This window comes from Schistocerca nitens, chromosome 10 (genome assembly GCF_023898315.1).
Source record: "Schistocerca nitens isolate TAMUIC-IGC-003100 chromosome 10, iqSchNite1.1, whole genome shotgun sequence".
NCBI lineage: Eukaryota > Metazoa > Arthropoda > Insecta > Orthoptera > Acrididae > Schistocerca > Schistocerca nitens.
This window is the reverse complement of record NC_064623.1, coordinates 47,553,036-47,824,651: the sequence shown is the minus strand read 5'-3', so window position 1 is coordinate 47,824,651 and position 271,616 is coordinate 47,553,036. Positions and strand designations below refer to the sequence as shown.

Here is a 271,616-nt window from a genome sequence, read left to right as displayed (position 1 = left end):
CTAAGACCAAAAAAGATAAAAAAAATTAATTACCACGAAGGAGTTACCCAAACGGGCGAAAATCGATAGGTGTGATGAACATGTACAGAAAATGGTTAAAATGGCTCTGAGCACTATGGGACTTAACTGCTGAGGTCATCAGTCCCCTAGAACATATACTGACAGACAAATTATAACAATATCAGAAAAACTGGGTGATTTATTAGCATCACATATTGAGCAAATTAATAATGCGTTGGTCCCCCTCTAGCCCTTATACAAGTAGTTACTCGGCTTGGCATTCGTTGATAGTTCTGGGATGTTCTCCTGACGGGTATCGTGCCAGATTCTATCCAGTTGGCACGTTAGGTCGTCAAAATCTCAAATTGGTTAGACGGCTTTGCCCATAATGCTCCAAACGTTCTCAAATGGGGAGAGCTTGCGTAAGCACCAGAGGTGGACTAACGCTTTGTTGTCTTGCTCAATTTGTGATGCTTTTTCCCTTGAATAATTTTTCTGAAATGATAATCGTTTGTTTGCCTGTACATTGTAACACCTCCGTTCTTATCCCGACCTGATCTGATCTGATCGATTAGCAGCCCAATATTTATTATCAACATGACCGTGAACCTAATGGGGCTGGTAATCGGAATTGTCTGCTACGGAAGTTGTTACTTTCCAGTTCGTCCTGTTCAATACTATAATACTGAATGTATGGTAATAAGGAACACAGTTTTACTAATTACGAACTTTTATTCTTCTCAGAACACAAAAAGAGACAGCCACTGCCTTTGTCATACATATCTAATTACGGCTAATCTCAGCGCAGGCTTTCTTCATTTGCCATTAACGTCACACGCTAATCCATCACTGCATCCAACACTGCAATCCAAGGTCAGGCCGGCGCGGTAGACGCGAAACTAAATATCGGCACTAGCAACGCCACTGATCACTTTTTTAAAGGTACTTCATCACTTTCCCGGTACTCATTTATTATTTAGGGGTCTAACCACGGCGATGGTGACACCCCTATTGGTTAAAAACCCCGTATTCCAATAATGGCCTCCACACACACACACACACACACACACACACACACACACACACACACACACACCCCATTCCCGTCAACCACTCTGGCGCATCTCGACACTCGCTCTCGCAATACGTCACAATCGATTGTTCGCCCTATCGACCTGTGTCGAATGCAAAGTTATAGTAAGGGCCTACTGACCCCTTACAACATGTACGTCACATCTATTGATTTTCGTCTCATTCGGACAATTTCTTCGTGGTACGTCGTGTTTTTGTCTTTAATGATTCTATAAAATCTTTTTAAGATATGTTGCCGCATTTGGTTTGCAAATATTTCATCGAGTAAACTTGGCGTCCACCTTGGTACCGTTCCAAGATTTAGAAACCCTACCAGAAAATCCGAAGCAGTTATTCCGACCAACGTTGTGTATGGCCAAACATTCTGAAGCGCATATTTCACTCAAGCAGCCCGCTGCGTCAACATTTTGTCGTGCACGGCCGGTTCCGTTCTGAATGCGTTGACGCAGTGAAGGCCGAGCTACAGGAATTGTGGGTAATTGCACCAATCTGTTAATCAGTAGGCGACGCCTATGGTTGTTATAAGGAAAACAAACGGCTTCATCAGAATTTGCGGTGATTTTATGTACACGATTAAAAGTGACATTGACATTTACCCTATCTGTCGGCCTGAGGACCTTTCAGTAAAGTTAGAGGGGATACAGTATCTTTCAAAGCTCGATATGAAGCTGGGACACTTGGATACCTCTAGGCACAGATACACAGAAAATGTGGCACTAAGTATGCCTTTACAAAGGTATCAGTACAAGAAAGTGCCATTCGGGGTCGCGTCTGCACCAGGAATTTTCCACATATACGCAGAGGAACTAACTCAAGGTATTCCGAAGTGCGGAAAATATTTTAATGACATTTGGGTGACGGGTGCTACTAGGAAACAGCACATGCATAACTTACAAACATGATTTCAACGTGATCTGGAGAATGGCCAGACACTGTATACGCACAGACATTGTAACCAACAATGATATTTTCAGTTCTCTCTCGAACTCTTCTCGTACTTTTATATCTCATATCCCATCTTCATCTATTTCCTCTCCTCTTTATATAATATTACCAAATTCGTTTCTTTGGTATATCTTTTTTATTTACGCATTCCACCTTTCAGCTTTCCTTTCTTTACTCAGTACTGGCTTGCCACCCAAACTGTGTGTATTCCTTCAACTCCTCTATTTTCTAAAGGGCTTTCTAATTTTCCTCTATGTAACATCTGTCTTTCCGATAGCCATTCATGCTTCTATAGGTATGCATTTCTCCCCTAGCACTTTCTGCTTTACCATTTTGCACTTTGTATCCATCTCACTTTTAAATTCCTTAATTCCTTTTTGATGCTTTATTTGTTGTATTTTTATATTTTCTCCTTCCGTTCGTTGCATTCAGTTCTCCCCGTGTTATTAAAGGGTTTCTGCTAGGTCCTGTTTTCTTTCTTTTTTACCTGTTTTATCCTGTGGTGCCTTGATTGTTTCATCTCCCAAAGGTATCTATTCCTCATTCTATTATTTTCCCCTGTTCCCTACAATCTTTGCCTGATGCTCCTTCTGAAACTGTCAATAACCTCTCGTTCTTTCATCCCACCCATGTCCCACATACAAAATTATCTTTCAGAATTCTTAAACCAAGTGTTTAATTATTACAAACTACGCTCTGCGCGGTTCCATCTCTTCGTTTTCGTACACTTGAATTCCAGTCCCCCTCAGAATTAAATTTTCGGCACCGCTATTTTGATAATTTCTTTCATCTCCTCGTAAAACTTTCTCATTTGCGGGCTTAGTAGGCATAGAAATGTCCCAATGCTGTGAGGGTTTTTGGTGTGGTGTCTGTTTTGGCTACGATAATGGGTCCAGTGTGCTGTTCATAGTCGGTTATCTGCAGTCCTGCGATCTTTTTTCACTGTTAGCCATAGTCTTCCATTAAATCCTATCTTTCATTTTTTATTTGTAACCGTACAGGCGCCTGACTGGATGTCCTGTTCCTTCCACCACACTCCACTAATTGTCTCTCCATCTAATTTAACCCATCTATTTCCCTTTTTAAATTCTCTAACTTCCCTGCCTAATAAAGGAGCGAACGCATAGAATGTCACTTCTGTTTCTGCTGACCATGACAGCCTCCAGAGTAGTCTTGGCCCAGAAATCCGAATGAGAAACCAATTAATTTACGGAATATTTTGCTCAGAAGGTGCTTCCATCATTAAGTTATGCAGCAGTGCTGCATGTCATCTGTAATTATAACGGCTGTTTCCATTGGTTTCAGCCATTCGCAGTACCAGCGTAGCAAGGCAATGTTGGCCTATGTTATACCAGGTCAATCAGTCATCCAGACTGCTGCCCCTGCATCTGCTGAGAAAACGACTCTACTCTTGTGTCAGTTTAGTCTCTCCACAGATACCCGTCCATTGTGGTTGTAGCTACAGCAGCGATAGGTGAATGGTTGATGCACGCAAGCCACCCCACCTGGGTAACGTCTCTGGGGCAAATGAGTGGGGCAGGGGTGTAAATAGAAAGGGGTGCGGTATTTCAGTGAAGTATAATTCACGTACTAAAGAGATTGCTTCCAGAAACCCTCGTTCGATCAGTTACCGTGAAATATTCGATTTTATGATATGTTAACCAAATGGTGTTGTCCGCACCAGGTAGCTGAGTGGTCAGCTCGACAGAATGTCAGTCCTAAGGGCCTGGGTTCTATTCCCGGTTGCGTCGGAGATTTTCTCCGCTCAGGAACTGGGTGTTGTCCTAATCATTATCATCATCATTTCATCTCCATCGACACGCAAGTCGCCGAAGTGGCGTCAAATCGAAAGACTTCCACCCAGCGAACGGTCTACCAGACAGGAGGCCCTAATCACACGACATTTACATTTTGCCAAATGGTGTTAACGGAAGAGGTTGAAAAGTTTCAAACGAGATCTGCAAGGGTAGCCTCTGATACGCAGAGCCACTGCCAGATCGTAACACAGATATTCAACAAATTGTTGCGGGAGCCCACGTTCCAAAAGAAATTGAAAAATAAAATACAGGGTGACACAAAAGTTCGTTAACCTTTGAAAATGCATTGATTCACGGAATCACGGTAGAGAGGTAAAAATTGAGACACATGCCTGAAATGACGTAGGGGTTTTATTGAAACCAGAAACAGGTGCAAAAACTGGCCAGCAAATGTCGCTGGACAGTAAAAGGTCAGCGACACCGCTTGAGAATCGTGTATAAAATGAACAGCAGTGAGAGAGAGAGAGAGAGAGAGAGAGAGAGAGAGAGAGAGAGAGAGAGAGAGAGATAGAGATAGAGATAGAGAGAGAGAGAGAGAGACGCGCAGCAATCGCAGCTTCTTTACATTACAAGAAAAGACAATGTCCTTGAAACTTTACTATTAGAAATGAGAACCCGTACTCAACCTTTACCATCCTATCGCCTACAGGTAAAAGTTCTGTGATGAGAGTCGCTGTGAAGAAAATGTCATGGAAACCTCACTGCTTGACGAGAAAGTCACGATGTGATACGGATTTACCAAATCAATCGTGATCGGACACTTTTTCTCCTACGAAATGCGGGGGTGCTGTTTTTTAAAATGTTAGTGTGACTGATGCGAGATACGCCGCTGTGTTACAGCCATAGCCTGGCTGATGAACGTCTGTTCGAAGGTACGACTATTACGCAGGATGGCTCTCCCCCCCCCCCCCCCCCCCCCCCATACTGCTAAACGTGTGGAGGAACTCTTGCGCAGATCGTTTGGGCAGCATCACGTGCTGAACCGCCACGTCATCCATGCTTGGACCCCTAGGTCTCTAGATGACAATCCTGTCCATCTCTCCCACACTCTGTTAATCCTAATTTCATACCAGCCTAGTCCATACAGCTCTTGTCATGTACATGAACACAACCACCTGACAGTATTTAAAAGGATTTTGGCATTGTTTTTCGTTTGAAAATGATTATTGGATTAAGTTTAGTACCGTCAGCACAACATGAAAAGGCACAACAATGTAGAGCATTGTTCCATGTCCACTTGTTTCTATAGTTACAGTTTCAGCATCCTTCATGGCAACAGTTCTGTTACTTGCCACACCAAATGTCAGAGGAGCTTCGTATATATTCAGTATTTACCTTAGTTCAGACGGGTTTTCTTTCGATGTTGAATAATAAAGCGATGTAAAGTTAATATTTTCAGTGTAAGACGTGTATATTTCTGTTGTCTATTGTCAAATCGCAATTTATGAAAGATGTTTATACTTTATTTATAGGATTAAGTAGCAGTAATTAATATTTGTCATTTTGGAAATAATTGTGATAGCAGAGAATGTCTGCACCAGAAAGCATTGTTGGCAGGAGAGACCGCACGTTGATACAATTTTAAAAAGGGCGGGAGAGACCGCGTATGGATAAATTTTAAGAAAAGAGCAGGAAAGTCAGCGCATTGATACATTTTCTAATGGCAGCAGGTATTGTCTGCACCAGAGAGCATTGTTGGCGGGGAGACCGCACTTTAGCGTTCTTAGGAAGTCAGTAGTACGCGAGTCGGTAGCAGGTCTGAAGCGAGAGGTTGAGAGGAGCGGTGTGCCTGCCAGCCACCAGCTATGATTTAGAAGAGATTATAAACGGATGTACAGAGACATCAGCTAACTACACTCCTGGAAACTGAAATAAGAACACCGTGAATTCATTGTCCCAGGAAGGGGAAATTTTATTGACACATTCCTGGGGTCAGATACATCACATGATCACACTGACAGAACCACAGGCACATAGACACAGGCAACAGAGCATGCACAATGTCGGCACTAGTACAGTGTATATCCACCTTTCGCAGCAATGCAGGCTGCTATTCTCCCATGGAGACGATCGTAGAGATGCTGGATGTATTCCTGTGGAACGGCTTGCCATGCCATTTCCACCTGGCGCCTCAGTTCGACCAGCGTTCGTGCCGGACGTGCTGACCGCGTGAGACGACGCTTCATCCAGTCCCAAACATGCTCAATGGGGGACAGATCCGGAGATCTTGCTGGCCAGGGTAGTTGACTTACACCTTCTAGAGCACGTTGGGTGGCACGGGATACATGCGGACGTGCATTGTCCTGTTGGAACAGCAAGTTCCCTTGCCGGTCTAGGAATGGTAGAACGATGGGTTCGATGACGGTTTGGATGTACCGTGCACTATTCAGTGTCCCCTCGACGATCACCAGTGGTGTACGGCCAGTGTAGGAGATCGCTCCCCACACCATGATGCCGGGTGTTGGCCCTGTGTGCCTCGGTCGTATGCAGTCCTGATTGTGGCGCTCACCTGCACGGCGCCAAACACGCATACGACCATCATTGGCACCAAGGCAGAAGCGACTCTCATCGCTGAAGACGACACGTCTCCATTCGTCCCTCCATTCACGCCTGTCGCGACACCACTGGAGGCGGGCTGCACGATGTTGGGGCGTGAGCGGAAGACGGCCTAACGGTGTGCGGGACCGTAGCCCAGCTTCATGGAGACGGTTGCGAATGGTCCTCGCCGATGCCCCAGGAGCAACAGTGTCCCTAATTTGCTGGGAAGTGGCGGTGCGGTCCCCTACGGCACTGCGTAGGATCCTACGGTCTTGGCGTGCATCCGTGCGTCGCTGCGGTCCGGTCCCAGGTCGACGGGCACGTGCACCTTCCGCCGACCACTGGCGACAACATCGATGTACTGTGGAGACCTCACGCCCCACGTGTTGAGCAATTCGGCGGTACGTCCACCCGGCCTCCCGCATGCCCACTATACGCCCTTGCTCAAAGTCCGTCAACTGCACATACGGTTCACGTCCACGCTGTCGCGGCCTGGTACCAGTGTTAAAGACTGCGATGGAGCTCCGTATGCCACGGCAAACTGGCTGACACTGACGGCGGCGGTGCACAAATGCTGCGCAGCTAGCGCCATTCGACAGCCAACACCGCGGTTCCTGGTGTGTCCGCTGTGCCGTGCGTGTGATCATTGCTTGTACAGCCCTCTCGCAGTGTCCGGAGCAAGTATGGTGGGTCTGACACACTGGTGTCAATGTGTTCTTTTTTCCATTTCCAGGAGTGTATTATCATAAGAGGAACTAACATTATTGAATTATTTTTTTTATTTTATTTATTTATTTATTTTTTTTTAGAAACTCAAGACTACTGAAGGTATGTTTGCGCAATGCTAGTTGTAAGATTATTGTAAAAAGTAAGTCCCATTTGAACGTTTGTAAAATCACTTCATTCAGAATATAATTAATTTTTGCCAGCAATATTGTATTACTGGTTATAATCCATCCCAAAAACCATCAACGTAAAACTTTGCGAAATTTTATTGTTGTCAAGAAAAAGTTTCAAAATGGTTGAAATGGCTCTGAGCACTATGGGACGTAACATCTGAGGTCATCAGTCCCCTAGAACTTAGAACTAATTAAACCTAACTAACCTAAGGACATCACACACATCCATGCCAGAGACAGGATTCGAACCTGCGACCGTAGCAGTCGCGCGGTTCCGGACTGAAGCGCCTAGAACCGCTCGGCCACCGCGGCCGGCAAGAAAAAGTTTAACTATGAATTATGTAACTTCAGTCAAATTAATTAAAGAATAACGTCAGCTTTGCTATTAAAGAATAACGTGAGCTTTGGTAATAAATACATCCACTTATTATGACAGCCCACCAGCAGTTAATACAGTACAGTAAAACAGAGTAAGTATATTCATGTCGCAGTTCGATGTAGCAGTCAGATGGCGATCCAATAACAGTAAAAAAGGTAAGGAACAGTTTTGGGTTATTGCAGGTAACGACTGAGGGCCACGACGACAACACATTCTATGTTTCGTCGAAATAATCAGAAAATCAATTTTAATAAGCAGCATTTAAATTTGTATACGAAGATTGAGAAAGGGAATTAATTTCAAAGGGAAGATTTCATTTGTTATTATTAAGAAAGAGATAGAAATGCTAGGGGAAGGTTTCATAGATTATTGTAGAAGGGAAGGTTGCATAACAAAAGAGATACAGAGGAGACGGGAAGGTTTCATCTGTTCATGCTCCTGCGGCTTTTTCTGAGATAGTTTGGATTTGGGTCACATGCTAAGTCCATGTCGCTTGACAAACCTGTAACACCAACCAACTCAACTATTAAAGTATGATAAGTTTCACCGTAGTGCTACCTTACGACCTTGTATTTGAGTCATTTTTGTATTAGTTCCGACTCAATTTTGACGGTGTCCTAGAATCCATTTCAGTATGTCATCTTCTAGTGTTGGTCATTTTGCATTCAGTCATCTATTTGCACATTTAGTCTTCCTCCTTTTTTTCAGTTCTTCTTTACTATCCCGCCAATGACGAATGATTTTTTCTGTTGGATGGCCGGAATGCCACGCAACACCATTGAGGACTGTGTTCAGTGCATTGGCATACTGAGGGGTTTGCAGTGTTAGCGATTCCTTTGTCTCGATCATCGGCTATCAGGTGGCGCTCAGCACGCCTGGTCTGTGCACCCTCTGTTTCGACTCTGCAGGCAGGCAGTCGCATAGTGCATAGTGCTCAGAGCCATTTGAACCATTTTATTGTAAGTAATTTAAACGTCGTCTTTTAAGTGAAACTATTTGTTACAATCTATGTATTTTCACCTTTCCCATCAACTGAAGTACAATTCCAGAAAAAAGTCTTCAAGGACTTCGACAAGTGAGGTGACAAGTGGTTCAGCATTTTAGGAGTGTGCGATAAATTCAGATAAAATGAAGCACATGTCACAGTACAGGGTGCCCAGTCGTTACAAAACACAGTGTACCCCACTTTGGCGGTAACACAGGCCTGTATTCTCGCATGCAAACGATCAATCAAGTACCGAATGGCATCCTGCGATCGATATATTGTCCCAAGCATCTTCGGTCTTTTATTGCAATTCGGCAATGATTTTTGCAGGCACTGGAGAACGAGTAAGTTCCTGCTTCATCATGTTTCATACGTTTTCAGTTGGCGAGATAATTTGTAACCTTGCTGGCCAAGGAAGTAGTTGTACACCACGAAGCGCACGTTACGTCGCAGCATCCGTATGTGGACGTGCATAGTCCTGCTGAGAAAGTACATCAGCTACCTGTCGAAGAAGTGGTAGTAGCAAATGGGTAACAGCCTGTGGAATGTAGCGTGCTGTGGGTACTGTAATCTATAGGAACACCAAATGTGAGTTTGTAAGGGTAGGGGCTTTGTTTTTGCTTGCTTATTCTTGAACTGAGAACAACTGAGTGAGGTGATGGTTCAAATGGCTTTGAGCACTATGGGACTCAACTGCTGTGGTCATTAGTCCCCTAGAACTTAGAACTACTTAAACCTAACTAACCTAAGGACATCACACACATCCATGCCCGAGGCAGGATTCGAACCTGCGACCGTAGCAGTCGCACGGTTCCGGACTGCGCGCCTAGAACCGCGAGACCACCGCGGCCGGCGAGTGAGGTGAAATGACAAGTTTAATGTCGCAATATTTCTCGCCACATTACAGCTTTTCACACAGTTTTCAACTCGCCAACATAAAAACAGCGCAATGGATAACGCATCTTGCCAACATCAAAAATTGAAATAAGTTTAGACACAACAATGTTAAATATTAATTCTGTGAAAGAACATTAATCTTAAGCAAAATATTATGAAAGTTTAATTGGAAGTTTTTACATTCATCCTAAGCATACTATATTAAAGTTTAATTGGACGCTTCTTTACAAAAATTGCTCCTACACGTATGTTATGATGTTGGTCAGTTCTACGAAAATCGTCCGATTCCGGTTCAAAGTTCGGTACTATTTAGGATGACAATCAAGTCTACGGTGGATGGTTAGTCAAGTGACAAATCTGAGCGCAAGATTACCCAAGGCCGCTCGAGTTTACAGTGGACGCAAGCTGGTGAACCAAAACGTTTACGCCTGTGCACGCGGTATTTACCTTAAGCTGCGACGTGCTGCTGTCTGCAAGGCCGCCCTCTCCCACTGAAATTCCTACAAAACTAATCTGGCCTTTACTGAACTTTCCAGCAGAAACTTTCCCTATGTTTCTCTTTATGCGACAAAACATGTACTCAGCCCTAGTCTTATTACGTGGCGGTATACACGCGCATGGTTGGAGCAGCGTGCATACTATAGTGCCCTCTCAGTTCTCGCAAGAACAGTTAACTAGTTTGGCTGGTTCGTTTCTCCACAGTTGGAGCTAAATGTTGGTACATCTGATTTTAGCTGGAGTGCAGCTGCTGTGAACGCAGTGTCCACACCATTTTCTCCTGTTCGGCGTACAGAGCATTAAGAGTTCCGTTCTGCACTTGACGCCAGTTCAGAGAAGAGTCCCACTACCAAAATTTCCCTCTTGTCCTCTCATGGCAGAACTGCCTCCCTCCACTTGGGTTCCTTTTTTATGTCACGGCTTTTTTCGACCAATAGGAGCGTTTCTCTTATTTTGTAGAAACACCCTCTACCAATAGCAACGTCCCTTCTATCAAACTGCGTCGAAACTTCAGTAGTTTTCCCCTTCCTTGCGAGTTTCCGCCAGTCAGACATTTTGTGCCTGTTCTAGACGCTTAAAGTACATTGACATTTCCGTGTGTTGCATTCGCTGGGCAAAAATGCATCACTTGCTTTTGATTGTCTCCCGTTGGAATTTCGAAACGCAGTTTTCTTAAGCTGCTTCTCTGCCCTTGTACCGATGCCCTCCCTACAGCTCGCCCTCCAGCTAGAATCACCTGGCCCGGGGTCACTGTCCTCTTTCCTACCACCCCTTTAAGTGGTTGCCGCCGTAACTCCCACAGCGGGGCTTCACTACGCCATTGTGGAGCTGGCTTTTCAAAACTGAAAGCGACTCAACTTGCGTTCTCTGTTCTAGCTTCCGCTCAAAGACATGCATTGTATAGGAATAGTGTGTTAATTACCGTCGATTGACTGTCATCCCTTTTTGCATTACATATTGATAGGCAAATGTTCTCATAAGTGTCGATTTACGATAGTTGTCATCTTAACCTTCTCATTCCAATTTGTAAAGATCTCATGCAAGGTGCGGATCTGACCATTTATTCTGCCACCTTACAATGTAACTGATGCCCCCTCCCTTCCCCAGGCCATGAAGTCTGGGATGGGACGCGTGTCATGAGCGCTTGCAGCCAAGAATTGGCAGTTCACCAAGTCTACGCTGTGGAAGTGTGTGCGCCCATCACTCCCATACAGAGAGAACCTACTCTCATCACTGAAGACTGCAGAGCGCCATCCCAGTCCCCAGTCAACTCTTTCACGACACCACAGTACCCACACTTGGCGATGTCGTGGTGTTGGCGGTAGCCTGGCCCAGAGGCACACGTGAGATTAATGCTGCTGCTTGTAGACGGTTCCCAACAGTCCCTGGATGACGATGTGTTGAACTCTGCTGCTCGCACTGTGCGTCGATCTTTGTGTGTGACTGCACTATGCGGAATTTGGTATATAGGTGTGATAATGTTCCAAACATTGTCGAAAGTAGTGACATACCACCGATATATTGGGCCCAACACGTACAGCAATCTTCGATACGTCCATCCAGATTCCTGCAGGTCCGCAATGCAACCCCATTCAAGTAGCTGAAGCTGTACAAAGTAACTACGTACTCGTCGGTGGGGCGTGGCTGTATGCTAGAATGAATGTTGCAAACACTGTTCACCTCTAAACAAAAAAACTGCCGTCTCTAGATGGGCTGGTCACAAGGGATGGCGAAAACCTGGGACAGAGAGTGTATAGAAAATAGACACACACGGACAGATACCTGCACAAACTATCAAATCACCACCCGAGCAAGAAAAGCGGCATGATAAATACGCTCGTAACGCGAGCAGGACGAATATGTGAGCCACAGCACCTCACACGGGAAATGCAACACCTGGAAAGTGTTCTGAGGAGCAATGGGCACTCCACAAATTGTATTAGAAGTGTAACAGAGCCAAACAGTCGGCGAAGTAAGGAACCAGAAAAAGAAATGTCGGCTACGGTCTTTCTGCCATACATTCCCAGAGTAACGGACAGAATCGGCCGTATGTTGCGCAAACATGGCGTAAAGACGATTTTCAAACCGACAAGAAAGATCAAAGAGTGTCTAAGATCAGCAAAGGAGAAAAGGGCTCCACTTGCAATGTCGGGAATATATCGTCAACCATGTACATGCGGAAAAGTTTGTCGCAATGACTGGACGATCAGTCAACACCAGCACCAAAGAACATGAGCGACATTGCAGGCTGGTGCAGGTGCAGAAATCGGCCGTGGCAGAGCACGGAGTGAGTGAGACCGATCACGTAATAAAATTCGCCGACACGGAAGTTTTGGCTGTAGAGAAGCACTATTACACGCGCTTGTTCAGAGAAGCTGAAGAAATACAAAAACACTGGAACAGCTTCAACAAGAAAGAGGAAAGCCTTAAGGTAAACGGGTCCTGGCTTCCCGTACTACAGCGAACGACCGTCCCAGGTAGCATGAGGAGAACCGCACCGGAAATGACAGCGGAGAAGCCCTCGGACGTTGGGCGCGCCGGGTCCATATAGTCTGCGGCCGCGAGCTCGGCTCCAGTTCACCACCGGTAATGGAGGGTGAAGCTTCGACAATGCCAGCCACTCGCGCTGGCGAAACGTCAGTAAAGTCATTAGATGAACGTCGGCCAAGAACCTGAGACAGAAGCCAATAGGCAGTTTAACAGGTGGCCACGAAAGCCTTCACAATTTTGAGTTACAAATCGGTTACTTCGAGGACAGCACCGAGCTATACGCCCTGTAGCGTGCATTCCACTGACCCCAACCCACCACTTCGATGGTGCAAGCGAAAGCTCAATGGAGAGCAGAATGGAGATCTGCTGTATTTTCTGATGAAAGCCGGTTCTGCCTCAGTACCAGTAATGGCCGTGTGTTGGTTAGGAGGCGGCCAAGGGAGAGCCTGCAACCAACCTATCTGCGTGCTAAACACACTGAACCTACACCTGGAGTTATGGTCTGGGGTGCGATTTCTTTCATATCAGGAGCACTCTCTCGGCCATCCCACGCACCCTGAATCCAAAATTGTACGTCAATCTGGTAATGGAAATGCCGTGTGGCTACGGCCTCCCGTCCAGTAGACCGTTCGCCTGGTGCAAGTCTTTCGAGCTGACGCTATTTTGGCGACTTGCGTGTCGATGGGGACGAAATGATAAGGACAACACAACACCCAATCCCTGAGCGGAGAAAATCTCCGACCCGGCCGGGAATCGAACCCGGGCCGTTAGGTATGACATTACATCGCGTTGACCACTCAGCTATCAGGGGCGGACCGTCAATCTGGTGATTTGACCTGTTATCGTGTCATTCACGAACATCATTCCAGGGGTTGTTTTCCAACAGGATAACGCTTTCCCACATACCGCTGTTGTAGCCCAAAATCCTCTACAGAGCGTCGACATATTGCCTTGGCCTACTCGGTCACCAAATCTGTCTCCATTCGAACACGTATGGGACGTCATCGGAGGACAACTCATGCGTCATCCATAACCAGCACTAACCGTCCTTGTATTGACCGGCCAAGTGCAACAGGCATGAACTCCATCCCACCGGCTCCTGTACAATACAATGCATGCATGTTTCCATTCAACAATCTAGCTGCAAAACAGATAATTTGTGTACCAGCATTTCACATTTGTAATGGCTTATCCCGCTCTTAACCTCTGGTCTTGCAATGTTAAACACTTAAATATGCTACCTAGACAAATATATTCCTAAAATTTCATTAATCTGTATAATTATTTTTTGGTGCTTCGATTTTTCTCCTGTCAGTGTACAATCGCAGCACTTATTAAGTCAGATGCAAGATGTCTTCCTTTCGGAACTGAATAGTAATAAACAAACGTTACTCAACGTTTTCGTTCGTAATTTATAAATCCAAGATGGCGTCAGTGATAAAATCAACCTGCAGCCCGGCTAACAAACGACGACAAGTAATATGCTCGGAGTAGTGAAGCAACTCAAATCACTTAAAAAAAGCAAGTCTTCTGGTCCAGACTGTATATCAATTAGCTTCCTTTCCCAGTATGCCGATCATTTGCTCCATACTTAACGATCATATCCAATCGTTCGCACCAACCCCTTTCTGTAGTGGATTTTTAAGCCTTCCTTCTGCTTTTAGTTTCTCCAATTTTATGACTTTCGTTCCCATTGCTGCTGGTTTCCATTTTTGGTTTTTTACTGTTTCCTAAGTCACGGACCGGGCGCTAATGACCATAGCAGTTTTGCGCCCTAAAACCAAAACAAAACAAAAAAAAAAAAAAAACAATCGTTCGCTCGACGAAAGATCCGTACCCAAAGCCTGGAAAGTTACACAGGTCACACCAATATTCAAGAAAGGTTGTAGGAGTAATCCACTAAATTACAGCCCCATATCGTTAACGTCGCTATGCAGCAGGATTTTAGAACATATATTGCGTTCGAACATTATGAATTACCTCCAAGGAAACGGTCTATTGACACACAGTCAACATGGGTCTAGAAAATATCGTTCCTATGAAACACAACTAGCTCTTTATACACATGAAGTGTTGAGTGCTATGGACAAGGGATTTCAGATCGATTCCGTATTTCTGGATTTTCGGAAGGCTTTTGGCACTGTACCACATAAGCGGCTCGTAGTGAAATTGCGTGCTTATGGAATATCGTCTCAGTTATGTGACTGGATTTGCGATTTCCTGTCAGAGAGGTCACAGTTCGTAGTAATTGACGGAAAGTCATCGAGTAAAACAGAAGTGATTTCTGACGTTCCCCAAGGTAGTGTTATAGGCGCTTTGCTGTTCCTTATCTATATAAACGATTTGGGAGACAATCTGAGCAGCCGTCTTCGGTTGTTTGCAGATGACGCTGTCGTTTATCGACTAATAAAGTTATCAGGAGATCAAAACAAACTGCAAAACGATTTACAAAAATTATCTGAATGGTGCGAAAAGTGTTAGTTGACCCTAAATAACGAAAAGTGTGAGGTCATCCACATGAGTGCTAAAAGGAACTCGTTAAACTTCGGTTACACGATAAATCAGTCTAATCTAAAAGCTGTAAATTCAACTAAATACCTAGGTATTACAATTACGAACATCTTAATTTGGAAGAAACACATGGAAAATGTTGTGGGGAAGGCTAACCAAAGACTGCGTTTTATTGGCAGGACACTTGGAAAATGTAACAGACCTACTAAGGAGACTGCCTACACTACGCTTGCCCGTCCTCTTTTAGAAAACTGCTGCGCGGTGTGCGATCCTTACCATATAGGACTGACGGAGTACATAGAAAAAGTTCAAAGAAAGGCAGCACGTTTTGTATTATCGCGAAATATGGGAGAGTGTTACAGAAATGATACAGGATATGGGCTGGACATCATTAAAAGAAAGGCATTTTTCGTTGCGACGGAATCTTCTCACGAAATTCCAGTCACCAACTTTCTCCTCTGAATGCGAAAAGATTTTGTTGACACCGACCTACATAGGAAGGAATGATCACCAAGATAAAATAAGGGAAATCAGAGCTCGTACGGAAAGATATAGGTGTTCATCCTTTCCGCGCGCTATTGGGATAATAGAGAATGGCGAAGCTGGTTCGATGAACCCTCTGCCAGGCACTTAAATGTGATTTGCACAGTATCCATGTAGATGTGGGTGTAGATAAATACGCTCACGTGAGCTGTGGATTCGAAAATTTGCTGATGAAGCTCCAGATTTGTAAAATAATAAACGAACCGTTGGTGTATCTCAAGAGGGACTGAAATAGCTGCTGCTCCTTGTCACGGAACTTATAAAACGCGAAGGGTTTGGTGGGGTCCAGTGGAGACGTTAATTGCTTGGTGGCGTGCGCTTAATGACAGAAGACGACGCGGGGGTGGGCGGCGTGCACGTGGCGCCCACGTGCCCGATCGATGGGAGTCGCTGTCTGTCCACGTGTTCCGGACAACGCTTTTCATTCCGACAGGGGTGTCTGGGAACGCCATACCCCGGCCCGCAGGTCTGTGAGGACTCTGGCACCCGAATTGTTCGGCAGATGACGAAAGCGACACCTGCACTACACGTAATGTTATTTCAGACTTTTCAGGTGGTGCTGTTAACGTTCGTTGTGCTATACTGACCCAATCCACTTACTTGGCAATAGTGTTCTTATCTTATTCTGCTTTGGCAAGATTTAGCATTACTCTGAAATGCACTACTTGCCATTAAAATTTATACACCACGAAGATGACGTGCTACAGACGCGAAATTTAACCGACAGGAAGAAGATGCTGTTATATACAAATGATTACCTTTCAGAGCATTCACACAAGGCTGGCGCCGTTGGCGACACCTACAACGTGCTGACATGAGGGAAGTTTCCAACCGATTTCTCATACACAAACAGCAGTTGACCGGCGTTGTCTGGTGAAACCTTGTTGTGATGCCCCGTGTAAGGAGGAGAAATGCGTACCATCACGTTACCGACTCTGATGAAGGTCGGATTGTAGCCTATCGCGATTACGTGTTATCGTATCGCGTCATTGCTGCTCGCGTTGGTCGAGATCCACTGACTGTTAGCAGAATACGGAATCGGTGGTCTGAGGAGGGTAATACGGAACGCCGTGCTGGATCCCAACGGCCTCGTATGACTAGCAGTCGTGATGAGAGGCATCTTACCCCATGGCTGTAATGGATCGTGCAGCCACATCTCGATCCGTGAGTCAACAGATGGGGACGTTTGCAAGACAACAACCATCTGCACGAACTGTTCGACGACGTTTGCAGCAGCATGCACTAGCAGCTCGGAGACCGTGGCTGCGGTTACCCTTGACGCTGCATCACAGACAGGAGCGCCTGCGATGGTGTACTCAACGACGAACCTGGGTTCATGAATGGCAAAACGTCATTTTTTCGGATGAATCCAGGTTCTGTTTACAGCATCATGATGGTCGCATCCGTGTTTGGCGACATCGCGGTGAATGCACATTGGAAGCGTGTATTCGTCATCGCCATACTGGCGTATCACCCGGCGTGATGGTATGGGGTGCCATTGGTTACATGTCTCGGTCACCTCAAGTTCGCATTGACTGCACTTTGAACAGTGGACGTTACATTTCAGATGTGTTACGACCCGTGGCTCTACCCTTCAATCGATCCCTGCTTAACCGTACATTTCAGCAGGTTAATGCACGACCGCATGTTGCAGGTCCTGTACGGGCCTTTCTGGATACAGAAAATGTTGGACTGCTCCCCTGGCCAGCACATTCTCCATATCTCTCAGCAACTGAAAACGTCTGGTCAATGGTGGCCCAGCAACTGGCTCGTTACAATCCGCCAGTCACTACTCTTGATGAACTGTCGTATCGTGTTGAAGCTGCATGGGCAGCTGTACCTGTACACGCCATCCAAGCTCTGTTTGACTCAATGCCCAGGCGTATCACGGCCGTTATTACGCCCAGATGTGGTTGTTCTGGGTACTGATTTCTCAGGATCTATGCACCCAAACTGCGTGAAAATGTAATCACATGTCAGTTCTAGTATAATATATCTGTCCAATGAATACCCGTTTATCATCTGCATTTCTTCTTGGTGTAGCAATTTTAATGGCCAGTAGTGTAAATATATCGTCTGAAGCCGCTACATCTGTTCGTGACAAGAACAATGTTATTTTCCACATTAATCATTTGAAGTCGATGTACCGAAAGGATGGCTGTGGTGCTGGAGATATCGAGGCTGCCTCACCCAGTTGTTGAGACACAAAGAATTAAAGACACTGTATTATATCAATGGGGCAAGTTGAAAATTGGAATAGGGCCGGGATTCGAACCGGGTGTCCTGCTTACAAGGCAGGTGCGTTGATCACTACGCCATCCGGTCAAAGCGGTCACCACAGCCGCGAGGACTACTTCAGCGAGCCCCCTATCAAACATAAATTCTTAACGTATACCATACTCTACTAATGTCGTGTCCCTGCTCATTAGCCTCGTTAATAGTGGTATCTCGCCGATTCCCACAAGAGTTCGAGTTTGGTCAGCATCTACACTAAAGAGCTTAATGGCCGTCATCACCACAATCATGTACACTAAGTGATCAAAAGTATCCGGACACCTGGCTGAAAATGACTTAAAAGTTCGTGGCGCCCTCCATCGGTAATGCTGGAAGTCAGTATGGTGTTGGCCCACCCCTTAGTCTTGATCACAGCTTCCACTCTTGCAGGTATACAAGCGTAGCGTAGGCAGACTCTAAAGTAGACCTGTTATTCCGCCAATAAATCGCTGTCTATGGTTTGCCTTCCACACAACATTATTAATGTGATCGTTCCAATTTAAACTATCTGTAATTGTAATCGCTATGTGTTTAGTTGAATTTACTGCCGTTAGATTGGATTTATCGTGTAATCGAAATTCATTTCAGTACTCACGTGGATGGTATCCTACTTTTCATTACTTTGTCAAATGCCACTTTTCGCACCATACAGATACCTTCTCGAAATCGTTGTGCAATTTGTTTTGATTATCTCTTGACTTTATACGACGGTAACTGGCAGCATTATCTGCAAACAATCTAAGAGGGCTCCTAAGTTTGCGTCCTAAATGATTTATGTAAATTAGGAACAGCTACGGTTTATAAGACATCTTGGAGAACTCCAGATACTGATTCAAAACAAAAGAATGATGAGAATTTGATGTCTCTTGTGAGGAACGGAGTCAAAAACCTTCTGAAAATCTAAAAACATGGAATCAGTTTGACGTCGCCTGTCGTCTGCACTCATTACGTCGTGAGAAGAACGAACTAGCAGTGTTTCACAAGAGTGATATTTTCTGAATACGTGTTGGCTATTTGTCAACAATTTCTTTTCCCGAGGTGATTCACAATTTTCGGGCGCAAATACGTTCCAAAATCCTACTCGAAATCGCCGTTAGCGATATGAATCTGTAATTCAGCTGATTACTCGTATTTCCTTTTTTGGGTATCGGTGTGACTTGCACAACTTTCCAGTCCTTAGGTGCTGATCTTTCGACGAGCAAGCGGTTGTATATCATTCCTAAGAACGGAGCTATAGTATCAGCATACTGTGAAAGGAACCTGAGTGGTATACAATCTGGACCGGAGGCCTTGCCTTTATTAAGTGATTGTTGCTTCCCTACACTGAGGATTATCTATTCCTAAGTTACTCAAGTTGGCAGTTGTTCTTGATTCGAATTGTGGAGTATTTACTTCGTCGCCTTTTGTGAAGGAATATCAGCAAACTGCGGTTAGCAACTTTGCTTTAATGGCACTGTCATCCATAACACCACTACTGTTATCGCGCAGTGAAGGTCTGATTGCGTCTTTCCGCTGATGTAATTTACATACGACCAGAATCTCTACATCTAAATGGATACTCCACAAATCACACTTAAGTGTCTCGCAGAGGGTTCATCGAATCACTTTCGCAATAATTCTCCGTTATTCCATGCTCGAACAGCACGCGGAAAAAACGAACTCCTATATCTTCCCGTGCGAGCTCAGATTTCTTTTATTGTATTATAATGATCGTTTCTCCCTATGTCGTTTGGCGTCAACAAAATATTTCCGAATTCGGAGGAGAAAGTTTGTTTTGAAATTTCTTGGACATCCCGCCGCAACGAGAAACGCCTGTGTTTTAATGATGACGACCCCAAACCCTATATCATGTCCGTGACACACTCTCCCCTATTTCTCGATAGTACATAACATGCTGCTCTTCTCGGAACTTCCTCAATACACTCCGTTGACGCTATCTGGTAAAGATTCCAGAACGCGCAGCTGCTCTCTAAAAGACGGCGGACAATCGTACCATAGGCAGTCTTTTTAGTATATCTGTTGCATCTTCTATGTGTTCTGCAAATAAAACGCAGTCCTTGGTTCGTCTTTACCACAACATTTTCTATGTGTTGTTTCCAATTTAAGTTGTTCTTATATGTAATTCGTAGGCATTTAGTTCAATTTACGACGTTTAGATTTGACTGATTCATCGTGTAACATAAATTTAGCGGGCTCCTCATAGCATTCATATAGATGACCTCACATTATTTAGGGTCATTTGCAAATTTTCGCACCATGCAGATACCTTTTATAAATCGTGTTGTAATTGGTTTTGGTCTTCTGATTACTTTACAAGAAAATAAACGACAGCACCATCTCCAACAACACTAGCTTGGGGAACGCCAGAAGTCACTTCTGTTTTACTCGATGACTTTCCATCAGTTACTACGAACTGTGACATCTATGGCATGGAATTACGAATCCATAGCATAACTGAGGCGATGTTCCATAGCCACGCAATTTGATTACAAGACGCTTGTGAGGCACGGTGACAAAAGCCTTCTGAAAATCTAGAAATACGGAGTCAGTGTGAAACCCTTCGTCAGTAGCACTGAACACTTTGTGTGAGTAAAGAGATACTTGCGTTAAACAAGAACGATGTTTTCTAAATCCATGTTGGCTGTGTGTCAATAGATCGTTCACTCCTAGGTAACTCATAATGTTCGAACGCAACACATGTTTCAAAACCCTGCTGCATATCGACGTTAACGATATGGGCATGTAATTTAGTGAATTATTCGTGTTGGCTTTCTTGAATACTGGCGTGACCTGAGCAACTTTCGAATCTTTGGGTGCGGATTTCCGAAGAGCGAGCGGTTGTATATGTTTGTTAAGTATGGAGCTACTGCATCAACATACTCTGAAAAGAACGTAACTGGTATACAGTCTGGACCAGAAGACTTTATTCTGTTAAGTGGTTTAAGTTCCTTCGCTACTCCGAGGACATCTACGTCGAAGTTACTCATATTGGCAGCTGTTCTTGATTCGAATTCATGAATATTTACTTCGTCGTTTTTGGATATGTCATATCTCTTGAACTGCTTGTCGTACCACGATACAATTCTTTAGGTGCAGTTGTGCGGCGTATGTGGATACCATCTGAAAATTTATTGCAATTAGAGTTAGTAGCACAGAAGTAATAAATTTAAACGTCATGCGTGATGCGGCAATTTTTTCACGCATCTCACTGTTTATGACGTCATTGCTCCTGAACTATCATAGGTAGGTGGTTCTTTTCCCACAGCGATTGTTGCCCTTCAATAAGACAGACGTGTACCGAGTCTGGTTGAAATCGGGTTAGTGGCCTAGGAGGAGACGTGGAACGCATACACAGTTACGTATATTTTTATAATATGTACGGATATTATGCAAATGCTCCATTTTTCGTTAGAAAGCGATCGAGACTTTCTGTCCACCGTCTATATGCAAGTTTTCGTTGACTTTGGGAACTTACATTTGGAGACGAACCATCCCGCTGGACAGAACAAAGCCAAGTATATGTATACTAGGCAGTCGCGTGCACTGAAGCACGAAAACAGAGTGGCGTGTTTAGCTCCCGGCTCCACCCCCGCAAGTTCACCAAACTCGGGACGACACACACACACACACACACACACACACACACACACACACACACACACACACACACCTTCCCGGCTGTCTAGGGACGAGAATAATCACGCGGAGCCTACCGCAGGGTCAGCAAACAAAAGTTCCGAAAAGTTGAGCCGTAATTGCGAGACCGTTTGTCAATTCGGTCAGCGCGGTAGAAACGGGCGCGAGAGCCAGTGGATGAACGAGGAAGTAAAACAGGGACACGAGGACGAGCAGAAGGAGATAAAGATTAGTAAATTACTGGTCGTAAATATCGCGGTGACCGCATTTCCGTGGCCTCACAAGTCACTTCCGGCCTGTTCCGCTTGATGCAGATTCGGTTCGTGCCTTAAGCGTCGGCACAACCGTCGCACAGGTGCTGTGTCGTAATGACTCCGGTATCTCTGTATGTGATGAATGGGGGCGCGTGTTGCGAAGTTATCTCAACTGCCATCATTCTGTCGTAACAGGGCGCCAAGCGCACACGATAGTTGTTACTGTTCCGTTCATCTGCGGAATAGGTTCACTGGTACGTGAGTTGTTCGAAGACTTCTCAAATAACATAACCCATTACGTTGTCCTCCATGGTGAGTGTTCATCAGAGACAAGGGTATCATCAATAATCCCCCAGGGAGGTGTGATACGACCGATATTGACTTCTATATCTGTAAATAATCTGAGCTGCTGCATGATTACAAGAAGACCTCTGATAACACCGAGCTGCCAATAATCGACTACGTATTCCCTGCGGAACGAAAAAGACTAAAATCAAAACATAACGTATTCGTTGATCCATTATGACTCGTGGGACGACGGCTGGCATGAACTTCTTGATGCAAAAATTTACCAACAGCCGCATTTATTGTAAAAATTTATTTCATTTTATGAGCTTCTATGTGCTACCAGTTTCGGCATTACATTGATGCCATCTTCAGGCCCCACTCGTCATAGTCGTAAAATCGCTATACACGGAAGGAGCCATATGAGGTGCATTCAAGTTCTAAGTTTTTTCTCCGGACTGGAAAGACATAGAAACATGCGCATTGTTTTAAAATGAGGCAGCGTTCATTGTCAATACGTCCCAGAGATGGCAGCACCGTACGGCAGATGGTATTTTACCGCCAGCGGCGAGAATGAGAACTGTTTTAAATACTTAAAATGGCGACGTTTTCCTTACTTGAACAGCGTGCAATCATTCGTTTTCTGAATTTGCGTGGTGCGAAACCAATTGAAATTCATCGACAGTTGAAGGAGAAACGTGGTGATGGAGTTATAGATGTGTCGAAAGTGCGTTCGTGGATGCAACAGTTTAATGAAGGCAGAACATCATGTGACAACGAACCGAAACAACCTCGGGCTCGCACAAGCCGGTCTGACGACACGATAGAGAAAGTGGAGAGAATTGTTTTGGGGGATCGCCGAATGACTGTTGAACAGATCGCCTCCAGAGTTGGCATTTCTGTGGGTTCTGTGCACACAATCCTGCATGACGACCTGAAAATGCGAAAAGTGTCATCCTGGTGGGTGCCTCGAATGCTGACGGACGACCACACGGCTACCCGTGTGGCATGTTGCCAAGCAATGTTGACACACAACGACAGCACGAATGGGACTTTCTTTTCGTCGGTTGTGACAATCGATGAGACGTGGATGCCATTTTTCAATCCAGAAACAAAGCGCCAGTCAGCTCAATGGAAGCACACAGATTCACCGCCACAAAAAAAATTTCGGGTAACCGCCAGTGGTGAAAAAATGATCGTGTCTATGTTCTGGGACAGCGAGGGCGTAAACCTTACCCATTGCGTTCCAAAGGGCACTACGGTAACAGGTGCATCCTACGAAAATGTTTTGAACAACAAATTCCTTCCCGCACTGCAACAAAAACGTCCGGGAAGGGCTGCGCGTGTGCTGTTTCACCAAGACAACGCACCCGCACGTCGAGCTAACGTTACGCAACAGTTTCTTCGTGATAACAACTTTGAAGTGATTCCTCATGCTCCCTACTCACCTGACCTGGCTCCTAGTGACTTTTGGCTTTTTCCAACAATGAAAGACACTCTCCATGGCCGCACATTCACCACCCGTGCTGCTATTGCCTCAGCGATTTTCCAGTGGTCAAAACAGACTCCTAAAGAAGCCTTCGCCGCTGCCATGGAATCATGGCGTCAGCGTAGTGAAAAATATGTACGTCTGCAGGGCGATTACGTCGAGAAGTAACGCCAGTTTCATCGATTTCGGGTGAGTAGTTAATTAGAAAAAAAAAAATCGAAGGCCTTAGAACTTGAATGCACCTCGTATAACTGGATCCGTGAATCAATCGTCTTGCAACAGCTCTTGGTAGCCAGGCGACACAGTCTATTGCAGGACGTTTGATTCACGGATCCAGTTATATGGCTCCTTCTGTGTATAGCGATTTTACGACTATGACGAGTGAGGCCTGAAGATGGCATCAATGTAATACCGAAACTGGTAGCACATAGAAGTTCATAAAATAAAATAAATTTCTACAATACATAAGGCTGTTGGTAAATTTTTGCATCAAGAAGCAAAACATAACGCTCTCGTCACAGCCAGGACTCTCAAGGAAACTGAATGCAATACCATCGATGAATGGAAACGGTGCTCCCAACGAAACTGCTCCTCACAATGCCTAAAGCTACCTTGCATCGAGAAGAAACCCCTTGGATTCGACCAGCCTCGGGTATTTTGGACTACCTTTAACCGCACATGAACGGGCCGTGGACGCCGTGCAGATACACTCTAAAAGTGGGGCAAATCATCACCACCATCACGTTACTGTGGCGCGGAGCGAGAGACAATTGCTGGTGTTGTATCGAGATGTCCCGCACGTGCCTACAATGATCTTTTCGAAGATTTCCTGACAACGACGAGTGATGTTATAAAATACACGAAAGATCTTGATATCCATGTATAGCTGTAGTCAGTTGCGTTATTTTATGCTGGAGGGCTGTGCTTAAATTTTGATTGTATAGTATCTTTCTATATGTATTGCCATACAATGAAGCCATCCCAACCTCATATATATACGAGGGGCGTTGAGAAAGTAAGCTCCGATCGGTCGCGAAATGGAAACGACTATGAAAATCCGATAAAGCTTTGCACAGATGTGTTGGGTAGTGTCTCTAGTATAACCCCAGTTAGCATCACGTCGCCCTTCTCATTTCTGCGCTCGCAGTGAGTGCGTAAAGATGTCTAGAAAATAGTGTCTGCCGCCAAGTACGAGGGCCTGGTGAGAAATTTCGCCTGAAGCTATGCAGCTAACATTACATAACTGTCGTGCTGTTTCTTCTTCAAGACAATTCTCAGCCGCATTCTGCAGGGGCAATGAAGATGCTCCTGCATCGTTTTCAAATGGAAATGTGAGATTACCCACAATACAGTCCGCAATTGTCTCCCCCTGAGTTTCATCTCTGGTCACATGAACCGCTGTCTTTGAAGACAACATTTTGACACAGACAACGAGGTGTAGGCCAGCGTGGAGAATTGGCGGAAAGCACTGGCGGCTGCCTTCTATGATGAGGCTATTGAAAAGTTGGTACAACGCTATGACAAAAGTATAAGTCAGAACGGCGACTACGTAGAGAAGTAGCTGAAAGGTGTAGCTAATTGTTACAAGTAACACATTTCTGATGTTCACTGTGGTTTCAATTTGGCAATCAATCGGAGCTTACTTTCTGAACAGGCCTCGTATAACATACAGGGTGAGTCAGCTAACGTTACCGCTGGACATATTTCGTAAACCACATCAAATACTGACGAACCGATTCCACAGACCGAACGTGAGGAGAGGGGCTAGTGTAATTGGTTAATACAAACCATACAAAAATGCACGGAAGTATGTTTTTAACAGAAACCTACGTTTTTTGAAATAGAACCCCGTTAGTTTTGTTAGCACATTTGAACATATAAACAAATGCGTAATCAGTGCCGTTTGTTGCATTGTAAAATGTTAATTACATCCGGAGATATTGTAACCTGAAGTTGACGCTTGAGTACCACTCCTCCTCTGTTCGATCGTGTGTATCGGAGACCACCGAATTACGTACGGATCCAAAGGGAACGGTGATGGACCTTAGGTACAGAAGAGACTGGAACAGCACATTACGTCCACATGCTAACACCTCTTTATTGGTCTTTTTCACTGACGCACATGTACATTACCATGAGGGGTGAGGTACACGTACACACGTGGTTTCCGTTTTCAATTACGGAGTGGAATAGAGTGTGTCCCGACATGTCAGGCCAATAGGTGTTCAATGTCGTGGCCATCACTTGCTGCACACAATTGCAATTTCTGGCGTAATGAATGTCGTACACGCCGCAGTACATCTGGTGTAATGTCGTCGCAGGCTGCCACAATACGTTGTTTCATATCCTCTGGGGTTGTAGGCACATCACGGTACACATTCCCCTTTAACGTGCCCCACAGAAAGAAGTCCAGAGGTGTAAGATCAGGAGAACGGGCTGGCCAATTTATGCGTCCTCCACGTCCTATGAAACGCCCGTCGAACATCCTGTCAAGGGTCAGCCTAGTGTTAATTGCGGAATGTGCAGGTGCACCATCATGCTGATACCACATACGTCGACGCGTTTCCAGTGGGACATTTTCGAGCAACGTTGGCAGATCATTCCGTAGAAACGCGATGTATGTTGCAGTGCTCTCCGATACACACGATCGGACAGCGGAGGAGTGGTACTCAAGCGTCAACTATAGGTTACAATATCTCCGGATGTAATTAACATTTTAATATGCAACAAACGGCACTGATTACGTATTTTTTTATATGTTCAGATGTGCTAACAAAACTAACGGGGTTCCATTAAAAAAAAACGTAGGTTTGTGTTAAAAAACATACTTCCGTGCATTTTTGTATGGTTTGTATTAAACAATTACACTAGCCCCTCTCCTCACGTTCGGTCTGCGGAATCTGTTAGTCAGTATTTGATGTGGTTTACGAAATATATCCAGCGGTAACGTTGACTCACCCTATATATATATATATATATATATATATATATATATATATATATATATATATATATATATATATATATATATGTGTGTGTGTGGAATAGTAACGTTGTGTCCGCTTCACTTCTCTTGCTGACTCACATTGTAGTAGATGGGATGAACCGTTGTTCACAATGGTTCTGTATTCGAGGTGGTGTTTACTTACGGAAAGGCAAATGGCAACGAGCGGCGGGCAGTGAGGTTGTATCAGGAGACCTACCCCCGCCGACAACCACAGCATTCAATGTTGGCAACGGTGTTTCACCGTTGGTCTGTGACAGGGTTGCTTCAGGAACCAGGAAATCATGAAGGACGTACCCGAAATGTTCCGAGAACAGACTTGGAGGAAAATGGGAGTAACACTGTGGAAGCCGACCGCCGTGTCAGTACCAGGCAGTTGGCCCGCCAGTACAGGGTAAGCCAGACGACTGTGTGGAACATTCTCCAAGACAATTGTTACCTATCACTTACAGCCTGGTCAGGTCTTACTAGAGACAGAATTTGCATTTCGTGAGCACTTTTGTCGCTGGTTTCTTCACCAGGGAACCACGATTCCGGGATTTGTCATCCATCCTGCTCATAGATGAGGCCACCTCTATGTGGTATCTTCAACTTCCATAACAGTCATCTGTGAGACAGTAAGTAGAACCCGCATGGTATGGCGACAGCGAATCCTCATCATGTTCTCCAGATATGAAACCTATCGAACATGCCTGGGACAGATGGGAATGAGCTGTCTGTGGACGACGTGATCCACCAACCACTCTGAGGGATATACGCCGAATCGCCGTTGAGGAGTGGGACAATCTGAAGACCTTGATGAACTTGGGGACAGTATGCCACGACAAATACAGGCATGCATCAATGCAAGAGGACGTGCTACTGGGTATTAGAGGTACCGGTGTATACAGCAATCTGGACCACCACCTCTGAATGTCTCACTGTATGATGCCACAACATACGATGTGTGGTTTTCATGAGCAATAAAAAGGGCGGAAATGATGTCAATGTTGATCTTTATTCCAATTTCTATGCAGGTTCTCGGAAGCAAGATGGTGCAAAACTTTTGATGTGTGTAGTTATGCCAGGCTAAGGGCTATTGCACTTAGCGCTAACATTTTTAAGCACTGTCAGAAGATTTAATCCTATGATGTGCAGAGGATGTAATATTATTCAAAGAATAGTTATATCTAACCGAGTTTTTAATTCAGTGAATAATGGTTTAATTTTACATAGTGAATTGAAAAGATTAGTATTCGCATTCTGTTTTCAGTTATTTAGTGGAGTATGCAGCTTTTGTTCTTTCTTGTTGGTGTGACCATGAGACAAATGTTTATCCTTGACGTGTCATTTCGCATGCTGCAAGTAAAATGTCAGACATGAAAAAACGGCCGTTTTTAGTTACTGTTACTTAAAAATACATGGGAAGTGCAGCAACGTGCACGGAAACTTAACATACTTATCTCGCAATTTGTCAAGTTCAGGGCAGTTGTGTCAGTGTGGTTGCAGGCTACTGGCAGGTGTGCATTGGTCGTTCAACAAGAGCGGCAAACTCTGAGTCGGGAAACTTTTCATGTCTAAAGTAAGATGGATGTAATTCTAGTATCATTGATTATTACAATGTCTGTGTTTATATGGTATCTGTATCTTTTATTACAGCGTCCTTCAGATATGCATGGATGTCTGAAGCGACACACACTGTTTTCACGGTTACGGCTGTTGTGCAATGAAAGTTCGGGAATACATTTGTTTAGGTACGCTACGTAGGTGATTAACATTGCAAGATGACAGGTTAATGCAAGCGCGGAAGAAGCCCATGCAAATGTGAAATGTTGGTACATTAATAATCGGTGTAACCGCCAGAATGTTGAATGCAAGCGTGCAAAGGTTCATGCATTGTGTTCTGCAGCTGCCGGACGGCAGTTGGGATGCATTTCCATGCCAGATGCGCTTGCTTGGTATATACAGGGACAGTTAATACTGGTTGCTGAGTTGTCGTCCAATGAGGCCCCATATGTGCTCGATTTCAAATTCTGAAGGTGGCAGGGGTAAAATACAGGGAGCGAAAGGCTATTTACAATTTGTACAGAAACCAGATGGCAGGTATAAGAGTCGACGGGCATGAAAGGGAAGCAGTGGTCGGGAAGGGAGTGAGACAGGGTTGTAGCCTCTCGTCGATGTTATTCAATCTGTATATTGAGCAAGCAGTAAAGGAAACAAAAGAAAAATTGGGAGTAGGTATTAAAATACATGGAGAAGAAATAGAAACTTTGAGGTTCGCCGATGACATTGTAATTCTGTCACAGACAGCAACGGACCTGGAAGAGCAGCTGAACGAAATGGACAGTGTCTTGAAAGGAGGATATAAGATGAACAGCAACAAAAGCAAAACGAGGATAATCGAATGTAGTCGAATTAAGTCGGGTGATGTTGAGGGAATTAGATTAGGAAATGAGACACTTAAAGTAGTAAAGGAGTTTTGCTATTTAGGGAGTAAAATAACTGATGATGGTCGAAGTAAAGAGGATGTAAAATGTAGACTGGCAACGGCAAGGAAAGCATTTCTGAAGAAGAGAAATTTGTTAACATCGAATATAGATTTACATGTCAGGAAGTCGTTTCTGAAAGTATTTGTATGGAGTGTACCCATGTATGGAAGTGAAACATGGACGATAAATAGTTTAGGCAAGAAGAGAATAGAAGCTTTCGAAATGTGTCTGCTACAGAAGAATGCTGAAGATTAGGTGGGTGGATCACATAACTAACGAGGAGGTATTGAGTAGAATTGGGGAGGAGTTTGTGGCACAACTTGACAAGAAGGGACCGTTTGGTAGGACATGTTCTGAGGCATCAGGCGATCACAAATTTAGCATTGGAGGGCAGCGTGGAAGGTAAAAATCGTAGAGGGAGACCAAGAGGTGAATACACTAAGCAGATTCAGAAGGATGTAGGCTGCAGTAGGTACTGGGAGATGAAGCAGCTTACACAGGATGGAGTAGCATGGAGAGCTGCATCAAACCAGTCTCTGGACTGAAGACCACATCATCATGTGCTGGACTGGAGACAGAGCTGCAGATCGAGCAAGCCAAGGCGCTGTGTCGACGATCTGTGGAGTATGTTGTGTTACAACAGCCGTGTGTGGACGAGCGTTATCCTGTTGGAAAACACCCCTTCAAATGCTGTTGATGACTGGTAACAGGACAGGTCGAATCACCAGACTGAGGTACAGTTTTGCAGTCAGGGTGCGTGGGATACCCACGGGAGTGATTCTGTTATACGAAACTGACCCCAGACCGTAACTCCGGGTACAGGTCCAGTGCGTCTAGCACACAAACAGGTTGGTTGCAGGCCCTCAACTGGCCTCTTGTTGACCAACGGCCATGACTGACACCGAGGCAGAACCGGCTTCTGTCAGAAAACACACAGTACCTCCACTCTGCTCTCCAATCAGCTCTGGCTTGGCACTACGCAGGCAGCAAATAGTGGTTCTTCGAGTCTGGGGAATGTCCTCGAAGTAACACTTCATTCTCACTACGGTGCCAACTGCTACTAATATTGCTGCTGTAGATGCATTACGATGCGCCGGAGCCATGGTCTTCCCTCTGGATAGCGCCATTTGACTGTCCAGAGCCCAGTCTTCTTACGTCCGTACACTCTCGTGATCAGCGCTGCCAACAGTAATGTACAGTGGCTACGTTGCCGCCAAGTCTTCGCAGTAGGAACAGCCAGCTTCTCGTAGCCCCTTACACGGCGTCGTTCAAACTCCCTGAGGTGATGATAATGGCGTCTTTCTCGCCTTACAGGTATTCATGACTAGCATCAAATCAACACGTCCAATCTCGGAGATAATTAACGCTCACGACCGCTGTAGCGTGTATTTAAGGCAAAACTGATTTGCGTCTTCATAGTGGCACTACTGGCGTGAAATCTCAACATGCATCATCTTTCAGATGTAGAAACACGCCTACCAACTTTCGTTTAGGTCGCACAACTCATCCTTGCTGTTGCGATATTTTTTTTTCCGTTAGTTTAAGTATGTGATAACACCTCACATTCGACGAGAACATGCGAATGTTATATACAGGGTGTTATGTTATCCGGGAACCTAGAACGACGGAGAGGCTCCGTCCCCGCCGCAGCCGCAGTGGTCCACAACCCCACGACGACTACCGCAGTTCACTTCACCACTCCGCCGCCCCACACCGAACCCAGGGTTATTGTGCGGTCTGGCCCCCGGTGGGCCCCCCAGGAAACGTCTCACACCAGCCGAGTGTAACCCCTATGTTTGCGCTGTAGAGTAATGGTGGTGTACGCGTACGTGGAGAACTTGTTTGCACAGCAATCGCCGACATTGTGCAGCTGAGGCGGAATAAGGGGAACCAGTCCGCATCCGCCGAGGCAGAGGGAAAAACCACCTAAAAACCTACCACAGAGTGGCCGGCTCACCGGACCTCGACGAAAGTCCGCCGGGCGGCTTCGTGCCGGGGACCGGCGCTCCTTCCCGCCCGGAAAGCCGTGAGTTAGACAGCACGGCCAACCGGGAGGGCTATATACAGGGTGAGTGAGGAGGAAAGGTACGTGACATGCTTTGAGGGGTGATAGCGGTTCTGAACAAAAGAACTTCAGATGCACGTATACCCTATTCCGAAAGGTTTCCGAGATAAAACACATTTAATAACAATTTTGTACTGTTTTCTTGAATGAATCGAAAACCGCACCCTCCAGCGAAAACGTGTCGCAGTACAAAATTAAACTACATTAAATTCCTACAAAAAAGGTCCTATTAATTTTTTTTCTCTAGAACTAATGGTTTGTGCGAAGAGAGCGCGAGAATGTTGGAAAACTCGCTCGACGCGCATGCGCTGTAGCTTACGTAGTTTTTGTAGCCCAATTTGAGGTGGTTTGATAGACTACCAGCGTCCCGTATCAAACAGTTCGTCTCAACTTGCTACCTCAATATGCTACCTCAAATTGGCCTACAAAAACTACGTCAGCTACAGCACGTGCGCGTCGGGCGAGTTTTTCAACATTCTCGCACTCTCTTCGCACAAACCGTTACTTTCAGAGAAAAAAATAAATAGCACGTTTTTTGTAAGAAATTTAATATAGTTTAAGTTTGTACTGCGACACGTTTTCGCTGGAGGGTGCGGTTTTCGATTCATTCAAGAGAAACGTACAAAATTGTTATTAAATGTGTTCTATCTCGGAAACCATTCGGTATAGGACATACATCCATATGAAGCTTTTTGTTCAGAATCACTGTAACCCCTGAAAGCACATACCTTTCCTCCTGGCTCACCTTGTATAATATAACGGAATTTGCAACAACTGCTCGAAAGTAACGTGCTCCTAAAACAGCGTGAACATCTCGGATTTATTTTATGAGCGTAACATGTCATAGGAGCAACGACGTACACGACAAAATCTGCTACAAAAAAATTATCCCTAAATGACTTGAAAATGGCCTAAGGCCGATATTGTACAATCGTACATGAAATAAAGAGAATGGCAGCTGAAGGCTTCAAGAAACCTTTCAAAAAATTTCAATATAAGTTTTACAGAAATCCTTAAGCCGATTTTTCTCAAGTACATAATTTTTGAGTTGTGTCACTGTTCTTGCTGGTGTCGTATTTAGGATTGCTGAATTGTTAGCTAGCTACGCCTGTATCGGCCGTTGACCCCCAGGGGGCCAACATCTGCCACAGCAGAGCCTCGCTCACGCCTGACACCGTGTTGCCACAGACCTGGCGCTGAGGCAGCCGTCAGTATGCGTGGGGCAGTGACGCGCTGAATGCAGTCAGGTGCGAATTCTGCGGCCCTCGTCGTGATTCCTGTACTGCTAACTTATATTCATCACCCAAAGCACTCTTATTTTAGGCCACTTATTGCCGTGGTTCGCACGAGAAATTTGACTGGTGAACTTAAAAGCGCTCGAGATCTGAGGACGATAATTAATTTTTAAATACATTCAAGCCTCATTTCATATTTAAGACAGGACACCCCCACAACATTCTCTCTAATAGATTAATTATGACCCTCGTTAGCCAATTTTATCACTGAATCCTCTTCATTCCTGACACGATTAATCTATCTGGTACTCGGTGTTCTCCTGTAACGCCGCATGTCTAACGTCTTTGGTCATTCCATTTCAGTCTTTCGTACTGTCCGTCTCTCGCAGCCATACAGACCTGTGCTGCGAACTTGGCGTTTCACGACATCTTTTTCTGGTCTCGAAGTTTATAAATGGCTCTGAGCACTATGGGACTTAACATCTATGGTCATCAGTCCCCTAGAACTTAGAACTACTTAAACCCAACTAACCTAAGGACATCACACAACACCCAGTCATCACGAGGCAGAGAAAATCCCTGACCCCGCCGGGAATCAAACCCGGGAACCCGGGCGCGGACTCTAAGTTTATATCTTTGTGTGTTTTCACTAACTTTATTCTCCATTAGTGCATGGCAAGAGGTTAACTAGCAGTACGTTTTCTTCATTTTTCATTTCATTCCACGTTTTTCCAGTTTGCCCCCGACAAAAGTAACAGTGATAGTTGTTAGGCAATGTACTTGATACCAACTTGAATATCCTTAATGCCAGTGTAAGGTGTGTTTACTTTTATTGTTTCCTTTCGTTATCTATAGCCAAATTCCAAAATAACAAACAAGTTTTCTATAGACACGAAGCCCTCTATGCAAAGTCGGAGAGGCTCTCGGAAACCATGAGCAAGAGGAGGATTGATTTCTATGGACACACTCTCAGAATGAATCCCGACAGACTAACTAAACAAATCTTTGACTTCTTTTACAAAAAAAAAGACTAAATCCAATTGGTTTAAGGAAGTGGAAAGGGATTTGAGAGAACTCGAGTTTACGAAGACGTGTTAAAGAACGATACAGCCAAGATCGTCACCAAAGACAAAACTAAGAGGTTCCTCGTTAAGATCAACACCACGAAACCGATTCAGATATCGGAGAAGGAAAAAAAGAAGAGATGAGACAGAATGAAGAACTACCGGGAGAAAAACAGAGCACAAGCTTCTAAGAAGTGATAGATCTGACGTACCCCAAAGATGGGTGATTCGAAGTGAAAAAAATGGAAGCCGAGGATTACCAGACATTCAAAATGGTTTAGACAGTTTAAACACTGGCATAATGACGTTCTAGATGAAATAAAAAAATAATGAACACCTGTCAGAGCTGAAACCTTGCTGCAGAAAGTTAACGCAAATATTCAAGAAAGGAGCTATTCAATTTCGACCACATCTGAGTTTCGACAACTGTTCGTTAGTGGACCTTAAACCAGCGGAAGTATTGCACCGTAAATCATGTGGAAGATCTCTATGGGAATAGAATCCGGAGGTTGGTGAACATAAGCAGTTTAATACTGGTAGAAATATAATGAGGAAAAACAGATTAAGGTACACAATCCGATCAAGAGTAATTGACACCCTTGTCTAATGAGGAATTGAGCACTAGATGACAATAGAGGAAGAATGACCAGTATAAAATGAGGCAGGGGATATTGAGTTGCCATGTAGATGCAGTAACAGTAGGAAGGGTCTCTCAGCAGAGCTAGCGACTTCGAACGTGCACTTGTCATTGGATGTGAACTAACTAATAAATCTTTCAGGGATATTTCAAGCCTTCCACAGCTGCCCAAGTCGACTGTTGATGATGCGACTGTGAAGTGGAAACAGGAAGGAACCGCCAGACCCAAACCAAGACCCGTCAGGTCTGTTGTACTGACGGACAACACGCACCGTCGACCATTGTCGGGGTGTTGGTAAAAAAAACAGTAGAAGGAAGTATTAGTGAGTTCCAAAGTGCTACCAACATTACAGCTAGTACAATGACTGTGCGTAGGGAACTAAAAAGAATGGCCTAGTGGTCAAGCAGCTACTCATAAGCCACACATTTCTCTAGTCCAGTGTTTTTCAACCCCACCCGGCAGACAAGGGTAGATGCGCAGGCCCCAGATCGAAACCGCCCGGCGGATTAACGACGAGGGCCGGTATGCCGACCAGCCTGGATGTGGTTTTCAGGTGGTTTTCCACATCCCATTAGGTGAATACCGGGCTGGTCCCAATGTTCCACCTCAGTTACGACTCACATATATTTGAAAACGTTCGCAGTATTTCATGGCTTATACTCGACGCAGACAGCTGGGGTACTCTACTTACGTCCCCGGGGGTTCGGGGTGGTGGCAGGAACGGCATCTGGCCACCCTCTGCAACTCATACGGCCAAATCCGTAATAACACCCCGCGTTGGAGCAGGACAAAGGCCCAAAGAAAGAAAGTGTTTTCCAACCCTTCTTAGACCACCACCAACGAGTGCAATCAGATATTCGCTAGTAAATCCCCCACCCCCCCCCCCCCCTCCACACTGTCTTCAACATAAGCGCTAACTATATTTTAGAATGATAAATAATTTTCTGTGAATACTTTTCTTTTTAAAATGATGAAAGATAAATTTTATTTTGTTTTTGTAGGCGTTCTATTAAGCCTCGCTCTAATGAGACATTTGGTACTGCTTATTTCTAACCACCTTTTTTTATCTAATTATGAAGCAGTTCTTTCTGCAACGTACGACTCCACCTCAAGAAAGACGTTGAAATAATACATTTCATGCAAAACATGCTTCCTCTGCACCATTCCTCTCCCTAATGACATTTGCTTCATCCTACCATGCACCCCTTCCAAAATTAACCAATCTAAAATGTCTACAGTATTCTTACTGTTGGTAACTCACTTGACTGCTGGGCTTCTAAGCTCTGAAATGGCAAAAATTGGAAGACACCCAATCCTTTGTGTCTGATTACCGCCACTAATAATACGAGGGATATTCGGAAAGTAAGTTCCGATCGGTCAAGAAATGGAAACCACTGCGAAAATCTAATAAAGCTTTGCGCGTATGTGTAACACAGTGTCTCTAGTATCCCTGTCGGTTGCATCACTTCGCTCTTTTCAGTTCTGGGCGCATGGTGAGCACATAAATATGCGTACAAAATATTGTCTCCCGCCAAGTACGAGGTCCTGGTGAGAGATTTCGCCTGATGTTATGCAGCCCACATTACAGAACTGTCATACGGTTCCTACTTCGTGACAATTCTCGGTCGCAATGTGCAGGGGCAATGAAAATGCCCCTTCAGCGTTTTCGATGGTACGTCTTTCATCACCCGCAGTACGGCCCGTAATTGGCTCCCTCTGTGTTTCATCTCTGCTCACATTAACTACTGGCTAAGAAGACAACATTTTCGCACAGACAACGAGCTATAGATGAGCGTAGAGAACTGGCGCGAAGCACAGGGTGCTGCCTTCTATGACCGATGGTATTGGAAAGTTGGTATAACGGTGCGACAGATGTCCTAGCTGGAGCGGCGACTATGCAGACAAGTAGCTGGAAGGTGGAGCCAACTGCCGCAAATAAAACATTTCTGATTTTCAGTGTAGTTTCCATTTCGCGACTGATCGGAACTTTTCTGGACAAGCCTTGTAATAATAAAAATGTGTAGGCTCTACAACAGCGTAATAGCCACTTCAAAGTTCTTGTTGTTGTGTTGTACTGCCCATTAGTTGGTTTATTGCTGCGAAGTGGTTAATGAACCAGTTTCTGACCCGTTGCAAGAAACGCCTACTACTCGCACAAAGCATTTTCATGATACATACACGGTGGTCCATTGATCGTGACCGGGCCAAATATCTCACGAAATAAGCGTCAAAGGAAAAAACTGCAAGGAACGAAACTCGTCTAGCTTGAAGGGGGAAAACCAGATGGCGCTATGGTTGGCCCGCTAGATGGCGCTGCCATAGGTCAAACGGATATAAACTGCGTTTTTTTTTTAAATACGAACCCCCATTTTTTATTACATATTCGTGTAGTACGTAAAGAAATGTGAATGTTTTAGTTGGACCACGTTTTTCGCTTTGTGATAGATGGAGCTGCAATAGTCACAAACATATGGCTCACAATTTTAGACGAACAGTTGGTAACAGGTAGGTTTTTTGAATTAAAATACAGAATGTGGGTACGTTTGAACATTTTATTTCGGTTGTTCCAATGTGATACATGGAACTTTGTGAATTTATCATTTCTGAGAACGCATGCTGGTACAGCGTGATTACACATTAATGCAATAAATGCTCAAAATGATGTCCGTCAACCTCAATGCATTTTGCAGTACGTGTAACGACATTCCTCTCAACAGCGAGTAGTTCGCCTTCCGTAATGTTCGCACATGCATTGACAATGCGCTGAGGCATGTTGTCAGGCGTTGTCGGTGGATCACGATAGCAAATATCCTTCAACTTTCCCCACAGAAAGATATCCGGGGACGTCAGATCCGGTGAACGTGCGGGCCATCGTATGGTGCTTCGACGACCAATCCACCTGTCACGTAATATGCTATTCAATAGCGCTTCAACCGCACGCGAGCTATTTGCCGGACATCCATCATGCTGGAAGTACATCGCCATTTTGTCATGCAGTGAAACATCTTGTAGTAACATCGGTAGAACATTACGTAGGAAATAAGCATACATTGCACCATTTAGATTTCCATCGATAAAATGGGGGCCAATTATCCTTCCTCCCATAATGCCGCACCATACATTAACCCGGCAAGGTCGCTGATGTTCCACTTGTCGCAGCCATCGTGGATTTTCCGTTGCCCAGTAGTACATATTATGCCGGTTTATGTTACCGCTGTTGGTGAATGACGCTTCATCGCTAAATAGAACGCGTGCAAAAAAATCTGTCATCGTCCTGTAATTTCTCTTGTGGCCAGTGGCAGAACTGTACACGACGTTCAAAGTTGCCGCCATGAAATTTCTGGTGCATAGAAATATGGTACGGGTGCAATCGGTGTTGATGTAGCATTCTCAACAGCGACGTTTTTGAGATTCCCGATTCTCGCGCAGTTCGTCTGCTACTGATGTACGGATTAGCCGCGACAGCAGCTAAAACACCTACTTGCGCATCATCATTTATTGCAGGTCGTGGTTGACGTTTCACGTGTGGCTGAACACTTTTGTTTCATTAAATAACGTAACTATCCGGCGAATGGTCCGGGCACTTGGGTGATGTCGTCCAGGATACCGAGCAGCATACATAGCACACGCCCGTTGGGCATGTTTATCACAATAACCATACATAAACACGATATCGACCTTTCCCGCAATTGGTATAGGATCCATTTTAACATGGGTAATGTATCACGAAGTAAATACCGTCCGCACTGACGGAATGTTACGTGATACGACGTACTCATACGTTTGCGACTATTACAGCGCCATCTATCACAAAGCGAAAAAAGTGGTCCAACTAAAACATTCGTATTTATTTACGTACTACACGAATATGTAATAAAAAATGGGGCTTCGTATTTAAAAATACGCAGTTGATATCCGTTTGACCTATGGCAGCGCCATCTGGCGGGCTAACCATGGCGCCATCTGGTTTCCCCCTTCAAGCTAGACAAGTTTCGTTCTTTGTAATTTTTTCGTTTGATGCTTATTTCGTGAGATATTTGGCCCGGTCACGATCAATGGACCACTATATATATATATATATATATATATATATATATATATATATATATATATATATATATATATATATATAAGCGACGCTTGAGGTGATGCAAAGAGAGACGCCAGTGAAGAGTGGATGACAGGAAAGACATGATATGGATTGAAGGGCTAAACTATAGTTCGCGACTATTCGGCGGACGTGTTAGGGTTTGGTGAATGCCTGAAGAGCGTTAGCTAGTCTCGTGTAGAGTGCCAACGGTGAAGTAGGGGGGAGATGGGGTTACAGTATGGACATGCTCTTCAAGGTTAGGGTCTCGTCTCCTACTGCACTTCAGAAAATGCTACATGCAGAATTATATGACCGCATTTTACAGAGCAGTGCGCTGTGTACGATGATTGTATCAGCATGACTATGCACTCTGTCACAAAGCAGCGTCTGTGAGACCATGTATGGTAAACAATAACACCCCTGAAATGGGCGAGACTGCCCAGGGACCCAATCTGAACCCAACGGAACACCTCTGGGATGAGTTAGAATATAGATTTCACTCAGAGCCCTTCACAACCTTCTCTGGTTTAGGTACTTGAAGAAGAATAGACTGCCATTTCCCCACAGACATTCACACACTTCACTGAAAGTGTCACCAGCAAACGTCAAGCTCGAAGGACAGACACAAACCATACTGATGTCCACTAATAGGTGTCAGAAAAGTTTTTATCAGATAGTCTGCTGACACAGTATAAAAATGATCACCACTTAAGGGGGGACGTTGATGAAATTGACCAAAAATGTCAACTTTAGATTTATTTTTTATCTGGTAGTACGACTCATGGACAATAAGTTCCCTAAGTTTCAATGTTGAAATCGCTTCCGAAGTGCCTGAAAATTAAAAGTATGACGCGGCCTCCCTGCCACGCCCACGTTTTGAAGCAGCACTTCAATACCAGCTCAGTGAACAACGATTCTGTGTGTTACTGTCAACCAAATGTGTGCGGTATACTTCTAGAAGGCCGTGATACGTACTCTTTGGTTTTATAGATCATCTTTGGCCGATCCTGCGCTACTCAGAAAGTGTGTTCATGACAAAACCAAAAGCCGGCCGCGGTGGTCTCGCGGTTCTAGGCGCGCAGTCCGGAACCGTACGACTGCTACGGTCGCAGGTTCGAATCCTGCCTCGGGCATGGATGTGTGTGATGTTCTTAGGTTAGTTAGGTTTAATTAGTTCTAAGTTCTAGGCGACTGATGACCTCAGAAGTTGAGTCGCATAGTGCTCAGAGCCATTTGAGATTTGGGGCCAAGTGCTTGCAATTTTGCAAGAATTTAAAATTTTACTTGTCAAATTATAATTAAAAAGTTATGAAAATTCTCCTATTTGACCTATTCCAAAAACCTCATGAGAGAAGCTTACAACATATAAAGAGATGAAACAGAGAAGATTTTGTATAAATCTCTTGAAAACTTTCTGAGGAAAAGTAACATACATTATTTTTTGAAAATAAACTTTCAAATTTCATTCAAACAAAATTCGAATGTATATAATCGAAGGATTTTATACGTGAATGTGTTACTTTCATGTAAAGCGTGGTACAAAATTTCATTGCCATATCTCCAACACTGTGGATTTAGTACATATTTGAAATGGTTTGTGTTTTTCATCGACGTCCCCCCTTAAGGGGGGTTGGACGTCAAACGGGCCGACTTGGAGCAGGAGAGGCATCACAGGACATTTTAATTTCCAGTGTCTATACTTTTACAAATAAATTCATAAAACATTGTCAGCATCACCAGAAAGGATTCAGGATTCACACTCTTTGCAGTGCAAGTTCGAAAACATAACAAAATAATTTTTTTTTTACATATGAAAGTTCATCATTTGTTCACTTATTAATGGCTGCATTTGTTGCTATAGGTACACTTCTTTTCATAAGTTAGAGAGATTCTTCGATGAATTTTGCACATCGTACATATCATAGTTACAGGTGTATGAAACCCTAGAATTTATTTAATTTATGAAAAAACAAAAGACTTGTTATATTTTAAACTTCATGTTTAGGAAAAACAAACATTACCTCAATTTTTACCACAGTTTTTAATAGATTGAGAAAATTCTAAAGTTTCATACACCTTTAAGTATGGTTTGTATGCTGTGCACAATTCATCGAAGAATCTCTCTCACTTTTGAAGAAAAGTGTACCTATAGCAACAAATACTGCCATTAGTAAGTGGAAAAAGTGATGAAATTTCACATGAAAAAAAATTATTTCGTTATGTTTTCGAACTTCCACTGCTATGAGTTTGAATTCTGAATCCTTCCTGGTCATGCTGACAAAGTTTTATGATTTTTTTGTAAAAGTTTATACAGTGGAAATTAAAATGGCCTGTGGTGCCTCTCGTGCTCCAAGTCGGCCCGTTTGACGTCCTACCCCCCTTAACAAAAGCGTAACATATATTTGAGGTAAGTATATGCTCGGTAAAACGGCGAAAGAAGGTTTTTAGCTGGATTCCAAGAGATCAGAAGGGATCGTCGATTTGTAGGAGGGGAAAAATTGATTTACGAAATATGCTTGTGCGAAATGTGAGGGTGAGGACGAGAAAGCTTTAAGTCTAAAGGACGCCATGGCCAGGGGAGAATGCACAAACAATTTTTTTCTCTCCGTTCCAGTTTGTTAGTGGTCGTGAAGATGTCCTCACTGCTTGAAACGTCCACGGCCTGTGGAGGGCAACGACACGCCCACAGCGTGCGTGACTGATTGGCCGAACGGCTGCGCCGAGTCGACCCTGGGGAATTCCCCGGCTGACGTAATGGATGTTTATGGGTGGGCCGCAGCCGCAGCGGTAACAAATGAACCTATTACAAAAGCCGAATGAGGGATTCCGGCCCAGCGCATCCGGGTCAAGGTCACGCTGCTTCTAAGCTTGGCGGTACGTCTTGCTCCATCCCGAAATGAACTGAAGCACATGGGGGGACGCATATCCGGTCAGCCAGACTTTAGCCCTGCCAGAAAAATTGCACATCTGGACTATGGGTCAGTTGTGTACCTGTGCAATGTACGCAATAAACAAAATCTCACTATGTAAGCACTCTAAAAGCCACTTGTGGAGGGTACATCGTATCAACATTATCAGTTTTTGTCCTACTCCATTCGAATATTGAGCTGAGAACATACGTGCGTGTACATGCCTTTCTGCACACACTTTACTCTCTCTTGCCCTCTTCGCTTGACCCATATGCGGGGGAGACAGAGCGTGGGCAAAAATATAGAAACACCAAAAACACAGTGCGTGACAATTCCTAATGCATAACAGCTTCAGTGGTGTTAGAATGAGTAAATATCAGTCCCGTACGGTTTTCAAGGGTATCTTACGTCATTCTTTCTGCAAAATAGTGGCAAGGTCTGGCAACGATGATGGTGGAAATGGATAGGCGAAGTATTGATATCTGGTGAAATTGTTGGATGTGATGTCTGCCAGTTGTGTAAAACACCGTTCTTTCTCAGTACCCAAACATGTTTTGGCACCACTGTGCCATCATCAGTGGGTTTTCGTTTTCATTGATTCTGTAATGTGAACATTTTTTTAAATGATTACAAAATTATGTGGATGTTCAAACAATAGATCGTTTCTTTTTGAAAATCCCTTTACATTTGGTGTGCATAAATTTTCAGGATCACTTGGGTGTTAATTACTACACGCAGCTTGTCATCTACAACCAAACGATGCTGCTGAGAAAGTTTTTTGCTGAGAGTTCAAAAATGGTTCAAATGGCTCTAAGCACTGTGGGACTTAACATCTGAGGTCATCAGTCCCCTAGAACTTAGAACTACTTAAACCTAACTAACGTAAGGACGTCACTCACATCCATGCCCGAGGCAGGATTCGAACCTGCGACCGTAGCAGCAGCGCGATTCCGGACTGAAACACCTAGAACCGCTCGGTCCCAACGGCCGACTGCTGGGAGTTACCCTATCTTCTAGAGTGTAATTTAGTTGGTCGCGATATTACATTCTAGAAGAAAGGTTAACTCCCAGCAAAACACTTTCACATAAACATCGTTTCGTTTCAGATGACAAGCTACCTGTAATAATACACAAGTGATCCGGAAAATTCATGCACACCAAATGTAAAGGTATTTTCAAAAAGAAACGATCTACTGTTTGAACTAAACATCCAAATAATTTTATAATAATTTAACAAAAATGTTCACATTACAGAATCAATGAAAACGAAAACGCACTGATGATTGCACAGTGGTGCCGGAACATGTTTGGGTACTGAGAAAAAACGATGTTCTGCATAACTGGCAGACCTCACATCCAATAATTTTAGCTGCAAACACGTTGTGACATTACAGCCTTTATCACTGCGATTTTTAACATGTAAAAGTTTTTTTTTTCTGTATTCGCGTCAGTATGTGCGAACTTTTAACATATACCAATGAATGTTGTAACCATATATCTTTGCCGCGCTCCTGAAAAGCGCAGAATATCACGATAGCTATAAACTGTTATACGCTGCTATCGATCAGTAAAAAAACGATGCACCTATGTTTCAAAATAACAATTGCCAATTTTTACTTCTGCAGAGAGCCGCGCCGCTCTCTAGCTGTTCTTTTGTGAATGTGTTGCGAGTCGGACGCAAAAGTATTGTGTTCCATACTGATATAATCATTTTATTGTAAATTTAAGAGTTTAAGTGATTAAAAATATATGTAGCCACAAACAAGCGAGAATGTGTATCATGAAAATTCGCTCCACCGCCACAATGGGTGGCCATGTTAATGTAAGTTTCCGTTTCATAATATAATACTTGAAGCCTTGAAGTTTATTTAATTTCAAAGAAAATCTCTCAACCTTATTTTCATTAATTATACTTGTGATAATCTTTTCTGTTTAAAAGATTTATGCAGCTTATGATCCAGCGTGTGTTCTGTCGGAACAGGAGGCTGTCGTGACGACATCGTTGTAGTATTTATTCCAAGTTCTTTCAGTTCCGTTTATATGTTCGTACAAATCCAATTAGTTGGTTCCTTAGGTTTCTTTCATGTAACTTCTGTCTGTTTTCTCCGCGCGATCTTCCTCCGGGAAAAAAAAAATTCTGTTCATTTTTTAGTAATTTTCGATATCGCGAATGAGAAAAGACAGCCGCCTCCTGCTCCGAACGGAACACCAAGACTTTTCTAACGTCGGAGAGTACCGCACGAATTTTCCGCTAAAAGGTAATAGAATTTCTTAAAGCTGGATCAATTACACATGTTGCTGCTGTTCTCCGACAAATCTGGTGTGATTAATAGTAATTTATTCTGTCACGACTTTGGTGGCCAGGGAAGATGCGAAAATTCATCCTCGTGCTCACACCGTGCACAATGTGAGTTGTGTGAACTGAGGTCTCTCGTCTTGAAACACACCATCAGCACTGGGGGAAGAAACAGCGTACCATGGGTTCGACCTGATCAGCCAAAATCTTCACATAATCCTTGGCAGTAATCTGACCTTGCGGAATACCCATGGGACCTATGGAATACCACGGTATGGCTGTTCAGATCACCGAACTCCTGTCACATTCCACTCTTTTGACGCAAACTCGGACAGAAGTTTGGGACAGCGTGAAGGAAGACTAATCCATCCGACTGACGTACTTCCATTGCTCCATAGCCCAGGTCTAATGGCTTCACCTCTACGTTTTCTTTGCATCACTGATGGACGGTCTCGGGAATTTCAGCTCGCCCTGCAGTTTCCTGCTTGTAGAGCGCCCTTCGTGTTGTTTTGGTGTTGACGGGGGTCACAAGTGCGAAAGTCAGTTCTGCAGTGACTTTCGCAACTGTCATCCACTTATTTTTCGCCACAATCCTCTTCAGTGATCAACCGTCACAACTATTCGATACACCCTTTCGTCCGCATTGTGTCCTAGCGGATGATGGTTTTCCGCCTTCCCTGCATGCGGCATAAACCTTTCATGCGGTTCTTATTGAAACACCAATAACTTCCACTGCCTCGGTTACGGAAACACAAACCATTCGACCATCAACAATCAATTACTTCCCTTTGTTCGAATTCACTTAGCTCCGTATTCTCTAAATTTACCCAACATGGATCCGCGAGAACTACATCGTATTTCTTCCACAGATACCCATTTCTTTTCGCCTTCGTATGGGCTATAAGGGCCTGTTACGATACTAACAGTAAGCCTCTGACTTCGTAACGCCTACGCGATACGGGCTACAAACAGTAGAACAGAACGCTAGAATTGGTCGCACTAGCGCCTTGTATGTGGTTCTTTTACAAATTGTAACAACAACAACGTTATACTATTGTACATATAATAATTTTTTCTTCTGATTTTTGATAAATTAGTGTAAGCGATGTTCTGATGTCATGTCTTTTTTCTTTTCATGTCATTATGTTAAAGAAACTGCAAACAATTTTCTATGTGAATATTAATGTTATTGCAAGCTATAACAAAATTGAAATGTAAGGAATGTTGAAACTGTTGTAAGATGTTAAAGTTGTAATTGTGCGCCTGGTCCATACGTAGGCAATGTATTAGGATATGTGGAATGCAAAACCTTTGGTGAATACCCTGTCTGTAGGGGAGCGGTAAAAGGTGGGTGGCAGGCGAGCGCGGGAAAATGCACACGGGCACTGCACGGCATAACGGGCTCAGCAGTAGTAGTCGGAGTTGGGCATCGGTCTGAGAAACACGCTCTGGATCGAGGAGGCTCCCCTGGAAGGCGTAGTTTCATTGAGCCTCGGATGTGCCGTTTCCGACGCCTATACAGCATGGCAATATTCCATAGGCACTAAATGGAAAAGTATTGCGACGCTAAGAAGAAGCAAAATGCCGATACATCAAGAGCCATTGCTGTGATTATATGTGTGCTCTGTGCCTCGCCATCTCGCCGCCCGCCAACCGCCGCATCGATACGAACAGGTTGAAACTTTTAGTACTGTATTCGTGTGGACCAGTGTTACGTTTGTTCCTTACTGTTCAATAACAACTTAACTTTTACCAGAACAGACCTATCATTTAATTATCCTAATCACTAACCTAGACAGGGTCCTTTCCACATGTTGTGCAATCCGAGTGTCCCGAGATGAAGATTTAAAGTTTATGTTAATAATAATTACCTGCAGACCTATCTATGTTAGAACGATGTTTAAAGAACTTTGTTGTTAATGAATATATGGGTAAATATTATAGGTCTGACAAAGTTGGAAGATAATGTTAAAATTGGTTTAGTAATGAAGGCTAACTAATTTGAGACAAAAATAATGGTAGTTAAATGAGCAAGAAATAAGACAAAAAGAGTAGTAACACATATATATGAAATCTTGAGTGCTTAACGATTTCGATAATCAAAAATTTCAGTACAGTGATCATAACAGTTTCAGGGTCTCCCCCCCCCCCCCCCCACCTTTTCTTTTCTATTCATTTAAATTCTGAAGTGTACTGAACTGATTTGACCAGCAAAATTAAAGTCAACATAAAACCAAAATTTATTAGTGTTTTACCTTTTTCAAAATTGACATTGTATGTGTGTTTCGAAAGTGCTATTTCTAGGGTAACCTATGCCCGATTTTAATCAGATCAATAGACAGTGCAAAGTTTGTAATAAACATTATAGTGCATAGTTGTGTATTTATGGCTTGTTCATATTAATACAGAAAGTGAAATTATTAGTTCAGTAGATTTTCTGGTTCTAAAAGTTACCATATTATGCAGTGTTATTACGTGTTGTTTTGCATACACATACTTCAACTTGTACAGGGAAGGAACTCAGTTAATGCCTAATTGGGCTGGCGACCGTATTATTAACAATTTGGTAGCATCTACTGTGTTGTTTCTTGTTCGTCCTAACGTGTAGTTGCACTTCAGACTTGCTTGACATATCATTGTTGTTACTGAGTGGGTGAAAGTCTGATTTTGCCTCCATTCAGGTACACGCGGTCAACATATATACCAAAATCCTTTCTTATAAAGGGAAGCCAGTCAACTTACCATAGTGCAGGCTTTAAAGAGTATCGTGCGCCCGAGCGTAGGGTTACAAAATGTCTTGCATTTTTTGCAGAACCATTCCAACAAAACCAAATCTTCTGTTAGGCTTCCCGTATAGTGATCTTACGTGGTCGTTCCGTTTCATATCGCTAAATACTTACACATTGCGGGGTCTTCAATAAGTCCACCAATCATCTCGTAATTATGTACTGTAAGGTTCCTTCTCCTTCTTACAACCATTATCATACCTACACACATAAAAAAAAGTTTTGCATCAGCTCGGTCCCGAGAGTTCTGGAACCTGTACAGGAATTTGGATTAGAGATCAATATAAACATAATTTCCGCCCTTTTTATTGCTCATGAAAAACACGCATTGCATGTTCACTACCATACAGCGAGACCTTCAGAGGTGGCAGTCCAAATTGCTGTACACACCGGTATATCTAATACCCAGTAGCACGTCCTCTTGCGTTGATGCATTCCTGTATTCGTCGTGGCATACTATCCGCAAGTTCATAAACGACCTGATGGTCCAGATTGTCCCACTCCTCAACGGTGATTCGGCGTAGATCCCTCAGAGTGATTCGTGTATCACGTCGTCCATAAACAGCCCTTTTCAATGTACTCCAGGCATGTTCGATAGGGTTCATGTCTGAAGAACACGTTGGCCACTCTAGTCGAGCGATGTTATTCTCAAGGAAGTCATTCACAGCATGTATACGATGGGGTAGCGAATTTTCGTCCATGAACACGAATGTCTCGCCAATATAATGACGATATGTTTGCACTATAGGTTGGAGAATGGCATTCACGTATCGTATAGCCGTTACGGCGCCTTCCATGACCACCAACGGCGTACGTCGGCCCCACATAATGCCACCCCAAAACGGCACGGAACCTCCACCTTGCTACACTCGCTGGACAGTGTGTCTACGACGTTCAGCGTGACCGGATTGCCTCCAAACACGTCTCCGACGGTTGTCTGGTTGAAGGCATATGCGACAATCATCGGTGAAGAGAACGTGATGCCAATCTTAAGCTGTCCATTGGGCATGATGTTGGGCCCATTTGTACCGTGCTGCATGGTGTCGTGGTTGCAAAGATGGACCTCACCATGGACGTAGGAAGTGAAGTTGCGCATCATGCAGCCTATTGCGCACAGTTGGAGTCGTGACACGACGTCCTATGGCTGCACGAAAAGCATTATTCAACATGGTGGCGTTACTGTCAGGGTTCGTCCTAGCCATAATCCATGGGTAGCGTTCATCCACTGCAGCAGTAGCTCTTGGGCTGCCTGAGCGAGTTATGTCATCGACAATTCCTATCTCTCTGTATCTTCTTCATGTCCGAAGAACATCGCTTTGGTTCACTCCGAGACGCCTGGACACTTCCCTCGTTGAGAGCCCTTCCTGGCACAAAGTAACAATGCGGACGCTATCGAACCGCGGTATTGACCGTCTAGACATGGTTGAACTACAGATAACACGATCCGTGTACCTCCTTCCTGATGGAATAGCTGGACTGATCGGCTGTCGAACCACCCTCCGTCTAAAAGGCGCTGCTCACGCACGGTTGTTTACATCTTTGGGCGGGTTTAGTGACATTTCTGAACAGTCAAAGGGGCTGTGTCTGTGATACAGTATCCACAGTTAACGTCTGTGTTCAGTAGTTCTGGGAACTGGGGTGATGCAAAACTTTTTTTGATGTGTGTATTTTGGATTCATCAACCTTTGACTGCCTCGATGCAGCCTACCGCGATTTCCTCTGCTTTGCTAACCTTTCCATCTCACAAGGGAACCTCCCCATCGCACCTCCTTCAGATTTAGTTATAAGTTGGCACAGTGGATAGGCCTTGAAAAACTGAACACAGATCAATTGAGAAAACAGGAAGAAGTTGTGTGGAACTGTGAAAAAACAAGCAAAATATACAAACTGAGTAGTTCATGGCAACATAGGCAAGATCAAGGACACTGGGAATGCAGGAGGGCCGTGGTCTCGTGGTAACGTGACCAGCTGCGGAACGAAAGGTCCTTGGTTCAAATCTTCCATCGAGTGAAAACTTTAATTTTTTATTTTCAGTTTATGTGACAAACTCTTATGTTTTCATCACTTTTTTGGGAGTGATTATCACATCCACAAGAAAACCTAAATCGGGCAAGGTAGAAGAATCTTTTTACCCATTCGCCAAGTGTACAAGTTAGGTGGGTCGACAACATATTCCTGTCATGTGACGCACATGCCGTCACCAGTGTCGTATAGAATATATCAGATGTGTTTTCCTGTGGAGGAATCGGTTGACCTATGACCGTGCGATCAAATGTTTTCGGTTCCGATTGGAGAGGCACGTCCTTTCGCCTATTAATCGCACGGTTTTGCGATGCGGTCGCAAAACACAGGCACTAAACTTATTACAGTGAACAGAGACGTCAATGAACGAACGGACAGATAATAACTATGCAAAAATAAAGAAAGTAAAATTTTCACTCGAGGGAAGACTTGATCCAAGGACCTCTCCTTCTGCAGCTGCTCACGCTACCACGGGACCACGGCGCTCCTGAGCTCACGTTCTCCTTCATGTTGCATATGTGTCCCATGGACTACTCAGTTTGTATATTTTGCTTATTTTTTCACAGGTCCACACAACTTCTTCCTGTTTCCTCAATTGATCTGTGTTCAGTTTATCAAGGCCTATCCACTGTGCCAAGTTATAACTAAATCTGAGGGGGGTGCGATGGGGAGGTTCCCTTGTCAGAGCAGCTAGCTAGCTAGTTGTGCAAAATTATCCATGGAATGTGTAACTAACTAGCTAGCTAGTTACACATTCCATGGATCATTTTGTGCGACTGATCGTAATGATGTGGAAGGAGTCGTTTTAAATTCATATTGCAAATTAATTTGTAAATAAGCTTGCATTCCGAACATTTATATTTATTTATTTTTTTTACAAAACGGAAGAAGATATACAGATTTCAGTTAGCGCGGTCTACCCATCACTTTTTACACATAACAGTAGTAGAAATTCTCCTACGGGATGGGAGTTGTCAATGAGGAACTTAATCAATTTGTTATCGAATCTTACTGTCGACAGACATTTTATATCACTGAGTAAGTAACAATAATTCTTGTTGCAGCATTGTGCACCCCTTTTTGTTCTAAAGACAACCTTAATGTGGAGTAATGAATGGTAGTTTCTCTTCTGGTATTACAATTATCTACCGCATTGTTCCTTTTGAATTGCTGTGTATTATTTCTAACAAACTACATGGCGGTGTATATATACTGTGAAGCAGTAGTCAAAATGCTCAACCCCTTAAACAGATGTCTACAAGATGATCACCACATATAATTTTTACAGCATGTTTTTGCGCAATGAAGGCTTATTTTCTTAAGGATGAGTTACCCCAGAACATTATTGCATATGACATTACTGAATGAAAATATGCAAACTACGTCAATTACTTATTGTCTCATCCCATGATTTGCAAGGATTCCGAGTGCAAATGTCGCTGAACTACATTGTTTTAGGACTTCCAAAGTACCGGGTGATCAAAAAGTCAGTATAAATTTGAAAACTTAATAAACCGCCGAATAACGTAGATAGAGAAGTAAAAATTGACACACATGCTTGGAATGTCATGGGGTTTTATTAGTACAAAAAAAAACAAAGTTCACAAAATGTCCGACAGATGGCGCTGGACAACAAAACGTCAGTGACTGCGCATGACAATCGTGTATAAAAGGAGCTGTAATGAGAGAGAGAATCAGATGCGCCAGCAGCCGCAGCATGTTGACGTTACCTGAAAAGGCGCTTTTAGTGAAGCTGTATTATCAGAATGGGGAATGTGCTAGTTCAGCATTACGATCCTATCGCCATAGGAAGGAGATTCGAACGGGTAAAGGTCCGTTGACAAATGCAGCTGTGGCGAGAAGGATTTCCAAGTTCGAAGCCACGGGTTGTTTAGACGATAGACCCCGTAGTGGCCGACCGAGCAGAAGGCGTTATGCTGCTGAGACAGTTCAGGAAGAAATGGAGACTGTAGCGGGTTCGTGTATGCACGGGAAAGTCAGCGCTCGTGCAGTCGCACGTCGCACCGGCATTCCATACACTACTGTTTGGTTGGCACTGAGGCGTACCCTCCGACGCTACCAGTACAAAATCCATCGGCATCATGAACTGTTACCTGGCGATTTAGTGAAGCGGAGTGTATTTGCGGTCTGGGCGTTTCAAAAGATGGCGGAAGATGACGATTGGTTGAGTAACGTGTTGCGGACCGACGAAGCTCATTTCACGCTTCGAGGATCTGTCAACGCCGACAACTGCAGAATTTGAGCTACCGGAAGTCCTAGAACTGCCGTGGAAACTCCACTGCACGACGAGAAAGTCACGGTATGGGTTGGATTTACCACATCTACCGTTATCGGGCCTTTTTTCTTCGAGGAAATGCGTAATTCTGGTTTTGTAACTGCTACCGTGACGGGTGAGAGGTACGCCGATATGTTACAGAATCGCATCATCCCCATCCTGGCTGAAAAACACCTGCTGGAACGTACGATGTTTATGCAGGATGGCACTCCACCCCATATTGCTAGACGCGTGAAAGATCTCTTGCGCGCGTCGTTTGGTGATGATCGTGTGCTCAGCCGCCACTTCCGTCATGCTTGGCCTCCCAGGTCCCCAGACCTCAGTCCGTGCGATTATTGGCTTTGGGGTTACCAGAAGTCGCAAGTGTATCGTGATCGACCGACATCTCTAGGTATGCTGAAAGACAACATCCGACGCCAATGCCTCACCGTAACCCCGGACATGCTTTACAGTGCTGTTCACATTATTCCTCGATTACAGCTATTGTTGAGGAATGATGGTGGACATATTGAGCATTTCCTGTAAAGAACATCTTCTTTGCTTTCTCTTTCTTTGTTATGCTAATTATTGCTATTCTGATCAGATCAAGCGCCATCTGTCGGACATTTTTTGAACTTTTGTATTTTTTTGGTTCTAATAAAACCCCATGTTATTCCAAGCATGTTTGTCAATTTGCACCTCTCTATCTACATTATTTCGTGATTTATTCAGTTTTCAAATTTATACTGACTTTTTGATCACCCTGTATCTTTTCTCCAGTTTAAATTCTTATTATTCCATTTACCAGTCCGGCATCGCACGGTGGTTTATTGCAAAGTATAGCACAAAAGAAACCTACCGCAGTGCGTCACAAGAAAACGAGTGTGAGCTTTGGAACTGCGTCGTTACCAGTAAAGGACCCAATTTTTCTTTGCTAAATACTGTCTGTAAACAAAACAAAAGGGACAAAAGGAAAATACACAAAATAAGAATAGTTGTTACTTGGTCTCAGCGAGGACGAATAGTTCGCAGCTTCTAGGTTTACAACAGATCGCATTTACAAAAGGTATTCGAACACCCTTTGCTCGAATGCAAGTACTGCATCAATCAATCATCCCTTCACGCCAAAATCCAACCTGCTGCACGTTCGGGGAGGTGCGTCGTCTGGTAACGTCACATGTTCAACACTTCTTACCCAATTTTGGGTTATTTCCCGACACTGAGGCTCCATGTCTGTTACATTAAATTATTTGTCTCAGCATCATCTATGTCGTTTCGGGGTTACTTAAACGTTAAATCACCCTTTATACATAAATCAGTAGGGGTGAAAGTTTATATCCCTGTCTTACACCCTTTTTAATCCGTGCACTTAGCTCTTGGTCTTCAATTCTTATGTTTCCCTCTCGCTTCTTTAACGATTCTATATATTACCGGTCTTCACATACAGCTTACTTTTTACGTTTACCCACAATTAAACGGAACTACCATTCACTTAACAAAGCGGAAACTCCGACCAAACCATTTTAGAGTTCTTTACCATCGTCGAACAGCGATAACCTTGCTGTGCGCAGCAGCGTCATCAGTAAACACTCTTGTAGTGTAGCAGGATCATTTGTCGTCATTGAGAACGTTAGACATCGTATTATGTTTTTATTAGGGAAATCAGTTGCTATTTTCGTTCCTGTGAAACATTCGCTGTCCAGAATTGTGTACTTGGTTCCGTTACGAAGATATTCATCGAAATGATCTCACACTAAATGCGCCGCCTCTTTTATTGTATAATGTGGCGGGTCGTATTTCCGCCTTATAAGAGAGACCTTTGTAGCGGGGCTTTGAATTTCACCGCGCTACACTCGTTCCCTCAGATAAAAAATATCCCGTCGCAGCGGTATGAGCGCTCGTCGGCAGAGAAAATACCAAAATTGTAACTTTTTTTGTTTTCTATCCGTTTCAATTGTCTCTTGCTAGCCGAAGCTTAAGGCAGGCGTGATCTGATGCTGACGTAAAAACTTAATGGCTAATCTTGATCTGATTGTAATGTGTATACATTGTGGAAGTTGTTAAGAAATTCGGTGGATGGAAGTAGCAAAGTGAATTAAATTGCATACAGTATCAACATGATTTTAATTGGTATAAATTAGTGATTCCTGGACGATTGCAAGATTTCGGAGCAGACTTTTCACGCAGAAAAGAAGGAGATTTTTGAAGACCTGGACGCCGCACGAAAGAAGACAAGTTAACCTGGTAAAGGATGAACTCTTATCTACATCATTTCCCCCTGTCAGTTACATTTTGTTATTCTCTGTTCTTTTTCAATACTTTTTGTAGTGGAAATCGGTTTAACTTTTGCTCAAAAACGCCACAAGGACCACCCCAACAATAGCTTTTCTGTAATACGAAGTCCGATTTGCTTTTCATTCTTTCCCTTTTTTCACGGTCATTTACGATTTTAAAACACCCTTTTTATTCACGATTTCTTCCCACATTTTCAACCTTTTTTTCTCTTTCTTCATATTTTTCTTTTTTTTATTTAACCACTACACCTTTTTTTAGCCTCGATAGCTGAGCGGTCAGCACGACGGATTGCTAACTGAAGGGGCCTGGGTTCGATTCCCGGCCGGGCCGGAGATTTCTCCACTCGCGAACTGTGTGTTGTGTAGTCGTTATAATTGACATTCCACTACAGATATAGCTGCATGGGCACGTTCCGAAAATCAGTAAATTAAAAAAAAAATGGTATCCCTGGAGACCAGGGCAGGGCCGACCAAGCGTGACGTCAGAAAGAGAGGACCGTTACTTGGATGTAAGGGCACTACAGTACATCTTTAGTACTGCACGGCAGCTGGCATCTGACACAGCAGCAGTCACTGGACGTGTTGTATTTAGGCAAACGGTCTACAGAAGGCTCGCCAGAGAGGCCTTCACTGTCTGAGACCTGCTGTATGTGCACCTCTGACGCGTCTTCACAGAAGTGAACGTCTAGAGCGGAGAGTCGTCAGCATACCATCTGGACGGTCGAACATTGAGCCAATGTTCCTCACACAGGTTTGGAGAGCGATTCTCGACGGATTCGCATCTGGATGGAACGCGGAATACGATTTCCGGACCCAAACATTGCGGAAAGAGATCGATACCGAGGAGGGTCGCTAATGGTGTGGGCAGGGATGATGACCACCACTCGAACCCCTCCTCCGGAAATTGTACATGCGAATTGGCAGGGTTTAACTGATGTAAGGCATCGTGACGAGATGTTCGGACCTCATGTGCGTTAGTTGCGAGGTGCTGTGGACTCAGACTTCGTATTGATTGACGATAATGCTCAGCCCCACAGAGCACACGTAGGTGTTGTTTTCTTGGAAACGGAAGATATTGGACACTTTGCGTGGCTTGTTCGCTATCCCGATTTGAGTGGCATACAGAACGTCTGGGGTGCACTAGGGAAATAAGTTGCATCACGTCAGCATCCACCAAGCACTCTCCAAGACTTGCGAGCAGCTCTGCAGGGAAAATGGGCGTTATTTCCTCAACATGACATTAATGACATCATTCACGGCATGCCCTGTCGCTGTCAGGCATGTACTACTGCGAGAGGTGGTCACACGCCATACTGACAAGGGAACCTCCTCATCGCACCCCCCTCAGATTTAGTTATAAGTTGGCACAGGGATAGGCCTTGAAAAACTGAACACAGATCAATCGAGAAAACAGGAAGAAGTTGTGTAGAACTACGAAAAAAATAAGCAAAATATACAAACTGAGTAGGCCATGCGCAAGGTAGGCAACAACAATGAGTGTGTTAGCTTATGAGCGCCGTGGTCCCGTGGTTAGCGTGAGCAGCTGTGAAACGACAGGTCCTTGGTTCAAATCTTCTCTCGGATGAAAATTTTAATTTTTTATTTTCAGATAATTATCAAAGTTCAGGCACTCACACATAATCAACTTCGCTCTCCAAAATTCCAGGACATGTTCAGATTTGCTTGGACATATACAGAAATTGTCTGTCTACGCACGGAAACATTTGAAAACGTAAAAAACATATGTTTTGACAGAGCACAGGGAAAACTGTGCGACTCTGAAACTGTTGCATTCATTTGATGCAGTTTATGTGACAAACTCTTATGTTTTCATCACTTTTTTGGAGTGATTATCACATCCACAAGAAAACCTAAATCGGGCAAGGTAGAATAATTTTTTTACCCATTCACCAAGTGTGCAAGTTAGGTGGGTCGACAACATATTCCTGTCATGTGACGCACATGCCGTCACCAGTGTCGTAAAGAATATATCAGACGTGTTTTCCTGTGGAGGAATCGGTTGACCTATGACCTTGCGATCAAATGTTTTCGGTTCCTATTGGAGAGGCACGTCCTTTCGTCTACTAATCGCACGGTTTTGCGGTGCGGTCACAAAACACAGACACTACACTTATTACAGTGAACAGAGACGTCAATGAATGAACGGATAGATCGTAACTTTGCGAAAATAAAGAAAGTAAAATTTTCACTCGAGGGAGGACTCGAACCAAGGATCTTTCATTCCGCAGTTGCTCACTCTAACCACGAGACCACGGCACTCATCAGCTAATATTGTCCTTTATGTTGCCTATCTTGGACACGGACTACTCAGTTTGTATATTTTGCTTATTTTTTTCATAGTTCCACACAACTTCTTCCTGTTTTCTCGATTGATCTGTGTTCAGTTTTTCAAGGCCTATCCCTGTGCCAACTTATAACTAAATCTGAGGGGGGTGCGATGGGGAGGTTCCCTTGTGAGCACGGTAACAGTTGTCGGATAGTCTGTGCAAATCCGTTAAGTTGAAAAAGACGAAGAAAATATTTGTTTACCATTATGCACATTGAAATTATTTACGTTCTGTATTCTTTAAACTGTTTCTACTTTATTATTCCCTGTTCATACTTTTTTGTGGCAAAATAAACGCAACCTTCCTCAATTTAAGGTTGTTGCTTTCATTTTGGACAATAGTGTATTAAGCGAAATTTATGTCCGAATTTCTATTAGAAACTGGTGTTCTGGTGTGCACATTGCGGCGAGTTTTAATGAGCTAAATAGCTGCATAAGAAACATTTATTCACGCTGATGGAGCGCACTTCTGAACTGCATTTCATGTGAAACTCATAAAAAACTAACACTGTTTCCTTAAAAACAAGCTGTAATAACATACATCGTTATTTTTAACGTTCACCGTTATTTAGCGAGGATCGAGTGGGCACACAACTGGCCACACACCTGGCCACACACAGATTCAAACGCACAGAAAAGCTCAAAGAAAAAAAATCGCCATTTTTCAGTAACTGTTGAATCGTCAAAGCCGACTTGTGACTCGTAGGGAAAAGAAACGCTAACTGGCCGCACGTTGCATGAACTAAATCATGACCAATTAAAGAACAAGAAAGGTTCCATCTGAATGTAAAGACGAGAGGCATTCAGTAAGTAATGCAAGACATTTTTTTTTAAATTATTCCTCGCTCTTTTGGCTACAAAACACTTGTTTTCAATGTAATCTCTGTTCAGAGCGAACGTCGCGTTACTGGGAGAGCTACATGCATGGTACCAGTCTACAGGTCGACGTCTTGCTGCGTCTGTACACCCCCCCCCCCCCATCCCCCCTCAAACATCATCTAGGTACTGCTTCCCGCAAAGTGCATACTTCATTGAACCAAACGAAAGTGCAAGATTCGGGCGGTAGGGTGGATGAGGAAAAAGTTCTACAGTGACTAGATCTAACCTAGCAGTCGCTATACACAGAGCAGTAAGAACATTCTGAAAGTTAATATCGGCCCCAAGCGACTGATTCATAGACTGGCAGGAGACAGCAGAGTAACTTGGATTCAGCTGTACTGGGTACAGGACTTAAGGTGCCGTGCTTCAAGCTACCAGAACATTAAGTACAATTATTATAAAAATGTCTGCCCCTTAGCTGAGTGGTCAGCAAGTCTGGCTGCCATGCTGCAGGCCCAGGTTCGATTGCTGGCTGAGTTGGAGACTTTCCCTGCTCGGGGACTCTATATTGTGTTGTACCCATAATCATTTCATTGTCGACACCCTAGTCGCCTAGTGTGGCATCAACTGAAGAGACCTGCAACTCGGTGGCCGAACTTACCCCAGGCGGGGACTCCGCGTCATCAGTGTCATACGATCATTTCATTTCATTCTTTTCATTGTAAATATTCTGTGTTAATACAGGGGGCGTTTGAAAACTCAGAGCGATGGCACCACCGGCGCATATCGATGGCACGTATCTTTGAAAAGAACGCACACCAAGTTTCAGCCATATTGATCTATTTCTTTGTGTTTGGCATTCGTGTGAATCAAGGAAGTCGAGTGATTGTCAAAAAATGGACGAAAAAGAATTTCGTGTGGTGATTAAACATTACTTAATGAAAAACAAAACGCCTCAGGAGAGTAAAGAGAAGCTTTATAAACATTTCGGTGGCTCTGCACCTTCGATTAGAACAGTTTATAAGTGGTTTCGAAATTTTCGGAGTGGCCATATGGGCACAAGTGATGCTGAACATTCTGGACGCCCTGATGAGGTTACGACTCCAGAAATTATTGATAAAATCCATGGTATGGTGATGGATGACAGAAGGGTTAAGGTGCGTGAGACTGCTAGTTCTGTGGGCATCTCGAATGAACGGATACATAATTCTTTGCATAAACATTTGGACATGAGAAACCTATCCGCAAGATGGGTTCCGCGACTGCTCAAGCTTGACCAAAAACTGAATCGTGTGGAGTGTTGCAAGGATGGTTTGCAGCTGTTCAGGAAGAATCCGCAGGACGTTAAGCGTCGTTTCGTCACTGTGGATGAAACATGGATACATTACTATATTCCTGAGACCAAACAACAATCTAAACATTGGGTTACCAAGGAAGTATCTAGACCAAAAAAGGCGAAGACCATTCCTTCGGCCGGAAAGGTTATGGCGACTGTCTTGTGGGATTCGCAAGGGATAATCCTATCTGGAAAAGGGTAAAACTATTAAACGTGCATATTATTAATCGTTATTGGACCGTTTGAAAACCGAGCTGCAAGAAAAACGCCGGCGATTAGACCGCAAAAAAGTACTTTTCCATTACGACAATGCACCAGCACACACCTCAGCAGTTGTGGTCGCAAAATTAATGGAAATAGGATTCCAACTCGTTTCACGTCCCCCCCTGTTCTCCAGACATGGCTCCCTCGAACTAATATTTGTTCCCCAATTTGAAGAAATAGCTGGCGGGACAAAGATTTTAGTCAAACGAGAAGGTGATTGCAGCAACTAATAGCTATCTTGCAGACTTGGGCAATTCCTATTATTCGGAAGGGATCAACAAATTAGAACAACGTTGGACGAAGTGTACAAGTCGAAAAGGAGTCTATGTCGAAAAATAAAAAAAGGTTTACCCCAAACACGTAAGTAGTTTTAATTTTTGCACAGACTTTTCAAACGCCCCTCGTAAGTGATGTATTACTTGTGCTGCCACATTTCTCTTCTAGTGCTGCCCTGCCACAGCAGTGTATATTCAGATGCTGATAAGATGCATAAACTGACACCTTACAGAGAACTGCAGTGGGAATTTCCTTTGTCAGTGTCGATGTTTGAGCTGAATTGATACTAACGTAATCAAACATTCCAACATCTAGAGGTTCCGAGAAAGGTCGTATCGGATGGCCAAACCCTCTGGTTCTCGGCTACTTGAAATAAGATCACACTTCGGTCAGAAGGCAGTTTGGATACTTTTCTCTAAATATTTATTACGTATTGTTGTCTTTGAGTCCCTGCACAATCTCCTCGCTATGCATCTATTCGAATGGGAAGTACATCTAATCCAGTCATGAAGCGCTACTTACCTGCAGTTATATAACCCGGTTGACTAACAATTCCTGGATGCTGTCTCGCGGTTTTTACCATCTGTTAATACTTCCCGAAATCGTGAACTTCACTGACACGCCGGCTGGAGTGGCCCAGTGGTTCTAGGCGCTACAGTCTGGAACCGCGCTACCGCTCCGGTCGCAGGTTCGAATCCTGCCTCGGGCATGGATGTGTGTGATGTACTTAGGTTAGTTAGGTTTAATTAGTGCTAAGTTCTAGGGGACTGATGACCTCAGAAGTTAAGTCCCATAGTGCTCAGAGCCATTTGAACCATTTTACTGACACCACCGCCTAGTGGAACTCGACTATTTCACGCATACAGAATAATTTGTCTTTGATGCAATTTTGAGAAATGAAGTTGTGATTGGAGACCGTAGATATTATGTGATACAAACAATTAGTGCCGTGTAACAGCAAACAGTCACCAATTCGTGCTGGTTTTACTTTATTGTAAAAGAGCTGTTAATGGGTTCGTATTGATACAGTTTGATTAGCAGGTTTGCATGCTTTCACGAAAAAAATGTTAATTGGGTTTACAGGTGAGTTGCCTAGCATAAGCAAGGGCTCGCTGTTAAACTGTAATAATGATGGCTGTACTATTTTCGTTAGAACGCAGCTTACGGGAAAAGTCTGTCTGAAAAATACGTTTTAAAATTTTCTCCAGTTAATCAGACTCGTGTTGTTCGTTACACACACACACACACACACACACACACACACACACACACACAGAGAGAGAGAGAGAGAGAGAGAGAGAGAGAGAGAGAGAGAGAGAGAGAGACGCGCTCGGTGCATGACCGTTCTTCGCATTATTTTATGCCATGGGCTACAAAAAACTACAAATACGCATCATGTAGTTGACTCTCTTAGTCACGTGTAAACAGATACTGTGCTGTTACAAACTACATGAGAGTTAAGGTACGTTTACACTGGGATACATGTATCGCGACATGTATGAGCGACATGTCAATTTGACATGTCGCGATACATCACCTCATACAAAAATTCACGGAACTTGTATGCGGACCCTCGAGCTCATACATGTCGCGTATACATTTTGTATATCGCTTTTTGGCCATATACGCGACATGTATGAGCGACATTTGAACTCGCGCATGCGCAGTACTATCATTTCCTGTCGCCTTGTCGACTGCCGCTTATTTCGACGATTAGCGCATGCGTCGTACCAGGCTCTTTGGCGGCTGTTTGAGTTTTGAAGGTGCCGACTGTCGTTTCGACGTTAATGTATCTGCATAGAATATCAAAAAGTGCCATATGCAACATTATTCTTCGTGTTTGCGAGGCCATTGTGCAAGTTTTATCCCAAGAAGTGAAGGTAAAAGTTATATATATATATATATATATATATATATATATATATATATATATATAAATCAGAGTATGTAATACATTATACAATTTTTTCATGCATCTGGCACGTATATCAATGTTTTGCTATTATTCCGGCGGCCTCGCGTGATAATGTTGACAACGGATGCCGACAATCGTGTGTGAGACGTTGGCATTAGCAATCGCGCGACAATGCAAATGTTTTGTCATGAAATCTTCGTTTTACGAGGAATCCCCAGTGGCTAAAAAACGGAGTGTTACTGCCAACTGATCCTCTGGTGGAATCGCTTCCCGAAAGTTTGTGTTGGTTTTGGACACAAGAGGAGCCACAAGTGATAACAAACCGCGGAAATCCTCCATACTCATCCTAACATAATTTCTAAAATATGCGCCATCCTCTAGCGTTAATTCGCGAGAAACTCTCTGTGCCACCATCTACGCTTCCTCCGCCTTTTCTTCCTATCATCTTCCAAAAGAGCAAGTGTATCAGCACACAAAAATGTGAAATCTTCCAAATCGTCGTTGGAAGCTATCGCACAGTGATACATATCAACCAGTGTAAACGCACGCTCATACATGTATGAGGTTGATACTTGTCAACTCATACAAGTCGCGATACATGTCGCAAAGTCGCATATACATGTATCTCATACATGTGCCGATACAAATCGCAGTGTAAACGCACCTTAACAATGCTGTGTCACAGTGATACATTACAAAGACATGGCATTTCGACAAAAGGAGGTGTGTAATAATCCTATGTTCCATTTAAGAAAGTAAACCAGAAGCTATTTCTACCTGGTTGCTGCTGGGCACCATCAGCACTTTGTATCCAGTGGTCATTTTGTTCCTGTTACCGCCGCCTGGTTACTTCTTTATTCTCATCTTACATCGCACTGCGGTCCGTTTCCAACGCTGCTCAAAGTCCCAGGACTACGACCAGTCCGCCTCTAGCGATTCTGAAAACAATGACCTGACACTAACGCAATTTGTTCACGACGTGATATCCCCTTCGCATCCATGCACCTTCCTGCTAGTAGAAGTGTCTTACAGTATTGTCCTTTTTTTTTCATCTCAATTCGGTTTAACAAACTATACCCCCCCTTGAACCATGGACCTTGCCGTTGGTGGGGAGGCTTGCGTGCCTCAGCGATACAGATAGCCGTACCGTAGGTGCAACCACAACGGAGGGGTATCTGTTGAGAGGCCAGACAAACATGTGGTTCCTGAAGAGGGGCAGCAGCCTTTTCAGTAGTTGCAGGGGCAACAGTCTGGATGATTGACTGATCTGGCCTTGTAACATTAACCAAAACGGCCTTGCTGTGCTGGTACTGCGAACGGCTGAAAGCAAGGGGAAACTACAGACGTAATTTTTCCCGAGGACATGCAGCTCTACTGTATGATTAAATGATGATGGCGTCCTCTTGGGTAAAATATTCCGGAGGTAAAATAGTCCCCCATTCGGATCTCCGGGCGGGGACTACTCAAGAGGACGTCGTTATCAGGAGAAAGAAAACTGGCATTCTACGGATCGGAGCGTGGAATGTCAGATCCCTTAATCGGGCAGGTAGGTTAGAAAATTTAAAAATGGAAATGGATAGGTTAAAATTAGATATAGTGGGAATTAGTGAAGTTCGGTGGCAGGAGGAACGAGACTTTTGGTCAGGTGATTACAGGGTTATAAATACAAAATCAAATAGGGGTAAAGCAGGAGTAGGTTTAATAATGAATAGGAAAATAGGAATACGGGTAAGCTACTACAAACAGCATAGTGAACGCATTATTGTGGCCAAGATAGATACGAAACCCACTCCTACTACAGTAGTACAAGTTTATATGCCAACTAGCTCTGCAGATGACGAAGAAATTGATGAAATGTATGACGAGATAAAATAAATTATTCAGATAGTGAAGGGAGACGAAAATTTAATAGTCATGGGTGACTGGAATTCGGTTGTAGGAAAAGGGAGAGAAGGAAACATAGTAGGTGAATATGGAATGGGGGGAATAAATGAAAGAGGAAGCCGCCTTGTAGAATTTTGCACAGACCATAACTTAATCATAGCTAACACTTGGTTCAAGAATCATAAAAGAAGGTTGTATACCTGGAAGAATCCTGGAGATACTAAAAGGTATCAGATAGATTATATAATGGTAAGACAGAGATTTAGGAACCAGGTTTTAAATTGTAAGACATTTCCAGGGACAGATGTGGATTCTGACCACAATCTATTGGTTATGAACTGCAGATTGAAACTGAAGAAACTGCAAAGAGGTGGGAATTTAAGGAGATGGGACCTGGATAAACTGAAAGAACCAGAGGTTGTAGAGTGTTTCAGGGAGAGCATAAGGGAACAATTGACAGGAATGGGGGAAAGAAATACAGTAGAAGAAGAATGGGTAGCTCTGAGGAATGAAGTAGTGAAGGCAGCAGAGGATCAAGTAGGTAAAAAGACGAGGGCTAATAGAAAACCTTGGGTAATAGAAGAAATATTGAATTTAATTGATGAAAGGAGAAAATATAAAAATGCAGTAAATGAAGCAGGCAAAAAGGAATACAAACGTCTCAAAAATGAGATCGACAGGAAGTGCAAAATGGCTAAGCAGGGATGGCTAGAGGACAGGCCCCGGGAGTAGACAACATTCCATTCGAACTACTGACGGCCTTGGGAGAGCCAGTCATGACAAAACTCTACCATCTGGTGAGCAGGATTTATGAGACAGGCGAAATACCCTCAGACTTCAAGAAGAATATAATAATTCCAATCCCAAAGAAAGCAGGTGTTGACAGATGTGAAAATTACCGAACTATCAGTTTAATAAGTCACAGCTGCAAAATACTAACGCGTATTCTTTACAGACGAATGGAAAAACTGGTAGAAGCGAACCTCGGGGAAGATCAGTTTGGATTCCGTAGAAATGTTGGAACACGTGAGGCAATACTAACCTTACGACTTATCTTAGAAGAAAGATTAAGAAAAGGCAAACCTACGTTTCTAGCATTTGTAGACTTAGAGAAAGCTTTTGACAACGTTAACTGGAATACTCTCTTTCAAATTCTGAAGGTGGCAGGGGTAAAATACAGGGAGCGAAAGGCTATTTACAATTTGTACAGAAACCAGATGGCAGTTATAAGAGTCGAGGGGCATGAAAGGGAAGCAGTGGTTGGGAAAGGAGTGAGACAGGGTTGTAGCCTCTCCCCGATGTTATTCAATCTGTATATTGAGCAAGCAGTAAAGGAAACAAAAGAAAAGTTCGGAGTAGGTATTAAAATTCATGGAGAAGAAGTAAAAACTTTGAGGTTCGCCGATGACATTGTAATTCTGTCAGAGACAGCAAAGGACTTGGAAGAGCAGTTGAACGGAATGGACAGTGTCTAGAAAGGAGGATATAAGAAGAACATCAACAAAAGCAAAACGAGGATAATGGAATGTAGTCAAATTAAATCGGGTGATGCTGAGGGGATTAGATTAGGAAATGAGACACTTAAAGTAGTAAAGGAGTTTTGCTATTTAGGGAACAAAATAACTGATGATGGTCGAAGTAGAGAGGATATAAAATGTAGACTGGCAATGGCAAGGAAATCGTTTCTGAAGAAGAGAAATTTATCATCGAGTATAGATTTAAGTGTCAGGAAGTCGTTTCTGAAAGTATTTGTATGGAGTGTAGCCATGTATGGAAGTGAAACATGGACGATAACCAGTTTGGACAAGAAGAGAATAGAAGCTTTCGATATGTGGTGCTACAGAAGAATGCTGAAGATAAGGTGGGTAGATCACGTAACTAATGAGGAGGTATTGAATAGAATTGGGGAGAAGCGAAGTTGGTGGCACAACTTGACTAGAAGAAGGGATCAGTTGGTAGGACATGTTTTGAGGCATCAAGGGATCACAAATTTAGCATTGGAGGGCATCGTGGAGGGTAAAAATCGTAGAAGGAGACCAAGAGATCAATACACTAAGCAGATTCAGAAGGATGTAGGTTGCAGTAGGTACTGGGAGATGAAGAAGCTTGCACAGGATAGAGTAGCATGGAGAGCTGCATCAAACCAGTCTCAGGACTGAAGACCACAACAACAACAACCACCACCTTAAAACTGGTTCAGATATTACAATATCTATATGAAATTATCATGATAGAAAAAAATCACCACAATAATTTAAGATTACCTTATAGTGTACACTTCTTTTCCAGTTAATTACATATTCAAGCGTTATATCACCCATTTCAACTACCATTCTCACAAGTAGGATAGTGCAAGGAGTGCTTTCCGTCCACAGCAGTTCCTTCCTGGTACTACACTCAAGATCCAAAGAAAGTGATACACCTGCCTAATACCATGTCCATAAATACTGTCCATTAATTCGTAAGAGTACGTGGGGGTGAATATCTCTTATGAACAGCACGTTGCAAGGCATCCAAGATATGCTCAATAATTTTCATGTGTGCGTAGTCTGGTGGCCAGAGGACGTGTTTAAACCCACAAGACAGTTCCTGGAGCCACACTGCAGCAACGTGTGCGTGTCGCTGGAATTGCCCAAGTCCGTCGGAATGCACAATGGACATGAATGGGCATGAGTGGATGCAGGTGATCAGACAGGATGCTTACGTACGTTTCACCGGCCAGAGTCGCATCTAGATGTATCAGGCGTCCCATATCACTCCAACTGCACGCGCCCCACACCATTACAGAGCCTCCACCAGCTTGAACAGTCCCCTGCATACATGCAGGCTCCATGGATTCATGAGATTGTCTCCATACCTGTACACGTCCATCTGCTCGATACAATTTGAAATCAGACTCGTCCCACCAGACAACATGTTTCCAGACACCAACAGTCCAATGTCGGTGTTGACGGGCCCAGGCGACGCGTAATTCTTCCTGCCGTGCAGTCATCAACTGTACACGAGTGGGCCTTCGGCTCCGAAAGCCCATATCGATGATGTTTCGTTGAATGGTTCGCACGCTGACACTTAATGGCTCAGAGTTGAAATCAGCTGCAATTTGCGGAACGGTTGCACTTTTGCCACGTTCATGATTCTCTTCAGTCCTCGTTGTTCCCGTTCTTGGAGGATCTTTTTCCGGCCGCATCAATGTCGGAGATTTGATGTTTTACCAGACTCCTGATATTCACGGTACACTCCTGAAATGGGCTTACGGGAAAAATCCCCACAACATCCCTACATCGGAGATGCCGAGTCCCATCGCTCGTGAGTCGACTATAACACCGCGTTCAAACTCACTCATATTTTGATAACTTGCCATTGCAGCAGCGATAATCGACCTAACAACTGCGCCAGACACTTGTTGTCGTCTATAGGCGTTTCCGACCACAGCGCCGTATTCTGCCTGTTTACATATCTCTATATTTGAAATCGCATGCCTATACTAGTTTCTTGAGCCGCGCGGAGTGGCCGCGCGGTTTGAGGCGCCATGTCCCGGATTGCGCGGTTCCACCCACCGGAGTGTCGAGTCCTCCCTCGGGCATGGGTGTGTGTGGTGTTCTTAGAGTAAGTTAAAGTAGTGTGTAAATCAAGCGCTCACCTCAGCAGTTTGGCCCCTTAGGAATTCATACATTTGAACCAGTTTCTTTGGCGCTTCAGTGTACGAGGGCAGTTCAATAAGTAATGCAACACATTTTTTTTCTCGGCCAATTTTGGTTGAAAAAAACGGAAATTTCTTGTGGAATATTTTCAAACATTCCCGCTTCGTCTCGTATAGTTTCATTGACTTCCGACAGGTGGCAGCGCTGAACCGAGCTGTTAAAATGGCGTCTGTAACGGATGTGCGTTGCAAACAACGGGCAGTGATCGAGTTTCTTTTGGCGGAAAACCAGGGCATCTCAGATATTCATAGGCGCTTGCAAAATGTCTACGGTGATCTGGCAGTGGACAAAAGCACGGTGAGTCGTTGGGCAAAGCGTGTGTCATCATCGCCGCAAGGTCAAGCAAGACTGTCTGATCTCCCGCGTGCGGGCCGGCCGTGCACAGCTGTGACTCCTGCAATGGCGGAGCGTGCGAACACACTCGTTCGAGATGATCGACGGATCACCATCAAACAACTCAGTGCTCAACTTGACATCTCTGTTGGTAGTGCTGTCACAATTGTTCACCAGTTGGGATATTCAAAGGTTTGTTCCCGCTGGGTCCCTGGTTCTCTAACCGAACACCATAAAGAGCAAAGGAGAATCATCTGTGCGGAATTGCTTGCTCGTCATGTGGCTGAGGGTGACAATTTCTTGTCAAAGATTGTTACAGGCGATGAAACATGGATTCATCACTTCGAACCTGAAACAAAACGGCAATCAATGGAGTGGCGCCACACCCACTCCCCTACCAAGAAAAAGTTTAAAGCCATACCCTCAGCCGGTAAAGTCATGGTTACAGTCTTCTGGGACGCTGAAGGGGTTATTCTATTCGATGTCCTTCCCCATGGTCAAACGATCAACTCTGAAGTGTATTGTGCTACTCTTCAGAAATTGAAGAAACGACTTCAGCGTGTTCGTAGGCACAAAAATCAGAACGAACTTCTCCTTCTTCATGACAACGCAAGACCTCACACAAGTCTTCGCACCCGAGAGGAGCTCACAAAACTTCAGTGGACTGTTCTTCCTCATGCACCCTACAGCCCCGATCTCGCACCGTCGGATTTCCATATGTTTGGCCCAATGAAGGACGCAATCCGTGGGAGGCACTACGCGGATGATGAAGAAGTTATTGATGCAGTACGACGTTGGCTCCGACATCGACCAGTGGAATGGTACCGTGCAGGCATACAGGCCCTCATTTCAAGGTGGCGTAAGGCCGTAGCATTGAATGGAGATTACGTTGAAAAATAGTGTTGTGTAGCTAAAAGATTGGGGAATAACCTGGTGTATTTCAATGCTGAATAAAACAACCCCTGTTTCAGAAAAAAAATGTGTTGCATTAGTTATTGAACTGCCCTCGTATTTGATACGTGTACGAAGTTCGTCTCTGAAATTTCTTCAGGCGTTCTAGGAACGCTTCAGTCAGTTGAAGCTTACAAAACGACCAACAAATATCCAACATATGGGTTGTTATAAAAGGATTCATCGTATTTCGCAAGACAGTGCCTTCTGCATGAATGAAGATAGAAACCTTGAGTGAATTCAATGGAAACTAAAAGTTTGCGCTGGCGCCAGTTGTAAGTGGTCGGCACATACGGTGTCCGGCAGGTGCCTCAACTGCTACAGCTACTGGCTCGCCAGTTCATTACCCAGAGTGCGTCGACGCCGCAGTAAGCGCAGTAGCGAAAGGCGTTTCCCGTCTCCGTTCCGAAAAAGAGTTAAAACTGCCTGACATGTTTTTCATTGTGAATATATCACTGCACATCGTTACAGCTGAAGGTTAAAACCATCCTCTTACTGGACGTGGGAACGACCGTGGACGAGGACATGGTGACGTCACAGCTCGTTCCATTACACTGCAGAGACAGAAATGAAGAACCTGGCGTACCAAGATTCTTGCCTCGCGGAGAGGAATGTCGCCAATGAGATGCGACATCGTTTTTACGCCACAAGCAGACCACTGGAGCCTCCATTTGTATGGCGCTAGACATCTTATCTGATGGGTTTTCTTTCTCGCAAAGCACACGGTGTGGACATAAGCTGTTTCAACGCATTGGCAAACTGAGATTCTCTCGAAAACGCGTCATTTTAGATAAGATTTGTTGCAATAAAACATAGGAAACTGCATATCGGTAGGCCAATGGCTTGGTGTTCGATGTTTTTAGTGCTATAACTTGTCTGCTGTGAAAGTATTCCGTTCCATTGTTACGGCACAATGATGATCTAGCAAAATCGTGTAGTGGCATTTGTCACAATTAAATATTAAATAATGATATTTATAGATACAGCCGTTACACAGCGTCTACCACACACTTCTCGTCCTGCAGCCATCTTGAAGCCATACTGTTCCTGATACTGTCGTGAATTTAAAAGTGAAAGGCAGTAGGTTGGCACTTAAGCTACTTCCAAATTTTTTCCCGCTTTTTGTTTCCTAAAAGATTCTGGGACATATTTGTTTTTAATTGCTAACAGTACACTGTGTGGTACGATACATGCTAACTTAATCCTCATACAGGGAGTACAGTGGGGTCTTCCACAAAACATTTGCAGTTACGTACAACGAGCACAGAAATTGAAGTACAATCATTTTTATTAATCAGCTTTTAAAGAAACCTTTTGCATGTCGCACACGCAAATAGTTTCGCACCATTCCAACTAATAGTTTCCAAAATCGTTTTGTATGTCACCTCTCCCAGTGTCCCCATCGATTAATACGAACTATTATTCTTGCCATGTTAAGGTCCATTACATTTCGATAGGGCCTTACATCACCAGACGGAATGGATGGTGTCTTGAAGGGAGGATATAAGATGAACATCAACAAAAGCAAAACGAGGATAATGGAATGTAGTCGAATTAAGTCGGGTGATGTTGAGGGTATTAGATTAGGAAATGAGACACTTAAAGTAGTAAAGGAGTTTTGCTATTTGGGGAGCAAAATAACCGATGATGGTCGAAGTAGAGAGGATATAAAATGTAGACTGGCAATGGCAAGAAAAGCGTTTCTGAAGAAGAGAAATTTGTTAACATCGAGTATAGATTTAAGTGTCAGGAAGTCTTTTCTGAAAGTATTTGTCTGGAGTGTAGCCATGTATGGAAGTGAAACATGGACGATAAATAGTTTGGACAAGAAGAGAATAGAAGCTTTCGAAATGTGGTGCTACAGAAGAATGCTGAAGATTAGATGGGTAGATCACATAACTAATGAGGAGGTACTGAATAGGATTGGGGAGAAAAGGAGTTTGTGGCACAACTTGACAAGAAGAAGGGATCGGTTGGTAGGACGTGTTCTGAGGCATCAAGGGATCACCAATTTAGTATTGGAGGGCAGCGTGGAGGGTAAAAATCGTAGGGGGAGACCAAGAGATGCATACACTAAGCAGATTCAGAAGGATGTAGGTTGCAGTAGGTACTGGGAGATGAAGAAGCTTGCACAGGATAGAGTAGCATGGAGAGCTGCATCAAACCAGTCTCAGGACTGAAGACCACAACAACAACAACATTACATCACCAGCAGGGCTAGCAATGTGCTTTCCAAATAATTTCAGCGGGGCCATCGGTGAATGATAAACGGAAAACATGTTTGGGATCTAGTAGATGCAGTCGCGCGAAACAGTTCGCCTCCATGAGGTGCAAAAGGCTTCTTTAAAAGTTGACCAATGAAAAGATTGTACGTCCATTTCTGTGTTCGTAGTAAGCATCTGCAAATGTTTCGCAGAAGACTCACTGTGATCACCGTATGACGATTAAGACGCCAGATACAGTACCGCACAGTTTGCTTTTAGAAAATAAAAACAAATAACCCTCGACTCAGAATCGAACTCTCGACGTCCTGCATGCTAACCAAAAACAGTATCCACTGCACCAACTGCACAGCACTGCTGTATCTGCTCGCGGACGTAGTTACCGTACACGTGATTACAATTTTGCCAGACCGCCAATCTTTAACGCTGTGTACTGCCCGAAATATGTGCAGGACGAAATTTGGTGAGAGACATTTTTGCATTGCCAGTACGTGAGGAATCGCACTAAGTCGGAGCGCGCGAATTTTTGTTCACCGTGTGTGTGTGTGTGTGTGTGTGTGTGTGTGTGTGTGTGTGTGTGTGTGTGTGTGTATGTATGTATTCTGCGTTTGTGGACGGCCTTACGTTTGTATCTTGCCAGTCAATACCTTTTTTAACGATGGTGAGCAGCTTCGAAATAATTTCCTTGAAACCAAAAGTACGTCACTAAAGAGTCATGGTAGCAGAGTGAACATAGCGTGCATGCCAAACTGGCGTTCGACACTATATTTTAAGTGTATTTAAATTTAAACTGAAAATGAGATGGGGATTCAATTCCGTTAACCAATACCTTCTACTGCTATGTATCTCGGATCGTTGTACAACTCTACAGCAGTTAGCTGTTCAAGCCATCGACGAGTCCAGAATGTTCGCGATTTTCTCCGCTGTTATTCGATAATCGCTAACAGAGTTAACAGAATCATTTTACGCGCTCCCGTTTTGCTAAAGAAAGTGTCGTTTGCGTGCCAATGCAGCCGATAACTGCCAATGGAGAGCGCTGTGATCGCAGATCACGGTTAAGGAACCACGTCATTTTCCGCGAGAGTAGGGAGGTCGTTCCAGACCTTGCAGCAACCACGACGGACGCCTTGTCTGGCGTGCTCCGCGATGACAAACACATCCCGATTGAGGATGGCTTTCGTTCCGCAGTCATGCCTGTACAGCCGATTTCATCGCCGTTTTCACACTTTACAGTAGTTGTGAATCGTTGTCGACTTCATCAAACGACCCCCAACAGCTTTTATTCGCCACTCTTTTTGTTTGAAATTCAAGAATTCAGCAATAAATTTTGCTGTCGCACATTTAATACCGAAAACAGACGAAAACATTTCATAGTGTGAGTCACGTGATATCGAAGACTTCTCTGAGCGTGATTCAGGAACTGTCCATAATCATTTCATTAACACTTTTACCACGATGTCATCAGTTGATGACGTACTAGGACGACTAAGACGTTAGTCATGATCATCGTCTTTACTACCTTCTTAGAAACGGTTAAACCACTCGTAAATCCTTGATTTACTAATGTTAGACTCACCAAAGCAATATTTAACACTTCCAAAACTTAGCTACACTTTATTCCGTTCTTATAGGAAGGTTTAATACAAATTGTGTAACCGCTTTTTGTACAAAATTAATAACCGCTCACAGCTGACAACAGACTTAATATCCGATATTGCTGTCGCTGTACAGAAGCTTTTCAGACAACAATAAAATTGCTCGAATCAAATTAATAAAATTCCCGAGAGTATTTTCATTCCGTCGCTGCAGCTGCAAGAATGAGTTTGTTTTGTTTTTTCTTTTTTTTTTTCCACCAGATGCGTTTCGCTTTATTGAGGTAAAGCATGATCAGTGGTCTTTAATTAAAAAGATTTACTATCTGATTTCTTTTTAAGATTGAAAACAGTTTCTTAACAATATGTTGGTTCTTTTACACTACAAAACACAATACTCACTTAGAAGTGTAAAAATCAACAGTAAATAGTGTAAAATAGAAGAAATGCAAAGTTTTGCAGAGCAACGTAAAAATAGGCTACAAGTAGCAGTGTCTCATGAAGAAAGAAACCAAAGACGTGCTAGATGACGGCATTTTCTGACGTACGCGAGAAACCAAGCAGAAATCACCGTAAGTAAAAACCGGCATATTGTTAAACTCTTTTTCAATCTTAAAAAGAAATCAGATTGTAAATATCTTTAATTGCAGACCACTGATGATGCTTTACGTCGAGAAAGCGTAACGCGTCTGGTGGGAAAAAAAAGAGAGCAAGCATTTTGTTGTAGTTGTAACGACGGAACGAAGATATCCTCTGGAATTGCAAAGCAACTACGAACAATGTGGCCACACAAATGACGAATTAATACAGTATGAGAAGTCACAAAGTACTTGTTACTCTTCGAACACGCCTTGTACCTTTATACTATGATTGGCTTCTTTTAATGACAGATTGATGATCTAGGAGCTTCCTTTATTCGACTGAGTTGTAGCCACAAGCGGAAATTGATTTCTTCAAAGTGTTTAGAATTTATGATTGAGTACACACATCGATAACGAGATATAAATGTCTCAATATTTTCTTCATAGCCGCCATATTCCGCCAAGCAGCAGATAGCCTCACAAATCCGGACATCGCAGACAAATTTCTCATCGCCGCCTTCCAGTGATGTGCGCTGAAAGTACTGCAACAGCTCGTCGAGACAAGCTGTCGCGATGCTGGCAGCAGGACCGTTGCAGGAGAAGGATTAGGATCAGGATCAGGAAAGCTCGTTGAAGTCGGACATGTGGATGACGCCACCAGGATTCACGCTCAGGGAGGTCTGGACCTGTTGACAGAACACCGAAGACAACCTGTGCGTCAGGAAGAAGCAGAAATACAGGGTGATTCAAAAAGAATACCACAACTTTAGGAATTTAAAACTCTGCAACGACAAAAGGCAGAGCTAAGCACTATCTGTCGGCGAATTAAGGGAGCTATAAAGTTTCATTTAGTTGTACATTTGTTCGCTTGAGGCGCTGTTGACTAGGCGTCAGCGTCAGTTGATGCTAAGATGGCGACCGCTCAACAGAAAGCTTTTTGTGTTATTGAGTACGGCAGAAGTGAATCGACGACAGTTGTTCAGAGTGCATTTCGAACGAAGTATGGTGTTAAACCTCCTGATAGGTGGTGTATTAAACGTTGGTATAAACCTGAACGTCAACTACCCGAGGCGATGGATCGGCCGCCAGGCAGCCCGTGACAGAGCACTTCATCACTGGCCTCCAAGAAGCCCTGATCTTACCCCCTGCGATTTTTTCTTATGGGGGTATGTTAAGGATATGGTGTTTCGGCCACCTCTCCCAGCCACCATTGATGATTTGAAAAGAGAAATAACAGCAGCTATCCAAACTGTTATGCCAGATATGCTACAGAGAGTGTGGAACGAATTGGAGTATCGGGTTGATATTGCTCGAGTGTCTGGAGGGGGCCATATTGAACATCTCGGAACTTGTTTTTTAGTGAAAAAAACCCTTTTTAAATACTCTTTGTAATGATGTATAACAGAAGGTTATATTATGTTTCTTTCATTAAATACACATTTTTAAAGTTGTGGTATTCTTTTTGAATCACCCTGTACAGTGTACATTAAGTCCGGGAACATTTTCAATTATTTATTGCACAAGAACCAAACATTGTACAGATATTACACATCTGTCATTTTGAAGAGAAACCCTGAAAGTTTTTTTCATGTACACCGCCTCAGCGTAGTTTGGTAATTTGCCGATAGTCAGCGCTATTCGCAAACATGGCGAGTTCAGGTGCGGAGCGAGCTTACTGTGTGTCGGAGTTCGACAAAAACAAGTGTGCTACAGCTGTCCAACGGATGTTTAGAACCAAGTACGGTAAGAAGCCACCAACAAGGACGTGTATTTATCACTGGCATAACAAATTCGTTCCGACGGGTTGCTTGCGCCCGGCGAAGAGAAGCGGGCGTCCCAGTGTGAGTGAAGTGAATGTGGAGCGCGTACGAGAGACATTCATGAGGAGTCCAAAGAAATCGGTGCGTCGAGCATCCCGTGAACTCGAAATGGCTCCAATGACAGTGTGGAAAGTCCTGCGCCAGAAGCTGTCTACGAAACCATTCAAATTGGAGCTAGTGCAGAAGCTCAATGACTACGACAAAGCCAAGCGTTTTGAGTTTTGTTTGCAGTTGCGACAACTGAATGAGGATGTGGATGACATTGTTGATCGCTTAATTTTTAGCGACGAAGCCACTTTTCACACTAATGGGAAAGTGAACGGGCATGATTGTCGAATCTGGGGCACAAAGCATCCACACGAATGCACTGAATTTGAGCGTGACTTCCCAAAGGTATATGTTTTTCGTGCCTTGTCAGGTCGAAAACTTTACGGGCCATTCTTCTTCGCCAAGAGCACTGTCACTGGATAGTCCTACTTGGACATGTTGCAGCAATGGCTGATGCCTCAAATGCAATCGTATTCTCTGTTCGTCTTTCAGCAGGATGGGGCTCCACCCCATTTTCATCGTGAAGTTCTTGGGTACCTGAACACAGAGCTGCCGAATCGATGGATCGGCTGTGCTACAGAAGGGGACAGCTGTTTTATGAAACGGCCTCCCCAATCACCAGATCTCACTCCGTGTGACTTCTTTCTGTAGGGGCACATTGAAGATCTGATGTACGTACCGCCTCTACCACGTGATGTAGCAGAGCTCTGGGAGAGAATACGGGAAGCGACTGCCACAGTCGATGATGCCATGCTGGGACGGGTATGGCAAGAATTCGATTACCGTATTGACGTCTGCCGGGTCGCTCATGGTTCCATATCGAATGTTTCTAAAAAAAAAACTTTCAGAGTTTCTCTTAAAAATGCAATATGTATGACATCTGTACAATGTTCAGTTCTTGTGCAATAAATAACTGGAATTGTTCCCGGACTTTGTGTACACCCTGTATACAGTTACGAGGCCTAGTCTCAGAAATGAACTCCCGAGACACGCAGGAAACTCAGTTTGCTATGCAGACACGATTGTCTGACACGAACAGTTTTCAGCCAGTGAATAATGTGTGTGACATGAGAGGCATTCAAATGAAACCGAACACTTTCCACAACGGCACCGTTGAGTGCTTACATTCAAAAGTAATCCCCGCACACAGTAAGACATTTATCCCACTGGGATATAACACGACCAATCGCTGACGGATTCATACTGCACTCACTCTTGCTTTTCCTCGTCCGACTGAAATCGTCGTGCACGCGTGTTTTTCTTCAGGTCGCAAAAGGTGTGGAAATCACACAGTGACAGATCTGAGTTGTGTGAAGGATGTTGCAGTGTGCCCCGGCCAAATCGCTTAAGTGTGTAAGGTGGCTATAATTTCACACCTTACAAGTACTCATGCACATACTTGGCCATGAACTACAACCACAATTAGGTATCATTTGATAGGTTGTACATCGTATATACACTCCTGGAAATTGAAATAAGAACACCGTGAATTCATTGTCCCAGGAAGGGGAAACTTTATTGACACATTCCTGGGGTCAGATACATCACATGATCACACTGACAGAACCACAGGCACATAGACACAGGCAACAGAGCATGCACAATGTCGGCACTAGTACAGTGTATATCCACCTTTCGCAGCAATGCAGGCTGCTATTCTCCCATGGAGACGATCGTAGAGATGCTGGATGTAGTCCTGTGGAACGGCTTGCCATGCCATTTCCACCTGGCGCCTCAGTTGGACCAGCGTACGTGCTGGACGTGCAGACCGCGTGAGACGACGCTTCATCCAGTCCCAAACATGCTCAATGGGGGACAGATCCGGAGATCTTGCTGGCCAGGGTAGTTGACTTACACCTTCTAGAGCACGTTGGGTGGCACGGGATACATGCGGACGTGCATTGTCCTGTTGGAACAGCAAGTTCCCTTGCCGGTCTAGGAATGGTAGAACGATGGGTTCGATGACGGTTTGGATGTACCGTGCACTATTCAGTGTCCCCTCGACGATCACCAGTGGTGTACGGCCAGTGTAGGAGATCGCTCCCCACACCATGATGCCGGGTGATGGCCCTGTGTGCCTCGGTCGTATGCAGTCCTGATTGTGGCGCTCACCTGCACGGCGCCAAACACGCATACGACCATCATTGGCACCAAGGCAGAAGCGACTCTCATCGCTGAAGACGACACGTCTCCATTCGTCCCTCCATTCACGCCTGTCGCGACACCACTGGAGGCGGGCTGCACGATGTTGGGGCGTGAGCGGAAGACGGCCTAACGGTGTGCGGGACCGTAGCCCAGCTTCATGGAGACGGTTGCGAATGGTCCTCGCCGATACCCCAGGAGCAACAGTGTCCCTAATTTGCTGGGAAGTGGCGGTGCGGTCCCCTACGGCACTGCGTAGGATCCTACGGTCTTGGCGTGCATCCGTGCGTCGCTGCGGTCCGGTCCCAGGTCGACGGGCACGTGCACCTTCCGCCGACCACTGGCGACAACATCGATGTACTGTGGAGACCTCACGCCCCACGTGTTGAGCAATTCGGCGGTACGTCCACCCGGCCTCCCGCATGCCCACTATACGCCCTCGCTCAAAGTCCGTCAGCTGCACATACGGTTCACGTCCACGCTGTCGCGGAATGCTATCAGTGTTAAAGACTGCGATGGAGCTCCGTATGCCACGGCAAACTGGCTGACACTGACGGCGGCGGCGCACAAATGCTGCGCAGCTAGCGCCATTCGACGGCCAACACCGCGGTTCCTGGTGTGTCCGCTGTGCCGTGCGTGTGATCATTGCTTGTACAGCCCTCTCGCAGTGTCCGGAGCAAGTATGGTGGGTCTGACACACCGGTGTCAATGTGTTCTTTTTTCCATTTCCAGGAGTGTATGAATATTTAAAGGAGACTGACATTGTCACTTACGCCTTGTAAATAATTGTTAACGCTTATTGCATGAAAGGTGACGGATTGTCGTTATTACCAGAACGGCGTAATGAATGATTGCCTATACTAGTAGAGGTTGCAACGTCAGTGGAGATGAAACGGCAGGCAGAACTCGAGCTCTGGGTGGAAGGCCCTCACCGCTGTGTTGGTCCTGCTTAAACACAGGAAGAAGCCAGACGGACGTCGTGGCACCTGAGCTCTGGAGCACAACAGGGTGACGGCAGGCCGTATTGTGGTAGGGCCGGAAGGATAACCGGGAACTCTGCAAACCTTGGACGCAGGTGAGAGGAATGAAGAAGGGGCAGCTCGGAAACCACTCAAGCTGGGTTATTTCGAAGGATTTTTACTCAGAAGCGTACCATTGTACCAGCGTAGGTTTTTCCTCGCAAACTTTCCGCGCTGGACGGCAAAAGACTAAAATATGGTTGGTCGGCGTTCGGAAGAATCTGTAGAGAGGGAGAATATTCCGTGGTTTCGGGAATATGATTCGTTTTTGGAATTACGATGGTGGGGAGCCGAGCGTTGCTGGGAAGCAGGCGGTGAAGAGAGGTGGACTTCCGTTGTGAACGCCCGCGTGTGACGGTCGCTCGATATCAACTTTGTTGGTGCAGACGGACTTGCTGTCTTTGCTCTGAGGAGAGTTTATAGTTGCGAACCTATACGATTCTGGACTTCACCTCCGGGTTGGAAGTCGGCGCTGAGTACGCAGCGTTCAGTAATTGAGGGAACTACTACTGCCTATACTTACGTTGAGACGTTATCTGAACTCCGTCCTTGTGGCTGCGAGTTAACGTTTCTCGTCTGCAGAACACAGGAAGGAGAAGACCGTATTAGAGCGTATTAGTCAGAGGATCGTCTTCTGCCGTCCTAGTGTTTGAAAGAGTTTATTTGTGGCTGGAGTTCTTCCATCGACGCAGATGTGTTTGAGAACCAGCAGCCTGACGCACCAGACGCAGTACATACGGTGATATCGCAAATTGCTTCGGCTTATTAGGGCTATAAAAGCTAAACAGCTGTGATCACTTTAGTTTATTTCCACTGCGGTTCCACACCACCGTAGATCATGTTCGAAAGTAGTGTCTTCTAGAGTTTGGTACGTAGACGATGTCAGTCATTTTACGTTAGTGATATTAGACCGCGCAGTCATAATAAGGGGCAGAGGTGGGCAATTGATAAATAATTCTAGTTAGGAAATATAGACAATTGTACTTCAAGGGTTGAATTTAATCTATAATAAATATATATTGAACAACTTTTATCATTTTGTAGTTTTAGTTGCCTTCATCATTCATTTATGTTTATATAGTAATTTATAGAATTAAGAGATCCTAAGATCTTCTTCAGGGGGTAGTCAGACAGGGCCAAATCATCATTTTAGCGTTTATTATTCTCTGTGGTGCACTTTCATATTTGCACCTGCCTGGAAGAGCATCTTGGAAGTGTTGCCTTCGTCCGATTGGCAGTGTGGGGGCGGGCGTTATCGTGCAACAGGGTGATTCCGTGCGACAGCCCGAGGGCAAACGGCAAAGCCGACGGCTGGAATATCATACATATCCTCAGCCAAAGAAATACAAACCTCTTCGTACGAATTCGGGTTACGTCGTGATGCCCTCTTCCTTCGACTGCAGGGACCCTGTGCTCGTCGAGTTCGTCAGGCTTGGAACCACAGTCAACGCACAGCGCTATGAAGACACTTCAGAGAAACTGCGACGTGTCATAAAGTCGAAACGACCAGGACTGCTGTTGGACGAAAGCATCCCGTTGAAAGATAACGTCCATCCCCAGACGGTGAATCGCAAAACGGCTACCTTCGGCGATTTGGTAGGGAAACACTGCAGTATCTTCAGTATGCCCCTGATCTTTCACCGTGTGATTTCACATCTCTGACGACCTGCCGAAAGACACGCGTGGATGTCTGTTTCAGCCGGACGGGGCAGAGTACGTTGACTGCGGTTGTGGATCCGTCAGCAGCCTGTCGCGTTCTACGAAACAGAAATTCATCGTATCGTCTCCCAGTGCGATAAATGACTTAGGGTGTGTGGTGATTACCTTTGAATGCAACGACTCCATGTGGCGTTGTGGCAGAGGTTCGGTTTTCATTTCAGTGCCCCTCATAGTAGTAGACCTAACTGCTCCTACGGTATAGTTCAAAACTACGAATACATCTATATCCTTACTCCACCATTCACGCTTAACTGTTTGGCAATGATACACCCTTGACTGTTTGACAATGATACATAGAACCACTTCGAGTATTTCTCTACAGTTCCACTCTCGAAGAGCACGAAGGAAAAATAGAGATCTGAATCTTTCCGTGGAAACTTCCATTTCTGTTACTTTATTGTGACAATCATTTCTCCCTATGCACACAGCAGCCAACAAAATATTTTTGCGTTCGGAGGAGAAACTTGGTGACTGATATTTCGTGAAAATATTTCGTCGAAACAAAACACGCTGTTGTTCTAATGACTGCCAGCCCAACTCGAGTATCACTTCCATGACTCTCTCTCTCTCTCTCTCTCTCTCTCTCTCTCTCTCTCTCTCTCTCCCTCCCTCCCTCCCTCCCTTATTTCGTGGTAATACAAAAATAACTGCCTTTCCTTAGGCTTTCAGTATAATGCGACAATCCTGTCTGCTAAATACCCCATAAGGCGCAGCAATACCCCAGAATTCGACACACAAGCATAATCTAGGCAGTCTTTTTAGCAGCCCCGTTGCATCTCCTAACTCAACGTTTCTCGCTGTTATCATTTCTACTACTCCTCATTACCTTCGTCTTTCTTCGATTTACTCTCAATCCATGCTGTATACTCATTATAATGTTCATTCCGTTTTGTTTATGAAACTAAATGCCGCGATTACTTGGCAAACTGAGTGCGCAAATCTGTGAAACTGTCAGTGCCTGCCCATATGCCAACAGTTTGTACCAGATAAAAATTATATTATTCGACAAAAATAATTAAATAATACTGAAAATTTGTCTTGTTTTTTACCTATGTTGTGGAGAAATGTGAAATATAAAACAAAGTCCTATACAGTGCGACTCCCATGTCATTTAAGTGTGGCGCATTCGCAGTTTTCCCTTCTTCCCCTTTGTTACACTCAGTGTGATGAGATGGGGGGTGGGGGCGGGGGATGTACAGCCAGGCTGATCGCTTTGGCACTCATGGCAGGGCACAGCTTTAGAGTCGAATTCTTGGCCACACCTGTCTCAGAAGAACAATGAAATTAGCCAGATTGAGATGGGCAGGGCATGTGGTATGGGCGAGTGATACGGAAGTAGCCGAAACCATATTAGTTAGAAATTGATAGCGTCATAGAGTGCAGCGTCTACTGGGACAGTTCCGCACTGTGGCCTGATAAACAAAGTAAGAGCCTACGGAATATCACACCAGCTGTGTGGCTGGATTGAAGAGTTTTTAGCAAACAGAACACAGCATTTTGTTCTCAATGGAGAGACGTTTACAGACGTTAACGTAACCTCTGGCGTGCCACAGGGGAGTGTTATGGGACCATTACTTTTCACAATATATGTAAATGACCTAGTAGATAGTGTCGGAAGTTCCATGCGGCTTTTCGCGGACGATGCTGTAGTATACAGAGAAGTTGCAGCATTAGAAAAATGCAGCGAAACGCAAGAAGATCTGCAGCGGATAGGTACTTGGTGCAGGGAGTGGCAACTGACGCTTCACATAGACAAATGTAATGTATTGCGAATACATAGAAAGAAGGATCCTTTATCGTATGATTATATGATAGCGGAACAAACACTGGTAGCAGTTACTTCCGTAAAATATCTGGGAGTATGCGTGCGGAACGATTTGAAATGGAATGATCATATAAAATTAATTGTTGGTAAGGCGGGTGCCAGGTTGAGATTCATTGGGAGAGTCCTTAGAAAATGTAGTCCATCAACAAAGGAGGTGGCTTACAAAACACTCGTTCGACCTGTACTTGAGTATTGCTCACCAGTGTGGGATCCGTACCAGGTCGGGTTGACGGAGGAGGTAGAGAAGATCCAAAGAAGAGCGGCGCGTTTCGTCACAGGGTTATTTGGTAACCGTGATAGCGTTACGGAGATGTTTAGCAAACTCAAGTGGCAGACTCTGCAAGAGAGGCGCTCTGCATCGCGGTGTAGCTTGCTCGCCAGGTTTCGAGAGGGTGCGTTTCTGGATGAGGTATCGAATATATTGCTTCCCCCTACTTATACCTCCCGGGGAGATAACGAATGTAAAATTAGAGAGATTCGAGCGCGCAAGGAGGCTTTCCGGCAGTCGTTCTTCCCGCGAACCATACGCGACTGGAACAGGAAAGGGAGGTAATGACAGTGGCACATAAGGTGCCCTCCGCCACACACCGTTGGGTGGCTTGCGGAGTATAAATGTAGATGTAGACATTCATTCAGTGCATGCTCAGCCAAGGTGGAATCTTTCTGTTTGTTTCCAACTCCCTTCACCCTTAATCAGTCTAGTAGTTACAACCCTGTCTGATGGACCTACACATAATCTGCAGCACGGGATATCCTATAAATTCCACTCCATTCTGAAGGTGGGGTCTTATCCTTTCTGTGGAACAGAAGATGGTTAACTGCATTCCTAGAGTAAAAAGCTGTCTCTTGAGAGGAACAGAGTCAAAACCCTTCTGAAAATCTACAAATACGGAATCAGTTTGACATCCCCTGTCGACAGCACTCATTGCGTCGTGAGAACAACTAGCAGTGTTTCACAAGAGTGATATTTTCTGAATACGTGTTGGCTATTTGTCAACAATTTCTTTTCCCGAGGTGATTCACAATTTTCGAGCGCAAATATGTTCCAAAATCCTACTGGACATCGACATTAGCAATATTCGTCTGTAATTCAGCGGATTACTCGTATTTCCTTTCTTGGGTATTGGTGTGACTTGGGCAACTTTCCAGTCTTTAGGTGCTGATCTTTCGACGAGCGAGCGGTTGCATATGATTCCTAAGAATGGAGCTATGGTATCAGCATACTGTGAAAGGAACCTGACTAGTATACAATCTGGACCGGAGGTGATTGTTGTTTCGCTGCACCGAGAATACCTTTTTCTAAGTCACTCATGTTGGCAGTTGTTCTTGATTCGAATTGTGGAGTATTTACTTCGTCTTCTTTGGTGAAGAAACATAAGAAAACTACGGTTAGCAACTGTGCTTTAATGGCACTGTCATCCATAACACCACTACTGTTATCGCACAGTGAAGGTCTGATTGCGTCTTTCCGCTGGTGTAATTTACACACGACCAGAATCTCTACATCTACATCGATACTCTAACAAATCATACTTACGTATCTCGCAGAGGGTTCATCGAATCACTTTCAAAATAATTCTGTGTTATTCCATGCTCGAAAAGCGCGCGGAAAAAACGAACACCTATGTCTTCCCGTGCGAGCTCAGATTTCCTTTATTGTATTGTAATGATCGTTTCTCCCTATGTAGTTTGATGTCAACAAAATATTTCCGCATTCGGAGGAGAAAGTTGGTTTTGAAATTTCTTGGGCATCCCGCCGCGACGAGAAACGCCTTTGTTTTAATGATGTCGACCCAAAACCCTATATCATGTCCGTGACCCTCTCTCCCCTGTTTCTCGATAGTACAAAACGTGCTGCTCTTCTCCGAACTTCCTCGATGCACTCCGTTGATGCTATCTGGTAAGGACGAGGTATCGAATATATTGCTTCCCCCTACTTATAGCTCCCGAGGAGATCACGAATGTAAAATTAGAGAGATTCGAGCGCGCAAGGAGGCTTTCCGGCAGTCGTTCTTCCCGCGAACCATACGCGACTGGAACAGGAAAGGGAGGTAATGACAGTGGCACGTAAAGTGCCCTCGGCTACACACCGTTGTGTGGCTTGCGGAGTATAGATGTAGAACCAGTTGTGGAGGACCTACAGAAAATGGGCTGTTGGCGATGAACAGATGCAGTGGTGGAGAGTTACTGAAGAGGTGAAGAGTCACAGTGAAATAGGGAGCCGCTGTTGTTGTGAGGTGCCTGGCGGCAGATTAGCGGCACTCACCGGCCCCGCCTCCTGCTGGTCCTCTTGAGGCTGTGGCGCCGCTTCCGCCGCCCGGTCTATCGCCTCCTGCGCGGCCTGCGACCTCTCCGGCACCGGTACACTGGAGGCGGACCGCTTCTGCCACGAGCTGGGCTCCACGGGTGGCGGGCGGACCGGGGGGTTCACCACCGACAGCTCCTCAGCTGCAACCACAGGGTGGGGCCGCAGTCGGCACCTGAGGCTGCACAGCGCTACAGAGTAATTCCACAGGAACTGTAAACATCGATAAAATGTTCCCGCAGGGTATGCACACTGGCAAGAAAAAAATTACCGGATTTTCTGGTAAACAATATACTGAAACTTCCTGGCAGATTAAAACTGTGTGCCGGACCGAGACTCGAACTCGGGACCTTTGCCTTTCGCGGGCAAGTGCACTACCGACTAGAGTTGTGGCGATTCGTGAATGAGTCGTTCATTTGAACGACTCTAAATAAAGAATCGTAAGAATCGAATCGTGATATGGACGAATCGTCGTTCAAAAGAATCGTAAGAACGACTGCGTGTTTCCGAGTCGTGACGATTCCAAGTTCGGACGATTCATCAATTCTTAGTACGCTATGCTTCGAAGGCAACTTCCGAATCATGCCGAGTCGTGCCGAATGATTACGACCGCCAGATGGCAGTCAAGTGGAGGATGCGTGTGAACAATAGAGTTGGGCAACACGATTCTTTTTCACGATTCGATTTCTACGATTCAATATCACATTGCGAATTGATTCCTACGATTCGTTCACGATTCTTACAGAATGCAAAAAGTTCTATATCTTACTCACAGATGGCAGGACATGTCTAAAACTGTCAATGGGGCTAGAATCGAACTGTGTCATGATGAGATATGCCAGATATAGTTTATTTATGAGTAAACATGCATATGACGTCACAAGTGCTATTCTCGATTTATACGTGTAATGCCTTAATTGTTGAAAGGTCACGTTTGATTTGATTGCATGTATTGTTTTGTTTCAGTATGCCAGGAAAGAGGAGTAGATTTCCGCGAAAGGTGGTGCAAAATTACGCGGTATGCCAGTTTGATTGTGTGGCTTGAACGTATCTAACTACAGACGTCTCTTTTATAGTAACAAAGTCTAGCAGTGAGGCAGATGTGGTTTGGCTCATATCATCCTATGTTTTTCTGTGCTAAGATGTCTTTCCAAGTCCACATCACCCTTGTAATTCACAACGCAACTGACAGCCCTCCCACACAGCAAATTTAGCTTAACTTTCATTTCTTCTAAATACAAAGCATAGGTATTTTGCTTTTTGATTTTTCTGAGAACTTGCCGCTGTCACTACTATTTACGTGAGAAGGCGACACCGCCAAGTGTCAGCTTGGTTTTCGCGAGTAACATCACGGCCCACGAACTTCGTTATTCGTTCCGAGCTTCCCTTTGCTCACACGCATCCTCCACTTGACTGCCATCTGGCGGTCGTAATCATTTGGCACGACTCGGCATCATTCGGAAGTTGCCTTCGAAGCATAGCGTACTAAGAATCGATGAATCGTCCGAACTTGGAATCGTCACGACTCGGAAACACGCAATCGTTCTTACGATTCTTTTGAACGACGATTCGTCCGTATCACGATTCGATTCCTACGATTCTTTATTTAGAGTCGTTCAAATGAACGACTCATTCACGAATCGCCACAACTCTAGTGAACAAAGGAAGCTCGGAACGAATACACGAAGTTTGTGGGCCATAATATTACTCGCGAAAACCAAGCTGACATTTGGCGGTGGCAGACGGGAACGAGCGTAAAAGCATTTCCCATTTACTATCCCTATATAGTGCACATCGCGGATTCGTATCGTCCTACGTTTTTCTGAGCTCTTTCCAATTCCACAGCACCTTCTATTTCACAATAAAGCAACCGTCAGCCCTCACACACTGCAAATTTAGCTTAACTTTTGTTTCGTCGAAATACAAAGCATAGGTATTTTGCTTTTAATTTGTCTAAGAACTTGCTTCTGCCACTACTGTTTATGTGAGAAGACAACATACTTCTAAAGTGTAGGATACAATCGCATACAGCGACATTACTTCACTGCTAATTTGCTAATTCTGTTAGTTCCACCAAGGCTGTCGCACTAGACCAATATTACAGAGCCTATATAGAGAGAATAACGGCTCTCTAACCATTACCTTTCTTGGCGGATCGCCGTGTAATACCGTCTTTAAACAAAAGCTTTTTAATTAATAATTTAAAGTTCGAGTTTTCGAATATTATCGTGTTCAGATTCATATTCAATTTTAGTGAAGTAACGTCGCTGTACACGATTTTAATCCTACACTTTAGAAGAATGTCGTCTTCTCACATAAAGAGTAGTGACAGCGGCGAGTTCTCAGACAAATTAAAAGCAAAATATCTATGCTTTGTATTTAGAAGAAATGAAAGTTAAGCTAAATTTGCTGTGTGGGAGGGCTGTCAGCTGCTTTATGAATTACAAGGGTGATGTAGACTTGGAAAGACATCTTAGCATAGAAAAACATAGGATGATATGAGCCAAACCACATCTGCCTCACTGCTAGACTTTGTTACTATAAAAGAGACGTCTGTAGTTAGATACGTTCAAGCCACACAACCAAACTGGCATACCGCGTAATTTTGCACCACCTTTCGCGGAAATCTACTCCTCTTTCCTGGCATACTGAAATAAAAGAAGAGATGCAATTAAATCAAACGGCCGGCCGAAGTGGCCGTGCGGGTAAAGGCGCTGCAGTCTGGAACCGCAAGACCGCTACGGTCGCAGGTTCGAATCCTGCCTCGGGCATGGATGTTTGTGATGTCCTTAGGTTCGTTAGGTTTAACTAGTTCTAAGTTCTAGGGGACTAATGACCTCAGCAGTTGAGTCCCATAGTGCTCACAGCCATTTTTTTTTTTAAATCAAACGTGGCATTTCAACAATTAGGGCATTACACGTATAAATCGAGAATCCCACTTGTAACGTCATGCATGTTTACTCATAAATAAACTATATCTGGCATATCTCATCATGACACAGTTCGATTCTAACCCCATTGACAGTTTTAGACATATCCTGCCATCTGTGAGTAAGATGTAGAACGTTTTGCATTCGGTAAGAATCGTGGCATCGCAGACTAGAATGAATCATGAATCGAATCGGGAAAAAGAATCGTGTGGTCCAACTCTACTACCGACTGAGCTACCCAAGCACGACTCACGCCACGAACTCACAGCTTTACATCTTCCAGTACCTCGTCTCCTACCTTCCAAACTTTACAGAAGCTCTCCTGGGAACCTTGCAGAACTAGCACTCCTGAAAGAAAGGATATAGCGGAGACATGGCTTAGCCACAGCCTGGGGGATGTTTCCAGAATGAGATTTTCACTCTGCAGTGGAGTGTGCGCTGATATGAAACTTCCTGACAGATTAAAACTGTGTGCCGGACCGAGACTCGAACTCGGGACCTTTGCCTTTCGCGGGCAAGTGCTGTACTAGGCAAAGGTGCAGAGTTCGAATCTCGGTCCGGCACACAGTTTTAATCTGCCAGGAAGTTTCATATCAACGCACACTCCGCTGCAGAGTGAAAATCTCATTCTGGAAAGAATATATTGATTCCCAGGTGAAAATACACTCTGCCCATGGCGAAAATACACTTTTCCAATGGCAAGTGACAGCATACTTTCCCTCACAGCTTTACATCATATCAGTCCTTTGAATGTGTGTGTGTGATATCTTATCGAACTTAACTGCTAAGCTCATCAGTCCCTAAGCTTACACACTACTTAACCTAAATTATCCTAAGGACAAACACACACACCCATGCCCGAGGGAGGACTCGAACCTCCGCCGGGACCAGCCGCACAGTCCATGACTGCAGCGCCTTAGACCGCTCGGCTAATCCCGCGCGGCTCCTTTGAATGGTAAAGGTTTTCTACACCGGCGTAGAAATTACCGGCACTTTACGCAATGGAACAGCGAAAAAACAACGTGTTTTAGAAAGATCTTTGACGTGCAGCAACATGTGCACTGCATATTTACATGTAACGAAAGTACCGGGTGGCTATAATTAAACTTTCCCTACTTAACGTGTTAAAACATGAAAAGTAATTACAGTACGAGTACCAAGCTTGGTAGCATTAATGTCCAGAGTATGCGGTGCATGATTTCCATGCGTGACAGCGCCACCATCAAGTTCCGACTGTGGCCACCAGGTGCTGTGATCAGTCATCGTGATTCAGTCCCACACACCTGACCAGTCACAGTGCACTTGGTGACGTGTGAACATGAGCTTCAACAAAACAAGGGCATTATTGGTGAAGCTCTATTATCAAAGCAACAGTAATGCTGGAGCTTCACTTCTAGAATATCGCAGGGTGAAAGGATTACGGAAGGGTCCTCTCTCCCCGACTGCTGGGCACGGGCAAAAGAGGCATATGTGGCCGAGAAAAGTCTACTAGTATGAAATGTGGCCGTAATTTGGGGAAGAAATTTCTGAGAATACACGTTTGCAGTACAGCATTGTGGGAAAACCTGAACAGAACAGAATCGAAACATTTGAGATACGGTGCTACAAGCGTATGTTGAAAATTAGGTGGAATGATAAGGTAAGGAATGAAGAGTTTCAATGCAGAATTGGCGAAGAAGGGAATATAGGGGAAGCGCGGGCAAGAAGATAAATATCGTGTGACTAGGACGTCACGTCAGGTACATCTGCATCTACATTTATATTCCGCAAGCCACCCAACGGTGTGTGGCGGAGGCCACTTTAGGTGCGTCATTACCTCCTTTTCCTGTTCCAGTCGCGTATGGTTCGCGGGAAGAACGACTGCCGGAAAGCCTCCGTGCGCGCTCTAATCTCTCTAATTTTACATTCGTGATCTCCTCGGGAGGTATAAGTAGGGGGAAGCAATATATTCGATACCTCATCCAGAAACGAACCCTCTCGAAACCTGGCGAGCAAGCTACACCGCGATGCAGAGCGCCTCTCTTGCAGAGTCTGCCACTTGAGTTTATTAAACACCTCCGTAACGCTATCACGGTTACCAAATAACCCTGTGACGAAACGCGCCACTCTTCTTTGGATCTTCTCTATCTCTTCCGTCAACCCGATCCGGTACGGATCCCACACTGATGAGCAATACTCAAGTATAGGTCGAACGAGTGTTTTGTAAGCCACCTCCTTTGTTGATGGACTACATTTTCTAAGCACTCTCCCAATGGATCTCAACCTGGTACCCGCCTTACGGGTAGACCGTTCGCCGGGTGCAAGTCTTTAGATTTGACGCCACTTCGGCGACTTGCGCGTCGATGGGGATGAAATGATGATGATTGAGACAACACAACACCCATTCCCTGAGCGGAGAAAATCCTCCGACCCACCCGGGAATCGAACCCGGGCATTTAAGATTGACATTCTGTTCCGCTGACCACTCAGCTACCTTTTTTTTTCTGATCTCATTTTGTTCGTTTTCGTTCATTGTATTTGCTCGGGGCGGACGTCGCGAGACACCCGTTTCAGTTCATCGTTGATCCACTAACTCAGTTTTTGTATTACAGAGGGCAGCTAACCCTCTGACCGAACACGCTCAGCTATGAGCTACCGTGCCGGCAAAATAATGGCACTGGGGAAATTTGAACAAATGCACGAATATCTACATCTACATCCATACTCCGCAAGCCACCTGACGGTGTGTGGAGGAGGGTACCTTGAGTATCTCTATCGGTTCTCCCTTCTATTCCAGTCTCGTATTGTTCGTGGAAAGAAGGATTGTCGGTATGCTTCTGTGTCGGCTCTAATCTCTCTCATTTTATCCTCATGGTCTCTTCGCGAGATATACGTAGGAGGGAGCAATATACTGCTTGACTCCTCAGTGAAGGTATGTTCTCGAAACTTTAACAAAAGCCCGTACCGTGCTACTGAGCGTCTCTCCCGTAGAGTCTTCCTCTGGAGTTTATCTATCATCTCCGTAACGCTTTCGCGATTACTAAATGATCCTGTAACGAAGCGCGCTGCTCTCCGTTGGATCTTCTCTTTCTCTTCTATCAACCCTATCTGGTACGGATCCCACACCGCTGAGCAGTATTCAAGCAGTGGGCGAACGAGTGTACTGTAACCTACTTCCTTTGTTTTCGGATTGCATTTCCTTAGGATTCTTCGAATGAATCTCAGTCTGGCATCTGCTTTACCGACGATCAACTTTATATAATCATTCCATTTTAAATCACTCCTAATGCCTACTCCCAGATAATTTATGGAATTAACTGCTTCCAGTTGCTGACCTGCTATTTTGTAGCTAAATGATAAGGGATCTATCTTTCTATGTATTCGCAGCACATTACACTTGTCTACATTGAGATTCAATTGCCATCCCCTGCACCATGCGTCAATTCGCTGCAGATCCTCCTGCATTTCAGTACAATTTTCCATTGTTACAACCTCTCGATACACAACAGCATCATCTGCAAAAAGCCTCAGTGAACTTCCGATGTCATGCACCAGGTCATTTATTTATATTGTGAATAGCAACGGTCCTACGACACTCCCCTGCGGCACACCTGAAATCACTCGTACTCCGGAAGACTTCTCTCCATTGAGAATGAAATGCTGCGTTCTGTTATCTAGGAACTCCTCAATCCAATCACATAATATGTCTGATAGTCCATGTGCTCTTACTTTGTTCATTAAACGACTGTGGGGAACTGTATCGAACGCCCTGCGGAAGTCAAGAAACACGGCATCTACCTGTGAACCCGTGTCTATGGCCCTCTGCGTCTGGTGGACGAATAGCGCGAGCTGGGTTTCACACGACCGTCTTTTTCGAAACCCATGCTGATTCCTACAGAGTAGATTTCTAGTCTCCAGAAAAGTCATTATACTCGAACATAATACGTGTTCCAAAATTCTACAACTGATCGACGTTAGAGATATAGGTCCATAGTTCTGCACATCTGTTCGACGTCCCTTCTTGAAAACGGGGATGACCTGTGCCCTTTTCCAATCCTTTGGAACGCTACGCTCTTCTACAGACCTACGGTACACCGCTGCAAGAAGGGGGGCAAGTTCCTTCGCGTACTCTGTGTAAAATAGAACTGGTATCCCAACAGGTCCAACGGCCTTCGCTCTTTTGAGCGATTTTAATTGTTTCTCTATCCCTCTGTCGTCTATTTCGATATCTACCATTTTGTCATCTGTGCGACAATCTAGAAAAGGAACTACAGTGCAGTTTTCCTCTGTGAAACAGCTTTGGAAAAAGACATTTAGTATTTCGGCCTTTAGTCTGTCATCCTCTGTTTCTGTACCATTTTGGTCACAGAGTGTCTGGACATTTTGTTTTGATCCACCTACCGCCTTTGCTTTACATTCCATTACGCTACCGACTGCGTCACACGTTCAATGCTACCGGGGGCGGACGCGGGCAAGTAGAAGAGACGGGAAGGTATGACATACGTTGTGACATCAGTCAATAACTTCAATGGCACTAGAGGGAGCTGTAGAGGGTAAAAAATGCGGAGGAAGACCGAGATTCCGTAACATCCAGCAAATAACTGACATCGTACGTGGCAAGTACTACCCTGACATGAACAGGCTGGACATGGAGCTACCTGCGTTGCAGCAACACGCCGCCAGCACTCAGTGTTCGCAAGCGTATGACTGAAGTTCTGATAAACACTGAAATCCCTGCATGATAGGAGCCAAAACAACGTGGCTCATTTCACTGGTTATATGGGGGTTGGCAGCACAATTCTGTTTTCTCGCCTGTATCAGTGCACTTCGGGACTGTAGTGTGGGGATTTCAATTTGTAGCAGGACTGTAGCCATGGAACTCCAAACAAACAAAAATGTAACTGCTCTCTAAGAAGAAAAGAAAATAAGATGTAGCGCGAAGGAGCTGGCCGTTGTGGCCGAGCGGTTCTAGGCGCTTCAGTCTGGAACCGCGCAACCGCTACGGTCGCAGGTTCGAATCCTGCCTCGGGCATGGATGTGTGTGATGCTCTTAGGTTAGTTAGGTTTAAGTAGTTCTAAGTTCTAGGGGATTGATGACCACAGAAGTTGAGTCCCATAGTGCTCAGAGCCATTTGAACATTTTAAGACGGAAGGCCGAAACTCTAAACCTAGCTTTCAAAAACTCGTTTACGGTAGAGGACTGCAGCACCAATCCCACTTTCAATTATCGAGCAAACGCAAGGATGGCTGACGTAGTATTTAGTTTATCTGGGATTGTAAAACAGTTAAGATTCTTAGATGTCAGGAAGGCATCTGGCTCGGACGGTATCCCCGTAAGATAATGTGTTGACTATGCTACAAATACCCTCAGACTTCAAGAAGAATATAATAATTCCATTCCCAAATAAAGCAGGTGTTGACAGATGTGACAGATGTGAAAATTACCGAACTATCAGTTTAATAAGCCACGGCTGCAAAATACTAACACGAATTCTTTACAGACGAATGGGAAAACTGGTAGAAGCCGACCTCGGGTAAGATCAGTTTGGATTCCACAGAAATGTTGGAACACGTGAGACAATACTGACCCCACGACTTATCTTAGAAGAAATATTAAGGAAAGGCAAACCTACGTTTCTAGCATTTGTAGACTTAGAGGAAGCTTTTGGCAATGTTAAATGGGATACTCTCTTTCAAATTGTGAAGGTAGCAGGGGAGCGAAAGGCTATTTACAATTTGTACAGAAACTTTGAGGTTCACCGATGATATTGTAATTGTGTCAGAGACAGCAAAGGACTTGAAAGAGCAGTTGAACGGAATGGACAGTGTCTTGAAAGGAGGATATAAGATGAACATCAACAAAAGCAAAACGAGGGTAATGGAATGTAGTCGAATTAAACCGGGTGATGCTGAGGGAATTAGATTAGGAAATGAGATACTTCAAGTAGTAAAGGAGTTTTGCTATTTGCGGGGCAAAATAACTGATGATGGTCGAAGTAGAGAGGATATAAAATGTAGACTGGCAATGGCAAGGAAATCGTTTCTGAAGAAGAGAAATTTGTTATCATCGAGTATAGATTTAAGTGTCAGGAAGTCGTTTCTGAAAGTATTTGTATGGAGTGTAGCCATGTATGGAAGTGAAGCGTGGACGATAAATAGTTTAGACAAGAAGAGAATAGAAGCTTTTGAAATGTGGTGCTACAGAAGAATGCTGAAGATTAGACGGGTAGATCACATAACTAATGTGGAGGTATTCAACAGAATTGGGGAGAAGAGGAGTTTGTGGCACAATTTGACTAGAAGGAGGGATCGGTTGGTAGGACATGTTCTGAGGCATCAAGGTTGGTTGGTTGGTTGTTTGGGGAAGGAGACCAGACAGCGAGGTCATCGGTCTCATCGGATTAGGGAAGGAAGTCGGCCGTGCCCTTTGAAAGGAACCATCCCGGCATTTGCCTGGAGCGATGTAGGGAAATCACGGAAAACCTAAATCAGGATGGCCGGACGCGGGATTGAACCGTCGTCCTCCCGAATGCGAGTCCAGTGTCTAACCACTGCGCCACCTCGCTCGGTAGGCATCAAGGAATCACCAATTTAGTATTGGAGCGCAGCGTGGAGGGTAAAAATCGTAGAGGGAGACCAAGAGGTGAATACACTAAGCAGATTCAGAAGGATGTAGGTTGCAGTAGGTACTGGAAGATGAAGAAGCTTGCAGAGGATAGAGCAGCATGGAGAGATGCACCAAACCAGTCTCTGGACTGAAGACCACAACAACAACATATATAACTTTAGTTTAGCAAGGTGATCACTACAATTCTGTCTACTCCTGGTACACACACATCACACTATAAAGAAATGCAGGCTAGGTAGCACAAGCTGAGGAGTATTGATGAACAGAAGTGCGAACCAACATTCAAATCCTGCTAGATATTTAGCTTGTGACTATGTCCCATTTTGAACAACACCAGAGCTTCTGCACGTGATACGTTCGACTATCTATCTCTCTGTTGTAAGCATGAAAGTGCCACAATTCTAACATGGAGCTCAGTTCTCTCATGTGGTCCCTACCAGTGACCCACCGCCCCAAATGGGTGACTTCTGTGGCAGGCAGGCTGCCCTGACACTAGTTTCACATTCTTAAGGAGTATGGTTCAAAAATGATGGTCTGCCCATCCTAACGTGGAATTTGACCGATTACCCTAATTTCAGACGTGACTGCTGAGATTGTGCTATTGAAAGAATGCAGTTGGTTCCTTCGTCCATGCTCGTCCTATCCAAGCGAGTCATCTTTCTTTGACCGAGCGACGTGGCGCAATGGTTAGTACTCGAATTCGTGAGGACGACGGTTCAATCCCGCGTCCGCCCATCCTGATTTAGGTTTTCCGTGATTTCCCTAAATCGCTCCAGGCAAATAACAGGGTGGTTCCTTTGAAAGGGCACGGCTGATTTCCTTCTCCGTTCTTCCCTAATCTGATGAGACCAAAGACCTCGCAGTTTGGTCTCTTCCCCCAAACAAGCCAACTCCTCTGTCTTTGACCTTATCTACAACGGAGTTACTCTCATTTCGTTCTATTGAGATGTGTCCGTGATAGGTTCGAGTTACTGCGATAGCTGCCTTAGAATCATGTGCCCCAGTCTTCCCTCATCCTACTAAGCTCTCTTTCTACAAATGTGGCATAAAATATTGCAAGTGATTCAACAATATCTCTAAATTCCCTCTAGCCTCTCTCTAGCCTCCAGGACCGGTCTCAGGGTGTCAGCCACGGAACTCTAGGGCTTCGGTGGGTCTCTGCTAAGTCCGGGCAGCAAGATTTTATTATTGATGACTACAGATCGGATTATGTGCATCACAAAAACCTTAAAATATGCTTGCAAATATGCATGAAAAATGCTTAAAAATTGATAAAAGTGTCGAAATATGCAAGATCAAATAATAAAAAACATGGTAGTTACTGCGTGCATTATATCTCAAATTCGAACGTGTGTATATCAGTCACGAGGAAGAGCGCCAGCCACGCTAAAAATCGGTACGTTTAGATCGCTGATATCATTTTCTGAACACTTTCTGGCAGAAGTTAGGAACGGGGCCTTCCTGGAATTATTTTCTAAAAATTTGCAAAATAGGGGTGCATACCGTTTTTCAAGAATTGTTCTTTCTTTGCTATTGCTGCGATACGAGTGAGTCGCAGCGAAACAATCGATATGTATCGAACCAACTTCGAGATATATCGCACGCAGAGGGGCACGCTTTAAAGATGGACATACAATCTTGAATTATTTTGAACAGTATTAACTTTTAATTAATACTATTGGACCAAATCATGATTTACAATTTATTTTACATTTTTCTACTATTGTAAACAAAAACGACCAAATACTGTTCCAAATGTTCGGTAGTAAGATTGCGTCTTCGATCAACCAAAACATTTTTATAAGCAGAAAAGGACCGCTCTACATCAACTGGGGTAACTGGGCAGTATTTGAATTTGGGTGCTATGTTGGCACTTACTGTTTCTGGTAAAAGTTCACCCGTCGCATAAATAAAACTATCAATTTGGCACAAGGGTTCGAAGCCTGGATTATTGTTTAAAATGTTTTCAAACTTTTCTTTAATGAGGAGCTCACTAGGTTAGTTTTATTCGTCAACCGAATAGATTAATTCAACGCCAAACCTTGAGTTTCAAGCATTTAATACTTGCAGATATATCGGAAAAATTATTTGCTAATCACAGCAATGCCTTTTTTAATACCAGAATCATTAAAATATTCCTTGCACTGGCAAAATGGAAAAGCCTCTGCACTATCGAAGTCGTCTAATATACCTCTAATGGCCTCGAAAAGTTCATTGTAAAACAACACAGCTTCGAGCCGCGTACGCAACGAGTTACCACTGGTTTGGGAGGTAAAGGCAGATTCGGCAGTTTTTCTTCGTAGGTCTTGATGTGACCAGGAGCCTTTAGAAATACTTTCTTCGTGGATGAAATTAGTTTATTTACATTCACAAACGTGGAACGTTCTTCTTCAGCAAGACGATGTACTCCATGAATCAAATTAGGATAAATTCCTCGGAGAGTTTTCCCTGGTTTCCATAAAGGGAGAAGCATCCGAAATAAACACACAGCCTTTCATCTGCAGAAGATTCTGGAAATATTTTTGTAATTCCTCATTCACAAATCTTGCAATCGTAGATTGATTTACTTTCTCTAGTTCTTTGCAGGCCTGTAAATAGGAAGGAGGCGGCTCTTCTTTTAAAGCACCAACAATTAAATTTGCAAAGTAACGGCTATTGAAATCCAGATAATGCTGTCCTTGAGTTCATTGCGTACTTCTTTCGGGGGCGCGTGCTCGCGCTTGTGTGTACGTGTGTGTGTGTGTGTGTGTGTGTGTGTGTGTGTGTGTGTGTGGTGCTTCGGGTGTTAGTTTAATTTACATTAAGTAGTGTGTAAGCCTAGGGACTGAAGACCTCAGCAGTTTGGTCACATAGGAAGTTACCACCACCACCACCACCACCACCACCACCACCAGAACATTTACGTAGACTGTCACTACGTAATTTTTATGCAATGTTGATTCATCTGTTTTATTTTGATTTAAGCAATATTTACGCAGGAAGCTTTTGAGGATAGGGTTTGTAAGGTTGTGACGAGGAATATTGCTTCCAGTGAATGTTTCACATACATCCATGTCAAACCGACTTTTCTGGTTACCTTGGGACAAATCCCCGCTACTCCGACTTGCTGTTGTCAGACGTTGTCGTGGTTCAAACGGCTCTGAGCACTATGGGACTTCACATCCGAGGTCATCAGTCCCCTAGAACTTAGAACTACTTAAACCTAACTAACCTAAAGACATCACAACATCCATGCCCGAGGCAGGATTCGAACCTTAGGTTAGTTCTAAGCCCTAGGCGACTGATGACCTCAGAAGTCAAGTCGCATAGTGCTCAGAGCCATTTGAACCATTTGTTGTTTTAGCTACAGGACATAGCTGATGTTATCTAGCTACTCTTGTATTATTGGCATTGAGCTGGAGCTGTACCTAAACAGGTCGCAGTTGGCACAGTTAATAGACCTCTGAGCACTCCAAACAGTAGGTTCTCTGTTGTTGACGCACCAGGGCGGCCTCACAGTACTGACCTTGCTTCCTGGTGATGCGCCTCGGCAGTTCCCAGGTGCCCCGGTAGCAGCCCCAGGGCCCTCGTGGACCTCTGGGGACCCCCGGCAGCAGGTGCCCCCTGTCGTTGGCTATGGGTCGCGGCTGATGGTGATCTCTGCCGAAGGCGGCTCGCTTTGAAGGCCACCGCTCGGGGACCTCCCAATTGCGGAGGCGGCGCGGGTTGTACGCACCGTCGAACTGCAACAATGGAGAAACAATAGTGTGTTGATAATAACATGTCTTGTAATGGAACAAAACACGCAACTGAAGAGACAACAAGTACTAATTTCGAACTTCCTGGCAGATTAAAACTGTGTGCCGGACCGAGACTCTAACTCGGGACCTTTGCCTTTCACGGGCATGTGCTCTACCAACTGAGCTACCCAAGCACGACTGAGTCCCCGTCCTCACAGCTTTACTTCTGCGAGTATCTCGCCTCCTACCTTCCAAACTTTACAGAAGCTCTCCTGCGAACCTTGCAGTTTGGAAGGTAGGAGACGAGGTACTGACAGAAGTAAAGCTGTGGGGACGGAGCCTGAGTCGTGCTTGGGTAGCTCAGTTGGTAGAGCACTTGCTCGCGAAAGGCAAAGGTCCCGAGTTCGAGTCTCGGTCGGGCACACAGTTTTAATTTGCCAGCGCACACTCTGCTGCAGATTGAAAATCTCATTCAGTATTAATTTCATTTGCAGTTGCTAGTTTCAAGAATAGTGTGAATGTTGGTTCAGAAGTTGAAAGTATCATTGAGGCATGTGCATGGATAGGCAGAGACGCTCTTTGTACGTCGCCTGGTGGACCACTCCACAGCTGGAGTTCGCCCATGAGCTGGTACCAACAAAACTGGTCGCCTGTGGGATGGGAGCCGACGGTTGAGCAGACTTTTTGCTCCTACAGAACACCCATTTCCTCCAGAAAATGAGTCCAAGAATCAGAACCCTCTACTGAGTTTGGTTTGTCTCAGTTTGGATAGGGACATACCTAATACTCATCTGGGTTTGGAGCGCTGTAGTGAGGGGGGCAACAGCCAAAAGTTTTATGGATGAATGTGGGCTTGGCAGCGGAAACAAGAGAGGAGAAGGTTAATTGAGTTCTCCAGTAAATTTCAGCACATACGAGCGAATACACTGTTAAAAAATCACAGCAGAAGGTGGTATACTTGCAAAAGGCCCAGACATGTGAGTTGTTTCCAGCTGCATTGCGTCATGGTCAGACAAAAATTCCAAAATTAAGTCTTGTATTGTAAGTTGTACCCAGGATACAGATTCGGATCACAATTTAGTAGTGGTGAAGTGTGGACTGACGTTTAAGAGAATCGTCTGCCTCGGAAGAAGACTGCAAACGGCTTACGGCATATCTGCGAGTTGTTCGACTACTGTATGTAAAATTGAACGACGCTACGAAGAGAAATTGACCCCAAACAGCAATATACTTGCAGGCCGTGCTGTGGTTAGTGTAGCTGTCATAATTGTTCGCCACACCCAAGCCTACAGACACCCGATAAGATTTTTTTGTGTTTTTACTTTTGTACATCGTGAACCGTTAATTTAAACTGTGTTTTAATAATCATTCTTGAACTTTGAAGAAACTGGTTCACCCTGTTATTTCATCCTACTCATACACCTGTATAGGGTTCCTTCCTGGTGTTCGATTAATCCGAGTACCCTGTTTTACAGACCTATGAAGTGCCAAGTTAATTTAAAGTGGTACCATTTAAATTCTTTATGTAAATAATAAAAAAGATTTCCTAGCTATTACAAAGTGTTACAGTAAAAGTTTGCTTACGTAAAATTCAATCTCAGTGTAGCCAAGTTACTACAAACTGTTAAATGACTATGCAGAGTTAGTTCAAAGAATAATAGCTTTCGAAAGTAAATTCCAGTAAAAAATAGGTTTTGTTGCAGTGAAATGTGCGTATAAAAAGTGTGCACTTTTGTATCTAAGTATTTAAGTTCGTTGAATACTGACAGTGCTTTTCTAAAGGTGCTTCCTGGCCAAATTTTTTTTAGCTTCCTTGAAGTTACCTACTGGACTTTTTCCCTTTTAAAAACGTAAGGTGTAAGGTTGTAGTCCAACATTGTTTACGAGGAGTATTCTTTATATGACGAAGCAAGTTAAACAGTAGCAAGAAGGTAGGCAAAATTCAAACTTCTGCTTTTCCAATACTTCACTGTTTCATTGCCTGGATAGGCTGGAGACCATTAGTACATGTTTTACACCACTGAATAAACTTGGAATGAATTGTCCTAGATTCAATGTAATATTATTCATTCTGCGTTTCTATTTAACCGCTAGGTAAAATCTTAGGAAAATAATTGAATACTCTGATTTACTTATACAATAGACACAACACACGGTCAAATCCTGTAAAAAGGGTAACTTTATTGATTACCTTTTCCTATTAACAGGACTATCCTCCCATAGCGTACTTTATTAGGAAACTAAACTAAATTTTAGTAAGAGGGTTATACTTGGCTTTTCCCGTAACAGTATTATTTGTTCTGTTGGGGTATAGTACGAGGTGTGGCTAGAAAAAAACCGGACTAGTACTGGTGAAACAATAAAACGAATGCAATAAGGCTGAAAGTCGCGTGGCCTGTCACGTGACTCTCGCTCCGCCTACTGCTCGAGTTTCATCTGCCTCCTGCACTCAGGCTGCCCGTGGCGTCTGTTTTAAGTAGTTGACATTTTGTCTGTGCGTCGGAAAATGTTGAGTGTACAGAAAGAACAGAGTGTTAACATCAAATTTTGTTTCAAACTAGGAAAATCTGCAAGTGAAACGTTTGTAATGTTACAACAAGTGTACGGCGATGATTGTTTATCGCGAACACAAGTGTTTGAGTGGTTTAAACGATTTAAAGATGGCCGCGAAGACACCAGTGATGACACTCGCACTGGCAGACCATTGTCAGCAAAAACTGATGCAAACATTGAAAAAATCGGTAAACTTGTTCGACAAGATCGCCGTTTAACAATCAGAGCAGTGTCTGAGTTAACAGGAGTTGACAAGGAAAGTGTTAGGCAGATTCTTCATGAAAGTTTCAACATGAACAAAGTGTGTTCAAAAATGGTTCCAAAGTGTCTCACAATTGAACACAAGGAACGCCGAAGAATGATTTGTTCTGACATCCTGGAAAACATTGAAAGTGATCCCACCTTCTTACAAAATGTTATTACTTGCGATGAATCGTGGTTTTTTACTTACGATCCCGAAACTAAACGCCAATCGATGCATTGGAAAACTCCTGGTTCTCCACGACAAAAAAAAGCACGAATGTCAAAATCGAAATTCAAGGCAATGATGATTGTTTTTTTTGACATCAAAGGGATTGTGCACATTGATTGGGTACCAGAGGGACAAACAGTGAATCAGCATTACTACATTAGCGTCCTGGCTACCCTACGTGAGCGAGTACGGAGAAAACGGAACGATTTGTGGAGAAAAAAGTCACGGATCCTTCACCAAGACAATGCCCCAGCTCACAGTGCGTTGTCAGTGAAGACGTTTTTGGCAAAACACAACATTCCCATCTTAGATCATCCACCCTACTCACCTGATTTGGCCCCCTGTGACTTTTTTCTTTTCCCTAAAGTCAAGTTAGCTTTGAAAGGAACTAGATTTGAGACTGTTGAAGCAGTAAAAGAAAAAGCGACGGAAGTAATGTATGGACTTACCGAAAATGATCTGCAGCATTGCTATGAACAGTGGAAAATTCGTATGGAGCGGTGTAGAGACCGAGGAGGAGAGTAGATTGAAGGAGATAACATGAAATTGTAAATAATTGTAAATAAATGTTTTTTCCACTATCAGTCCGGTTTTTTTCTAGCCGCACCTCGTATACATGACAAAATAGAGACACGTTTCTCTTTTATTTAGGTAAAAACATACTAACTTAAAATAGCAGTGGTAGGCCTATACCACGCTCATCTATTGGTCCTCGTACTGCCTTGTAGGCAGCAGTCGGGCAATCAAAACAGGGCGAGTCAGTGATTGGTTTACGTACATTAGGACGGAAGTAGCGCTTCAGTGAAGTTAACTGAGGAAATGTACACTGCCAGGCAAAGAAATGGAGCGCTCTCAAGAACATGGCCATTTTATTGATGATTGATACGACCGCTAGTTCATCATTGTGGATATACAGAGTGATTTTTTCCAGCGTGCACAAGCTCTACGGTTAATAGATGAGAGGATACAGAACAAAAAACATCTAATGACCTTATGTTCAGAGATGCATAGTTTCCATGCTGGAGACCATTTATTCGATAATACATTGTTACAGAGAGTGCGGTCTAATACGCGTTTACAACGCAGTTACAGTATGTATAGATTCCTCCTAGATGGTGGTACCATTCCTCATACGTCATACCCTAGCGCCGTCTGCTCCAATAGTAATTGGTAGTGTTGTGTCGGATTCACTTCTCTTGCTGAACCACCTTGTAGTAGATGGGATGAAGCGTTGTACACAATGGTTCTGTATTCGAATCGAGAGTTTGCCGGCACGGTATTCACTTACGAGATGGCAAACGGCAAATGGCAACGGGCGGCGGGCAGCAAGGTTGTATCAGGATACCTATTCTCGCCGACAACAACCACACCATTCAATGTTTGCAACAGAGTTTCGCCGTTTGTCTGAGACAGGGTCGTTTCAGTAAACAGCATATCATGAAGGACGTGCCCGAAATGTTCCGACATTAGACTTGGAGGAAAATGTGTTTAACGCTGTGGGAAAAAAAAATGGTTCAAATAGCTCTGAGCACTATGGGACTTAACTTCTGAGGTCATCAGTCCCGTAGCACTTTACTTAAACCCAACTAACCTAAGGACATCATCACACACATCCATGCCCGAAGCAGGATTCGAACCTGCGACCGTAGCGGTCGCGCGGTTCCAGACTGTAGCGCCCAGAACCGCCCGGCCACAACGGCCGGCAACGCTGTGGAAGGCGACTGCCGTGTCAGTACCAGGCAGTTGGCACGCCGGTGCAGGGTAAGCCAGACGACCGTGGGGAACTTTCTCCATGACATTTGTTATCTATCACTTACAGCGTGAGCAGTTTTGTCACTGGTTTCTTCACCAGGGAACAACGATTCCGGGATTTGTCATCCATCCTGTTCATAGATGAAGCCACCTCTACGTGGCAACTTCAACTTTCGTAACAGTCATCTGTGTGGTAGTATGCAGAACCCCCATGGTATGGCGACAGCGAATCCTCAGCATCGGTACAGCCGGAATTTGTGGGCCGGGATAATTGGCGGTCGTATTGTGGGAAGAGTCTTCGTTCCACGCCGCCTAACAAGCTGGAAGTATCGGCGTTTCTTGCGGGTGACTTTGCCTCCCCTGCTGGGAGAAGTGTCGCTGATTCTAAGGGTTATGTGGCTGCTGCATGATGGTGCTCCAGCCCACTTCGCCGTTAACGTCCGGACGCATCTCAGTCGTGTCTTCCCTGGTCGGTGGATCGGACGAAGATGTCCAGTTGCATGGCCTGCTCGTTCACCGGATCTCAATCCGTGCGATTTCTGGTTATGGGGCCATCTCAAAAGTATCGTGTAAGCAGAGCCCTTTCCAGATGTTGGATGCGCTGGAGCAGCGCATTCATGTTGCCTTTGACACTTTTCGGCTGCAGCCTGGCCGATGTGAACGTGTGAGACAGAACATGCTACGGCGCGTACACACGTGCGTTGAGGTACATGGACACCAGTTTCCTGTGGATTCATGGTACAGCGCGTATTGCACCTAAGCCTCTGTATCAATGTATGACCGAATAAATAGTCTCTAGCATGCAAAGTTCATTAGACCTTTCTTGTTCCGTATCCTCTCAGCGATCAATCCCTAGAGTTTGTACACGGTGCAAAAAATGACCCTGGATAAAACACACATGTCACAGTAGAAGGCGCACAAACACCCGCATCAGTTCACAGCCTAACTCCCGCTGGTTGCACCGCAAGCATGTATTATCCTTCGCGAACGCTCGTAAAGGTGTCGGACAGTATTTTGAAACAACTTACACTTCTTAGCAAAAGTATCCGGACACCCCCAAAAACATACGTTTTTCAAATTAGATGCATTGTGCTACCACGTACTGCCAGGTACTCTCCATATCAGCGACCTCAGTAGTCATTAGACATCGTGAGAGAGCAGAAGGGGCCGGTCCACGGAACTCATGGACTTCCGGAAGAAAAGGAAAAAAAAAGCCTCTAAGCACTATGGGACTTAACATTTGAGGTCATCAGTCCCATAGACTTAGAACTACTTAAACCTAACTAACCTAAGGACATCACACACATCCATGCCCGAGGAAGGATTCGAACCTGCGACCATAGCAGCAGCGCGGTTCCGGACTGAAGTGCCTAGAACCGCTCGGCAACAGAGGTCGGCGGCTTCGAACATAGGAGATTGGGTGTCACTTGTGTTATACGTCTGTACGCGAGGTTTCCACACTCCTAAACATCCCTAGGTCCACTGTTCTCGATGTGATAGTGAATTGGAAACGTGAAAGGACACGTACAGCACAAAAGCGTACAGGCCGACCTGGTCTATTAACTGACAGAGACGCCAACAGTAGAAGAGGTTCGTAATGTGTAATAGGCAGACATCGAAACAGACCATCACACAGGAGTTCCTAACTGCATCAGTGTCCACTGCAAGTACTATGGCAGTTAGGCGGGAGATGAGAAATTTTGGATTTTATGGTCGAGCGGCTGCTCATTAACCACACGTCACGCAGGTAAGTGCCAAAGGACGCCTCGCTTGCTGTAACGAGCGTAAGCATTGAACCTTGGAACAGTGGGAAAAACGTTGTGTGGAGTGACGAATCACGGTACACGATGTGCTGATCCGATTGCAGGGCGTGGGTATGGAGAACGCATGGTGAACGTCATCTGCCAGCGTGTATAGTGCCAACAGTAATATTCGGAGGCAGTGGTTTTATGCGGTGGTCGTGTTTCCAGACGGTTCCCAGTGGTCTCTGATGACACAGCAGGTGCCACTTGTGCCCAGGTTTTGTCCCCGGATGATGTTCCAAGCCTGAGCTGCTTCCACAATGCCTCCATCTTAATATGCATCTATACAACATGGAAGTCCAGAAGCTGATCCACAGTTGTGGGAATCTACGTCTACATACATACTCCTCAAGCCACCTGACCGTGTGTGGCGGAGGGTACTTTCAGTGCCTCTATCGGTTCTCCCTTCTATTCCAGTCTCGTATTGTTCGTGGAAAGAAAGATTGTCGGTATGCCTCCGTGTGGGCTCTAATCTCTCTGATTTTGTCCTCATGGTCTCTTCGCGAGATATACGTAGGAGGGAGCAATAAACTGCTTGAATCCTCGGTGAAGGTATGTTCTCGAAACTTCAACAAAAGCCCGTACCGAGCTACTGGGGTCTTGCAGAGTCTTCCAGAAGAGTTTATCCATCATCTCCGTAACGCTTTCGCCATTACCAAATGATCCCCTAACGAAGCGCGCCGCTCTCCGTTGGATCTTCGCTATCTCTTCTATCAACCCTATCTGGCACGGATCCCACACTGGTGAGCAGTATTCAAGCAGTGGACGAACAAGTGTACTGTAACCTACTTCCTTTGTTTTCGGATTACATTTCCTTAGCATTCTTCCAATGAATCCTATTTATGGAATTAACTGCTTCCAGTTGCTGACCTGCTATATTGTAGCTAAATGATAAGGGATCTTTCTTCCTATGTATTCTCAGCACATTACACTTGTCTACATTGAGATTCAATTGCCATTCCCTGCACCATGCGTCTATTCGTTGCAGATCCTCCTGCATTTCAGTACAATTTTCCATTGGTACAACCTCTCGATATACTACAGCATTATCCGCAAAAAGCCTCAGTGAACTTCCGATGTTATCCACAAGGTCATTTATGTATATTGTGAATAGCAACGGTGCTAAGACACTCAGCTGCGGCACACCCGAAATCACTCTTACTTCGGAAGACTTCTCTCCATTGAGAATGAAATGCTGCGTTCTTTTATCTAGGAACTCTTCAATCCAGTCACACAATTGGTCTGATAGTCCATATGCTCTTACTTTGTTCATTAAACGACTGTGGGGAACTGTATCGAACGCCCTGTGGAAGTCAAGAAACACGGCATCTACCTGGAAACCCGTGTCTATGGCCCTCTGAGTCTCGTGGACGAATAGCGCGAGCTGGGTTTCACACGATCGTCTTTTTCGAAACCCATGCTGATTGCTACAGAGTAGATTTCTAGTCTCCAGAAAAGTCATTGCAATCGAACATAATACGTGTTCCAAAACTCTACAACTGATCGACGTTAGAGATATAGGTCTATAGTTCTGCACATCTGTTCGACGTCCCTTCTTGGAAACGGGGATGACCTGTGCCCTTTTTAAATCCTCTGGAACGCTACGCTCTTCTAGAGACCTACGGCACACCGCTGCAAGAAGAGGGGCAAGTTCCTTCGCACACGCCACTGCTGGAAGCAGCAGCGACACACCACCGGTACGTTGTGCCCGTCACATGTAGCTGTCCTGCAATTCACATATTCTGCTTCCCGCAGGCCCACAGTGCTATCCCATTGAAATGGCTGGAGACATTCAGCAGTAGTACGTACTTGTCTGCGAGGCACGACTGTACCCTAGAATGAACGTTGCAATGACTCTTCATTCCCAACTCGGCACACTTACTGCTTCCACAGTCAAAACGGGTGGTTCACAGACGGCCCTTACGATCACCATCTGCTCCCTGATGCCTGTGACAAATGAATCACTAACTCTACAACCCCTCAGGGTGCTCATACTACATCCAGGTACCACTGAACACAGTCCTTGAGGGCGATGCCTTTTTTTTTCCCTGGCTGTGTATCTTACGCTGACTGTGACACCTTTAATAGAAACAGTGGCCAGTTGAATCGGTAGTGTGTACCGCAGCTTAGGAGCCTAGGTTCACTAGTTTCTGCCGGTGTTGCTTAAAGTTCAAAAATGGTTCAAATGGCTCTGAGCACTATGGGACTCAACTTCTGAGGTCATTAGTCCCCTAGAACTTTTTTTTTTTTTAAAAAAAATTCTTTATTATCAAACCATTATAATTATACAAATTTAACCCACTACCTTAATACATTAGTGGGTCTTAACAGTGATACATTTGTTTTAGAAATTTTTTGCAGCATTAATATAGTTATTAGTGAGTGAGCTACAGTTAAACATTAGTAACAATGGGCTTCTAATATCTACTTATATTATTTATGCCTAATTCCTATTACTAATCTAATTTATATATGTATACTGCAGCGTCACATGTGTGCCAGTGAAGATATAAACCTACTTTTACTTGCCCTGCTCTTCGAGCTAACCCCGAAGAGCATGCCCCTGGCACTGGGCGGGCCTCGATGTTAATTCGCTGCAGTCCCTAACTAAAGTAATTTCCTATAACTAAGTCCTACAAACTAACCTATCCTACGTCATGTCCGGTGTATGTGTCGCAATCGGTAGTTGTTCCCCATTCCCCCTAGTCCTGCACGTGGCGGTTCCCAACTTAGAGGTAGTCGGCCAGTCCTCGCACAGGCGGTATGGGAATAGGGCTCTTGACTCAATTGGTGGTTATTGTCGCTCATTTTTACTGTATTTCTCCTAAATAGTCGATTAGTACTTTTCGAGATACCTCGTTTGCCAGAGTGTTCAGTGTCTGAAAAGTTTCTTCTCGTCTAAGTAGTTGGTATGTATCGTGGTTGGGTAGTCTGTCTCGTAGTCCATTGGCGATATCATTGAAGAGGGGACACTCGTAAACTACGTGCTCAGGCGTGCCCTCCGGATCGCCACAGTCGCACGCTGGTGTTGCCCTTTTCCCAAATCGACATAAATATGTCGGGTAGGGTCCATGGCCAGTGAGAAAGTGGATCAACCCTCGCGTAGGCTCAAAGTATTTTAGTCCAAGGCGTTCCCTCACATCGGGTAGGAACTGGAAAGTTCTTCGTCCAGTCTCTTCTGCCTCCCAGGTCTCCTGCCAGAGCTCCTCCCCTCTTATCCTTATCTCTCTTTTGTCCCTCAATCTAATACCCATGATATCCGCTATCTTCTCATAATTTTCTTTCTTGGCCCAGTACCAAGCCGCCTGTTCTCTTATCTTTATGTCCAGAGGGCAGAGCCCCATTATGAGTAATAGGGCTCCCCCCGGAGATGTTCTATAGGCACCTACGGATCTTAATACCATGCTTCTCTGAACCCTTCTCACCGCCATGGCGGGCACAACCCTCGTGAGCCTGTGCGCCCAGACTCCCGAGCCATAGCCCACAACTGAGGTTAAGATACTATTGTGGTAAAGTCTGATTAGGTGGGGAGGAAGGTGAAATCTTTTGTGGCCTATGGAGATTAGGTTATTTAGAGTCTGAAGGGCTCTCTGGGTGACTGTTTCAATGTGCTTCCCAAAGCTCCACCTCTCATCAATGATAACTCCCAGGTAACGTGTCTCTCGTCGTCGGAGAACTGGTGATCCGTCTATTCTAACAGTCGGGTTCCTAATGAGATTTCCTTTTAGTAGTAAGTAGGTGGATTTACTGGGTGATATCGTCATTTTTGTCGCTTGGCACCACTGCTGGAGATTGTCTAATGCTGTTACTATTTTTGGTTCAATGTCTTCGCGGCTACGGCCGCCAACCAGCAGGAGGAGGTCATCTGCGTAGGCTATCACCTCTAGCACCTCTTCACTCTGTTGTAAACTATCTAACAAAGGCTCCATATGGATGTCCCAGAAAAGGGGTCCTAAGACGGAGCCTTGAGGACATCCTTTAGTGATTGTCTTGCCAACTCTTTCGCTAGAGGATGATAACCAAACCTCCCGATCCTCACAATAGCTCCTCAGGCAACCATATAGCGGCCCTGGACACTCTTTCTCCCGCAAGCAGGAGAAGAGCGAAGGCCACCACAGGTTGTCGAAGGCGCCACTGATGTCAACCATGATGCCAACCACGTATTTGTGCGGGGTCGAGCTGCAGACCTCGGCCGCCAGGGCGATTGCATCAGATGCTGACCGCCCCGGCCTGAACCCGAACTGCCTGTCGCTCACCCCGCACAACACTCGGTGTGCCGCCAATCTGTCAGCCAGCAGTTTCTCCAATATTTTACCAAATATGTCCAACAAGCAAATCGGCCTGTAAGATTTTACTTCTGCTGGGTCTTTGTCCATCCCTTTCTTTATAATAATTACATTTGCCGTTTTCCATGTCTTCGGAAATTTCCTCTGTCGGAGACATTCGTTATAAAGATGTGTTAGTGGCGCAGTTAGCTGAGGCGCCAGAAACTGCACTACCTCCGCCACAATGCCGTCCGGCCCAGGTGCTTTTCCTTTTTTCAGTGATCTAATGTGGGTTGCCACCTCCTCCTCTGAAAAAGGGTAGACAGCCGTCTCATTACCGTATTCCTCTTGATCTTCATTTCTGAGTCGTTTCTGTTCCTCTGTTTCCCCTTCCGCATTGTCGTCAGGCAACAGGGACCGGAGAAGGACCCTCGCAGTTTCCTGCCAGGACTCCGTCATCCCGTCCCCGTACCTGACTGTTGATAACTCCAGAGGAGAGCGGATTTTTTCCCTTAGCAGCTTGTATGGAAGCCCCCATGGGTCCGTGACTAGCTGGTTAAGCACAAAATTCTCCCAACTTCTCATTCTGACTTCACGTAGTTCCTTTTGGAACTTCTGCTTTTCTTCCCTGTATAACATTTGCCACCTTTGACGTTCCTGCCAGACGACACTGCGCTGGTAGTGCCTCCTTAGCCTTCTGACAGACTGACGCAGTTCACCTAGTTCAGCAGTCCATGGTGACGGAGAGGCCGCCATGGCCCTCCTCCTTGTAGGTACGGCTGCCTTCACCGCTCTTGTCACTGCATTCACCAGTTCCTCTGTTCTCTGGTCTACGTCTAAAGTCATGTCACCTTCCGGTAATGGAGGAATGTCACACTCCCTTGCTAGGCGCTCCCAGTCAGCTCTTCTATAATTTAATTGCACCTCCCACCCCGTGGCCCAGCGGCACTCTCTTTCTCCCAAGGTAAAAGATATCAAGTTGTGGTCGCTTGTGGTGGCATTCTCTATAACTCTCCAATTTTGAATAATGTTAGCCATATTTGGTGTTACAAGGGTCACATCAATATTTGTGCCCTGTCCCCCTCCTGCAGCGTAGGTAGGAGGATTGCCAGGCCTGTTTGCCACCACAAGTTGTGATGCCATAATGAGTTCCTCAATTTTTTCACCGTTGGCATCCCTTGTGCCACTGTACCACAGGGGGGATTTTGCGTTAATGTCAGCTGTTACTACAACTTTTCTTCCCTGCAACGCCGTGGTGACTCTAGCCAGATGGTCTATGTAGAGTTCTACGTTATCCCCATACTGGAAATACATGTTAATAATAATTATTGTTCCCGTGGGGGTTTGAAGCTCCACGACGTTGCAGTGGCTAGTTGTGAACTGTGATAGTATGGTGACTCTGAGGAGTTTATTAGTGATTATGATCGCCGCCTTCGGATCATCTCCTCTGCTGACTATTTGCCAGCCCGCGGCAACGAAAGCTATTTTTCCAGCCAGGGAGTATGGCTCCTGTAGACAGAGTACATCTAGTCTCCTCTCTTCCACCTCCCTTCGGAGCTCCTGCATGACAAGTCTGCTGTTATGACTGTTAAGCTGTCCAATAGTTATTTTCGTCATTAAGGGTAGTACGTATGTATTCGGTCATGTGGCCAAGTCTTATTCCAGTCGAAAGCAATTCGTCCGTGAGCTACTACTGATTGTTCGTAAATTTCGTTTAGGTTAAATTTCTCACCTCGTCTGTCAAAAACTTTCTGAAGCAGATCACGCAAGGCTCCGAAGTCGGCGGGGAGATTCACTGATTTTAGCTGGATTCTGTCAACAGCCTCCATAACCGAGAAGGTTACCTTTCTGCCTTCTTTGTGTCCTACTCGGACCACATGTCTTAAGGCAGTGGTCAGGGTTGCCGGCTGCTCCAATCTAGATAGTTGCATAGTGTACTCCAAATTTGGGTATACTCTAACCGGATCGACCGGTGGGACTCTGACAATTGGTGAGCTTTGTACAGTTGGGCTCGTGCATGAGCTTGTCACTGTATTTTCTTGAATCGGTAGTTGATTTATATAGCTGATGTCTTTTGGCGTTACCACAGTCACAGGATGCCCTTGCCGTTGTTGATGTATTTCCGGCTTTGTTCCCCGGCTTCCAGAGGAGAGAGTTTCGGCCGTGAGGGGGAGGTTAGTTTGTATGCCAATGTCCATTGTTGGAAAATCCGTCTGAGTTGCTTTATCTTGTGTTTCAGTTCTAGTGGCGCCGGAGAGCGACCTCAGAAACTCATTGAATCTGTTTGCCCTCACGGCATCCCTCCCCTAGAACTTAGAACTAGTTAAACCTAACTAACGTAAGGACAGCACACATATCCATACCCGAATCAGGATTCGAACCTGCGACCGCAGCGGACTCGCGGTTCTAGACTGCAGCGCCTAGAACCGCACGGCCACTTCGGCCGGCATTTGCTTAAAGTACTCTTCGCGGTGTGTGGTGCATTGTCCAGCATGGCACGTATACACTATGTGATTAAAAGTATCTGGACACCTGGCTGAAAATGACTTAAAAGTTCGTGGCGCCCTCCATCGGTAATGCTGAAATTCAATATGGTGTTGGCCCACCCTTTGGCCTGATGACAGCTTCCACTCTCGCAGGCATACGTTCAGTCAGGTGCTGGAAGGTTCCTTGGGGAATGGCAGCCCATTCTTCACGGAGTGCTCCACTGAGGAAAGGTATCGATGTCGGCCGGTGAGGCCTGGCACGAAGTCGTCGTTGCAAAACATGCCAATGGGGTTATATTGGATTCCGGTGACAACTCTGTGCAGTCCAGTCCATTACAGGGATGTTGTTGTTTAACCACTCCTCCACAGGCCGTGCGTTACGAACAGGTGCTCGATCGTGTTGAAAGATGCAATTGCCATCCCCCAATTGCTCTTCAACAGTGGGAAGCAGGAAAGTGCTTAAAACATCAAAAAAGAAATGGTTCAAATGGCTCTGAGCACTATGGGACTTAACATCTGAGGTCATTAGTCCCATAGAAGTTAGAAATACTAAAACCTAACTAACCTAAGGACATTACACGTATCCATGCTCGAGGCAGGATTCGAACCTGCAACCGTAGCGGTCGCACGGTTCCAGTCAGAAGCCCCTAGAACCGCTCCGCCACCCCGGGCCGACTTAAAACATCAGTGTAGGCCTCTGCTGTGGTAGTGCCACGCAAAACAACAAGGGGTGCAAGCTCCCTTCATGGAGAACACGACCACACCATAACACCACCGCCTTCGAATTTTACTGTTGGCACTACACACGCCGGCAGGTGACGTTCACCGGGCACTCGCCATACCTAGGCCCTGCCATCGGATTGTTACATTGTGTACCGTGATTCGTCACTCCATACAACGTTTTTCCACTGTTCTACCGTCCAATGTTTACGCTCCTTACACCCAGCGAGGCGTCGTTTGGCATTTACCGGCGTGATGTGTGGCTTATGAGCAGCCGCTCCACCATTAAATCCAAGTTTTGTCACCTCCCGCCTAACTGTCATAGTACTTGCAGTGGATGCTGATGCAGTTTGGAATTCGTGTGTGATGGTCTGGATAGATGCCTGCCTATTACACATTACGATCGTCTTCACTGTCGGCGGTCTCTGTCAGGCAACAGACGTGGTCGGCCTGTACGCTTGTGTGCTGTACGTGCCCCTTCACGTTTCCACTTCTCCATCACATCAGAAAGAGTGGACCTGTGGATGTCTAGGAGTGTGGAAATCTCGCGTACAGGTGCGACACAAGTGACATCCAATCACCTGACCACGTTCGAAGTCCGTGAGTTGCGCGGAGCGCCCCATTCAGCTCTCCCACGATGTATAATGACCACTGAGGTCGCTGATATGGAGTACCTGGCAGTAGGTGGTAGCAGAACGAATATTATAAGAAAAACGTATGTTTTGGGAGGTGCCCGGATACTTTTGATCACATACTGTAAGACAGCAAAGATTGGTGTCAGAAGTGTTTGTGCGGTACAAAGCAGGTTTTGATCCACTGGTTTCCACAAGTCGCACAACCTACACTCGTAATCACAGTACAATAAGGCATAATTTACCGTCACATTGAAGTAATATTACACTATCACAATGCCCTTAACTTTCTTACAGGTTTTCCAAAACGCCACTTAGTACAGACCACATCGGGTAGCATCGAACAGCGGAGTGTGTCTGACGAAAGCTGTTTCTGAACTCTGCCGCTAGTGAAAACACCTGTCGCGCCACTGCTGTGTGATACAAGGTATGTAGCACTGTATTACACCGGGTGAAGAAACATTCGCACACGCGGACTTCGCAGTGCGATTCCTCACATTCTAGCAATATAAAAATGTCTGTCACAAAATTTCGATCTGCGCATATGCCGGGCACTAAATGGAGGTTAAAGATTGGCAATCTGGCAACACTGTAATCACTTGTAGGATAACTACCTATGTCAGCAAACAGAGCAGTGCTGTGCAGTACATGCAGTGGATAGAGTTTTGCGATAGCATGTAAGAGGTCGAGGGTTCGATTCTGGGTTGAGGCATATTTGCTTTAACTCGCTGAATGTAGTCTGCTTGGTACGATACCTGGCGTCTTAATCGTCAGACAGCGATCACAGTGGGTCTACTAAAAATTTTTTTGCGGATACGTACTACGAACACAGAAATGGAAGTACAATCGCTTTCATTGGTAAGATTTTAAAGAAGCCCTCTGCACGTCTAGACGCGAATTGTTTCGCGCCGCTGCATCAACTATACGCCAAACTTGTTTTCTGTGTACCCTTCCCCCCATAGCCAAATAGACATTATCTGCAAAGCACATTGCTAGCCCTACTGGTGACGCAAGGCCCTAACGAAATGTAATGAACCTCAACATGGCAAGAATAATAGCTGGTATTAACAAATGGGACCATTACGGGGTCATACACACAACTAGTTTAGAATCTAGTAGATGCAGTGGCGCGAAACAATTCTCGTCCACGACCTGCAAAAGGCTGCTTTAAAAGCTGATCAATGAAAACGACTGTATTCTATTTCTGTGGTCGTAGTATGTAACTGAAAATCTTTTACAGAAGACCCACTGTAATTGCCGTATGAGGATTAAGACGTCAGATACAGTACCACGCAGACTAAATTTACCACATAAAAACAAATAAGCCTCGACTCTGAATCGAATCCTCGACCTCCTGCATGCTAACTCTAAACTCCGTCAACTGCACAAACCGTGCAGCACTGTTGCTATATGCTGACAGAGCTGACAGACACAACACATTTACGATTCCACGGAACTGTTGCTTTTCTTTTATTTTCTTTTTTAAATCTCATTTTGTTCGTTATTGGTCGTTGTATTTGTTCGCGGCGGATGTTCCATGACACTCATTTAGTTTGAGAGGTGGCATGAACCCCCTCTCATATTTCTATCTTACGATTTTCCTAATTGCATGCAGTGAAAAGTTGCTATTCCTTCACACACGGACTTCCCACGCAGCGTCTCTCGTCACCCGGGTGGTCCGGTGACAGGTGGGCTCTGCTGATCTTGAAAGGGTAAGCCGACGGGTGTGAGGGAGTCGAGTGAATGCTTTCCAGATGCCGACATCTTACAATAGCGTCTGAGACACGCTCGCAGGGGCCTGAAGTAGCGGCTGGGCTAGAGGTTCCGTTACTTCACAGAAACACTTTCTGCTGGGCTACCAGCGAGGCGTGGGAATGACTTGTGTACCCAGGCAGTTGTGGCGGGCAAATTCCCGCGCTTTCTGCAAAATCGTAACTGTGATTGGCTTGCTCAGGGCATAGCTCCGTGACGTAGCAAAATCAGCGCAGAAATTGGCGCCAAGAAAACTCCATTGGTGGAATGGTAGTGCTCCGGCAATAGAGTGGAATTTTTCGCCGGTTTTCGAGTTGCTGATTGGAACGGTTAACCACGGCCACTGTAGTGGGGGCAGGAATGTTCTGTGTTCGGTTTTGTACAGGTGCTCTTGTGTGGTAGTCGGCTCTCGGCTTTCGGTCGGGGTAGGTTACAAGACTGAGCTCTTGCTGCTCTGGACAGCCTGCCTTCCGTTGGCTGTCTAATATACTTTTATTTGATTGTAACTGTTTAACGAAGCTGCTGAAGTTTCGACTTCAACGTAACTTTCCGAGTACAGTTGGCAATTGAGCGTTCTGCGTACAAGAGGCCTATGTTGTCTGTCTTGCGCAGTTTTGGCTAAAGTTGACTGTATCGGAGTTACTGTGTGACTTCGCTTGTTAAAATCAATCACTGTACCGTCAGTGATTGTGTGGCGAGCCTTCTTTGTCTCCCTCAGAGGAGAGTCTTTAGTCTGGAACAACCAGACCAGGATAATTTGTTTCGGTCTATACTCGCGACATTATCATCACCACGACGGGACGTCGAAGCATCCAGCCATCGCCTCCAGTACGCCAGATCGTGTCTGTGCAGTTAAGAAGACAGCTTGGTAATTTACGTCTGCAGCACCAGCAAAGCAGGCAATTTTGCTAGGTGATAGAGCTCAGCAGGGCGCGCCTGTTTGTCTTTTCTAACTTTGTTCTGTCTTGGGTGTTCATTGTCTGAGTTATCACTAATTAATGTTGGGTTGGCTGGGTATTTCTCTTAAGATGTGAGTTGCAAGGAATTGGCTCCACATACCACTTGGTCATAAATGTCACAATCTAGTTTAGGGACAACTTCACCTTCACAGCATTTATTTGAGTATCCAATTTGTGCCAATTTGATGTATTGTAAATGTTTCATGTGTTTTTGTTTATTTGTTTAGTCTTAATAAACCATATTGTTATTTTGGACAGAACTTTCATTCTGTTAATCGGCAGAACAATCCTATTATTTCTCACTACGTTAATGAAACCTTCCTTTATTTAACTTATTTATCAAATTAAATTATTGCAGGTGCCAAACTCTTTTGCTACTCCACTTGCAGGGTTTGTTACAGTCAGTTCACGTATCTTTTTAATCCGTGTGCAACAGCAAAAGTCGGAGTTAGAATAGGGTGGGGGGGCTTAGAGCATCATTTACATATGTAGATTCTAGAAGAATTTAGTGTTAAATACACTGCTAGCCCTGGCACCTCGCAAGTTTTTTTCACACTGAAGCGCCAAAGAAACTGGTACAGGCAGAGACATGTAGGCTGCTAAAATGTCAGGTTATCAATATCAAGTGAGTTTGAACGTGGTGTTATAGACGGCGCACGAGCGGTGAGACAGCATCTCCGACGTAGGGATGTCGTAGGGATTTTCCCGTACGACCATTTCACGAGTGTACCGTGAATATCAGGAATCCGGTAAAACATCAAATCTCCGACATCTCTCCGCCGGGAAAAAATCCTCTAAGAGCGGGAACAACGAAGACTGAAGAGAATCGTTGAGCGTGACAGAAGAGCAACCCTTTCGCAAAATGCTGCATATTTGAATGCTCAGTCATCAACAAGTGCCAGCGTGCTAAGCATTCAGCGAAACATCATCGATATGGGCTGCCGGAGTCGAAGGCCCACACAAAGTTTTACGCCTTGCCTGGGCCCATCAACACCGACATTGGACTGTTGATGACTGGAAACATGTTGCCTGGCCGGACGAGTCTCGTTTCAAATTGTATCGAGCGGATGGACGTGTACGGGTATGGAGACAACCTCATGGATCCATGGACCCTGTATGTCAGCAGGGGACTGTTCCAGGTGGTGGAGGCTCAGTAATGGTGTGGAACGCGTGTGCAGTTGGAGTGATATGGGACCCCTGGTACGTCTAGGTACGACTCTGACAGGTGACACCTACGTAAGCATCCTGTCTGAGCGCCTGCATATAGTGATGTCCATTGTGCATTCCGAATGACTTGGGCAATTCCAGCAGGACAATAGTGACACACCCCAAGTCCAGAATTGCTGTAGAATGTCTCCAGGAACACTCTTCTGAGTTTAAACACTTACACGCCCCACCAAACTGCCCAGTCATGAACATTATTAAGCATATCTGGAATGCCTTGCAACATGCTGTTCACAAGAGATCTCCACCCCCTCGTACTATTACGGATTTATGGACAGCCGTGCAGGATTCATGGTTTCACTTCCCTCCAGCGCTACTTCAGACATTAGTCGAGTCCATGCCACGTCCAGTTGCGGCACTTCTGCGTGCTCGCGGGGCCCTACACGACATTAGGCAGGTGTACCAGTTACTTTGGCTCTTCAGTGTTTTACAGAGGGCAGCTAACTCTCTGGCCGAACACGCTGAGCTACCGTGGCGGCTATTCAGCTATCAGAGCTGGCTACCCTTCCAACCCAAATTCCAAACTCATCGCATACTGCTTCTGTAGCGCCCTCCTGTCCGTTACCCTCACTGTGCGCAGGACTTACGTCGCAGCTTCAAATACATTTATATCAAAATATCTTGACATATTCGCGCTTTTTACTTCTTATTACTACCCATGTTATGTAACATAATATATAGTGTCACGTAAACTAACGTGATGTAATCTCGTATAACACGACACGTACCCTCATGTCATTTGTCATGTAATGCCATGTGACACAACGTGTCAAAAAAATTTACATCTACATCTACATGGATACTCTGCAAATCACATTTAAGTGCCTGGCAGAGGGTTCATCGAACCACCTTCACAATTCTCTATTATTCCAATCTCGTATAGCGCGCGGGAAGAACGAACACCTGTATCTTTCTGTACGAGCTCTGATTTCCCTTAATTTATCGAGGTGATCTTTCCTCCCTATTTAGGATGCTTGCATCCGTACTCGAGGATACTTCCTATTATAGATGAAATGTTTTTGCAGTTGCGAATATGGACAACCATCAGCTGTATAACTGAATGACGACAGTGAAAATCTGCGCCGCACCGTGACACGAACCCGGATTTCCCGCTTATCGCGAACGGTCGCTTTACCATTTGGCTATCCGAGCCCCACTGACGGCGAGGCCCGAGTTTCCGTACGTCGTCGGTGATGTGTCCATACCTCTTTTCGTACATCCATTATGTGTATTCCAATGCAGGAACATTACATCGTAATTCGGAATAATAGAGGCGCTGCAATATTGTACATACTTCCTACTATTGACGCACCCCCACCCTCGGATACTTCCTATTGTGGATGCGTCCCACTCTCCAGAACCACATAAATTTGTGCCTATTTGTTCAATCATCCTTCGCCACACACGTAACAAGGGCTGGGTCTTGGGGGGAGTGCTCCCCTCAGGGAAAAAATCAAATCCGCCTCACCCAGAAATGAAAGAATTGTTTCAGCGTCCCCCCAGAAACTAATCCCCCCCCAGAAAAACTTTTTTAACTATTACATGTATACTCTTCAGCCATATGATATTACATATTGTCTACAATGGTTGGCGAATCTTCTGGAGTTTGGGTACAGGATCAGGGGCTTTACCCTATAAACTGCAAGATACAGGTGTGCCAACACCTTGCAGTTAAGAGAGCTCAATGCGCTGCAAAAGGAGGGTTAACTGCTACGATAGCGCGAATATGTCAAGGTGTTATGATTTACACGTCTCTGAAGATTCCAGGTAACTCGAAAAGCTAGTTCCCTTACTTCACATACCTAACCCTGGCCATGACGTATTTTCCTTTTTAGTGCTATGATTGAAGTATTTTTCGTTCTGGTTCCCATCTTAGACTCTAGAATAATTTTGTCATTGGATCGCCATAGCTTAGCAACGGGTGTCGATTTTTTACTCGGGCGACGACTGACCCACTACAGGTTTTTTAATTATTTTCCTTCAGACGATGTTGATTGTGCCGTGGCAACGGATCAAGTTTTCGCAAAAGAAAAGGACGACGATTAATTGCATGAATTTCTCTACGTCTTACAAAATCTAGACTCTCACGCCCAAGATCGAGACACAGAACGGAGGTGCGTAAAAAGGTCCCAGAAAAACTTTTTTTGCACTTAAAATTCGAATGAAGCTAGATTTTTCCCATACGAGCTTCTTGTTTTATTGTAAGAATGCTTTCTTTATTCGATTCACGTTAAACAGTTTCCGCGCATCCAATTCACGTAATGACGAATTTTATATGCCACGTGTAGCTACATTTTAAACCTTCGCATCTCGACAACGGATAAAGATTATTCGAGAAAAGAAATTCGTTTTGACTTTATCCATCTCCCTCCCTCCGTGCTAAGTTTGAACTGATTCGTAAAAGTTTAAAATACAGAAATGGCGTGCTTCAAAAACCTATAAGAGAAACGTTTCTTTGCACGTTTTTGCATGTAAAATCCGAACGGTGCACATACAAATGGAGCCATTAGCTGAGCATTAATTTCAGTGCAATTAAAATCTTTTGTAAAAGGCATTAGTCGATTTGCCAAATTTGCCCGAGCGCCATCTTCGGTTCGTTCTTCGAACCTTGTTTAATATATTGTAACACAGTTACAGTAAGACAGGTGTTCGAATGACTGTACAAATGGCCACTGGTCCGGCCTAAACAAAAAAAAAAAAAAAAAAAACTTTTTACCCTATGTTGCTAGCTTAGATAGAAACCGAGAACCAAGACTCCCCCCCCCGCCCAAAAACGCAATTCTGCCCGCGCCCTTTACAGATATATAGGTATTTATTACAGTAAGGGTATCCGTCGTGTCTGCTCTTTCCGACATGCCCTGTTTCAATAAGCTACCACCCAATGAATCTTGTATTGTGTCTCCAAATATTCCAGCATGACGGTTCATATCTGCGTCCGGCCTTCCCGATTTAGGTTTTCTGTGATTTCCCTAAATCGCTTCAGGCAAATGTCGGGATGGTTCCTTCGAAAGGGCACGGCCGGTTTCCTTCGCCATTCTTGACACAATCCGTGCCTGTGCTCCGTCTCTAATGACCTCCTCCCCCTCCCCCTCCTCTTCCTGTTGGAATAAATTAATACTCATATACTTATTATCTTCTAGCTGCAATAAACAGATTATGGTTTTACTAATACTGCAGACCATGTTAACGTTAGTCTATAAATAAGACGACTGTTTATTTGAAGATTTGTTCATGTTGTTTTTAAATGTCGGGAAGTTCATGTACACGTAAACAGCTGCAATTCTCTGCTAATATCAGAACTTTATTTCATCTTATTTTTTTCGATTCATGTTCACGCCAGTTTTGATTAACGTATTTGCCCATACATTTGCTTTATTATATGCAAAGAAAAACGAATAATATTTCGGAGCAAAGTGTGTGTTTTACCTTCATCTGAAGATCTTTGTAACAAGCACCAGTTGTACAGCACGTGCTGTGTCTGGCAACGTCTCGCGACAAGCGCTATATATATATATATATATATATATATATATATATATATATATATATATATATATATATATATATACCTTGTGAAAAGTGTGTGACATTACCAGCTGGAGCTGTGAATCACAATGGAAGCTCATAAATGGATACTAATAAAGAAAGCGCCCCTAGTGTGGCAGTAAGTACATAATTCATTTTTGGATCAAAATCACCATATAAACAATACTCATGGCGATACATTAAAGCAGGTTCCATCTTGGTGTCACAGAGCCAGCACCCAGCATTACGCGATGAAGTAGTCATGTATCCTCCTTTGCTCCATCTGAAGATGGACCTGAAAATTTGTATAGGTTAAACATCGTATTTTTCGCCTGTAATGAAAGTCTTTCGAAATCAAATGCGTTTAGCTTTCTTGTTAAGCATCTTCAGTGATGGTTGTTACAATATTGTTATATCTCTTACAATTTTGTTAGCTAGAACGATGAACTGTTGGCATGCTTCAACTTATTTCTATAAACTAGTGGTTCCCAACCTTTCTTAGACCAGTACCTATGACTGCAATCAGACTTTAGCTAGTTCCACCTCCCACCCTCCTACCCACCTGCTGTTTGTTCTCCCACCCCCACCCCACATTATCACCAATTTTAGCACTTAACTAAACTGTAGAATGAAAGGCTTTTGTTCGAGCACTTTTATTTTCAAAACCATGAGAGATGAATGATATTTAGTTTGTTTCTTTGTGCGCGTGTGCGTGTGTGTTCAACTGAATGACGAAGGAATGGAATTTGTGGTGCATAGCAAGTGCTACGCACAACTCCGTCTCAGAAAAGAAAGCTAACTATCCACATTGAGCGTACACGCTTCAGTCCGGAACCGGGCGACTGCTACGGTCGCAGGTTCGAATCCTGCCTAGGGCATGGATGTGTGTGATGTCCTTAGGTTGGTTAGGTTTAAGTAGTTCTAAGTCTAGGTGACTGATGACCTCAGATGTTAAGTCCCGTAGTGCTCAGAGCCATTTGAACCATTTGAGCGTACGCGTGCCACAAAACATGCTTCCCCTGCGTTACTCCTCCCCACTGCGGCACTTGCTTGACCTGAACACTGCAACCCCCGCTTAAAATCAACTAACTCAAAATGTGTCCAGTATACTTACTGCTCGTAAATAATTTAACTGCTGCGCTCCGTAATTCTGAACGGCCAGAAATAGGACGACTTCAGGCTGTTAATGCTTTATGTCTAACCACTCTAACAATAATAAAAAATAATAATAATCTGTCTACAGCACTATAGTAGCGCTTACGTTGTTACTGCTGTATCGTGCTGTCAGTTAATTCATTTATCTTCAAGTGGTTCAAATGGTTCTGAGCACTATGGCACTTAACTTCTGAGGCCATCAGTCCCCTAGAACTTAGAACTACTTAAACCTAACTAACCTAAGGACATCATACATATCGATGCCCGAGGCAGGATTCGAACCTGCGACCGTAGCGGTCGCGCGGTTCCAGACTGTGCGCCAATCCGGCCGGCGATCGCTAGGTTTGTAATAGTCGTTACTAAGGACATCACACACATCGATGCCCGAGGCAGGATTCGAACCTGCGACCGTAGCAGCCGAGCCGTTCCAGACTGTAGCGCCTAGAACCGCTAGGCCACCCCGGCCGGCAATTCATTTAGCTCTTTGAAGTGCGTAATGAAGCAATTTCTGGACTACTGCAAGTACTGTTTACAAGTTGGAGAAGCCATTTTCTTGAAATATTCAGCATTTGTTTCGTATGTGTCTCGATTTTATCATCAGCGACGTAGAGGACAATGCACAACATAGGTGTTCAAACGGTTGAATATGTGAGGGACCTGTAACCTCCATCACATTAACGCTACTAATTGAGAAAAGTAATTGTTGATATCTTACATAATAATCAATGTTAGAATCTTAATAAACTGTGATAATACTGATGATCTTCTGAAAATAATTTGAGTGGCTGAAACAGAATCGGACTGTTTAGTTTTTACCGCTTACAAGATCTGATTTTACCCCTCGGTGTTAATTCTTATCCTTACTCACGGTTTTCGACCGCGGAGAAAATAGCCCTAAACAGAAAGAAGACTGTATGAGTCTGAAAAGGTTCGAAAATCGATTTATGGAATAACGAAGTATTTCAAAAAAGTGACTGGTTGCAGTTTTCTTCATTTATACTGTATAATAGTCACGGGTTCTTAAAAATCCATATATCCTTAAAAACGAATTTATTTTCGATAAGTAATACGTCATCTGCACAGTACACAGCAAAATACGTTAATGATCTGTGGCCACTGTACTCGATAATGGCGCGAAAGCCGAAATCTAGACTGTACGCAGGAAATATACAGTCAAATGGCCGTGTATTCCTCCAAATAAACAAGTTTGTGAGTCAAACGCATACTGAAGAATGAGCTTCGATCTCGAGGTGATGCGCTAAACTGGCAATAAATGCGACAGCCAGTGGAGGGCGCCCCCCCCCCCCCCTCCACCCCATCCCAGACGGCTACCTGCTGCCAGGCTGTTCACCACCTCCTAGCACGGGGCCCGAACCGCTTCCCTTCCACCCTTCCCAGAGGCTCGGGGGTAGTTCTGCCCTGGCCGCCACCTCTGCTCGCTTCCTGCCAGCCTGGCCCGGCAACCCCCGGCGGTGCAGTCCAGGTATGCCGCAGGGGTGCAGCACCCCTCCTCTAGCACGGGTGGCGGCGGTTAGAACAACCCCCTGCGGGAGCCGGATTCTGTGAGCCGGCACCTCCCCATCCGGTTCCTACACGCACCCCCAAGCAGCTGCAGCGATGCACTCACCGCTGTTCTCGGGATGTGTAAATAAAAAAATTCTCCGGGGCAGATTCTCAGAGCAAAAGAACATTCTCTGAGAAAGTTTTCAATTTCGTTCGAATAAATTCTCAGCATATTCCCTGACAGGGGAGTTGTTTCTCCGTTCCCACTATCTCCCGTCCTTGAGAAGGTTCTCGGTGTGTGTCGCCTGCCGTGCGATCTTAAATTTCACGCAACTCGCTGAAACAGATGAACTATTCGCTGACAAATATGGAACTGGCATCAGTGAGTTCTGAATGACTTGCACTACGTTTCCTTTATATGCAACAAGAAATTATTAAGACTGTTACGGACAGTTACGAAAATGCATTTTCTTACGATGTTACCGAATTTTCGACATGCGGGAAACTTTTTTGTAATTGACGTTAGACGAGCACATTATGAGAACGAAATATTAGATTAGATGACACTTGCCTCTACTCCAAAGCGGAACTCTGACAGAGTTTTCCGACACGAAATAATTTTGGTCAAATATGACACACAAAGGCTCTGCTCGACTGTCCAGCGCGTAATCGGTCTCCCGTGTGGTTCGTTCCGAGAAACAGTTCGTTAGGTTTGTAACAAACCAGTTAGTAATTCTTCCGATCCACCTACTCATTTCTAATATAATATTTATGCTGTGAAAAAGACATCGCGCTGAATATCCGAAAGCGTGAGTGACACAGTTGTCTTGGTGTAGACCTAAGTCTTCTCTCTCGCACACCAGTCTGGAAACTTAGGTCTGCTAAACAACAAAAATTAACTTAAGGGGGGGGGGGGGGGGGGGGGGGGTAGAACGTCAAACGGGCCGACTTGGAGCAGGAGAGGCATCACAGTACATTTTAATTTCCACTGTCTATACTTTTACAAATAAATTCATAAAACTTTGAAAGCATGATCAGGAAGGATTCAGGATTCATACTCATAGCACTGGAAGCTCAAAAACGTAACAAAATACATTTTTTACATGTCAAATTTCATCATTTTTTCACTTACTGCTGGCTGCATTTGTTGCTATAGGTACACTTTCCTTCCTAAGTAAGAGAGATTCTTCGATGAATTTTGCACAGCATACAAACTGTAGTTACATGTGTATGAAACTCTAGTTTATTTAATTCATGAAAAAATTAATGAACTGTTGCATTTTAAACATGTTTAGAAAAAACTCAAATTTTATTGTTAATTATCTCAATTTTTAACACAGTTTTTCATAGATTTGGAAAATTCTAGAGTTTCATACACCTGTACGTACTGTAAGTATGCTGTGCAAAATTCATCGAAGAATCTCTCTTACTTAGGAAGAAAAGTGTACCTACAGAAACGAATGCAGCCAGTAGTAAGTGAAAAAATGATGACATTTCACATGTAAAAAAAAAGGTATCTTGCTACGTTTTTGAACTTCCACTGCTATGAGTGTGAGTCCTCAATCCTTCCTGGTCCTGCTGACAAAGTTTTATGAATTTATTTGTAAAAGTATAGACAGTAGAAAATAAAATGTCCTGTGGTGCCTCTCCTGCTCCAAGTCGGCCCGTTTGACGTCCTACCCCCCTTAACAAACACTGTTTTCGGCCTTGTTTCACAATTTTACTATTAATGTTATTGCACGACCTAGGTTTCGGGTTATAAGCCCAAGTAATATACTTGAAAATGAGCTTATAACCTGAAACCTAGGTGGTGCAATAACGTTAATAATAATCTTGTAAAACAAAGCCAAAAACAGTGTGGGTTTAGTTAATTTACAATGTTTCGCCAGAAACCCACAGTTGATTCCATTAAAACAACAAAAATGTTCCAATTTTCACTTAGTCTTAAAGGTCGCCCCCGTTTCTTTCATGATTTTCTCGAAGGAAGTTCGCCAGGCAAATAATGGTTTTATTGTTTAATCGGTATAAACTTAGACAGTTATTCTCTTCAGTATGTCTTGGCGCTACGTGCAGCTTTTTTGCCTTCTAAGCAACATAAATTCTGCCATTACTACCAAAAAGTCGGTAAAACTTAACCACAACAGAACTTACTCAGCTCGAAGTATGCTACAGAGCTCACTTAAAAAAAGGGATGATGTTCTCTGCTTGTAAGAATCTCTTCTAGTTTATTCACACGAAATCGGAGGATGTTCCCAGTCCTGAGCAACTTTCCCCACCCTTTTACTCACACTGAGAACGTTCTCGGTTCAAGAAAATTCTCCGTCTCCCTTTATTCATGTGAACCCGAAAACGTTCTTCGAAATTTCCAGTATAAAGTATGTTCTCTGTTTTATTCATACGACCGCATAATTATGCAGCGATACCTGAAATAGCAAAAATGGTAGATCATAATGTATAGGTAGGCCAAACGATTGTTTCGGACCATCAGTTATAGCGGTTACGGCTATTTTTTTTATTAGTTACTTTTAACATTTATAAATAACTGTCGGTTATTTTTACTACCGAAATAACTAAGTAGGTGGAAACCATCAGTTTAGTTTATCAGTACAATTAAAACTGTGGAGATAGCGAACTGGCAGGAATGTCAGCTGAATCGTGTTATAGTCTGACCTAACTAACTGCCTGTTACATTTCAGATGATGTTTGCACGGTTATCGGCGTTTCATGTTTCATGTACGTGGTTTATGGGTCGCTATTACAAATGTCATTCTCGAGTCTGCTACAGAAAGTATACGAAATTTTTCCACGTCACCATTAAACGTGAGATGTTAACGACGGGCTTTTGCAGGCATGAACTAACACGTAAGATGAATACTGCAGGCAAAAGCTTAATTGCTGATGCTGTCCAATTGTTGCAAATAAGTGACGGCCACGAAAAACAACACTAAAATAAACGTAACGTGACAGATTCGTTTACTCCAGTACAAGATACTACATTCGAAAAATTTGAGAGTATTCTAATACAATTTTGTGTGTGAGATGGAAAATTGCTAGATTTCTGCAAAATTTCTTCAGCTACAGACAGGGTCTAAATAAATATATTACTGTGTGAGTGACTAATTACATTTCTACAAGCCTTCTGAGTGTAGTGTATCTCTTACGTTCAGCATTATTTGTAACACGATATCAAAACACTCTAAAAAGTATAAAATAATTTCTTGTAGCCCCATGAAGACGCAACACAGATAGTCCTGGAAATACGTTCTTGTGAATTTTTAATAGCTGTGACAACAACTGTAAAAATAAAAATAAAAACTTACTGCGCATGTGATACAGAACTAATGCATGAAAGTTCATCCAAGTCAATGACAATTTTATTGCAATGCAAATAATATAAACTGTTATGCGATGTTTCTCAACAACAGCTATCCTCTATGCTCCTTTCTATTAGCTATTGCATGCACCCCATATTTTTCGTTTTAAATTTCACAAATATTGTTATAGCCATAAAAATTCACAAGCACAAATTTTCAGGACTGTTTGTATGGGGTTGTGAATCTGTATGGGGCTAGCAGATACTTTTTAGTCCATTTTAAAAGTGTGTTATATTAAAAACTTTTTTATTTAAACAATTATTTCCTGCGTTTCAGTCTTTGACGTGTGAAATTTTCCATTCGATTTTAAACATTTTAATAAGTTTACAACGCAGATATTTAATAAATTTCAGATTTATTTCAGTTTATCCCCATCTGAGTCAACTAATAAACTGCTTTTTCATATGTACATCTCGCGATGAGACTGTGAAGGCAAAAATTACAGACATTACAGTTTACACGAAGGCTAACCATTCTCACTGCAAAACTTTCGCGACTGGAACAGGAAAACGGGGAAATAGCAGTGGTACACAAGCTACCCTCTGCCACACACCAAACGGAAAACAGAGTTAAATTGCACTGCCATCTGGTTCTGAGCTATGCTGAAACTTTAAAGTCTGTCCCTCATCGAGAAGTTAATTCGAAATCAATTTGTACTAAAAATCAGCCGGCCGCGGTGGCCGAGCGGTTCTAGGCGCTTCGGTCCGGAACCGCGCGACCGTTACGGACGCAGGTTCGAATCCTGGGCATGGATGTGTGAGATGTCATTAGCTTTAAGTAGTTCTAGGTTCTAGGGTACTGATGACCTCAGATGTTAAGTCCCATAGTGCTCAGAGCCATTTGAACTAAAAATCAGACAGAAATATAAAGTACCCTCCGCTACACACCAGACCAGAAAGTGGGTTAACATTGCGCTGTCATCCGGTAGAAGTACGAAAATTGTTTTACTCCGACTCGGAAAATATCATCGTCTGCTAAGATCCACTGAAATCCGGGACACAGTTACCGACTCCCACGTTACCTGTAGTGAATGTCTGTAACTCCGAGGGAAAAGAACTGTGACTGAAAAATCTGTCGTAGAAAAATAACTGAAGGGTATTCTTATCGACTGACGTTTATTTCCATACATGCCGTGCAGTCCGGTGACATCCCAAAGATGAAGCCAGAAAGCTTAAATCCAGGAACGTAAAAACTTCATATTGTGTAGACAATACTGTTCCACACATTTTGCCCAATGGTAAAGACAGCACTCCAGCTTCGGGTTAGAGTGGATGGAATATATAACATTACTTGTAATCGTGGCAAATTCTGTACAGCTCAGGCTGGCAGGACATATGCACGCGCTTGAAGGAATTCTACAGAACTTGAAAATTTAGAAAAAGAGCCTCTACTTTCTCAGAGCAGCTGCTTAAACAGTTCCGTAGATACAAGGCGAAACATGAAGTATTACATTGCATCAGTAAAGGAAGGAAGATGATCTATCTTGGAGTAACAGAAATTAGCAAACACGTGTCCATCAGCCCAAGCTTAGTACTGAATGACCAGACACAGTTCCCTTACTCGCCACTTTTAATTGCAGATGCTGCTACTCACAACTCCATCCAGCCATGTTGTAAATCACCCCTCCTACTTACATTCTCTTTTACCTTTACGTCAGTTACTACAACGTCTCCGGTTATGTTAAAAAATTTTACTTTGTCTAATCATAGAGCTTCATTCTCCTGCTTAATATCACTATTATATCGCATCTGTTTGTAACTTAGGATGTATTGAAGAAAAGATTATTTTTTCAGCCGTATCTTTGGAATATGTCACCGAGCTTTATTGTTCAAATATTTTCTTCTATGTACAACTGTTACTATTTGTCTATAGTTTATTAGTTAGTATGCCACATACTTTATCTTAGTTAAATAATCTCACATCGCTTTTACACTCGAGTAGTCCATCTTTTTTGTTCCTCAATCTAACGTTAACATTTTTCGTTACTCTGTAGAGCAGTAGTTGAAAATCGTGGATCCAACAAAATTTCGCTGCACCATACACTTATCTTGCTACCTGATGATGGGTAACATTCGAAAACCGGTTCGTGAAATAAATAATAAATATTACAGAATATTAAACAGAGTAGTGTCATTTTCATTCATTGTTGTTGTTGTGGTCTTCAGTCCTGAGGCTGGTTTGATGCAGCTCTCCATGCTACTCTATCCTGTGCAAGCTTCTTCATCTCCCAGTACCTACTGCAACCTACATCCTTCTGAATCTGCTTAGTGTATTGATCTCTTGGTCTCCCTCTACGATTTTTACCCTCCACGCTACCCTCTAATGCTAAATTTGTGATCCCTTGATGCCTCAAAACATGTCCTACCAACCGATCCCTTCTTCAAGTCAAGTTGTGCCACAAACTTCTCTTCTCCCCAATCCTATTCAATACCTCCTCATTAGTTACGTGATCTACCCAACTTATCTTCACCATTCTTCTGTAGCACCACATTTCGAAAGCTTCTATTCTCTTCTTGTCCAAACTGGTTATCGTCCATGTTTCACTTCCATACATGGCTACACTCCATACAAATACTTTCAGAAACGACTTCCTGACACTTAAATCTATACTCGATGTTAACAAATTTCTCTTCTTCAGAAACGATTTCCTTGCCATTGCCAGTCTACATTTTATATCCTCTCTACTTTGACCATCATCAGTTATTTTGCTCCCTAAATAGCAAAACTCCTTTACTACTTTAAGTGTCTCATTTCCTAATCTAATCCCCTCAGAATCACCCGATTTAATTTGACTACATTCCATTATCCTCGTTTTGCTTTTGTTGATGTTCATCTTATATCCTCCTTTCAAGACACTGTCCATTCCGTTCAACTGCTCTTCCATGTCCTTTGCTGTCTCTGACAGAATTACAATGTCATCAGCAAACCTCAAAGTTTTTACTTCTTCTCCATGAATTTTGATACCTACTCCGAATTTTTCTTTTGTTTCCTTTACTGCTTGCTCAATATACAGATTGAATTACATCGGGGAGAGGCTACAACCCTGTCTCACTCCTTTCCCAACCACTGCTTCCATTTCATGCCCCTCGACTCTTATAACTGCCATCTGGTTTCTGTACAAATTGTAAATAGCCTTTCGCTCCCTGTATTTTACCCCTGCCACCTTCAGAATTTGAAAGAGAGTATTCCAGTTAACGTTGTCAAAAGCTTTCTCTAAGTCTACAAATGCTAGAAACGTAGGTTTGCCTTTTCTTAATCTTTCTTCTCAGATCAGTCGTAAGGTTAGTATTGCCTCACGTGTTCCAACATTTCTACGGAATCCAAACTGATCTTCCCCGAGGTCCGCTTCTACCAGTTTTTCCATTCGTCTGTAAAGAATTCGCGTTAGTATTTTGCAGCTGTGACTTATTAAGCTGATAGTTCGGTAATTTTCACATCTGTCAACACCTGCTTTCTTTGGGATTGGAATTATTATATTCTTCTTGAAGTCTGTGGGTATTTCGCCTGTCTCATACATCTTGCTCAGCAGATGGTAGAGTTTGGTCTTGACTGGCTCTCCCAAGGCCATCAGTAGTTCTAATGGAATGTTGTCTACTCCCGGGGCCTTGTTTCGACTTAGGTCTTTCAGTGCTCTGTCAAACTCTTCACGCAGTGTCTTATCTCCCATTTCATCTTCATCTACATCCTCTTCCATTTCCATAATATTGTCCTCAAGTACATCGCCCTTGTATAAACCCTCTATATACTCCTTCCACCTTTCTGCCTTCCCTTCTTTGCTTAGAACTGGGTTGCCATCTGAGCACTTGATATTCATGAAAGTGGTTCTCTTCTCTCCAAAGGTCTCTTTAATTTTCCTGTAGGCAGTATCTATCTTACCCCTAGTGAGACAAGCCTCTACATCCTTACATTTGTCCTCTAGCCTACCCTGCTTAGCCATTTTGCACTTCCTGTCGATCTCATTTTTGAGACGTCTGTATTCCTTTTTGCATGCTTCATTTACTGCATTTTTATATTTTCTCCTTTCATCAATTAAATTCAATATTTCTTCTGTTACCCAAGGATTTCTATTAGCCCTCGCCTTTTTACCTACTTGATCGTCTGCTGCCTTCACTACTTCATCCCTCAGAGCTACCCATTCTTCTTCTACTGTATTTATTTCCCCCATTCCTGTCAATTGTTCCCTTATGCTCTCCAAAAATGGTTCAAATGGCTCTGAGCACTATGGGACTCAACTGCTGAGGTCATTAGTCCCCTAGAACTTAGAACTAGTTAAACCTAACTAACCTAAGGACATCACAAACATCCATGCCCGAGGCAGGATTCGAACCTGCGACCGTAGCGGTCTTGCGGTTCCAAACTGCAGCGCCTTTAACCGCACGGCCACTTCGGCCGGCCCCTTATGCTCTCCCTAAAACTCTCTACAACCTCTGGTTCTTTCAGTTTATCCAGGTCCCATCTTCTTAAATTCCCACCTTTTTGCAGTTTCTTCAGTTTCAATCTGCAGTTCATAACCAATAGATTGTGGTCTGCCCCTGGAAATGTCTTACAATTTAAAACCTGGTTCCTAAATCTCTGTCTTACCATTATGTAATCTATCTGATACCTTTTAGTATCTCCAGGATTCTTCCACGTATACAACCTTCTTTTATGATTCTTGAACCAAGTGTTAGCTATGATTAAGTTATGCTCTGTGCAAAATTCTACAAGGCGGCTTCCTCTTTCATTTCTTCCCCCCAATCCATATTCACCTACTATGTTTCCTTCTCTCCCTTTTCCTACTGACGAATTCCAGTCACCCATGACTATTAAATTTTCGTCTCCCTTCACTACCTGAATAATTTCTTTTATCTCGTCATACATTTCATCAATTTCCTCATCATCTGCAGAGCTAGTTGGCATATAAACTTGTACTACTGTAGTAGGTGTGGGCTTTGTATCTATCTTGGCCACAATAATGCGTTCACTATGCTGTTTGTAGTAGCTAACCCGCACTCCAATTTTTTTATTCATTATTAAACCTACTCCTGCATTACCCCTATCTGATTTTGTATTTATAACCCTGTAATCACCTGACCAAAAGTCTTGTTCCTCCTGCCACCGAACTTCACTAATTCCCACTATATCTAACTTTAACCTATCCATTTCCCTTTTTAAATTTTCTAACCTACCTGCCCGATTAAGGGATCTGACATTGCACGCTCCGATCCGTAGAATGCCAGTTTTCTTTCTCCTGATAACGACGTCCTCCTGAGTAGTCCCCGCCCGGAGATCCGAATCGGGGACTATTTTACCTCCGCAATATTTTACCCAAGAGGACGCCATCATCATTTAATCATACAGTAAAGCTGCATGTCCTCGGGAAAAATTACGGCTGTAGTTTCCCCTTGCTTTCAGCCGTTCGCAGTACCAGCACAGCAAGGCCGTTTTGGTTAATGTTACAAGGCCAGATCAGTCCATCATCCAGACTGTTGCCCCTGCAACTACTGAAAAGGCTGCTGCCCCTCTTCAGGAACATGTTTGTCTGGCCTCTTAACAGATACCCCTCCGTTGTGGTTGCACCTACGGTACGGCTATCTGTATCGCTGAGGCACGCAAGCCTCCCCACCAACGGCAAGGTCCATGGTTCGTTCATAATATACACTCCTGGAAATTGAAATAAGAACACCGTGAATTCATTGTCCCAGGAAGGGGAAACTTTATTGACACATTCCTGGGGTCAGATACATCACATGATCACACTGACAGAACCACAGGCACATAGACACAGGCAACAGAGCATGCACAATGTCGGCATTAGTACAGTGTATATCCACCTTTCGCAGCAATGCAGGCTGCTATTCTCCCATGGAGACGATCGTAGAGATGCTGGATGTAGTCCTGTGGAAAGGCTTGCCATGCCATTTCCACCTGGCGCATCAGTTGGACCAGCGTTCGTGCTGGACGTGCAGACCGCGTGAGACGACGCTTCATCCAGTCCCAAACTTGCTCAATGGGGGACAGATCCGGAGATCTTGCTGGTCAGGGTAGTTGACTTACACCTTCTAGAGCACGTTGGGTGGCACGGGATACATGCGGACGTGCATTGTCCTGTTGGAACAGCAAGTTCCCTTGCCGGTCTAGGAATGGTAGAACGATGGGTTCGATGACGGTTTGGATGTACCGTGCACTATTCAGTGTCCCCTCGACGATCACCAGTGGTGTACGGCCAGTGTAGGAGATCGCTCCCCACACCATGATGCCGGGTGTTGGCCCTGTGTGCCTCGGTCGTATGCAGTCCTGATTGTGGCGCTCACCTGCACGGCGCGAAACACGCATACGACCATCATTGGCACCAAGGCAGAAGCGACTCTCATCGCTGAAGACGACACGTCTGCATTCGTCCCTCCATTCACGCCTGTCGCGACACCACTGGAGGCGGGCTGCACGATGTTGGGGCGTGAGCGGAAGACGGCCTAACGGTGTGCGGGACCGTAGCCCAGCTTCATGGAGACGGTTGCGAATGGTCCTCGCCGATACCCCAGGAGCAACAGTGTCCCTAATTTGCTGGGAAGTGGCGGTGCGGTCCCCTACGGCACTGCGTAGGATCCTACGGTCTTGGCGTGCATCCGTGCGTCGCTGCGGTCCGGTCCCAGGTCGACAGGCACGTGCACCTTCCGCCGACCACTGGCGACAACATCGATGTACTGTGGAGACCTCACGCCCCACGTGTTGAGCAATTCGGCGGTACGTCCACCCGGCCTCCCGCATGCCCACTATACGCCCTCGCTCAAAGTCCGTCAACTGCACATACGGTTCACGTCCACGCTGTCGCGGCATGCTACCAGTGTTAAAGACTGCGATGGAGCTCCGTATGCCACGGCAAACTGGCTGACACTGACGGCGGCGGTGCACAAATGCTGCGCAGCTAGCGCCATTCGACGGCCAACACCGCGGTTCCTGGTGTGTCCGCTGTGCCGTGCGTGTGATCATTGCTTGTACAGCCCTCTCGCAGTGTCGGGAGCAAGTATGGTGAGTCTGACACACCGGTGTCAATGTGTTCTTTTTTTCATTTCCAGGAGTGTATAAAATACTCTACCGTGAACCGACACGACAGTCAATAAAAGCAAGTAAAATTATGAAACATGTCTTACGCTCAAGAATTATGACGTTTGTGGAAAATGAAAATCTCCTCTATAAAAATCAACATGGATTCCTCAAACAGAGATCCTACGAAACTCAGCTTGCTCTAACGGTATATTGATAATTTTTACTTATGGACCGTCTGACAGCAACTGAATACAACACAGTTTTAGTGCCATACGCGTTTCGCCTTTATTTTCTGCAAGGCATCATCACTGGCCTGGAATATGTACCTATGTTTGCTATTTGGTTCAAATGGTTCAAATGGCTCTGAGCACTATGGGACTCAACTGCTGAGGTCATTAGTCCCCTAGAACTTAGAACTAGTTAAACCTAACTAACCTAAGGACATCACAAACATCCATGCCCGAGGCAGGATTCGAACCTGCGACCGTAGCGGTCTTGCGGTTCCAGACTGCAGCGCCTTTAACCGCACGGCCACTTCGGCCGGCTAGTTTGCTATTTAATTTACATTTTGGTCAGTGTACCTTTATAACCTATAGGTACAGTGACCAAACTGTAAATTAAATAGCAAACATATGTACATATTCCAGGCCACAGATGATGCTCAAAATGGTTCAAATGGCTCTGAGCACTATGGGACATAACATCTGTCATCAGTCCCCTAGAACTTAGAACTACTTAAACCTATCTAACCTAAGGACATCACACATATCCTTCCCCGAGGCAGGATTCGAACCTGTGACGGTAGCGGTCGCGCGGTTCCAGACTGAAGCGCCCAGAACCGCTCGGCCACAACGGCCGGCAGTCGACAGATGTAAAGGTACTATCCGAAGTACGACAGGGAATGTGACAGGACCGTTCCTGCTTACAATATATGGCTGTGTGCGCCGCCTTAGAGGCGGGTGACCTTGAGTGTGCGAGTGAGAGCGTTGCGTAGTGTGTGAGAGAGAGGTGCCGCGGGCCCTAGTATTACTAGGCCCGCGGCGGGCTAAAATCAAGTTGCCGTGAATGGGTTGCGCAACTTCCGGCGGCTGATAAGGCCAGCGCTGGGGTCTGGGCGCGCTTCCTGTTTCTGCGTCAGTCGACTGCAGGCAGCAGCACGCAGCACACAGCCATGCCGTACCGCCGCAGGAGATACTCTAGGAGGAGCAGAATGCCAGGCAACTATATATATATATATATATATATATATAGTAGAAAGTGGTGGATGCTCTTTAAGGCTGTTCGCAGCTGATGCAGTTGTCTATAACAAAGTAGCAACGCTAGAAGATAGTAAGAATTTGCAGAACGACCTGCAGAGAATTGATGATCGCTGCAGGCTCTGGCAGTTGACCCTGAACGTAAATTAATGGAACATATTGCGCATACATAGGAAAATTCAAACTCAGATAGAGGTAATGCAGGAGTAGGTTTAATAATTAATAAAAAAATAAGAGCGCGGGTTAGCTACTACAAACAGCATAGTGAACGCATTATTGTGGCCAAGATAGATACGAAGCCCATGCCTGCCACAGTAGTACAAGTATATATGCCATCTAACTCCGCAGATGACGATGAGATTGAAGAAATGGAAGATGAGAGAAAAGAAATTATTTAGGTAAAGGGAGACGAAAATTTAATAGTCATGGGGCATCAGAAGTCGATAGTAGGAAAACGACGCGAGGGAAAAGTAGTAGGTGAATATGGCCTGGGGTTAAGGAGTAAAAGAGAGAAGCTGGCTGGTAGAATTTTGCACAGAGGATAACTTAATCATAGCTAACACTTGGTTTAACAATCATGAAAGAATGTTGTATACGTAAAAGAGGCCTGGAGACAGTGGAGGGTTTCAGACAGATTATATAATGGTAAGACGGAGATTTAGGAACCAGGTTTTAAATTGTAAAACATTTCCAGGGGCAGATGTGGACTCTGACCACAATCTATTGGTTATGAACTATAGATTAAAAACTGAAGAAGCTGCAAAAAGGTGGAAACTTAAGGAGATGGGACTCGATAAACTGCAAGAACCAAGGGTTGTAGAGAGTTTCAGCGAGAGCATTTGGGAGTGATTGACAAGAACGTGGGAAAGAAATACCGTGGAAGAAGAATGGGTAGCTCTCAGGGATGAAGTAGAGAAGGCAGCAGAGGATCAAGCAGGTAAAAAGACGAGGGCTAATAGAAATCCTTGGGTAACAGAAGAGATATTGAACTTAATTGATGGAAGGAGAAAATATAAAAATGGAGTGAATGAAGCAGGAAAAAATGGAATACAAACGTCTCAAAAATGAGATCGACAGGAAGTGCAAAATGGCTGAGCAGGGATGGCTAGAGGACAAATTTAGCGATGTAGAGGCTTGTCTCACTAGGGGTAAGATAGATACTGCCTACAGGAAAATTAAAGAGACCTTTGGAGAGAAGAGAACCACTTGTAAGGATATCAAGAGCTCAGATGGCAAACCAGTTATAAACAAAGAAATGAACTCAGAAAGGTGGAAGGAGTATGTAGAGGGTCTATACAAGGGCGATGTTCTTGATGATAATATTATAGTGGAAGAAATGTAGATGAAGATGAAATAGGAGATATGATACTGCGCGAAGAGTTTGACAGAGCACAGAAAGACTTAAGTCGAAACAAGGCCCTGGAAGTAGACAACATTCCATTAGAACTACTGACAGCCTTGGGAGAACCAGCCCTGACAAAACTCTACCATCTGGTGAGCAAGATGTATGAGACAGGCGAAATACCCTCAGACTTCAAGAAGAATTTAATAATCCCAATCCCAAAGAAAGCAGGTGTTGACAGATGTGAAAACTACCGAACTATCAGTTTAATAAGTCACAGCTGCAAAATACTAACGCGAATTCTTTACAGACGAATGGAAAAACTGGTAGAAGCCGACCTCGGGGAAGATTCCGTAGAAATGTTGGAACACGTTGGGTAATACTGACCCTACGACTTATCTTAGAAAATATATTAAAGAAAGGCAAACCTACGTTTCTAGCATTTGTAGACTTAGAGAAAGCTTTTGACAATGTTGATCGGAATACTCTCTTTCAAATTCTGAAGGTGGCAGGGGTAAAATACAGAAAGCGAAAGGCTATTTACAACTTGTACAGAAACCAGATGGCAGTTACACGAGTCGAGGGGCATGAAAGGGAAGCAGTGATTGGGAAGGGAGTGAGATAGGGTTGTAGCCTATCGCCGATGTTATTCAATCTGTATATTGAGCAAGCAGTATAGTAAACAAAATAAAAATTTGGAGTAGGAATTAAAATCCATGGAGAAGAAATAAGAAGTTTGAGGTTTGCCGATGACATTGTAATTCTATCAGAGACAGCAAAGGACTTGGAAGAGCAGTTGAACGGAATGGACAATGTCTTGAAAGGAGGATATAAGATGAAAATCAACAAAAGCGAAACGAGGATAATGGAATGTAATCGAATTAAATCGGGTGATGCGGAGGGAATTAGATTAGGAAATGAGACACTTAAAGTAGTAAAGGAGGTTTGCTATTTGGGGAGCAAAATAACTAACGATGGTCAAAGTAGAGAGGGTATGAAATGTAGACTTGCAATGGCAAGGAAAGCGTTTCTGAAGAAGAGAAATTTGCTAACATCGAGTATAGATTTAAAAGTCAGAAGGTCGTTTCTGAAAGTATTTGTATGGAGTGTAGCCATATATGGAAGTGAAACGTGGACGATAAATAGTTTAGGCAAGAAGAGAATAGAAGCTTTCGAAATGTGGTGCTACAGAAGAATGCTCAAGATTAGATGGCTAGACACGTAACGTATGAGGAGGTCCTGAATAGAATTGGGGAGAAGAGGAATTTGTGGCACAACTTGACTAGAAGAAGGGATCGGTTGGCAGGGTATATTCTGAGACATCAAGGGATCACCAATTTAGTATTGGAGGGCAGCATGGAGGGTAAAAATCGTAGAGGGAGAGCAAGAGGTGAATACACTAAGCAGATTCAGAAGGATGTAGGTTGCAGTAGGTACTGGGATATGAAGGAGCTCCCACAGGATGGAGTACAATGGAAAGTTGCATCAAACCAGTCTCTGTACTGAAGACCACAACAAGAACAGGAAAAGAAGTCGTCTACTGTACAGCTACACTATAGATGGCAAACCGCTGGAAACAGTATCTACCGTAAAATATCTAAGAGTAATTATCCAGAGCGACCTTGAATCGAATGACCATATAAGTGAAATAATGGGAAAAGCAGGTGCCAGACTACGATTCATAGGAAGAATCTTAAGGAAATGTAACTCATCCATGAAGGAAGTGGTTTAGAACGAGCTTGCTCGAACGTTTCTTCAGTATTCTTATCAGTATGGGTTCCTTGCGAGGTAGGTAGGAGAGAGAGAGAGAGAGAGAGAGAGAGAGAGAGAGAGAGAGAGAGAGAGAGGGAGGGAGGAGGAGGAGGAGGAGGAGGAGAAGAAGCAGCAGAAGATCCAACGAAGAGCGGCGCGTTTCGTCACGGGATCGTTTAGTCGGCGGGAGAGCGGTACAGAGATGCACAATAAGCTCCAGTGGCACACACAACAAGAGAGGCTTCCTGCATCATAGGGAAGTTTACTATTGATATTTCGAGGGGATACTTTTCGGGAAGAGTTAGACAACATATTACTTCATCTCACATACAACACCGTCCGCCGGCCGCGGTGGTCTAGCGGTTCTAGCCGTTCAGTCCGGAACCGCGCGACTGCCACGGTCGCAGGTTCGAATCCAGCCTCGGGCATGGATGTGTGTCATGTCCTTAGGTTAGTTAGGTTTAAGTAGTTCTGAGTTCTAGGGGACTGATGACCACAGATGTTAAGTCACATAGTGCTCCGAGCCATTTTTGAACAACACCTTCCGAAAAGGCCGTGAAGGCCCAAGGGCCCGACCGGTCGCCAAGTCGTCCTCAGCCCTTACGACACCGGATGCGGATACGGAGGGGCAGCACACTGCTCTCCCGGCCGTTGTCTGTTTTCGTGATCGGTTCCGCTACTTCTCAATCAAGTAGCTCCTGACTTGGCTTCAGAAGGGCTGAGGGCACCCCGCTTGCGAACAGCACTCGGCAGACCCGAGCGGTGGTCCATTCAAGAGCCAGCTAAGCCCGACAGAACTTCAATTCAGTGATCTCACTGGAAGCGGTGTTGCCACTGCGTCAAATCCGTTGCCTCCTCCCACATACACTACTGGCCATTAAAGTTGCTACACAACGAAGATGACGTGCTACAGACGCGAAATTTAACAGACACGAAGAAGATGCTGTGATATGCAAATGATTAGCTTTTCACACAAGGATGGCGCTGGTGGCGACACCTGCAACGTGTTGACAGGAAAGTTTCCAACAGATTTCTCATACACAAACAGCAGCTGACCGGCGTTGCCTGGTGAAACGTTGTTGTGATGCCTCGTCTAAGGAGGAGAAATGCGTACCATCACGTTTGCGACTTTGATAAAGGTCGGGTGGTAGCCTATCGCGATTGCGGTTTATCGTATCGCGACATTGCTGCTCGTGTTGGTCGAGATCCAATGACTTAGCAGAATATGGAATCGGTGGCTTCAGGAGGGTAATACGGAACGCCGTGCTGCATCCCAACGGCCTCGTACACTAGCAGTCGAGATGGCAGGCATCTTATCCGCAAGGCTGTAACGGATCGTGCAGCCACGTCTCGATCCCTGAGTCAACAGATGGGGACGTTTGCAACACAACGACCATCTGCACGACCAGTTCGACGACGTTTGCAGCAGCATGGACTATCAGCTCGGAGACCATGGCTGCGGTTACTCTCGACGCTGCTTCACAGGCAGGAGTGCCTGCGATGGCGTGCTGGACGACGAACCTAGGTGCACGAATGGCAAAACGTCATTTTGTCGGATGAATCAAGGTTCTGTTTACAGCATCATAATGGTCGCATCCGTGTTTGGCGACATCGCGGTGAACGCACATTGGAAGCGTGTATTCGTCGTCGCCATACTGGCGTATCACCCGGCGTGATGGTATGGGGTGCCACTGGTTACACGTCTCGGTCACCTCTTCTTCGCATTGACGGCACTTTGAACAGTGGACGTTACATTTAAAATGTGTTACGACCCGTGGCTCTACCCTTCATTCGATCCCTGCGAAACCCTACATTTCAGCAGGATAATGCGCGACCGCATGTTGCAGGTCCTGTACGGGCCTTTCTGGATACAGAAAATGTTCGACTGCTGCCTTGGCCAGTACATTCTCCAGATCTCTCACCAATTGAAAACGTCTGGTCAATGGTGGCCGAGCAACTGGCTCGTCACAATACGCCAGTCACTACTCTTGACGAACTGTGGTATCGTGTTGAAGCTGCATGGGCAGCTGTACCTGTACACGCCATATAAGCTCTCTTTGACTCAATGCCCAGGTGTATGAAGGCCGTTATTACGGCTAGAGGTGGTTGTTCTGGGTACTGATTTCTCAGGATCTATGCACCCAAATTGCGTGAAAATGTTGTCACATGTCAGTTCTAGTATAACATATTTGTCCAATGAATACCCGTTTATCATCTGCATTTCTTCTTGGTGTAGCATTTTTAATGGCCAGTAGTGTACATCTCGAGAATTGACCACTACGAGAAAATTACAGCTAATGTAGACAATCGTTCTTCCTACGAGCCATTCGCGAATGGAACAGGTCAGCGACCCATCAGTTAGTTGTACCACATGTCACTTCCGCCAACACACTATTAGGTGGTTTGCAGAGCATGTTATAGATGTAGTAAAAGAACCGTCAGCTAGGACGCAGTGGAGAAAGTTGGTGGGCTGCAGCATGTCTCGTAATTTGTCCTGACACTCAGATAAGCAACCTCACCGTCGGTCGGGCTTTATTACGAAACACGGGGGTGGCTGGCAGTGTCTCTCTCTGCCCTGTGGTCCGTACCATTCTTTCGCTACCGCCAGTCGTAAAAACCGTTCATTTGAAGCGCGGTACACCGGGCATTTCCATGGGCGGCACGCCACTAAACAAGTTACGCCAACTTCCGCATGCGGCCTACTGCAGATAGCGTGCTGCCATCCCCACAAAAAGTGGGTTAAAACTGCGGATAGCGGGAGAAAAAAAACTCGCCGTTTCAGTCCGAGAAATGTAATGCAATCTGGCAACCACTAGGGCAGAGATATCAGCCGCTCGGCGTTTCGGCTAACTGCGGTTCGCCGTAACTTCCTATCCGTCACGTTCAGATCACGAACGCGAAGGGCAAAAAAATATCAGCCAGAGCGAAAGCAGGCTCTTGTAGATCACAAGGGGATGGACTGTTATGGGAGTCACCCCAGTTTTCAAGAAATGCTACGGGAGAGAGAATTTAATATTCCTATAATGGGTAACGCACGAGATATCTATATTACGAGGGTCGTTGAATAAGTAATGACTTGAAAAGGTTACAATATTAACAGAAAACTTCTATGACAATCGAACAACTTAATCAGTAATACACTATTTCTTCAAAACTATCCGGACACCCCCAAAAAATTACGTTTTACATATTAGGTCCATTGTGTTGCCACCTACTGCCAGGTATTCCATTCAGCGACCTCAGTAGTCATTACACATCGTGAGAGAGCACGAAGGGGGGGCTCCGCGGAACTCACGGACTTCGAACGCGGTCAGGTGATTGTGTGTGACTTGGGTCATACATCCGTACGCGAGATTTCCACACTCTTAAACATCCCTAAATGTACTGTTTCAGATGTGATAGTGAAGTGGAAACGTGAAGGATCCCCTGCAAGTGGTATGACAGTCAGGTGAGAGGTGACAAAACTTGGATTTCATGGCCTAGCGGCTGCTCATAAGCCACACTTCACGCGGTAAATGCCAAACGACGCCTCGCTTGGTGTAATGAGTGTAAACATTGGACAACTCGACAGTGGAAAAACGTGTGGAATGACGAATCACAGTACACAATGTGGCGATCCGATGTCAGGGTATGGGCATGGCGAATGCCCGGTGAAAGTCATCTGCCAGCGTGTGTAGTGCCAACAGTAAAATTCGGAGGCAGTGGTGTTATGGTATGGTCGTATTTTTCTTGGAGGGGGTTTGCACCCCCTGTTGTTTTGCGTGGCACTATCACAGCACAGGCCTACGTTGATGTCTCAAGCACCTACTTGCTTCCCACTGTTGAAGAGCAATTCGGGGATGGCGCTTGCATCTTTCAACACGATCGACCATCTGTTCATAATGCATTGCCTCTGACGGAGTGGTTATACTACAACAACATCCCTGTAATGGACTGAGCGCTGACCTGAATCCTATAGAACACCTTTGGGATGTTTTGGAACGCTGACTTCGTGCCAGGCCTCACTGACCAACGTAGATACCTGTCCTCAGTGCAGCACTCCGAGAAGAATGGGCTGCCATTCCCCAAGAAACCTTGTTGAACGTGTGCCTGCGAGAGTCGAAGCTGTAATTGTGGGCCACCACTATATTGAATTCCAGCATTACCGATGGAGGGCGCCACGAACTTTAAAGTCATTTTCAGCCTGGCGTCCGTATACTTTTGATCACATAGTGTACTTACAATACATGTAATGTATTCGCATTTGCGACTGTGGACTTCCATCAGCTGTAAAATGGAAAGACGAAAATAAAACTTTTTGCCGGACCGAGACTGGAACCCGGATTTCCCGCTTATCGTGAGCGGTCGCCTTACCATTTGGCTATCCGAGCATGAGTCACGGCCAGTCGCAAACTTCAGTAAGTCGTCAGCCATGTGTCGATACCAGTATTCGAACATTCATTATGTACATGCCGGCACGGTAGCTCAGCGTGTTCGGTCAGAGGGCTGCTTGGCGTCTGTAATAAAAAAACTGTGTAAAGGAGTCAACGATCAACTTGAACGGATGTGTTGTGATGTCCACCTAGACCAAACGCAACGACCTATATCGAACAACATGAAAAAAAAGGTAGTCAAGCGGTAAGGTAACAGCTCGAAAAGCGTGAAACCCGGGTTCGTGTCCCGGTCCGGGAACAGTTTCGTCATTCCATTTCACAGCTGATGGCAGTCCATATTCACAACTGCGAATGCGTTTCATATGTTAAACAACGGCTGTAGTCACCGCAGTGCCTGTTCCTTCGGACATGCATGCATGTCAGAAACAAACGTTGCACGTAATTAGGATCAACACAGGCGCTGGAATATCGTATCATACAATGTTTTGAAGGGTCACGGCAGTATCATTCCCGGCTTTATGGTGTGGCAAGCCATCAGGTATGACATCTGATCACGTCTGTTAGTGATTCAGGAAACTCTGACGCCAAAACGGGCTGTCACTGACACCCCGTGTCCTTATGTGATAGTATCGTCGTGCCATTTTTCAGCAGGATAACTCTCGACTACACGCGGCGCTTGGGTCTATGAACGGTGTGAGTGATTTTGAAGTACTCACATGGCCAGAAAGATCACAAGATCCATTCCCGACAGAACATGCATGGAACCAGTTCAAAAGTCAACTCCGTCACAGCAGTAGTAATCAGGATATCAAGGACCATTTACAACAGTTGTGGGCCAGCATGCCTCAGAAAAGGACACAACGAACTTTTGATGCCCTTCCCATCTGAATATGAGTGCATGCATGCAGGACAGAGCAAGTGCAACGTCATTGCTCATACTACAGAGTTCTTTGTAAATTTGACTCGAAACTATAATCACTGAAATAATATTACGTTCCCTCTCAACCCTTGAAGTTACATTTCGTTTGCTCATCCCCTTCTGGTTGCTCCACTTTTGTATGTGAGGTAGTGTAACTATTGACCGTATTTATAATGCTGTCAGAATCCACTCGTGAAGAGGTAAAGTCTTACATTAGGGGTTTAACGCAACATGCGAAGTATGCGACGGCTGTTCCTATCGGTAGCAAAATAACAACCACTATGAAAATCAAAAATGTTTGATTTGAAGCAGTTAGCCACACCTTACACATACTCCTCTACATAGCTGCCGATCCGACTTAGACATTTGTCGTAGCGTTGTGCCAACTTTCCAATACTCGTCGACATAGAAGGCAGCCTTCCCCAACAGCTCTACAACTGCCAAAATGTTCTCTTCAAAGACAGTGGTTCATGTGAGCAGAGATGAAACTTAACGGGCGACCAATTATGGGCTGTATTGAAAACGCTGCAGGAGCATCTCCATTGCCCCTAGAGTGCGGCCAAAAAGTTTCATGAAGAGCGATACGTATGACAGTTGCGTTATGCAGGCTGCATGACATCAGGCGAAATCTCTCACCAGGCCCTCATACTTGGCGGGAGACGCTGTTTCCTTTGCATCTTTATCTGCTCACTGTGCGCTCAGAACTGAAATGAGCGACTTGACGCGAACGATGGGCTTACTAGAGACACTGCCCAACACACCTGTGCAAACCTTCATCGGATTTTCACGGGTTTCCATTTCGCGACCGATCGGAATTTAACTTCCGAGTAGCCCTCGTATTGAAGTTAGGGACTGTGTATATGTCATGAGGCAACATACTCATTCCATGTCATATCGCTTTTTAACAGTATGCCCAGATATTTAAACGACGTGACTGTTTCAAGCAGGTCACTAGTAATACTGTATCTGGACATCACAGGTTTGTTTTTTGTACTCCTCTGCATTAACTTTCACTTTCCCACATTCAGAGCTAGCTGCCATTCACCACACCAATTACAAATTTTGTCTAAGTCATCTTGCATCTTGCCACTCAACTTCGACAACTTCTCATACACTACAGCATCATCAGCAAACAACCGCAGACTGTTGTTCCCCACACCGCCTGGCCAACCATTTATGTATATAGAGAACAGTAAAGGTGTTATCACACTTCCCTGGATCACTCTTCACTACACTGCCGGCCGCTGTGGCCAAACGGTTCTAGGCGCTTCAGTCTGGAACCGCGTTGCTACTTCGGTTGCAGGTTCGAATCCTGCCTCAGGCATGGATATGTGTGATGTCCTTAGGTTAGTTTGGTTTAAGTAGTTCTAAGTCTAGGGGACTGATAACCTCAGATGTTAAGTCCCATAGTGCTTAGAGCCATTTGAACCATTTCACTAGACGCTGTCTCTGACAAACACTCGCTTTCGAGGACAACATACAGGGTTCTATTATTTAAGAAGTCTTCGAGCCACTGACTTATCTATGAACTTATTCTATATTCTCGTGCCCTCGTTAACAGCCTGCCATTGGGCACCGTATCAAATGCTTTCCGAAATCTAGAAATATGGCATTTGCCTGTTGCCGTTCGTGGGATATCATGTCAGGAAAGGGCAAACCAAGTTTCACACGAGCGATGCTTTCTAAAACCATGCTGATTCGTAGACATATGCTTCTCAGTCTCAAGACACTTTATTATATTCGAGTTGAGAATATGATCAAGGATCCTGCAGTTGGTACTGTAGTGAGGTCTTGAGTTACGAAATTAAAGGTAGGAGGTTCGCGTCCACATACTGTATCTCCAGTGTTTTTCACCTTTTATTTTCTAAAATATCGTGGGTCTTCCTTGTTCACTTAATAGAAATGCTGGCTCAAGAATAGATGTTATTTATTATTTGCAATGTATTTGTTTGAATTGCTGTTACAAACGCCAACCACTGAGATGTTTCTCCAGTGGCCAGAAATCTTAACGTTACTGCCGATCGATGTATGAACATAGACACTGGAAGTTTTTGCTGTAATGAAACTGTCTGTAAAAAAAAATTAAAAAACAATATGTTTATACCTATCTCTGGGTTAATGGACTGGCTCATATTTGTGTCTTTCTGGTAAACAGCTTCTTCAGTGATGGTGAGCACCTTCGAAAAAAATCTCCTCTTCTATTCGAATGAAATTACGGAATGAATCTCGATCTTGAAACCTATCTGAGTGGTGGAAGATAGACCACGTGGATATAATGCATGTGCAGATTGACTTCAGACACTATACTTGAAATATATTCAATTTCAAACACAAAATTTTGGATGAAAATTCAGTTGAGTTAATGAATAATAGCATGTATCTCACATCGTTGTACAGCAGTATGTGGTTTTCCTCTACCAGCAATTCGCTGTTCAAGCTATCGACGAGTGAAAAATCTTCTTCGCTATTTTTCCGCTATTCTTCAGCAGTCGCTAACAGTCAACGCAGCTGTTTTACGCGCCGCCATTTTCGTATAGAAACTGTGTTGAGTGCGAGCCAAATAAAACAGACAACGGCCGCTGGAGAGCGCTGCAGTCGCAGATTACGATAACCAGCTCCTCCCGCGTGCCGACGCCGCTGCCTCTCGTGATGCGGGGTGTGCCGTCCGCGTCCACATCCACGCCTCGTACCGTGTGAAGGAGGACTTAAGCGTGCACCAAGCACGATGGGAACCAAGTGTAGCGTACTCCACGCCGAGAACTACGTTGCGAAAACGAGAGAGCGAGGCTGCCAGCTGCGAGCACAAAGGCGCGGCAGAACCGCGAGAGGGGAACGAGGCTCAACAAGTAGACAGCGGTCGAGGATGTTAGGGATAGGGGGAGAATTGGCGCGCGCCCTCTTGCAGACATGCGCTGCCCACAGGCGTCGGAACGCGTCAAGACAGCGCGCAACCACCGGCAGCCGACCGAAGCGGCAGACAATGCGGAGCAAGCAGATACAAATCACCTCTTCCGTCGCTTAGTGATTAAACCTGCACCTAAAAGGAAGACCACGGAGAGGCGACGGAAACACTCAATCCGGTCTTCCGAAACCGTTTCACCACAGATGATGGTGGCACAGTTCCTCGTATCAATCGTCACAAGAGCGACAAAATGACAGCTACTGAGATAGTTATTCGAGGAATAGAAAATTAACAAAATCGGTCAAAAAAAAAAAAAAAAACAAAAAAACGGGTGACCGACGAACATGTAGTCTCCTCTCTTTAGATGCCACTCTCCACACTTTCTTCTACATCTACATTATACTCCGCAAGCAACATACTGGTGTGTCGCGGAGGGTACTTTCGGTACCACTATCTGATCCCTCCAACCCTATTCCGCTCGCGAGTAGTGCTTGGGAAGAATGACTGTCGGTAAGCCTCTGTATTGTCTCTAATTTCTCGAATTTTCTCCTCGTGGTCAATACGGGAGATGTATGTGAGGGTGCGGGGGGGAAGTAATATGTTGTCTGACTACTCCTGGAAAGTGCTGTCGCGAAATTTCAGTAGTAAATATCTCCGTGGTGCACAACACCTCTCTTGTAACGTCTGCCAGTGGAGTTTGTTTAGCATCTCCGTAACGCTCTCTCGCCAGCTAAACGATCCCGTGACGAAACGCACCGCTCTTCGTTGGACCTTCTCTATCTATCCTACCTGACAGGGATCCCAGATAGACGAACACTACTCAAGAATCGGGCGAACAAGCGCCTTATAAGGCACTTCCTTCGTGGGGGAGTTACATTTCCTTAAGATTCTTCCAATGAGTCTGGTGTCTCCTTTTCCCACTACCTGTTTCATGTGGTCATTCCACTTGAGGTCGCTCTGGATAGTTACGCCTAGACATTTTATGGCAGACGCTGTCTCCAGCTGTTTGTCATCAATAGTGTAGCTGTACAGTGGTGCATTTCTTTTCCTACGTATCCGCAAAATGTTACATTTCTGTACGTTCAGGGTCAACTGCCAGAACGTGCACCATTCACCAATTCTCTGCAGCTCGTTCTTACTATCTTCTGGCGTTGCTACTTTGGTATACGAAAGTACATCATCTACGAAAAGCCTTAAAGAGCATCCGATGCTTTCTACTAGATCATTTATATACGAGGGTTGACTGAGAAGTAATGGCTATCCCTTCGTAACTGTTCAACAGTTGGCAGCTTTGATATGCGGCAGGTACTGGCTTGTTCCGTAGCCTCTTCTCTACAGCTCCAGTTGGCGGGAAGCCTTGGCATTGAACAGTTGTGTTGTTACAATGTGAAGTATGGAAACCAGCGCAGACGGACGGTCAATGCAATTTAAGCAACGTGCAGTCACTGAATTCTTGACAGCAGAAGGTGTCATCCCCAAAAGAGATTGATCAGAGAATGAAAGCAGTTTATGGTGATTGTGTTGATGTGAGTACTGTGCGTCGTTGGCCGAGTAAGTTTGAAGATGCTGAGGCGTGACAGTGTTGGACGTCCTGTGACAGCAACCACCGAGTTTCACAAGCAAAATGTTGACAGATTCACTCAGGATAACCGTCGTATCACTCAGAGAGAAATTACAAGCACAATCGGCATTTCACAAGAACGTGTGGGTCACATTATTGCTTTGCTTGGCTATCGGAAGATCTGTGCACGATGGTTACCCCGGATGCTGACTCCTGAAATGAAAGCGCACAGGCTTGAAATTTGCCAGGAACTCCTCTCGCGTTACGAGAATGAAGGTGACGCCTTTCTCGATTCAATTGTGACAGGAGACGAAACGTCGGTACACCGTTACGACCCAGAGACGAAACGTCAGTCTATAGAATATCGACACAAAGACTCGCCCAAGAAAAGAGACTCAAGACGCAGCTCTCAGCCGCAAAACTCATGGCCACAGTGTTCTTGGACGCAGACGGTGTTATCCATCTACATCTTCATGATTACTCTGCAATTCACATTTAAGTGCTTGGCAGAGGGTTCATCGAACCACAATCATACTACCTCTCTACCATTCCACTCCCGAACAGCGCGCGGGAAAAACGAACACCTAAACCTTTCTGTTCGAGCTCTGATTTCTCTTATTTTATTTTGATGATCATTCCTACCTATGTAGGTTGGGCTCAACAAAATATTTTCGCATTCGGAAGAGAAAGTTGGTGACTGAAATTTCGTAAATAGATCTCGCCGCGACGAAAAACGTCTTTGCTTTAATGACTTCCATCCCAACTCGCGTATCATATCTGCCACACTCTCTCCCCTATTACGTGATAATACAAAACGAGCTTCCCTTTTTTGCACCCTTTCGATGTCCTCCGTCAATCCCGCTTGGTAAGGATCCCACTCCGCGCAGCAATATTCTAACAGAGGACGAACGAGTGTAGTGTAAGCTGTCTCTTTAGTGGACTTGTTGCATCTTCTAAGTGTCCTGCCAAGGAAACGCAACCTTTGGCTCGCCTTCCCCACAATATTATCTATGTGCTCTTTCCAACTAAAGTTGTTCGTAATTTTAACACCCAGGTACTTGTTGAATTGGCAACCTTGAGAATTGTACTATTTATCGAGTAATCGAATTGCAACGGATTTCTTTTGGAACTCATGTGGATCACCTCACACTTTTCGTTATTTAGCGTCAACTGCCACCTGCCACACCATACAGCAATCTTTTCTAAATCGCTTGGCAACATACTGGTCTTGGGATGACCTTACTAGACGATAAATTACGGCATCATCTGCGAACAACCTAAGAGAACTGCTCAGATTGTCACCCAGGTCATTTAAATAGATCAGGAACATCAGAGGTCCCAGGACCTGGGGAACACCTGATATCACTTCAATTTTACTCGATGATTTGCCGTCTATTACTACGAACTGCGACCTTCCCGACAGGAAATCACGAATCCAGTCGCACAACTGAGGCGCTACCCCATAGGCCCGCCTTGATTAAAAGTCGCTTGTGAGGAACGGTGTCAAAGGCTTTCCGGAAATCTAAAAATACGGAATCAACTTGAGACCCCCTGTCGATAGCGGCCATGTTGATTTCCTTGATCGTGGTACATCAATAAACTCAGAGCGTTACATCACAACGCTCCGAACTCGGAAACGACGACTAAAAAAGGTCCGAAAGGAAAAGGGAAATGTTTTCCTGCAGCAATGCAGTGCCAAAAGGCACACTTCACGTGCCACCACAGCAGAGCTTCAGAGACTGAATCTCACCACCGTACGGCAACCTTCATACAGTCCAGATGTAGCACCATCTGACTTCCACCTGTTCCCGATAATGGAAGACGATCTGCGGGGACATTATTATGCTTCTAATGAAGTCGTTGAGAGAACTATGAAATTGTGGATGCGGAAACAGTGTGTCGACTTCTTCCGTGACGGCTTCAGAAAACTTCTTCATCGTTGGCAGAAATGTATCCAATTGGCTGGTGATTATATGGAAAAATGAGTACTGGTAATTAAACATCACATACTAAGGATTATTTCTGCGTTTGATTTAGTAAAATATTCCCATCCAAACCCAATTAACGAAGATGGAGGCATTACTTTTCATTCAACCCTCGTATATTGTAAATAGAAACGGTCCTATCACACTTCCCTGCGGTACTCTGGATATTACCTTTACATCTGTCTATTTAGTTTCGTTAAGAGCGACGTGATGAGTTCTATCTGCAAGAAAGTCTTGAATCCAATCGCAGATCTGCTCCGATACTCCGTAAGCTCGTAGTTTTCATTAAATGATGATGCAGGACGGTATCAAATGTCTTACTGAAATCAAGCTACACGGCATCAACCTGAGCGCTTCTTTCCACTGCGCTTCTCTCTCTACCGTTTTTGCTGTCACATACAACGGCTCCTTTTGTTTTTCTCTCCCACCGCTACTGTCTCCTGCCACCCGTCTCCCATTTACGCTGCCTCCTGTAGTTACAGAGTATCAAATGGTGCAAATGGCTCTGAGCACTATGAGACTTAACTGCTGAGGTCATCAGTCCCCTAGAACTTAGAACTACTTAAACCTAACTAACCTAAGGACATCACAAACATCCATGCCCGAGACAGGATTCGAACTTGCGACCGTAGCGGTCGCGCGGTTCCAGACTGTAGCGCCTAGAACCGTTCGGCCACCCCGGCCGGCTACAGAGTATCCCACGCCAACTGTCTCCTCTCTCACTTACACTGTCGGCTTTTGTCACTCTTCCGTCTGCCACTGTCTCTACCACATCTTGGCAGCTCAAAAATTCGAAGGAGGGTGGGGGGTGTGGAGGTCCAAATTATGTTTTTCCCTAAACCCACGTGTATAAAATTTCGGTCCAAATTATGTTTTCCCCTAAACCCACGTGTATAAAATTTCGGTCCAAAATGCGTCCTCCCCTATTTCGGCATGTTAAAGGTAAGTATGTGGGGGTATAGACCCCCGAAGATTTTTCTCCACTCGTCTCTCTCTTTCATTTCTAGTCTCTGTCTTTGGCTTCCACTGCTATTGTCTTCACCCATATCTCTTTCTTTTTTTCTGCCACTTTTATCTTCGACCATCACTATCCCCTCTCTCTTTCTCACCCATTGGCATTGCCTCCTCTCTCTTCCGCAGTCACAGCCTCTCTGTTACTCTGTCCCGGCACAAAAAAAGCACAAATATGTTGGCATGCCAAAATTTTTGGTGAGGAATGAGGATCGAGGCTGTTGCTTCCCCGTTTCTCTATCATGGTCTTCTAAATAGGAATTTATTCGCGTTTTTTATGCTCCACATCGAGCATTTTTCATTTGGTTCCCTTCTTCTCCCTGCTACAGCAATGTCTGCTCTGTAATTATATAAAACGAACTCCATAGATCAGTAAAATTTTGACTATTTATATTCTTCCACACATTCCATTACATTGACACATACGAACAAATACGCATAAGATAAGGTTCACACGAAGTCCTCTCCCATCCAATGTAAATTCACTTTTCACTCCTTTACATAAGGATACACAACATTTTAGGATATGCGGAGTTTGGTTTGCAAGTACAAAGAATTTCGTATGGCAAAATTATATTTTGTAAGGTTCTTACGTCGCCCAGTGACAGCACCGAATAACTTCCAGGTCAAGACAGCCCATATGGGCGTCAAGTGCCGATTATACAGATACGGCCTTTCATAACGTTTTATTAGTAAAAAATAAAACGCTAACCAAAACATAGTCTGGAGACATTAGAACACTTGCAATGACCCCAGAACTTTTCCCATGCATTGACTACGTCAGTGAAAACTTCATTTACGACTCAGACCGGATATTACGTCCATATCTTACATACATATGTACGGAAACTTTGAACCTCTGAATCTTGGTAAACTGCAATGTTGTTGTTTTTGTCTTCAGTCCAAAGACTGCTTTGATGCAGCTCTCCATGCTACTATGTCCTGTGCAAGCCTCTTCATTGCACTGTGGATGCACGCCGATGGAGGCAGTGTTATACTATGGACGACATTCACATGGGCCTCTTTCGGATCTGCAGTAGTAATAGAAGGCACCGTGACATTTACACCCTACGTCGACATCATTGGGCACCATCAGCATCCCTTCATTGTGTCCCTGACGGCGACATCATTTTCCAGCAGGATAACACTCTGTCTCATGGCCACAATCCGTCTACAGACGTTTTCAGAGCCTGACAGTCAACTCACTTCAATGCCCCGGCCACCGAATTCCCCTGATATATACCCAACACAACATGTCTGGGACATTACCAATGCTAGCCATCCACACAAAAATCACTGACTCGTAATTTACGCGAATTGCGTGACCTGTGCATGGATGTCTGCTGTCACATACCTCCAGGAACCTACGAAGGACTTGTCGAATCCATGTCGCGGACAATGGCTGCTGTATTACATTCCAGAGGCGGACCAACACGCTACTAGGCTGATGGTCATAAATGTTGGGTCATCAGTGTGTAAAAAATCTAGAAGCAAGAGGTAACAATAAGCATGGAAGATCGAGAAACAGCTGCTTCAGTTAAAAAGACCGAACGGCGTGAATCTAGTCTTCCTCACGTGGACCTCGACATTCTAGAATCCGAATCTAGAACAACTGCCAACACGAGTAACTTATGAGTAGATACACCCACCGCAGTGAAGCAGCTTCAATTACTTAATAAAAGCAAGGCCTCCGCTCCAGATTGTATACTAGACACATTCCTTTCAGAGTAAGCTGATACAAAACGTCCATAATTAGGAATCGTATAAAACAGTTCGCTCGTCGAAAGATCCGTACGTATAGAGTAGAAAGTTACGCTGTGTTTGAACATTATCAATTACCACGAAGGAAATGATTATTGAAAAATAGCCTGCACACATTTAGAAAATATCGTTATTGTGAAACTCTCTTAGCTCTTTATTCGCTCGCACTTATGAGTGCTATCGACAAGGGATGTCATGTTAACTCCATATTTCTAGATTTCCAGAGAGCTTCTGGCACCATTCAATACAAGCTACTTCTGATGAAATTGGGTACTTACGGAGTATCCAAGATACCGTGGGTGACAGAAGAAATACACTCCTGGAAATGGAAAAAAGAACACATTGACACCGGTGTGTCAGACCCACCATACTTGCTCCGGACACTGCGAGGGGGCTGTACAAGCAATGATCACACGCACGGCACAGCGGACACACCAGGAACCGCGGTGTTGGCCGTCGAATGGCGCTAGCTGCGCAGCATTTGTGCACCGCCGCCGTCAGTGTCAGCCAGTTTGCCGTGGCATACGGAGCTCCATCGCAGTCTTTAACACTGGTAGCATGCCGCGACAGCGTGGACGTGAACCGTATGTGCAGTTGACGGACTTTGAGCGAGGGCGTATAGTGGGCATGCGGGAGGCCGGGTGGACGTACCGCCGAATTGTTCAACACGTGGGGCGTGAGGTCTCCACAGTACATCGATGTTGTCGCCAGTGGTCGACGGAAGGTGCACGTGCCCGTCGACCTGGGACCGGACCGCAGCGACGCACGGATGCACGCCAAGACTGTAGGATCCTACGCAGTGCCGTAGGGGACCGCACCGCCACTTCCCAGCAAATTAGGGACACTGTTGCTCCTGGGGTATCGGCGAGGACCATTCGCAACCGTCTCCATGAAGCTGGGCTACGGTCCCGCACACCGTTAGGCTGTCTTCCGCTCACGCCCCAACATCGTGCAGCCCGCCTCCAGTGGTGTCGCGACAGGCGTGAATGGAGGGACGAATGGAGACGTGTCGTCTTCAGCGATGAGAGTCGCTTCTGCCTTGGTGCCAATGATGGTCGTATGCGTGTTTGGCGCCGTGCAGGTCAGCGCCACAATCAGGACTGCATACGACCGAGGCACACAGGGCCAACACCCGGCATCATGGTGTGGGGAGCGATCTCCTACACTGGCCGTACACCACTGGTGATCGTCGAGGGGACACTGAATAGTGCACGGTACATCCAAACCGTCATCGAACCCATCGTTCTACCATTCCTAGACCGGCAAGGGAACTTGCTGTTCCAACAGGACAATGCACGTCCGCATGTATCCCGTGCCACCCAACGTGCTCTAGAAGGTGTAAGTCAACTACCCTGGCCAGCAAGATCTCCGGATCTGTCCCCCACTGAGCATGTTTGGGACTGGATGAAGCGTCGTCTCACGCGGTCTGCACGTCCAGCACGAACGCTGGTCCAACTGAGGCGCCAGGTGGAAATGGCATGGCAAGCCGTTCCACAGGACTACAACCAGCATCTCTACGATCGTCTCCATGGGAGAATAGCAGCCTGCATTGCTGCGAAAGGTGGATATACACTGTACTAGTGCCGACATTGTGCATGCTCTGTTGCCTGTGTCTATGTGCCTGTGGTTCTGTCAGTGTGATCATGTGATGTATCTGACCCCAGGAATGTGTCAATAAAGTTTCCCCTTCCTGGGACAATGAATTCACGGTGTTCTTATTTCAATTTCCAGGAGTGTACTTCAATTGATCGATGAAAGAAGGAAGTACAAAAATGTTCCGGGAAACTCAGGAGTACAGTAACACAAGTCGCTGAGAAATGAAATAAATAGGGAGCGCAGAGAAGCTAAGACGAAATGGCTGCAGGAAAAATGTGAAGACATCGAAAAAGAAATAATTGTCGGAAGGACAGACTCAGCATACAGGAATTTCAAAACAACCTTCGGTGACATTAATGGCAAGGGTGGTAACATTAAGAGTGCAACGGGAATTCCACTGTTAAATGCAGAGGAAAGAGCGGATAGGTGGAAGCAATACACTGAAAGACGCTATGAGGGGGAAGATTTGTCTGATGTGATAGAAGAAGAAACAGGAGTCGATTTAGAAGAGATAGGGGATCCAGCATTTGAATCAGAATTTAAAAGAGCTTTGGAGGACTTAAGATCAAATAAGGCAAAAGGGATAAAGAGCATTCCATCAGAATTTCTAAAATCATTGGGAGAAGTGGCATCAAACCGATTATCCACGTTGGTGTCTAGAATGTATGAGTCTGGCGACATACCATCTGACTTTCGGGAAAGCATCATCCACACAATTCCGAAGACGGCAAGAGCTGACAAGTGCGAGAATTATCGGACAATCAGCTTAACAGCTCATGCATCCAAGTTGCTTACGAGGATAGTATACAGAAGAATGGAAAAGAAGATTGAGGGTGCGCTAGATGACGATCAGTTTGGCTTTAGGAAAGGTAAAGGTACGAGAGAGGCAATTCTGACGTTACGGCTAATAATGGAAGCAAGGCTAAAGAAAAATCAAGACACGCTCATAGGATTTGTCGACCTGGAGAAAGCTTTCGACAATGTGAAATGGTGCAAGATGTTCGAAATTATGAAAAAAGTAGGGGTAAGCTACAGGAAGAGACGGGTCATATCCAATACGTACAACAGCCAAGAGGAAATAATAACAGTGGACGACGAAGAACGAAGTGCTCGTATTAAAAAGGGTGTAAAACAGGGATGTAGCCTTTCGCCCCTGCTGTTCAATCTGTACGTCGAGGAAGCAATGATGGAAATAAAAGAAAGGTTTAGGAGTGGAATTAAAATACAAGGTGAAAGGATATCAATGATACGATTCTCTGATGACATTGCTGTCCTGAGTGAAAGTGAAGAAGAATTAAATGATCTGCTGAACGGAATGAACAGTCTAATGAGTACACAGTATGGTTTGAGAGTAAATCGGAGAAAGACGAAGGTAATGAGAAGTAGTAGAAATGAGAACAGCGAGAAACTTAACATCAGGATTGATGGTCACGAAGTCAATGAAGTTAAGGAATTCTGCTACCTAGGCAGTAAAATAACCAATGACGGACGGAGCAAGGAGGACATCAAAAGCAGACTGGCACTTGCATAAAGAGGATGCCTGGCCAATAGAAATCTACTAGTATCAAACATAGGGCTTAATTTGAGGAAGAAATTTCTGAGAATGTACGTCTCGAGTACAATATTGTATGGTAGTGAAACATGGACTGTGGGAAAAACGTAACAGAGGAGAATCGAAGCATTTGAGATGTGGTGCTACAGGCGAATGTTGAAAATTAGGTGGACTGATAAGATAAGGAATGGGGGAGGGGGTGGCTCTGAGCACTATGGGACTCAACATCTTAGGTCATAAGTCCCCTAGAACTTAGAACTACTTAAACCTAACTAACCTAAGGACATCACACACACCCATGCCCGAGGCAGGATTCGAACCTGCGACCGTAGCAGTCCCGCGGTTCCGGACTGCAGCGCCAGAACCGCTAGACAGGGAGGGGGTGTTCTGCGCAGAATCTGAGAGGAAAGGAATATTTGGAAAACACTGATAAGGAGAAGGGAAAGGATGACAGGACTTCTGTTAAGGCAGCAGAAAATAACTTCGACGGTCCTAAAGGGAGCTGTAGAGGAAGACAGAGATTGGTATATATCCGGATATCCGGCAAGTAACTGAGGACGTAGGTTGCAAATGCTACTGTGAGGTGAATAGGTTGGCACAGGAGAAGAATTCGTGGCAGGCAGCATAAGACCAGTCAGAAAACTGAAAACACCCCCAAGCCACGATAAAAGGTAAAGGGCGTCTCCTCACTTTCCATGTGCAGAAAAGAACAGACGAACGTGGCACTTCTTGAAAAAGTAATGTATTCGAGAGTAGCATCACATATATGTAAGAATGAAGTACGAATAAAATGTCAATTTGGTTTTCAGAAAGGCTTTTCAACAAACATGCTATATATGCTTTCACTGATCAAATATTAAATGCAATGAATAACCGAGCATCACCCATTGGGATATACTGTGATCTCTCAAAGGCTTTTGATTGTGTGAATCATAAAATTCTTATAAATAAGCTTAAGTATTGTGGTATGAGTGGGACAGTGCACAAATGGTTTAATTCATACTTCACTGGAAGAATGCAGAAGGTTGAAATTATCATTACAGATAGTATACAAAAACCAGCAGAGTCCTCTAACTGGGGAGGTATCAAGAATGGTGTCCAACATGATTGAGTCTTGGGTCCCTTATTGTTCTTAATATATATTAACGACTTGCCACTCTACATTCATGAATATGCAAAGTTAGTTCTCTTTGCTGATTATACAAGTGTAGTAATCATGCCCAAGAAGCAAGAATCAGCTGAGGAAATTGCAAATAATGTCTTTCAGAAAATTGTTAAGTGGATCTCTGCAAATGGACTCTCACTAAATTTTGAAAAAACGTGGTTTATACAATTCTCTACAGTAAATGGCATAACACCAATAATAAATATAGACTATGAACGGAAGTCTGTTGCTAAGGTAGAATACTCAAGATGTCTGGGTGTGTGTGCATTGATGAGAAATTGAACTGGAAGATTCACATTGATGATCTGCTGAAACGGTTAGGTTCATCTACTTATGCTATTAGGGTTATTGCAAATTTCGGTGATAAACATATCAGTAAATTAGCCTACTGCTTTCATATGGCACCATATTTTGGGGCAATTCGTCATTAAGAGAGAGAGTATTCATTGCGTGTAATCAGAATAATAGCTGGAGCCCACACAAGATCACCTCGCAGACATTTATTTAAGGAACTCGGGGGTATTCACAGTACCTTCGCAATACATATATTCACTTATGAAATTTGTCATTAATAACCCATCCCAATTCAAAAATAACAGCGAAGAAAGGATGATATGCACTATTCTGGATTAAATCTCACTTTGGCACAGAAAGGGTGAATTATGATGCCACTAAAATCTTTGGTCATTTGCCAAATAGCAGATAGCCAACCAACATTTAAAAGCAAATAAAAAGTATTTCTGAATGACAACTCCTTCTACTCAATAGATGAATTCTTAGATATGTAGTAGTAACTGCAAAAATTAATGAATTAATTATTTTGTGTAAAGAAAACTTACGTTAAAGTGACACGTTCCAAATCAATACGAAATGTCGTATTCATGATCTATGGAACAAGGATTAATGTATGTATGTATCATAAAGATGTAGGGCGGTCAAGGGCAACCACGTGGAGCAATCTGTCCGTGTGTAATAACACGAGTTGTGTGATTTCGGCCAGTAAATCTTTGTTAGCGTCCGAGCACAGTCGTTGCAAATTTCGTCTTCTGAGATAATGGCCAGGAACTCTTTCGCGGTTCTATTTAAAGATAGCATTTGTACATCTCGTTTGATTAATCCTACTAAATCACGAAAGACAGGAATTGGTATTACTTCGGCTGGAACCGAACGTGTATAGATTTCGTGTGGCATCGCACTGAGGCAGTTTTAAGCTACGACCTGCATTACACGGAGCTGTCCCGTGTTAAGTTTTTAGCTGTCCACATTCCAGCCAAGTATTGCCCGTGTGAGTCTTTTCCATATCGTAACTGTGTAACTACCGTACGTGCTTGCACGGAGAGGAGGCGACCAAAGCCGAAGGCTGTCTTTTTCGTAGAACATTTGCTGTTAATGGCGGATATTTCGATGCATCGTGCATTACTTTATCGATGTGCACCTCGGTCCCTCTGCGATATGGCGTCTCTTTCCAGACATCTTCTAAGGCCCAGTGACGGGAGCACCTACGTGTAGTTCCCCTGAAATTTATTCACTGCTATTAATAAATAGATTTGTAATTCAAATTTCTGTGAGGCACAAACCTGGATCACGAACGTCGAGCTTCTACAGGGGAACTAGCAAACTGCACTGTTAGAGGAAAAGTTATTGCTCGATTCGTGATAGTTTCGCTTATTACATGCACACTGAGCAACGCGAAGTACACGGTGGTGAATATCCCGTTAACGGAAGAAAGGTGAATTTTTTTGTGTTGCAATGTCAAATACTTTTCAAACTGACCACTTTGGCTTGATGCATTTCATCCGAAAGGATTCAATTGTTTTATTCACTCGGACAAGAAATACGATTTCAACTTTGCATAACACTCGTCTCTACTTCTTATCGTCTCCTCAATTCGATGAAATTTTCCTCCCGTAAAGTGTTCTTTTATGTTCGGAAATTAACGGCAAAAAGAGTGCTGAAATATTTAACATGGAAGGAAATTAGTATAAATTAACAAGGAATTCCTAGAATGCGTTGCTGACTGGAGCGAAATCTATAGCATGTCATGTTTCCGTAGGAGTCTGCCCATCTTTCGGGATATTGGGCCAGCATATGAGGGAAAAGCTTTTCTTGGCTTCTCTTCCCAGTGTCAAGCTCTTTGACAGGGGTTCTTGCATCTGACTCCACTTCTGACTCAGTTTGTTGATCTGAGCAAAAAATGGCTCTGAGCACTATGGGACTTATCTTATGAGGTCATCATTCCCCTAGAACTACTTAAACCTAACCAACCTCAGGACATCAGACACATCCATGCCCGAGGCAGGATTCGAAACTGCGACCTCAGCGGTCGAGTGGTTCCAGACTGAAGCGCCTAGAACCTCTCGGCCACTCTGGCCGGCTGAAATGATGATGATTAGGATAACACAACACTCAGTCCCTGCTCTGAGCACCTCTCCTTTCGGATCTCTATTTGTGAGTGTTATAATCCTTCGGCGAGCCCTCTTTCCCTGATAGCGTGCGTGTTCTATGGACCAGTCGTTAACAGGGAATTTCTTTCTGACTGGTGGTGATGGTAGAGATAGAGATGAGTGTGTGTGGGTTTTCCATATACACTGTGACCAAAGACAGGCTTCTTTTTATTCTTAAAAACGATTCTGGTCGCCGTAAGCCGGGTGCGTACTAAAGTGCTGCAACGCTCCATGTTTGACCGGTCACAGCTCGCCTGTTGACGGGGGGACCGAGCCTCTCGTGTCCGCCCCCACACGACTCGGCTCGGTCACGTACTCGCCCCATGTCTGATGTCCGGATTCCGGACACGTGGATAACCGAGCGTGACCGGTCACCGCCGACGTCTCACCTCACCTCGCCTCGCCCCGGCTCGCTGCACTGTACTGTACAAATCCAACGTCTCTCTCTCTCTCTCTCTCTCTCTCTCTCTCTCTCTCTCTCTCTCTCTCTTTTAATACAAAAGTAACATTTCCAAGAACGGGTACGTGAGACAGCTAAATTCATAAAGCATCTGGAAAGTAAAATGATATTTCAATACAATCGCGGATAGAAGACGAGTCTCATTAACAAAAAAATGGTTCAAATGGCTCTGAGCACTATGGGACTCAACTGCTGAGGTCATTAGTCCCCTAGAACTTAGAACTAGTTAAACCTAACTAACCTAAGGACATAACAAACATCCATGCCCGAGGCAGGATTCGAACCTGCAACCGTAGCGGTCATACGGTTCCAGACTGCAGCGTCTTTAACCGCACGGCCACTTCGGCCGGCTCTCATTAACAAACAAAAGATATATTTTTCCTTTCATTTATAGGAAACATTAAATAAGTGCTTTCCCTGTAATCTAGAAGACAACCATCTTCATAAAGAAAGCATACAAACAACATTAAACATTTACAGACGTAAGTAACTTGTCATACTTTTCAATTGTTTGCAACATAAACAAAATTATAGTTATTGTTGATAAGCAGTAAATCACTGTCGCGTTCCGGATTTAATTGGCTGCGGCAATTTGTTAGTAACATGCCGGCTTTACTAAAGCACCTTTCACTAGGTGCGCTTGTTGCTGTATACATAAAATACGTCTTGCATCTGCAGCCAAATCTGGCATTTCTGTTTCATGTCCGCTCCACCACTTTAAGATGTCATCTTCATCATCTCCGGGGTGCATTAAAATGTACAGATCTACTTCATCTGCTGCGGATGATCTGTTGTTCCTCCATTCCTTGAAACGATCTCTCTTTCTGTGTGGTGATGACACAGTACTTGAAGGATCTATGATAATAAACAAAAGAGAGAAGTAATACAGAACTGATATGGAAATCGTCGAAACCTTCCCGTAAGAGACCGATGACCTCGCTGTTTGGTCTCTCCCCCTAAACAACCCGACCCCCGTTCCAATAAAAACGAGATGTTTTACGTTAATGAAATATTATACGAGTAACAACATTCCCGTTTCTCTATAATACACTTTCCACTAACTATGCAAAAACGATTATGTTAATGATTGCATGTTGTGCCCGCGTACGTAGCACACATTGTCGCACATTGCTAAGAATTTCTTGCTTTTCACTTATTTCAAGCATATTAACATCACGGAAGGACGGCCAAAGAAACGATCTTTGTGAGGTTTCCTGCAACTGTGTTTCTTTAAATGAGTGGTTCCCGACTGGAAAAACAATAAAGGGAGCAGTTTATGCACGATACGTACCCAGTAGACGCACTGTTTTCATCTACAACCAACAGAAATGTACTCCATACTTGGCTTTTTAGACCTTCCCGTTTCTTTAATGTGTAAACATTGGTTTCAATCTTACGTCATACTACACTGGCTTCCTCGCGCTGCTTGATTACAGAGAGAGAGACACACCACAAATGAGAAGCCCGTACTGGCTGCGGTCTCACACGGATAATGACACGTGTAATGTGTTTGAAGTTACGTGCTACGTATTCGGTCACGGCATCTATGCCCGGTCACTAGAACTAGTGCGGGTAGCCTAAACAGTTAGGGTGTGATCGCCCCACCTCGTATTTTGTGCTCGCTTGCTCGGTCATGCAGCACTCTAGTGCGTACCACATTCCATGCGAATGTGGCATATCTTAAGTGGGACAGACTGTCAGTACCTTAGACCACACGTGGTGTATACCGCGCATGACGTCATATTGAAAGCAACATCCAGATCGGTTGAACATTGGCGGTAAGCATTTGCAGGCGGCTTCTGGAATACTGTCCAGGTCACCTACGTCTACATACATACTCCTTAAGTCACCGTATGGTGCATGGCGGAGGGTGTCTTCTACCCCTACTATCCATTCCCTTTCCTGTTCCACTCGCAAAACAGCGAGAGAGAAGCCGCTGTCTATACGCCTCCTTAGGATCACTAATTTCTCTTATCGTGTTTTCGTGGTCCTTCGGCGAAATGTAATCAGTGTTAACTTCGGCATTTTCCGTAAACGTTCCTTTATACCAATGGCGGTATCTCGTGGAACGTTTGGCAACATCGAAAGATATGTGAAACGGAAGTGATATTTCGTTTCAAAGGCAAACTGATTTTAATTTAAGAAAAAAAATTTACGAAAGTATTTTTTCAGTATTAGGACGTATTATGGTCGCCAAATGTAAAACTGAATGAGAAATATTTCGAGACGAGAGAATGTTAATAGACGGTCGAGTCACACAGTGTGACCACCACCTGTCTTCGACATCAGGGTGCAATAACCTCTCAAAGGCAGCAGGTGGCAGCACTAGCAGTGGAGGGTATATGAAGGATGTCGGGGGGGGGGGGGGGGGGGGATGAGGACAACGCTGCAGTCATTGTAGTAATGTGGAAACGGAGCGATTTATCTGTCGTTTGAAAGGGGACATCGTCGTTGTCTTTCGGGTGAAAGGTGGAAGCATTTCCGAAACGGCTAAGTTCGTAAACAATTTGCGTGCCGCCGTGGTCAAAGTATAACGTGGATGGGGAAATGGTGTTATCCATAGGCAGCTGTGGTGCAGCAGAGGGCCATGGATGACAGGGTTGAATGACGGCTGGGGAGATGTGTATGGGAGAATAGACGTACAGCTGATGAGCAATTGACGACCTAAATGAACCAAGGGGGCTACCAGCAGTGTCTCCTCAACGACCGTTCGGCGAACGTCGCTGCTTACGGGCCTCCTCGAGAGGCGCCTGGTTCACGCACCCATGCTGACTGTTGTTCATCGGCGATGAAGGCTGGAATTTCCACGTCAACAATGCAACTGGACGTCCACCGAGTGTCAACAGGTGCTATTTTTACATGAATCACGTTTTATGCTCCATCGGACAGATGCCTATTAGCGTGCACGGCATGAAACATCTGAAAGCAAAGGGTGCAGGCCAGAGGAGGGAATGTTATGGTCTGAGGAATGTTTTCGTGGCATTTCCGGGATGATTTCGTCATTCTGGAAGGCTCAGTGGATGAAAACAAGCATCATCTATCACTGAGGACCATGTACACTCCTGCATTTCACACGTATTGTTGAAAAAATCGTCAGCCAAGCTAGTATTTTGACTCGTACTCTTGTGAAAGCAGTGAACGAAATGCTTCGCAGTGCAATGAATACTGGAATTCACGCTTGTAAAAAGGACGAGCAGTCTAGGCAGTGTTCCAGACTGTTTGTTACCCTTTCACTTGGCCAAATGTGAAAACGATAACCTCATTAACATCGGGGATTTAAGAGAAATTAGGTTTACTGTACTGCTGCAAGTGCTTACTGATACGACAAATTGTTCAAGGGTTAACATCAGTGTTTGATTTCAGCAATAAATGAAAAAAAACTGTAACTGACACATACACTTCGCGTGTAGCTGACACATACACTTGGCGTAGTTCGTAATGACAGAAGCTCGGCCATTTGCTCTCCGTCACGTGACCTCGATGTCGGTTTCAGTAACGTGGCAGAGGGAGCGGCGGTGCACCGTCTTTACGTATGCAAGTCTAAAAAGGCGGCCACGGCTTTAGGATCACGGATTTACCTCAACCTTTGTACACCTGCAGTAGGCCATCAAAACAACATAAAGTGCAAGTAGCAAGGTGCAATACTCTGGCATGTCCGAGAAAATCGCGAGAGAAGTGGTCACAGTATTTAAATTATATGGCATTTAAGAGGTAATATAATGAAAAAAATACACGTGCGTTTTCATGAACTTGTAGTGCATTTCATATGTTATTTCACTATTTACTATTTTAATTAAATTTTCAAGGACGAATGACATGCTTGGAAAGCCCAAGTCAAACCTCGACAAGTATTGATGCGAATGATGATATTCAATAATACAGGAAATCACAATGTGACGGACCACAAGAGTAATGCGCAAGTACTCATCGGCTATAATTTAAAAAAAAAAGATTAAAAATTAACATGGAGGGAATCAAATGTACAAATGTGTGTGAAATCTTATCGAACTTAACTGCTAAGGTCATCAGTCCCTAAGCTTACACACTACTTAACCTAAATTATCCTAAGGACACACACACACACACACACACACACACACACACACACACACACATGCCAGAGGGAGGTCTCGAACCTCCGCCGGGACCAGCCGCACAGTCCATGACTGCAGCGCCGAAGACTGCTCGGTTAATCAAGCGCGGCGAGCGGGAATCGAGCCGTCGCAACACACACCTCGGACTCTAATCACCTTTCCTTTTTTAATCTCATTTTGTTCGTTGCATTTGTTCGGAGCGGACGTCCCAGACACCCTTTCAATTTCATCATTCATCAATGATTCATTCATTAATTCAGTTTTTATTTATTTTTTATTACAGGGGGCAGAAAACCCTCTGACCGAACACTCTGGCCGCGCGAGGTAGCCACGCGGACCGAGGTGCCTAGTCACGCTTCGCTCCCCCACCCCCCCGTCGGAGATCAGAGTCCTTCCTTCCCCAGGCATGGGTGAGTGAGTTGTTCTTAGCGTAAGTTAGTTTAAGTTAGATTAAGTAGTGTGTAAGCCTAGGGACCGAAGACCTCAGCAGTTTGGTCCCATAGGATCTTACCACAAGTTTCCAAATTTCTTTCCGAACACTCTAAGCTACCGTGAATGCAACCAATTGAGCACCATGAACTCCAACGTCTGGCACCTTCGCACGTAGTGATCAGTCACATACTAAACGCGTAAAACTTCTGTTGCGATTTTCTGGGCATTGCCAAAGTAGTGCATCTTACTACTTCTAATCTACAACCATACTCCGCATGCCACCTGACGGTGTGTGGAGGAGGGTACCTTGAGTACCTATATCGGTTCTCTCTTCTATTCCAGTCTCGTATTGTTCGTGGAAAGAAAGATTGTCGGTATGCCTCTGTGTGGGCTCTAATCTCTCTGATTTTATCCTCATGGTCTCTTCGCGAAATATACGTAGGAGGGAGCAATATACTGCTTGACTCCTCGGTGAAGGTATGTTCTCGAAACTTCAACAAAAGCCCGTACCGAGCTACTGAGCGTCTCTCTTGCAGAGTCCTCCACTGGAGTCTCTATATCGTCTCCGTAATGCTTTCGCGATTACTAAATGATTCTGTAACGAAGCGCGCTGTTCTCCGTTGGATTTTCTCTATCTCTTCTATCAACCCTATCTGGTACGGATCCCACACCGGTGAGCAGTATTCAAGCAGTGGGCGAACAAGTGACCTGTAACCAACTTCCTTTGTTTTCGGATTGCATTTCCTTAGGATTCTTCCGATGAATCTCTGTCTGGCATCTGATTTACCGACGATCAACTTTATATGATCATTCCATTTTAAATCACTCCTAATGCCTACTCCCAGATAATTTATGGAGTTAAATGCTTGCAGTTGCTGACCTGCTATGTTACAGCTAAATGATAAAGGATCTATCTTTTTATGTATTTGTAGCACATTATACTTGTCTACATTGAGATTCAATTGCCATGCGTCAATTCGTTGCAGATCCTCCTGCATTTCTGTACAATTTTCCATTGTTACATCCTCTAGATATACTACAGCATCATCCGCAAAAAGCCTCAGTGAACTTCCGATGTTATCCACAAGGTCATTTATATATATTGTGAATAGCAACGGTCCTATGACACTCCCCTGCGCCACACCTGAAATTACTCTTACTTCGGAAGACTTCTCTCCACTGAGAAGGACATGCTGCGTTCTGTTATCTAGGAACTCTTCAATCGAATCACAGGATTGTTCTGATAGTCCATATGCTCTTACTTTGTTCATTAAACGACTGTGGGGAACTGTATCAAACGCCTTATGGAAGTCAAGAAACACGGCTTCTACCTGGGAACCCGTGTCTATGGCCCTCTGACTCTCGTGGGCTTCACACGATCGTCTTTTTCGAAACGCATGCTGATTCCTACAGGGTAGATTTCTAGTCTCCAGAAAAGTCATTATACTCGAACATAATACGTGTTCGAAAATTCTACAAATTATGGACGTTAGATATATAGGCCTATAGTACTTGCACATTATATTGTTTTAAAGGCCTACCGTAGATGTACAAAGTTTGAAAAACTCTGTGCTCTCAACATCGTGGCGTCCCCTTGTCAGTTCCACGTTTAAAATTAGGTCGACCAACACCGTTTTGTTACAACCCAATGGCATCGTCTAGCCGACCAGGCAGAGGTTAATCTAGTTTTCTGCTGACTGAAAGGCGCGAGAGCTATTGCTAGGCTCCCGTCGAAGTTTCGCACGCGCGTAACTCAATAACAAGTAAGTGAATCGATCGCCGTGCGCTCGGGAAGGCCGTCTTAAGAGTGCGCGGCAGGTGGAGAGAACGTAGCACGCACTGGGTGAAGCGTGCAGGTGGTACAGCATAACACGCAATATTTACGCATTCTGAAGATGCGCTCGACGGCCGAAACACGCAGAACAGGCACGACAACAAGGCGTGCTCTGAGCACGTAACAGGCCAACTAAATAAGCACCTTTGGTTCCGTTGTTTTTGTTGCCGCTGCTGCTGCCATTGCTGTCGCTGTCGTTGTTGAGGTCTTCATCCCAACGACGTTTAATGCAGCTCACCATGCTGCCCTACATTATTGTATTGTATTGTGTGTTAAACGGGGGCCTAGAAACGACGGAGAGGCTCCGTCGCCGCCGCAGCCGCAGTGGTCCACAACCCCACGACGACTACCGCAGTCCACTTCACCCCTCCGCCGCCCCACACCGAATCCAGGGTTATTGTGCGGTTCGGCCCCCGGTGGACCTCCCAGGGAACGTCTCACACCAGACGAGTGTAATACTCTATGTTTGCGTGGTAGAGTAATGGTGGTGTACGCGTACTTAGAGAACTAGTTTGCGCAGCAATCGACGACGTAGTGTAACTGAGGCGGAATAAAGGGAACCAGCCCTCATTCCCCGGGGCAGGTGGAAAACCGCCTAAAAACCATCCACAGAGCGGCCGGCTCACCGGACCTCGACACAAGTTCGCCGGGCGGATTCGTGCAAGGGGCCAGGCGCTCCTTCGCACTCCGGAAAGTCGTGCGATAGACCGCACGGCTAACCGGGCGAGCTTACCCTGCATCATTAGTTTCATTCCTTACCCCTATCTGTCTGTGTTCCACGAAAAATATCTGAACAACATTGCTAACGTCGCCGATAAGCGCTGTGTGCGTGTTGTTTGGAAACAAATTTTTTCGATTCAGTCGCGATATTAGCTGTTCAGAACTGTAATGACAATTTAGTGTTCGAATGGTGGGCTCCATGTGGTTCCCAAGTCGTGCAGCGACCGTAAACGATAAAATTATCAAATATGCAACAACCAGTCGCAAAATCATGTTTTATTTATTCACTTTTGCAAATAGAGTTCAACTGATTAACAGCCATCATCGGTGCTTTCAACCACTATGTGCCCTGAGTAGTAATACTGTCTTAAGCAGAGGTCCAACATCAGTTGACATCGATTTGCAAAAGTGAATAAATAAAATATGATTTTGCGACTGGTTGCTGCATATTTGGTAATTTACTGTCGCCCCCAAGCTTGCATTTAGTACAGCTGGCTTCTGTCTCGGGTCTGTTTTTCCGGTGATGATGACACACAGCTGTATCGATAGGTTTACTGAAGAAGAGATGGCCGATATGTAGTTCTTCTGTTGGTTCACTGAATCCAGTGGAAGACCGACACAACTACGCTGTCTGGGCCACAACACCCGGCGCACACTAATTTTGTATTACTTCGTGTGTTACAAGCTGCTTCTCTGTTTTGAAGCTTCATTCACAGAAAAAAGGTTTCTGGAGTAACAAGCCCAATAAATATCCCAAGATGCTACTCCAGGCGGGTGTAAAATGAATGTGACCAGCGGAAAATAATAAACGCTAAAATGATGATCTGGCCCTGTCTGACTAGCCCCTGAAGCAGATCTTTGGACCTCTTAATTCTATAAATTACAATCTAAACATAAATGAATGATGAAGGCAACTAATACTACTAAATGATAAAAGTTGTTCCAGCTTATATATTTATTGTAGATTTAAAAAAACCATTATATTACAAAGCTTACATTTCCTAAGTAAAAATAGAAATCAATTGCCCAACTCTGCCCCTTATTGTTAATGCGCGGTCTAATATCACTAACGCAAAATGACTGACATCATCTACGTACCAAACACTAGAAGACACTACTTTCAAAGATGATCTGCGGTGGTGTGGGACCGCAGTGGAAATAAACTAACGTGATCACAGCTGTTAAGCTTTATAGCCCTAATAACCCGAAGCAATTTGCGATATCACCGTATGTACTGCGTCCGGTGCGTCGAAGTGATGGTTCTAGTACTCATCTGCGACGATGGAAGAACTCCACCTACAAAATAAAGCTCTTTCAAACACTAGGACGGCAGAAGGCGGTCCTCTGACTAATACACCCTAATACTGTCTTCTCCTCTCTGTGTTCTATAGACGAGAAACGTGAATTCCCAGCAACAAGGACGGAGTTCAGATAACGTCTCAACCGAAGTATAGGCAGAACAAGTGCTCTCAATTACTGAACGCTGAGTGCTGAACGAAGACTTCCAACCCGGAGGTGAAGTCCAGAATCGTATAGGTTCGCAACAGTACAGTGTCTAACTGTTGTAGCTATAAACTCTCCTGAGACCAAAGACAGCAAGTCCGTCTGTACCAACAAAGCTGATACCGAGCGACCGTCACACACGGGCGCTCACAACAGAAGACCTCGTCTCTCCACCGCTGGCTTCCCAGCAAGGCTCGGCTCCCCACCATCGTAATTCCGAAAACTAATCATATTCCCGAAACCACGGTATATTCTCCCTCTCTACAGATTCTTCCGAACCGACCAACCATATTTTAGTCTTCTGTCGTCCAGCGCTGAAAGTTTGCGAGGAAAAACCTATACTCGTACAATAGTACGCTTCTGAGTAAAAATCCTTGGAAATAACCCAGCCTGCGTGGTTTCCGAGGTGCCGCTTCTTCGTTCCTCTCACCTACGTCCAAGATTTCCGTAGTTTCCTAAGTATAATCCTTCTGGTTCAGCTAAAAAAAACGGCCGGTCGCGACTCTATTGTGCTACCGAGCTCAGGTGTCCCAACGTCCGTCTGGCTACTTCCTGTGTTTAAGCAGGACCAACACACCTGTGTGGGCCTTCCACCCAGGGCTTCAGTTCCGCCAGCGGCTTCATTTCCACTGGCGTTCCAACCTCTACTAGTATAGGCAATCATTCATTACGCCGTTTTTGTAACAATGACACTCCGTCACCTTTCATGCTATAAGCGTTACAAATTAATTACAAGACGTATGTGACAATGTCAGTCTCCTTTATATATTCATATATACGATGTACAACCTATCACATGATACCTAATTGTGGTTGTAGATCACGGCAAAGTACGTGGATGAGTGCTTGTAAGGTGGGAAATTATAGCCATCTTACAATGTTAATTGTATTATCACTCTGTAACCAGCCAACGGTGACTGCGGGTCCATTCACTCCCTTGTCGATCAGTCCGGTGTGGCAGTTGAAGACAGCAAAACGAAAGTCGAAGTTTTAAATTTCACGTTCAAGAAATAGTTCGAACAGGAGAATCGCACAAACATACCTTCATTTGACCATCGAACAGACTCTGGTAGCCGGCCGGAGTGGCCGAGCGTTTCTAGGCGCTACAGTCAGGAACCGCGCGACTGCTCCGGTCGCAGGTTCGGATCCTGCCTCGGGCATGGGTGTTGGTGATGTCGTTAGGTTAGTTAGGTTTAAGTTCTAGGGGACTGATGACCACAGCAGTTAAGTCTCATAGTGCTCAGAGCCATTTGCACCATTTTTTTGAGACTCTGGTATTGTGGACATAGTAATAAGCATACCTGGAGTAGAGAAACAACTGAAAGATTTGAAAATAAATCTGCAGGTCTGGATGGAATCCCAGTTCGATTTTACAAAGAGTACTCTACAAAATTGACCACTTATGTACCCTACATTTATTTTCAGTCTCTTGCCTAGCACAAACTCCCAAGCGACTGCAAAAAAAGCGCGAGTGACTCCAGTATATAAGAAGGGTAAAAGAACGGATCCGCAAAATTACAGGCCAATATCCCTAACTTTTGTTAGCTGCAGAATCCTTGAACATATTCTCAGTTCGAATATAATAAACTTTCTTGAGGTTGAGAAGCTTATGTCCACGAATCGGCACGGTTTTAGAAAGTGTCGCTCGTGCCAAACTCAGCTTGCCCTTTTCTCACGTGATATACTGAGAACTATGGATGAAGGATAACAGGCAGACTCCATATTTCTAGGTTTCCAGAAGGCTTCTGAAACGGTGCTCCACTGCAGGCAGTTAACGAAAGTACGAGAATACGGAATAAGTTCACAGATATGTGAGTCGCTCGAAGACTTCTTAAATAATAGAACCTAGTGTGTTGTCATCGACGGCGAGTGTTCATCAGAGAGAATAGTATCGCTAGGACAGGGTACGCAGCAATCTCTGCTGTTTGCTTACGACGCTGTGGTGTCCGGTAAGGAGTGGAACTTGAGTGACTGTAGGAGGGAACAAGAAGACTCTGACGAAATTTGTAGTTAGTGTGATGCACAGCAGCTAGCTCTAAATGTAAGACAATGTAAGTTGTTGTGGATGAGTAGGAAAAAATAACCCTTAACGTTCGTATAGAGTATTATTGGTGTCGTGCTTGACAGAGTAAAGTCGTTTAAATATCTGGGCATAACGTTGCAAAGTGATATGAAATGGAACAAGCATGTGGCAATATCATCCGGAATTGTGCTAAACGCATTCTCTGAAAATTATTTCGAGCATTTCGTTCATGAGCCCACGCTAATAGTAAACGGTTGTGAAAACACACTTGACCTCTTAGCAATAAATAATCCTGAGTTAATACGAGCATCAAAACCGATTCAGGGATTAGTGAACACAGGGTTGTCGTAGCGAGATTGAATATTGTAATCCCAAAATCCTCGAAAAATAAGCGAAAAATATACCTATTCAGAAAAGCAGATAAAAATTCACTTGACGCCTTCCTGAGATACAATCTTCACTCATTGCAAATTAATAACATAAGTGTAGACTATATGTGGCTTAAATTCAAAGAAATAGTACCGGCAGCAATTGTCAGGTTTATACCAAATAAACCAACAAACGACGGAGCTGATCCTCCTTGGTACACAAAAAGGGTTAGAAAACTGTTGCAGAAACAACGAAACAAACATGCCAAATTTAAACAGACGCAAAATCCACAAGATTGGCGATCTTTTACAGAAGCTCCAAATTTGGACTTCAATGCGAATGCCTATAACAGTTTCCACAACGAAACTTTGTCTCGTAACCTGGCAGAAAATCCAGAGAGATTGTGGTCGATTGTGAAATATGTTAGCGGCAAGAAACAATCAATGCTTTCTCTGCGCGATAGCAATGGAGATACTGTCGAAGACAGTGCTGCCAAAGCAGAGTTACTGAGCACAGCCTTCCGAAATGCCTTCACAAAAAAAGACGAAGTAAATATTCCAGAATTCGAATCGAAAACAGCTGCCAACATGAGTAACGTATAAGTAAATATCCTCGGAGTAGTGAATCAACTTAAATCACTTAATAAAAGCAAGTCTTCTGGTCCAGACTGTATACCAATTAGGTTCCTTTCGGAATATGCTGATGCATTAGCTCCACACTTAACAATCAAATACAACCGTTCGCTCGACGAAAGATCCGTACCGAAAGACTGGAAAGTTGCATAGATCACACCAACATTCAAGAAAGGTAGAAGGAGTAATCCACTAAATTAGAGGCCCATATCGCTGACGTCGATACGCAGCAGGATTTTAGAACATATATTGCGTTCGAACCTCGAAGGAAACGGTCTACTGACACACAGTCAACGTGGGTTTAGAAAACATCGTTCCTGTGAAACACAACTACCTCTTTATTCACATGAAGTTTTGAGTGCTATTGACAAGGGATTTCAGATCCATTCCGTATTTCTGGATTTCTGGAAAGCTTTTGACACTCAACCACACAAGCGGCTCGTAGTAAAATTGCGGGTTTATGGAATATCGTCTCAGTTATGTGACTGAATTTGTGATTCCCTGTCAAGGTGGTCACAGTTCGTAGTAACTGACGAAAAGTCATCGAGTAAAACAGAAGTGATTTCTGGCGTTCCACAATGTAGTCTTATAGGCCCTTTGCTGTTCTTTATCTATATAAACGAATTGGGAGACAATATGGGCAGCTGTCTTCGGTTGTTTGCAGTTGACGCTGTCGTTTATCGGCCAATAAAGTCATCAAAAGATCAATACAAACTGCAAAACGATTTAGAAAAGATATCTGAATGGTGCGAAAAGTGGCAGTTGATCCTAAATAATGAAAAGTGTGAGGTCATCCACATGAGTGCTAAAAGGAACGCGTTAAACTTCGGTTACACGATAAATCAGTCTAATTTAAAAGCCGTAAATTCAACTAAATACCTAGATATTACATAGTACGCTGCACTTGTGCGACCTATTCTTGAGTACTAATCGTGTGTTTGGGATCCGTACTGTAGGGAAGCAGCATACTCACGCCTTATAAAATTCTCACCAGTCTTTCCATTGTGTGCCAGCCTAGTCCGCTGTAACTAGCTCTGACGTCATAAATATTGCGCAATACTTTAAAATGAAGTAAATAACCTGAAACGTTTCTAGCATGTCAGGAGTAATACAAAATCAGTATTTGTTGGATATCAGTTCAATAACTTTAACCATTTTCGAAATTTGGATGTTTTTCTGTAAAAATCATTGGCGCAACAGAAAAGAGCTAGAAACTTATAAATTTATATTTAGATTCCTTTTGCATAATAATTTAGTAGAAACAGTATTCTGGATCTAACAAATTAAAATTGTAGTTGAAATTCATGATTTTCTGGTTTTTATCTTAAAAATTAAGGAAGCAAGATAGATTAAGTAGGCGAATAAATAAAGCTAGGATGTTTAAATTTAAGTAGAAGGGAGATCCGCTACAATCATAAAAATGTGAGAAGTTTCAACAGAATAACTATAAAACTATAGCTATAGCGTATCTCCAAAGAGCAAGTTCAGAGCTCGTTTACTGTGTGTAGTGCAATTAAATTAAGTATCTCGCCCAAAATATCTGACTCAGCCACGTCACACTTTTATTATGATTACTTACTTGTGTGCTGATTTCACAATTAAATTGAAAGCTTCATCGGTCATCAGCAAAGGAAGCTATGATTCATTCGATAACTTAAAGTGGTGCATTACTAGCCCAGCGGCTAGTCGGGAGAGCAGATTTGATCAGGCGTTCTCTTAGCCGTCCGCACCGCGGCTTTATATGTAAGAACGCTGTGCGAGAAGAGGAAGGCCCCACTTCTCTCCAGACGCTGATTAGCGCAGTAATACGTTACTCGGGATACGCGTAACCATGAAATCGTTTTCGGGTGAAGTGTTAATTTTGGGATGACGTTAATGATCTATCTTTAGTTTGCGTATGTCGTATTTTCACGTGCCGCCGCAGTACAGACATTCTACCATTATTAGCGTGGCGTTTGATGAACATTATCATCAAATTATGGCGACCATTCACTTAAACATTTAATTTGAACAGTTATAGTTGCATCAGCGCATTAGACTCTGAACTGCTCTGGTAGTTGGATTGTGTGGATTCCTTTTGGTCTGTGACTTTCAGAATATAGTGAACATTTTAGAGAGAATGGTTTTTGATTATGAATCTGAGACAATCTAATTCCTCAGAGCTAAAAGCTGTAGCTATAAATGTATTTCTCAGATGAAGTGGGCACTAGGAATTCTAATTACAGGCTTCACATTTTGCTAATCACTTTCTGGTTGCCAATATTGTAGTTAGAGAGCCAGTGTTGAGAACGGCAAACAACAACATTAAATAAATAATAGGAACATTAACAATTATTCCACCCACCGCCCCACAGTATGAGTTCTGATTGGAGGAAGACATTGAATTCAGAGGAGGGCTGCTAGATTTGTTACCGCTAGGTTCGAACAACACGTGTTACGGAGATGCTTGGGGAACTTAAATGGTAATCCTTGGAGGGAAACTGACGTTCTTTTCGAGAAATATTAGTGAGAAATTTTAGAGCCGATTGGCGAACGATTCTACTGGCGCGAACGTACACTGTGCGTAAGGACCACTAAGATTAAGATACAACAAATTAGACCTCATACAGAGGTATACAGACGTTTTTCCTTTGCCCTATTTGCGAGTGAAACAGGAAAGGAAATGACAAGAAGTGGTGCGGGGTGCCCTCCGACTCACACCGTACGGTGGCTTGCAGAGTATCTGTGCAGGTGTAGATGTAGAAAAAAAAATCAGAAAACCTCCCTGAAAAACTTAGAAATTTTTTCAGCGAACTGGGGCTCAGTATGCGGAGGGCATTTTCAGGACAACCGTACAGACGTTTGCGATTTTGCGAGACAGGGATCGGATAGCTAGTGCCAAATGGTGAGATGAAAGATGTCGGCGATGAAATGTTCTTCAGTTTTTCTTACACAACCGTCGTTTCGACCGTCCTGCTGGGTGCTTCTTCAGGATCTTGTGGTGTTCCTGGTTAGTATGTCGAATGTTCAGCTAACGTGGAACAACAGAAGATGATTTCGACAGAGGGTCCAAAACATAAATGGTGAAAGAAGTAATCGAGGAGGATCATGTGGGTGCTTAACAACTTAGAGGACTTTACCTTCAGTGATCATGGGCATGAAAACTTTCAGACTTATACGAGGGGCGTTTGAAAAGTCTGTGCAAAAATAAAAAATACTTACGTGTTTGGGGTAAACCTTTTTTATTTTTCGACATAGTTTCCTTTTCGACTTATACACTTCGTCCAACGCTGTTCTAATTTGTTGATCCCTTCCGAATAATAGGAATTGTCCAAGTCTGCAAAATAGCTGTTAGTTTCTGCAATCACCACCTCGTTTCAATAAAATCTTTGTCCCGCCAGTCATTTCTTCAAATTGGGGAACAAATAGTAATCCGAGGGAGCCAAGTCTGGAGGAAAGGGGGGATGTGAAACGAGTTGGAATCCTATTTCCATTAATTTTGCGAACACAACGGCTGTGTGCTGGTGCATTGTCGTGACAGGAAAGGACATTTTTGCAGCCCAAACGCCGGCGTTTTTCTTGCAGCTCGGTTTTCCAACGGTCCAACAACGATGAAAAATATGCACCTGTATTAGTTTTACCCTTTTCCAGATAGTCGATGAGGATTACCCCCTTGTGTATCCCAAAAGACAGTCGCCATAAACGTTCTGGCCGAAGGAGTGACCTTCGCCTTTTTTGTTACAGATTCTCCCTTGGTAACCCATTATTTAGATTGTTGTTTGGTCTCAGGAGTATAGTAATGTATCCATGTTTCATCCACAGTGACGAAACGACGCGGGTTCTTCCTGAACAGCTGCAAACCATCCTTGCAACACTTCACACGATTCCGTTTTTGGTCAAGCGTGGGCAAACGCAGAACCCTTATTGCGGATAGCTTTCTCATGTCCAAATGTTTATGCAAAATATACGTACCCGTTCATTCGAGATACCCACAGCACTAGCAATCTCACGCACCTTAACTCTTCTGTCATCCATCACCATATCATTGATTTTGTCAATGGTTTCTGGAGTTAACAGCTTGAAAATTTAGCTACTTTTCGACATAATCACCATTTCTGTCGATGCATTTTTGTAGATGCTGTGGCAGTTTTTGCATGTCCATGTCATACCAGCTGGCCGCCATGCTCTTCAGGAAGTTACTAACCTCTGAAGCGCTTTCCGGCCAAATGTTCTTTTAACCAATGGAACAGCTGATAGCCACTGGGCACTCACTGAACAGCATGGCGGCGAGCTGGTATGACATGGGCATATACACTCCTGGAAATTGAAATAAGAACACCGTGAATTCATTGTCCCAGGAAGGGGAAACTTTATTGACACATTCCTGGGGTCAGATACATCACATGATCACACTGACAGAACCACAGGCACATAGACACAGGCAACAGAGCATGCACAATGTCGGCACTAGTACAGTGTATATCCACCTTTCGCAGCAATGCAGGCTGCTATTCTCCCATGGAGACGATCGTAGAGATGCTGGATGTAGTCCTGTGGAACGGCTTGCCATGCCATTTCCACCTGGCGCCTCAGTTGGACCAGCGTTCGTGCTGGACGTGCAGACCGCGTGAGACGACGCTTCATCCAGTCCCAAACATGCTCAATGGGGGACAGATCCGGAGATCTTGCTGGCTAGGGTAGTTGACTTACACCTTCTAGAGCACGTTGGGTGGCACGGGATACATGCGGACGTGCATTGTCCTGTTGGAACAGCAAGTTCCCTTGCCGGTCTAGGAATGGTAGAACGATGGGTTCGATGACGGTTTGGATGTACTGTGCACTATTCAGTGTACCCTCGACGATCACCAGTGGTGTACGGCCAGTGTAGGAGATCGCTCCCCACACCATGATGCCGGGTGTTGGCCCTGTGTGCCTCGGTCGCATGCAGTCCTGATTGTGGCGCTCACCTGCACGGCGCCAAACACGCATACGACCATCATTGGCACCAAGGCAGAAGCGACTCTCATCGCTGAAGACGACACGTCTCCATTCGTCCCTCCATTCACGCCTGTCGCGACACCACTGGAGGCGGGCTGCACGATGTTGGGGCGTGAGCGGAAGACGGCCTAACGGTATGCGGGACCGTAGCCCAGCTTCATGGAGACGGTTGCGAATGGTCCTCGCCGATACCCCAGGAGCAACAGTGTCCCTAATTTGCTGGGAAGTGGCGGTGCGGTCCCCTACGGCACTGCGTAGGATCCTACGGTCTTGGCGTGCATCCGTGCGTCGCTGCGGTCCGGTCCCAGGTCGACGGGCACGTGCACCTTCCGCCGACCACTGGCGACAACATCGATGTACTGTGGAGACCTCACGCCCCACGTGTTGAGCAATTCGGCGGTACGTCCACCCGGCCTCCCGCATGCCCACTATACGCCCTCGCTCAAAGTCCGTCAACTGCACATACGGTTCACGTCCACGCTGTCGCGGCATGCTACCAGTGTTCAAGACTACGATGGAGCTCCGTATGCCACGGCAAACTGGCTGACACTGACGGCGGCGGTGCACAAATGCTGCGCAGCTAGCGCCATTCGACGGCCAACACCGCGGTTCCTGGTGTGTCCGCTGTGCCGTGCGTGTGATCATTGCTTGTACAGCCCTCGCGCAGTGTCCGGAGCAAGTATGGTGGGTCTGACACACCGGTGTCAATGTGTTCTTTTTTCCATTTCCAGGAGTGTAATAACTGCCGCAGCGTCTACAAAAATGCAGCAACAGAAATGGTGATTATGTCGAAAAATAGCTAAACTCACAAGCTGCGACATCGTCGCGAAAAAACACAGTGACCCGTATATCCGTATATGTAATAAGTTTCCTTTAATTTACGTCTAAGGTCACAATCTTTTTTGTTTAACAGATTACCGGTTTCGGTCTTTAATGACCATCATCAGATCTGTTTCATAAAAACAAAGTCCTAATGCACTGCAGCCATAGTGGCTCCAGTACATTAGGACTTTGTTTTTATGAATCATCTGAGGATGGTCATTAAAGACCGAAACTGGTAATCTGTCAATCAAAAAGATTGTGACCATAGATGTAAATTAAAGGAAACTTATTACATATACAGATATACGGGTCACTGTGTCTTTTCGCGACGATGTCGTAGCTTGTGAGTTTAGCAGCCATAATGGCTGCAGTACATTAGGACTTTGTTTTTATGAAACAGATCTGATGATGGTCATTAAAGACCGAAACCGTTAATCTGTTAAACAAAAAAGATTGTGACCATAGACGTAAATTAAAGTAAACTAAATAGCTAAACGTTCAAGCTGTAAACTGATGTAAACCATTGTAGAAATAAACTGGTCTATGTACTTATAAAAAAACAGGAGACCTTAATTTTGGGATTACCCTCGTATAACCATCCTGTATATTATCCCAAGTACTAAATTTGAAAGGAATTACATAAAACTACTTGTATCGTAAACGATTAATACATATCCGTTCAATGTTTTTAGAAAGAATTCTCTCATAGAAGAATGGTAAGCATATTACATTTGTACTCGTGCATCTCTATATTATTGATCTGAATGTGAGATGTAACATTTTGACTGAACAATTTAAAATTACATCATGTTTATGAGTTACTGCAGTGTGTGTGTAATAAACCCAACCGGTTGCAACAAGGTTTTGCTTTAATCTGGTTTCGACGCCGAATATGGATGTTTTCACCAGAAAATCGAAACAGTTACCTAAAAAGATCACAAAACCATTTACATACAGAAAAACGAAGAATAAATGGTTATTACACCGAGCAGTTGTGTGAGGATGCTGTATTCATCTGTAGTAACAGATGAACAGATTTAAGAGCACAATGTTCTCGTCATATAAAATACTTCAAGAAAAGATAATATTTAAACCATATAAAATTAGACACTGGAACTGAGTGTTGATAATTGTCAGTAAAATTAGGAGCTAATGGCTTAGTATTGATTCATGGAATCAATACTAGAAATAAGAATAATCTTCACAAGGATTTAAAGTCACTTAGTCTTGTACAAAAAGGTGTGCATTATTCAGGAACACACATTTTCAATAACTTGCCAGCAGCCATAAAAATCTTAACAACCAATGAAATTCAGTTTAAGAGAAGCCTAAAGGATTTATTGGTGGCCAACTCCTTCTACTCCATTGATGAATTTCTTAGTAAAACCAACTGATTTGTATATAAGTACAACATAACTTCTGCACAATTTCAGTGCAGTAATGTGTTCATTGAAAATTTGTGTGTGTGTGTGTGTGTGTGTGTGTGTGTGTGTGTGTGTGTGTGTGTGTGTTAGTATAATCTAACTTCTGCACCATTTCAGTGCAGTAATGTGTTCATTGTAAATAAGTATTACAGTAGTTGTATTACCTTATAAATAAATAAAAAACTTTTTTATTTTAAATTCAGTGCATTAGTATTTGTAAAATTACTCTTAGTGTTCATTAGAAAATGACGATCATTCCACTTGGGACCTGTGGAATGGTACATTAGCTTATTTGTTTTAATTGTAAATATTTGTCATGTATTGTTGTTTTTCTGACATGTTCCACATCCTGGAGGACCTCCTCACTACGGATCAATTGGAATGAAAGTAAATCTAATCTAATCTAAACTATACGACGCAAAGTGCTCTAAGAGGAAACAGCCACTGGAGGTTGCTTCGGATTAATAAGAGGCTCACTGGTATGAATTGCCACGACGTGGACACGAAACAAGTCGTCCGATCTATTTAACAATTGAGGAAATCAGCTGTTTACATTACAAAAGTATTGAATCGTCATCTTTTCTGTTTTCCGTCTTTCCTTAGTTGCTTCAAAATTCGTGGAGGTATATTCCGTCCAAGCAACTAATTGAAGGCAGTTTGTTTATTGCCATACGCGTTTCGCTTCTTTTATTTCTGCAGCATCTTCAATGGCCTGCAATACATGTTTCTTTTTATACATATAATAAATACATTATGTCGTTGCCACAATATGTTACTATTTTACACTTTCTCATGTTTTTTTTTAGGTTAGAATCAACGTTTGTAGCACAAATTTAGTGATGTGAAATTATCGTTCGGTGTTACTATTTCCAGTGCTGTTAACCCATTTGAGTGATCCTGGAGATGTCTTTTCCGGCGGTCTTTCACCCATATTTGATTCAACACATCGTGTACATCATTTGCTCTTTACATTTTGTGTTTAACATGTGTCCGTTTTCGGTGTGTAGTGTTGCAAACTGTCGCTTTGCGTTTATCTATCGTATTTTGTTCGTGTTGTGTCTGTGGTTTGATATTTTCATTTGTGTGTGTGTGTGTGTGTGTGTGTGTGTGTGTGTGTGTTTGTTTTTGTTTTTAACGGGTATTTCACTGAAGACGCTTCACAAATAAAAGAAGCGAAACGGATTTGCATGTACACGTTGACTCACAAGTCAGTAGCGAGTATTATCCAAACTGAAATTTATACGGGTCAATACAACACCAGTTATTCTATACATTTTGCATAAAAACGATTACAATTTATTTTAGAGTCTAGTCTGAGGAAAAAGACGAGTCAGTTACAGGCGGGCGTTTCTAAGTAACGGCTTTATACCATTGAAGAAATTTTTACTACGTAGCTGCAACCGTCATTCTAATTCTTAAAGGATATTAAGTCTAAGCCTTTCTTTTCTGTGTGCAGCATACTGACGTCATGAACTTCTTTAAGCTTATGGCCCATAGTTAATAAATGATCAACAAAGGAGAAGTAACTTTTTTTTTCCCTAACACACGTTCTTTACAGCTAACAGCAATTGCTCGTCGTGCTTGTCCTATATAATAGGCTGGACAAGTGTCGTAGCTTATTTTATAGACACCTAAGTTTTGTAAGAAACAATGCACTGGTTTGAAAATATGAAAAACATTGTTTTTAAGCTATTATTAGTAGAAAATACTGTTTTACAGTCTAGTTTGTTTTGGAGGAGACGGTGAATCCTGTACGATACAGGCCCTAAAAACGATATTATTTCCCTGCGTTCAACCAGCTATTCACTAGAAATGTTTTTGCCAATATAGCAGTAACGTTAGGTTGACACTGAAAACTAGAGAGTCTGAAAATTAAAAAAAATAAAAGAAGCAGAAAAGACTGCACGGTGGAGAGAATATTACAACAAAAATAGTCGGGAAAAAATGCAAAATTAAAACTTCAGCAAGTCGAGAGATGAAAATATCTTTTTTTAATATATGTATACAATATTTTATATCGCGGCAGTACCTGCCATTTAGTACGATCACCGAAAATCATTGCTAAAATTTAGTGAGAATATGGCAATAAATATAAAGTCTATATCTCCAGGTACTGGGAAGGGACAACTGCCCCTTTGCAAACGCATAGAATAGCGTCCCTGATTTACAAATTTAGTGTGTTTAGAAACTCTGTAGTTGCAGTACCTTTTGGTCGCGGTGACCAGTTTAGGCAGCAGAAGCTGAGACTTAATACCCAATGGCCGTACCGCGGACGAAGTCTCACAACAGAGACAGGCGGTGACCGCGGTGGACCGGCCTTCCGAACCGACGCCCGCGAACTCTGCCCAGAACTTGGCGACCGCGAGCGCAGAGCTGTCTGGCGGCGGAGGGCGGAAACGCACTGGGAGGCGGCTGCGAGCTCACCGCCTCTTATACCGAGTCGGGGATCGATCCCGGGCCTGCGCGACCAGCGGAACTTTACTGGTCGAGCTGAGGTCAGCCGCACGTGTTCCGCGCTGGCGTGACAGTAGCGCTGCCCGACCCACCGTGTAGTGAGAAAGCTGAGACCACCTACACCTACGTACTTAACTAAGCAAGCAACTATACGGCGAATCGAGGAGCGTACTCCTTCCAATGCAAGTCACTCCCTTTTCACGATCCGCTAGCAAGTGAAGCAAATAAAGTGAGACAACAATGGCCGCCAGTATCCCCATGTTTTTCTTCTTATTATTCATTTTATTCGCCTCACATGGGGTTGAGGGTGGTAGGAGGGAGAGAGACCGCAACCCTGTTGCTTCTCTTCAGCCAAGTGGCGTTGAATTTGTAAATACAGCATTTCCTTTTACTATCAAAACATTAAAATAACAGTTTTAAAAGAAATAAAGACTTAGTATAAAACACAAAAGTGATGGTGTGGCTGGTGCTAAAACAATTTTATTTCTTCAAACTATTTTTGTCGGGATCCACAGCCTGTACGTGTTTTACGAACGAAAATATGGCCCAAATATAAGACAGTCTGTTCATTATCGTGCAATTGGCCAATTTCAACAGTGGCTCATTCTCAAGCATCTGTAAAACGTTCAAAAATTGTGACATTTCTTTATACACGATATGATCAAAAGTGTGCGGACACCTGGTTGAAAATAACTTACAAGTTCCCTCCATTGGTACTGCCGGAATTCAATATGGTGTTGGCCAACCCTTAGCCTTGATGACAGTTTACACTCTCGCAGGCATACGTTCAATTAGGGGCTGGAAGGTTTCTTGGGGAATGGCAGCCCCATTCTTCACGGAATGCTGCAATGAGGAGAGGTATCGATACCGGCCGGTGAGACCTGGCACGAAGTCGGCTTCCAAAACATCCCACAGGTGTTCTATAAGATTCAGGTCAGGACTCTGTGCAGGCCAGTCCATTACATGGATGTCACTGTCGTGTAACCACTCCGCCACAGGCCGTGCATTATGAACAGGTGCTCGATCGTGTCGAAAGATACAATCGCCATCCCCGAATTGTTCAACAGTGGGAAGCAAGAAGGTGCTTAAAACACCAGTGTAGGCCTGTGCTCTGATAGTGGCACGCAAAACAAGGGTGCAAGCCCCCTTCATGAAAAAGACCACCAAACCACACCACCACCACCTCCGGATTTTACTGTTGGCATTACACACGTTAGGGCAACGGCCTTGCCGCAGTGGATACACTGGTTCCCGTGAGATCACCGAAGTTAAGCGCTGTCGGGCGTGGCCGGCACTTGGATGGGTGACCATCCGGACCGCCATGTGCTGTTGCTATTTTTCGGGGTGCACTCAGCCTCGTGATGCCAATTGAGGAGCTACTCGACCGAATGGTAGCGGCTCCGGTCACAGAAAACCATCGTAATGACCGGGAGAGCGGTGTGCTGACCCACGCCCCTCGTATCCGCATCCTCACCTGAGAATGACACGGCGGGCGGATGGTCCCGATGGGCTACTTGTGGCCTGAAGACGGAGTGCAAATTACAGACGTTGGCAGAAGACGTTCACTAGGTATTCGCCATACCCACACCCTGCCATCGAATCGCCACAGTGTGTACCGTGATTCGTCACGCCACACAACGTTTTTCCACTGTTCAAGCGGCCAATGATACGCTACTTAGACAAAGCGAGGCGTCGTTTGGCATTTACCGGAGTGATGTGTGGCTTAAGAGCAGCCGCTCGAGCATGAAACCCAAGTTTTGTCATCTCCCGCCTAACTGTCATAGTAACTTGCAGTGGATCCTGATGCAGTTTGGAATTCCTGTGGCATGCATGCTCTGGATAGATGTCTGATTATTGTACGTTACGACCCTCTTCAACTGTCGGCGGTGTCTGTCAGTCAACAGACGAGGTCGGCCTGTGTGCTTTTGTGCTTGTACGTGTCCCTTCACGTTTCCACTTCACTATCACATAGGAAACTGTGGACCTAGGGATGTTCATGAGTGTGGAAATCTCACTTACAGACGAGTGATAACAAGTGACACCCAATTACCTGACCACGTTCGAAGTCCGTCAGTTCTGCGGAGCGCCTCATTCTGCTCTCTCACGATGTCTAATGACTACTGAGGTCGCTGATATGGAGTACCTTGCAGTAGGTGGCAGCACAATGCACTTAATATGAAAAACGTATGTTTTTGGGGGTGTTACTTTTGATCACATGGTGTATATCAGTTGTCTTCTTCAGATGTTTATTAATTTTCAGGTCTTTGCGAATAGTGAATAGTGAATCTAAGAGTATAGGCACAGACTTTTGTTAATACTGTAATCTTATTTTACCTGTGCTATTTTTATCTGGAATTATAAGACTCACTATTCGTCAAACGTTCATTTGCTTCATAATATTATAACTTCTGTAAGATTGTGTCGTTATTTTACTATTTCAACTTAGCTATCTCGTTTCGCCTGGAATTATAACACCACTTATCTTCCAGCACTATAGCACCATATAAGAGATGTATGGAATTAGAATATTTTATGTATGTATGATGTAGTATAAATTAGTGTTTTATGTGTAAGTGTTGATGTTGGTTTAAAATATTCTGTTTCTCCTGTTAATAATTTACTAATGGGGATTTTAGTTTTTAGTCTGACTAATATGCTGCTTGAGGAAGTCTGGCATATTTTTAGTGGTATTAACATGATAATCTTCCCCCATGAACCATGGACCTTGCCGTTGGTGGGGAGGCTTGCGTGCCTCAGCTATACAGATGGCCGTACCGTAGGTGCAACCACAACGGAGGGGTATCTGTTGAGAGGCCAGACAAACATGTGGTTCCTGAAGAGGGGCAGCAGCCTTTTCAGTAGTTGCAGGGGCAACAGTCTGGATGATTGACTGATCTGGCCTTGTAACATTAACCAAAACGCCCTTGCTGTGCTGGTACTGCGAACGGCTGAAAGCAAGGGGAAACTACAGCCGTAATTTTTCCCGAGGACATGCAGCTTTACTGTATGATTAAATGATGATGGCGTCCTCTTGGGTAAAATATTCCGGAGGTAAAATAGTCCCCCATTCGGATCTCCGGGCGGGGACTACTCAAGAGGACGTCGTTATCAGGAGAAAGAAAACTGGCATTCTACGGATCGGAGCATGGAATGTCAGATCCCTTAATCGGGCAGGTAGGTTAGAAAATTTAAAAAGGGAAATGGATAGGTTAAAGTTAGATATAGTGGGAATTAGTGAAGTTCGGTGGCAGGAGGAACAAGACTTTTAGTCAGGTGATTACAGGGTTATAAATACAAAATCAAATAGGGGTAATGCAGGAGTAAGTTTAATAACGAATAGGAAAATAGGAATGCGGGTTAGCTACTACAAACAGCATAGTGAACGCATTATTGTGGCCAAGATAGACACAAAGCCCATGCCTACTACAGTAGTACAGTAGTACAAGTTTATATGCCAACTAGCTGATGATGAAGAAATTGATGAAATGTATGACGAGATAAAAGAAATTATTCAGGTAGTGAAAGGAGACGAAAATTTAATAGTCATGGGTGACTGGAATTCGTCAGTAGGAAAAGGGAGAGAAGGAAACATAGTAGGTGAATATGGATTGGGGGGAAGAAATGAAAGAGGAAGCCGCCTTGTAGAATTTTGCACAGAGCATAACTTAATCATAGCTAACACTTGGTTCAAGAATCATAAAAGAAGGTTGTATACCTGGAAGAATCCTGGAGATACTAATAGGTATCAGATAGATTATATAATGGTAAGACAGAGATTTAGGAACCAGGTCTTAAATTGTAAGACATTTCCAGGGGCAGATGTGGATTCTGACCACAATCTATTGGTTATGAACTGCAGATTGAAACTGAAGAAACTGCAAAAAGGTGGGAATTTAAGGAGATGGGACCTGGATAAACTGAAAGAACCAGAGGTTGTAGAGACTTTCAGGGAGAGCATAAGGGAACAATTGACAGGAATGGGGGAAAGAAATACAATAGAAGAAGAATGGGTAGCTCTGAGGGATGAAGTAGTGAAGGCAGCAGAGGATCAAGTAGGTAAAAAGACGAGGGCTAATAGGAATCCTTGGGTAACAGAAGAAATATTGAATTTAATTGATGAAAGGAGAAAATATAAAAATGCAGTAAATGAAGCAGGCAAAAGGGAATACAAACGTCTCAAAAATGAGATCGACAGAAAGTGCAAAATGGCTAAGCAGGGATGGCTAGAGGACAAATGTAAGGATGTAGAGGCTTGTCTCACTAGGGGTAAGATAGATACTGCCTACAGGAAAATTAAAGAGACCTTTGGAGAGAAGAAAACCACTTGTATGAATATCAAGAGCTCAGATGGCAACCCAGTTCTAAGCAAAGAAGGGAAGCCAGAAAGGTGGAAGGAGTATATAGAGGGTTTATACAAGGGCGATGTACTTGAGGACAATATTATGGAAATGGAAGAGGATGTAGATGAAGATGAAATGGGAGATAAGATATTGCGTGAAGAGTTTGACAGAGCACTGAAAGACCTGAGTCGAAACAAGGCCCCGGGAGTAGACAACATTCCATTAGAACTACTGATGGCCTTCGGAGAACCAGTCATGACAAAACTCTACCATCTGGTGAGCAAGATGTATGAGACAGGCGAAATACCCACAGACTTCAAGAAGAATATAATAATTCCAATCCCAAAGAAAGCAGGTGTTGACAGATGTGAAAATTACCGAACTATCAGTTTAATAAGTCACAGCTGCAAAATACTAATGCGAATTCTTTACAGACGAATGGAAAAACTGGTAGAAGCGGACCTCGGGGAAGATCAGTTTGGATTCCGTAGAAATGTTGGAACACGTGAGGCAATACTAACCTTACGACTTATCTTAGAAGAAAGATTAAGAAAAGGCAAACCTACGTTTCTAGCATTTGTAGACTTAGAGAAAGCTTTTGACAACGTTAAATGGAATACTCTCTTTCAAATTCTGAAGGTGGCAGGGGTAAAATACAGGGAGCGAAAGGCTATTTACAATTTGTACAGAAACCAGATGGCAGTTATAAGAGTCGAGGGGCATGAAAGGGAAGCAGTGGTTGGAAAAGGAGTGAGACAGGGTTGTAGCCTCTCCCCGATGTTATTCAATCTGTATATTGAGCAAGCAGTAAAGGAAACAAAAGAAAAATTCGGAGTAGGTATTAAAATTCATGGAGAAGAAGTAAAAACTTTGAGGTTCGCCGATGACATTGTAATTATGTCAGAGACAGCAAAGGACTTGGAAGAGCAGTTGAACGGAATGGACAGTGTCTTGAAAGGAGGATATAAGATGAACATCAACAAAAGCAAAACGAGGATAATGGAATGTATTCAAATTAAATCGGGTGATGCTGAGGGGATTAGATTAGGAAATGAGACACTTAAAGTAGTAAAGGAGTTTTGCTATTTAGGGAGTAAAATAACTGATGATGGTCGAAGTAAAGAGGATATAAAATGTAGACTGGCAATGGCAAGGAAAGCGTTTCTGAAGAAGAGAAATTTGTTAACATCGAGTATAGATTTAAGTGTCAGGAAGTCGTTTCTGAAAGTATTTGTATGGAGTGTAGCCATGTATGGAAGTGAAACATGGACGATAACCAGTTTGGACAAGAAGAGAATAGAAGCTTTCGAAATGTGGTGCTACAGAAGAATGCTGAAGATAAGGTGGGTAGATCACGTAACTAATGAGGAGGTATTGAATAGGATTGGGGAGAAGAGAAGTTTGTGGCACAACTTGACTAGAAGAAGGGATCGGTTGGTAGGACATGTTTTGAGGCATCAAGGGATCACAAATTTAGCATTGGAGGGCAGCGTGGAGGGTAAAAATCGTAGAGGGAGACCAAGAGATGAATACACTAAGCAGATTCAGAAGGATGTAGGTTGCAGTAGGTACTGGGAGATGAAGAAGCTTGCACAGGATAGAGTAGCATGGAGAGCTGCATCAAACCAGTCTCAGGACTGAAGACCACAACAACAACACAACAACAACATGATAATGTTAACATTTGTATGTATAACATGACATATGATGTATGATCCGTGAACCAGCTAGTACTATAATACTTGGAAAGCATGAGCTCTAAATGAGGTATTTTCTTCCGAACTGTACCTACTACTTCGATTTCGCATTAAGTTGTACAGTAGTTTATATGGCTCTTAAAGGCAATCCAAATTAGATCGCTTCTCCTTGACGTAACACCTGTTTATTTCAACATCTGTAGAGTAATATACTGTTGAAATAACTGTATTGATATGGTGTAATCAAACTATGGTTTTCCAGTTTTTTTAATAACAGTTTCTAAAACATAAAGTGGAAAAATGGGCTAGTACGCATATAATCAGTTACCGGTTCCAATACACCATATAGCGTATTTGTTACTACATCATAATTGTTTTATTTTATAGACTGACTGGCAACCTCATTAAAAGACCCGGCATAATCTTTTGTAGTTCAGAATTTGTTCTGTAATTTCCAACATGACATGTGACATGACATTTCATGTATGAATTTCGATTCTCTGCCTTTAATAAGACAGTACATGCGAGAATAACGAACATAATATGCCAGCGAATAGGGCGCCAGTAGCTCACTTGGGCCGGCCAGAGTGGCCGAGCGGTTCTAGGCGCTACAGTCTGGAACCGCGCGACCGCTACGGTCGCAGTTTCGAATCCTGCCTCTGGCATGGATGTGTGTGATGTCCTTACGTTAGTTAGGTGTAATTAGTTCTAAGTTCTAGGCGACTGATGACCTTAGAAGTCGCATAGTGCTCAGAGCCATTTGAACCATTTAGCTTACTTGATGTTATCAACCTTCCACAGATAGGATTCTAAACATTATCGGTCTTATCATAACAGCTGTTATTTGGCAACTTCGCCCGCATCTCGTGGTCGTGCGGTAGCGTTCTCGCTTCCCACGCTCGGGTTCCCGGGTTCGATTCCCGGCGGGGTCAGGGATTTTCTCTGCCTCGTGATGGCTGGGTGTTGTGTGCTGTCCTTAGGTTAGTTAGGTTTAAGTAGTTCTAAGTTCTAGGGGACTGATGACCATAGATGTTAAGTCCCATAGTGCTCAGAGCCATTAGAACCATTTTTTTTTTTTTTTTTTTTGGCAACTTCGTCTTTGTTTCGGCTGCCACATACGCAGAGTAATACAATGTACACCTGTCCAAGTGTACCAGCGATGTCTTACAATGTAAAATCAAGCGTGAAGCTTAAAATATTTAAGTAACGTGGCTATAAAGTATACGTATAAGCGAGAGCTTGTAGACAATTGATGTATAAACGAGTGTCACCATTTGTGAACGTATTACAAGTGCTTGAACGTGACCTCTCGTTGAAATTGACCAATTGCACTGATAATGAACACAATACAGCCTATTTGGACCATATTTTTATTCTCAAAAGGATTTTATTTACTTATTTTTCTCTCCCCCACCCCCACCCCCTCCGATGGGGCAATTAAGGGCCACGTGCCAATTTCAATTCCTTATTCGTTGTTAAATTTTCTTGCAGTACTCGTTAATCTGTTCACTATGTTTTTTCTTCCTTTCCTCTGACCTCTTCACACCAGTTATTTTCACTCTCCTGCCTTAGAATAGTTCCATATTCAGTCCTTCTTCCCAAAACACTTCTACTTTTTTCAGCTTTATATTATTCTTTACAGTCCTTTCTTACTTCGTGTATACAACGCGTTGTTGACTTCTTATTGCACAAGCTTGAACACAGGAAATGGCAAGACGGACGTCGTACCACATAAGCGCTGCAGCACAATAATTTCCAAGGATTTTTACTCAGAAGCGTACCATTGTACGAGTATAGGTTTTTCCTCACAAACTTTCCGCGCTGGACGACAAAAGACTAAAACATGGTTGGTCGGCGTTCGGAAGAATCTGTAGAGAGGGAGAATATACCGTGGTTTCGGGAATATGATTAGTTTTCGGAATTACGATGGTGGGGAGCCGAGCCTTGCTGGGAGGTCAGCGGTGGAGAGACGAGGTCTTCCGTTGTGAGCGCCCGTGTGTGACGGTCGCTCGGTATCAGCTTTGTCGGTGCAGACGGACTTGCTGTCTTTGCTCTCAGGAGAGTTTATAGTTAGAACAGTTAGGCACTGTACTGTTGCGAACCTATACGATTCTGGACTTCACCTCCGGGTTGGAAGTCTTCGTTCAGCACTCAGCGTTCAGTAATTGAGAGCACTTCTTCTGCCTATACTTCGGTTGAGACGTTATCTGAACTCCGTCCTTGTTGCTGGGAATTCACGTTTCTCGTCTGTAGAACACAGAGAGGAGAAGACAGTATTATAGTAGTCAGAGGACCGCCTTCTGTCGTCCCAGTGTTTGAAAAAGCTTTATTTTGTAGGTGGAGTTCTTCCATCGTCGCAGACGAGTACGAGAACCATCACTTCGACACACCGGACGCAGTACATACGGTGATATCACAAATTGCTTCGGGTTATTAGGGCTATAAAGCTTAACAGCTGTGATCACGTTAGTTTATTTCCACTGCGGTCCCACACCACCGTAGATCATCTTTTAAAGTAGTGTCTTCTAGTGTTTGGTACCTAGATGATGTCAGTCATTTCGCGTTAGTGATATTAGACCGCGCATTAACAATAAGGGGCAGAGTTGGGGAATTGATTTGTATTTTTACTTAGGAAATGTAAGCTTTGTAATGTAAAGGTTTTTTTAAATCTACAATAAATATATAAGCTGGAACAACTTTTATCATTTAGTAGTATTAGTTGCCTTCATCATTGATTTATGCTTAGATTGTAATTTATAGAATTAAGAGGTCCAAAGATCTGCTTCAGAGGGTAGTCAGACAGGGCCAAATCTTCTTTTAAGCGTTTATTATTTTCCCTTGCGCACATTCATTTTACACCCGCCTGGAGTAGCATCTTGGAAACATTATTGTGCCATTGTACTCCTTCCCCATTTACGTAATTTGAGTGATGCATTCGGCACTGACTTCATTTTTATACTAGATCGCATCGAACTGCGCTGGTGGTGAAGCACTTCGAATGAGAGGATATTCGGCGAATGAAATGACCTGCCCGTTCCGCCAACTCAGAACTCATCGAGCACATGTGGAATGCGCTGCGAAGACGCATTGCAGGCACGTCCAGATGCACCAGCGGCCAACCAGCATTTGTCAACAGCGTTGAGCGAGCTAGATTCAGACGATCGTTGCTTTCGGTACGCATGTCGATTCCTACAGAGATTTTCGGTCTCCAGAAATGTCATAACTCGCGTGCATAGCCGCGCGGTCTCAGGCGCCTTGCCACGGTTCGCTCGGTTGCCCCCACCGGAAGTTCGAGTTCTCCCTCGTGCATGGGCGTGTATGTTGTCCTTAGCGTTAAGTTGGTTTAAGTTAGATCAAGTAGTGTGTAAGCCTAGGGCCGATGACCTCATCAGTTTGCTCCCATAGAACTTACCACAAATTTCCATTTTCGCGAGCATAGAGCATGTTCCGAAATTCAGACCGACGTCAGAGATATATAGGCCTATTGTTATGTTCGCCTGTTCGACGACTCTTCTTGAGAATGGGAATGACCTGCGCTTTTTTCCAATCATCGGGAACACTTTGCTCCTCCAGAGACGTACGGAACACCCTCTTCTAAAAGGGGCTAGCTGCTTCGCATACTCTATGTAGAATTGAGTTGGTACCCCATCTGGTTCAGGGGCCTTCCTTCTATGGAGCGATTTCAGTTGCATTTCTATCCTATCTTCACTTATTTCGGTTCTGTCCTTTAGACATGAGTGCGACGTTTAAAGGACGAAATGCAGGGCGAACTTCCTTAGTGAAACCCTTACATGGCATTACTGTCACTGATTGTACGGCTGTGAATTGTTTACTGATGTAATGTAAAACCGAAACCTCTTAAGATTTTGGGTCAGATCGGTGAGGCTTGTGCGGCTCGCGTTCATGCTGTTTGTTCTTTGGCATTTTGTCACATCAAGTAGCGTCTTGTTTCTTCCTTACTTTCTGGCGTAACGAAGTTGCCGGCTTGCCTCCTTGAGTGGCAGCAGCAGCGCTTATCGATACTAGTACTGTCGTATTATCTTTGGTGTGACCGCTAGTATTTCCGGGTGGTGGTGTGTGTGGTGGTCAGTCGGTTGGGACACAGCAGGGAGGAAGTCTCCGCGTTGCGAGGCCAGGCTGGGACCGCTGGCGGCGTGCACACGCTGTCTGATCATGAGGCGCTAGCTGCGAAAGCTACCTGGACACTGAAGTTGAGTGATAAGTTAACCTCAACTTTTGTGAGACCTCTTTGTTCATTTGTGGGTTGTTGCTCCCTGGGCCGTTCGGGCTAGCAGCAACATATGATGTGTTGGAGTCGGTGAAATCTTGCAGCCGTCTTCCTATGTTGTTGTTGTGGTCTTCAGTCCTGAGACTGGTTTGATGCAGCTCTCCATGCTACTCTATCCTGTGCAAGCTTCTTCATCTCCCAGTACCTACTGCAACCTACATCCTTCTGAATCTGCTTAGTGTATTCATCTCTTGGTCTCACTATACGATTTTTACCCTCCACGCTGCCCTCCAATACTAAATTGGTGATCCCTTGATGCCTCAGAACATGTCCTACCAACCGATCCCTTCTTCTGGTCAAGTTGTGCCACAAACTCCTCTTCTCCCCAATCCTATTCAGTACCTCCTCATTAGTTACGTGATCTACCCATCTAATCTTCAGCATTCTTCTGTAGCACCACATTTCGAAAGCTTCTATTCTCTTCTTGTCCAAACTATTTACCGTCCATGTTTCACTTCCATACATGGCTACACTCCATACAAATACTTTCAGAAATGACTTCCTGACACTTAAATCTATACTCGATGTTAACAAATTTCTCTTCTTCAGAAACGCTTTCCTTGCCATTGCCAGTCTACATTTTATATCCTCTCTACTTCGACCACCATCAGTTATTTTGCTCCCTAAATAGCAAAACTCCTTTACTACTTTAAGTGTCTCATTTCCTAATCTAATTCCCTCAGCATCACCCGACTTAATTCGACTACATTCCATTATCCTCGTTTTGCTTTTGTTGATGTTCATCTTATATCCTCCCTTCAAGACATCATCCATTCCGTTCAACTGCTCTTCCAAGTCCTTTGCTGTCTCTGACAGAATTACAATGTCATCGGCGAACCTCAAAGTTTTCATTTCTTCTCCATGGATTTTAATACCTACTCAGAATTTTTCTTTTGTTTCCTTTATTGCTTGCTCAATATACAGATTGAATAACATCGGGGAGAGGCTACAACCCTGTCTCACTCCTTTCCCAACCACTGCTTCCCTTTCATGCCCCTCGACTCTTATAACTGCCATCTGGTTTCTGTACAAATTGTAAATAGCCTTTCGCTCCCTGTATTTTACCCCTGCCACCTTTAGAATTTGAAAGAGAGTATTCCAGTCAACATTGTCAAAAGCTTTCTCTAAGTCTACAAATGCTAGAAACGTAGGTTTCCCTTTCCTTAATCTTTCTTCTAAGACAAGTCGTAAGGTCAGTATTGCCTCACGTGTTCCAGTATTTCTACGGAATCCAAACTGATCTTCCCCGAGGTCGGCTTCTACTAGTTTTTCCATTCGTCTGTAAAGAATTCGTGTTAGTATTTTGCAGCTGTGGCTTAATAAACTGATTGTTCGGTAATTCTCACATCTGTCAACACGTCTTCCTATATTGTGATTAATTATTATATTGACTGTTACTTGCCAGTGAAGTGCACCTGTGGCAGTTAATGCCTCAGTCACCTGCCCTGGTCGTTAGTGTAGTTTTCCGGCAGTGTGCCTTTCTTCGTCATGTTGATGCTGTCTGGCGCGGAGTTTAGTCCAACAGCCTTTTAAGTTGTATGATTCACATTTTGCTTAGAGTTGTTACTGTTACCTTGGCTGTTTTTAGACGCCAATTTCTGAAGACTTAGTGCTGTTCGTATCCTCGTCCTCAGCCGATGTTTTCCATCGTTGTGCCGTTGGTCGGACGGAAGGGAATTGGTTAAATTGTTGGTTGGTCCTTGGGCTGACCCTAGCTTGGGTTGCCATCCGATTATTTAAATTCAACTCTTGGCTGACTGTCTTTCTTCACCTTACGTTTGAGCTACCTTCTCAGATCGACCCCTGGAACACTTCTGAATACCACTTGTTCTGTTTGTTTTAGAATGTGATTTTCATTTTAGTTTCAAGTATTGTGTGATGCCTTTGGCCGTGTATTAATTCAGTCTCTTTAAATTTTACATAAAGGCCTTCAGCCGTCTTAAATTAAAATTTTGATGATTGATTTTATTTTTAAAAAAAAGTTTTTTTCCTTACAATTTGTTCTATCTGAAATTGTTTGTAATCCAGGCCCTAAGCCATTAGTTCTTCGATCTGTTATATGTGGCCTTCAGCCGGGGATTTACGTGAACCCCTTTTAATAAGGCCTTCAGCCGTTGTTTCAAATTCGTTTGTGGCCTTCAGCCACACAATAAGTTAATATTTCTTTAAGTAGGCTTTCGGCCATTCTGTTGTAAGTTTTAAAAAAAATTTCTTCGTTAGAAAAAAGGTTATTAATGTGTTTTGTTTATAGTTGTCCTTCAGACGTGAAGTGTAAGCTTTCAGCCGCAAATTGTTTTCAATTACATGTTTTTTTTAAATTTTACCTTCTATTTTTAATTGTTTTTGATTTCTAAGCCAGGCCTTCAGCCATTCTTATTTTTGGTGTGGTTTTGGGCCTTCAACCCAGAAAATATCTCAAATTAAAGCAATGTTTAAATAGGTGGTTCTTAGAAAAATAAAGTTGTGTGTCTGATTGTATATCTCTCAGTTACTGTTCACAGCTCCATCCACAATCGTAGCCTTCAAAGTTTTTTTTTTTTTTGTTAAAAACAATAATTTATTTTCAGTATATCAATTCTTAATTGGAATTTAAAGCAATTACCAAAACAATATAAGTTACACTAGGTGCAATAACTTACTAGATATATTTCTTAATTGTTTTATCATGACACCTACAGCACACTGCATATTTACCAAGATTGTGCACATGTACCATAGGTTCACGACATCCGTTGCATACCCTGCATATGAGGCTTGGAGCAGTGGGTAGCGTAAGTGAGTTTAAACTGTGGCAGTGTATAATGTATAATCTAAAGTCCGCAGCCTCAGTTTGTATCTGTATGTTTGGGCTAATCTCAGGGAGTACTGTAGGGATTTTGATATCGTTTTCACTAAGAGAATCATTCATGTGGGAGGTATATACGCATCACTACATACAACAAACGCGTCGTCCAGTCTTCTACACTTAGTGTTACTCATGCGAAGCCGGGACAGCTTGACAGTCAAATAAGAACGTAAGGTACTATTTTAAGTTCCCATATCAAAATCACAACATACTGGGGTTGAGATATTTTTGTAGTGACCTACAATCTGCGTTCGTCGTTCTTCGCCATGACAATGCTTGTAGCTGCTGCAGGGATTCGTCGTACAACTAGCACAAAATTGTGGAGGAATTTTTTGTTTCGCAACTCTTTCTGCTCATTTAAAACGCCTTCGTAAACATACATTGTTTTTAACAACAGATGCCACTGAATTGGTAATATTTGCCATTGTAGATATTTTGGTGATCAAACACCTAATAAATGTATTTATCATCCATTTTTCTATATATAAAAGACAATTCCGAACTGACTGGTTTATCATCACCCCCAGCCCAAACCGCTAAGCATGGAAACTTGAAATTTGGAGAGGTTGTGGATCTTACACTGCAAGCATCGTTAAGAAGGGGGTTGTCCGAAATTCCAGTCCTGAGGGGCTGAAGTACGGCATGAAAAGCTACAACTACTTGCTTTCTCGAAATTCAAGCATTAAGGGGGTAAAATAGTGGGTGAGAGTTTTTTAATAAATCGTTATTAAATAACTATTAAAGCATTTTTAAAGATATATCTATGAAAATTGGTATTTGACTTCTCAGTTAGGTATAAAAAATACGTATTTCAATGTTTTTGGCAGTTCAGACCTCTCATGGAGTGAAATATGGGATGAAATGCTTTATGAAATATTTCATTATGACAGCATTTTTGTAGCTAAATCTATGCAAATTTGAATTTGGCTTCGTGGTTAGAAATAAAAAAATAGGTGTTTTGCGTTGTTGAAAATTCAACCACTAAAGGGGTGAAAGTTTTCAAAAATGTATTTCGTTACATTCAAAAATTTTAAAGCTAAATCTATGAAAATTTGTGTCTCACTTCTCCGTTAGATACAAAGAAAGATGTGTTTCGATATGAAAGTTTCTAAGGAAATATCATCACAAGAACGCAAAAAGCCTGCTTAACCAAAACCTTGGACTCCAGCCACCAAAATCGCTTTTTGGTCAGGAGTACATTCGGAAAAGACAATGATTATTTGGCCTTACTTAGCGTGAAAAGATTAGATGACATTGCGATTAGCGAACAACATAAAATTTCGATTAAAGAAGTACAAAATACGTCTGTGCAGACCATACAGTCTATCTGAGCGAAGCAGCAAGTGCTAAGCTAGTAAGGTGTAATCTGTTTAGCCATTGCTTTTCATCTTTAATTAATAATGTTATGGTAATAAATGTTATAATGTCAATAATGTTAACGGTTAACAATGTTGCTTTTATAAAAAAAACTTTGAAAATGGTGCTTAAATATGATCTAAGTCTGAAACTGTATGAAAATGAATTAAGAGTTAAGGTAGCATAGAGATTTTGTCGTCATTCAAAAAATTCGTAGCAATCGTGTGCCCAAGTTCAAAGAAAACCATGAACTGCTATAGTATTGACTCATGCGTGACATACCACGAAATATAGATGTAACAATAAATGTATAAGCTCCTTTCTGTTTAAAAAGCAGCTCTCGGCAGATATGGAGGTCATTCGCCTTGTATAAGCATGCCTGACTTCGTAATAAGATTTTCCACACGCTACGTTTCCGCCCTGGCCTGGAGTGTGTGACGTCACGCGAAACAGTCACGCAAGTCCGTCCCCGTATTTGGCCATTCTGACCATTAGATATGACCACAAAGTTCCTTCTTTTCAGCCGTACTAACTTTCCACTTCCAAACGGCCGATCTTCTGTATCGAAGATGAGACACTTACCGCACGCCAACGCGTGAAACGTCCAGGCCGCTAGTCGGTTACGTTCCGGTACTGAGTCGCAGACTTTCTTAGTCTCGCTCTTATCAGAAGGTATGCTGACGAATCAAATTTGATGCCAGTCCGGGACACGAACCGCACCTCCAGTTTACCGCCTTACTAAAAGGGACCATTCCAACAATCCCTGCAGATGACATCTTAGTCTACATCTATTAAGCCGGCCGGTGTGGCCGAGCAGTTCTAGGCGCTTCAGTCCGGAACCGCGCAACCGCTACGGTCACAGGTCCGAATCCTGCCTCGGGCATGGATGTGTGTGATGTCCTTAGGTTAGTTAGGTTTAAGTAGTTCCAAGTTATAGGGGACTCATGACCTCAGATATTAAGTCCCATAGTGCTCAGCGCCATTTTAACCATTTTTTTTCTATCGGACAGCGCTCAAGGAACTTCCTTTTCGGATGAAAATGAGCTCCGAACGCGACTCGACGAGTTCGTCGCCGCAAAACCACGTGATTTCTACAGTCGGGGAATCTAAAAGTTACCACAGCTTCCCAGACTGTTGTAAACAATGAAGGAGAACATACACTACTTTCCATTAAAATTGCTACACTACGAAGATGACGTGCTACAGACGCGAAATTTAACCGACAAGACGAAGATGCTGTGATATGCAAATGATTAGCTTTTCAGAGCATTCACACAAGGTTGGCGTCGGTGGCGACACCTACAACGTGCTGACATGAGTGAAGTTTCCAACCGGTTTCTAATACACAAACAGCAGTTTACAGGCATTGCCCTGTGAAACGTTATGATGCCTCGTGTAAGTAGGAGAAATGTTTACCATCACGTTTCCGACTTCGATAAGGGTCGGATAGTAGCCTACCGCGATTGCGGTTGATCGTATCGCGACATTGCTGCTCGCGTTGGTCGAGATCCAATGACTGTTAGCAGAATATGGAATCGGTGGGTTCAGGAGGGTAATACGGAACGCCGTGCTGGATCCCGACGGCCTCGTATCACTAGCAATCGAGATGACAGACATGTCATCCGCATGGCTGTAACGGATCGTGCAACCACGTCTCGATCCCTGAGTCAACAGATGGGGACGTTTGCAAGAAAACAATCATCTGCACGAACAGTTCGACAACGTTTGCAGCAGCATGGACTATCAGCTCGGAGAACGTGGCTGCGGTTACCCTTGGCGCAGCATCACAGACAGGAGCATCTGCAATGGTGTACTCGACGACGAACCTGGGTGCACGAATGGCAAAACGTCATTTTTTCCGATGAATCCAGGTTCTGTTTACAGCATCATGATGGTCGCATCCGTGTTTGGCGACATCGCGGTGAACGCACATTGGAAGCGTGTATTCGTCATCGCCATACTGGCGTATCACCCGGCGTGATGGTATGGGGTGCCATTGGTTTCACGTTTCGGTCACCTCTTGTCCGCATTGACGGCACTTTGAACAGTGCACGTTACATTTCATACGTGTTACGACCCGTGGCTCTACCCTTCATTCGATCCCTGCGAAACCCTGCATTTCAGAAGGATAATGCACGACCGCATGTTGCAGGTCCTGTACGGGCCTTTCTGGACACAGAAAATGTTCTACTGCTGCCCTGGCCAGCACATTCTCCATATCTCTCACCAACTGAAAACGTCTGGTCAATGGTGCCCCAGCAACTGGCTCGTTACAATCCGCCAGTCACTACTCTTGATGACCTGTGGTATCGTGTTGAAGCTGCATGGGCAGCTGTACCTGTACAGGCCATCCAAGCTCTGTTTGACTCAATGCCCAGGCGTATCAAGGCCGTTATTACGGCCAGAGGTGGTTGTTCTGGGTACTGATTTCTCAGGGTCTATGCACCCAAATGCGTGAAAATGTAATCACGTGTCAGTTCTAGTATAATTTATTTGTCCAAAGAATACCCGTTTATCATCTGCATTTCTTCGTGGTGTAGCAATTTTGATGGCCAGTAGTGTATTATTGACGAGTAAAGTGTCTGTTACGTTTATCTGTTGTGTTTATTAAACATGTGGAAAAATTCTACAAACTTACGCATCAACCTAACACATTCTGTTCCGTAAGCCATGTACGGATGTGTGGCGGTGGGCTGGGAGACGGATGGTACGAGGGGGGCGGGATAGGAGATACAAGGGAATCTTGTCATAATTGATATTTATGAAAGAGTAATACATATTTAAGGGCAATCTGTATTACCAAATATCTAGAAGAGTCACCCAGCTACAACTGCATGTTGCCGGTCTAATGGCGTCCTGGAGCAACAAATATTTTTTTTCCTTTATTTCATATGATTATTAATCTAATTAAAAAATTTGAGCTATAATCTGACGTTAAAGATGTAACACAATAACTAAAGTATTGAATTTAGAAACAGTGTATACACTGAGACGACAAAAGTTGCGGGACGCCGCCTCATATTTTGTCGTAGCTACCTTTGCCCGGTGTAGTGCACAAATTTGACGTGGCATGGACTCGAGAAGTTTTTAGAAGTCCCCTGCAGATATACGAGGTGTGGCTAGAAAAAAACCGGACTAGTACTGGTGAAACAATAAAACGAATGCAATATGGCTGAAAGTCGCGTGGCCTGTCACGTGACTCCCTCCGCCTACTGCTCGAGTTTCATCTGCCTCCTGCACTCAGTCTGCCTGTGGCGTCTGTTTTAAGTGGTTGACGTTTTATCTGTGCGTCGGAAAATGTTGAGTGTACAGAAAGAACAGCGTGTTAACATCAAATTTTGTTTCAAACTAGGAAAATCAGCAAGTGAAACGTTTGTAATGTTACAACAAGTGTACGGCGATGATTGTTTATCGCGAACACAAGTGTTTGAGTGGTTTAAACGATTTAAAGATGGCCGCGAAGACACCAGTGATGACACTCGCACTGGCAGACCATTGTCAGCAAAAACTGATGCAAACATTGAAAAAATCGGTAAACTTGTTCGACACTTTCCTTGTCAACTCCTGTTAACTCAGACACTGCTCTGATTGTTAAACGGCGATCTTTATTGTTTCACCAGTACTACCGGTTTTTTTCTAGCCACACCTCGTATTCAGCCATTCTGCTTCTATGGCCGTCCATAACTGCAGAGGTGTTGCCGGTGCAGGGTTTTGTGCACGAAATGACCCACGAATCATGTCCCATAATCGGTCTAAGGGATCCATATCGGAAGGTGTGGGTGGCCGAATCATTCGCTCGAACTGTCCAGATTGTTCTTCAAACCAATCGCGAATAACTATGGCCCAGCGACATGGCGCATTGTTATCCATGAAAATTCAATCGCAGTTTGGGACCGTGAAGTACATGAAAGGCAGTAGATGGTCTGAGGTTCAGTCAGACCAGAGCGCCCAATGTACTCCAATTAAACACAGCCCAGTGCCTTCCCGACAACTTGGGTCCATGGCTGTGTGGGGTCTGCGCCACACCGGAACCCTACCATCAGCTCTTGTCAACTGAATCAGTACCCATCTGGCTAGGCCACGGTTTTCCAGATGTCTAACGTCCAACCGATATGGTCACGAGATCAGCAGGGTGCATGTGGTGCTGTTAGCGAAGGCACTTGCATCGGTCACGGGCTTCCACACCCCAGTAAAGGCAGATTTCGCCGCACTCTTACAACGGATACGTTCGTCGTACGTCCCACTTTGATTTGTACGGTATTTCACGCAGTGCTGTTTGTCTGTTAACACTGACAACTCTACACAAACACCTGTCGTTACGTGACAGCTGTGAGCCACTGCGTTGTCCACGGTGTGTGGTAATGACTGAAATTTGGTATTCTCGACACACTCTTGACACTGTGGATCTCGGGCTATTGAATTCCTTAACGATTTCTGAAACGGAATGCTTCAACTACCGCTCAGCATTCAGTGTGTTTACATTTCGCGGAGTGCGTTTGCAGCTGTAGCGGTTCTAAAGCTAAGTTCTGACAAAGTTGTTTGTGCGCTGTTATTAAGTTATTAAATATAGTAATTTTCAACGGTGTCTCGTGCTGTTTCTGGTGAAATAACGGTTTAATAAACTTTCGGAAACTTTCGTCCTCTGCCGGCCGCGGTGGTCTAACGGTTCTAGGCGCTCAGTCAGGAACCGCACGACTGCTACGGTCGCAGGTTCGAATCCTGCCTCGGGCATGGATGTGTGTGATGTCCTTAGGTTAGTTAGGTTTAAGTAGTTCTAAGTTCTAGGGGACTTATGACCACAGATGTTGAGTCCCATAGTGCTCAGAGCCATTTGAACCATTTCTTTCGTCCTCTGTTTTTATAGGTGTTTGTGCGTTGAAGTCGTTTAGTAAATTTCGTACACTAGTTTTCAGCTGACGTTTCTTATTCTTTGTAGTGAAATATATCAATAAAATTTTCATTCACTGTATTTAATTTCGTTGAAGGGTCCAGTGGTCGCACAAATGTTTGGTTTTATCTAAGGACTTACGTGAAGTTTTGGTGGTACTGGTATCAGTTGTGGGGTGGGTTGCTTTGGGGGAAGAGACAAAACTGCGAGGTCATCGGTCTCATCGGATTAGGTAAGAATGCGGAAGGAACTCGGCCGTGCCCTTTCAAAGGAACCATCCTCACATTTGACTGGAGCGATTTAGGGAAATCACGGAAAACCTAAATCAGGATGGCCGGACGCGGGATTGAACCGTCGTCCTCCCGAATGCGAGTCCAGTGGGTATCAGTTGTGGTTTAGTAGTATTAATAAAAGTAGTTGCTTTCTTAGTAGAGATCGAAATTCGAGATTACTATTGTTAGTTCTTTAAACATTTCTACTGTTGTATTTGAACTTAAGTGTTGTAGGTGTTTAGTATTTTTAGTGACTGTTAAATTTTCACCACGTGTGAGAAGTGTGGGCTTTGTTGTAGGTTTGTGAGTAATGGCTTATGGTGTGAGATTTGTTCAAAGAATTTTCATTGGGGGGGGGGGGGAGGGGCGGGAGGGGGAATGCAGTGGGGAAGCCGGTGGGCATTCTAGCGAGATCCTCTCGTGGAATGCTGAATTTGTAGCAGAAATAAGTTGATAGAGGAGCAGGAGCGTAAGATCTGTGCCCTTCAGGTGCAGTTACAACGCGCAAAGGAGGAACTAGATAGGTTGAGGAGGTTGAAGGGTGCTGGGGAATGGGAACTGGCAGTTGGCAAGAAAGCAGCTAGAGGAGGAGGTATTCAGACAGTTGTACATTGCGTATACGCAATAGATTTGACCAACTGTCAGAGATGAGTGGAGAGGAGCCTCCTGTAGCTGTAGGTGTAGGCGTAGGAAACATGCAGAAGTCCTCAGCAGTTAGGAGGCCTAAGTCAGTTGCAAATTGTAACAGAAAGAAGAGATTCTGCTGCTAGGTGGTTCGCATGCCAGAGGTGTTGGCCAGCAGTTGAATGAAGTGTTGGGGAGTGAGTACTAGGTCACCAGCATTGTGAAGCCTGGTGCAATATTGGTTCAGGTGACTGTTAATATTGGGGAGTTTGTAAGGTGTCAGGCAAATCCAACACCTTCCATGAAAACCCTGACATGATAAGCAAATCCAGTAGTATGTCACATAGCTCCGAATAAATCGTGACATTAAATTAACCAAAGTGATACGAGTAACGAGTGAGCAAATGGAATACCACAGACTAACAGAAGAATGCCTAAATGCATGTCATACCTTCCCAACGTGGGACAGACGCAGTTCCGAGGGGAGAAACGAGAACAGAAGCAGAGAGCAGAACCGTGTTAAGCTGGAAGGCCCTACGATAAGGGACGGACGGACACCCACGTCGCCAGCTAACCGCTAGGACCACACCACCCGCAAGTTTTAGCGTGAGACTTTTTCGCGTCTCTGTTACGTTGCAAACTTTAAAAACATTGCCCCACCACGAAAAGTATAACGTTTCTCATTGGATAGACAGAATTTTTGTAGGCGGAGCTTAAGGTTAACATTGAGACCCTGATTGGTCAGATGAAAACACAGCCAGATAGTTTTTTTTTTTTTTTAAACCGACTTCGTTAAATTGTAGTAAGGAGAAGTTAGGACATCGAGTTCCTTCGGAGACGGCGAGGTGAGCGGAGCTGTGCTGTCCGCCGCCCCCTGATGAACACCGACAAGGTAATGAACGCACGCGATGCCGCATTCTTGAGCGCATAAGGCTTCACTCAGAACCGCAGAAGCCTCATCTGTTACACTCCCTTTTTTGCGTAATACTAGTGTCGATCGTCAATTAAAGCTCATGGTGTTCACATTTGCCACTTGAAGTAAAAATCTGAAACGCGATTATTTTTCTGTTATATAGTTCTTGAGAAGCCACATCAGCCACTGTAATTTACGACAAGTTAGATAAGTAATTAAAGATAATTTAGGGTCACTGTAGACCATTTTGATAGTTTTCTCTTTTGTGAAACTTAATTTAAACCTAGATTATAGATGTGATATGGAATAGGTCATCCTTCGATCCATTGTAGAACTTGAAAACCCATTCAGGGAATATTCGTTCACATTTTTGTTGAACGCAGTTGGTTTTTACCATCCTGTATTAAAACATTTCCTTTTATCAATAGTGCAATTTATAAACAATGTTTTGTGAGTGGAATAAAATTTCCAATGGTGCTTTTTCGACGTTATTTTACCAGCTAACTAATAATAGGAAAGCCTTGAACCCCTTCCACTAAATTTAGTTAGTATTAAGATTCTTTTACAGGGAGTGCAGTGGAGCTGACGCTGAAATCATTAAGTATTTGGTTATATCATTGCTAGTCTCACTGAACTCTTCTGAATTCTACATGTCATGTGTGGTCTGGCGTCCCCTTACCAGCAACAGGTCCCAGGTTCAAACTAGTCAATTCCCTAAAAAACACGCTCAGAGCGTCGTTGCGCGAAAGTGGTAGGGAGACACGATATAGAACAAACAGACACCACGCAGAATGATGAGAAGTTATGTAGTAATTTTACAAAAGAGGATCAGGTAGTGATTGTGGATGGAGCAGGGAATAGTCTTGATAGGGACGGGGAATATGATGCAGCTGGAGACCTGGTAAAGATAGCTACTCAGACTGGTGGTACTAATGTGCACTTCGTGCAACTGTTCCAGCGTCTTGATCAGCCGCATCTTAATGCTGATGTTAGGCGTGTTAACATGGGGCTCGAGAAGGCGCTGATGCATGAGGGCATGGCTCACATTGCAGTGGTGGCAGTTGAGTCTAGCGATAGATCGGGTTTCACTAGGCGTGGCCTGCGCCTCCACAGGTATGGGAAGGGGAGGTTGGCAAAGCTTGTGTAGTGGGTGGTGGTGGGATCATTCACGGAAAAATTCCGGTAGTAGTTAGTGTTAGAGCTGCACAGTTTTTAGGTAGTAGTCAGCTGATAGGTATCCCTGCCTAAAGGAAGTCCCTCTAATAATCTAATCACCTTCAGAGATGGTCAGGTATCCAAGTAGAGAAGGAATTAGCATATTTTATTAAAATATAAGAGGTGTTAGAGACAAACTTAGTGAACTGCTTATAGACGTTGACTCCGACATTATTGGTATATTGGAGCACCGCTTGAACAATTTGACAGTTCAGAGGCTCCCTTTACCAGGACACTGGCTGTTTTTCAATAAGTTCCTTGAGGGTTTGAGGAGTGGCTATGTACGTAAAAAACCAGTACTTCATTTGAGTCTGTAGACGTATCATGGCACTGCACAGAACAGGTATTTGAATGATGTGCAGGGACATTTGAATTTGGTGAAACTAAACTTCTAATTTTCGTTGTTTATAGATCCCCTAATTCTGACAGAGCATTTCTGCTCAAGTTACAGGGGTTTCTTGGTTCACTTTATAGGAATTACGAGGTATTAGTTATGTCTGGTTACTTCAATATTAATTTTGTATATGATTTTGTAAGAAAAAGGGCGTTCGAAGATCTCTTGAACTCAAATGATCTGATGCAGACTGTTTTTTACAACTAGGGTGCAGGGGAACAGTAGCACAGCCATAGACAATAGTTTTATTCATTCGTCATTAGTAGATGGGCGTTCTATTAGCATAAACGTGAATGGCCTATCAGACCATGATGCACAAATTTTGACATTAAAAGGACACTAAAACAAATGTTATATATAATTACGAACTATGTAAAAATGCTAATCTAGTGGTAATAGAGAGTTTTTTAAATCTTGTCAAGGAAGAAGAGTGGCACGATATTTATAGTGGCGATAACATACAGACAAATGTAATGCTTTCCTTAACACATTTCTCGTGCTCTTTGAGAGTTACTTCCATTAGAACGTTCTAAACAGGGTGAAAGGCAGTCTGAGTGGCTGACTAGTGGAATAAGGATATCATGTAGAACAAAGTGGGGGATTGTATCAAAATGTTAGAAGTAGTCACAATCAGCATACAGTAGCCCATTCCAAACAGTATTGTAAGGTGCTTAAAAATGTTATTAGGAAGGCAAAGAGTATGTGGCACGCAAATAGAATAGCTAATTCAGAGGATAAAATTAAAACCATATGGTCATTTGTGAAGGAAGCGTCTGTCAGCAGCACAAGGCCGAGGATATGAAGTCAGTTTGTAGGAAAAATATTTCTGGTACTGATAAGCCAGATATATGTACAGTATTTAACAATCATTTTCTGAGCATTGCTGGTGAACTAAATAAAAACTTAATTTCTACAGGGAATCATATAACTCTTGGAAAACACCTTTCTGACACTGAGGTCTGAAATACTCCTGTTTGGTAATGACAAGGGGGAAATTGTGGCAATAATTAAATCACTCAAGACTAAGTACTCTCATGGATATGGTGGAGTGGCTAGCAGACTGTTAAAGTACTGTGCTGCACATGTTAGCCCTGTACTTAGCCATATCTGTAATTTTTCCTTTAAGAATCGTCAGTTTCACTAACGATTAAAGTACGCAGTAATAAAGACGCTTTATAAAAAGGGAGAAATGGATAATGTAGACAATTTTAGACCTATTTCTATGCCATCAATGTTTGCTATAGTTGAAAAGTCTGTGTATGTAATGACAATTCATCATTTTATTTCACATAATTTGTTATCTGCATTAACCAAGAAGTTTCGAACGCTAGGCATATTTTTTGATTTAACTAAGACGTTGATTGTGCTGCTCACAAAATATTGCTCCAGAAGTTGGACCATTATGGAATATGGAGAGTAGCTCACACTTGGTTCGCCTCTTACTTAACAACAGACAGCAAAAAATAATAATTCGCAGTGCTAACAAGGGAACCTCCCCATCGCACCCCCCTCAGATTTAGTTATAAGTTGGCACAGTGGATAGGTCTTGAAGAACGGAACACAGATCAATCGAGAAAACAGGAAGAAGTTGTCTGGATCTATGAAAAAAATAAGCAAAATATACAAACTGAGTAGCCCATGCGCAAGATAGGCAACATCAAGAATAGTATACGCTCAGTATACTCAGAATAGTATCCTACGGTCTTGGCGTGCATCCGTGCGTCGCTGCGGTCCGGTCCCAGGTCGACGGGCACGTGCACCTTCCGCCGACCACTGGCGACAACATCGATGTCACGCCCCACGTGTTGAGCAATTCGGCGGTACGTCCACCCGGCCTCCCGCATGCCCACTATACGCCCTCGCTCAAAGTCCGTCAACTGCACATACGGTTCACGTCCACGCTGTCGCGGCATGCTACCAGTGTTAACGACTGCGATGGAGCTCCGTATGCCACGGCAAACTGGCTGACACTGACGGCGGCGGTGCACAAATGCTGCGCAGCTAGCGCCATTCGACGGCCAACACCGCGGGTCCTGGTGTGTCCGCTGTGCCGTGCGTGTGATCATTGCTTGTACAGCCCTCTCGCAGTGTCCGGAGCAAGTATGGTGGGTCTGACACACCGGTGTCAATGTGTTCTTTTTTCCATTTCCAGGAGTGTATAATGGTAAGACAGAGATTTAGGAACCAGGTTTTAAATTGTAAGACATTTCCAGGGGCAGATGTGGACTCTGACCACAATGTATTGGTTATGAACTGTAGATTAAAACTGAAGAAACTGCAAAAAGGTAGGAATTTAAGGGGATGGGACCTGGATAAACTGAAAGAACCAGAGGTTGTACAGAGTTTCAGGGAGAGCATAAGGGAACAATTGATAGGAATGGAGGAAAGAAATACAGTACAAGAAGAATGGGTAGCTTTGAGGAATGAAATAGTGAAGGCAGCAGAGGATCAAGTAGGTAAAAAGACGAGGGCTAGTAGAAATCCTTTGGTAACAGAAGAGATACTGAATTTAATTGACGAAAGCAGAAAATACAAAAATGCAGCAAGTGAAGCAGGCAAAAAGGAATACAAACGTCTCAAAAATGAGACCGACAGGAAGTGCAAAATGGCTAAGCAGGGATGGCTAGAGGACAAATGTAAAGATGTAGAGGCTTATCTCATGAGGGGTAAGATAGATACTGCCTACAGAAAAATTAAAGAGCTCAGACGGAAACCCAGTTCTAAGCAAAGAAGGGAAAGCAGAAAGGTGGAAGGAGTATACAGAAGGTCTATACAGGGGCGATGTTCTTGAGGACAATATTATGGAAATAGAAGAGGCAGTAGATGAAGATGAAATGGGAGATATGATACTGCGTGAAGAGTTCGACAAAGCACTGAAAGACCTAAATCGAAGACTGCTACGGTCGCAGGTTCGAATCCTGCCTCGGGCATGGATGTGTGTGATGTCCCTAGGTTAGTTAGGTTTAAGTAGTTCTAAGTTCTAGGGGACTGATGACCACAGCAGTTGAGTCCCATAGTGCTCAGAGCCATTTGAACCATTTTGAACCTAAATCGAAACAAGGTCCCGGGAGTAGACAACATTCCATTAGAACTACTGACAGCCTTGGGAGAGCCAGGCCTAACAAAACTCTACCATCTGGTGAGCAAGATGTATGAGACAGGCGAAATACCCTCAGACTTCAAGAAGAATATAATAATTCCAATCCCAAAGAAAGCAGGTGTTGACAGATGTGAAAATTACCGCACTATCTGTTTAATAAGTCACAGCTGCAAAATACTAACGCGAGATCTTTACAGACGAATGGAAAAACTGGTAGAAGCGGACCTCGGGGAAGATCAGTTTGGATTCCGTAGAAATGTTGGAACACTTGAGGCAATACTGACCCTACGACTTATCTTAGAAAATAGATTAAGGGAAAGCAAACCTAGGTTTCTAGCATTTGTAGACTTAGAGAAAGCTTTTGACAACGTTAACTGGAATACTCTCTTTCAAATTCTGAAGGTGGCAGGGGTAAAATACAGGGAGCGAAAGGCTATTTACAATTTGTACAGAAACCAGATGGCAGTTATAAGAGTCGAGGGACATGAAAGGGAAGCAGTGGTTGGGAAAGGAGTGAGACAGGGTTGTAGCCTCTCCCCGATGTTATTCAATCTGTATATTGAGCAAGCAGTAAAGGAAACAAAAGAAAAATTCGGAGTAGGTATTAAAATTCATGGAGAAGAAGTAAAAACTTTGAGGTTCGCCGATGACATTTTAATTCTGTGAGAGACAGCAAAGGACTTGGAAGAGCAGTTGAACGGAATGGACAGTGTCTTGAAAGGAGGATAGAAGATGAAATCAACAAAAGCAAAACGAGGATAATGGAGTGTAGTCAAATTAAGTGGGGTGATGCTGAGGGAATTAGATTAGGAAATGAGACGCTTAAAGTAGTAAAGGAGTTTTGCTATTTGGGGAGCAAAATAACTGATGATGGTCTAAGTAGAGAGGATATAAAATGTAGACTGGCAATGGCAAGGAAAGCGTTTCTGAGGAAGAGGAATTTGTTAACATCGAGTATACATTTAAGTGTGAGGAACTCATTTCTGAAAGTCTTTGTATGGAGTGTAGCCATGTATGGAAGTGAAACATGGACGATAAATAGTTTGGACAACAAGGGAAGAGAAGCTTTTGAAATGTGGTGCTACAGAAGAATGCTGAAGATTAGATGGGTAGATCACATAACTAATAAGGAGGTATTGAATAGAATTGGGGAGAAGAGGAGTTTGTGGCACAACTTGACTAGAAGAAGGGATCGGTTGGTAGGACATGTTCTGAGGCATCAAGGGATCACCAATTTGGTTGGTACTGGAGGGCAGCGTGGAGGGTAAAACCGTAGAGGGAGACCTGTTTCAAATAGTGCCGTCCATAACAGAAGTTCATGGCTTGTACAAAAGTAGACTAATGGTAAATCACAGTAAGACCCAATTTTTACAGTTTTTAACACACACTTCAACAAAAAACATAGTTTTAATTTCACAGAATGGGCATATATTAGTAACACTGAACATTTCAAACTTCTATGTGATCACATAGTAGAAAACTGTCGTGGATAACCCACGTTCAGCATCTTGTTCAAAGACTTAGAGCTGCCATTTTTACTATTCGAACGGTATCTGAAGTAGGTGATAGTTCGACACGAATTGTAGCGTACTTTGCTTATTTTCATTCGCTTATGTCGTATGGTGTTATATTTTTGGGTAACTCTTCCCATTCTTAAAAGATATTTTTGGCTCAGAAACGAGCAGTTCGGGCAGTAAGTGGTGTAACTTCCCGAATCTCTTGTCGACCACTGTTCATAGCCCTGGGTATTCTGACATTGGTCTCTCATTATATATATTCTTTACCGTATTTGATGTTGACAGTATCAGCTTATTTCGAAAAATTAGCAGCTTTCACTCAGTTAATACCAGGCAGAAATCCAATCTGCATTTGGATTGGACTTCCTTAACTCTTGTGCAGAAACGTGTGCAGTATACTGCTGCATCTATTTTCAATAAGCTACTACAAGAATTCAAGAATATTACAGCAATCCACGCGATTTCAGATCGAAACTGAGGAGTTTCCTCATGGCTCATTCGTTCTATCCTGTCGAGGAGTGCCTTGAAAAATTAAGCTGATTCCTATGTTATACAGCTGATTGCGTCAACATGAACTTATAGCTTGCCCTTTTTTGGGATTATAAACATTTTACAATTGATGGAACAAAGAAGAATACTTAAAAATAGAGATGAAAGTGAGTATAAAAGATTACATGCAGAAATACGAAAAGAAACACGGCGAGCAAAAGAAGAATGGTACAAGGAACAATGCTCTGAAATTGAGAGTTATGAAACAAGACATGATAGTTTCAACTTACACAAAAAAGTTAAAGATTTAGCTGGACTTAATAAAAAGAAAAGTACAAGTTTATTGTTAGATAAAAATGACAAAATAATTCCTGATGTTAAAGGTAAACTGGACAGGTGGACAGAATATGTCAAAGAACTATTTGAAGACACAAGAAAAGATCAAAAATTTTATGATAACATGATTGGAGAACGAGGACCAAGCATATCGAAAGAAGAAATATTACATGTTATCAACAAATCGAAGACAGGAAAAGCCCCTGGACCGGATAAGATACCAAATGACATCCTGAAACTCATAGGAATAGACCATATAGATATATTTGTACAACTGTTTAATGATATTTATAATTCGGGAATTATTCCTAGGGATTGGTTGACATCTACCTTTGTTACATTACCCAAAAAGGCTAATGCCAAAACTTGTAATGATCACCGTACAATAAGCTTAATGAGTCACACCTTAAAGATATTTCTAAAAGTTATACACCAACGAATATACAAAAAAGTAGAAGAAGGTATAAGTGAAACACAATTCGGTTTTAGAAGTTCCCTCGGTACAAGAGAAGCATTGTTTGCTTTTAACATATTAGCGCAACGATGTATGGAGGCTAACCAGCCACTATATGTGTGCTTTCTGGATTATAATAAAGCATTTGACAAAGTTCGTCATGATCATCTCATAGAATTGTTAGAAAAGAAAACACTTGATAAGAAAGACATCCGCATTATATACAACCTCTACTACAATCAAACCGCAACCGTGAAGGTAGAAAATGAATTATCGAATGATATAGAAATAAAGAGGGGTGTGAGACAAGGTTGCGTTCTCTCACCCTTATTGTTTAATATGTATTCAGAAGACATAATCCAGGCAGCTCTATCAGATGAAATAGCTGGCATTAAAGTGAATGGGCTAAACATTAACAATGTTAGGTTTGCTGATGACACTGTACTACTAGCTGGAAACCTCAAAGATCTACAATTACTTCTTGACAAAGTCGCAGAAAAAAGTGAAGAATTTGGCTTGACTCTTAACGTAAGCAAGACTAAGTTCATGGTGATATCTAAAACACACCAACAAGAAAATCTTACAAGCAATAGGGAAAGAGTCGATCAAATACGTAAATTTAAATATCTCGGAACAATTGTAAATGAGGAGATTGAAAGCTCAGAAGAAATTAAATCGAGAATAGGACAGGCCAGAAGTATCTTTAATAAGATGAAAAATGCATTCTGTTCGAGAGACATTTGTTTAAACACAAAAATGAGGTTGCTAAGATGCTATGTATTCTCAAAATTATTATACGGAATGGAAGCGTGGACATTGAAAAAGAAGGACATGAACAGTTTAGAAGCTTTTGAACTGTGGGCATATAGAAGAATACTTAGAATTAGTTGGGTGTCGAGGATTACTAATCAAGATGTCCTAAGAAGAATGGGAAAGGAAAAAGAATTAATTAAAACTATTAAAGTAAGGAAGCTACAATATTTAGGCCATGTTATTAGGGGAGTAAATTACAAAATATTGCGAATAATACTAGAAGGGAAAATTTGTGGGAAGAGAACGAGGGGTAGAAGACGGACATCCTGGATTGGCAATCTAAAAAATTGGTACAACTGTTCAACGTCAGAACTCCTTAGATCGGCCAAATCAAGATCAAAAATTGCCATGATGACAGCCAACCTTCTTAGAGGAGACGGCACATGAAGAAGAAGAAGATTTTATCTGTTATTACTTTTATGATTAAATTTCATGTCTTACGGAACTAGACGTGTAAAATAAAAATAAAAAAGAAATTGAAAGTCTGGTAACTGCTGTCTTGCGGCCATGCTCCGCCAGTGCACTGTTCTTTTATACTCTTACATTGTCTACTCTATATGTGCACTTTGCTGTCCCATGGCTTTTGTCACCCCAACGTATATTTTGAGACAAACTAACTCAGGGCGCGCAGATTATCTAGACTAGATTCGTCCTCTACTTGAGGATGAAGGCACTTAACGTCTTCACATAACTGCATAACATCTCGAATCATTTTTCGTTGGCACTCAATACAAAAGATCACTTACCACGTCTTCGCTGTTCATTCAGTAAAACTTCTGCATCAATCACGTCGTTTCCTGTACTAAAAACTACTGTTAGCAACACCTCTGCAGACAGTATTCACATATGTCACTGAATATAGTCGAAAAATTATATAATTGTACGATACATAGTTCAGGAGATGTGCCGCCATAAACACGGAAGTTAGATTCTTTAAAGAATTATGGCTTGCCTAGACGCTACAATACATAGTAATTTAAGTAAAAATCTAAGTTAATGTCCTGTACTAACATAGCCACTTTTGAGTGTACTTCCGCAGTTTTCACGTGTATAAAAGTTACTCGAACTTGGACTAGATAATTCGTGAGCCCACTTCTTACAGCATGTACTCGGGATCCATTCTCCCTCCGCTTTACCGCTATTAACGACTCTATCTGGCCTTTGGACTGATGAACGCCCATTAGACTTATGTTACAAATTTCGTGAGTTTGAGAATCATGTCCTCAGAGAACTGTTGTCAAATCATCGAAAAAAGTTGCCACATTCGTACAGTGAAAGCTAGAAGCTCGTGCTAAGTCGGTCGCCTCTGGTTTTCGTAACGAAAGACTTGCTTGTTTTCATTTATTTGTTTACGAACCATTTATATCTACCTCAAGATTTCAAGGACCTAACACAATTTTTACGAACATATCACAAGCCATAGTTTTCATTTCCTGTGGCGTTAAACCGAAGTAAACATCGGATGCATTAAGAACATACTGCTTTCATTCCCTCTCGTAATCGTCAGACATGATTCTTTTCTGTTTTCAAAACGGCCAACAGCGGTGGAAAGCTGAGCTTCCTTCCATTCTCGTGAATTTTCTCAGAATACTTTGCAAAAGTTTGGCAACTGGTTTGATAATCATCTAAAGCTCTATGAACTGAATATTCACCTTTTTTACACCTTCTCAATGCTGCAAGCACCATGTCTGGAGCAACTTCTTCTCAGTTGGTATTTTTTAATAATATATCAATATCTTTACCTGAAACTAGACAAGAAACTAGTAAAACGTTGCGTGGATAGGTTGTCACATGAGGTAACCGTCCATGTAATTTTTGCAATACCGACCCACAACAGACATCTCAGATAAAAACCAAGCTGGGAAAATAAACGTTGAACCTAATTTCGATGCTGATACAAAATAAGATTCTGCAAAAACAGAATAATATTAATCAAATGCAGAAAACTGTCGCCGGAAACTTGTGAGGGTACGATATTTTCCAGATATTTTGTAGCCAAAGTTTGGAAATAAACAATTTTGTTAAATGGAAGTGGAATCTCGTACTAATTTTGAATGTAAGTGAACAAGCTTTAGTGGAAGAATTATATACGCTGTTGTTATGTAGAATAATCGTTCAGAATATAAAGATATAATTATTACGTAAGAAGATTTATTAGGGGACAAGTCCTGTTTTGTGCATTTTATTATTTGCGTAAGGTGTTCCGCCTGATCTCCGTGCCGTTCCAAGATGGTTGAAGACGTACGTAGAGTCTTGACGGGCAAAGGAAGTCAAAGGCGGCAAACAGTCTTCTGCACTAGGCATGCTGTCAAGAAATACCAATGTCCAGAAGCTTATATCAATAATGTATTATGTATGAATTTAAAAAGCGCTTGTTATTCGTTACCCACAGGATCTCACGTAACGCGATACCCATCATCTAATATGTGTTGTACACTACTGGCCATTATAATTGCTACACCACGAAGATGACGTGCTACAGACGCGAAATCTAATCGACAGGAAGATGTGCTGTGATACGCAAATGATTAGCTTTTCAGAGCATTCACACGAGGTTGACGCCGGTGGCGACACCTACAACGTGCTGACATGAGGAAACTTTCCAACCGATTCCTCATACACAAACAGCAGTTGACCGAGTTGCCTCGTGAAACGTTGTTGTGATGCGTCGTGTAAGGAGGAGAAATCCGTACCATCACGTTTCCGACTTTGATAAACGCCGGATTGTAGCCTATCGCGATTGCGGTTTATCGTATCGCGACATTGCTGCTCGCGTTGGTCGACATCCGATGACTGTTAGCAGAATATGGAATCGGTGGGTTCAGGAGGGTAATACGGAACGCCGTGCTAGATCCCAACGGCTTCCTATCACTAGCAGTCGAGATGACAGGCATCTTATCCGCATGGCTGTAACGGATCGTACAGCCACGTCTCGATCCCTGAGTCAACAGAGGGGGATGTTTGCAAGACAACAACCATCTGCACGAACAGTTCGACGACGTTTGCAGCAGCATGGACTATCAGCTCGGAGACCATGGCTGTGGTCACCCTTGATGCTGCATAACAGAAAGGAGCGCCTGCGATGATGTACTTAACGACGAACCTGGGTGCACGAATGGCAAAACGTCATTTTTTCGGATGAATCCATGTTCTGTTTACAGCATCATGATGATCGCATCCGTGTTTGGCGACATCGCGGTGAACGCACATTGGACGCGTTTATTCGTCATCGCCATACTGGCGTATCACCTGGCGTGATGGTATGGGGTGCGATTGGTTACACGTCTCGGTCACTTCTGTTCGCATTGACGGCACTTTGAACAGTGGATGTTACATTTCAGATGTGTTACGACCCGTGGTTCTACCCTTCATCGGATATCTGCGAAACCCTATATTTCAGCAGGATAATGCACGACCGCATGTTGCAGGTCCTGTACGGGCCTTTTTGGATACAGAAAATGTTCGACTGCTGCCCTAGCCAGCACATTCTCCAGATCTCTCTCACCAATTGAAAACGTCTGGTCAATGGTGGACAAGCAACTAGCTCGTCACAATACGCCAGTCACTACTCTTGACGAACTGTGGTATCGTGTTGAAGCTGCATGGGCAGCTGTGCCTGTACACGGCGTCCAAGCTCTGTTTGACTCAATGCCCAGGCGTATCATGGCCGTTATTACGGCCAGAGGTGGTTGTTCAGGGTACTGATTTCCCAGGATCTATGCACCCAAATTGCGTGAAAATGTAATCACATGTCAGTTCTAGTATAATATATTTGTCCAATGAATACCCGTTTATCATCTGCATTTCTCCTTGGTGTAGCAATTTTGATGGCCAGTAGTGTATTTAAAGACGCAATAAAAGCCTTAAAAGATGTGAGTTGGCAAGTCCTGGTTTGTTGTAAAAAATTAAGTTATGCTACAGATAAGAAGAATATATAACAATTCAGGGGTTCGCCGGCTACTGCGAGCTGAAGATCACAACGAGGCAAGTTAAAATACAAACGAACCCTCGCAAACCACTAACTGCCTACACCGTGCTGAGAACCTCGTCATCGAGTTGCGGTTTCCGTCTTGAACGGTAGGAAGCAGCAGCTGCTAAGAAGTTAGATTTCAGACAGCCTACTAGTGTGGAAACCTGCTGAGGTATCGCTTTGATTTCTCTCCCTACCCTATCCTGCAGGGGAATGAATGAAGGACGTCGTCTGGTAAGCACCATATGAGCCAGTTTCTCTGAGACTCATGTTCTCGCCATGGTCACTGCACCAGACGTAAGTGGGTGTGTGTGGAATACGTCGCCTAAATCATCTTGAAACTTCCTCTCGCTGAATTCTGCAATAAGCCTCTCGGTTACGTGAATCACCTCTCTTGTAGCGTCTGCCACTTGAGTATGTTCAGCATCTCTTTAACACTCTCGCTCTGACTGAACACCTCTTCGCGTCTTCTCGGCAGTGTGGAACTAAATGTACACTTCTACACGTGACTCCCTGGTATCGCTCACTTGTTGGCCCTAGTGAGGAATATGAACGACCTTGAAGTAATGCAAATTAATAAACATATGGCTACTTGCCCAAACCTAGTACTCAGTGATCAGACCAATTCCCTTACTCACTGCATCTAAACGCAGATACTGTAAATAAAACCATCCAGATTACTTTGTAAACTATCGCTCTTACTTACTTACTGATCAGGCAGGACATCATGAGTTTTGAACACCCTCGTCGCCAGTTTTGTAAAAGCCTCGTCGCTACTTCTGTGGAGGCAGAGTTGCCACTGTTGTTAAGGTAGGCCCAGTTTGTGAGTTCGTGAAACTGTTTCTGGTGCAGTACACCGCTAAGACAATTTCTCCCTGCCACTATTACACAGCTATGCCCCGGTGTCAGTAACAGGATAGGGGAACGAAGGTGCTACAACACTCCAACAAATTAGTAACAATGTCACAGAAATGAGTTAAAAAGGTATACTTATCTTTGTGACTTGACGAATAAGAAGTCTGCGACACCACTTGTTATACAACACAAAAAAGGTTCTCGATGACTAACAAGGGGAGGGCGCCAATTGTGAAATTCAGATTCGATTCATACTGTGCATAATAAAAGCTCATGGCCAGAGGTGTAATGTGGCAAAGCACGAAGAAGCACTTCTCAGCCGTTGTCAAGAAAATCGACAGTTAAAAGAAACCGTTGCGGTGAAATACTCTCTACGCTTAATAATTTTCTACAGCGTCGTGGAGCAGCGGTAAGCGCTCGGGTTCGTAATCCGAAGGTCGCCGGATCGAGTCTCGCGCCATGCAACTTTTTTTTATTATTTGTTTTTTTGTAATTCAAATGTGTGTATATACACACACACACACACACACACACACACGAAATAAATCCAATCCATCGACCACCACCAGTTGTCTTCTCCGATTTTTGCCGATGTGATACGATACGCGTGGTATGCATCAAACCTGACGAACGACAGAACAATTTTTCAGAATGTCAATCAGGTGTGTTTCCCAACAGATAATTTAAAAACAATTGTTCTTGTAAAAACGCATCGTTTATCAGATGTGCTCGATGTCGTGCTGTTTTCTGCTTCCCATGTTTCTATGATAACTATCACTCTGGTTCATGCGGTACTCCAGCTACTTCTGGTCACTAATTGTTAATTATGTGCGAGTGTATACCGAACTTATCAATAAATTGCATCCACTTGAATATTATTTGTGATATTGTGTTTTATTTCAAGTTTTATTTTTCCACGACAAACGACTTTCAACAACTTATTATATGCATAATTGTTGCAACTGATTGCCGTGTGTGTGTGTGTGTGTGTGTGTGTGTGTGTGTGTGTGTGTGTGTGTGTGTGTGTGTATACACACATTTGAATTACAAAAAACAAATAATAAAAAAAAGTTGCATGGCGCGAGACTCGATCCGGCGACCTTCGGATTACGAACCCGAGCGCTTACCGCTGCGCCACGACGCTGTAGAAAATTATTAAGCGTAGAGACTATTTCACCGCAACGGTTTCTTTTAACAGTCGATTTTCCCGACAACGGCTGAGAAGTGCTTCTTGGTGCTTTGCCACATTACACCTCTGGCCTTGAGCTTTTATTATGCACAGTATGAATCAAATCTGAATTTCACAATTGGCGGTCTCCCCTTGTAAGTACAAATTTTCTTGAGTAAACTTCACAGTGTATAGCCAATGCAATTTAAAACTACTGTCTCTTCACCCCTAACTGTTGACTTGCTCTCTTTCGATCCGAATTCCCGTGTTGATACTACGGTGGTGTTCTGCCGGAATCTCATTTGCAGAAGTTATCAATTCTTATGAGCACAAATAAAGTTACCTTGCCTCTGTAATTTTCGTCCGCTAGCCAGCATGCTTTGGGTAATAATTAAAAATCGCCAGCCGGTATCTCCAACTTTGACACGGATAACAGCGATGACTCATCGTGGCATGGAAGCAATTAGGCTGTGGTGGCTCACTGAAGGGAGTGGCATCACTTCTGCACACACACACACACACACACACACACACACACACACACACACACACAGGTCACCTAATTCCCGTAAATTCCCGCGAGGGACACAATGAGGTCTGACCCCACGTTCAATCGCATCGAAGATTTGTTCGGTGGGGATCAGATCTGGCGAGTGGAGGGGGCCAACACATCAACTGGAACTCGTCAGTGTTCCTCGAGCCTCTCCATCACAGTTCTGGCCTTGTGACATGGCGCATAATCGTGTTTGAAAATGCCACAGCCGTCGTGGATCGTGATCGTCATGAAGGGGTGTGCATGGTCTGCAGCCAGTTTGCGATACTCCTTAGCCGTCAAGGTGTCATACACGAGCTCCACTGGACTCGTGCATGCCCACGTGATGTTCCCCAGGAGAGCCGCCGCCGGTTTGTCTCCGTCCCGCAGTGCAGGTGCCAAGGAGCTGTTCACCTAGAAGACGATGGATTCGCTCTCTCCCATCGGCGTGATGAAGAAGGAATGGCAATTCATCAGACCATGCAACAGTCTGCCACTGCGCCAACGTCCAGCGCCGCTGATCACATGCCCATTCAATTCGTAGTTGCTGATGTCGTGGTGTTAACATTGGCACATGCACGGGTTGTCGGCTGCGGAGGCCCACCTTTTTTTTTATTTGTGGGAAGGTCTAATGAGACCAAAATGCTGAGGTCATCGGTCCCTAAGCTCACACACTACTTAATCTAACTTAGGCTAAGGACGACACACACACCCATGCATGAGGGAGGACTCGAACCTCCGACAGGGGGAGCCGCGCGGACCGTGACAACACGCCCAAGACCGCGCGGCTAACCCTCGCGGCCAGGCCCATCATTAGGAGAGTTCGGAGCACTATGTGTTCAGACACACCTCTACTCTGCCCAGCATTGAAGTCGTATGTTAGTTCCACCACAGTTCACCGCCTGTCTTGTTTTACCAGTCTGCCCAGCGTACGACGTACGACATCTGTAATGAGGGACGGCCGCCCAACTCCACGACATCTGGACGTGGTTTCACTTTGGTTTCGTCACGTGTTGAAGATAATCACTACGGCGCCAGTTTCCGGAATGCTCGTTCCGGGCCTCCGGGCCTTCACAAATCTCCTCTCGCTCGAATTCAGATCGCGCTCTTTGCCCCTTCTATATACCGACAGCACAGTTAGTGATAAGCCGCGTGGGGTAGCCGCGTGGTCTTAGGCGTCTTGCCACGTTTCGCGTGGTTGCCGCGGTCGGAGGTTCGAGTCCTCCCTCGGGCATGGCTGTGTATGTTGCCCTTAGCGTAAATTAGTTTACGTTAGATTAAGTAGTGTGTAAGCCTAGGGACTGATGACCTCAGCAGTTTGGTCCCATAGGAACTTACCACAAAATACAAAATACTCACTGATACTACATGCATGGAGAACAAATAAAAACTTTGAGGTTCGCCGATGACATTGTACTTCTGTCAGAAACAGCAAAGGACTTGGAAGAGCAGTTGAACGGAATGGACAGTGTCTTGAAAGGAGGATATAAGATGAATATCAACAAAAGCAAAACGAGGATAATGGAATGTAGTCAAATTAAATCGGGTGATGCTGAGGGGATTAGATTAGGAAATGAGACACTTAAAGTAGTAAAGGAGTTTTGCTATTTAGGGAGTAAAATAACTGATGGTCGGAGTAGAGAGGATCTAAAACGTAGACTGGCAATGGGAAGGAAAGAGTATCTGAAGAAGAGAAATTTGTTAACATCGAGTATTGTTGTGTCAGGAAGTCGTTTCTGAAAGTATATGTATGGAGTGTAGCCATGTATGGAAGTGAAACATGGACGATAAATAGTTTGGACAACAAGAGAATAGAAGCTTTCGAAATGTGGTGCTACAGAAGAATGCTGAAGATTAGATGGGTAGATCACATAACTAATGTGGAGGTATTGAGTATAATTGGGGAGAACAGGAGTTTGTGGCACAACTTGATTAGAAGAAGGGACCGGTTGGTAGGACATGTTCTGATGCATCAAGGGATCACCAATTTAGTAATGGAGGGCAGCGTGGAGGGTAAAAATCGTAGAGGGAGACCGAGAGACGAATACACTAAGCAGATTCAGAAGGATGTAGGCTGCAGTAGGTACTGGGAGATGAGGCAGCTTGCACAGGATAGAGTAACATGCAGAGCTGCATCAAACCAGTCTCAGGACTGAAGACCACGTCAACAACTACTACTACTACATGCACCGTGTGTGTGTGTGTGTGTGTGTGTGTGTGTGTGTGTGTGTGTGTGTGTGTGTGTTGAACCGGGGACCTAGAAACGACAGAGAAGCTGTGTGTTTGTTTGACAAGTCTGTGGATGGATAAGTGCGAATTCGACGAAAAGTTAGGTAGCCTCAACGCAACTTGGCGCAGCTGAGATACGGACTAAGGACCGGTTTCACAGTGTGCACTCCGCAGGGGGTGTTTGTCAAGAGGGCGCGCAAAGTCCGGACCAGGGGGACGTGCTCGTGTGGAAGCAGCGACTCCTGCCGAGCTACAAGCCCTCGCAAACATGGGAGGTTCCACTGTATACACCACCTGGCTTCGCAGCTTTCCCATTCCCAGGCATTATACCGCTGCCCCAGTTCCAGTCGCATGTTGTCTATATAACGGCTTGCAAAACCACAACAATTTGATTTTCAGTATTTCATATAATTGTAGACCGATACAAAAACTTTGGAAGCTTCATGTAAGCAGAAATAGACTTACTTTGCAAGATACAGGAACATTTTATAAATCAGTTTGAGATGTATTACAGAAGAAGCTTAGACAAACACGTTGTCCGCTACTTATATCACGAAGAAATTTCGTTCATAAAAATAGTTTGTCGACTGTATTCGTGATGTTTTGATTTACTGAGACAAAGTTTTCCATAGCACGAGTTTATCAGCCATCTGTGTAGCAGATCGATTGTAGAGACTTGAACTTCCACATATACATCTGCAAAGCTAGGGAACGTGGTAGCACACATTGGGTCATATGAATAAAACGGAGAATATACTGTATACTCCAGATTTGGGAGAATATTCTCACGTTCGCATGAGCAAAGCGAGTCGGAGAATATACTTAACCCGAGAATGTTCTCAGCATGAGTAAATGTGTGCGAGAGGTTGCTCAAAACAACGAACATTCTCAGATTTCCTATGAATAAACTACAGGAGATTCTCAAAGCAGAGAACATTATCCGCTTTTTTTATTGAAATGACCTCTGTAGCATACTTCAAGCTGAGTAAGTTCTGTTGAGGTTAAGTTTTACAGTCTTTTTTGGCAGTAATGCTAGAATTTATGTTGCTTTTAAGGCAAAAAAAGATATACGTAGCCCGAAGAAATACTGAAGAGGGAAAGAATATAGTGAAAGAGAACCTTCTAAACGATGTGAAAATTAAAACATTTTTGTTGCTGTTTAGCAGACTCAAATTTTCAGACTGCTTTACGGGAAGACTTAGAAACACATCAGACAACTGTGTCACTGACGTTTCCAGATGTTCGCCATCACGTTTTCTCACAGTACAAGTCTTATAGTTGTTATGTTAGAAACAAATAGGCGGAACAGAAATACTAATAATTCGTTTATTACAAACCTAGCGATCTGTTTCGCGTAACTAACAGCACGGGCGAGCGCTTACGTACTTGACACTTGAGCGGACAATTATGCGTCGTTTTTAACCAAAATTATCTCGTGTTAGAAAACTGATAGAGATCTGGTTTGGGGTAGAGGAAAATGTCGTTTAATCTTAAGATTTCGTTCGCATAATGTGTCCACCTAACTTCAATAACAACAAAGATTTCCGTGTGTCGATAATTCAGTAACACCGCAAGAAAATGCATTTTTGTAAACTGTCCGTAATCGTTTTAATAGTTTGTTCCTGCACGTAAAAGTAAAATCGAAACCACCGACTTACTATACGGGATTCGTCAAACACTTATTGAACGTAATCCATCTAATTTTAGCTTTGCTATATTATTTGCGCTATTACCGTTGTTAAGGCGACTTGGGAACTTAGTCGTATAAACCTACAGCAATCGCGCGAAAAGTTTACCGATTACACTGGGGCCTATGAAGAACAGAGGAAAAGCAAATACGGCACTGCAGGGTGTCGGGTCGCAAGACGGCAGATGTTGTCTCGTTTCTGTTCCAGGCAAACAACTTTCGGGCGTGTGCGCCTCGGATCCGTCAGCTGGTATGGGAAAAATAACACACGTAAGTAAAATGGATTTCTGAAAGTGGATTACACGGACTGTCATCTGAAGACGTGGTACTTAGTTATAGGAAGGAATATGAAACTAAAATAAGGCTGTTGTAATGCCATAATCAATACCCAACAGAAAGAAATGAACAAATTTAAAATTTTGGGCAAGTTGTTAGGAATTTTGTATGAAATTCTGTTGCAGATTCTACAGCGTTTCGACTTGTATGAGACATCTTTCTACTTATTGAATTATGTAGATCCCCAAGTATCACGAAATATGGAGAAACAGCCTATGAAAAAAGTGTTTACCCATTTCAATTATTTTGGTGACAAAAAGCATGATAAAAGCAGACACTGAAAGGAGACATCAAGCTCTTTTCAAAGCCAACCATTTTTCGGTTGAAGACAAGGAAGAGAAAAAAAATTCTCAGCTGAAATTTATTGGAATAAGGTACTAAGCTTGAAAGATCATCATGGCAATTTTATTTCCGAAAACCTCAAACTGTCATTTCACTTTTACTAGCTGTTTTGTCTTCAAATATTGAGGGTGGTGTTCCAACGAATGTAAAAAAGACAAGAGAAATACTTTTTACAACGAAACATTTAATCGGTTGCTTCATACAAAGTTGGGAACGCTAGCGAACAATAGCACAATTTTAAAACTCACAAGTACCAGGCTAAATGGAACGAAAAAGTGTGTAAGTAATGCTTCAGCTTCTGATCCTGTAAATCTATGAACTTTTATACAGTGTATTATATGTATTTCATGTTATTAAATATATCAAATGATATGTTGTTCTTCATTACAATGTACGCCCTAAATATAGGGAATTTTAAGACTTTTTAGGGTATTTAGGGATAATTTCGAAAGAAACTAGGATAAAACCAAAATCCTGAGTGCAAACGTTGAGAGCCAGTCATAGTCGAGTCTTAGGGGAGATGTGAGATGATCGGTTGGGTCAGCTGAGGAGCCCTGGATCAGAATAAGTGGTTCTTTTTTGAAGATGAGACATATTAAGAAATGGACAGTAGCTAACAATTGAATATTGTTGGAGAAAAGATTTTAGAAACTTGAATTTATACAGAAACGACTCAGATATGAAACAGTATTTGTCGCATTGTTTTGCGTGCATTTGGCGTTTATTGTAGTTCACTAATTTACATTTTTCAGTGATTCGAGTGTTTCGTAAAGGAGACGATTTATCAGTCAAGGACAGATGTATCACATGTCTTACATGCTTTAACATTATTTATCACAGGAATTCATAATTGACAGGATGACATAAAATAAAAAATTGTCACAATATTAAAATATGATTGCATATTCAACTTCTGTTAACTCTTGTATGACATGTGGCACATCTGTGATAATTCTCCTGCCGTTGATGATGGTTGAGAACCGAAACCGGTAGCAAAATAAAATAACACTATTACAGGCAGCTCAGTGTTACGCATTTTTTTTAAATCTGTACATGTTGTTGAGCATAGCCTAAGCAAGATGTTCAGACTATATTCAATCGGTGTTTGATAGTGAGAGCACTTAGCGATTTCCAACAGACTTCACGAACATTCCAAAACTTTTTCTCGGTGCCATACTCCACAAAATAGTGAGAAGAAATAAATTCATAGCTTACTACGTTTTCACTGCTCACGCAGTAGAGCTTCAAGTACATACACAACGTTTTAATTTATTCCTGCTTGACTGCTCACTCTATTTGCAACACTTTTAGCGGACAGTTTCGTCAAATACCTCTGAATGTGTCTGCAAACTTATATCATTGTATGACGCATAGTTCAGAAGACATCACGACATAAACATCGAGACGTGTGAAAAACTATGTTTTCTTAAAACGCAGTGCATTTTAGCAGGATCCTTCGAAGCTAGTTGTTTTTATTGACACCTACGAGCTATTCATATATTTCTTTTGCGATACGACTTCGTGACGACCGTTTCCCGTGAAAACTGAACCAAGACCTCTGGGGTTGAGATATCAGACAAGGGTACGCCGGAATGTGGACGGATCGGAATGAGTCAAGCGATATTTTTAATCGATATTTTCCTAGTCGACGTACAGGTAACATCGATATTTTGTGGCGACATGATAGGAAAATACTATTCTATCATCATCTAACTCATAACTAGGGACCGGATTTTTACGTATATGCAATATTTTTATGCGAGAAGTATGTTGTTTACATAATATGTTCCAATTCCTTCTTTTCTTACGTTTTAGGCTTAGCTTTATAGTGCTTATAATTGCGTATTTTGCCTGTTTTTAGCCACGCAAGGTAGCCGCGTGGTCTTTGGCACCTTGCACGGTTCGCGCGGCTTTCCCTGTCGGAGGTTCGAGTCCTCCCTCGGGCATCGGAGTGTGTATTCTCCTTAGCCTAAGTTCGTTTAAGTTAGTTTAAGCAGTGTGTAAGCCTAGGGACCGATGATCACAGCAGTATGGTCCCATAGAACCTTACCACAAATTTCAAAAAATTTTTGGCTGTTTATGAATAAGCTTAATATTTTCGAGAATCTTTAATTGTGCTGCATTTGTTTTTTTTAATGAAATACTTATTCTTTTAAGTATGTGTTCACATTTTCGGTTGTTGTGAAAGCTTATTTTTATGTATTTATTGGTGATTTTCCTTTCTTCCTGTTTCGGTTCGCACTATCTCCCTCGATTGCGGGACTTCTCCGGCCTCCCTGCAGAGTTGCACCAACATACGTATTAAGGGATTGGTCGGAACTGTCTTTTGGAACAGCTTACAATGTAACACCAAGCAACAGTTTTAACATTATTACTTAATGTTTTAAATATTTCATTTCATAATATTCATAACATGTAAATTAATGCAACACTAAAGTGACGAAATACTCATTTTCGAAGCATCCCTCAGTTACCTATCTTCAACTGACTCCATGTTCTTTGTACAGGAAATCAGTTCACATTTGTGGTGAGTGGCGACTAATAGCTAGTGGCTTAGTGATGTGCTTCCAAGTTCTCCACAGTTAAGTGCGACGCCAAAAGTGAAAATCATTAATCAGTCTAGATTGCAACAGTGTGAGAAGAATTTCGGAGAAAAGATGAAAACGACATGTGGCAAAATACTTTATTGCCACGCATGGGAAATAGCAGTTGGCAGTGAAGTCGTTCAGCATGTAGACACCAACAAAGACAAGAGAACAGAAGTCGTAAATCCAGACCTTGTTAGGTGAATATTCTAACTGTACTTTTGATTTGTACGAAGCCTTTTCTCGCTAGAAATTCCGTTGTGGAAATTAACTTATCCTCTTCTGAAACATTTCATTGATAGGTATACAGAGGGAAAACTGCCAGACGAAGCCACTATACGTAAAAATTTCGTACATTAAATAAAAGCTGGCCGCGGTGGTCTCGCGGTTCTAGGCGCGCAGTCCGGAGCCGTGCGACTGCTACGGTCGCAGGTTCGAATCCTGCCTCGGGCATGGATGTGTGTGATGTCCTTGGGTTAGTTAGGTTTAAGTAGTTCTAAGTTCTAGGGGACTGATAACCACAGCAGTTGAGTCCCATAGTGCTCAGAGCCATTTGCCATTAAATAAAAGGGAGGGGGGAGGGATCAGATTCAAATTAATTTTATAGCGGAGTTAATCGACGAAACGTCAAGACTGTGAGGGGTGATTTATCTCAAATATTATAATTGGGTCTCTGAACAAAGATCGACGGTCCACGCCGTATCCACTTGCAATAGAGCAGTAAAAATGACAAATAGCTCCGCAGTTTACTCATTTTTCACAGATTCTATGAATTTACTATGGCCATATGGCGTTCAGTACGAGCGAGTATTGCTGTTTGTGACTGATGCATGATCAAAGCTGGCACTGCTCTCAAAATTATACGAGGGCTATTCGGAAAGTAAGTTCTTCTCGGTCGCCAAACGGAAACCACTGTGAAAATCCGATGAAGCTTTGCACAGATCTGTTGGGCAGAGTCACGTAGCTGTTTTAAATTCTGAGTGAACAGCGACCACGCAAAGATGCCTAGAAAATATTGTCTCCCGGCAAATATGGGTGCCTGTCGAGAGATCTCGCCTGATGTCATACAGTCCATGTACCACGATTGCCATGAATTTCCTTCTTCACGATATTTCTCAGCCGCATTCTGCGGGGGCAATGAGGATGCTCCTGCAGCGTTTTTGGTGGGAAGTGTTTGATCACCCACAACACGGCCCGTAGTTGTCTCCCTCTGATGTTGATATCTGCTCAAATGAACCGCTAGCTATGACGGCAACATTTTGGCACAGACTACGAGGTGTAGACCAGCGTAGAGAGTTGGCAGAAAGCACAGGCACCTGCCTTCTATGACGAGGGTATTGCAAAGTTGTTATAAAGCAAGGAAAGCGTTTCTGAAGAAGAGAAATTTTTTAACATCGAGTAAAGATTTAAGTGTCAGGAAGTCCTTTTTGAAAGTATTTGTATAGAGCGTAGCCATGTATGGAAGTGAAACATGGACGATAAATAGTTTAGACAAGAAGAGAATAGATGCTTTCGAAATCTGGTGCTACAGAAGAATGCTGAAGATTAGATGGGTAGATCGCGTAACTAATGAGCAGACATAGAATAGAATTGGGGAGAAGAAAAATTTGTGGCACAGCTTGACTACAAGGAGGGATTGATTGGTAGGACATATTCTGAGACATCAAGGGATCACCAAGTTAGTACTGGAGGGCAGCGTGGTGGGTGAAACTCGTAGAGGGAGACCAAGAGATGAATACACAAAGCAGATTCAGAAGGATGTAGGCTGCAGTAGGTAATGGGAGATGAAGAAGCTTGCACAGGATAGAGTAGCATGGAGAGCTGCATCAAACCAGTCTCTGAACTGAAGACAACAACTACAACATCAAAAAGAATCATCCTATTTTTAAAAAAATCATAACTATTATGTTGCGTGAACAACGTACCATTGGGAAGACCAAACTCTCGACTATTACATGGTTCCCGCTAGGCAGCAGCTTTAGGCGCCCACTTCAGTTTTAGTAAAAATGGTGGCGGGAGTACAGAAAGCGTTTCTTATTCTACGTTTTGCGCAGTGTGGGTCAGTAATAACTGTTCAGCGAGACTTTTGTACTAGGTATGGTGCTGATCCTCCTGTAGCACAGAGCATTAGACGATTGCATGAACAATTTCGAGAAACAGGTCGTTTGTGTAAAGGAACATCGCCGGGCCGTCCCCGAGTGTCTGACACAGACGTCGAACGCATCCGCCATAATTCCACAAGGAGTGCGCTCACCATGCTCCCGATGTCCGTCTGGCGTGTGTTGCGTCGACATTTACACATGAAACCATACAAAATTCAGCTACTGCGAGCTCTTCGTGAAGGCGAATACATACCAAACCATACGAAATTCAGCTACTGCAAGCTCTTCGTGAAGGCGACAAATAACGACGTGTGGAGTTCTGTAATTTCGTTCTTGGCAAGATGGAGAATGACAGTTATCTTCCACACTTACTGTTTAGTGACGAGGCAACATTCCATTTCAATGAAAAGGTGAACCGCAATAATATAAGAATAAGGGGTACGGAACGATCACAAGAAGCTGTACAACATGAAAGGGACTCCTTAAATATTGATGTGTTTGGTTCAGTTCCGCGGAGAAGGTGTAGGATCTATTTTTCTGTGCCGAGAACACTGTTACAAGATGCACGTATCTTAATATGCTTGAGAACTTTCTTTTCCCACAGTTGGAGACTGATTCGAACGACTTCATTTACTAACAGGGTGGGGCACCGCCACACTGGCATCAGGAAGTGCCGGAATATTCAAAACATGCGGCTGGTCCCGGCGTAGGTTAGAGTCCTGCCTCGTGTGTGTGTGTGTGTGTGTGTGTGTGTGTGTGTGTGTGTGTGTGTGTGTGTGTGTGTGTGTGTGTGTGTCCTTAGGATCATTTAGGTTAAGTAATGTGTAAGCTTAGGGACTGATGACCTTAGCAGTTAAGTCCCATAACATTTCACACACATTTGATCATTTTTTGAATATTCAAAACAAAGCGTTATTCAACGATTGATCGTTCGCACTCGATCAAATGATTCAGCATTACATTAATGGTCTCCAAGGTCAGCGGACCAGATTATATGTGATTATCTCTTGTGCGCGTGTATAAAAGACTCTGTTTGCGTGCGTCTGTTACAAACAACAATGAATTAACTGAGACATTGCAAAACAGAAGATGTGGAAGCTATAATTGAAGATATGCTCGCTGCGGTGAGGGAACAATTCGAATACGGCATCGACATATGCCGTGCATTTCAAAAAAATGTTCACATGTGTGTGAAATCGTATGGGACTTAACTGCTAAGGTCATCAGTCCCTAAGCTTACACACTACTTAACCTAAATTATCCTAAGGACACACACACACACACACACACACACACACACACACACACACACACACACACACACACACACACACACACACACACATATCCGAGGAAGGACTCGAACCTCCACCGGGACCAGCCGCCGTGTATGTCAAGGGGTCATATTGAAAACCTATGAAAAGGTATGAAAAAATCTCTTTGAGTTTCCCGGTCATCAAAACACTAAATTCGTTATATATATTTATTAGTTTAGTGCCAAATCGGATGATTCTTTTTGATACACCCTGTACGGTAGATGGGCATTGTATTTCGAGTTGTTAGCAGTGCCCAGATGTCGGTCCAAATGGCTCTGAGCACTATGGGACTTAACATCTGAGGTCATCAGTCCCCTAGACTTAGAACTACTTAAACCTAACTAACCTAACGACATCACACACACTGATGCCCGAGGCAGGATTCGAACCTGCGACCGTAGCGGTCGCGCGGTTCCAGACTGAAGCGCCTAGAACTGCTCGGTCACAGCGGTCGGACCCAGATGTCGGAACACTCGGCGTCCCGAGTAAGGCTTATGTCGGAAGGATGGTGATACTCCAAAAAATTAGGTCAACCTCGCAAAATCGAGACCATCTATCAACACTAACGTTAACTGATCTGTTACGCAAGATGGATGGATGGTTGGTTGGTTGATATGGGGGAAGGGACCAACCAGCGATGTCGTCGGTCCCATCGGATTAGGCAAGGATGGAGAAGGAAGTCGGCCGTTCCCTTTCACAGAAACCATCCCGACATTTACCTGAAGCGATTTAGGGAAATCACGGAGAACGTAAATTAGGATGGCCGAACGCAGGTTTGAACCGTCGTCCTCCAGAGTGCGAGAGGAGTGTGCCAAAAACTGCGCCACTACGCGCGTTGCGCAAGAAGCAGCTGAGATATAGATACGGAAAGATGGTATTATGGCTGGATACTCACAGGCACACGCACTAGTTGGCTGTTTATACACTACTGGCCATTAAAATTGCTACACCAAGAAGAAAAGCAGATGATAAACGGGTATTCATTGGACAAATATACTATACTAGAACTGACACGTGTTTACATTTTCACGCAGTTTGGGTGCATACATCCTGAGAAATCAGTACCCAGAACAACCACCTCTGGCCGTAATAACTACCTTGATACGCCTGGGAATTGAGTCAAACAGAGCTTGGATGGCGTGTACAGGTACAGCTGCCCATGCAGCTTCAACACGATACCACAGTTCATCAACAGTAGTGACTGGCGTATTGTGACGAGCTAGTTGCTCGGCCACCGTTGACCAGATATTTTCAATTGAGAGATCTGGAGAATGTGCTGGCCACGGCAGTAGTCGAACATTTTCTGTATCCACAAAGGCCTGTACAGGACCTCAAACATGCGGTCGTGCATTATCCTGCTGAAATGTAGGGTTTCGCAGGGATCGAATGAAGGGTAGAGCCACGGGTCATAACACACATGAAATGTAACGACCACTGTTCAAAGTGCCGTCAACGCGAACAAGAGGTGACCGAGACGTGTAACCAATGGCACCCCATACCATGACGCCGGGTCATACGCCAGTATGGCGTTGACGAATACACGCTTCCAATGTGCGTTCACCGCGATGTCGCTGAACACGGATACGACCATCATGATGCTGTAAACAGAACCTGGATTCATCCGAAAAAATGACGTTTTGCCATTCGTGCACAGAGGTTCATCGTTGAGTACACCATCGCAGGCGCTCTTGTCTGTGATGCAGCGTTAAGGGTAACCGCAACCATGGTCTCAGAGCTGATAGTCCACGCTGCTGCAAACGTCGTCGAACTGTTCGTGCATATGGTTGTTCTCTTGCAAACATCCCCATCTGTTGACTCAGGGATCGAGACGTGGCTGTACGATCCGTTACAGCCATGCGGATAAGATGCATGTCATCTCGACTGCTAGTCATACCACGCCGTTGGGATCCAGCACGGCGTTCCGTATTACCCTCCTGAACCCACCGATTCCATATTCTGCTAACAGTCATTGGATCTCGAACAACGCGAGCAGCAATGTCGCGATACGATAAACCGCAATCGCGATAGGCTACAATCCGACCTTTATCAAAGTCGTAAACGTGATGGTACGCATTTCTCCTCCTTACACGAGGCGTGACAACAACGTTTCACCAGGCAACGCCGGTCAACTGCTGTTTGTGTATGAGAAATCGGTTGGAAAGTTTCCTCATGTCAGCACGTTGTAGGTGTCGCCACCGGCGCCAACCTTGTGTGAATGCTCTGAAAAGTTGATCATTTGCATATCACAGCATCTCCTTCCTGTCGGTTAAATTTCGCGTCTGTAGCCCGTCATCTTCGTGGTGTATAAATTTTAATGGCCAGTAGTGCAGTTGAAAACTCCTTCTGACAATAATTTGTGTGGGTAACCTAGAAGGAACGGGGGAGGCGGGGTATTACTTGATACCAGCACACTTCCCACCACGTCTAACAGACGGCGAGAACGAGACGGAAACAAACGACACGAGCGTGGACAAAGTCTTTATCCCGGGAGATCGATGCGAGCAGCTGCTCGCGTGATTGGGAACACCGGGAAATCTATAACGAGTCCCTCTCTGTCCCTCGTGCCCACAGAAAGTGCGCTTCTATTTAAACTTTGTGTCCCCGCGATCTGTATCGCACGCTGCTATCGACCCTCCAGACTCCCCCCGGCGGTGTACGCGGTGTCTGCGACAGGAATGCTCAGAGACATGCACTTCTTCAGCCGATAACTGCCCTGTAGTGATCTCTCTCCCAGCAACGCACAGAGCTCGCGAACAAAATGGCTTCACGGCTTCATCTTGGCCGAAGATGTTAAATAAATCGGCTGTGACAGAGGACTGCATCAATGCCGGTGACTCTATGCAGTAGGAAAAAGTCGACACTCAAGCGTCGACTTCATCAGTCTGGGACTCTGTGCTGAGAGAAACAGCTGAAATTCGTTTCAGAAACAATCATAAGAGGTAGTGGTTTCTGTCTGAGTAAATCATGAATTCGGGCACTTTATTAAATACACTCAAAAGTCGTCGTTATAGTGCATCTCATTATGTTACATCGGTATCTCAGCACGGAACCACTGTGTAGCGACAGATAAACTTTACATTGAGCACCCAGCGTTGCCTATATATGTATTTATTCCAGTCTCCTATTTGTCCATCTCCCCCTCCCCGTCTCTTTGACCTCGTCCTCCTGCTTCTACTACTACTACTACTACTGCGACTGTCTCTTCATTTATACTTGTCTCTCCATCTCGCCGGCCGGGGTGACCGAGCGGTTCTAGGCGCTACAGCCTGGAACCGCGCGACCGCTACGGACGCAGGTTCGAATCCTGCCTCGGGCATGGATGTGTGTGATGTTCTTAGGTTAGTTAGGTTTAAGTAGTTCTAAGTTCTAGGGGACTGATGACCTCAGAAGTTAAGTCCCATAGTGCTCAGAGCCATTTGAACCATTTTTTCTTTATTTTTGTCCATCTCCTCGTCCTCCCTTCTCTCTCCACGTTATCACACTCATTCCAACGGGCTGCTGGTTCTTACTCCTTATGTATTTCTTTCCAGACTGTATTACACATACCCGTGGCTTTACCCGTATATGCCCATGTCAAATACATTTCACACGTCTTTAACATATCGATGCTAGGCAATGAAAATCTTGTAACTCATCTGTCTGTGAAAACCATTAATTCCCGTAATTAGTAACTCTGTTATCACAGACAGATTTGAAACAGCATGGATTTCAAAGGTTCAAAGGCTCTGAGCACTATGGGACTTAACATCTGAGGTCATCAGTCCCCTAGAAGTTAGAACTACACTCCTGGAAATTGAAATAAGAACACCGTGAATTCATTGTACCAGGAAGGGGAAACTTTATTGACACATTCCTGGGGTCAGATACATCACATGATCACACTGACAGAACCACAGGCACATAGACACAGGCAACAGAGCATGCACAATGTCGGCACTAGTACAGTGTATATCCACCTTTCGCAGCAATGCAGGCTGCTATTCTCCAATGGAGACGATCGTAGAGATGCTGGATGTAGTCCTGTGGAACGGCTTGCCATGCCATTTCCACCTGGCGCCTCAGTTGGACCAGCGTTAGTGCTGGACGTGCAGACCGCGTGAGACGACGCTTCATCCAGTCCCAAACATGCTCAATGGGGGACAGATCCGGAGATTTTGCTGGCCAGGGTAGTTGACTTACACCTTCTAGAGCACGTTGGGTGGCACGGGATACATGCGGACGTGCATTGTCCTGTTGGAACAGCAAGTTCCCTTGCCGGTCTAGGAATGGTAGAACGATGGGTTCGATGACGGTTTGGATGTACCGTGCACTATTCAGTGTCCCCTCGACGATCACCAGTGGTGTACGGCCAGTGTAGGAGATCGCTCCCCACACCATGATGCCGGGTGTTGGCCCTGTGTGCCTCGGTCGTATGCAGTCCTGATTGTGGCGCTCACCTGCATGGCGCCAAACACGCATACGACCATCATTGGCACCAAGGCAGAAGCGACTCTCATCGCTGAAGACGACAAGTCTCCATTCGTCCCTCCATTCACGCCTGTCGCGACACCACTGGAGGCGGGCTGCACGATGTTGGGGCGTGAGCGGAAGACGGCCTAACGGTGTGCGGGACCGTAGCCCAGCTTCATGGAGACGGTTGCGAATGGTCCTCGCCGATACCCCAGGAGCAAGAGTGTCCCTAATTTGCTGGGAAGTGGCGGTGCGGTCCCCTACGGCACTGCGTAGGATCCTACGGTCTTGGCGTGCATCCGTGCGTCGCTGCGGTCCGGTCCCAGGTCGACGGGCACGTGCACCTTCCGCCGACCACTGGCGACAATATCGATGTACTGTGGAGACCTCACGCCCCACGTGTTGAGCAATTCGGCGGTACGTCCACCCGGCCTCCCGCATGCCCACCATACGCCCTCGCTCAAAGTCCGTCAACTGCACATACGGTTCACGTCCACGCTGTCGCGGCATGCTACCAGTGTTAAAGACTGCGATGGAGCTCCGTATGCCACGGCAAACTGGCTGACACTGACGGCGGCGGGGCACAAATGCTGCGCAGCTAGCGCCATTCGACGGCCAACACCGCGGTTCCTGGTGTGTCCGCTGTGCCGTGCGTGTGATCATTGCTTGTACAGCCCTCTCGCAGTGTCCGGAGCAAGTATGGTGGGTCTGACACACCGCTGTCAATGTTTTCTTTTTTCCATTTCCAGGAGTGTACTTAAACCTAACTAACCTAAGGCCATCACACACATCCATGCCCGAGGCAGCATTCGAACCTGCGACCGTAGCAGCAGCGTGGTTCCGGACTGAAGCGCCTAGAACCACTCGGCCACAGCGGCCGGCCTGCATGGATTTCTCTAATCTGTCAATAAGTACGTTTCTTCTATACTGTTATAAATGCAGCAAATTTATCTGCGTCACTTTATACATTTGTTAAAAAATCGTTTTCACTTCTGCTGCAAATTTAGCGAAATAGAGTTACGAGGTTTTCATTGCCTACCATCGATATTTCACTCATACATGTTCACACATATTTCAGCTCTATGTCTAGCGAATTTCACTATGCAGTTTCATTTTCTCGGCAGCTGAATGTTCATGACTTCGTATCCTGTAAACTATCATATGCAATGGCGTACCTATGGAGGCACATCCAGTGCAACATGTGCCTACTCTCTGCTAAATATGTTTTGAATAGAGTTAGCAGTAAAGAATTAATGAACTAAAACGTCGTGCATGATGCCGCAATTTCTCACGCATCTCAGTGTATATGATGTCATAGCTCCTGAACTAAGTGTCGTACAACGACGCAATTTTCCTGGTACATTCAGAGTTATATGTGAATACTGTCTGCAAAATGTATCACGAATACGGATAGTAGTAAAGAAGTTATAAATTAAAACCTCATGCTTTATGTGAAACTGTTATTGCATAACCATTGGAAATGTAGAAAGCGATAAACTTCTTTCCTTTCTTTACTTTGTGGGTGTCGTCAAAGAGAAAAAGTTTCATAAAGGTTTGATATTACGTGTAAAGTTTGTTGCCAGTCTCGAAATTTTCTCATTCTCAAATAGTGGATGACTAAAGTATGGATATTTTCGCGTCATGGACTACTCTGCTTTTTAACCCCCATCCCTTTCGACAGGTGGTTGGTTCTATGAAACGTCTCCTTAGAAAAATTATACATGACTGTGCTTAAACTGACACACAATATTTTTTTTAGCGCAACGCAATCTGACTTTCAAAAATCCCTACAAAAGAATGGCCCTGACTAACATTAACCTATGTTTCACAAATCACTTACCTCACAAAAATCTTGGTTACTCGAACTACTGCAATACAGCGAGCGCCACTACTGCCAGCTAAATAAAAGATTGTAACTGCTGGAGGCACTAACTACTGATAGGCATAGTTAGCAAATGAAAGATTTTAATAGAGAACAAACAATGTATTTACCTTAATAGTCATAATATATATAGCAGTTCATGACATCCATTCGTACAAATGTACGGTTTCTGATGGACACACCTCCAGATTATCCATTCTCAAAAATCCGCCATCTCACTTCCCCACATCCACCACTGCTGGCGGCTCGCCTCCAACTGCGCAACGCTACGCACTGTTCACATCCTGCTGCCCAACACTACAATGGCAGAGTATTACAATAGTGCAAACCAGCCACAGACTGCACACAGCACAGCCAGTGATTTTCATACAGAGCGCTACGTGGCGTTACCAATATAAAAACCTAAACAGCCTCCTTACAGTTCTTACCCCCACAGTGATTCTTCCAGACAGTAAATAACACACTATGTGATCAATAGTATCCGGACACCCACAAAAACATACGTTTCACATTTTAGGTGCATTGTCCTGCCACCTACTGCCAGTTACACCGTATCAGCGACCTCAGTAGTCATTAGACTTGGTGAGAGAGCAGAATGGGACTCTCCGCGGAACTCGCGCACTTCGAACGTGGTCAGGTAACTGGGTGTCACTTGTTATCACTCGTCTGTAAGTGAGATTTCCACACTCATGAACATCCCTACGTCCACTGCTTCCGATGTGGTATTCAAGTGGAAATGTGAAGGCACACGTACAGCACAAAAGAGTACAGGCCGACCTCGTCTGTTGACTGACAAAGACCGCCGGTAGCTAAAGAGGGTCGTAATGTGTAATACAGACCATCACACAGGAATTCCAAACTGCGTCAGAATTCACTGCAGGTACTATGACAGTTAGGCGGGAGATGACAAAACTTGGATTTCATGGTCGAGCAGCTGCTCAATAAGCCACACATCACGCTGGTAAACCAAACGACGCCTCGCTTGGTGTATGGAGCGTAAACATTGGACGACTGAACAGTGGAAAAACGTTGTGCGGAGTGACAAATCACTGTACACAATGTGGCGATCCGATGGCAAGGTCTGGAGACGGCGAATGCCCGACGAACGTCATCTGCCATCGTGTGTAGTGCCAACAGTAAAATTCGGAGGCGGTGGTGTTATGGTGTGGTCGTGTTTTTCATGGAAGGGGCTTGCACACCTTGCTGTTTTGCGTGGTACTATCACAGCACAGGCCTAAATAGATGTGTTAAGCACCTTCTTGCTTCCCACAGTTGAAGAGCAATTCGAGGATGGCGATTGCATCTTTCAACACGATCGAGCACGTGTTCATAATGCACGACCTGTGGAGGAGTGGTTAAACGACAATAACATCCCTGTAATGGACTGGCCTGCACAGAGTCCTAACTTGAATACTATAGAACACCTTTGGGATGTTTTGAAACACCGACCGTGCCAGGCCTCATCGACCGACATTGACTCCCCAAGAAACCTTCGAGCACTGTTTGAACATACACCTGTCATCAAGACTAAGAGTGGGTCAACACCATACTGAATTTCAGCATTACCGATGGATGGCGCCACAAACTTGTAAGTCATTTTCAGCCAGGTGTCCGGATACTCTTGATCAAATAGTGTATCTGTACCAAGTTAGGTTGAAATCGGTCCAGTGGTTTAGGAGGAAATGGCTCTGAGCACTATGCAACTTAACTTCAGAGGTCATCAGTCGCCTAGAAGTTAGAACTACTTAAACCTAACTAACCTAAGGACATCACACACATCCATCCCCGAGGCAGGATTCGAACCTGCGACCGTAGAGGTCGCTCGGTTCCAGACTGTAGCGCCCAGAACCGCACAGCCACTCCGGCCGGCGTTTAGGAGATGTCGGACATACATACATACATACATACATACATACATACATACATACGTACGTACGTATATACAGCAATTTTTATAATTTGTATTGATTCTTTACCACCGAACAACGATTCTTTCGCTTGTGTTTCTAAGACCGCATGCGTAGAGGCGTGGTCCGCGTGTTCAAAAGGACGGATCGAGTGCAGTAAGTCCGGTGCGCCATCTCACTCTGGAGTTAGCAGAGAAGTATACGATCGAAGTATTAGGAAAAGAACTAATGTTTGTGCGGTTGTACGCCTAAGATTTTATGAACCACTCATCGCGCAGCGACGATGTGGTGACGCACATTAAGTTCTTTCTAGGTTTCCGGAGGCATTTGCCACAAGAAAACTACGAACACCTCACGCAAATCCCATAAATTACGGACAAGGGGTTTGTGGGAGCAAGGGTGCTCGGTAGCGTTCCAGATGGGTTCCATCAGGTTCATATCAGACGAATCCGGTGGGCAAGACATCAATGAGAGTTCATGTTCCTCAGACTACTCTAGAAATTTTAACGCCTTCTGTCACGAACAGTTGTCATGCTGGAAAATGCCATCACTGTCGGTGAAGGCAGCGAGTATGAAGTGATGCAGGTGGTTGTCAATAACGTTCATGTAGTCCACAGTCAGTGTGCCATCTATTGTTCCCACAGATTCCATGCAAGTCCAGGTGAATGCCATGGAAGTCCAGGTCAATGTCAAATGGTTCAAATGGCTGTAAGCACTATGGGACTTAACATCTGAGGTCATCAGTCCCCTAGACTTAGAACTACTTGAACCTAACTAACCTAAGGACATCACACACATCCATGCCCGAGGCAGTATTCGAACCTGCGGCCGTAGCAGCAGCGCCTAGGTTCCAGACTGAAGCGCCTAGAACTTCTCGGCCACAGCGGCCGACCAGATGAATGTCCCTCACATAGTATGAAACTACTCCCATCAGCCTCCATCCGTGGCGCAGTGGAGGTATGAAATGGCTGTTCGGCTGGATGACACGGACACGCCCATCGACTCGATGTAACAGGTGCGCGATTCATCCGACCAGACGACACGTTTTCACTGATCCATGATCCAATGTCGACAGTACCGTGGCCACTGCAATCCTAATAGACGACGTCGTTGGGTCAATATGGAAGGTAGACATGGGAAAAACCGACCAGTTTATTCCGATACCAGTATTTAAGTTCTGAACAACCAGCGTTTTTCGGCATTTGTTTGATCTCGTTTGTAACACGTCTTCTTTTATTTCTTCCTGATAACCGAGTAATAAAATGAAATATGGATTAGCCATAGCAGCAGTGCTAAAATTTTTCGTTTTTAAATAAACCTTTTTTTTAAAAAAAAACGATTAATTTTTATTCGTAAAATTCACAATGGTGTAAAATATTTCGTTATTGTAGAAAATGGGAAAGATGATGACTACTACTTTAATAACAATGCTGACAGAAACAAGCAAGAGTCACATGACACGAATTGGTACACCATTGCTGAAACAATAATGCCGCTGTTGCCATGCGTCGTGGCTTAAGGTGCGTGCAAGGCCTGCCCTACCTAGTCTATACGGCTGTTTCTCGCTTTCGTCGCCAGACAACCGTTGTATTGCAAAAGGGCACCAACCGTAGTGTGAGAATATTTTTACGAAGTTGCATAGCAGTAAAGGAAACAAAAGAAAAATTCGGAGTAGGTATTAAAATGCATGGAGAGGAAATAAAAACTTTGAGGTTCGCCGATGACAGCAAAGGACTTGGAAGAGCAGTTGAACGGAATGGACGGTGTCTTGAAAGGAGGACATAAGATGAACATCAACAAAAGCAAAACGAGGATCATGGAATGTAGTCGAATTAAATCGGGTGATGCTGCGTGAATTAGATTTGGAAATGAGACACTTAAAATAGTAAAGGAGTTTTGCTATTTGAGGAGCAAAATAACTGATGATGGTCGAAGTAGAGAGGATATAAAATGTAGACTGGCAATGGTAAGGAAAGCGTTTCTGAATAAGAGAAATTTGTTAACATCCAGTATAGATTTAAGTGTCAGGAAGTCGTTTCTGAAAGTATTTGTATGGAGTGTAGCCTTGTATGGAGTGTAGCCTTGTATGGAAGTGAAACGTGGACGATAAATAGTTTGGACAAGAAGAGAATAGAAGCTTTCGAAATGTGGTGCTACAGAAGAATGCTGAAGATTAGATGGGTAGATCACATAACTAATGAGGAGGTATTGAATAGAATAGGGGAGGAGTTTGTGGCACAACTTGACCAGAAGAAGGGATCATTTGGTAGGACATGTTCTGAGGCATCAAGATATCACCAATTTAGTATTGGAAGGCAGCGTGGAGGGTAAAAATCGTAGAGGAAGACCAAGAGATGGATACACTAAGCAGATTCAGAAGGATGTAGGCTGCAGTAGGTACTGGGAGATGAAGCAGCTTGCACAGGATAGAGTAGCATGGAGAGCTGCATCAAACCAGTCTCAGGACTGAAGACGACAACAACAACATAGCAGTTAAGTACCATGCTTCATTTGCTTTAAAATATTAAGGACCCGTCTGTCATTTTTGTGAAATAATAACAGAAGAACGAAATGAGGGCAACAATAATAAATTCATAGCATAAACTAAAAATAGAAAGTAGCTGACCTGCTGGCTCTCTCTGAAAAACATTCCTTTGTCTGCTTGCAACACTTAAAAATGAAAAAAATAAACATGAAAAAACAAAGCTCTTCAATCTCAATTTCCACAATTTAGCACCGACTATTCGTAATGCCCAAATAATGGTACGATTTCCGGTTACAGTGTGGCCTTTGAGCAGAGTTGCAAAAAATTAGAATCAGCAGGAGAACACTGGTGAGTTTTTGTAGTATTCATCTACTTATCACTTTTCGAGAAAAGCAGCTAACTGTGTACGCACTAAGTTTTCTTTTATTTCCTTACTTAATTTAATATTTTGGTTCTATATATGTTGAAACTCTGAGGGACAAAATTTTTCAGTTTTAGCTCGATTTCTACATTTATTACAGGATATAACCGGAAACCGGTTGCTTCAGCGGTAACTGTCATCCCTAAAAATGGTTCAAATGGCTCTGAGCACTATGAGACTTAACTTCTGAGGTCACCAGTCCCCTAGACTTAGAACTACTTAAACCTAACCAACCTAAGGACATCACACACATCCATGCCCGAGGCAGGATTCGAACCTGCGACCGTAGCGGTCGTTCGGTTCCAGATTGTAGCGCCTAGAACCGCACGGCCACTCCTGCCGGCACCGTCATCCCTAATGAGAACACTTAGGGGTTCACCTTCGACAATATGTGTCGAACGAAGTACTCCGAAACACCAGCATTGTATTCTGTCGTCAGAACTGCCACAGATCTCCGTCTATCCTGATTTACAGAAGGGGCAACTATCCAATCTTCACTATCTGTGGTAGGCGTAGACGTCAGACGCCTTGTCGCCTACTCCTGGATACACTGCCCTTCAACTACTTTCCGTAGATACTCACGACAATTGCACGCATACCAGCTTCGCCGTGTGCAAAGACGCTTGTTCCCTGATATAACAGTCTGCCGTTTGTAAAGTCAATTCTGTCATTGGTTTTCCCCATTTGCCACCTGTATCGTCAATTCAATAATCCCCATTCGTTTCTGCTCCGCTTGTGTCACGTTTCTGCAACAGCACCTGGTGCCATTCAGTCTCGCAGTGAGCAATGATCATAGTGTTCTGGATCATAAAGTCGTTATAGAAATGATTAGCCGGCCGCTGTGGCCGAGCGGGTCTAGGCGCTTCAGTCCGGAACCACGCTGCTGCTACGGTCGCAGGTTCGAATCCTGCCTCGGGCACGGATGTATGTGATGTCCTTAGGTTAGTTAGGTTTAAGTAGTTCTAAGTCTAGGGGACTGATGACATCAGATGTTAAGTCACATAGTGCTTAGAGCCATTGAACCATTTTTGAAATGATAGAAGGAAGAAGATGACGCACCACAAAGGAATTATACGAATGAGACGAAAAATCATAGATGTTATGAGCACGCAGAGATAAATAATTACAGTTTCAAGAAAACTGAATGATTCATTCAGGAGAAAGAATTTCGCAAAACTGAGCAAGTCAGTAATGCGTCCCACCTCTCGCCGTTACGCAAGCAGCCATTCGGCTTGGGAGTGGTTGTAGAGTTGTACGACGTCCTGAGGGATATCGTACCAAATTCTGTCCACTTGATGAATTATATAGTCAAAATCCCGAGATGGTTCGACGGTCCTGCCCGTAACGCTGCAAACGTTCTCAGTTTGGGAGAGATCCAGCGACCTTGTTGCCCAAGATAGGTTAGGCAAGGCCGAGGACAACCCGTAGACACTCTAGCCGTGTGCGGGCGGTCATTACCTTCCTGAAATATGGTATCAGAACGCATTGCCATGAAGGGCAACGAAGTGTGGCGTAGTATATGTCGTCGACGTAGCGCTGTGCTGTAAGGGTGCAGCGAATGAGAACCAGAAGGGTCCTGTTATGTGTAACGCCGGAAGTGCATATCCTCCTATTTCCATCTATTGCACTGCAAATTTTTTTCCTCATTTTGTTACCTGAAGATATAACATTTCTGTGTCTTTGTATATTGTAATTCTTTTACTATTTGTGTGTATATATATATATATATATATATATATATATATATATATATGCATTTATGTCGATGTATAATTGGTTTGTTTTGTGAATATTATTTGTATTTATACGCTGGGTCTGGCCTAGGGAAAACTATGCTATCGAACGAATACATCGATAGGTCGTGTGGAGCACGAAAGTGTTGAGGATCTTTGGTAGTGTTAACTCTGCCGCATGGAGCGTGGGCTGAGCAGAGAGAGTCTGCCTGGAGTAGCGAGTGGAGCAGGTGTGTTGTGTGACGCTCCCGCGAGTTGCCGCGCTTTCGGGGTTTGGCAGCATGTAATTGCGCTCGAATTGCTATGACAGTTTCTGACACGGTGTCACGGACGGGAAGCATTAGCTGGCGCCCATCGAGAGCCCGTTTCGCCTGGTGACCGTGTCGAGAAGGAGGCGCGCCAACATCCAGCTTCTGCAACAGCGACGGCCGACAATGAGTGACTGTCGCCACCTCCTCGATCGACGGCTTCAAACCTTCAATCAACCAACAAGGAAGACTGGAAGCACGTAAAGTTTCAGAACTGTATGGCAGACCTCAGCTTTTAAAATTGTTGCATCACAAAATTACAGCAACTTAGCATGAACCTTTGTTGCTCATTGTCCCAATTGCATTGCCAAGCGGGGGCCCTTCCTTTTCCGAAATAAACCCGAGTGTCGAAGTTCAAACGCCAGCATCATTCGATTTCACAGCTTTAATTTCAAAGTTCAGTTAAGGTATACATAGCTGGCTACAATATTTATATTACACAGGCACAAATTAAGAGTGCGAGTTTTGTTACCGTATTTTAGCTTACCTGTGACTGCAGCCCAGCTTGGTACGTACTAAATTTTACTATTGTTAATTGTTCAGAATCATTTAATTCAAGTTCAAAGTTAAATCTCTTGTTTCTAAATTGCGTAGATTCAAGTAGCTTTTGAAATGATTGTTGAGGTAGTCCAAGACTAACCGTATTTTACTGAATTTCGATGTGCTTCAGAGAGAAAGCTCACTATTAACTTCAGTCACTAAATTAGCTTCCGATTTTCCGGTTTTATTAATTCTTTTGCTAAATTAAGTCAGTGTGTAGCGAAATTTATTACTTCAGACAAACTTTCAGTTGTCACACTACACGTGTCAACCTTCAGTTGCCACGCTTCTAGTGCTAATTATATGTGTAATAACCTTTCTTTTTCAGTTACTATAGTAATTGTCCATAGGACTGGCGACCGTAATTTCCCCCAAATCTCAAATATCTAATTACCGCTAGTTAATTGTTGACGTAACGGCCGCACATTTACTTTCTTTATTAACTTTACCCCTTTTCAAAATTAATTTCCACCAGTTTCATTTGCATTTTTCCTTTCGTTCAGATGTAACCCTTTCCTCCCTCTTTACCGACAGATTAATTTCGGTGACGATCGCTTTTCCCAAATTTCCATTAGGTACACGCGGTTTAATTTTTCACTGTCATTAAGGGCGATAAGTGAGGGGGAGTTTACATATGGACAGATATGGCACCCCAGGTCATCACTCCTAGTTGTCAGGCCTTCCTGTGGGTGACAGTCAGGTTGTATCCCACCGGTCTGGGGCGTCTCCAGATACGTCCTCGCTGGTCATCGGGGCTCAGTTCGAAGCGAGACTCAACACTGAAGAACAGGCTTCTCCAGCCAGTGAGATTCCAGTCCAAAGACATGTCAGGAGACGCCCTGGACATTGGTGGGATACCAACGTGATTTTCGCGCGCCATAAGCCCCAACAACCAGGACTGAAGATCTGGGATGCCATTCCATCTCATAGTAGGATCCGTTTGGTTGTCATCCCATCCCCACCACCCTTACAGCAAAGCTATACGTCGACGGTATTGTACGCTCCGTTTTGTTGCCCTTGATGGCAAGCAATTCTAGGCTTATATTTCAGCAAGATAATGCCCGTCCGCACACGGCGAGAGTTTCTACTGCTTGCCTTCGTGCTTGTCAAACCCTTCCTTGGCCAGCAATGTCGCCGGGTCTTTCCCAGATTGAGAACGCTTTGAGCATTACGGACAGGATCCTCCAACGAGATCGGGATTTTGACGATCTAACGCACCAGTTCCAAAGAATTTGGCGCGATATACCTCAGGAGGACATGCAACAATTCTATCACTTTGTGCCAAGCCGAATAACGTCTTGAATAAATTCACAGGTGGACCAACCGGTTAGTGACTTGCTCGATTTGTGAAGCTCTTTCTCTTGAATAAATCATGCAACTTTTCTGCAACTAATCGTTTGTTTGTCTGCGCATGTACATCATATCTACCGAAAACTAATTCCCTCGTGGTGATGCGTCGCTTCTGTTTTATGTCTTAGAGTGCAGTTGTATCTCCTTGTGTGGGCAGAATATGGGCAATTCTCATTACTCGGTATAAGAGTATAATTTCTTATCTAGTAACTTTCGCTTCGGTCTCTTTTCTATTTGCTTTGTTTTACTATTACTCGCGTAACAACGCATATATGAAATAGAATATGTTACTACGAAAAGAGCCCCGAAATACCTTTTAGTGATGCTGTGCCGTGAGTTTCTTGGGATCATTAATTTTCAACAAAAAAAAATTATGTTCTTATTCTTCTGGATCTGGCTTTCTATTAAAGGAACATTTTTTTGTTACTGTAACTCACTATAAAGTTCAACATATCTTCCCTACTTTATAGTTATTGAAAAGGTTAATGAAAATTACTTTATGGATACTGATGTTACAGTTCGCAATGATTGTTCAACATCAAAATTTTGCACTGGATTTTTGTTAACAGTAAAACACCAATAAGTACCACGACTAGCACAAGAACATGAGACTATTATCGGAGAAAAAGACATTTTTACTATAAGGTTTGCCTCTTCTACCAGGATACACATTCGGAGATCCTACGGTGAGTTACAAAGACGAAACCTTTATCATTGCATAGCGTTTCTTCATTAATACTGATTAACACATCATGGGAGGTTAATACTATAGTTTTCCAACTCTTAGAACGATTTCAACACTTTATGCTGAATCAATAAAACTGAATTTCATATCTTCGTTTATCATTTTTCTCGTAGACTTTGTAATTTGCTAATGTACGCCTGTAGTATTTGGTACCATACTAGCTTCCTTTCCATAGGTCTACGCAGTTTGCGTATTAGGCCCCTTTACAATGAGTACGTAATGGCGTCCCTCTCTCAATCTTGACAAAAGAATACTACGCTAGTGTCCACTATACTGTCACAGGCTATCCTATTCACGTAACTCCAAGAAGACGACAGAGAAATTAATGTTCGTTCTGTATTATTTATACTAGTCACACATTCTCATCTTTGTTTGATATTTAATAAGTATCGTCTGTGGCGGTTTCAGTATTCGCCGACACAGATATTATCTAAAATAAATAAAAAACAGTACATAATTTTATACAAGAACAAAACATGACACACAATGTTTTCTCTTTATTACATAATATGAGTTTTGCTAAGAGACGTTACATAACGTAATGCTTGCTTTTGGCGTCAGCGCCGCTAAACCGCGGCTAGCGAGTTTTTTTTTCAAAGAAAAACTCATTTCTCACGGAAGGGACGAGGGTACCTAGTTCTCCACGCACACGGCCGCTCTGTGAATAGACGGTCAAGCCGCCGTGGCTGCAGCGATGCCATGGGGGTCGCTCTTCGACAGTAGGACACTAGTTAACGAGCTCAGTGTCGGTGGCCTGACGTGACCTGGAAAGTAAAAGCCTTCTACGAGGTGCATTCAAGTTCTAAGGCCTCCGATTTTGTTTTCTAATTAACTTCTCACCCGAAATCGATGAAACTGGCGCTACTTCTCGACATAATCGCCCTGCAGACGTACACATTTTTCACAACGCTGACGCCATGATTCCATGGCAGCGGCGAAGGCTTCTTTAGGAGTCTGTTTTGACCACTGGAAAATCGCTGAGGCAATAGCAGCACGGCTGGTGAATGTGCGGCCACGGAGAGTGTCTTTCATTGTTGGAAAAAGCCAAAAGTCACTAGGAGCCAGGTCAGGTGAGTAGGTAGCATGAGGAATTACTTCAAAGTTGTTATCACGAAGAAACTGTTGCGTAACGTTAGTTCGATGTGCGGGTGCATTGTCTTGGTGAAACAGCACACGCGTGGCCTTTCCCGGACGTTTTTGTTGCAGTGCGTAGGATGCACCTGTTACCGTAGTGCCCTTTGGAACGCAATGGGTAAGGATTGCGCCCTCGCTGTCCCAGAACATGGACACCATCATTTTTTCAGCACTGGCGGTTACCCGAAATTTTTTTGGTGGCGGTGAATCTGTGTGCTTCCACTGAGCTGACTGACGCTTTGTCTCTGGATTGAAAAATGGCATCCACGTCTCACGCATTGTCACAACTGACGAAAAGAAAGTCCCATTCGTGCTGTCGTTGCGCGTCAACATTGCTTGACAACATGCCACACGGGCAGCCGTGTGGTCGTCCGTCAGCATTCGTGGCACCCACCTGGATGACACTTTTCGCATTTTCAGGTCGTCATGCAGGATTGTGTGCACAGAACCCACAGAAATGCCAACTCTGGAGGCGATCTGTTCGACAGTCATTCGGCGATCCCCCAAAACAATTCTCTCCACTTTCTCGATCATGTCGTCAGACCGGCTTGTGCGAGCCCGAGGTTGTTTCGGTTTGTTGTCGCACGATGTTCTGCCTTCATTAAACTGTCGCACCCACGAACGCACTTTCGACCCATCCATAACTCCATCACCACACGTCTCCTTCAACTGTCGATGAATTTCAATTGGTTTCACACCACGCAAATTCAGAAAACGAATGATTGCACGCTGTTCAAGTAAGGAAAACGTCGCCATTTTAAGTATTTAAAACAGTTCTCATTCTCGCCGCTGGCGGTAAAATTCCATCTGCCGTACAGTGCTGCCATCTATGGGGTGTATTGACAATGAACGCGGCCTCATTTTAAAACAATGCGCATGTTTCTATCTCTTTGCAGTCCGGAGAAAAAAAATCGGAGGCCTTAGAACTTGAATGTACCTCGTACAGGTGCCTGGCTGGCTGGCGACGCAGGCTCGCTTTGCAAACTTCAGGCACGCCCCTTTCTCTTGTCTAATAATGGCTCCTTCTCAGGCAGTATGACACAGTGACGCCAGGAGAGGCGGAGCTGAGGACATATATCTTCTCAGTAGTCGCCCAAACAGTCACAGCCTGAGAGGAATCGTTAGCGTCAGGATTTCACCCGGAACAAGTCCCGCCCACTCACCCCCGGTTTCCCCGGTCTTTGTTCGGCGCCAGGGCATCGTGTCAGTTGACCCACGTGTTTTGCCGCGCTCGGCTGCACTTTGAGTGAATGTTAAATTAATATCTTGTTAGGTCTTAAATTTTGCCAGATAGTTAAAAGACACTTTACAACAAACGTGCACAATTGGCCTCAGCTGTGCCAGGTACTTCCACAGCAAACATACGAGAAAACAGTTGAGCAATGAATTCTTTAAATACGAGTACTCAGTATTCAGATGAACAGCCTACGAAGAAACATACCTCTAAGTGAGAAAAAGCACCCAAAGCTAAAACTGGAAAAACCTATCCTAAAAGAATAATTTGCTTGGAGAAAGACGAACCACAGTATACTTGACACTTAAGATTCAGAACTCAGTATATGTGAAAGAAGCACCAATGTTCACTATACTTCCAGAGGGCATCAAAATTACTTTGCTCTGGCCAGATCGATCCAAGCTTTTTTTGCGTGGCCGGCCGCTGGTGGCCAGCGTTTCTAGACGCTTCAGTCCGGAACCGCGAGACTGCTATGGTCGCAGGTTCGAATCCTGCCTCGGGCATGGATGTTTGTGATGTCCTTAGGTTAGTTAGGTTTAAGTAGTTCTAAGTTCTAGGGGACTGATGACCTCAGATGTTAAGTCCCATAGTGCTCAGAGCCATTTGAACCATTTTTTTTTTTTTTTTTTTTTGCGTGTTATTCACTGAATAGTTTTGCTGAAAAGTTTTAGCGCTGGAAGAAGAACTAGCACAGCGTGAAGGACGTTTTACAGCCGTGAAACACTGCAGCATTAATTTCCTTCATGACTGCTCTGTGACATACACATCATCATTATAATTTTTTAAAAATGCTTTGAATGACATTTACGAAATTAATATTTTGGTTAAAACAGACAGGACAAAGAATAACGACAGATTATTTTCGTGAGACGTTTGCAACAGCATATAGGACACCAATCACACAGAAACAGCCACATTTCTTTATAACCTCGTTTATAATGCGCAGGTATGGCATTGGAAGAATTTACAAGCTAAAATTCACCCATTACTCATGCAAATACTAACGAAATGTGTCATATAAGCAAATATCTTACTGCTTTCATTAGGCATTCTACTTTATGGCATTCTTATATTCTTTAATTTTCGTGAGCTACTGTGAGAGCCTACATAAACAAAACGACTTTGACTTATTTCTATATAACGTTGATTTTAGACAAGAGTTACTCGATTGCATCCATGGCTTTACTACCGACACGACAGATTCAAGACCATTGTTTTCGCATTGTATGTTTGCTCTGCTGTTCCCCTCAGATAAAATATTATAATAAGTGAATTAGTTAATGAAAATTTGTCCTTATTGCCCTTAAATAACATCGCGTTATTTTTTGTTTTCTGTTGCTGGCGATGCTTTCAATCTCAATAAATATTTTTATTTCTTTAACAATGCACATTCATATTATATTAATATCCAGAAAAACTAAGTTTCTTATCATTAGTGAATTTCATCACAGTGAAAACATGTGTTGGACTGTAACGATAACACCCGGCCGGAGTCGCCGAGCGGTTCTAGGCGCTACGGTCGCAGGTTCGAATCCTTCCTCGGGAATGGATGTGTGTGATGTCCTTAGGTTAGTTAGGTTTAAGTAGTTCTAACTTCTAGGGGACTGATGACCTCATAAGTTAAGTCCCATAGTGCTCAGAGCCATTTGAACCTTTGAACCATTTTGTGACGGCAGCTTCCAGTTTGCGGAACTGGTGGCTGTTTACGGAAGGGCCTTACATTATGGATAGGCGAGCCGGGGGGTGAATGGACGGGACTTGTTCTCGGTGAAATCCTAGCGCTAAGTCAGGGTAAGTATGGAATGCGGAACAACCGTTTGTAGCACTGAGCAAGTCTCAAAATAGGAAATTTTCAATCGGCCGAAGTTCCCCAGCGAACTGGCGCCAGAATAATAGGCAAACGCTATCTCCATCGCTCCTTCTCTTCGTTCTCTTCCTTCTCCCTCTAGGCCCATTCGTGAAAAATTCCATTCAAATAATTTTTAATTTCATTAGGGGCGGATGATAAGAAGCCAACCTCCCTCCGTCTCATTGGTCACTCTCCTAAATTTCACGTAGAGGGGATACGAGGTGCGGCTGTAAAATAACGGGCATATTACTGTAAAACATTTTAGTTGAAAAACATACATATTTCATCACTGCCACCCTCTATATTCTCCCCTTCTCTCTACCTACAACGCTCCATACGATTTTTCCATTGATGGGAATAGTGCTGGAAGTCTTACTCTCTGAACGTCTTGATGACGCGTGCCGCTTTTCTTTCAGTACTTCAACGGACTGAAATCTCGTTCATTTTAATGCTGATTTGGCGTCGGGGAACAGATAAGTCACACGGTACTAGGTCATGCGAATAAGGCAGGTGGTCTAACACTTCGCTGCTGCACTTCGCTAGAAAATTCTTAACAGGCAAAGCGGTATGAGTCGTCGTTTCTCTACAACCACGGTGGGTTTTTTTTTCTTCTTATTTTCTCGTAAGGCTGAGCAAGAACCTGAAGGTAGTAATGTTGATTAATAGTTTGGTATTCAGGAACCCAGTGAAGATACACAATTGTATGAATACCGGAAAAAAACAATCATCATCTCTCTAAATGTTGATCAGTTCATTTGCGCTTTTTTCGCTCTCAGTGAAATTGGGCCCTTCCAGACTCCAGTGTATGTGTAAGCGTACTGTCATATTGCTGGCTTGGTTGCGGAGTATCTTTGCGAGTGGCTGCTTTTGCAGAGTCGAGCACGGGACACGGAGCTGCTATGTTGTTTTGTGGGTAGCTCTGCTTGGGAAAGGCATTATAATGGAAGTTAAAGTGTGGCTACAAGAGCTATTATTGTGAAGTAATGAGATACGGAAGTGGATTCAGTGAAAAGTGCGTAAATAATTAATTAAACATGAGCAATTGCGTCCAAAACGTATTTAAGTATCCACTCGTTGCGTGTCGTACCGTACAGCATCAGTCATTAGCGACGTGTTCGGCCTCCCAGTGTGAACTAATGTGAATCAGTAATATAGTTTACCACAAAAAAATGAAATGAAATGTCGTGTGTCTAGGGCCTCCCGTAGGGTAGGCCGTTCGCCTGGTGCAGATCTTTCGATTTGACGCCACTTCGGCGACCTGCGAGTCGATGGGGGTGAAATGATGATGATTAGGACAACACAACATCCAGTCCCTGAGCGGAGAAAATCTCCCACCCAGCCGGGAATCGAACCCGGGCCCCTAGGATTGACAGTCTGTCACGCTGACCACTCAGCTACCGGGGACGGACTAGTTTACCACAGAAGGGAGCATTCAAGTGCCAGTGTCTTGTAGCGAGCGTGAGAACGTCCGTTCGATCAACAATCAGCCGCGCCGCGACGTTTACGCGCACGCTCGTACAAGTGAGAACTGTAAACTGTAATTAAACTTTATGAGCAGTGGTATATCATTACAAGTGTCAAGAAGGACTGGTACCAGTTATCTGTGTGTGTGTGACGAGCGTTAAGAAGTTTCGTTCGACCAATCGGACTCCGCAAGTTCCCTCTTGCCCCCACCACCCTCCAGCGGTCCCCCCCAACCTCACTCCGAGTATAAAGTTTTCAGTTCATTACAGAATGCTTGTGCACTTCTAGATTAATCCTGTGCTATTGCTACACCTCTCCTTCAGCCAGCTGCAGTATTATGCAGGATAACGGGCAAGGGGAACTACGTGAGTAGTGTGTGGATAATGTCTTTCTGGCTTTGACTTTGCGGCAATAAGATACGTTCAAAGATGCTGAGTCAGGATTTCATGACATTACCAACTGAAATGTTACGTTCTTCTGTAGTCTCTCGGACAGTTCCGTTGACGTTTCTCACATGAGCGTCGTCGGTAGACATCGAAGGGCGTCATGGACGAGGATCATTTGCAACTTCCGTCCGGCTATTTTTAAACCGCGTGAACAACTCGTAATATGGAATACGGCTTAAGCACTCATCACAGTAGGCTTCCTGCATCATTTGGTGTGTCTCTGTAAAGGTTTTCTTGAGATTCACGCAAAATTTAATGCAGTCGCGTTGCTCCTCTAACTCTCCCGTCTCGAAATTCGAAAACTGTGCGACACAACGTTCTAATCAATACAGCACTGAACAATAACAGACAGCCGGCCGTGGTGGCCGAGCGGTTCTAGGCGCTACAGTCTGGAACCGCGCGACTAGACTTGGGCACTGTTTCTATGTTTCGATACAGTGTATCGATACGTGGAACTGTTTCAGTGTTTCGGAACGGCTGTGGTTCACTGTTTCGAAACAGTGGTGTTTCATTCCGCCTGTCTCGGACAACCGGACCAGATTCGATCTCGAGCCAGACACAGAAACTGTATCGTTGTTTCAAAATGAGGCTGTTTCAGTCCACCTGTGCTTGGAACGGACAAATTGTATCGAAACAGTGATGTTTCATTCCGTTCTGTGTCGGACGAGATTCGGGCTTGACACAGGTACTGAAACACAACATACCACTTCGTGAAACACTTTCAAGAGTGTCGAAATCTTTTTGACTAGCAATAGCATGAAGCTTAAGATATCCGAAAACAAAGCTTCGTTTCTAGCTGACTGTCCTATTCCGAAATGGCGTAACATCTGCTTTATAAACACTAACCAAATAATAAAACAACGCATATTATTCACATTCAAAATAATAAATATGTGAAAATCATTCAGTTAAATTACACTTTTTTCATAACATACGTTTCTCTGGTCATCCACAGTAATCATATTAAGAAACGCAAGTAAGCCTACAACATTTTGAATAAAAAAGGGCGTAGAGTGACAGTTATTAGACATATACATAAATTTGATGTAGGTACAATTGCATGCAATCTGTTTGACATATCACTCATAGTGTAATGGTGAACGGGAAGGGCTGGGAAGCATGGTGAATTTATAGTAACGGTTCGAAACACCTTGAAAGACAATTTTTTTTGTTATATTTTGTTACTTATTCGAATTATTTGGCATTATTTGTGAGTCTATAGGCACTGCCTATTATCCACAATGATTCCCTTTGTGTGCATGGAAATTAGCAAGATGGGTATATTACCCATACTAACGGAATGTGGGAATCATAGTAGCATAACCGTTGTTTCTGCAGTTTGCTCCCACCTCCAGTTCCGTTCGTGGTGGTTCTTCTGTCTTCAGCTATGGCTGTCCTCAGCCAATTGAAAAGTATGAAAGTCACACGACACGAAAGCAGCGCATTTGCTGAAGGAAATACGAAACTGCCAAGACGCCTAAGTGGTAGTTTCATACTTTCTACGATATGATTAGCGCTCTCGCACCTCATTTATGTTTATGTGGACTTATACAGTAGACATTCAAGATGATAAAATGCGTAGATTTATTAGATTACAAAACACAACTGTTTCACTGTTTCGAAACAGCGTATCGAAACATTACATCGTACTGTTTCATTTGTTTCGAAACAGTTACGTGTTTCAGTTTGCCCATCTCTGCGCGCGACCGCTACGGACGCAGGTTCGAATCCTGCCTCTGGCATGGATGTGTGTGATGCCCTTAGGTTAGTTAGGTTTAAGTAGTTCTAAGTTCTAGGGGACTGATGACCTCACATGTTAAGTCCCATAGTGCTCAGAGCCATTTGAACCAATAACAGACATACAACAATGAAACTTTCGGCAGTTATACATTAGACACAGGCGAGGGCAGGAATACCAACCGCATTTCGCTCCAACAATCCATTGGCGCGAAATAACGACCATTCTGGAATTTTTTGAACAGACGTCGTATAGGATCCTTTTGGGTGCACATACCTCTTTGTCTCCGATGCGTGCGTACCCTGAAGTGGGGGATCTCAAACTGATCTGATCTTCAGACTTATCCTACATCCAAACGGTACATACCTACACACTGGTTCCTTATTAGAACTTGTTCTACAAAGTTTCCTCTAGAACTCGTAAATTCCAGCAATAGGAATCGGAAACACCTTGTAGATGATCATTCTACGGCTCTATTTGCGAAGGAAAAAGAACATGAAATGACTAGTAGTGGTCTGAAGTACCTTCTGTCATGCTTTGTACAGTGACTTGCGTGTAAACGTCGATGGAGATTTAGACGGAAAAAAAAGGTTGCTGATGTATTTGCCAGCTTATGAAACCATTTACAGATCTGAAGTTGTTCTTCGCGTAACCAATATAAAATTTAATGTCTTACTCCCGGATTTGCATGTCTTACTGCTACCGGCAATGTAGCGAGAACGATTGTTATGGACACTGCCTGTCTGAGTTATCATTACTTTGTAGCAACATAAATTCTTTCATAAATACCTAGGTGTCACTCTCGATCGGACACTCATTTAAGCAGCAGTGCACGAACTTATCGAGAAAGCTCAATTCACGACTAAAGCTACTCCGCAAAATAGCTAGAAACACTACGCATTGTTACAGTCCCAATCGTGTGCCGAGCTGCTGCATAATTGTGTCCCTGCAAGGGAAAATAGCGCACATACTACTTAGATGGATGCAGGTCTGAATGAGGTCATGAGGACCGCTACTTACTCAACTGTTGCGTATTCTATTTATTTTCCTTCTTTATTTAATCTGATGTGTTTAGGACTTTCAGACTCTTGCATCGGACCAGTGTTTCACACTTACAGTACCTTTCTTATATCAAAGTAACAGTAAATAATACTGACTATGAAATAAAGTTTATGCTGGTAATTGTACTACAACTGTAACTGCTGCTAATAATGATACAACCGTCCGAACAGGCCTTTATAGGCCCAATGGCACCGACCGACCGCCGTGTCATCCTCAAGGATAGGATTCATTGGATGCAGATACGTAGTGGTCAGCACACTGCTCTCCCGACCGTTTTCAGTTTTCGTGACCAGAGCCGCTACTCCTCAGTCAAGCAGCTACTCAATTAGCCTCGTACAAAGTAGACGTTTTCTGATATAGCGAGATATGGGGAGATTTAAGGAGACTACACGAGCTAAGATTACTGGGAAACGAGGGATATCTGGAGGAAATAAGGACGTACTGGGTAACAAGTGCCACAGGGACAATGGTAGTCATTATTGTTGCTCAGTAGATATGTCATTAACTGTCTTCTGCAGCTGGAAATGCTATTCAGTTCTCTAACATACTGTGGGAGGTCAGTCCACAGTCGGGATCCTGCTACTAACAAGGGAACCTCCCCATCGCACACCCCCTCAGATTTAGTTATAAGTTGGCACAGTGGATAGGCCTTGAAAAACTGAACACAGATCAATCGAGAAAACAGGAAGAAGTTATGTGGAAGTATGAAAAAAATAAGCAAAATATACAAACTGAGTAGTCCATGCTAAGATAAGCAACATCTCGGAGAATATGCGCCCATGAGCGCCGTGGTCCCGTGGTTACTGCAGTAGGAGAGGTCCTTGGATCAAGTCTTCCCTCGAGTGAAAATTTTAATTTTTTATTTTCAGACAATTATTATCTGTCCGTTCGTTCGTTCATTGACGTCTCTGTTCACTGTAATAAGTTTAGTGTCAGTGTTTTGCGACCGCACCGCTAAACCGTGCGATTAGTAGACGAAAGGACGTGCCTCTCCAATGGGAACCGAAAACATTTGATCACAAGGTCATAGGCCAACCGATTCCTCCACAGGAAAACACGTCTGATGTATTCTACACGACACTGGTGACGGCATGTGTTGTCGACCCGCCTAACTTGTACACTTGGCGAATGGGTAAAGAGATTCTTCTACCTTGCCCGATTTAGGTTTTCTTGTGGATGTGATAATCACTCCCAAAAAAGTGATCGCATCGGACGGACGGACGGACAGATAATAATTGTCTGAAAATAAAAAATTAAAATTTTCACTCGAGGCGCTGGGGAGGTTCCCTTGTAAGAAGGACTCCGAGAAACTGGCTGAACGATAAGTGGGATGGAAAAGTTTTTTCTCTGACAGGAGAGGGTGTTTCTGCCACGTTGTTCTGACAAGAGCGGTAAGGTAGAGGGGAGACATGAGGGTCAACGTAAGTTGATAATGCAGCAGAGACAACAGAGGGTATGGAAATTTCTGCACTTGTCAGCACGCAGCCAGGATAGATGTGCATATGATGGTGAAATATGATAAAAGAGTCGAACATCACATATCGGTGCAATACTGCTCTCCAGATGTCAGAAGACAAGCTGCCGTGCCGCAAATCCTTAAGAAGACAGAGTCCCATACGAACTCCGTTCGAAATAGCGCTTCCGAGAATCCACCAACTATACGCCTCTCAGTCACGCCAGCTATCTTGGATCGATCTTTAGCTCAAAGATGTCGCCGAGAAGTGGGAAGAATGCTTAAACGAACATCCACCCGTGACGTCCACCTAATTCAAAACTCAGCGGGAGAAGTAGCGGGGTTTGACCTTCTCAGCAGCGAATGGAGGAGACTGAAGCGCGTCCAGAAGGGTCGAGAAAGATGTGACAACGTCTTGAAGAAATGAGATTCCGAAAATAATGACCGTGTCAATCCCAACTCGCTCGGTTAGTCCACGAGACGCACAAAGCAGTAGATAGCAGCGCCCGGCTTGATGGTGTGTTCCGGACGGCGTTCCATACTGTTCCGCACAGCTGCCTAATGAACAAAATACGAGCTACGGAATATCAGACCCGCCTTGTAATTGGACAGCAGAGTTTCTAGCGAGTAGAACACAGCATACCATTCCCAACTAAGGGAAATCTTCAGACGTAAAAGTAACTTCGGGCGTATCCTAAGGAAGTGTTACAGAACCATTACTTTTCACATTATATATAAATTGTAAGTAGGCTGTTTAGGTGTAAGTAGGCTGTTTAGGTTTTTTATGTTGGCAACGCGACGTAGCGCTCTGTATGAAAATCACTGACTGTGCTGTGTGCAGTCTGTGGCTGGTTGGCATTGTTGGAATATTCGCCGTGTAGTATTGGGCAGTTAGATGTGAACCGCGCGTAGCGTTGCGCATTTGGAGGTGAGCCGCCAGCAGTGGTGGATATGGGGAGTGAGATGGCGGAGTTTTAAGAGCGGATGATCTGGACGTGTGTCCATTAGAGATATTAAATTTGTAAGGCTGGATGTCATGAACTGATATATATGACTTTTGAACACTATTAAGGTAAATACATTGGTTGTACTCTATGAAAATCTTTCATTTGCTAACTATGCCTATCAGTAGTTAGTGCCTTCAGTACTTTGAATCTTTTATTTAGCTGGCAGTAGTGGCGCTCGCTGTATTGCAGTAGTTAGAGTAACGATGATTTTTGTGAGGTAAGTGATTCATGAAAGGTATGGGTTATTGTTAGTCAGGGCCATTCTTTCGTAGGGATTATTGAAAGTCAGATTGTGTTGTGCTAAAAATATTGTGTGTTAGTTTATTGATGATCTGAATAAGTAAAGAGAGAAATGGCTGTGCACGTTCAGTTTTGCTCAGCTGTTTGAAAATCAAATAACGTAAGGGGTTTATAAGCTCAATCATTCATAAATTTTTCAAAGGGTAACGTAAGGGGTTTATCAGCACAATCATTCATAAATTTTTCAAAGGGGACGTTTCAAAATGACCTAATGGATATCTTCGGAAGTTCCACGAGGCTTTTCGCGAATGTTGTTGTACTCGTACACAGAGAAGTGGCAACGCTAGAAATTTCTAGTCGAACGCAGGAAGACCAGCAGAGGTTCGAGTCCTCCCTCGGGCATGGGTGTGTTTGTTGTCCATAGCGTAAGTTAGTTTTAGTTAGATTAAGTAGTGTGTAAGCTTAGGGACCGATGACCTAAGCAGTTTGGTCCCACAAGATCTTACCACAAATTTTTACAAGACCAGCAGAGGATCGACATTTGGTGCTGAGACTGACCCTCAACATAAACAAATTTTGCGTATGTTTATAAATACGTGGAAATACCCATTATTGTGTGGTTAGCAGATTGCCTAACAGTCACTAGAAGCATTCAAATCCATTAAATATGTGTGATTATGCGTTGTAAGGATTTACGATCACATAAAACTAATCACACGTAATGCAGACGCAAAACCGAGATTCATTGCACGAATCATCAGGAAATGCAGCCCATGAACAAGGTTGCCATATCTAGCTGGGACCTCATGGGGACACGCTAATATGGGGGTACAGAAATTAAGTAAAACATTTATATCAAAAGGGGCTGGGGGGGGGGGGGGGCAGGACGTCAAATGGGCCAACTTGGAGCAGGACAGGGGCCACAGGACATTTTAATTTCCACTGTCTACACTTCATAAATAAGCTCATAAAATTTTGTAAGCATGACACGAAAGGATTCAGGATTCACACTCATAGCAGTGGAAGTTCAAAAACGAAACAAAATAAATTTTTTTACTTGGGAAATTTCATCATTTTTTTCACTTACTATTGGACGCGTTTGTTGCTATAGGTACACTTTTCTTCGTAAGTAAGAGAGATTCTTCGATGAATTTTGCACAGCATACAAACCATACTTACGGGTGTATGACACTCTACAATTTTCAAAATCTATTAAAAGCCGTGGTAAAAATTGAGATAATTAACTACAAAACTTGAGTTTTTTCTAAACATTAAGTTTAAAATGTAACAGCACATTCATTTTTTCATAAATTAAATAAATTCTAGAGTTTCATGCACCTGTAAGTATGGTTTGTATGCTGTGCAAAATTCATAGAAGAATCTCTCTTACTCATGAAGAAAAGCGAACCTATAGCAAGAAATTCGGCCAATAGTAAGTGAAAAAAAGATGAAATTTCACAAATAAAAAGAATTATTTCGTTACGTTTTTGAACTTCCACTGCTGTGAGTGTCAATCCTGAATCCTTTCTGGTCATGCTGACATCATGAATTTATTTGTAGAAGTATAGACAGTAGAAAATAAAATGTCCTGTGGTGCCTCTCCTACTCCAAGTCGGCCCGTTTGAAGTCCTACCCCCCCTTAATATAATTACTTTTTATTTAAAACACAATTACTTGAAAATTTTATCGGCAGAAGTACACTGCTGGCCACCGTAAATGCAACACCCTGAAGGAAGCATCCGAATCAAGTGAAATTTACACCATGGGTTTGCAGCGATGAGATATGCAACTGATTACAATTTCAACGCAGACGCACATCACGCGCGCCTGTGGCGCCACCTCATAGCGCCGTTTAAGGCTTGGCGATTTCGACGAGTGTACGTTCGGCACGTGTGTTTACCTTGTGATTGTTTCACAAGACGATCAGTTATGCCTCGTAGACAACAGCGAACATCTTTTGATCAAGTATCCGAGTTCGACAGAGGAAGGATAGTGGCTTACCGAGATTGTGGATTATCATACAGAGAAATCGCTAGTCGTGTTGGACGAAACCAAACAACTGTAATGCGGATATGTGACCGTTGGATGCAGGAGGGTACGACGGACCCACGTGGTCGATCGCATTCACCTCGGTGCACCACTGCACGTGCTGATAGGCTAATTGTGCGCATGGTAGTGACGGATCGCTCAGTGACATCCCGAACCGTAGCACAGCACATTGAGTCTGTAACGCATCATCCAGTGTCTGCGCGTACCATTCGACGCCGTTTACAGCAGAGTGGTCTGTCCGCAAGACGTCCATTGCTTCGTCTACCATTGACGCAGAACCACAGACGTCTCCGTCGCCAATGGTGTGATGACAGACGGATGTGGACGGCAGAATGGAATGACGTTGTCTTTACTGACGAGGCACGCTTCTGTCTGCAGCACCACGATGGTCGGATTCGAGTGTGGAGACACCGTGGAGAGAGGATGCTGGACAGCTGCATTATGCACCGCCACACTGGTCTTGCACCGGGTATTATGGTATGGGGCGGTATTGGATAGGTTGACTCTTACATAGAAGATATAGCAACCAGCCACTTTTTACAATGCTATTTATTTATTTATTTAGATAGCGCAATTACCGGTTTCGGACCGACATGTTCATCTTCAGACGGCTAGTTCACGCTAAGATACATTTCACATTAGTTTTCGCTTTTTGTTTTCCCAACTGATGAAATTCCGTTGGGGTGGTGATGCCGATGAAAAATCTAAAGTTAATGTAAAATGTATCTTAACCTGAACTAGCCGCCTGAAGGTGAACCTGTCGGTTCCGAACCAGCAATGGTGCTATTTAAATAAATAAATAGCAATGTAAAATGTGGCTCGTTGCTAGTATCTTCTATGTAAGCGTCTACCTATATTTTGGACACAGCCACGGGCTCAGAATATCAGTTTTCGACAAAACAGCAAAAATTCTATCTTTCAACATCGCAAAAAGCATGTTATCAGTAAATACTACTATACAATTATTTTTCTTGTACCTCACATTGTAACGATTTGGGCACATGTACTGACTGGCCTGTACTGAGGTATGTGCAACACAATTCAATCTATCTATTATATTTAAGATATGTACGCTAGGTTTCATACCGTAATATGTTCTACCCTTTATGTACACTATTCACAGATCAGATGGTGATAGCCGGCCGCTGTGGTCGAGCGGTTCTAAGCGCTTCAGTCCGGAACCACGCGGCTGCTGCGGTCGCAGGTTCGAATCCTGCCTCGGGCATGGATGTGTGTAATGTCCTTAGGTTAGTTAGTTTTAAGTTGTTCTAAGTTCTAGGGGACTGATGACCTCAGATGTTTAGTCCCATAGTGCTTATAGCCATTTGAACAATTTTTTGTGAAGATGGTGATAACTCTGCATACTGAAACTGGTCATTGTAAATAAAGGTTTTACAATTGCGATTGTGGCTGAGAAGTAGTCCTCCTTCACGTTGACTATTTACGAAAAGCTCCTTATTACTCAGCATGAGCAAGTTAACTAGCTTACAAAATCCACGTTCGCTCAGTAATTGAATATTCCTTATCAGTTTGGAATCCGTACCAGATAGGATTCCTAGAGGAAATACAAACGATCCAAAGAAGAGCAGCACGTTTCGTTACATGTTCATTTAGTAAGCGCGAAGACGTCAAGGAGATGGTCAATCAAGAAGCCGCAAGAGGTGCTTTCTGCGCCGTTGTATGGTTTACTATCAAAGTTCCAAGGAAGTTTGTTCCTAGAAAAGTCAACCAACAACAGCTTTCTCCTACGCATATCTCACGAAAAGACCACTAAGATAAAATTAAAGGGATGTGAGTCCACATACAGGCCTACCAGCAGCCGATCTTCCCGCGAACCATACACGACTGGGAAGGCAAGAAGGGCGAAGTGACAATGGTACATAATATACCCTCCCGCACACACCACGAGAATGTTTGCAAAGTTTAGATGTAGATGTAGAGGTAGATTGTGAAAGATTAGACGTCATTCAACTCGCTCCCCACATGCGGATGGAACAGAAAGAATCCCTAATCACGAGCTACAATGGGAAATATCTTCTGCCATGCACTTCATACTTGTTTGGAAAGTATAGGTGCAGATGCAACAGGCAGTCAGTTATATGTGTTTCTTGACTAGTAGAAAATCATTTTACTCAGTTCCACACCGACGCTTCTTCATGAATGTACGATCATACGAGGTACCGAGCGAAATTTGTGACTGGATTGAGGATTTGTTGGAAGGGAAAACGCAGCACCTGCAGATCTATAAATAACTTTGGGTGTCAGGACCATTGCTGTTCATGTTGTACATCAGTCTTTGCAGACAATTTTAATAGTAACCTCTGACTTTTCGCAGCAAATGCAATTATCTGTACTGAAATACGAGGTCTGTTCAAAAATTCAGGAACATTCGTAAAATACCCCAATGGTGTGTTGGAGCGAAATGTGGATGGCGTCCCTGCACACGCCTGTATTTAATGTGTTGTTGTTGTTGTTCTTGTTGTGGTCTTCAGTCCTGAGAGTGGTTTGATCCAGCTCTCCATGCTACTCTATCCTGTGCAAGCTTCATCTCCTAGTACTTCCTGCAACCTACATCCTTCTGAATCTGCTTAGTGTATTCATCTCTTGGTCTCACTATACGATTTTTACCCCCCATGCTGCCCTCCAATGCTAAATTTGTGATCCCTTGATGCCTCAGAACATGTCCTACCAACCGGTCCCTTCTTCTTGTCAAGTTGTGCCACAAACTCCCCTTCTCCCCTATTCCATTCAATACCTCCTCTTTAGTTATGTGATCTACCCATCTAATCTTCAACATTCTTCTGTAGCACCACATTTCGAAAGCTTCTATTCTCTTCTTGTCCAAACTATTTATCGTCCATGTTTCACTTCCATACATGGCTACACTCCATACAAATACTTTCAGAAACGACTTCCTGACAAATCTATACTCGAAGTTAACAAATTTCTCTTCTTCAGAAACGCTTTCCTTGCCATTGCCAGTCTACATTTTATATCCTCTCTACTTTGACAATCATCAGTTATTTTGCTCCCCAAATAGCAAAACTCCTTTACTATTTTAAGTGTCTCATTTCCTAATCTAATTCCCTCAGCATCACCCGACTTAATTCGACTACATTCTATTATCCTCGTTTTGCTTTTGTTGACGTTCATCTGATATCCTCCTTTCAAGACACTGTCCATTCCGTTCAACTGCTCTTCGAAGTCCTTTGCTGTCTCTGACAGAATTACAGTGTCATCGGCGAACCTCAAAGCTTCTATTTCTTCTCCATGGATTTTAATACCTACTCCGAATTTTTCTTTTGTTTCCTTTACTGCTTGCTCAATATACAGACGAGAGGCTACAACCCCGTCTCACTCCCTTCCCAACCAATGCTTCCCTTTCATGCCCCTCGACTCTTATAACTGCCATCTGGTTTCTGTACAAATTGTAAATAGCCTTTCGCGCCCTGTATTTTACCACTGCCACCTTCAGAATTTTAAAGAAAGTATTCCAGTCAACATTGTCAAAAGTTTTCTCTAAGTCTACAAATGCTAGAAAAGTAGGTTTGCCTTTCCTTAATCTTTTTTCTAAGATAAGTCGTAAGGTCAGTATTGCCTCACGTGTTCCAACTTTTCTACGTAATCCAAACTGATATTCCCCAAGGTCGGCTTCCACCAGTTTTTCCATTCGTTTGTAAATAATTCGCGTTATTATTTTGCAGCTGAGACTTATTAAACTGATAGTTCGGTAATTTTCACATCTGTCAACACCTGCTTTCTTTGGGATTGGAATTATTATATTCTTCTTGAAGTCTGAGGGTATTTCACCTGTCTCGTACATCTTGGTCACCAGATGGTAGAGTTTTGTCAGGACTGGCTCTCTCAAGGCTGTCAGTAGTTCTAATGGATGTTGTCTACTCCCGGGGCCTTGTTTCGACTCAGGTCTTTCAGTGCTCTGTCAAACTCTTCACGCAGTATCGTATCTCCCATTCCATCTTCATCTACATCCTGTTCCATTTCCATAATATTGTCCTCACGTACATCGCCCTTGTACAGACCCTCTATATACTCCTTCCTCCTTTCTGCTTTCCCTTCTTTGCTTAGAACTGGGTTTCCATCTGAGCTCTTGATATTCATGCAAGTGCTTCTCTTTTTCTCCAAAGGTCTCTAATTTTCCTGTAGGCAGTATCTATCTTACCCCTAGTGAGATGAGGCTCTACATCCTTACATTTGTCCTCGAGCCATCCCTGCTTAGCCATTTTGCACTTCCTGTCGATCTCATTTTTGAGACGTTTGTATTCCTTTTTGCCTGCTTCATTTACTGCATTTTTATATTTTCTCCTTTCATCAATTAAATTCAGTATCTCTTCTGTTACCCAAGGATTTCTACTAGCCCTCGTCTTTTTATCTACTTGATCCTCTGCTGCCTTCACTATTTCATCTCTCAAAGCTACCCATTCTTCTTCTGCTGTATTTCTTTCCCCCATTCTTGTCAATTGTTCCCTTATACTCTCCCTGAAACTCTGTACAACCTCTGGTTTACTCAGTTTATCCAGGTGCCATCTCCTTAAATTCCCACCTTTTCGTAGTTCCTTCAGTTTTAATCTACAGTTCATAACCAATAGATTGTGGTCAGAGTCCACATCTGCCCCTGGGAATGTTTTACAATTTAAAACCTGGTTCCTAAATCTCTGTCTTACCATTATACAATCTATCTGATACCTTTTAGTATTTCCAGGCTTCTTCCATGTATACAACCTTCTTTCGTGATTCTTGAACCAAGTGTTAGCTATGATTAAGTTATGCTCTGTGCAAAATTCTACCAGACGGCTTCCTCTTTCACTTCTTTCCCCCAATCCATATTCACCTACTACTCTTCCTTCTCTCCCTTTTCCTACTCTCGAATTCCAGTCACCCATGACTATTAAATTTTCGTCTCCCTTCACTACCTGAATAATTTCTTTTATCTCGTCATACATTTCATCTATTTCTTCATCATCTGCAGAGCTAGTTGGCATATAAACTTGTACTACTGTCGTAGGCGTGGGCTCCGTGTCTATCTTGGCCACAGTAATGCGTTCACTATGCTGTTTGTAATAGATTACCCGCACTCCTATTTTTTTATTCATTATTAAACCTACTCCGGCATTACCCCTATTTGATTTTGTATTTATAACCCTCTATTCCCCTGACCAAAAGTCTTGTTCCTCCTGCCACCGAACTTCACCAATTCACACTATATCTAACTTTAACCTATCCATTTCCCTTTTTAAATTTTCTAACCTACCTGCCCGATTAAGGGATCTGACATTCCACTTTCCTCCAATTTTCTTTCTCCAGATAACGCGTCCTTTTGAGTAATCCCCGCCCGGAGATCCGAATGGGGGACTATTTTACCTCCGGAATATTTTACCCAAGAGGACGCCATCATCTTTTAACCATACAGTAAAGCTGCATGCCCTTGGGAAAAATTAAGGCTGTAGTTTCCCCTTGCTTTCAGCCGTTCGCAGTACCAGCACAGCAAGGCCGTTTTGGTTAGTGTTACAAGGCCAGATCAATTATCTGTGGCCCCTGCAACTACCGAAAAGGCTGCTGCCCCTCTTCAGGAACCACACGTTTGTCTACCCTCTCAACAGATACCCCTCCGTTGTGGTTGCACCTACGGTACGGCCATCAGTATCGCTGAGGCACGCAATCCTCCCCACCAACGGCAAGGTCCATGGTTAATGAGGGGGGGGGGGGGGTGTTTAATGTGTAACTGCAGAAAGTTTCATTGTTGTGCGCATGTTAGTTCAGTGTTGTATTGAGTAGAGCGTCGTGTGGCACAGTTTGCGAATTTCGAGGTGGCAGCGCCTGCATTTAATTTTCCATGAAACACACAGAGACACACCAAATGATGCAGGAAAGCTACTGTGGTGAGTGCTTAAGTCGTACTCGGTATTACGAATGGTTCATACAGTTTAAAAATAGTCGGACGGAAGTTACGGGGGCCACACCCTGCCTATCTAACCCATTATAATTTAGGCAAGTATTTGACACATTTCTGATAAAACTATTTGATGCAGGACCTTAGCATCTTTACTGTATGTTACATGATGCTAATAGTCAACTGTATTAAAATCTACTTTATCCATTTTATAGTTTTTAAGAAATACTTTTTTAAATTTATTAATAAAAAATATTAAGTTTTTTTGCAGAAAATATTTTTTGTTAACTTCTTAATGGGGAATATTAATGAATGTAGTACCAGAGGTGGCTTTTTATGTTATGCAGAGTCTATGAATATTTCAGTCATTTATCTATGATATAATGGGGCATGTGTACTGAAAATTTTAGTTTGCGGGAAACTGACTTCAACGAAAAAACTTCTGTTACTTACAGTTAATTAAAACTGTCCTGATGCATATGATGGCCCCTCTTTGGCCTCTAGCAGGTCTTCCAGATTCTTTTTCACCTTCCTAGATGTTTGTCTTGCTTTCTTGGCCATAGTAGATGCAAACCTGTCTGCATCGGCTTTCCTCATTTTATCGCAATGTTGCAGCCCAGTGATCATATTTTCACCAGGATTAATTCACAGCTTTTTCAGTACACAACACTTTCCAATATTACCACAACTGAATGTAATAACAGCATCATGAACTCCTAGTTTCATTGTTTCCATGCCTACAAATGAAGTTTTAGGAAGGCGGTTCCAAATTATGCTGTTGAAACATTCATTTGGGTTCTGTGTCTGACCATGCAGACATTTCCTTAGCTTAGGAGGTCAGGATGAGGCAAGTCTCTGCAAATAGGTTTCATTGCTGTAATAACAGCAGCAGGAAGAGAATGCTGGTGAGAATAAGATTCTCCAGTTGCCTGAGCCCTATTGTATTTGCACCAAGAATTTTCTCCTGATGCAAACAATCCATGACATGGCTTATCATCAGTAGAGCACTTACAGAAGAATATGGCCCAAACATCTCTCTTCATTGCGTCCAGATTTTCTTTATTGGCCGTCCATGGTGGCCGAGCGGTTCTAGGCGCTACAGTCTGGAACCGTGCGACCGCTACGATCGCAGGTTCGAATCCTGCCTCGGGTATGGATGTATGTGATGTCCTTAGGTTAGTTAGGTTTAAGTAGTTCTAAGTTACAGGGAACTGATGACCTCAGAAGTTAAGTCCCATAGTGCTCAGAGCCATTTTCGTTATTTCTCATAATTGCCTGCCTATAGTATACCTGCAAGTTTTCTATTTCAGTTTTAGTTAACCGACCCCGTCCATTCAACAATTTTCCATCTTCTAATTTCTTTCCTCTCATATCAACAGTCAGATTTCTCAGCCTTGTTCCCAAACGTTTTTGAAGATGGCCTACACATTCTATTTTGCCAATAAAGCATATGGCTTACAGTTTACAGTCGTTGGGTTGACAGTGGGTGAGAGAAAAGTGGGCGTGGCACATAAACACACGTGGTCGGAAAATGCTCTTTAAATGTTCGAAAAAAAAATTTTTAGAAAAATCCATTTTAGAGTACTTAAATAAAACCTTAATAAAATATGATCAAAGCCGAAAATCGATTTTTCGACCTGAGCCACGGTGTGGTTCCCTCAACGACGACCCTCGTTCAGGACGTCCTTCGAGACTACCAACGACGCTCATGTTAGGAACGTGAACGAAATTGTGCGTTAGGAACGTGAACGAAATTGTGCGTTAGGAACGTGAACGAAATTGTGCGTGCCAATCTAACGAAGGCTGTCCGAGAGATTGGAGAATAATGCAAACATTTCAGTTGGATCATGTCATGAAATCCTGCCATAGCATCTTGGAACGGATCTTGCTGCCGCCACGTTCGTCCCACTAGTCAAGACCAGAAAAACCTGAGCCTCGCAATCTGTTAAGAGCTTTTGGGTCGCACAAATGAGAACGAGATGTCCCTTAAGAGAATCACAACTGGTGATGAGACCTAGGTCCATGATTATGATTTTGAGACCAAGGTTCAATCTTAACCAGTGAGTCGGGAAAGGATCTCAAATACCAAAAAAAAGCTTGTCGGGTCAGGTCAAAATCATGCTGATAGTTTTCTTTGGCTTTGAAGGATTAGTTCACGATGAATTCGTGCCACAGGGACACTTATTCTATGGTAATATTGGGACGTGTTCGACGCCTGCGAGAAAACGTGAGACCCGAAACGGCCCGAAATGTGGAGAGACAGTTCATGGCTCTAGCATTGCGATAACGCACCCGCACATTCATCCCTGTTGGTGTGTGACTATTGCACGAAGAATGAAATCACTGTGTTGGCTCATCCTCCGTACTCAACACACCCGGCTCTGCGGACTTTCCAAAGGTGAAAACAACGTTGAAACAACGAAGATTTGCAGTAATAAATCAGGTAAAAGAAAATCAGCAGATTCGTCTTCGTGCGATCCAGAAAGAGGCGTATCGTGACTGTTTCCGGAAGTAGAAGCAGTGTATCAATTGTGGAGGAGAGTATTTCGAAGGAGACCATGCACAATAAGTAAAATGGAAGCGTAGAAAAATTTTGTGGACAAAGTTCCGAATTTTTTTGAATAGCCTCTTACTGTCTGAAAGACTCTGCATAAATATTCAGTCGGATCTCGGTAACATTTCAGTGGTATAAAGGTTGACAGCTTCCATTACATGTTCAGCTATGTAAAATATTCCCTTCACAAAACGAAAAAATGATGTAAGTAATAGTAGCCTAAGCCTTTTTGCAGATGGAAATAAGGTGAAAGTCTAGAATAGGGTCAGTGGCGTTTCGTGCAGGAATGTTGTCAGTGCCTGCCGTGAGGTAGGATGGAAACGATAGAGGCAGTGTCAGCTATTTCTTCTATGCAGCCAATGACGGAGCAGCTAGCAGACGTCGCTCTTAGAAGAAAGAACGACATTCTGACGTGAATGTACTAGAAAGTCGGAAGCAACAATACATCCGGAAGAAAAAGTGAAACATTGGTGTGAAATAAGAAAAGTCTCGTAATCAGTGAAACGTTATTGATAATAGAGTTTATAAACGTAAGTGCTGATCTTTTCGCTTGGAACGCTTTAAACTCTGCTTTCAGCACCACAACTAACCATAATATAGTAATTTGTAACATATGCTGAAAAAAAGAATGAATATTTGTGACACCAAATGTTAATATAATTCATGCTAATTTCACATGCAGTAAATTGTGCTGTGCTATTAGAACGCAACCTGACCACATCGTCGTAATTCGTGATAAGTTCGACAACAATGTGAAATATTTGATACAATGAAGGTTAATAATGCAGTTGCTGGTCATTTCACTGGTAGCAAATTAAGGTATGCTATTAGCTTACTACCTAAACACAGCATAATAATTCATAATGTGTTCGGAGAAAGGCAATGAAAAACTTGTGTAAAGGATGATTCCAATCCCAAAGAAAGCAGGTGCTGACAGATGTGAAAATTACCGAACTATCAATTTAATAAGCCACGGCTGCGAAATACTAACACGAATTCTTTACAGACGAATGGAAAAACTGGTAGAAGCCGACCTCGGGGAAGATCAGTTTGGATTCCGTAGAAATGTTGGGACACGTGAGGCAATACTGACACTACGACTTATCTTAGAAGAAAGATTAAGAAAAGGCAAACCTACGTTTCTAGCATTTGTAAACTTAGAGAAAGCTTTTGACAACGTTAACTGGAATACTCTCTTCGAAATTCTGAAGGTGGCAGGGGTAAAATACAGGGAGCGAAAGGCTATTTACAATTTGTACAGAAACCAGATGGCAGTTATAAGAGTCGAGGGGCATGAAAGGGAAGCAGTGGTTGGGAAAGGAGTGAGACAGGGTTGTAGCCTCTCCCCGATGTTATTCAATCTGTATATTGAGCAAGCAGTAAAGGAAACAAAAGAAAAATTCGGAGTAGGTATTAAAATCCATGGAGTAGAAATAAAAACTTTGAGGTTCGCCGATGACATTGTAAATATGTCAGAGACAGCAAAGGACTTGGAAGAGCAGTTGAACGGAATGGACAGTGTCTTGAAAGCAGGATATAAGACGAACATCAACAAAAGCAAAACGAGGATAATGGAATGTAGTCGAATTAAGTCGGGTGATGCTGAGGGAATTAGATTAGGAAATGAGACACTTAAAGTAGTAAAGGAGTTTTGCTATTTGGGGAGCAAAATAACTGATGATGGTCGAAGTAGAGAGGATATAAAATGTAGACTGGCAATGGCAAGGAAAGCGTTTCTGAAGAAGAGAAATTTGTTAACATCGAGTATAGATTTAAGTGTCAGGAAGTCCTTTTGGAAAGTATTTGTATGGAAGTGAAAGATGGACGATAAATAGTTTGGACAAGAAGAGAATAGAAGCTACAGAAGAATGCTGAAGATTAGATGGGTAGAACACATAACTAATGAGGAGGTATTGAATAGAATTGGGGAGAAGAGGAGTTTGTGGCACAACTTGACTAGAACAAGGAATCGGTTGGTGGGGCATATTCTGAGGCGTCATGGGATCACCAAATTAGTATTGGAGGGCAGCGTGGAGGGTAAAAATCGTAGAGGGAGACAAAGAGATGAATACACTAAACAGATTCAGAAGGATGTAGGCTGCAGTACGTATTGGGAGATGGAGAAGTTTGCACAGGATAGAGTAGCATGGAGAGCTGCATCAAACCAGTCTCTGGACTGAAGACAACAACAACAACAGCGCGAAGCATCATTAATGCAATTCTACTCGTTTACCTGCACCAAGCTAAGTAAGCTACATTACTAGCTCCCAGAGTCAGCATAACGTCGTAATTGATAACGTGCTCTGAAACAGAAACATTAGGAAGTTTCTGAAGGGAAATTAATAATAATTTCATTTTTGAGTGAAACTGTCACACTCTAGCCTCACGTAGACGTCGGCCTAAGGAACAAATTCAAATGGTTCAAATGGCTCTGAGCACTATGGGACTTAACATCTATGGTCATCAGTCCCCTAGAACTTAAAACTACTTAAACATAACTAACCTAAGGACAGCACACAACACCCAGCCATCACGAGGCAGAGAAAATCCCTGACCCCGCCGGGAATCGAACCCGGGAACCCGGGTGTGGGAAGCGAGAACGCTACCGCACGACCACGAGATGCGGGCGCCTAAGGAACAGATCAGTGTGTCATCAGTGGCGGGTTTCTTTAGCCATCAGATTCGTTAGCTTTGCCAAATTACAAGCCTTCGCGTCTGGGCATAACAACCACCACGTAATAACTGACAAAATCACTAAAAATTGTCAAATAATAGTAGCAACCATAAAAACAGTAATATGATTGCTACTTGTGTTAGGAATAACAATTAGGAATGAAAAGATTGCAAATATGAAACTGGAACTAATTTTGTTCAGTTGTATTGTACGCTAACGCAGCAGCCTGCACGAAACAAAAATATGTCAGAGTTATTTTGATTTTGTTTTTTCCACACACACATTCGAAGCAATATCTGTCGAAAAATGTCTTGAACTGTCTTGTGCCATGTAGAGATCGTTTAATGGCAGTCCATGTGCCGTCTACAGTGTTTGTGTGGGCACCTGTCTTCACATTCCTGAAAAATCAATTTTTGATTTACGGTATAGTGATTGAAACCATTTTTGAAACGTTAAATGTAAATGGCGTGTGACGAGGGCCTCATTTCGGGTAGACCGTTCGCCGGGTGCAAGTTCAAAAAATGGCTCTGAGCACTATGGGACTCAACATCTGTGGTCATAAGTCCCCTAGAACTACTTAAACCTAGCTAACCTAAGGACATCACACACATCCATGCCCGAGGCAGGATTCGAACCTGCGACCGTAGCAGTCGCGCGGTTCCCCGGGTGCAAGTCTTTCCACTTGACGCCATTTCGGCGACTTGCGCGTCGATGGGGATGAAATGATGATGATTAGGAGAACACCCAGTCCCTGAGCGGAGAAAATCTTCGACTCAGCCGGGAATCGAACCCGGGCCCTTAGGATTGACATTCTGTCGCGCTGACCACTCAGCCACCGTGTGCGGACTTTTGAAACGTTAATGTGTAGCAAAACAGTCGGATATTACTGTTGTCCCTGGCAAAATATTCTCTTCAATAATTTTCGAGAGAACAGCTTTCGAAAACTTAGGTACAACACATTTGTAAGTTCATCTTTGGATACCCTCAAACACCCAACCTCATGCTTTTTGTTCCCTGTCCCAAATAAACTACTTTTTGACGAACTGAAACTGATTTATCTCAACAGTCTCACCTTTGCCATCACGTTTCTCGTTCTGTCTCAAGCACACTTCCATACAAACGTCTCTAAAAAATTGTCTCCAATCAACCACAGTTTGCTTGGCCAAATCAAGTTCTCGGCATACAAATTTCGATTTGCGCCCACAAACCCACATATTCGTAAACTGGAGAATAATACTAATTTCCATTTTGCTCCCAGAGTAAAACTCGCGCTAGAAATACGTCGCTGCTTTCTCGCCTCTCATTGGTTACGAAAAACTATCGTCCCACTGACTTCCCGAAGCTCACGTGTTGCCAACGAATGAGCAGTACGGAAATACCACCGTGACTGCCAATGGCCCTAATCTAGACTTTAGCCATGGAGAAGTTATCTACGATGTAGTACCTTCGAAAAAAAGCTGCAAAAAAACTTATGCAGTAGATTGGGATTTTAAAGTAGTGCAAAGACTGATAACTTGCCTTAAGTTTACAAAAACTGCAAATTTTGTGCCCCACAAAGGGAAAAAGATAGTATTTAATGACTGCAATGTCGATGAGTGAGAACTGTAATCAGTAAACCCAAACAAATAGTTTGGTGTGAAAGTTGGTAGCAGTATAAAATGCAATGATCGCACATGCTGTCGTCGATAAGGTAGCTTGTAGACATCGTTTGATTAGTAGGATACGGGAAAACGCAATGTCTGCCAAGGAGGTTGCATACAAAACACTCGTGCGACGCATACTAGAATACTGCTCAAGTGCACGATACTCTTACCGAATAGGAATAACATGCGATACTGAACATACAGAGAGTTAGGCAACACTGATTCTCACACGTTTGTTCAACTCACGCGGGAGTGTTTCGGTATTGCTGAAAAATCTTTAGTGACAACTATTTATTTACAAATCGTGCAAAATAGATACGTATTTCAAAGTTTTACTGACCTTCAAAGTAGTCACCAGCATTGTGTATAATCCGTTGCCAGCGATGTGGAAGTCGTAGGATACTCTAACAAGGGAACCTCCCCATCGCACCCCCCTCAGATTTAATTATAAGTTGGCACAGTGGATAGGCCTTGAAAAACTAAACACAGATCAATCGAGAAAACAGGAAGAAGTTGTGTGGAACTATGAAAAAATAAGCAAAATATACAAACTGAGTAGCCCATGCACAATATAGGCAACATCAAAGAGAGCGTGAGCTTAGGAGAGCCGTGGTCCCGTGGTTAGCGTGAGCAGCTGCGGAACGAGAGGTCTTTGGTTCAAAACTTCCCTCGCGTGAAAAGTTTAAATTTTTATTTTCAGTTTACGTGACAAACTCTTATGTTTTCATCACTTTTTTTGGAGTGATTATCACATCCACAAGAAAACCTAAATCGGGCAAGGTAGAAGAATCCTTTTACCCATTCGCCAAGTGTACAAGTTAGGTGGGTCGACAACATATCCCTGTCATGTGACGCACATGCCGTCACCAGTGGCGTATAGAATATATCAGACCCGTTTTCCTGTGGAGGAATCGGTTGACCTATGACCTTGCGATCAAATGTTTTCGGTTCCCACTGGAGAGGCACGTCCTTTCGTCTACTAATCGCACGGTTTTGCGGTGCGGTCGCAAAACACAGACAGTAAACTTATTACAGTGAACAGAGACGTCAATGAACGAACGGACAGATCATAACTATGCGAAAATAAAGAAAGTAAACTTTTCACTCGAGGGAAGGCTTGAACCAAGGACCTCTCGTTCCGCAGCTGCTCACGCTAACCACGGGACCACGGCAATCCTGAGCTTACGCTCTCCTTGATGTTGCCTATATTCTGCATGGACTACTCAGTTTGTATATTTTGCTTATTTTTTCATAGTTCCACACAACTTCTTCCTGTTTTCTTGATTGATCTGTGTTCAGTTTTTCAAGGCCTATCCACTGTGCCAACTTATAACTAAATCTGAGGGGCGTGCGATGGGGAGGTTCCCTTGTTAGCAGTGCCAGTTGTGTTGACAGTTCGAGCGGCGCGGTCTGTCGCCCGACGAATTTGTAGCAGTTCTGAAGCGAATGCTATGAAGTGCTTCCTTCAGTTTAGAAATCGAGTTGAACTTGCGAGGGCTTAAGTCAGGGGAGTGCAGTACGTGGTATAGCAGTTAGCAGCCCCATCAGTCAAACAAATCAGTAACAGCTTGCAATGTACGTGATTGGCCATTGTCCTGCAAAATGATGGACAGGTCCTGCGGGAAGTGTCATCACTTCTGTCTCTATGCTGTTCATTTTTGGAACACAACCTACGACCAGCTTAGAGACAGAAGTGATGACACTTTCTGCTGTACCTGACCATGATGTTGCAGGTCAATGCTCGAGCACGTACAGTGAAAGCTGTTACTGATTTGTCTGACTGATGGGGCTGCTAACTGCTATACCACCTACTGCACTCCCCTGACTTAAGCCCTCAACTCGATTTCTAAACTGAAGGAAGCACTTCACGGCATTCTCTTCAGAACTGCTACAAATTCGTCGGGCAATAGACCGCGCCGCTCGAACTGTCAACTCAACTGGCACTGCTAAGAGTATCCTACGACTTCCACATCGCTGGCAACGGATTATACACAATGCTGGTGACTACTTTGAAGTTCAGTAAAACTCTGAAACACGTATCTATTTTGTATAAGTTCTAAATAAATTGTTGCCACTATTAAAGATCCAAACCTAGTATATACAGCCCCGTTGGTATCGCTCCGGTAGGGACAGCTAGGGGGGGGGAGGGGGGGGGGGGAGAATGAAATAGTTAGCTGGGAGGACCCATTCGGGAAAGTTCGGCCGCCAAGGGTAAGTCTTATTTCATTCGACGCCACACTGGGCGACTTGCGTGCCGGTGAAGAGAATGGAATGATGATGAGGACAACAAAACACCCAGTCCACGAGCGGAGAAAGTCTCCAACCCGGGCGGAAATCGAACCCGGGCCTGCTTGCATGGGAGGCGAGCACGTTACCACCCAGCTTAAGCAGGCGGACAGCTAACTGAAACTGGACTAGGTTATAACGCGTGCAGAGCGATTTATGCATTCTTCCCGCGCATGAAACAGTAAGAAACCCTCTGAAACAGCCCGCATCTCGTGGTCTTGCGGTAGCGTTCTCGCTTCCCACGCCCGGGTTCCCGGGTTCGATTCCCGGCGGGGTCAGGGATTTTCTCTGCCTCGTGATGGCTGGGTGTTGTGTGCTGTCCTTAGGTTAGTTAGGTTTAAGTAGTTCTAAGTTCTAGGGGACTTATGACCATAGATGTTAAGTCCCATAGTGCTCAGAGCCATTTGAACCTCTGAAACAACTGGTATTCGGTTATATCAGTTTCTTTCACGCCTGTTTAACCTGACTGTTAAAACTGCTCAAAATAACCGGTTTCTGAAATAACCGATTTTTGGTTTTTCATTACCATTATTAGCTGTACTGAACGTAGAAATCAAACAAATACTGAAAATTTCCGACTATCTCAGTTTTAGGATACACAGAATCAAAATATTAAATAAGCAAATAAAAGAAAATTTAGTCCGACCTCCAGTCTTTGGTTTTCACGAATATAAGTGGTTGAACACCACAAAAAATTACCATTACTCTCGTAATGATTCTAATTTTTTGAAACTCTGTTCAAAAATAATGTTGTAACACAATTGGTGATGAGGCCTAGGTCTATGGTTATGATTTTGAGATGAAGGTTCAATCTTCATATTAGTCGGGAAAGGATCTCAAATACCAGAAAAAGCTTGTCGGGTCAGGTCAAAGCCATGCTGATAGTTTTCTTTGGCTTTGAAGGATTAGTTCATGATGAATTCGTACCACTGGGACACTGTTGTTCGATGGTACTATTGGGACGTGTTGCGGCGCCTGGGAGAAAATGTGAGACGGAAACGGCCTGAAACGTGGCGAGACAACTCATGGCTCTTGCATCACGGTAACGCACCCTGACCTTCATCCCTGTCATGGAAATGACAGAGAAGACTTAATCTCTTAAAACAAATGAAGCACTATTTTTCATTGTTATGTCACTTTGTAAAAATATTTCCAGACTAAGATTGGTGCCATTCTGCAGTGCAACGAATGTCCGGCGACGAAAGTAAGAAAACACCGTGTAGACCAGGAGGGGGCAAGTCTTAGACACTGTTCATACGAGCGTACTTCAAACCACAACACACGGCAACAGGGACATTGTCTCAGCAATGCTCTGCCAATTCTTACGCTGTGTGTTTGTTGGTCCTTTCTGTCGTCATTGGTATTAAAACAGCATTGATCGCGTTTCCTATTTTCTAAAATAACGCAATATTTCAAACCAGTGCAAAGGTCACAAATAAAAATTACTCCTTTTTTAAAAAAGGTTTGTTTACAAACGAAAAATTTTAGCACTGCTGCTACCGCTATTTGATATTTCGCTTTTTCACTCGGTTAACAGTAAAAAATAAGAAGCACCTGTTATAACAAAGGCAAAACATTGGGTAATTTTCAAGAATGATTGCCTATCGAAGTGGCGGGGCCCAAACGATACAATCGAATGTGCGATCCTAAATCGATCACGCGACTCAGGCGGTGGGCTTTATGAGTATGTTTACGGTGGTCACTGCAGCAATGACAAAAGAAGACCGTTACAAAAATACTTGTATTTACAAAGGAGATGACTTACCTTACTCGTCGTCGGTGTTGTCGTCATGTGATGTGTACGCTACGGGAACAATCCCGTTTTCGCCATTAATTCGCAGAGGTATGTAACTTAGAGCAACTATGGAACGACAGAAAACAGATAAAAATGACGATCACAAATAATTGATCATAACACCGTCAGCAGAGTCGCATGATCGATTTACAATCGCACGTTCGATATGTACCGTCTGGATCCTGCCACTTCGATAGGCAATCATTCTTGGAAATTACCAAACACTGTATCGTAAAATAGCGGTTATTCAGACCTAAAACACCGATATCGGTTTTTCCCATCCCTACATCACAGTGGTTTTCAGGGCAATGATGCAGGCGTAGATCTATTCATATAGAGGAGAACTCCCTCTTCCATGCATTCACAGATGGTCTGATACGCTTGCACTAACTGCCACCAATCGCTGCCGACTGGTTGTCAGAGTTGAACATCATTATTAAACACACTGTGTACCTATTTGTATATGTTATCTAGTCCCATAGGATAGTAATGGTTGGAATAGTAATAGCCGCAGATGGTTAGCGGTTTGCACTGACCTGTCCGGCGCGGTAATTCATGGCCATGGTGCCCGCCGCCAGTCTCGGTCGCTGCGGGCGGACGAGATGTCCACGGGATGGGAGTCAACACGTCGCCATGGCGACCGATCCAACCCCTGTCCACACGCGCGCGATCGGCGCGCCGCAGGTGGCAGCACCCTGGAACTACCTCAGCGGCTCCGGCTCGTTTCTAGGGAGATCGACGGCGAAACTCTGGCGGCAAATTCCGAAACATAGGGCTGCCTTTTCGCGATTTCATGTGAGGCACTGTTCTTAAAATTATCTGTCGAAGGTAAATACACTGATCCAGTGCTTTTACAACTTCGTAAAGTTTTGATTTAGCACCACGAGAACACCATATAAAGAAAACCAGTAATCCCACTCCCAGTTCTCTGGATAGTCGAAATATCATTTATAAAACAGCTGCAACTGTCTGACATGTTCACAAATCGGTAAAACATTCAA

At 43.9% G+C, this 271,616-nt stretch overlaps 1 protein-coding gene and 1 pseudogene across 1 annotated transcript; one reads left to right on the top strand and one right to left on the bottom strand.

Moving 5' to 3' along the window:
* Window positions 1–81,675: 81,675 nt before the first annotated feature.
* Window positions 81,676–271,178, bottom strand: LOC126209845 (protein Flattop). Its single transcript, XM_049938973.1, has 3 exons — window positions 271,152–271,178; window positions 94,797–95,036; window positions 81,676–81,990 (listed from the first exon to the last, which is right to left on the bottom strand). Exons 1-3 carry the CDS (start codon window positions 271,176–271,178, stop codon window positions 81,676–81,678), a joined length of 582 nt encoding a protein of 193 aa, XP_049794930.1.
* On the top strand, window positions 178,814–178,931 carry LOC126210909 (5S ribosomal RNA; annotated as a pseudogene).
* Window positions 271,179–271,616: the final 438 nt, after the last annotated feature.

Excerpts from the sequence above, each read along its gene's own strand:
- LOC126209845 (XM_049938973.1), bottom strand. The coding sequence starts at position 271,178 with ATGGCCATGAATTACCGCGCCGGACAG. Across the intron at positions 95,037-271,151 it reads TGAATTACCGCGCCGGACAG|TTCGACGGTGCGTACAACCC; the intron begins GTCAGTGCAAAC and ends CCATTGTTGCAG. Across the intron at positions 81,991-94,796 it reads AGTACTGTGAGGCCGCCCTG|TTCCTGTGGAATTACTCTGT; the intron begins GTGCGTCAACAA and ends CGATGTTTACAG.